The sequence below is a fragment of the Ursus americanus genome, chromosome 19 (genome assembly GCF_024610735.1).
Source record: "Ursus americanus isolate L20-20 chromosome 19, mUrsAme1.1.p, whole genome shotgun sequence".
NCBI classification, from domain to species: Eukaryota; Metazoa; Chordata; class Mammalia; order Carnivora; family Ursidae; genus Ursus; species Ursus americanus.
In genome coordinates this window covers 55635067-55860985 of record NC_142145.1, presented here as the reverse complement: position 1 = coordinate 55860985, position 225919 = coordinate 55635067, and the positions used below count along the sequence as shown (strand labels likewise).

The 225919-nt window shown below is 46.2% G+C and overlaps 1 protein-coding gene and 1 pseudogene across 4 annotated transcripts; both read right to left on the bottom strand.

Annotated features, from left to right (window-relative positions):
* Positions 1–62484: 62484 nt before the first annotated feature.
* LOC123789923 (small ubiquitin-related modifier 2 pseudogene) lies at positions 62485–65944 on the bottom strand (annotated as a pseudogene).
* Positions 65945–87747: 21803 nt separating this feature from the next.
* On the bottom strand, positions 87748–215808 carry MTCL1 (microtubule crosslinking factor 1). 4 transcript variants are annotated; one of them, XR_015727798.1, is made up of 16 exons: positions 214293–215808; positions 205122–205346; positions 203380–203538; positions 145347–145406; positions 144082–144159; positions 139334–140671; positions 138077–138208; positions 127625–127855; positions 126227–126424; positions 118300–118467; positions 114637–114891; positions 109285–109581; positions 107748–107779; positions 101778–103317; positions 93339–96247; positions 87748–88160 (listed from the first exon to the last, which is right to left on the bottom strand). XR_015727798.1 is itself a non-coding variant. In XM_087869971.1 (16 exons), exons 1-16 carry the CDS (start codon positions 215355–215357, stop codon positions 96053–96055), a joined length of 6096 nt encoding a protein of 2031 aa, XP_087726097.1. In that variant the 5' UTR covers positions 215358–215808; the 3' UTR covers positions 92645–96052. The 4 variants fall into 4 exon arrangements, 1 of the variants encoding a protein (XP_087726097.1); XR_015727797.1 differs by lacking the exon at positions 144082–144159 and adding an exon at positions 130261–130383; XM_087869971.1 differs by lacking the exon at positions 87748–88160 and adding an exon at positions 130261–130383 and having other exon boundaries at positions 92645–96247.
* Between the last annotated feature and the right edge of the window lie 10111 nt (positions 215809–225919).

The following is a 225919-nucleotide window of genomic DNA, read 5'->3' as shown; positions in this document are numbered from 1 at the left end:
CGAGGCCTTACCCTTGGCTCGAAGCTGGCCCTTTCCACTCCATCCTCACATGGTCTTTCCTCTGTGTGTGCATCCTGGTGTCTTCTCCTCCTCTCAGAGAGACACCAGTCCTATTGGATCGGGGCTCCACCCTTATGACCTCGTTGAACCTTAATTACCTCTTTAAAGGCCCCGTCTTTAATTATAATCACACTAGGGGCTCGAGCTCCAACGTATGAATTGTGGGGGATATAATTCAGTTCATCACAAGAGGTAAAGAAATGTCTCTAAGAACAGATTTACTGGGCCTCCTCTGTGCTTCTAGTGGTTTCACCCATTTCTGAATTTTTATATTAATTTCTTAGCATGAGGGTTGTCTCACCATATCCAAATTGTAAATTCAGATCTCACACTTCTATTTTGATATATTGTGGGTGGCTCTTTTGGTCCAAGGATCAGAGTAGGTGGTTATCTTCTTGTTTCTTCTCTAGGCACATAGGAAGAGATTTTCTACTCATAAGTTCATGAAAGATATGAAAATTTGAGATTCCTGACATTATTCAAGACCATCCTTTCCCCATGGTTTGGGAACTAACTTTCCTGTCTCAGTAAGTGTGTTAAAACCTCAACTCCCAGCTGATAAGACCTTTATGTGGGTATGATACCCCCAGGCGATGCTGCTTCTGCTCTTCATTACCACTATGGCTTTGGTTTCCTTTATATTTTGGACCAGGTTCTGAAATCTTATGAACTGGGCTACCCATTTAAGTGGGTTCCTAGGGGGTTATATATGTTTAGAGAAAGATGGTGGGAGAGGGCAGTGAATCTCTTCCATGTCCACCCAAAATCATAATTCTGGAGGGCCCATCTTCACTAGTTCTCTTTTAATGGCCAGTAACAGTCCTTTAATTTCAAAGCTTACCTTCTCTATTTTATACCGTACTACCTTGTTTTCCTAATTGAGAGACATCTTTAAATCTGAGCTTGTAAAAGATTATTGGTGGATGGATGGTCACAGTCTCCATTGCTATAATTTTACATTCTATCTAATCCTCCTCTTTGAGAAGATCTATCAGATTCTTCACCCCTCTTGCCTTCTATGGGAAATGGACACCCCTCCCCCCATCAACGACCTTAAAATTACAAACCCAATAAAAATAATTGCCACCAGAGGAAAAGATTTTATTCCCTCTGTGACCATAAAAACGCGACTGGTCATGTTGCTGTAAACGAGGAAGGAAAATACACCAAACCCTGTATATTTTCTCTGCAGTGATTTCATAGGTCAAAAGCATCCTGAAATGTTTTGGCAAAGCATAGCTACAATGGAGACTGCACCATCTCATGCTAACAAAACTCCTCAAACTCGTATTTCCTTTTCTTTTCTGGGTAGACGCTCGGTGAAGTCCCCAGGGGGCTCTGTACTGACAGCAGCAATGAGCTGATCGTGATGGAAAAGCCACTCCCAATGGGATTTGCATAATAGACACTTCACAACAGGGGAAGATATAACAGTAATTACAAAAATGGGAAAAGGGCCAAGAGCTAATGGATTTCTTAGCTCCATTTTCAGCAACCCAGGTAGAATTATGTTTTAAGAAATCTGATTGATTCCATGCAATTTAAAGGTCTGCTGATTTCAACATTTGAGGTCCCCTGCATTTGTTCTAATCAGTTCCTTCTGAGGAAAAAAAGAGAAAAAGATGACATTTTCCTTCATGCAATTTACTTAAACTTGAAAAGGTTCATTTAAAAACTAAGAGAGATTCTACTGCTTACAGACTTAGCAAAACAAACATCCATTACATTCACGTGGAAAGCTAATGGAAAATTATGGCCTTAAAGTCCTTCTGATTGTAGCCAGAAGCGACAAAAATGCTGTAGGCGAACTTAGCTATGAACACAGACTGGGCCTTTATGCGTTTCTGTGCGCTTCGGTTGTATTCTCCGGTCAGCTCTTTCACAGAAGAATTGGAGAGTCGCTGTGACCCCTGGACGGAATCTGTGAATCCACCTGTGCATCCCCACCATCCTATCAGAACAACAATCAGGTTAATGACCGCTTTTGATGGCTTGGATGGATGGCCCCAGCCCTAGCTCAATCTCAGCCTCCTGTGTCATCTTTCCTTACCCTCTCCAAGTTTATTCGCTTGTCTTTAAAGAGTCTAACAAAACTGTGAGCCAGCTACATTAGCCAAAGAGTTAATGTTGGGGAAAATCCAACTCCAAACAAGCTAGAATGAAGAAGAATTCACTGAGGTCTGAAAGCATTCGACCTCAACAGGTGCATGAGAGCTGTCACCGAGGATTAGCAGCTCTGAGGTTGAGGGGACTGGGCACTAATCTGGGATTCTAGAAGCTTGGGCTGCAACCAGATAATACCCGTCTCACCCTATACTAGTTAAAATGCTTTTAAGCACTGCAGATACAGAGGCATCTGCAGAATGAGGGCATCCAGCCATCTGTTACTGTTCCTGATCCCCTGAACACAACCTTCTTGTGAGCTCCCCTAAGCTATGCAATCAGGCAGTCTGCATCAAAGGGGTGGGGCTGGGAGGAAGAAGGAAGCAAAGAAAAATGGTTTCCAGAGTGGTCTGGATACATCTGTGCATATACAATGAGTACTTTGGGCAATTTTATATAAAGCAAGTTAACACTATGCTTCATTTTCCTGAAAAGGGAGGCTAAATATGTTATTGGTCTGGATATGTTTTATCTGCCTTTGACCCTAAGTCACTTATTCATTTATTCATCTATCCATTTATCTATCCAGCCAATATTTATCAAACACTTATTGTATGTCATGCTCCATTCTAGGTGCTGAGGAGGCAGATATAGATATAAAAGATACTAAAAAAAAGTTATAAAGAAAAATAAAGCAAGATAAAGGGGGCAGCAATTCAGGGACTATATCCCCAAATAAAGGGGTGATTTTTATTTGGAGGAACATAACGTAGATAATAGATTTGCATAGTAGTTGTTAGAAAAGCACTGTGTTTTTTGATCCTCAAGTGTTTTTGTTTTTGTTTTAGATTGACTTACACTATTTACTACAGTCTGGTCCTACACAATTCCACAAACATAATTTATATATCCTTCCCAAAGTAGGCTTATAAATTGAGTCATATTTGAGATCATTAAAATTCAAAGATGAAATGATATTTTGATTTCATGACTAGGACCAAGATTTGAAAAGCAATATAATCCCTGTCCCAACTATATCACTCTAGTGTTTCTCGTGTAAGTTAATTAAGATCTTTAAAAAAGAAATCCAGTATGATTAACATACAGTGTTATATTAGTTTCAGGTATGGTGCTCAACTTTTGAATCTTTCATTCCAGTAATCATTCTATGAAAGAACAGTTTCTTCCATGATTAAAAAAAAAAAAAACCCACACTATTTTCTAGGATAATGTATTTATATGTAAAGGTGTATGTTACGTTAGCTATTAATTAAACAATTAACTTCCAAGATGGCACAAGTTTTTGGGGTTTTTTTTTTTGTTTTTTTCTTCAGAAATAGACACCAAGATGGGGTTTGATGTGTATGGTGTTTATTGGAGATCATCTGCAGAAAGGAGGAGAAGGAAGTACGATTCCTTCACGGGAAAGATCCAATTACAAAACAGGCCAACAATAGGAACCCTTTGGAGAGCTCTGGAGCAGAAGTGGCCTGTCAGAGTGGTCCCTGTTGGGCTGAAATGGCTGGGGCTTTGTCTCCTATCACAACCAGTCAATGGATATGGGACCCCCAGGAAGAGTCTGTTCTTGGGCAAGTCAGCTCTCTGCCACTGAGGCAAGAAGCAGCTGAAGATTGGCTTTCCTTGAAAGGGTTGTAGGCACTGCATCTCCATGTCCACCACAAGGATATCTATCTGCTTGCAGCCAAGTGGGAGAAATAGTCATAACATAATAACAGGCAGAAAGTTACCAAATCCGGGTAATTATGAATTAAGTTGCTATAAACATCCATGTGCAGGTTGTCGTGTAGACGTAAGGTTTTCAACTCCTTGAGTAAACACCGAGGAGTGCTGTTGCTGAATCATAGGGTAAGAGTCTGTTTAGTTTTGTAAGAAATCCCAAGCTGTTTTCCAAAGTCGCTGTGCCATTTTGCATTCCCACCAGCACTGAACAAGAGTTCCAGGGGCTCCACATCCTCACCAGCATTTGGCCTTGTCAGTGGCCCAGATCTGAGCCATTCTAATAGGCGTGTGGTAGGTTAATTAATTTCAGATTAATTTTTTATGAAGCTCTCTGCTCACATATTTGAAAGAAGTCCTAATTATGAGTCTTTCAGTCACGAAGAACAGAAGAAATGAAACAGTTTCAATAGAACCCGTTTCTGAGTAACACTGCTAGGTCTATCTTTGACAAAATGAGTCAAAGATTCATTTTCTATGTGGTTCAAAAATGGTTTTTTTATTATGTTTGATAAGTGATAGTTAAAAACAAAATACTATCAAATGATGAGAAAATACCATCTCTTAGTTTTGGCAGCAATACACAAAGATTTGTACTCTGTGATTATTTTAAATTCAAGTACAAAAATAATTCTGAAGCTGCTTATCAAATGGCTAATTAATAAAAAGAAGGTGCTTTTGGTACAGATTAGGCAAAAGTAGTTTAAAATCCTTCATATTCAGTTTCTTAAAAGATACCTTAAATTTGACAGAATTCTTTGGGGGTGCAAGTAGTATCTGAAATTTAAGAGTGTAGCAAAGCATAGTTCTAGTGTGGTTGTTGAATTCTAGGGATGGTGGGTCTGGCAGAAGCAGGAGTGGGATGGGGGGGCTATAGAATCTACTAGAGGTGGTAACACAGGCCTGGTTTTGAAGGAGGAAAAGAATCCTTCATTTTTTTCTATGCCAGCACACATGGTAGAGGAGAAAATCCAGGATTTGGGATTCTTGCTTCCCTTTACTGACTTCTACACTTAATGTGAAAAAAAGTTGCTTGTAGAACTTTAAAAGCATCTCTGGTATTCCTTGGGGGGAAAAATTACTCTTTTCTAGATTTTTTTTCCCTAAATAGGGCAGATCTGCAAAGATGGAAAGACAAGGAAATGCTAAAAATAACTTTCCCCAGTTAGTGGTAGCCCAACACATATGGGAAGACGGAAATAGTTTTCGATGGCCCAAAGCAAAACCATGATGCAAAATGAAGTCCCCAAGTGCAGGAGGTAATTAGAAACAGCCACGAAAATGTACTCAGGATGCTGTGGGAACAGTTGCCGAATGTGGAGGGAGGTGATTATGGTCTTGCAACTTCTTAGAACCTGTGGACCTTGAGGAACTGACTCTGAAAATATTCCTGTTATTTTTCACAAAGCCATGGGTGCTGGGCTTCTTCTTGGAAAGTCAGAAATTCCTGATCTTCTGACAGAAATTCTCCGGAGAGGAGTGTGGTCTGAATTGCACATTCATGAAGCCCAGAGGCAGATGGCTCTTTGCTGCTTCTCAGCTGGCAGGGATTTTGTTTGGACCCAGGCACGTGGAGAAGAGCCGCCTGTGGGCCGTGGGCAGAGGTGAGCGGGCGTGGGAGTCTCTGCCAGGATCAGCCTCACTCTGGGCTTCGGCCCCACTGACCAGCCGGTTTCCCTGCCCTGGAAATTCGGGTTGCGGCTCAGCCAGCTGGATGCGTGCTTCTGCCAGGGCTGCCCCCCCGGGTGGGGAGGGTCCACAGCTATGACCACAGGGGCCACTGGACCCGCCATGATGGGGCGACAGGGAACCTGATCTGACCCGAAGGGCAGCACCTCCATGGTGCTGCCAGTTTCCCTGTGACATTGGCTTCCGTGTCCGTTGATCCCAGAGAGTCACATTCTCTTTTCTCTTCCCTCATCTCGGGACAGATATTCGATCAGCGTACACCTGATGAGAGCAGTGCTTGAGAAAATACTACATTTCTTTGTGCTGGTCAGCAGCCAGTGCCGGAGCCCCAAACTTACCACGGCCACCTCCCCAGGGCCCCCCTGGCCCTCCCCAGGGTCTGAGGGGTGAAGAGCTCATGCCTGGCATGGAGCACAGCTGTCTGCAGATTGGCCTGCATCCACCCCGTGCAGTTGTTCAATGTTGTGAACTAAACCCGTGCACGCACCTGTTCTTTCTTTTTCCTCCTCCCTCTGACCCTTAATTTCCTACCTATGACCCCAAATTCTGCTTTTGGCCACCCCCTTATTCTATACTTCCTCAAAAGATCTACAGGCCAGTCTCCTTTCTTCCAGAACCCTGTGCTGGTTCTCCTTTCTCGTGCTGGAGACCGGCCCACCTGCCTCTGCTTTGGTCCTGGCAGGTGATGATTGATAACTGGACAGTGCTCACATCCCCGCAGAGGAATCTGATCAGGGAAGGGGGAGGACTCCGGACACATCGCACAGGCAGCCTGTCACTTACACCACAGCCAGACTCCCCAGGTTTTTGGGAATTGTTTTCTTGGATGCCTCTATTCAGTTGGCTCAAGGGTACAGCCTCCAGACTGGCCTCTTTGCTCCCTGTCTGCTAATCAGTTTATAAAAAAAAAAAAATGTAAACCAAGCCTCACTGTTCTCAGAGGAGCCTGCTTTCAGACAGTCTGCGGCACTCCCTTCCCCTGTTGCCTCTCAGTTATGAATCCTACTTTGCGTTTGCCCCGGGCAACACCCCACTCACTCTCCTCCCTCCCAGGAGAGCGTAGCTGAAGCAGACAAGCAGCTAAAGGTCTCCGGGTTATTCTGCTGCTGGGCCTCCTCAGGCCTCTCCTTGGGAAACCTGAACTCAGAACTAACCACCTTGCAGTCACTGAAGGAGCTGCAGCTTCACGAGTTACCTGGATGGACACACGCCTCTCCTGAGTGCCCACCGCACAAAGATGACGTGTTGGGGGACAATGTCCTTCATGGGGTTTGAGTTTCTGGTTTAGAGAAAGAAGAAATACAACATACAGGGAGAGGGAGTGAAAAATGACCCGAAGGAGTCAGAAAAGAATGGCCGCAGAGGATGGAGACACCACTTTGGCTGGGGGATTCCCAGGGCCTGTGTTGAGAGGTGGGTCTTAGGCCTGGGGAGGAGGCAGCTGGGTTTGAATCGCCGCTTTGCCAAGGTGTGTGCCGCCACCATGCCTCAGTTTCCCTGACTGTGAGATGGGAGCAATCATACTACCTCATAGGGCCGTCGTGAGAGTTACATGAGACAATGTTTGCCAGGCCCCTTGCCCGTGGTAAATGGGGAGTTAGCAGAAGCTATTGCTGTGTGAGCTTCCTGGAGGACACAGCACCTGGCCTGGCCCGAAAGCCAAGGCACATGCGGACACAGGCCCAGGGGTGTTCATGGTGGAGTCGGGGAGTCAGAGACAAACAAGGCATGGTTCTTACTAGCAAAGGGCTTCTAAAGAGCTGACAAATCCCATTTGCTTGCGCTGAGAAGATAAGTGATGCCGACCCTTAGTGACACTGTTTTTAAATAACAGCTACTGAAGAAAGCTGCCAATGAAAAAGACGAAGCACGCAGACCTACACTGCAGCAAAGGCCATCAACTCAAGGGCTGAAGTATTCGCAAGGGACGTTCTGGGGGAATGACGATTTTCCACGAGACGGGCATTTCTCCCCATGCTGGCTAGGGGGCGATGGAAGCACGCAAAAGCGGGGAGAATGTTCGCGTCCGTGTTAGCTGTGCTGCCGAAAGGCCAGTCCTGGGCCCTGCTCTGCTCACCTATAGCGTTCGTCCACCCCCACCCCCCACCCCCACACCAAACACCCCACGTGCCCATCCTGTCCCTTCCTGCCTTCTCTCTCCAAATATTTCCTGAAAGACTAATATGTCTCCGGCCTGCCTAGGCACCAAGCAGCAGAAGCGTATAGAAGACTCTGTACAGGCTAGAAATACTGAAGCTTAAATGCGGCATTCATCTGTTAGGTTGCCATGAGTGAGAAACGCATATCTGCTAAGATGAGGTTTCATTTGAACACACGAAGTCTCCTTTAAAACTCAGACCTGTCTAAATACTGCTCAAAGTTTTGGGGACCACGCCCCATTGGAGGAGAAAAGCGCCAACTCAGCAATGAAGTCTGGATGGAGTGTGGCTTTGTCAGCCTAGAGTCTGGGTTCATCTCCGAGCTGCAGCACGATCAGCGGCCTGAGCTCAGACGAGTTATTTAATCTCTCCGAGCCGCAGGATCTACAGTTCCAAGAGGTAGTGCATAATTGCACGACGCAGCAGGCGGCATTCAGTAGGCGTTCAGCAGGCATTAGTTCCCGAGCCTTTGCTCTCTAGGAGGGGGAGAAAGGAGGGAAGTGTGGAGCCACGTACTCCACGTGCTGGGTTGGGGACACAACCACTGCGCAAAAGGCATTGTCTATATGGGCACATGCAGGGAACATCAGTTCATTCAACTGCTCCGAGACACTTGAAATTGTAGGGGAGGAAATTGAGACAGTCTGAAACATGCTTATCACGAGGCGAGGAGAAGCGTTTAGTCCAACAGACATGTCTTGAGCGCTCCATCCGTGTGTGGCAGGGGGTCAGGGAAGGGGCGATCAAGACGAGACGAGGCGGGAATTGGGCCAAGTGCAGAAGCTTCGGGAGTGATGGTGTGACACCTGGGCAAAGACAGTGAGGAGGGTGGCGAAGAGGGAGAGAGAAAAGCCACAGAGTGAGGACGTCTGCTCTCCTGCTTCACATGGCTTTATTAATAGCTTATGTCAGCTGGTTTCTGGGTAATTGGGTTTGATGGCTCAGCCTGGATTTGATTGACATGTGTGCTGAGAGGGACTCCTGGGGGAAATCCTGAACTTGATTTAATCACGCTGAATTTTACGTGTCATAAAGTATTTTATGAACTGCGGGTGCCCTGGATGACCTCAGAAAATGTTTAGTTTGCTGTTAGGACGGGGGTGTGATGTGCAAGAAGGGGTTTGGGTTCACGACTCTCACACTTGACTGTGACTCCAGTTTTGCTCCTTGTTACTCATGGGTCATTAGACATGCACCTGATGACTCGTAAGACAGAGCTTGTTGCAGAGTTCCAGGGTGCCCCCCCCCCAATTCCTGTCCCTGGGATGCCCGTCCTGGATATCCTTTCCCGCAAGCGTGGTGGGACCTTTGAATATGGTGGGATATCATGCCCGTGATTCTCTTACATGGTATGGCAAGGGTGAGGGGATTTTGCTGAAGTAATCGAGGTACCAAGTCAGTTAATGTTGAGTTACTAAAAGGGAGATTATTCTGGGTGGGCCTGACCTAATCAGGCATACTCTTGAAAAGACGGTTGGGGGGTCAGAGACAGAGGTCAGGAGGATTTTCCTGGTGGCCTTGAAGAAGCAGAATGCCATGTTGTGGAGAAGATCACATGCCAGAGGACGACCCCAACAGAAGGTCAGCAAAAAGGTAGGGACCAAGTGCAGCCACCATAGGGAACTTTGGTTAGCATTTCCGGGGCAGGCCATCTTGGAGGACCACAAGCAGCGAGCTTGAAGAGATCACAGCCCAGCTGACATCCTGACTACAGCCTTGTGAGGCCCAGAGCAGAGGACCCACGAAGCCGCGCTGGACTCTTCAACATGGAAGCGTGTCCATTTAAGCCTTGAAGTTTCTGGTAATTTATTTCTCAGCAATGGGAATGAACTCAGAACTCACATTACCTACTTCACAGGGTTGTTGGGCGGATTAGGAAAGAGGTATGCAAAGCACCTGGCATGTAGGAGACCACTAATTAATGATAGCTTTTAGTCCCATAATCGGTAATTATCCCATTGTCTTTTAGGGAACATAAATCTCTCCTTTTAAACAGATCTGGAGAGGTACTAAGAATATTGAGTGGCTTGAATGAAACGATGCATGTACCACGCTCCTAGTGCAGCGTCTGGCCCGCAGTAAACAGTTCGTGACGGCAGGGATGATGGCGATAATGACCATCTGACTCACAGTGATGGTGACTTATCCTGGTGAGAATTAGGTATATTTCTCAATAAAACACAGATCTCTTCTTCCCCCTTAAAACCACTTTTGACTTGCTTCGCTTAAGCTAATTAGCTTTTCAGGCAGAAGTACCAGAGACCGTTCCTGAGCCATCCACTGAGTAGACGTGAACCTTAGACATAATCTGGTCCAACTTCTTCAGTCTACAAAAACATCTTGAACATGAAACAGGTTTTTTCAATGCCACAAAGCGAATTAATAGCGGAATCAGGAATAGAATTCAGGTATGTTGATGCCAAGGTGAAATCTCTCTCTGTTTAAGACACAGTGCCATTTCAACTCACAAGTTATCAGCATCCCCTTATAAAACTCGCCCTGCACATAATTTATCAGTTGTTCATTTCCAGCCACTTTTCCCGAAGAACTTGTTGTTGATCTTAATTCATTGAATTTACATTTATTGAGGGCCTACAATGTGCTATATTTGGAATCAAGCTTGTTAACCTGTAGTCCCAAGTGACACTAAAATTATACCCCAAGCTCCTTGTAAGCCTATCTGTGGTAAAGACCCTATAAATAGGTGCTGCTGTGACTATCATTTAATAGGTGAAGACATTGAGAAATAAAGAGGTCCAAGGTGTTGTTGCCAGAGGGAAGGGGGCTGGAGGGCTGGGTGAAATAGACACAGAGGTACAGACTTCCACTTATACTATGAATAAGTCATGGAGACAAAAAGTGCAGCATAGGGAACGTAGTCAATAACACTGTCGTCATACCGTTATATGCTGACAGATGGTGACTACACTTACCGAGGAATGAATAGAATTGATGCATTAATATGTTGTACGCCTGAAACTAATGTAACATTGTATGTTAATTACACTTCAATACAAAAATAGATAGCTTAATAAAACACCATGTCTCAAATTAGCGAGAAAAGAAAAAAGAGGCTCAGGGGTTTGCAGGGTCAAACCACTAGTAAGTGTTGGATTTGGGATTTGTACGGGCTGACACTTTGAAATTCTTTCTGCTTTTAATTAAACTGCTTCCCAGAAGCTGGTTCGGACAAATAATAATAATAACAAACTTAGTGGGACAAGTCGCAAACCGCCCCCCTCCTGCCTTCACCCCCATCGCTGTGGATTCTGCTGGATCCGGGATGATCCTCAGGCGTGGATCCTGAAGACTGACCGCGCGAAAGCTCCCAGCACGGTCAGTGAGAGGAGGAAAGCAGGCTTGCTGCAGAGCTCCCTGAGACACCTTGGCAGACTCCTCGTCCCCTTCCACCTGCAGAAGCCCGTGGGAGGGTCCGCGTGGCTGCGGTGCTGCCACCCAGATGCTCTCCCAATTAGCCATCGAAATGGTTCTCCTGATTTTTTGCTTGCTTCTCAGCAGAATTCTCCTTTTCCCTCGGCAGGCGTCTCAGAAACTTGGTCAGACACCGACAGGGGCCCAGATCCTGACGATGGTACCCCGCATTTCTCATTAATGGCCCTGTCTCTCCAGGGCTGAGCCTGCCACCTACCTGTAAGGAGGGCGGCCGGCAGGAGGTGACCAAGCCCTGGCTCCGTGGCTGGGGTAAGCTCATGAGCAGGGACAGGTGCTTCTTCAGGCTTCCCATATTCGTAGTGAGGACAGGAAACAAGCCCCAAGGGGAAGGCCACTGAAGATGGAGGAGAATCTTCCAGACAGCATGAAGTCTAAAGCCCCACTGTTTATTTCATTTTTTAAAGATCTTATTTATTTATTTAACAGAGAGAGAGAGCGCGCGCACACAAGCAGGGGGAATGGGATGGGGAGAATCAGGCTTCCCGCTGAGCAGGGGCTCCATCCCAGCACCCTGAGATCATGACCTGAGCCAAAGGCAGATGCTTAACCGACTGAGCCACCAGGCGCCCCTGAAGTCTTGAGGTTTACACACCTCTCCCTCCCACCGCAGGGCCCGTCCCCATGGGCATTGCTTGCAAATCCTGGGTTTATGGATCTGAACAGGCAGGAACAGAGAGAGAGCAAGAGTGAGGTCAGTTGAGCCAGTCTTGTTCTGTGAAGTTGGGGTGGCAAACTGCAAAGCAACGGAGTGCCCTCTGCCAGAGCACAGGGGCATGAAAGTCCTTGCAGGTCAGGTGGGAGGAGACGGATCAGGTTGGGGGCAAAAAAAAGAGCTCCAACCAAACAAAAGTAGCTCGGGTTCTGCACCAGGACAGGGTTAGTGCCAGAATCCAGCTGCAGCTGGTATTTTCACAGTTCTCCATAGGTATTGGGTTCTTCCCCGTATATATCGGTCTTAAGTTGACTATTGACAAATGGTGGTTTGTTTGTTCCATTAGTTCTTTTAAAATAATCCCCATGTTGTTTTCCACAAACACCGTGTCTGAAGAGCCCGTGTAGCGCATTGCGTCGTTGACATGCCTCAAGCACACTGTCTGTAGGCCGAATGGTACAGAGGGTAAGAGTATCGGCCGCCATTTACAAAACACAAAATTAACTTTAAGATGTTACCAAACTTATTGTAGCTTCTTACCCTTAAGTATTTTGAAAATAAATGATGCAAGTACTATTCATGAGGTCTATAAAGCTTTTTGATGTGATGACAAGACTTTTCCATTTTATGGAAAAGGCAGGGGGGCCTGGTGGGGTTAAGTCGCATGCTTGAAAATATGGGAACCATTGCCTTATGGGTGAAGTCGAGGGGGCTCCCCTGACCCAGTGGATTGCCTTTTGGGCAGCTACCACGTGTAACCTGAAGTTAGGACAAGTTTGTACTTCCATCCAATGGTTCCTTAGCAACTGCACGCCGCCAGGATTGGCCCCCCCATGGCATCTGATCCGCCTCCCAGGCTAGATGTCACCCCGGGGAAGCCATAAAAAACACAGTTTTTAGAGACACAATTAAAATGTACTTATAAAGTTTGTTATACAAATACATAGAAATATATCTCAATGCGAATGTTCAATTGATTGGTTCCCTATGATATTTGTGAGAAGTAAACAGCTGGTTAAGAAACCACCAACACGTCAGCCCTGAGTGAATAGCCTGCGGCTGGCAGGGTGTTGCCAGGAGGAAGCTGGCCCGGCCTGACCGCCCGGGAGCGATGAACCCCGTACTCCTTCCGCTCCCAGGCTGGAGCCTCCCGCTCTCCAGTGCGGTGGTTTCTCCTCCTCCCCATGGGGTCCGTGAGCCTGACCAGGCCGCCTCAGTCCTGCCTGGAGACTGGAAGTGTCAGCTGTGTGTGTGTGGGGGGGGGGGACTTCGCACCGCATGACACAAACCATTGCTGAGCGTCTCTCTGGGCGGAGCATTTGGAAATAAGGTCAGGAAGCCCGCTAATACTCGGGGCCAATGCCTCCCACCCTTCCACCTGCTCTCGTTATTCTCCTCTGCTCTTGCCCTCGGGGCTCCTGTGCTCTCTTCTCCCATCCTCGTTTCCCCTTGTCTGCAGCGCAGGAGTCACAGAACCGAGCTCAGTCTCGACATTTTCCGTCTCAAGGGTATCTGCTTTCAAAACCTTTTCTGTTACCACGGATCAAAACATCCTAGCTCCTACTTAAAGTAGATCTAGGCTCAGTGGTACCCGTGGGAGAGAAAACATAAGCTCCCTACGTCATCTGGTTACTTTCTCTTTCTGTGTGTCCTGGTTTCTCCTTACTGTGTGCAAAACTCAAGTGAATAACATTGCCCATGATGACTTTGTGGGTGCTCCTGTGTCCTGAGTATGTGAGCAGCACTACCCCATTCCACCCTGGCTGTGACCCTGGGAGGCCCGTATTAGTGCCATTACAGGAGAAAGGCAGGGAGGCGTGGGGAGGTTAAGTCACGTGCTCCAGATAGCCCCAGGATTGGAAATGGCAACTGCCCCACCCTGCCCTTCTAATCCCCTTCAAGTTCTTTCCTTTTCTCTGTGGTGCTGCCCAAGTCCTCATTTCCTCTGTAGCTTCCTTGTTCATTGGGTCTATCGCTTATAGTCTGTCTCCTGCCTCTTCCTCAGCACCCAGGGAGAGTGACCTGCCCTACGAAGGTGGGGGTGTCTGTCAGTTACATTCACTGGGGTATCCCGGTGGCATAGAAGAGTACCTGCCTCCCGATGACACGCAATAAACATTTTTTTACAAAATATTTAATTATTTATTTGAGAGAGAGAGAGAGAGACTGCATGGGGTGGGGTGGGTAGGGGGACGGGCCGAGGGAGAGGGAGAGAGAATCCCAGCAGTCTCCCTGCCGAGTGTGGAACCCAAGGCAGGGCTCAGATCTCACAACCCTGAGATCATGACCTGAGCCAAAACCAAGAGCCAGACGCCTAACCGACTGACCCACCCAGGCGCCCTAAATAAACATGTTTTGAATGAATGGATAAAAGTAGCTAAAGCAAGGTTTCTAATGGAGTGTTTTACGCCAATGTTAACACCAACTTAGGTATCACCCAAAGCTGTCTTTTAAAAAAATACATCTATATCTATATCTGTATATACAATTTATCTCTTTTATGTCCTGTGAGGAAATAGTGTTTGGAAATTTTATGTAGATGAAGCAAACCCTGTGGCTTTCATCTGAACCAACTCCCCAGGCAGCTTTGGGTTTCTTTCTACCACCTGACAGGGAGGTGTGCTCACCTCTGGTCACCACAGAAATCCATACTCATTGTAAGAGCTGAGCTCTTTGAACGCCGTTATGGAATGCATTAGTGCTGCTTCGGGGATCGCGTCAGCGTCATGTTCAAGACACACTTACGGGTATGCATGCTTTTTGTCATTAGATTTTTCCATATGGTTACCAGCTTCGCATGTGTTTCTGCTCCTAGACAGTAGCATTTGTAAACACTGACACATGCCTCAACCTCTTCTCCAGCCCTCCCTGCCAACTGCCTTCCAAAATGAACCCAACTCTGACTTGAACACATGTTTATCTGTGCGTATGTCTTGTGCCATTTTTCTGTATTTTCCTTATATGGGAATGTTCTAGGATTTTCATAGATCTTTTTATGTGGGCTTCATTTCTGCTTTAGTTGCTGTCTTACATAATTATTCTCTCTATTCATATAAAGGCTTGTTGGTTTCAAAAGACTCCACATACATTTTCTCATCCAACCCTCCCCCCCTGCCCGTGAGGTTAGCAAGATAGGCATAATTATTAGTGATATTTTATAAACGACTAGTTTGATGATCAGAGAGGCTGTCTTTTCCAAGGGAACAAGGTACTAGGAGGCAGAAGTGGGACCAGACCCAAGTCTTTGGAGGACATGCCCTGGTCTTTCCCACCGGGCCACCGGGCCTAGAATCCTGTTGGCTATGTTTCAAGTGCGGTGCCATGTATAATTAGGTGCTTAAAACATGCTTTTAAGGCTGGTGTTCTCTACAGCTTAAGTAATTGTCCATATGAACAGTGTAAAAATAATTGAGCTAAGGGAACAAAAATACAATCCGAGGCAATCAGAGAGGCTGAAGGGTATCATGTGAGGCACAAGGAATAAATAGCTTGGGTGGAGAGAAGATAAGTTCTGTGGGTGAAAGACCAGCGATAGACTTGAGTGGAAAACAAAAAAGAAAGCCTTGCACGAGTCTAGTGCTCTCCACTTTCAAATAAATGACCTCCTTTATTCCTCAGACCAAACTCGTAGGTAGCTGTTATTAGAATCTCCATTTAATTGAAAAGGGGATTGCAGATCAGAGAGTTTAGTGCTTTTTCCTCAGTTGGTAGAGCTGGAATTTAAAGCAGGTTTTCTGACTCTAAAGACTGAATTCTTTCAAGTGCAAAACCTAGATTATTTTTCCTCCAAGAATTCACAGTCAGTCTGGATTCTTGTGTTACATCTAAGTTCTTCTCTAGTGACAATGGCTGTCCTCTTGGCTGTTCCCTTTTTATAATCAGCCCTGGAGTGACAGAGGGGCCCAGGTGACAAATATGAGTTAAAATCCCTGCTCTACCACTTGCCAGCTGTCTGAATTTAAGCAAGTTACTTCCCATCTCTGTGCCTCAGCTTGTGACCTGTAAAATGGGATAATACTAAATCTGGCACATAGGATTGCTTTAAAGATCAAAGGAGATAGATGTATGTCAAGTACTCAGCGCAGAGCCTCGGACCTAGAAAATCCTCATTAAATGTTCGTTGATGTCATTGTGCTGTATAATAAAGCATTTGTCTGCTCTTTGTCTCAGGTTCTAAACTCTTGGAATTTCCTGCATGCTAGGAGTCCATGGACCACCTGAGTTAACGCTAATGAGGTAATTCAGGATGGGGCCAGTTGTGGTATCAGCCTGACCGCCCCACCTCTGGGGAGGGCGGCTGGAGTTTGAGTTCAATCACGCGGCCAATGATTCGGCCAACTGTGCCTATGTAATAAAATCCCAATGAAAACGCTGGATACCCAAAGCTGCCCCAAGGTTGATGAGCATACTGATGTATCGGGAGCGTGACACATCTTGACTCCACAGGGAGAGGGCATGGAAGCAGCTCTTTCAGGATGGCTCCAAACTTCACACTATGGATCTCTTCATGTGGCTATTCCTGATTTGTATCTTACTTTTTTTTTTTAAGCTCCTAATGTGGAGCCCAGCATGGGGCTTGAGCTCTGAGACCCTGAGATCAAGACCTGAGCTGAGATCAAGAGTCAGGTGCTTAATCAACTGAGCCACCAGGTGCCCCCTGATTTGTATCATTTTTAGTAAAACTGTAATCATAAATACAGCACTTTGAGTTCTAGGAATCATTCTACTGAATTATTAAACCTACAGGGTCATGGGAACCCCAAATTCATAGCTAATTGGTCAGAAATACAGGTGGCCTGGGGACCCCCAAACTAGTAGCTGGTGTCTGAAGTGAGGCAACGTGGACGGAGACTGTGCCCTTCACCTGCAGAGTCTGTGCTAACCCCGGGGGTCGGGGCGGGGGGGTGAGCGGCAGAAGTGGACAGCATGTTGCACATTCTTCTCATTGGATCAGGCACCGCCTGTCCCAGAAAAGGAAACACCTCCCAGAGGGCCGGGTTCTAGGTCACCGGGGCAGGAGAAATAGACCACGTTCAGTCAGAAACTCAAGTTCCTCGGCGTGTAGGTCTTCTCTGGGCTCTGAAAGAGGGTGTCTTCGCCAACATTTCCAGTCTGGGGCAGAGGAGGGGTCCCGAGCAATAGACTTACAATCCTATCCCAATTTGTTTGTAAGTAGTAGCTTGCTTATTCCAAGGACACATTAATTCTTTCTGGAATTAAAATAGTGCTCCTACTATTACTGCTCCTACTATTACTACTGCTACTACTACTAAACATTCCAGGTAATCTCCAAAGGGGCTTATTGAAAATTGACTATTTTGAACCACCCTTATTTTTCCTGGACATTGGGGCCCTTCTAAGCTCTCTCATCTCCAAAGAAGATCCATCTTCTGATGGCAATCTCCACGTCCTGGATGCCTTCCAAATACTCCTCGTTGTGTGGATTTTCTGGTCCAGGCTGCATTTAGAGGTCTTGCCTCTGCTCTCCCCGTCCACAGGCCTTGGTCTGGGTCAGCACAGGGCGACACTGGACGCCCGCCCTTCTCCCCATGGTGGGTATCCTTTTCTCTCTCTCTCTCTCTTCAGAGTTTCAGATGTGCCTCTGTGTAAAAGCCTTCTGCTGCTTCTTGCCAAGACTTTTTTGCTTTCCTCTAAATTCTGCCTTAAGACATAAATCTTCTCTGAAGGCTTTTATGGAGATTTTTGCACCAGAGTGTTCCTATAATTTGTAGCAACTGAACAGCTGTCTCGTCTTCTAGATTAATCTTAGAGGACAAGGAACAGCAGATGAGCCTATGGTAGAAGGAGAAATCAGGAGTATTTACTTCTGCAGTTCTCTAATAAACATGAGGTTTTCCTTAAAAACAATGAGACTGTTAAAAGCTGACAGGATGAGCCTTCTCTAGGCGGTCGGAGTTCCCTGCCATGTGCGGCTGGGAGCGCTGGGAGCTGGAGGGAAGGCGGCTGACACGGAGCAAAGGTGGCCAGATACGGGGACGTCCGATCTCCAGCCCTAGAGACAGACAGCCTCGCTTCCGTGGAGAAGGCTGTCCCCAATTCTTAGGTGCCCACAAACTCTCCAGCTGTGACCTGCACCTGCTCAGTCTTAATTGCTCAACCCATTTGGACCTGTCGGACAATAGCACTTCTGTTGTAAAAACCAGAGCAATGAACAGTTCCAAAGGTTTCACAGTTTTCTCCTCTAACCATCAACTGACACCCTTCAGAATCCCACCTTCGGAGAGCTAAAGCCTTTTCTTTGCATCCTGACCCAGTCTTTTCCCTTTTACCTGAGAGAGAGAATCACTGCACACACCTTTGGGTGAGTGAAGCAGCTCTCATTTGCCAGGCAAGCAACCAGTTTAGCTTGGTCTTTTTGGCTCTGGTTATCTTTGTTCAGTTTCAAGTCTGTCTCTGCTATTTAGGAAGAGATGTGACCTCGGGTAACCTTACCGGAACTTAGTCCTCTCAGATGAGGATAATAATAGTACTATCCTCAGAGAATTATTTGAGGATTAAATAAGATAATCCACATAAGCACTTGGCCTAGTCCCTGGCACATAGGAAGCACTTTATAACCGTTAGGGGAAAAAACAAAATGACTTCAAAATCGACAGAAATCCCTAGAGTGCCATTTGACTTGGACACCTTGTTAGCCCTGACATTAGCAAGTGCGGGAGGCTTAGTACTTATCTCATCCACTGTGTCATTTAACTCTCATAGCACCTTTCAGGAAATTCTGAGTGGGCATTACTGCTATCGTCTCACAGACGAGGAAACAGAGGCAAGGAGACTCTATAGGTCTTAACCTGAGGTCACCGGTGTGTTAGTGACAGGATGCCTCCTGACTAGTGTTGCCCACTCTGGACCACGGTACTTCCCCCTCAGAACAAAATGTGAACAAAATGTGTGGATGAACAGTATTGGTTGACCCAGTAGGCTTGAGGTGTCCAAACTCAGCATGTTCTGAGGAAAGGTCTAGCCCTTGACTGGTTCCTGAGAGAGAACGCTAAGCCCATGGACTATCCTGCCTGACAAGAGTCTTTATTTACCTGGAGCACTGGGCCATGCCAGATAATCTGTGATCTGGTGCGATTCATGGTGGCGGCCTTGGATAAGTGCAATTCATGGTGGCGGCCTTGGCCACGCTGCCCCAGTTTGGAGATGTTGGACTCTGAATAGCTAAGGTCAGTTATGAGGGTGTCCCATGCCTCCATGACTGACACCAATAAAATCCCTGGGCACCAAGGCTCATGTTAGTGTCCCCGATTGGCAATATTTGACACATATTCTCACACCTTGTTCTTGGGAGAACAAAGTGCTGTCCACAGGGCTCTGGTGGGGATAGACCAGGGGAACCTTACTCCTGGAACTCTCCTGGGCCTCTGAGCCTTTTCCTTGGATGATTTTATTTTATGTATTTATTTATTTTTCAAAGATTTTATTTATTTGAGAAAGAGAGAAAGAAGGAGAGAGAATCAGCTAGGGGAGGGGCAGGGGGAGAGGGAGAAGCAGCCTCTCTGTTGAGCAGAATGCTCAACGTGGGGCCCGATTCCAGGACTCTGGGATCATGACCTGAGCCAAAGGCAGACGCTTAACCTACTGAGTCACCCAGGCTGATTTTAATCTGTATCCTTTCACTGTAATAAGCCATCGCCATGGGGAAGATCAGCTTTTCTGATTTCTATGAATCCTTCTAGTGAATCCCTGAATCTGAGGGTGGTCTTGGGGATCCCTGACCTAGTGGGGAACCAAGGAGCAGCTGTCTCATGACTGAGAGCAAGACCTGGCATCTGGGAGGCTGCCTTTCTGCTTGGAACTGTGTGCATTCCTTCCATCCCCCACACCAGGCCTAGGTCACCACTGTGGTCCCCACTTCGGGCTGGACACAGCAAGTCTTGAGACCAGCCCTGTTAAGGTGGTTTTCCTGAGAAAGAACATCTTTCCAAAAGGTGTTGTGCTGGATAGGAAAGACAGGAAGCCTGCCCTTCTTCCAGCACTTTGGGTTTCCCTTAAAGACATGGACTCAATTGAATCTGGAGGACATATTTTGTTTGAAAGTGAGTTAGATTTTGACTCAGCAGTCTCAGGCCTAGTGTATCCTTACTGGGGGTGGGACTCCTGGCTCAACCATACAGATACACAAAGGATTCAGAGGCTCTTACACACTGGCATTTTGGCAACCGGTACCGAGATAATGTGGGAAACTGACTCCACGCTGTGGGTTTCTATCCTGTGACTGATCTCACTCCTGGGTAAGGTCTATGGAAACGAGCGGAGGTTATCTGTGTGATTGGGCTCCCACCCTGCAATTGCCTTGGCAGTGAGGAGGATCGGAAAGGAGCTGGGAGGGAGTAGGAAGGATGGACGAACATAGAGGAAGTTGTGAATCACCTCACAGATTGGGAAAGCTGTCCACCATTTTATTGGCTTCAATTCACTATTATACATGCTAGATAAATGTGCTATATTCTTGGTTTTGAACAAGTTCATCCTTTGGTTCCCATTTCCTGTTAAAAATGCAAACTTTCTCAGACAGGGTCTGTTTCTTATTGTGATTCCAACACTCATGGAACTCTCTCCTCACTCCATGGGGCCACCATCCACCATCCATTGGGTCTCAGTGTCCATGTCGCTTCCTCCTGGAAACTTCCCCCAACCCCCAGTCTAGGGTAGGTTGTCATCCTTAGTGGCTTTAAAGTCTGTCAGCTTGATGAGGGGAACCGCGTCTCCCAGAGCTCCCTTCCCTGTAAGTGTCCAGTCATCATGAGCCGCAAAAGAGATTCTGTAGGAGGTGAGAGGGTGGAGATGAGGCAGCAGCCCTTCTGGAGCCCACACGCGAGGTCTCACACCTGCTGGCCCTGAGTCCTTCTCCCTTCCAGCTTCTCCCACTCCTGGGCCAGATGAATGTTTTTGTCCATGACAGACAGGGTGTCTGGGAGGCAATAAGAGGGCTTCTTTATCTCCCCCACTTTATATCCATCTCTCTTTCCCCAATTTTCTTCCCTGTGGGCTTCAGACTCCAGCCTCAGATGTGAAGACAACAATCTGATGGAAGGCACTTAGCCAGCTCCCACGATTGCATGAGGCCAGTCCCTGTAACAAATCTGTCTATGTATCTATCTATCTATCTATCTATCTATCTATCTATCTATCTATTTATCATCTATCTATCTATCATCTATCTATCTATCTATCTATCTATCTATCTATCCATTTATCTATCCATCTATCATCAATCATCTATGTATCTATCTATTTACTTATTTACCTACCTACCTATCTTAGATCAGGCTACTATAACAAAATACCATAGGCTGGGTAGCTTATAAACAACAGAAATTTATTCTCATGGTTCTGGAGGCTGGCAAGTCCAAGATCAAGGCTCTGGCAGATTTGGCATCTGCTGAGGACCCTCTTTGTCATTGATGGCCATCTTCTCACTGTGTCCTCATAAGGCAGACAAGAGAGGGAGCTCTCTGGGCTCTCTTTTATAAGGGCACTAGTCCAATTCCATTGGGGGTAGGTTTCAGCAAATGAATTTAGAGGGGACCACCTGTGTCTTTGTCTATTTCTTAGCGGTTCTACTTCTCTGAACACTGATAGACCATCCCTTCGTTATCCACACTTCATGTCATAGCCTTTACAACACTGGGCCGTCACTTCCTGCAACCTCCAAGTGTTCACCGAGCTATTCAAGCTCCCCTTAGAGTGGCATCCATGTGCCCTTCCCTGAGGCCGGTACTTCATGAGGGCAGGGACGAAGCATGGCTTGTTCTCGGCTCTACTCCCTAAGATAACATAGTCTCTGGCATAAAATAGGTGCTCAAGAAATACTTGATGCATGAAAATGGAATGAGTTCTATTTCCATTAACTCTTTCCTCCCCTGTTCAGCAGGAATGTGTTTTGACACTCCATAGCTAGGACATGGGCTGATTCCTTGTGCATATACACGGATGAAAAAGGTCAAGGTGCAGTAATTGAGGGAAGAAATAAGCATCTGGTTTTGGAAACTTTAAGCAAAATAAAGTGGTTTAAATAATTTAATTGTTCTAGAATCCCACGTCTACGTCATTTCCATGCTTTTACCTTTGGGCAAGTAAGAGTCCACATGAGCACATCGATCCACCTGCTTTGGGCTCTGCATTTCTTGTTTGCTCTAGAGGAGAAAGCCCGGCGGGCAGTAAAGGCTTTAGGTGTCCCTCGGCCACTGAAGCCTGTCTTCCCTTGTTGCATGGTCTCGGGTAAGTTATCTCAGCTCTCAGTTTCCCCTTCTGCAAAATTAATTGGTAGGACCAGTTGATTCACCATCAGAAAGTTTATATTTATCTCGTCAGGCTGGCTGCTTCAACCAGCTGACATTTCCCATCTCATGACCATAGAGCAGAATGGCATAATGGGGGGAAAATGCTCTGTGCTCATGAATAAAAGAAGATATTTAAGGTCAAATTCGAAATTCCTGTCCTTATGAGTTTTTTAAAAAATTGTGGCAAAATATATATACCATAGAACTTTCCATTCTAATCATCTTTAAGTGCACAGCTCAATGGAACTGAGTATATTTGCAGTGCTATGCAACCAAGCCCACCATCCATCCACAGAACTTTTTCATCACCCCAAACAGAAACTCAGTCCCCATTAAATAACTCGGCATTCCCTCCTCCCCATGGCCCCCGGCAACCACCATTTTACTTTCTGCCTCTATGCGTTTAACTATTCACAGTACCTCAAATAAGTGAAATCATGTGATGTTTGTCCTTTTTTGACTGGCTTATTCACTTAGTGTAACAGCCTCGAGGTTCACCTTTGTTATAGCCTGTGCCAGTATTTCCTTTTTTTTTAAAGGCTGAATAATATTCCATTGTATGAATGTAACAATTTTGTTTATCCATTCATCCTTTAATGGCCCTTGGGTTGTTTCTACTTTTGGCTGTTGTGAATAATCCTGCTTATGAACATTGATTACACAAACATCTGTTCGATTCCTTTAGGTGTATACCTAGTGGTAGCCTTGTTGGATCATATGATGGACTATGTTTAATTTGGGGTGAAATTACCAAACTGTCTTCCTAGCTCCTAATTTTTAAAGTCTATGGTCTCAGAGTCTGCAGCAACAAGATTTGGTCATGGGGTTATTAGGTTGCTATTAGAATTGGTTTTCGTCCAACCAGGAAGAGGGTCCTCACCAGACATCGACTCTGCTGCTACTTTAATCCTGGACTTCTTAGCCTCTGGAGCTATAAAAAATTAATGTCTATTGTTTTAAAATAATTGCTGTTGAGGTCCAGGCCAATTTAGAGAGTGGGACTGTAAGTGCTTTAGAAGGAGACTGGGGTTCTGGTGGTGGTTTCGTCACATCCCAGCTGTGTGATCCTGGGGCAATCATCAACCACCTTGATTGGTGGTTTCCACATCTGTGAAGTGAGCATATGCTTTACTCCCCAGGGTTACTGAGGGGATTAGACACACAGAAAACATTTTGTGTAATGCCCGGAGTAGAGTAAAAGCTCAATTAAAATCAACCCCCTTCATCCTTTGCATTTCATGGCCACGCCCTCTCCACTTCATGGGTCCACCCTCTGCACCCCACAAAGTCTGTTCTTCTGCTACACTCTTAGAACACTTGTCTGGGTGGGCCCATCTCCATTCTCTCCAGGCCTGGCTCTCTGCAGATGCCATTTGGAAAGGAGCTCCTAACATGCTTGTGCCAAGGGCTTAGTAGTCCATAATTTAATGTACCCGCCTCCCTGGGGCATCTGTTTTTTAACAGGGCTTGACCTTGCAACCTAAGGATGTGTCCTAACAGTGTTTCAGACACTTGGGATCTAGCCCTGAATGGTAGTGATGGGGCAGTTGACCTTCACTACACAGTTTAGATCCTGCTGTGGACCCCACTGTGCATTCCCCCCAACCTAAAACAGTGCTGGGGTAGATGGAATAATCAACCTGAAAAACTGAACTGGACCAGTCGGTCATGGGAAAGGGAGAGGCGGCACATGTTTCTGACCAAACTGTTCAGAGGCAAAGTGATATTTCCACAATTGAAATGTTCAACTCACAAAACCCCTGGAATATGCTAATTAACAGTCAGCAAATACAGTCAGACTGATATCACTAAGTGACCCAGTAAGATTCTGTTCTGAAATGAACACTTGAGACTAAGGCGATTTGATATGATGTCTTTTTGGCCGAAACTCCCTGGGGCAAACACAAACCTCATCCTCATATGGTTTGTTGGTATATGAGGGTGAAGTGAATGAGTTTCAACCAGAAACTGAGGCACGACTCTCAAAATTAATTTTTGTATTGCATCCTAGTGCAAGAGATTGTCTGATAGATGTAGTTTGTGTACTAAAATATTGGAATTTCTGGGGCATTTTGATGGATTACGGAGACAAGGAATATATTCAAAACTGAGATGGTTTTAGAAATGCTAGAACATATGGTACTCATTCTAGTGAAATTCACTGCCAACAAGGGAACCAAAAACAATAGGAATTTTTAGTGAGGTGAATTTGGAGACAAGGCCAAAAAGTGGACTCTTCCTGTCCATGTCCCTACTAACTGTAGCCTCTGGCCAAATGCTGCCCATAGATGAAAAACAAGGTATCCCAGGAGGTTGCTAAGTGGATGATGCCATGCGGGGGAGCTGGGTCTGCCCCACTGAGCATGCTGCAGACTTGACAACGCACATATGGTGCTCATTCTTGCAAATGTCAACTCCTCATTTCAAAACCTAAAAATGAAATAAAGTGCATTTTAAACATTTATGCACAGATCAATCGAGAATATGTTTCCAAGGATGTGACTTTGATGCATGAAACTGTTTTCATACTGTGTCTTGCATATTTCCCTGGTAATCTGCCTTGTTCTGACCTGCAGGGTGCCAGGGGAACTGACTCACTGTAACTGAAGGGCATCATACCTTTCTGCTCTCATACCAGTGAAACTGCAGACTGAGTAGCCATCCTCGGTGGTTCTTAAACTTTGGGTCCTGCCTGACTAATAAGACTGATGCCATACAACAATCAAACTTTGGACAAGAAAATATTCTCAGGAGCATTTAGGAATTTGACAAAACATGCAGCCCCTTTGCCTTCACTTCTAAGTGGTCACTGGCTGTATTAGTCAGGATAGGCTAGGTTATGCTGCAGAAGAAAAATCCTTCAACAAAGCATATTTCTTGTTCATGTTATATGTCCAACACAGGTCAGCAGGTGTGGAGGAGTGATCTGTTCCACGCAGTGACTCAGGAACTCAGGCTAACAGAGGCTTTGCCATCTCTAATGTGGCTGGTGGACTAGGAGGGAAATCTTGGGCGGAGGGCTCCCATCTGAGGTTTGGATCAGAAGCGACCCATGTTACTTCTATTTGCAGTCACATGGCCCCATTTGATGGCAGGGAAGTTTGACCTGTAGTCTTTCACGTGCCTGGGGGAGTCAAGACTTGGAAATAAGCACTAGTAATGTCTATCAGATTTTAGACTTTCATTCATTCATTCACTCACTCATTCATTCATCTAATGAGCCTGTACTGATTGCAATGCTAGGGCCCATGGAGGATATAGGCACATATAAAGCACACTTGCTCTCAAACCAGGAGACGCCATGTCTCAGGCTGGCAAAGGTGAGGTTGGAGACTTTGACCACCCACAGTTAAATGATTATGTCATTTGGAAACTCTCTTTCCTAAAAGATGGAGAAGGATTGCCCAGAGGAAGGCACATCAGGCAGCACCTGAGAAGCAAACGCAGGAATTACAGATGATCCCTACCATCAAGGACTTCACAACCAACCACCCTCTCACTGTCTTTGCCTGGTCCCTGGCAACCAAAATTGGGTGGAAGAGGTAGTGTTCACAGGATGCTAGAAGATGTGAAAAGCAAGAATACCCTGGCTGGTGATTTAGAGTAGGCTCTGAGGCAGGGCTGGATCTGCCAGCCATGAAGGCTCCTCCTAACACTGTCTCAAACTTTCTTCTGATTTTGTTATCATGCCTGATAGTCAATGGATTTGAGATTCACTTTGGTTATTGAGCAGCTTTGTTCAAAAATATACCTACTATCCAGAGGATTCTGAGGCCGATGACTTTTGAGTGTGACCCCCTTCAATCAGATATTTTTCCTTTTGAAGACCTAGCTGAACTTGGGGAGAGGGATTTGATGGAGGGCCAGGGATAACAGGGCTAATTGGGGTGAAGGGCTTGCAGGCACCCCCAGTGAAATGGGGGCTTAGGAAAGAAACACACGAATCCAGGGAAGGAAGTGGTGTTCAGACCTTTGGGGGTGACGGCACCTCGGGGGGTGGGGAGGATGGGGAGAACCGCTTGTTGAGTACCTGCTCGATGGCAGTGCAGAGCGGGGAGCTTCACATACATTCAACTCATTTCATCCTCCCAAGAGCCCTGTGGGTTAGTGGTTGGCTCCACTTTACAGGAGAGCAGCCAAGGTTCAAAGACAATAAAGAATTTGTTTGAACGGCTGGCAAGAGCCAGAGGAAGAATTGAAAGCCCCATGTTCTTTCCCTGATGCCATTTTCCTTCTAGTCGCTGACCTCTTCCTCACGCCTGCAGTGCTGACCTCTTGGTGTTCAGACAGGACTCAGGTTAGGCCTGGAAGGACCAGAGTTCTCTGATCTTGTAGTCAAATAGACCTTGATGGACCAGCTCAGAGATCTGACAAAGTTTGAGATCAGAGATCTCCCTTCTGTAGTTGATACTTCTCTTATGGCAAAAGGCACACGGAGCTATAAGTTGCTTGCTTACAAATGCGCGAGGGGGGAAAATATAACAGATCATGGAGACTGCTCATATAATTAACCCCCTTAAAAATCACCAGGTAGGCTTTAAGTGTTATTTTAAGAGTTCTGGGATTGATGCCTGTCAAAAATGTGACTATCCTCAACTAACTTCTTGGTGTGAAAAATTCAGAGTCTGTCTTAATGAGTATTCCAATCCGTACCTTTCGAGCATTTATACTTCTCTATGATTGATTTAACTAGTCCAAGTCTTCTCCATATCTGTTGAATCTCCAATTCATCTCCAATATCTGTTGAAATTGGCTGGGAGTGGGTCATGGTTTCCAGAATGAAATGTCTTCATCTTAGGTTCTGAAATAATCAGAGTGTTAAAATGAATAGGGGTTGGGGTGCCTGGCTGGCTCAGTCAGTACAGTGTGCGACTCTTGGTCTCAGGGTTGTGAGTTCAAGTCCCCCACTAGGTGTAGTGCTTACTTAAAAAAATAAAAACGAATGAATGGGGTCAGTTTTCCTTGTTAATTTGCAGGTAGGACACCTGGGTTCAGCTGGGTTCCTTCTAGACTGGATCTGTCACTAGTTGTGATTAATTGATGGGGATATCATTTAACCTGAGTCATAGACAGTCTGAATCTTAGCCTGAAAAATGAGTGTAATGAACTGTAGGATTTCTAAGTTGGCTCAGCCCTCTGGGATTCTAGGATCTGCGAACTGCTGGGATCTCTAAGAAGGGCAGTTCAGGATGAATGTGAGGTTTTGGGTCTTTTAAATTAGGAGATGCCACGTTCTGGCCAACTTCCTGTTGCCTGGGTGGACATAGGCGTATTATTTTCCATTTGACACCTGTTCTGGTGTGTGATCAAATATTCTAGACGGAATAATTTCTCAGAGCGGCGGAAAGGCTGCCTTTGGTTCTCCAGGGACTTGGAAAGTAACAAAAACAGGTGCAGGAAACAAATAAGCCATTTAATGTTGTCATGGCCTGTTCTTTGGGAAGATTTGATCATCATTATGTGGCGTACTAAAGCATGTTTGGAGGGCAAAGGAGTCACGAGTAGGTGACCGGCTAGCAACTGCCTTTTCAGAGAAGCAGCTCAACAAAGAACTCCTTTCACAAAGGTCCAAGAACTTCAGGTTTAAAGTAAAGATAAGAATTTTTCTGTGCCTACGCGTTAGTGCTTTTGCCTTAAAACATTGGACACTTTCCTGCTCAAAGAGAAAACCTTACATGCTACATAAAGTTCCCCTACCTTTCCATGACTCTTTCTCCTTGGTCAATTCAGGCTGTTTTGAGATACCCAGACTGTTGCTTGCTGAGGTCAATACAAGAATTAAAAAACCAAGTCAAAACAATTGTTTGGCACCATGCAGATAAAATAACCTATCACGCGAACTACAGACCACTTCTACCACTGCTGAGATGAGATGGGCCCAGAGGGGATGCTTGCCTTCTTCCGACTTTAAGGCAAGAATTGAGAGAAGGTGTGAGCAGGCAGGAATGCAAACTGATGACGTACAAGTGTGGCTGTGCTTCAACAGCACACAATTGTGAATGCGGATTGCATTACAAATGTATTCTTCGGATTGCAAAAGTGTTTTGCTCTTTTGTCACTTTTTTTTGATTGATTCAATGCAATGTGCAGTAGGCAAAGCCCTCTGCTAGGTGTGGCCACAGAGATGCCTAGGAGGCAGAATTCCAGCCTTCAAAGAGCAGATGAGGGAGGAAATACCTATAAAGTGTGTGTGTGTGTGTGTGTGTGTGTGTGTGTGTGTGTGTGTGTGTGAGAGAGAGAGAGAGAGAGAGAGAGAGAGAGAGAGAAGGACCATATTACCGTATTGCTGGTTACAAAGAAAGCCCACAGGAATCCAGTGGGGGGAAAGGGAAGGGCTGGGACTGGAGGAAGGGAGCTATCAATGGGCAGAGATAGAGCAGACTTGGACACGGCTCCAAGTGTCCAGGATTGGGAAACAAGATGAGCAGTCAATTCTGCAAGAGCATGTTTAAACAGTTTTTAAGGCATGCTTAAATGATCACTGTTAAAAACACTATACAAAGATGTTAACAGAAAGGGTAAGAAGGCAGAAGGATGAGACAAGCAGACAAAGAGGTCTCAAGGGTAATGCATTTTTATGTTAACTATCCCACCTCCACAGAAGTGCAGGACCCACCCCTTTCCCTATGATCACCGCACTTCAGGTGGGTTCGTCCTGAACGTTATACCTGGCTAAACCTCTGCGATCCTGAAATGGTGAAAGAGATAAACAGAGTCTGGGGGAGGGGGTGCAGAAAAGTGCCAGAGATGTCCTGGAAATAGACTGGATCAGCTTGGTTGAGGACTCTGGATTGCGGAAATGAGTAGTAGAAAATAAACCTAGAAGAATGAAAAGGGATCTAATTTTAGAGAACCTGAAATTTCAGCCTAAGGACTTTGGACTTTAATCAGTAGGTGGTAGAACGTTTTGATCAGGGGAGTAATACAGTCAAAAGAATGCTTTAAGAATAGGAACACCCTGACTGTATTTGAGAATTTATTTACAGATAAGCTACTTGGCAGAAAATCTTGGGTCCGTAGGGATGAGGCAGATATTCAAAAGTAGGTTAGCAACCATTGCCATGACCCTTACTGACCGCCCTTTCATTTGGCCTTGATCACCTACTCTTTGGAACTGTAATTACCACCCCTTGTGTGCTGAGCTGTGACGGGGTAACTAGATCACAAATTCACCGGAAGAGTCAGGGAATAATGCAGAGTAACTGCTCAGGAGATGTTTCTTACTAGAAACAATGATGAGACAGGAAATTATGATGGAAACCAATGGGAAAAGAACCAAATTTGTGAACCCTTGATTTGCATTCAACTTTAAAGGAGGATCTGCTTCTCAGAGAATAGAATTTGTATTTGAGACATAAACAGTCTATGTGAAAAGTTATGTCTGTTTCTTTTAACACCCATTATATTATGAATATATTTTTAAACCCATAAAAATATATTTAAAAATACGATGATGAGTAACAACAGCAAATACTTCTCCTAATGGGTTTGCCTCCTCTATTCGCTGGAGTAATCACAATGGTTCTCAAATGACCCATGTGGACAAGAAGACCCTTTTTAAGAGGCCAAAGTCATTAAAATTCATTAAAAGGGACATTCCTATCAAAATTTGATCTTTCCTCTAAAGGCCCAAACAGCCCAGGGGTATTCATATCTCCAGTGCACGCATTACAAACTTGGCAACTACTTTGGAACCTGGAAAGGCCAGCCGCAAGTTAGCCATGAACTACCAAGAGAACTCTTATTCAACTGAATAAATGCAGACAAAGTATATAACTTTCTAAGTAAAATAAAGAAGGTAGGGTCATCAAGGAACTCTTACAGGAGTAAGAAAGTCATTGATAACAGTTGTTTCCTCCCTCAGGTGAGGCAAAAACTGCTTCCTTCAACGTCAAATACGGAGTGCGCTCATGTTTCTTAAATGTTCCTTATATTTTCTCTGTTGAGAGAAGGGGTGGGTTAAAACTGATGCAGTTGACACATCATAGGTGAATAAAGTTAAAAAAAAAAAAGAAAAAGAAAAAGAAAGAAAAGAGGCAATTGCCAAAGTGAGAAACGTCGCATGTGTTGAATTTATTCCGATTACTATTAGCCATGTCTGTTTTGTGTTGATGGCGGTCTTCCCAAAGAAACCACCAGAAAGACTTGTTGGTCAAACAAAGCAGTTGTATTACATTTATAGCACGACGGGAGACCATGACAATGTTAGTTTTATTTTCTTTCTTCCTTTCTTTTATTTTATTTTATTTTTTAAAGGTTTTATTTATTTATGTGACAGAGAGACAGCCAGCGAGAGAGGGAACACAAGCAGGGGGAGTGGGAGAGGAAGAAGCAGGCTCCCAGCGGAGGAGCCCGATGTGGGACTCGATCCCGGATCGCCGGGATCACGCCCTGAGCCGAAGGCAGCCGCCTAACGACTGCGCCACCCAGGCATCCCCCTTTCTTTTATTTTTTAAAAACGATTTTATGTATTTATTTGAGAGAGAGATTGCGAGGATGAGTGGGGGAGGGGCAGAGGCAGAGGGAGAAGCAAACTCCCCGCTGAGCAGGGAGCCTGATGCGGGATTCTATCCCAGGACCCTGAGATCATGATCTGAGCCAAAGGCAGACGCTTCACCGCCTGAGCCACCCGGGCGCCCCTGCCATTGTTAGTTTTATTGTGCGCTGACACGGAGACGTTAGGATAAGGCACAGGGAGGCTCTTAGGACCTGGGCTGAGCGACTTCAAGGAGTGTCTTGCGAGGCAAGGAATGGGATCAGATTGGGCAGTTCAAGACATCATAGCTTTGAATTTAGGCGGCAGGGGTCTTGAAGTCAATCTTGAGGAGCAAGCTGTTAGTTGATAAGCAAGTTACTTTAATTGGGTCACAGTTTTATCTCCAGGAGCAAGCACTGCACTGAACAAGTAAAAAGATCTTTTACTTGCTGCCGGCAAGTGAAACCCAGGGGCAGTTCTCACTATCAGTCCCCACGTCGCCAGCTTCTTTTCCACAAGTTATTACACATCCCGAAGCCGGGAGAAAATGGGGCAGCCCCTCAGGGGGCTCCTGTTGTCTTATGGGGAGGAGCCTCTGCAGACTTTGCCACACAGCGAAAGGACTGGACCTCACTAGGGAAGGGTGGGGTCCAGAAGGTCCAGAGGCCAACGTCAAATCCACATCTTCAGGCCATCATTCTAGATGTCTCTGTCCCACATTTCAAGAGGCCAGGTTTTCCCCACCAGGGCCCTGGCCTTTGCCTAACAGACCTGCCTTGGCTGAGCACGGCAACCTCCCCGGAGCTCCAGGACGCTCACAGAGAGCTCTTCAGCCGGCGTGTCGGCCGTGTCCGTCATTCCTCCGCAGGGGATAAAGCCCCTTTGTAAGCTCTCTCAGAGACCCTATGTTAGCAGGCCTCTGTCACTCATTCTTCCGCCAAAACAGCCTAGTGGCATCCAGCCCCTGGTGCTGTTTCTGCAGACATATGCCACCTGTATTTTTAAATGCCTGCATCGAGGCACCTGTCACAGCATTCTCCTCCACCAGAATATTCTCCAGGTCACCACTGCTGAAATCTTGAGCAACTGAGCCAATACCTCACACCGGGGGCTCTCAATGCCCCATCTGCCGACCAGAAGGGCAAGCTCTTCACCTGCTGGGAGGTGGGGAGCCCGGTTCCGCATCCCCATCAAACTGGCCGTTTTCTCAGACCATTCCTGCCCCCACTTGTGTTATTCCGAGTCCTCCAAGCAGCAGATGCCATGACAGGATTAATTGTGCAAGAAACTGGTTAGGGGGAAGGCCTGCAAGAGAAAATGGGCAGGGGGTGGGGGGAGAATGGAGGAACGGCCAGACGTCGGGGCAAGGCTAGGCACAGTGAAGTAAGAGGGAAGGGAAGGAAGTCTAGATGGAAGCTTCCAGACTGCTTTGAAGTTTTCAGGGAGGTTCCCATCAGACTCCCTGGAAGGGCCTGCCTTACTATCCTGCCGCCCTGGGTCATGGGCAGGCAGGCGATCTTTGTGCAAGATCAGTAATGCGTTTCAGAGCTGGGCACCTGGGTTCCTCGTCACCCTCTAGGCAGAGGAGAGACACCTTCGCAGCTGCCACACGTACACAGACGCACGACGGATAGACGTGTAAGAAAGAGCTCCTTTCGCTTTCTTGCCATCATTCAAATATCAATTTTAACTGAGTAAAAAGCAGAAGGTTTAAGTTTTGATGATAATGTACTCTACAATTGTGAGATTGGAAGTGAAATCTGACTCAATCTCTTAGTTTTAAATTCAATTTGGAAAAAAAAATAAATGTGCCAGTGATTCATTTAAAATGCGAACATTTCCTTAGCTTAACATTCAAAGGGCCCCGTGACCTAGTCCCAAAGTCTTTGGCACAAGTCTGGACTCAGGCCACGTGCTCTTACTTGGCGTCACTGCCCACGTCATTCGCGTTTATGAGTGTTACCTTTGCTTTGCTCCCCCGTCTTATCCAGTGCACCTTTCCTTTCACTCTCCACAAAGCAACATCTTGCTAATTATTCAGGATCCGGATGAAATACTACTCCCTTGCTTTCCTGATCCCTGAGTTGGAATGAGTCACCTCTTAAGGGCTGTAAGAATCCCCTGCAAGGACAGCAGGGGAAGTGTCCACTCATGCCTGGAATCATGTTGGCCACTCTCATATAACTTGTGTTATCTTCACATCAACTCAGCAAAGCAAATGCTATTACCCTTATGTCTACACTTTGTATTAGTTTTTCATGCTGCGTAACAAATTGGCATAAACTTAGCAGCTTAAGACAACATGCTTTTATCCTCTCAGTGTCTGTGGGTCAGGAGTCCCTGCACAACTTCGTGGGGTCCCCACCCAAACCCTAGTCAGGGGTCTTGACCAGGGCTGGGCTCCTATGTGGAGGCTCGAATGGAGAAGGGTCAGCTTCCAAACTCACACAGGAAGGACCCTTCCCTGGTGGACATAGACCTATGGTAGCTTGCTTCTTCAAACCTTCCGGGGAGCAAGCCTCAAGAGCGAATCTAACAAGATGGAGTCTCATGTAACAGAACGGTTGTGGGAGGGGCGTCCCACCACCTTTGTCGTATTCTGTGGGTTAGGAGTAACGCACTGGGGTCACGGTGGCGGCCTTAAGGTCTTTCTGCACACACACACACACACACACACACACACACACACACACACACACACACAGAAACTCAAACTCCGCCAGATCAGGTAATGTTCTAACTAACAAGAGGCAGATGCCAGAATTCTAAGCTTGTTCTTTGTAATTGAACCTACAAGCCACTTTGGTGACACTAGACCACATTCATTTACTTCGTTAGAGTTGGATGATAGGAAGGGATGTATTTATTTACTCTGATGCTAGGGCGGCTGCAGCTTTGGTTTTCCTCATTTGCGTAGCCTCTTCTGTGGCTTTGGGAGGGGCCCGGGGCGGGGGTCAAAGTGTTGTGAGCTCTGAAACTTACACAGAGTTGCAAACGAACAAACACAGAATTGTCATGGCCCTTCCCAGGGCCTTGGGGGAGCCCTGCCGTAAGGAGCCCCGAAGCTCAAGTTTCAGGGCTTTGTGGTAACCTGCCCCCCTCTGCCATTGACATGTCTTCACCATTAGACTTTCAGTGGGATTGTTTACCTTTTAGTCAAATACAGGACCTGGGAAATGGTAGTTATTCAAAAACATTGCACATCACCAAATCAGCAGGACCACCCTCTTCTCCAGCAGTTTCCTTTCTCACTTCCCCCACCAGGAAGGGGGCATGAGCTCCCCTGGGAGCTTCCTGTTGAGGGGGGGGGCGCTCTCTGCTTCTCCCAGCCAGACGCTCTCCTCACTTTACTTGCCCTCTGATCAGCTTGGCTTTCTCAGAACAAACTCCCCAGCTCCTTTTACTTTTTGTGGAACCCATCTGGCAAAAGCCCTAATCCTAGATAAGACAAAAACTATGTATACACTTTCTCTCTGCTCTGGAGGAGTTACGCACCGAGCCCTTGGTTCCCCCACTCCCACCCCCACCATGCACTGGGAACACCATGTGCTACCCTGCTGCCTCGTGCTCCTTTCAGACCCCCTGGCTGCTCACTCTCTCTCTCCAGATGATCGATTCAAGTCTCACCTCTCCTCAGTCCTGGACACCCACGCCTCCTCCTCCCCTTTGCAGATGACTGAGCTTCCCACCGCACAGAGAAAATAGAAGCCACCAGATGGAGATGTCCTGTCCTTCTGCGATCATCTTTGCAAACCTCCTTCCACCTTTGCCATTCCAATCTTTCTCCAGAGAGAAACGGCCTTCCTCTGAGCCAAGGTGCCGACCCGCCTGAGCTCCGGATGCCGCCTGCCCCCGAGAGTCTCCTGCCTTCTCAGAAAGCTCACACTCTGGGCCATTCTCCTTTTTTCTTTGCATTATCCCTCTTATCTTTTATATTCAACTCCTCCCTTCCTTAGGGCTCTTTATCATCAGTTTTTAAATCTGCAAACCAAGCCAATCCAAGTCGGAAGAAAAGAAAGGAAACCCTCCCTCCCCTGCCCTGGACCTGCTGCTGCCGTCTCTTCCCACCTCGTTGCAGCTCAGTCTCTCAAAATTCTGGACTGCACTCGCCGGCTGCAATGCCTTCCTTTACATTCCCTCTTCCACGGCTCCACTTCTGTGAATGCACTGGCTCCGTCTTACTTAGCTAACCCACGGTCACTGCGTTGACGGCATGGTTTCCCTCGTCACTGCGCTTGCCCTGTGCGTGCAGTGACAGCACTGACCTGCCGCCTCCCTCCTGAAATCCTGGCCTGCTTGCCTTCTGTGGAAGGTACAGCAGGTTGGCTCATTCAGGGTTCATTCCACTCCTCTCTCGGCACACCTTCTTGGCGAAGGGTAGAACGTTAACAGCAGCCTTCCTATGTATCCCCTTGCCACTGTTTCCAGATGAGAGTCAGGTCCCACCAACCAGACGCCCTCTCAGAGGACTGCCATCTGAAACTGCGACACCTGTAGGGAGGCAGGGCTTGAGGGGTCTGCTGTGCAGGTGTGCCTTGGACAGGTGCACGTAGGGGCAGGATGGCTCTGCGGCCGGCAGCCGGGAGGAAGCTTCCAGACCTGATGACGCAGACAGTAGCTCCTTTGGATGACTGTCTCTGCAGTGCAGTTTGCCGAGTTATTCCTGGAAGCTCAGCCCAGAGTCTGTTTTCTTGCCTTTCCCAACAATTCTATAAGTTGCCTATGACTCTTAATACATCTCTTTTATTTAAATGAGCTAGCATGGATTCTGTTGTCTGAGACTAAGAACATTGACCAAAACAGCGACTTTTTTTTTTAACTGGTGAATCATTTATTTGGACAAAACAAAAATGTGTCCACATTGTGTCTTTTTTTTTTCACATTGTGTCTTTTTATACAGAAACTGGGACATTTCAAATATATTAGTTTTTTTTTCTCTTTTTCAACAGAATCCATTTCCATCTGGTCCCAGGAACTGCTTCTCATTTTAGGGTTCATATTTTAGTAACACACATGCACCAGTTACATCCGCAAGAGCACACTTGAAACTGGGATAGTCATTGATTTATTACCGTGACCATCCCAAAATACGGTAAAAAATCCTCTGGCTCACCGTGTCCTGCTTTTTGAGTCAGTTCTGGCCTTTGTACAAGCTTCTATATTGCCAACCGTGTTATCTCCTTTAGACAGAATTTTTATGTTTATTTTCTTTATGAATTCTGATTGCTCTATGAGCTCCTGGAATGTCTCGTCCTTGAACTTTAATTAATTAATTAATTAATAATTGATTTGAGAGAGAGGGAGAGAGAGATCACGGACGGTGGGGGGGGGCAGAAGGAGAGGGAGAAGCAGATTCTGCACTGAGCAGGGAGCCCACGGTGTGGCTGGATCCCAGGACCCTGAGACCATGACTAGAGCCGAAGGCAGACGCTTAACCAACTGAGCCACCCAGGCACCGCTCGTCCTTGAACTTTAAAAACAACTGCTTCACCAGCACTGACAGAGTTCTCTTGGAAATTTGGTAGGAACAGAGGGTGTACCCTGAGAAAGGCTGGCTGCGTACTGCCACTCTTCACTTCCCTGACGGGGTGTCCCCTGCCAGGGAAGACGGCCAATCACTGTCCTCATCTTCCCTGTGTCTTGAGGCTCCTCCTCCTGTTTCCATCAGGCCCCCACAGGGTTGGGTTCTAGGTCCTACATCTTCTTGCCCTTCTGCCTCCCTGGGCGCTCTGCTCCATGTTCATGGCTGTAGTCAGCCCTGACTTAAAATGATGCATGGGGGGTATGTACAGACAAACCCTTTTCTGTATATAACCCGTGTACTGTTATTTATTTTTTTTTAATTGATGTGTGGTCGGCATGTAATATAGTAGTTCCAGGTGTACAACATAGTGATTCAACATTTACATACATTATGAGGTGATCGCTGAGAGAAACCTAGCTACCATCTGTTTCCATACAAAGTTGTTACGTATTGTTAGTTTTTTTATTGCTACCATGACAAATTACAATCAACCTAGTGGCTTAAGACAATATCCACTTACTATCTCACAGTTCCATGGCTTAAAAGTGCTGGTGCAGTGGGGCGCAGGGGAACTTCTGCTTAGGGTCCCACAAGGCCAGAATCACGGTGGCAGCGGGGTAGCCTCCCCTTTGGAAGATCTAGGGATGAACCCACTTCCAGTCCCATTCAGGTTGTTGCAGGATTCAGCTCCTTGTGCCGCGTGGGCTGAGGCGCCTGTTTCCTTGCTGGCTGTCAGCTGGGAGCCTCTCTCAAGTGCAAGGCCACCTGCATTCATCACGCTGCCCCTCCCTCTTCAAACCAGCAAGGACACATTGAATCCTCATGCCTTGAATCCCCCTGGCTTCTCCTTCAGCCTCAGTTTTTTCTGGTTGCTCTTGGAGAAAATTCTTGGCTTTTAAATTTTCCTTTTTTTTAAATAATTTTTTTATTGAGATAAAATTTATATAACATGAAATTTACCATTTTAAAGTATGTAATTCAGTGGTTTTTAGTATATTCCCTATCTTATGTAACCATCATCACTACCTAATTCCAGAATATTTCTATCACCCTAAAAGGGAAACAGGTGCCTGTTAGCAGTCACCCCTCTTTCTTGCTCCCTGTTCCCTGACACCCAGTAGTATCTTCTGTCTCTAAGGATTTGCCTATTTTGGGCATTTCATACAAACAGAATCATATAATATGTGAGTTTTTTTTGTCTGGCTTCATTCACTCTGTATGTTTTCAAAATTCACCCAAATTTGTACCACATATCAACACTTTATTCCTTTTTTATGGAAAAATAATATCCCATTGCATGGGTGTACCACATTTTGTTTATCTGTTGAGCAATTGCTAGATTTTTCAGTTGTTTATACCCTTTGCTGTTGTGAATAACGCTGCTGTGAACTTTCATGTACAAGTTTTTGTATAAACATAGGTTTTCAGTTCTGTTGGGTATGTGCCAAAGAGTGGAATGCTGGGTCAGATGGTAACTCCATGTTTAACCTTTTGAGGAACAGCCAAAATGTTTTCCACGGAAGTTGCACCATCTTTGCTCCTAGCAGCAAGGCGCCGAGATTTCAGCTTCTCCACATCCTTGCCAACATCTGCTGTTTTCCTTTTCTTCCCACCTTATTATGGTCATCCTAGTGGTATCTCATTGTACATTTAATTTGCATTTCCCTAAAGACTAATAATATTGAACATGTTTTCAGGAGCTTATTGAATTATTATGTATCTTCTTTGGAGAAATATCTATTCAAGTCCTTTGCCCCATTTTTAACTGGGATTTTGGCGTTTTATTGTTGAGTCTGTAAGAGTTCTTTATATATTCAGGATACTAGATCCTTGTCAGACATATGATGTGCAAATGTTTTCTCCCACTGTTTTCACTTTCTTGATAGAAACTATGATACACAGAGGTTTTTGACATGGATTAAATCCATTGAATCTATTTTTTTCTTTGATTGCTTGTACTTTGGGTGCCATATCAAGAAAATTTCTTTGCTTTTGAGGGCTCATGTGATTATATTGGACTCATACAGATAATCCGGGAATATTCTTTAAGGCTCCTAAGCTTAATCACATCTAAAAAGTGATCCTGGCGAAAAATATATCATCCATCCATTTCGACAGCCAGAGTTCAAAGTCATTCTTGAAATCTTCCCCTTTCTGACTTTGTATGCCCTACTCTCTGGCATATGTCTTATGCCAAATTCTCTGATTTGTACGTTTACGCCTGTGATGCATATGACAAATTTCTGTCCTGTAAGGTATGAATCAAGGGCTAAGATTCCTTTACAATATTGTTAAGGAGATTGACGAGAGATGATAAAATAAGTTTTGCGTTGAGGGTGATAATATGGCATTTAGTCCTACTGTTATAAAACTCTGCACATCTTCCCTTGACAAGTGAGTTAGCTTCCATCCCCCCCCCCCCCCCCCCCGTGTGGCGGGAGAGTGCAGACTGATTCATTTAAGCATTTAAGCGCAGTTTTCCTTAAGCATTTAAGACTTGAGCTGACTGACACACGGGGCAGGGTTGGGCATATACACCTCTGAGGAAGGTAATTGTGTCAGGCATGGGAACAGAGAACTATAATTTGTGGACCTAGGAAAGGATCATTTTTAGCTTCAGGGAATTTCTCAAGGAAGCTCTTGTCTGGAATTAGGCCGACTGAAAGAGGAGTTTATCAAAAATCTCAGTCCCTGTGATTATCATCAGAACACAAGTGGCTTCTCAGCAGCCCTGTGGAGCAGGGCCCTGTGGGAACCGTGTTGCTGGAAGCACCTGCATCTGTGGTGTTGAGCTCACTGAGCAGCAGAAAGGCATGCTGGAGAGAGGCCCACCAGGACCCACGGAGCTCTCTCTTAAAGAGCCTGCCAGAGACCGGGTCAGGCCACTGCTGACTTTTTAGCCTGGTGTGGCTTGTATTCAGGCCAAACGGAGATAAAACACCTCCAAAACTTGAAATATCTTCATTTAAAAAAATAAGTATCCTTTAAAATTTTATTTTAAATTATAATTTAATTTACTATCTACAAATAATAATATAAATACATAATTATAAATATAAACATATAATAAAATTAAAAAAATAGATATTTTAAATAAAATTACTATCAAATAAGCTACTCCTGTATTTAAAGGAACTGTGTTATTTAAAAGGAGTTTTCCAGTGCAAAGAAAGAACTTAATATTGCGGCAGGGTTAATCTGCGGCCATTTTGCAGGGTAACAAAGAGAACAAAGGATAAAAAGAACCAAATGCTACTTTGCATGATAATGGCCTCACAGACTCCTAGACAGGTGGGGGCCTGTTTTTAAAAACCATTTATTTTGGAAAATTTTCAAAAGAGTACATTCTTTGGATTATATATGGGAAATCTCAGAAATCATGTCTTCTCACTTGTAAATAATTCATCGTGCATTTTTAGCAGATGAAAACTTTGAAAACAAAAATGTACCATGAGTACGCAAAAAAAAAATCAACAATTCCTTAATATCATCTAAATCTCAGTCTATGTTTAAACCTTCGATTGTCTCAAAACTGTCATTATTAGGGTCGGTTTGTTTAAATCATGAACTCGACAGGATCTAAGTATTGCCTTTACTTGAGAAGTCAGCAGCCCCTTTTGAAAGAAGGAACACATTTTCTAGTTAGCAGACACCAGGGAAGGAACCCCAAATTCCTATGAGTTGGGTGGGTCACTATAAATGAGTGAAATGGGTTTAAAATTTTTTTCTTTCATTACAGACACACTTTGCATATTAAACACCTAGGAATGTATTTCACTTCCCAAAGAAATATGAACCCTCTCCTTCTACCTCCCCCCCCACTTGGTGATGGGGTTCAGTTCTTTTCCCAAATATGGCACCCTGGCATCGTGAATGTTCGAAGCTGAAGGAGTTGGAGTAAACAGCAGAAGCAAAGTCATTCTGACCTTCCCTTCACCCTTCTTCCCTGAAATAGGCCAACCCTCACGTGAGAGTTGCCCTACCCAAACCCAGAGGAAAGGAGCATCTTATCTCTGAAGACGGAGGGACTCAAAAAGAATCCTAAAAACAGGCCTTGCTAAGTTTCCAGCAGTTCCCTACACCTCATCGTCTATAACCCATCCTATCTCTGCATGACTGCCTGCTCTTAATCAAACCTGGTAGAAAAGTACACATGCCTAACTGTTTCTTCTGGTCCTCCTTTTTCTTTTTTTTAATTTTTATTATGTTTTTATTTATTTTTTCGTTCTTTTTATTTTTTCATTCTTTTAATTTTTTTAGGATTTTATTTTTAAGTAATCCCTACACCCAGTGTGGGGCTCAAACTCACATCCCCGAGATTGAGAGTTGCATGCTCTATGGAATGAACCAGCCAGAGGCCCTTGGTCCTCATATCCTTATGAAAGTTCTCTAGTCATGTAAAGCTTCTATTAAAGATACTTGTATGCTTTTTCCTCTTAATCTATCTTTGTCAGTTTGATTTTCAGGCCCAGCCCAGGGACCCTAAGACGGTTGAGGAAACTTTTCTTTTTCCTCTCCTACATTGGTCTATTTTTGCTTTTGATAGAGATGTGGGCACAAGAATTAGCTCATTTTCCTGGTAGCTTTATAAATAATTAAAAATCCACTATGACCGTAAGATAATTGATAATTGGTTTTTGCCTGTCTGGGGAGACCACAGCTGTTTGGACCATCTGTGAGAAAGGGGAGGGCAACTAAAGGGGCAGCTGTACTCACGGCCATGACCATGGCCATCAGTAATGCTGGCTCTGAGTGGCCCGGTCTTCCTGGTCTTCTAGAGAAGCTCGAAATCCAGATATTTAGGGGAGAGCCTCTGAGTTAAAATGCTGGCAGCTGGGGGCGCCTGGGTGGCACAGCGGTTAAGCGTCTGCCTTCGGCTCAGGGTGTGATCCCGGCGTTGTGGGATCGAGCCCCACATCAGGCTCCTCCACTATGAGTCTGCTTCTTCCTCTCCCACTCCCCCTGCTTGTGTTCCCTCTCTCGCTGGCTGTGTCTATCTCTGTCAAATAAATAAATAAAATCTTTAAAAAAAAATGCTGGCAGCTGATGAAAATGGAAAACAATATAGACATGCCCACTCGTCATCTTTCGGTGGTGTTTCTGGTCAGAGTTTCCCAGTGCCTGCTCCAGGAAAGTGCATTTTTCCAGAGTAAATCCCCAAATGGATTACTGGATTGACTTTGAGTCGCTGCCATCAGCCTAATCAGGCTAAATGATCAGGCTCAGTAGAAAATGGTGTTTTCCTGTTGAAATTCAATGTGTTTCCAGTCTTTCTCAGCCCTTGCTAGAAGAGTCAGTTGCCTAACGTTGTTACGTCCTGACCAGTGTATACCCACTTACTTACTGCAGCTGAAAGAATCCAGCTACTTGTACCCTTCATGAATGTAGGCAAACAAAAATGTCTTTTTGCATATTTAAACCCAGCAAGTTATTAATTGAAATCATATAAACTCAGTTTTTTGGTATGCTCATATTCACACTGTGAACAGACATATTTCACTAATTTAGATTTAGTTCCCTTGCTGGAAATGCTCGGGTTGCAAAAGGCTGTGGCCAATCCAACATATATAGAAATGTGGTGAAAACCCTTAATTCATATTTCTCTAGTTTGATGTATGTGGGGCTCGAGGGGGAATGAGGTAAAGTTTGTATTTGAGTTCCCTGTGGGGGAAGGGGATGATTGTGGAACAAGATGTCTCGGTAAGATAAGTTATTTTCATGCATCGCAGAAACCCTCTCTTACCCACGAGTGTGCTAACTATAGATCACTGCGTGTAGACACTTCAGCAGCATTTGGTCAGCCAAGTGCAAGTTACTGTTTGTACTTGAAAATGATAAACCTGCATTTCTTTCAAGAGAGAAAGAAAGAAAAGAGTATAGAGCAAACACAGACTGCACACTACTTCTCCAAAATAAAAGACACGGCAAGAAGCATGGATTTTGTTAGAAGATAAATGGAGGCATGCTAAACATTTTTAGAATTTATTTGAACAGAAATGTATTGGCGTGGGGCAGAGCCAACCTGGAAGTGGTTAGCTATCCCCGGAAAGACTTATTTATATAGAGAGAAAGCGCGCAAGCAAAGTACGGAAATTAGCGACTGGCTAAAAGCTTAAAGCCTCGCTGGCTGTTTGTGTTTGGTTGTCTTTAGCGGTTTGACTTTGTAACCCTGAGGCATTGACAGGCTTCGATTTTGGTTTGCTTCCCACAAGGCCACCACCACGTTCCAGCCTCCTCAGTCTCATGACCTCCTTGTTTAATTAATTTAACATTGTCTGGTTTGCAGCTTGGGATTTGATTTCCGGTGTATCCGATAGAGAAGACAATCCCAGCCCCCCGCTCTGAGTGCTCCTCAGCCAGCCTCAGGCGTCCAGCAGGGGCAGGAGCTGCAATCACAGTTGGAGGTAGCCTCTCCCCTGCACCCCAAACTTCTGGAAGGAGGAAAGTTGCAAGGAGAAATGTTGATGCAGAATCAGCCGCCTCTGTTTCTCCAAATGAGTACTTGTTAGTTGAGTCTCTGGCTCACCTACCCGGCTGCAAACAATGCTTCCAAATGGCTCAAGGTGAAATTCCTGCCACTGGGCCTGAGCATTCCCCCGCTCGCTTTCTGTGTATGCTGTTCCCTAGACAAGGTCCACACACTTGCTTCTTAAAACATCAGGTAGTTCTCCCGAAGGCAGCGTGCGCCAGGTACCTCCCTTCCGCTGATCTGATCTCCCACCCTCCTTCCTTTGCTCTGCAGAGGAGCAAGACTTCCCAGGCTGGGCGCTCCCTCTCACTCCTTTCCTTTACCAGTACTCCCACCCCTTCCCTGCGTGTGTGAGTCTTCACCACTCCTCAAAGTGTGTCCATAAAGGAGCGGTACTGGCTAAGCTCGGAGCTTGTTGGAAACGCCCAGTATCAAACTCCACCCCAGACCTAACCTAATCAGAACTGGAGTTTTCACAAGATCTCCGGTGATTCCTATGTACCCTGAAGTTGGAGGAACTCCACTCTAAATAACCAGAGAAGGGCGTGTCCTGACGTCAGAACTCCCAGACCTGCAGCCTTTAAAGAAACTGCCCTTCCCCCATCGCTGAATTGGACCAGCCCTTCAGCAAGTGAGATCTCAGGGCAGACTTCAGAGTCTTAGGAATCCAGGCCCAGTTTTGGGGTGTGGGTTTGTTAGATGGACGAGAACACACTTCAGGGCTCTCATGTTGAAACTTTCTTTTGGATTAGTTCATAATCCCCAAATGACTCTTAAACTGACCTTGACCTAGCAAACATTTAATTCTGACAAGCACCCGTGTTTGGCCCTCACTTTGTCTACTGCACACCCTTCAAGTGATCCTGGTTCCCAGAGAGCTATTCTGTATTATTCTGTGCAGTGACAGTGACTGATAGGGACGCAAACTGTGTCCTGTCTGGAAGAGGTTCAATGTACCCCCCACCCCCACTCTGGGAAAACTAGTTGCCTCAATTTGCATATATATTTTTAAAGATTTTATTTATTTATTTGTCAGAGAGAGAAAGAAAGAGAGTGCGCACAAGCAGGGGGAGTGGCAGGCAGAAGGAAAAGCAGGCTTAGCAGGGAGCTTGATGTGGGATTTGTTCCCAGGACCCTGGGATCATGACCTGAGCTGAAGGCAGACGCCTAAGTGACTGACCCACCTGGGCATCCTTCAATTTGCATATAATATCAATATACCTGATCTATACATTTGTTCTTGAGATTCTCTTTTGAACCAGCTATCAGATTTGCCTCCCTCATGAGTTCAATAAAATCTTTTTTTTTAAATCTGAATGAGAATTATGATTTTCTCCTTTTTGAAAATGATCTTTTAACGGCAACTACCTTTCTTCTTTTGTTCTAGTTTATGGTCGGGTTTCTCGGTCTCGGCACTGTTGACATTTTGAGCTGGATCATTCCTCGCGGAGGGGGCTGTCCTGCACCCATCCTAGGATGGTTAGCGGCACCCTTGGCCTGTACCCACCAGACGCTCATAGCATCCCCCCCTCCCCACAGTCAGGGCAGCTAACACATTGTTAAATGTTCCCTAGGGAGCAAAACCACCCCCCAACGCCCCCTACCCCAAATTGTGATCCACTGGTTTACGGTGAATAAACAAGACTACGCGTCTTACCACTATTAAACTGAGAGATACTCTTGATATTTTCCTAAACTGTAGGAGAGATGAGGAAATCTGCTGGGAATATCACGTTTCAGAAATTATGAAAGGTCATGAGAGCTTTGGGAAAAACGAATAACACTGAAATCCAAAACGGAAGACAAGAGTTTTTTGTTTTTTTTTTTTTTTACAGAAGACCTTTGGTTTAAGGGAGGTTTCAGTGCCCCAAGATCCTGAGGAAGTGGCTGGGGGAGCCCACCAGCTGCCAAGAGAAGGTGACTTTTTGCATAGGTCTTCTGTGGAGTTAGAGACCCAATGCCCAAGGTTGGTGACAGGTTACGGAGCTGTTCTTACCCAAGGAGGGCCCCCTGGACAATACGTCACTTTAATCGTCCCGCGTTCACTCACTTGCTCATTGGCTCATTCACGGACCTCCAGCACCGGCCGCAGCTGTGCATCCTGCCTGAGGGGAGAGAGGCAGAGATACCCAGACACTTCTCTCTGTCTTGAGAGCATTCAGTGCACAGGCAGAACAGTAATGTGGCCTCTCGGCCCTGAGAGTAGCTTCTATGTAGAGAAGGCTCTGTGCTCATTGTAGGCATCCTTTCATACGATGTTCAGAATTACCCTAGGAGGTAGCCAGGAGTTATTCTAGCACCCTGGGCAAAATCATTTGGCCGTAAACACGAAGGTTTATTTCTGGCTCTCTGTTCCGTTCCTTCGGTCTGTACGGCGGTCCTCACGCCCGCGGCCACACTAGTTTAGACCGCGAGAGCTTTGCAGTGCGCTGTCAGAGCAGGCGTCGGAGTCCTCCAACCTTGTTCTTCTTTCTCAAGACTGTTTCGGCTACTCGAGCTTCCTCGCGATTCCATATGAATTTTAGGATGCGTGCGGCTCCTGGATTCCACGGCCCACTCGCTAGAGCGCCTTCTAGCATTGAAAAGTGTAGCTTCTGTTCGATGCACTGTACTTTCTCTACTCAATTATCTGATCCGCAGTCTGTCTCCTTGCTTTTGATTTCCCACCCTTGTGATTGAGAACTTTCGCATATCCTGAAGATGCTATCAAACCCCTGATTGAGAATGACCGTCTTCTGGGTATTTCCAGAGCCTAAGAAGGCTGTTGTCTATTCATTTCTTTTATTTGTACCTTAACAATATTTTTTTGCTCACTTTAACTAGAACATTACGTGATAATAACGAATATGCTTTTAAAACAGCACTCCCCTGGTCCCGACTCCGGTTCAGAGCTGCTGACCCGTAGGGACAAGACAGTCCGCACTGTGGGCGGCGGTGCCTGTCAGAAGTTTTTCCCGGTGCTCAGCCGTCTGAGGGCTGTGCTCTGGAATCGGAGAGTTTGGCTGCCTCACATAAGGGCTGCTGGCTGCGAGGAACTTTCTGAGAAGCCTGTAGCCTGCAGAGAGACCACTCCCAGTGGAGGGCGGTCATGAGCCCTGACAGAGACTCCCTCCTTGACAAACTCAAATCAGACTCCTCTGAGCTCTTTCTCAGCCAGGCCTCCACTTTTGGACTTCTGTTTGTCTCCATAGTACCCGGTTTTAGCAAGAATCCTGGTAGTCTGGCAAATACAGCTGAGTCCTGATAAGTTTAGAAAGAGTCCCCTCCCCTCGATATCCGATCACCCTCCATATCTGGCAGGCTTCCACCCCCGCGTCTCCCAGGTGAGAGCTCTTCAGCCTGGCCTGTTCGGCCAGAACCCTCCCTTGTCCCTGGTGTTTCCTCTTTGTGATTTCCACCCACTGACCCTGCCCTCCTCACTCCACCCTGCCCCTTGGGTATAAATCCCCCCATACCCTCGCATTTGGGGTTGAGCGCAACCTCTCCCCAGACTACAACCCCCCACTGCAGTGTCCTTACACCTGTCACCAGAGTTGTCTGAACAAAGTCTGCCTGGCTGTGAATAATTGCTTCTTCAACAGCACCTCTTCATGGAGGGACAGGGGGGCATCTCCCTCCGGTCTCCGTATCAGGCGAAGTTGTGCTTCTTGTGACTGTCTGGTTTGCTTTAGCTTCTGGAAAAAATTGCTATCTTGCGATAGCATTTAAAAAAATATTTTATTTATTAATTCATGAGAGACAGAGAGAGAGGGAGGCAGAGGGCGAAGCAGGCTCCCCGTGGAGCAGGGAGCCTGATGTGGGACTCGATCCCAAAACCCTGGGATCAAGACCCAAGCCAAAGACAGACGCTTAACCGACTGACCACCCGTGCGCCCCTTGCAACAGCCTTCTTCTCCTGCACCAGGTGTGCAGAGCTCGATGTCACGCATTTCTCTGTGCTACTCCCATCCTGGTTTTATTATCTTCATGCCCACTGCTTTTCTGACATCTCTTCCCTTAAATATTTACTAATCTTTAAATGTCATTTTTTTTTGTAAGCTGCCTCAAACCTTTATGGAGCATAGTTCATGTCAATAGATCTTTAAAAATAGTTTGAAGTGTCATCCTCGATGAAACTTGGCCTCACTCTTGCCCCAGAGCTGGACCAAACCCACCCAATCCTGCACTGGTTTGAAGGGGAGCCTCATGTCTACCCTAAGGTTTTCTGGGGTGAATCTTAATAAAACTTTTAATGTGTAAGTAGGGAAAGCCTAACTTTCAAAAATAATTTCATAATTGGTCTACTTGTCAGAGGGGTCAATAGAGAGACTTATTTAGTATATTAAGTATTTCTAACTGTTTAGGTGCCTAAATGGACTCCCCTTCCCTCCTCAAACAAGTTCAAACACTAAATTAGTTAATGCTCCTGGCCCTGCCTTTCATTTCCACAGATCGCTGTTTGTTTGGAGAGAATCTTGAAGCATCTGAGCCCTTAGAATACAATGTAAAAACAAAGCGTTCTTAAGCCCCATCAGTGTTTTAAAAAAGAATAAAACAACCAAATATAATTGTGGTCTTTGGCTAACTTTCTAGAGAGAAGCAAACAAGCCATCTGCCGTAACAGGCTGCTTTGGGGACGGCTCATCACAGGGCCGAATGAAACATTCATAGTAATTAGTGGCAGCCCCAGAATAGAAACTTCAGCAGTGCTTTTCCTGTTGTTATGGTGACAGCCCCCCAAACAGCCCACCCCTCCCCTTCCAAGGCGCTCAGCACTTTCTGTGGCCTTCCATCTGGTGCGCGTCCTTGTTGAGTGCAGTGAAATTAAATTGATTGCTCATTTGTCACCCCACAGTAGTGTGTGTGTGTGTGTGTGTGTGTGTGTGTGTGTGTGTGTCTGTGGGAAGGAGGAGGACGTGGATTGGAACGAATGGGGGCGGGGAAGCCTGTCCCCTTTGCTCAGCAAGAGGGACAAGAGAGCAGCTGGCACATCAGCCCAGCTCACCAGACAGGTGCCGTCAGGGGCTCAGAACTCGCCGACAGCCCACAGCGCCTGGGTGATGATGCAGGAGAGCTGGCCTTGGTTCAAGCAGGTTGTTAACCTGCCAGGAGGAGAGGGGGAGGTCTGGTGCCCAGACCCTTGAGTTACCAGGACGTCCTTCATATTCACCCTCTACTTCTAGGTCACCGCGTCATTTCTATGGGTTCTTTAGAAACTGAGAAATCTCAAATTCTTGTTGCTCTGCTAAAAATCTAAGGATTTGGCCAGGGAAGTCTGGTTTGCTCCAGAGTGTAAAGTAGATTGTAAAGTGGAAATTGTGCTGCTTATTTTCCTTAGGGTCTTGTTCATTTTGGAGCTAGGTGTCAAAGACATTGATTTGAGGACCAGTATTGTGTGCTGATGTCGACAGAGGCCCCGGGGCTGCAAACTGAGCAAAGTGCGTAGGAGGTAGCTTCCCTACTGGGCCGGAATCTCAGACACTACTGACACGCTCGTGAGAAATGTGTGCCGAACTCGGCAGAGGGTATAGTTTCCTTGTCATAAGATCTGTAAGGTTTCGGATGTTTTATTGCCTTAATAAATCTCTCCCATGTTATGTTGCCCCATGGACTAGAGTGTGCATGTAATGGATAGAGTTGATGCCATTTGTCTGGGCTGCTTAGTGAAGAGATTTCCCGAGAATTCTGCGTGGAGGCTGAGCCATCAGAGGGAGAGACCGCTAACAGGGAACAGGCTTTTAAGGTGCACCTGTCCTTCTCCGTGTGAATCGCAGCCTTAGGCTCTGCCAGTTAGACTGCTGGTACCTTCCTTGCTGAGTTTTTGTGATGTTCACAGCCAGGTTTAAGATGACGGCACTTGATGCTCCATGTTGATTTTCATATTTCTCTGCCAGAGCCAGCCTCTGCCATTCATCACGCGTACTTAGTTCTAAGGACACATTTCTAGTGTGACCTTTTTAAACAGAACTTTGTTGGGGTTGATAAGCTCTACATAGGCTGGGTGCCGTCCTGTGAAGGGAATCATTTGGGGTAGCAATTCTGAACCACAGACTGTTGGAAACTCTTAAGGGTCAACTCAATGCATGTGGGAGAAAGGCAAACTCAGGTCAGAGAGCTGCGGAGCTGGGCCTGGGGTCCGGGTGGCACACCCCATCCCTCTGTAGTCTAACTGCACCAGAGACGTTTGCTCGGGTGCAGTGGAGGGGAAGTTGTACAGAGGGATGTAGCCATCTCTGGTCTAGTTAGAAAGAGGAGATGCAGATTATGCCCCAACTGGGGATGTCCCACGGCCGTGTGCGTGAGATCGTGTGGAGCCCCCCGGGGCTCAGATTGCCCACCTCTTGCTAGCTGTGTCACTGGGAAAATTATTAGAACTCTGTGACTTTCGTTTTCCCCATTGTAAATTAGGATTAAGAATACCTTCTTTGGAGAGTTGTTGTCAAGATTTGAAGAGACACCGCAGAGAAGGTCTGGGCACACCGCCCGGCCCAGAGTAAATGCGTAGTTTCATTAGTTATTCTCATCAGTCAAGCTAATCCCCATCGCTCCTTCCCGCCCGGCTCTTCACTCACTACTTTCTTAGACCTTAAGCTTCCCCTTCAGGCTCTCGGTAAATAGACAGTCCATCTCTCCCTGCCAGGCAGCTGTTCGGGCTCCAATGGCAGATGGCCAGCATCCTCATGCCATTAACATCTGATAGCCTTTGTGAACAGAAGTGGCCTAGGTCTGTCTTGCCTGGCATGACCCTCAGCACCAGACTCCTGGTTTCTGTCATCACTTCCTGGCACCGTAGGGGCCCTCTGGCCTCACTCCCCAGGGACGTAGGCAGGCTCAGAAGGTAGGGAGCCAACACGAGTCCCTGGAGCCTTATTCTCTCAGCTGCCTGCCAGTCCTTCTGGAGGCCCCAGCCTTAAGCCTGCTTATCTTCATCTTTCAAGATAACTTCATTCAACAAACATGCCCAGCACTGTGCTCAGTGCCAGAGACACGAAAGTGAGTAAGACGGAGTTCTTGTCTTTGGGTCGCCCAGGGACTGGTGAGCTGGATGCCTAGACAGCATGACAGGGAGACAGTCCGCCATGGGAGTTTAGTGGGGTTATCCCAGAGGGCAAGCACTGTTCCTAGAAGGTCTTAGGTCCTTTCGTCCTCACCGCAGGGCTCTGGCGTAGGTGCATTATCCTGCACTTCAGCCTCGCCAGGGAGGAAGCCAAGCCTGGAGGGGTTAACCACCTGGTCAAGGTCACCCGGCCTGGCTGTGTGTAGCTGGAGTCAAAACTGACACAGTGCCTCAGTTGTACGAAACCAGTGCTGCTCTGTCACCGGTGTCCAAGCTCTGCCAGCCCTGGGCGAGATTCCTGCGGAGGGTAGTGCGCACTCAGCCTGGTCCTCCACCTCTGCCAGCACATCTCAGTTTAAAACAGTAATTTGAAGTTCAACTCCTCGGGGCTCTTTTCTTCATCCTTTTCCCCCTCCCACAGGTGCATCTGTATTCAAGGAAGAGCTCACGTTACCCCCTGACATGCTGTTCTCCGCCGGCTCCTGCTGGCCAAGAAGTGAGTTGGCCTGATACTTTGGCAGTGGTCTGGGGTCTCTGCTGGTTAGAGTGGTCCTGATTCTTTGGTAGCTGCACAGGCGCTGATGCTGACGTGTCTGTAGCTGATCTGATTTAAGCTCCCGTTTCTTGGCACACTCAGAGTCTTGGGTCCATACGACTCTCTCTACTCCCTACCCCAAATCCTGCATCTTGTCTCCTCCCCTTGTCCCCAGCTAACTTTCCCCACCTCAGCCTGGGCTGGGGCTTCAGGTCTTGTGCATCTCAGCCCTGACCTGCTCCAACCCTGGGAGTTGTGAGAGCATCTTGCTCCCCTGCTCCCTGGTCAGCCCATTCTCACCTGGCAGCCAATGGCTCCCAACCAGTAGCTCCCGATGAGGCTCCCCCAATAGTCACCTGGACTATCTGGACCCCCCAAACCATCTCGTTTGGTCAGCCAAGCCTGGCTACTGATCTGTAAGCAGACTTTTTGGAATTTAGAAAACCCTTTCTCTTTCCACAAGTCTGAATTGTTTGATTCCAGGCTCCAGAAAGTCAGCCTTGAGGCTCAGAGTAGACCAAGAATCTCCTTGGTCCAGGCAGCTCCTACTTGCTCATCTTCATTGCGTGAAATCCCTCATGGCTGAACTTCAAGGGCAGAAAGGCTGCAGGGGAACAAACCAGCATGGTGAGGACTGAGACAAACATTAGAAGACACGTCAAAGAGATTATTAGCCCCTACATACAGCAGAGGCAGGATTTCTATCCTGTCTTTGTGTGCCCTGGGGCCAGTCTTTATGCGTGACTGCCATCGGCACATAGAGGAAAGGCCTTAATTACTGGGCTGGGGATGGGGTAGCTGGGGCATGCTTTAGAAAAGGTGACTTCTAGTTTAGTCCTGAAGATCAAGGGTTATGCTAATCAGTTATGAGTGGCGTAGTGTTAGGGACAAAAAAGGTAGCCGGGGGATGGAATGTGGGCACACGCAGCAGTCTGGGGAACTGCATATATTCTTTTATTCATTCAGTAAGTGGTTTCTGGAGGGCACTACTGCCGGGCCTGGGCTCAGACTGGGGATGGAATGGCACTGGGATCACAGCTAAAAATCTAATGAGTTTTCCTCTCCCCGTCAATGGGGCTGGTGGGCTGGGCACCCCTATGGATGGTGGTGCAGTGTTCGCTAGGAAGAGCACAGGAGATCAGAGGTGGCAGGGAGACAGTTACTTCTGAGTAGATAAGCAGAATTTGACAAATTAGTGGACATAGGCGGATGTACCATTTCCGATGGAATTGGTCTGGGTCAGTGTCTCAGTTATCTCTTGCTAGCTCACCAACCCCCCCACCCCCGCCACCCCAGCTCAGTGATTTGAAACAACTATTTTATTACCTTTCTTGATCCTGACTGACTTAGTCTGGCGGTCCTTCTCCTTATCATGTCAGCTGGGGCTGCAGTGAACCAAGGTCATGATTGAGCTGGCTAGTCCATAGGCAACTCAAGTGAATTCCTGCTGTTACAATTGCAATCAGATCTTTAAACTGCTAACCAAAGCTAGGGAATGAATATTCTCGAATGCAAATCAGTCCATTATGCCATGCTGTGACTATGGGCTGCGACCCTCCTCAGGACCTTGGAGAGGGGTTACGCCTGCCTTGCGAGGCTTTATAGTGTTGATTACTGAATATTTAATTCTTTGGGAAGAGAAAAACTTCTCATGATCGGTTACTGCTCTGCCATTAGAGTTCTATCACATACTTAGATTTTGTGGTTCGTAGGGTTTTAGAGTCATCTGTGGTTTCGTATTGGAGCATTCAGTAGCATAGGCAGAAAATAAGACAGGTTTCATATTATTAAAGACCTTTTAATATTAATATAATGTTTCTTTGAGGGTTTGTGTTAAGAATTGTCCTACACATTTCCCATGGTAAGAATAAAATGAGACAAGGTATGTGAAAATACTTTGCATACTGTAATTATAACTAATAATCACTGGATAAATAAGTGACCACATACTGTATAGATTTTGTTTTCACTTGTGTGCTTTTTACATCATGTTTTGGTCCCCGAATGACATTTTCTTGGCACTTGAGGAGATCCATTGGCCAATTTGAGGTTGTACCAGTTTCTGTAAAAAACTGATGATATTTCTAGATACAAATACCAAACAGCCTTTGAATTGCTCTAAAACTCAAGATTGATGCTGGCCATTTTCTTGCTACACCGTCTCCCATTTTTCATCTATAAGATCTGAGTCAAAATCTAGGCTTCAAAGAGTAGTTGGAAGACATTAAGTGAACAATGTGCAAAGGCACTTTGCAAATATAGAGCACTGAACAATTGCACCACTTTACTACTTACTATGATTATCCCTCAAAATATCATGGGGTATAATATTACCAGCCCTACTGTCTATACTCTAAATCTTTTCAACTTCTCAAGAGATATCAGGAAATTTATTCTTAACACTGATATTTATTAAGACACAGCTTTATTTCCCCATCTTATAACAATACAGGACATATTATTTCAGCTATTTCTAACATAAAACATAAACAACAATGTTGTTCAATTACACATATCTTAGCCTAAGTGAACATACAGCATCATGTTATATACATACAATTGGTAAAAGAGTTGTCAGCTACCGATGCATTAGCCTATACATTGAAGTTAGCCATGGGAAAATGCTGTTGTCACAGAAAATTGGACTCTGAAAATAGATAAATGTTCAGATGCTTACTTTTGAAATAGGAAGCATTCATCTTGTGACAACATTGGCTTACGGTAGCTCTGTTTCTATTATGTAAGCGCCAGGCAGGCAATTATTGTCCTTGAAGAATGTAAGGACTAGTTACTTCATCAGCACAGAAACAGTCTTCCTGTTAAATGCCAGATATAGTCTGAAGTGCTAGATGCCAATTCAACTTCTTGATTTAAATTTTTAAAAATTTGTATATTCTTTTGATACATTTCAGAAGGTTCTAAAGGGAATAACATGAAACATCCCCCTGCTTCCATAGCCTGTAGCCATCACAGCCCCTTCCTTGGAGACAAATAATATTAATTTCCTTTCTTGTGTGTACTCCATACATATTTTATGCATATACAAGCATGTATCCATATCTATATCTTTCTCTTCAGCCCTGAATTGTGTCTCCCCACCTTCACCCCCATTTCATATGCATCTCAGAATAAGACTCTATTTGGATATAAGGCCTATAAAGAAGGTGATTAGGGTGAAATGAGGTCCTATGGGTGGGCCCTAATCCCTAACGAAGGTTGTCCTTATAAGAAGAGGAAATTAGGACCCAGACACACACAGAGGGAAGACCATGTGAAGACCAAGGGAGATCTACAAACCAATCCTGCCAATACTTTGATCTCAAATTTCTAGGCTCTAGAACCCTGAGAAAAGTTTCTGTTGTTTTAGCCACCCCGGTGTGGTATTCCGAATGGTGGTCCTAGCGAACCAACACACACCCTCTTTTTGCAAACTGCTAGCATACAATGCCCTCTCTGCTTGCCGTGCTTCCCTTTTCACTTACTGTACTGTAAAGAAGTACATAAAAGCTTCCTGCTTCATTTTACGGTGTAAATGTAGGGTTCTTTTTATTATAGGGTTTTAGCATAATTTGTCTGACCACTCTCCCATTGATGAACACTTAGATTATTTCCAATATTTTGTTATTAAAAACAACACTGTAGATAAATAAATAACCTTGTACATCAATAATTTCGCACGTGGACAAGTATATCCATACAATCCAATTTCTAGAAGTGGTATTGAGACAGGGAAACTGAAAGGACCACATGAAAAACTGCTTCTCTGCTGCCTCTATTCTTGCTAAGACCTACACCGCACCCCCCCCCACACCTTGCAGAACAGATAATGAATGGTCTCCTCGTAAAGGTCAAGGAGTTCATGATTTTTTGGGAGTGTTCCAGCCCAATAGGTAACGTCTGAGGAGTGACTGGGTGGCGTCATCCCAAGTATTTTCCAAAACCACTGACTCACCAAGATCCCTGGCTCCAGGGCATGAGTGACTTATGGTGGACACCTAAACACTGGTCTTTGTTCCCGGATGCCTGAGACAACAAACACACTGGACCACAATCCTCCATGAAAATCCCAGACCTCAAGCAAAGATGAGACTTACTCTTCTTTCCTTTCTGAGTCTTCTGGACACTGTCTGTAGCCATACTCTCTGTCTTCAATAAACTCTTCTTTTGCTTCCTCTTGAGTTGTGTTTGGTTTCTATCCTCATGAAGCCAAGGACCCTCTTGGGTGGTCTTGCAGGCTCCCCTCTGGGTCCTCGGACCCAGCCAGCCTCCATCGGTATCCAGAGGCCATGTGCAGTAACATTTTTACAGTCACTGACAGATTGTCCTTCCTAGAGGTACAGAGACTTACATGTCTGTTAGAAGGACTGAGAGTAGTTTGCTCTCCACTCCCTTCACAGTCCGTTTCCAACCTTTGGATCTTTACCAGTCTGGTCGCAAAAAAGTCCTGCCTTGGGAAGTATCATCTTGCATTTCTCTCATTATGAGTGATATTGAACATCTTTTCATAAATTTAAAGGGCATTTGTATTTCATTTTTTGGTTAAGCTTCTTTTTCTACAAGGTTTTTTTGTATGGTAGATATTCTTTATTTGTTAGAAAAATTAGTCATTTTCAGTGACATGGGTGGCAAGAATTTCCCATTTGTATTGGCCTTTTTATATTGCTTCTGAAGAGGTCATGTCAAAAAATTTTAAATGTAATTAGATTTATTATTTCCTTTTTTAATGGTACAATGACTTCTGATCCAACTACACAGAGTTAGGCCAAACTCTGTAGGTAAAGTACCACCCTCCACAAGACTGCCCTCACTTCAGACACCAGCCTCAAGCTCAGGCTCCCCAGGACCACTGGCCTGCAGTTCTGACCAAGGGGCTGCAAGTTTGGGGGTTCCTGCTACCCTTGTCTGTTCAATAATTCACCAGAACACCTCACAGAAGTCAGGAAAGTGCTGTTTGGTTTTATAATTTCAATTCTATTATAGCCAAAAGGATACAAATTAGAACCAGCTAAAAAAGAGATATCTAGGGTGAAGTCTGGGAGGGTCCCAAATGCAAAGCTTCTGATGTCCTCACCCTGTGGAGTCAGGATGTGTCAACCTCCTGGCACATCAATGTGTAACAACAGTATGCTGAATATTGGCAACTAGGGATGCTCACCTGAAGGTTGATGTCCAGTGTGCCTTTTTTCTTTAAAGATTTATTTATTTATTTGAGAGAGAGAGAGAGAGAGAGAGAGAGAGAGAGAGAGAGAGGCTCCAGCAGACTCTGCGCTGAGTGTATAGCCTGATGTTGGGATCGATCTCACAACCCTGAGACCATGACCTGAGACAAAACCAAGAGTCAGATGCTTAACCGACTAAGCCACTCAGGTAAGGCTATCCAGTGTTCTTAATTGGAGTTTCACTATTAATTGAATCATTGGCCCCTTGATTGAACTTAATCTCCAGCTCACCTCTCCTTTCCCTGGAGGTTGGGTTGATATCACACAGCTCAAAGCCCCAGCCCTCTCATCACTGACTGGCCTTCCTATATAACCAGCCCCCTTCTGGGTCATGTCCTTACTATAAATCCTCAGGGTCCACCGTGAATGACAGACATTCTTATCACCCAGGAATCTCCAAGGATTTAGAGCTTGCTTCCCAAGAACCAGGGGCAGAGACCAGCCAAATTCCTTATTACCCAGGATACAGATTCTGGATTTCGTATCAGATGTAGAAAGTTCTTCCCTTTTTTAAGAATATTACAAAAACAAATTGCCCCAGGATTTCCACTACAACCTGAATGATTCCATTTTTTTTCCCCAAAATATATTTTTGATCCATCTGGAACTTATCCTAGTTTACAGGATAAAGATTTAACTTATTTTTTTTTTAGATAGTTGTCTCAAACTATTTATTGAATAAACTATTTTTCCTCCACTGGTTGAAATGCCAACCTTACGATATACCAAATTCCTATAGGGATCTAGACCTATTTCTTAATTTCTTAGTGTGTTCCATTGATCTGTTTTTTATGTGTTCATACCACACAGGTAGAATTATTGTATTTATAGTTTGTTATTTGTTAATAGTAAATTTTGTAAACTTCTATAGAGCATTGTTTTGGAGCTAGATTTAAAATGAAATACCAATTAGAGGTAAAATATTCAATTTAGCTGTCAGGTAAGTAGCTGGCTTCTGAGCCATTTAGCAGCTTAAAGTAGGCATTGTTTCCAATGAATTCAGTTACTTTTTAGGCCAAAATTACTCACAAAATTGTGTGCCATGCTTTTGCCTTTTATGAGAAGTTATTCAGAATTGCACAATTTTCACTGCACTGGAAATAGCCCAGTGAACTATGTAGCTCCCAATCTCCTCCAGTGTGTCAGGAACATTCTGGCTTTCTCGACAGCCAGTTGTTGAATGAGTGGAGCACACACTTTCCTCAATGCTTTCTGCCTCCCGTCCATCTTAACCCCTGGGTGAGGTCACTCAATTGCTCCCAGCAGAACCCATGGGCTTCCTTCTGCTCCTGACCAAGGTGGGTCTAAGTCAGCCAGTCCAACCCGGGCCCAGTATTGGCAGACCCTAGTTCTTTGGTGGTCAACCGTGGTATTTTCATCTTCACACTGGACTTTTCCTTCAGACTAGGCAAAGAAAATTGGTGGAATAGACCATGTTTGTGGCTCCCGTAGGTAAAAATGCAGGTTTGTGAGTTTGTCTATGAACAATGCATGAATTTCAGAGCCTGCTTCTGTAGCATGAGCTAGCAGGAGGAGCTTTCAGAGTTCCCAATAAAGGTGCCCAAATGCCTGCCCTATCCCATCTTTCCATCTTATTTCATTTTTGTATCCATCATGATTTAAAGGCATGGGATGTGTTCTTGCATAGAAAACTATGGAAGTCTTATTTATGTATATATGTATTTATTTATATCAGATGAGGGTCAGATCATCCACTGCTGAGCGCTGTGTACTGGATATAGAGGGAGTAACAGATAACAGAGGACCTCAGGCTTCAAAAAGCCTGTGACTGATGAGGGGAGACACATGGGGGTGAGGCATTTAGCCTATAGTTTTCATGGGAAAAACTGAGTTAGCAAAACTCAGGCTGTAAAGTGAACCCATGAGAACCCATAAACATTTGATGTTTTATTTCTCACTCTGTCCAGAAAGGATTGGAGGTAATTTAAGATTTTATTGACATAAAAAAACACCGGTAGTGTATTCACAAATCTGAAAATCAATAGACTCTTACTATATATTAAATTAGCAATAACAAATATTATACATTTGAACACAGGTTTCACCCTGCAGTCTTAAAGTAAAGGATTCCTGTGAAAGTTTTCCTAAGCCAAAATGGTGTAAAGCAAAGAGGCAATTACCATTAATTTATACAGAAAAAAAAATTGAACATTTCTAGACCTTTCTTAGGCTTTTCTGATTCCTAGGACATATCTTGCTAAGGAGTGTACCAGATAAATCTAGGTAAAACACAGATGCTCACGGACAGTTCAAAGCTATGATGGCTGGACGCTGAGATGCTGAGTGTAGCTCCTGGGGAAGGAGCTGCGTGGGGCCAGCCTTGCCCCTTGGGGTTTGCGCTGCCTCTGTAATGGCTCGTTGCAAAACAAATGCTGAATGCTATTTTTGCTTTTGGCCTTTTTTTGGTAAAAGCAAAAAGTTTCTTTGGGTTTCTTTCAGTTAGCGAAAACAGGTGCTAATGTAGGTCTTTTGTGAAAGCCGAGTGGCATACTGTGAATTTTTGCAAAGCAGGAGACACCTGTTTGTCTGTTTCCCTGTGGCAGAATGATTGATAAAATATGAAGCCTTTTTCTTAGGTCAGGCACAGCAAAGACAGATACCAAACGTGCTACAGTTTTTGACTTATAAATTCAAAAGGTCTGATGTAGAGCAAGTGGAAAGGAGACAGGTTGGGTGGAGTGGATGTTATTGGAGGGTTGCGGGCGACCCCTCTTCTGCGCCCAGGACCAGTCTTCTAGCACCTGGAAATAGCAGCTGCCTCACTGATGGGTCCCTCCCTGGAGACTGCCCTCAGCCACAGAAGACTGTCTCCCCTGAGATTACGCCTTGTCCCCTCCCCCAGGAGGTGGCTCTTGGCCAGTGACCAGCTGACGTGGGGATACACAAGTCCTGCCTTCTTGTCTCACTTTGGGCTCTGAAGGGCTGTCCCAAAGGGACAGGCTGAAGCTTCAGTTTCCAATGCACCGGGGGGTCAGCTTCTCTTCCAGCCCCTACTCCTGCCTTCCCTACTTCCAGAAATTAGCTAGGATAGGGAGAAAGCTTCTGTCCCAAGGAACTGCCCAGGGCTCATGGCAGGACGGAAGCTATGACATGGATAGTTGTTGACCCAGCTTTGGTTCTTGGAAATTTACCTTGGAAGGTGTGGTAGGCAGAGTTCTAAGATTGCTACCCTCCATTCCCAGCCCCTGGTGGACACACATCTTCTCCCAGTTATTCAAACACCCATCTCGGAACTGCTGTGTCGGAATTTTGCAGATATAATTAAGTTTCCAGATCAGTTGGAGTCAAGATAAGAGATTATCTGGAGGCGAACATGCTATCTAATCACACGAGCCCTTTAAAAGCAGAGAGTTTTTTCCATCTGGTTACAGAAGAGGAAGTCTGAAATTTGAGGCCTATGAAGGAGTTGATGTGCTCTTGCTGGCTTGAAGATGGAGAAGTGTCTCTGGCAAGGATATGGATGACATCTAGAAGCTGAATGCCCCTCCCAGCTAAGAGTCAGCACGGAAGCCAGGACCTTGGTCCCACAACCAGAAGGACTTGAATTCTGCCAACAAGAATGAGCTTAGAAGTGAATTTTCCCTAGAGCCTCCAGACAAGGACTTTGCCAATACCTTGATTTCAGCCTTACCCTGAGCAGGGAACCAGCAGTGCCATGCAGGACTTCTGATGTATAGAACTGTGAGCTAATAAGTGAGCGTTGCTTTAAGCCGCTAAGCCACTAAGTTTGTGGCAGCTTGTCGTGTATGCAGCAGGAGAAAGCTAATACAGGGGGACAACGCAATGGGAGGGTCTTGGGATAAACTCCTCCCTGCTGCACAAAACTACATTTAAGTGGGTCCATTTGATAGCATCAACTACTGGGAGAAAGGGGGAAGGTCCTCTGAATGTGATTAGTCCTGCAGGCGAGCAAAAGGGGAACAGGAAGCCTTAATGGACTTTGAAAACAAACAAACAAACAGACAAAACTCACTGAGTCTGATTAAATTTATCTGAGATTAGATCAAGTTTTTGCAAAAAGAGACAGAATAAGGACTCAAGTTAAAAATTGGTATGAGACTTAAAACCATAAAACTCCTAAAAGAAAACATAGGCAGGAGTCTCTTGGACATCAGCCTTAGCAACATATTTATGGATCTGTCTTCTCAGGCAAGTGGAACAGAAGTAAAATTAAACTAGTGGGACTACATCAAAATAAAAAGATTTAGCACAGCAAAGGAAATCATCAACAAAACAAAAAGGCAACCTAAAGAATGGGTTGATATTTGCAAATGATATAGCTGATAAGTGGTTAATATCCAAAATATATAAAGAACTTATACAACTCAAGACCAAAAGAACAAACAATCTGATTTAAAAAATGGGCAGAAGACCTGAATAGATATTTCCCGAAGACATCCAGATGGCCAACAGACACATGAAAAGATGCCCAGCATCACTAATCATCAGGGATATGCAAATCAAAACCACAATATTGCTTTACCCCTGTCAGAAAAGCTAGTATTAAAGAGACAACAAATAATAAGTGTTGATGAGGATGTGGGGAAACGGAACACTTGTGCTCTATTTGTGGAAATAGAAGTTGGTTCAGCCACTGTGGAAAACAGTAAGGAGGTTACTCAAAAAATTAGAAATACGATATGATTTAATAATGTCACTACTGGGTATTTATCCAAAGAAAAGGAGAATACTAATTTGAAAAGTTATGGGCACCCCTGTGTTTAGTGCAGCATTGTTTACCATAAGCAAGATAGGAAGCCACGCAAGTGTCTACTGATAGAAAAATGGATAAAGACGGTGTGGTATATACATAATGAAATATTATTCATCCACAAAAAGGAATAAGATCTTGACATTTGCAACAACATGGATGGACCTAGGGGGTATTAGGCCAAGTGAAATAAGTCAGACAGAGAAAGACAAATACCATATGATTTCACTTACATGTAAAAAACAAAACAAATGAAGAAATGAACAAACAAAAAACCAAACAGACTCTTAAATACAGAGAACAAACTGGTAGTTGCTGTGGTTGGGGAGTGGGGAGTGGGTGAAATAGATTAAGGGGAGTAAGAGGTACAAACTTCCAGTTATGAAATAAATAAGTCACGGAGATGAAAATACAGCCTAGGGAATATAGTCAATAAAATTGTAATAACACTGTGTGGTGACAGATGGTGACTGCACTCACAGTGAGCACTCAGCAACGTACAGAATTATCACATCACTGTTGCACACCTCAAACTAATATAACATTGTATGTCAGCTGTACTTCAGTAATAAATAAAATTATAATAAAAATTAATAAAATGAAGTTATATTTTTACACTTCTGATTCTATGATATGTGAAATTTATATGTGATTAGCATTTGGTTGTTAAAAGTGTCCAAGACTTTCCTTACCCTACAGTTTCCACAGGACGATGATACATTTATCTTGTCCTGTTGCAGGCTATTCACATGCTAAGAAGTGTGTGCCCGAAACTTCACTGAAATACGGATTAAAAGACTTTAAGAGAAACATTTACCAACTGCAACATATGGACTTTATATGATCCTGATTCAGATAAAATTCAAAGAAAAACTTTTGAGATAATGGGGAGATTGGAACCCTGGTTGAATAGTTTATAATGTTAAGAAAAATTATTACTTTTCAAAGGTGTGATAATGGATATATACATGCATAGATAGGATCACTCATAATGAAGATTTATGGATGAAATAATATAATCTGGGATTTGCTTCCACATAATCGGGTGTGGGGCTGCGGGATTAGGTTCATAGCAGACACAAGTTTGGTCATGAGTTGATGGCTGTTGAATTTGGGGTGACAGGCACAGGGAGGTTTATTATATTTGTTCATTATGACAAAATACTTACTCTGTTTTATTTTGTGTATTTGAAACTTTTCATTAAAGAGAAAAGAAGCCCACTTTGGTCCCACTCTGGTTTTGATGACTGACGTCGCAGGCAGTCCACACCCCTGGGTGCAGGTCTCCTGAGAGGGAGCTGCCTCTTGACATTTGTACCGTTCCAGGTACAGCCTTTCTCTTGCTCCCTTCATTCCTCTCAAGTCTTCTTGGCAGAATTCCTACTGCTCTTCTCTTATATCATCTCTCTTTTCTATTTCTGAGCTCCAGTTCATGCTTTTTCTAATTATTCCCAACAAAGAGAAACTTGAAATTCACATATGCTGCCGCTGAACATCTTGCTGCTGAAAGGGCAGACAGAAATAGCCCAAAGAGCAGACTCTGCGGCAAGGAAAGCATCTGGGGAAAGATTTCTGCCTTATTTTTCTTTAAAATAAGGTTATTTAGCACAGGTCTCAGAAAACACATAATGAACCACATTTCATTTTCCTGCTAATTACATTTGAGCTAAGATACAGAAGTAAAAAAGCATTTTCCTTTTTTTTTTTTTAACAAGAAGTTTATTCAAACAACAAGATGCATGACTTGAAGGCAAGCTATCTAGGAAACTATCATTTCTTTTAGAGTAATTTATCCGTACTTAAAATCAGCTTGCCCTACATATAACAGCTACATACAAAAAAAGTTGTAAAATTATCCTTGGTTTTACAACGATAAATGAAAAACATTAAAATTCTCCGATTAAACAGAGTGTGGAAGAATTTTTATATTGTTCTTTTTTTGTTGTTGTTAAAGACTAAAAGCAAAATAACTTACTGGAATACAAAGAGAAGAGCTGAGTGAGCATGCCATGAATGGAGAAAGGAGCTATTTCCACAGAAGCAGTATTTTTCTCCAACCCATCTCCATTTGATGTCGATCAAAACATACAATTGGCCATTTATTAAACAACAACAACAACAATGACAAAAGCCAGTATGCTTATGCACATACAGCAACTTTATGTATAACAAAAGAATGGGGAGGGGGGAAATGAAAGAATAGAGAAAACTATACTATAGGATATGATACTAGGCAGGATACGGTGGAACCAAATTGCAGTTTTCTAACTGAGAATGTCTTTCTTCTTAGTCTGGAGGAATGGAGTTCTGGAATGAAGCAGCAGATTCCCTTTTTAGTAGACACCTCCCATCTGCTGCTGGAACACATCAGTTGTATCTTCCTCATCTCTTTCCAACTGTGCAGGTGTGTCTGTTTCATGGATTGGCTGCCTGTCAAATCAGAATCTGATCTGCATCATCGACAAACCCTGTCATTCACAATAGGCTTTCATCAGTTTACTAAGTAGCATATGCCTCTTAACCCTAAACTGCACTACAGAACCATCCTGGCTTGCCAGCTTCAAATTAATACGATCGTAGTTCTCGGTCTTGACTCATTCCTTGGCTCTTCATTGGCTATGGTGAGCCCCGGGATCTTCTTAGCTGCAGCTTCACAAAAAAGGGACCAGGTTAGCACTGAACAAGCACAAAGCAGCCCCAGGAGCAGCAGAAAGAGGGTGGCAGTGGTCAAGCATTTTCTGAAATAAAAAAAATAAGTCTCTTGAAAGTGTTTAGAACCTACTAGAATTTGTTTAGAACCTACTAGATCAGGGCAGGAGAAGATCTTTATCATGGGGTTTATTTCCAGTCTATTAATTGTGAAAGAGCTGAGACTTAGCCAGAGAAGTCTGAAACTCCCAACTAACTGACATACCTGTGTAAAATAAAGCTCTTGGCGGGGAAGGGCTTCGCAATACAGCCTAAAGAGCAAGAACGGCTCTTTTTACATCAAAAAAGAATAAAAGACTTGAGAATGAATTTAACAAAACAAAATGTCTACTCAGAAAACTACAAAACATTGTTGAAAGAAATTAAGGAAGATCTGAATAAATGAGAAGATATTTCAGGTTAGAGGATCAGAAGACTTAATATATTGTCAAGATGTCAGCACTGTGGGGGGATTCACTGCAGAGTCATTCACTGCCATCCCCATCAGAATTCTAGCTGGGTTCTTTGCAGATATTCAGAAGAGGATCCTAAAATTCATATGGAAACACAAGGGACTCAGAAGAGCCAAAACATTCTTGAAAAAGAAGAACGAAATTAGAAGACTCATTTCTTGAACCAAAAACTGATTTTAAAGCTACAGTAATCAAGACAGTGTGGTACTAGCATAAAGACAGACATATAGGTCAATGGAATAGACACATTTGCAGTTAATTTTCTTTCAGTCGGTTCTAAGGCCATTCCATAGGGAAAAGATTAGTCTTTTCAAAGAATTGTTCTTGGATAACTGGATATCCACTTGTAAAAGAATGAAATTAGATGATCTACCAAACACCAAATATAGAAATTGACCCCAAATGGATTTAAAAAAACTAAGCTAAAACTATAACACTCTTAAGAAAAAAACAACATAGGTGTATATCTTTGTGACTTTGGATTAGGTAATGATTTCTTAGATATGACACCTAAAGCATAAGCAACCAAAGAAAACACTGACAAATTGAACTTTATCAGAATTCAAAACCTTTGTGGTTCAAAAGACATCATCAAGAGACGTAAAAAAGGACAACTTACAGAATGGGAGAAAATAGTTGTAAATCATATATCTGGTAAAGGATTGATACCTAGAATATATAAAGAACAGTTACAACTCAAAAATAAAAAGACATATAACCTAATTTAAAAACAGGTGGAGAATCAGAGTAGATATTCTCCAAACAAGATAAGCAAATGACCAACCAAGAAGCCCATGGAAAGATGTTCAACACCATTAGCCATGAGGGAAGTGCAGCCAAAACCACACGAGATACACTTCACACACACTAAGAGAGCTCTAATCACAAAGACAGATAATAAAAGGGTTTGGCAAAGACATGGTGTATTAGAACACTCCAGCATTGTTAGTGGGAATGTAAAATAATGCAACTGATATAGATAATTGGTTGTCAGTTCCTCAAATGGTCATACATAGAGTTACCATATGACCTCCCCGTTCAGGTCCTGGGTACATACCCAAGAGAAATGAAAACAATGATCTACACAAAAACTTGTGCATGAATGTTTGGAGTAGCCTGGGAGCTAGGTGACCACTTTTGAGATGGCTTTGTCACAGGGCGGGCTATTGGCTGACAGCTCAGCTGGTTCTGGGGTCCTGAAAACATGCGTCCTCTCTTCATGAGCTCCTCTACGGGCTGTTCTGCTTCTTCATGTCATGGCGACTGGGTTCTTAGAAGGAGAAAGGGGCATCCCAAAAGACAGGAAGCAGAAGCTGCTGGTTTCTTAGGGCCTGGGTCTAGAAACTGTTACCAATACCCCTGTTGCATTTTATTGGTTGAGCAGTCACAGAGCCTGGATTCAAGAGTCAAGGACATTGACCTCAACTCTTGATGGGAAGTGTGTTAAAATTTTGATGACATGTTTTATAACTGCCACACTCCATAGTAATTTCCAGAGCTGTGATGTGACTCCAGGTATGTCTGAATCATGGAGTTCAAAGTCTTAAAAATTCTGCTTTACATCTCAGATAGGAGGGGTGACAGACCCTAGGATGAGTGGGAAAGCTGTTTAAAATATTTTTAGTTGGTTTTAGGAGAGGTGGTATTGTTGTATTACCCTGCTCATAATCATGACCATTTTGAAAGAAAAAAACACAACTATTTGCAATATTTACAGCAAATTTCAATCATGTCATTTTAATGCTGAATATCTGAAGATGGAAAGGTCAGAGACGAGGCTATTAAAAGAACAAACAGAAGAAGGGCTTGTTTCCCTATTAGCAACAGATCTGAAGACAGGGCTCAACCATGAACAGAAAGAGCTCTGTCTACGCTTTGGTTGTGAAGGAGAAGAACAGTCTCTTTATAGTGGGCATGTCTTAACTCAACACCACATTACTCAGCTGGGCTTTAATCCTGGGGCTACAATCAGACCATTCAAAACGCCATCATTATACCTGACAGATGGGGCATGTGCCAGCATGATTCAGACCCGGTAACACATCAAGATGGGAAGTCAGGGCTTTGTTCAACTGTTGGCTTTACGATGCAAATAGAATCCAGGCCCTCTCCTATTTTATTCTGTCATTGTTCCCCAAAGGTTTTCCCCAGAGGATACAGAAATTCCAGCCATTGCCCTCATTTGCTTTGGGGATCTTGGATTTCGATACCACTACAGACGAAGATTTGCATAAATCCCAACTGCTAAAAGACTGGCTTAAATGACTATGACTCAGTAAATAGGATCTTGGTGCCTGGATAACACGAGGTGCTCGGGAGTGAAACTGACATAACTGTGTGGTATTGGAGCGTCGTAACTGAAACAATGAGGAGATCCAGAGGTACATTATTTTCTCGTGGTACTCATTAACAAGGAGAAAATAGTCATTTTTGCTAACCATTGAGCTTATTTTCCAGAGTAAGCCATCCTTGCTGGGATTCCTAAGAACTGCTCTCCTGGACCACACTGGGACGACTTCACATGCAGCTTGGCATAGGCTGGATCTGCCACCGTGCTGTCTCCAGGGGCCCGGCCCCCCGATTGGTCCACTGAAAGGGCTCTGTGACGATAATTCACCGGAGTGGCCTGCATTCTTGGTAGAAGGACAACAGTTTAAACAGACAGTTCTACTAAAGGAACAAGCAAGAAAAATGCTTCACGGGCTGATTTTTAAGGAGCAGTTGTCTCCTTAGGACTAGGAAGGGCAAGGAATCTGGCAAAGGACAGAGTGGTCAGAGGGACGAGAGAGGTTTTTTACTTTCTGCTGAGTCTTGCCCTGAGTGCTCAGGAAACTACCAACAACATTCCCAGCATCTTTGCCTGGCGGGGCTGATAAGCAATATGCTGCTGCCTTGCCCAGGCTGGAACCCTTCCGTCCCTAATGGACCAGAAGCCATTAGCACCATCGATCGCTGGCCAGGATGCGGCCCCAGCCCCTCCCTGGGTGATTTATGATCTCGGTGCTGAGACAGGAGCACGGATGGACTGTCTTCCCAAGATGTGGTCCAGGCGGCGCTAGCATTCTTTCAGCAAAAGCCTTTTAATCAGGAGCAGAGATCCCAGAGGTTGAACAAGTATAAAAACCTGGGCTGAATTTGAGGCTGACAATTTGTCATTGGTGCCGGTCTGAGGCTGCAGACTTGGAAAAGCGGCTGGGGAGTTCAAGAGAACAAGGCTGGTGGAATGGGAAGCATTGGAAGAACAGAGTTTTGGTTGAGTGGCTCATCTCTGGGGAAGTCAGGGTCAGGAGTAAAGGTTTAAAGTCCCTGTGAGTCTCACCTTCTCTCTGTGGCCTCTGCTGTCCCGTTTCTTCCAGATGACGGTTTGCCTGTCACCTCCAGACAACCCTGTAGACTTTCTGCACCAGTCTTCCCTGGGCAGGGAACATTCCAGCAGCAAATCACCCTGCCTGAAGGGGATTTAGAGACCAGGGATTCCCCTATGGTGCTGGCAGCAGGGGGCTACTACTGGTTACATAGTAACAACTCTTTCTTTCTTTCTTTTTTTAATATCCTTGTGGTAGACTTTAATACCTTGTGTTAGGTATGATACCTAACATAAAATTTACCATTTTAGCCATTTTTAAGTGTGCAGTCCAATGGTATTAAGTAGATACACATTATTGTACCTCCATCTCTACAAATTTTTCATCTTCCCAACAGAAACTTTATACCCATGGAACAATACCAATAATTCCACTAAAAGTGGAATTACCGAATCATATGGTAATCCTCTGTTTAATATTTTTAGGATTTGTTATACTGTTTTCCACAGTGGCAACGCACCAGGGTGCTAATTTCTCCACATCCTTGCCAACATTTGTTGTTTTCTTTTTCTTCTTTTTTACTTTAATGATAGCCATCCTAATGGGTGTGAAGTGGTATCTCATTGTGGGTTTGATTTGCATTTCCCTAATGACTTATCCTGTTGAACATCTTTTCACATGCTTCTTGGCCATCGGTATGTCTTCTTTGGAGAAATGTCTACTTAAGTCCTTTGCCCATTTTTTAATTGGATTTTGTTGTTTGTTTTTGTTTTTATCCTTGAGCTGTAAGAGTTCTTTATATATTCTGGATAGTAATCCTTTAACAGATAGATGATTTGCAAATATCTTCTCCCATTCTGTGAGCTGCCTTTCACTCTGTTGATAATGTCTTTTGATGCACAAAGTTTTAAAATTTTGATGAAGTCTAATTTATCTATTATTTCTTTTGTTGCTTGTGCTTTTGGTGTCATATCCAAGAAATCACTGCCAAATCTAATGTCATGAAGATTTCCTCCTATGTTTTCCTCTAAAATTTAATACTTTTAGCTCTTCTGTTTAGGCCTTTGATCCATTTTGATTTATTTTTTTTATATATGATATAAAGGAAGGGTCCAATTTCATTCTTTTGCATGTAAATATCTAATATTCCCAACACCATTTGTTGAAAAGACGGTTCTTTCCCCATTGAATGGTAGTGCCCACTCTTTTTTGACTTTGGCAGATTCTACTCCCCTACACCTTTCAGATTCCATGTAGGTCTAGGTAGATTTAAGTGTCTCTGTCGCAAGCCTGACTATGCTTTTCACCTTTGGGATCTGCCATCCACTCCATGCATTCACAGGAATCAAATGTAGATTGGATTTAAATAGGATTTAGGTTGTCTGGCTAGTACATATGGTAAAAGTTGCACATCGTCAAAATTAGCCTTGAAAATCTTTGTATCACCCTAAAATTACATTGAGTGACACATCTCAGTAAGTTAATCACAGCTGGTTTCCTCTTTTGTGTTAGACCTGACTGCTTTTTGACAGTGGGGAGTGGAGAGGGAGTTGGGTTTGAGCACCAGATGCAGTGATTGGTCTGCATTTAGGGACAATTTTTTTTATGAAAAATATGAATCTATACCAATAACATCACTTCCAGGCTGTCTAGATGCTCACGAGGTATGCTGTCCTGGGCACAGCGATTGTCCATGGGAACAGCACTGCTCATTCCAAGGAACTTGTCCACTGGGTGAGGTGTGCTGCTGGCGCTAGTACGTTGTGTTTTCTTTCACTCTCTGCCCACTGCAAAAGGTTTAACTTGTGTAAGTTGAAAGGCATATTGTATGGCTCCACTGTGGGCCATAGGCAGCTGGGCATCTGGCTTGTTTGTGGGTTCCAAAATCACTCCTTGCCTACCTTCATCTTGCTCCTCTTTGGGCTACATTGGTTAGAAGTACCTTGGCCTTATGACTTCAGTATGGTTTTGGTCTTGGATCCACTCATGGATTAACTGCCTCCTGTAGTTTGGCCTTCAGATGGCCAGAACTCCTTGGTTCTTGGATTGTTTGTTGAGGCTTGGTTTGCTTTTGAATTAACTTTTCAACTAGGACTGCTAGACTGTGGGGCTCAGGTTCACTATTGAAAGGCCTGCCCTTTCCCTGTCCCACTCGCTGTGTGCCAGGCCGCTGCCCAACGAGGGCTTTTCCTACTCATCCCCACCCTCTCCTGTGGGAAAGCGGGGAGAGAGAGAGAGAGAGAGAGATCAGACTCTGAGGGCTTCTGGAATCTGCTTCCCAGACTGGCCCTAGACGCAGCTTGGAATCCCCAGGCTGCTGCTGGGCTCCTCTTTCCCTGGGACATCCTAGACCTTCCTGAGGGAGGAAGGAAACTTTTTATATCACTCCTGAAATATCATCTGAGATCTAGGTGGTTACTGTGGACCCTGAAGCCACAGGGTGTCACTCTTCTCTGGACGCTCCATCACTCAGAGTTTCTGAAAAATGTCTTGTCAATTCTAATTTCCCTTTACTCTTGATTTACTTCAATGTGTTTACTTCAATGTGTACTAGTTAAAGGTCACTGCTGGCTTTTTAGGGAAGACTCTTTAGTCCTGCACTGAGAGTGTGATTAGCCTTTCCCAGGCTAGCCACTGTCTTGACGTTCTCTGGGTTGACTGGCTCATTCCTCAGCTAACTTTGGAGGGGGGAGATCTTCCATGGTGCTCTCATCACTGGTTTATAGTAGGAAACCAAACCAAACAAACCAAATCATAACAATATTTCCCACACTGAGAAGTCATGGCTATTTCCACCAATGCTAAGAAGCTGGACCGTCCCACATAGGTCCACCTCCAGAGCTGGTGGGGAAGCCAAAGACACAGCTGATTGAGACAGAGGCTCCCACTCACCGTGGTGTGAGCAGAATTGGGACACCTGTGGTCCTTGTCCATCTCCAGCATCCACAGACTTTCTGATAGAGTTTTTGAGCAGCATGAGAGGTGCCATTTCTTGAACACCTCCAGGCACCATCTCTATGCCAGATACCTCCTCTGCATGAGACACTATACCTGTCCAGACAATGGGTCTTCTTCACAGCCCTTGGAGGGAGGGCATTAAAATCTCTGATTTGTGGTCAATGGAAATGGAGATCTGGATGGTTCCAGCAGCTTGCCCAGGGGCACACGGCTGGTGACTGGCAAACTCTGTACTGCTTGATTCCAAACATCTTCACCACACAAGTGCCCATCACAATTCTGAAGTAGCTAAATCTCATCTTTGCTGCTTTCAGCTTTCCCCACTCCCTGTGTGCTCCATCTGTGAAGCAATAATTCACTATAGCACCTCAAACGGCCCTGGGCCCTCAGGTGGAATCTGGAGCTGCAGTTTTCTTCTTAATTTCTGTCCTCGCTCTGAAATAATTGGCCCCAGGTCCACCCCAGTAGGCTCAGCTCTGGGCTGGGTCATTTATTATACAAAATGGCCACAATATTAATAGAAGATAGTGGCTTCATCTGTCTTCCTTTTTATTATATGTTTGCACTTTAATAGAACTCTAGCGCAGGGGACTGTTGGTAAGAATTTGAGGTACATAACAACCCTGGAATGGAAAACATTTTTGGATAGGCCTTGTCGGTATCCTGCAAATCTCAAGTCACACCACACAGGCCAAAGCAGATGGTGGTGGAGGGGTGCACACAAGGCTGAATGCCCCTTGGCAGGGAGGGGAAAGACACCATCTCCTTCCTGCCTCCCTTTCCGTAAGTGCTGAGACGGAAGGACTGTGATGAGATGGAAGGACTTTGTGGTCAGCATTGTAAGCACTTTGACGGGATATATGAGATCGGAGACACTGAAATTACCTTCAAGGAGCCAGACAGAAAGGCAGGCAATAAAGCGGTAGGGGACCAGCCTGCAGCAGACAGATAGGGTTTAAACCCAAGATCCACCATTTGCCCGATGTAACTGTCACCCGCTCTGGGCCTTAGTTTCCTAAGACACAGGGATAACGGCACTTACTTCACAGGTCTGCAAGGATTAAGGGAGTGCGTGTCTTGGAAGAGCACTCAGCAAATGACATCTGAAGAAGTGCAAAACACCACTGAACTCTACACTTAAAAATGATTACGATGGAAAATTTTCTGTAATGTATATACTATGGACTGAATAGTTGAGACCCCCAAATTTTTATGTTGAAACCCTATTCCCAATGTGAAGGTATTTGGAGGTGGGGCCTTTGGGAGGCAATTAGGTCATGAGGGTGTTGCCCTCTTGATGGGATTAGTGCCCCCGTACGAAGAGACAGGAGACAGCCTGCCCCCTCTCTGCTCTTCACCACCCGAGCACACAGCAAGAAGACAGCCATCCACAAACCAGGAAGAGAGCCTCCCTAGACAATGGATTTGCCAGGTCTTGGCCTTAGACTTCCCAGCCTCCAAAACTGTGAGAAATAAATGTTTGTTTTTTAAACCCCCGGTCTGTGGTGTATTTGTTATAGCAGCCTGAGCTGACTAAGACAGTATATTTTAACCACAATTTTTGCAGAGCACAAAATGACACAGCCCTGATCCACTGGCTCCCTTTCCTTGTTCTTCCCAGATTCAGATATTCACCGGGGGTGACACCTGACTTCTTCCTTCACATTTTAGCCAAACGTCACAGTGTTGGGGGGTGCAGGCCTGGATCCCCTATTTTGGAGAAGTGATTTGGAACTTGCTTAGTCTGGACCTCATTCTTACCCTATCACGTGAAGGCACGAAGTGGTGGTTCTGATGTTGATGCAAAGAATGAGAATAAGCCCACTGTGGTCACTGTGATGGGCCTGTTGGCCCAAATGTACTCCAAGACCCAGACTGAGAGAATCTATCAGTCCATCACTGCCATGGCTGGGTCATGTGGTGGCAGCTGGGCTGAGAGCACTCCAGGTCCATCTGCCTCTTCCTTACTGGTCACGCTTGCTTCCTGGCAAAGAATGGACATAAGCTGTAGCAGGACTTGGGCTCAGGGGCCTGACGGAGCTTCAACAGATGAGCTACCCCCAGCCTCAAAGAAGGAAAACAGATTTGCAGAGAACAAATGGAGATGACATCTTCTCCTGACAGAGGGAGACCCTCCCTTCTGGGGGCACAGAACCTTGGAGCTGGATAGCAGGGTCTCAGGAGATGGTGGGGCTCTCTCTTTGTTGAAGGAGCTGGAAGGCACAGGGTAAATGGCGGGAGGCAGAAGGGCCAGTAAGAGAGAGTGGCAGGGCTTCAAGGGCACTCAGTGACTTTGTGAACAACCTGACAGCAGGTAGGCGACAAGCACCAAACGTCCAAAACCCCACATCACAGGGAAGCCCCCAGGCGGTTTTGACTGCAGCAAAGTGGGCTCCCATTTCCACCAGCGGTGACATCTTTGAGATGCTGTTTCCAACATGCAGCGACATGGAGGAGGCTCCAACATATGGCGTTGAACTGAAGACGCTAGACAAGAGCACATACAGTATGATTCCATCTGCATGACGTTCAGAGAGACAAATCAAGGGTGATGGAAGTATGAGCACTTATATTCTGGCCAGGGACAGGGTGCAGGTGGGGAGTGGCTGGACAGGGAATCAGGGAACATTCTGGGGTGATGGCTCTCGACTGGCTAGTGGTTACCAGGTGTAAAATTCAATGAACAGTGCACTTAAAACCTATGCAGTTTACTGACTTATATTACACCCCAATAAAATTAACTAATAAACACACACAATTATGTCCAAGTGTACAGAGCCTTGTGCTAGATGTCTATAGGCTACAAGCATAAATCCAATGAGAATTTGCCCTAAGGGAGTATAGAGCACATAGTGGTATAGATCAGACAACAGACATGGTCAGAAGTCATACAAAAAGAAACCTAGTGATAACATCCTTAGAGAGGTAGGTACAAAGGGACACCAGAGGCTGGAGGGAAAAAGATGACTTCTAGCAGCAAGAACTGCATTGGGCTTCATAGAGGAGGTGGTATTTGAGCTGCATTTTCAAGGAGTTGGACAAGAACCTTCCAAGTAGAAGAAACAGCCAAATGAAGGCAGAGTGAGAGTAAGTCTAGGAAGCAACACATTGTTCCATTGGGTTGAGGAGTAGCTCATGACAAGGGAGCATGGAAGAAAAGGTTAGAAAGCAGGTGGGATCCATTTGCACAAAGGTCTTGAACGTCGGCGGAAGAGCCTGTGTTGACTAGCAGGTGGTCGAGGGACTTCAGGCAGGAATGTGATACTGGTGTAATGCACAGGTGAGACTCGGGAAGAGGGAGGCTTCGGGGTGAGACTTGGTTTATAGCCATCTCGTGTCTGCTATCCGCGACCAGCAGCACCGGCCTCACCTGGGAGCTGGTTAGAAAGGCTGACTGACCAGTCGATTCCACCGAGGGAACCAGAACCTGCATTTTGACAAGATCCCCAGGGAGAACTTGTGCACATCAAAGTTTAAAAAGCGCTGATCTGCAGATCAGATAATGGCACACTACAGTACAGTACAGTACTGTACAGGCAGAGTGAGAGGGCATGTGTGGGGATGGGGGGGCGGGGGCAGGGTCTTAAATCCATCCTTTGTTGCCTGAAATCCCGAGCACACTGGGGGCACGTATGTAGAGGGTGGATCTTTACGCGGTTGTTTGACGGGGCTGGAAGAATGGTTCAAATCTGGAGCCTGCAGAAGAGCAAACGAAACTCAGGGAAAAGCAGGGGTAAAATATCCCAAGAGAAGTGTTGTTGCTCTTCCATTTCCCATTGGCATCCTCCGGCAAAGACCTCTGTGGGTGAATAATGGCAGAATCAATATTCTCGTCTACAGACAGTGGAAGGCAGGAGTGTACTTCATTTGAATAATTTATCATCCCCCAGCATTAGGAATTGAAGAGTTGCCAACCCCTGAGTTCTTGAAAAGGTCATGGTCCCTTTCTATCCTTTTCTGCCTGTCCTTTCAGGCCAGCTCCTCATATGCCCTGCCAGACTTTGTCAAGATAATTCTAGGTTATTTGTTTTTTGTTTTTTTTAAGCTACTTTGTCTACGGTAAATTTTCCTGTTTAAAAGAGCTGACTTTGGAGGAGTGCTCCCTTTGGGTCCAAGGACAATGAGAAGCTGGTCAACAAAGGCTGTGGTTGCTGGGGACTCCTGTGTTTATCTCGCTCGTCCTGTCCTATAACCCGGGTGCTTCAGTCCCTGCCCTCCTCCCCGGGCCTATGTGAGGCTAGCATCTTGCCTGGCTAATTGAACAAAAATTTCCCCATCAATTTATATCATGAAATGTTCAGACAGAAAGAAAAGTTGAAGGAATTTTATAGTAACCATCTAGTAGCCCATCCACCCAAGCCCCTTGACTTCGCTATTCATATCTGCTATCCTTGTTTTATCCCATACTTATCTATTCATCTATCCCTCTCCCCATCCATCAATGGGACATTTTTGGATGAGTTTCTGTTTTTGTTTTTTTCTTTTGAGGTAAAATTTACAATCAAAGCAAGGCTCAAATCTAGAAGGTTTTCACTTCTTGAGTTTTGGTAATTGCCTTAATCTGTGTAACATAAGCTCCTACCTCCCAAGCGACAGAACATTCACCGACCCTCATGCCCTTTCTCTGCTGGTTTCCAGTTCCTCCCTTGCCAGACGCACTGCCAATCTGAGCTTTTTCTTTTGTAAGATACCCCCACCTTTTTTTTTTGACAGTGACTTTTCTTTTTCTCATACGTTCACCACTTTTCTCTACAGCCATAAAACACTAGAAACCTGGACAAAGTCTACGAGATAATGGTTTTGACATTGGACAACAGACGGTGCGGGAAGGTCATTCCTGAGAGAAGGGAGTCAAACGAGGTCATCCTACCATGGCTGCAGAATGTCAAAGAAATGGAGTCCTACAGTACAGTACAGTACTGTACAGGCAGAGTGAGAGTAAGTCTGGGAAGCAGCACATGGTTCCACTGGGTTGAGGAGCAGCTCATGAGAAGGAGCACGGAAGAAAAGGTTAGAAAGCAGGTGGGATCCATCTGCACAAAGGTCTTGAACGTCAGGCGGAAGAGCCCGTGTTGACTAGCAGGTGGTCGAGGGACTTCAGGCAGGGATGTGATACTGGTGTAATGCACAGGGGAGACTCGGGAAGAGGGAGGCTTCGGGGTGAGACTTGGTTTATAGCCATCTCGTGTCTGCGATCCATGTACAGTAGTACATGTTCTTTTTGGTCTGGCTTCTCTCACCCAGGACAATTTTGAGATTCATCCGCGATGTGCTGTGTGCTGGTCATTTGTTCATTTTTCTTGCTGACAAGTATCACACTGTGTGAATCTACAGCAATTTGTATGTCCATCTCTTCATGGAAGGACACCTGGGAGTCCCCAGTTCAGGATATTACCCATCTCCATTCTTTTGTAAGTTTTGTGGATGTACGTTTCATTTCACTTGGAGAAACGCCTAGAATGGAACTGCTGAGCCAAAGTGCAGGTGTACGTTTTAGTCATACACAAAACTGCCACAATACAGCCCCCCTACAATATACAAGTTCCAGTTGCTTCACAGTGGGAGCTGATGTTTTTAATTTTAGGCACGCCAGTGGCTGAGTACTGCTCTCTTGTGGTTTCAATCATCTGTATCTCCCTGATGACTAATGCGATCCAGCAATTTTTTGCATGTTTATTGGCCATTGGTGAAACTTCTTTGCAAAGTATCTAATCATATCCTTTGACCTCTTTAAAGTCAGGTTGTCTTGTTATTATTGAGTTATAAGAGTTCCTTATTTGTCCTAGATAGTAGTCTTTAGTTCTGTGACTATTTTATCTAAGCCTATGGTTGGCCTATTTATTTTCTTAACGGTTCCTTGATGAGCAAAAGTTTTTAATATTGGTGAAGTCTAATTTCTGCATTTTTTTTTCCTTTTATGGTCACTATTTTCTGTTTCCTGCCTACGGAATGTTTCCCTACTCTCAGAGTCATAAAGATTTATGTTTTCCCTTAAAAGCTATATTACATTGACATTAACTTTTACATTTAGGTTTATGGTACATCTCAGGTAACATTTTCTGCATAATGGTGGGGGAGCAAGTACTGAGGTTTATTTTTTCCATGTGGACATCCACTTATTTCTACACCATTTATTGAAATGGTTCTCCTTTCTCTATTGTATTGCTTTGTAACCTTTGCAGAAAATCAAACATACTTTTGCTTCTGGCCAAGATGGTGTAATGGGGACCAGATTTACCATTGAGCCATAAGACACTAGAAACCTGGACAAAGTCTACGAGATAATGGTTTTGACATTGGACAACAGACGGTGCAGGAAGGTCATTCCTGAGAGAAGGGAGTTGAACGAGGTCATCCTACCATGGCTGCAGCTGACCGCCTAGAGAGTCTCCAAGCTGCAGCACAGGGAGGGGGACCCAAACCGGGCCTGGTGCTCTCCCTCAGTGGAGGAGTCAGAGGAGGGGATTCAGGGAGATGAAGGCAGCTAGAATTTCCAAGGCAGAATGCCAGTGAGGGGAAGGGGGCACCCCACTTCTGTCAGGCTGTGAGAGGTGGGGGCCAGTGGGTGTAATCAGGTTGGGTTGGGGGCTGTTGTTGCTCTGGTTACCTTCAGGGCACCACCGTGCATTTTCATTCTCTGCCTCAGTGGGCAGCTGTCACCTGGTGCTTCATGCAGGGCCTGTGGGGTCGGAGGCTTTCCTCCACCTGCTTCATTGGTTCCTACACGTCCACCACAGAGGGGGTCTCTCTCCATGCTTGTGCCCCCCACCAGAAGATGGCTGTGGCTTGTTCCTCTGTGTTAGGCTTGTGTGGGGAGATGGGGGCTCTCAGTTCTTCGGGTCTTTCCTCAGTGATAGGCACAGTCACCTGCCTGGCCCCAAACTTTCTCATGATGTCTGACAGAGGCCATGGCTTTCCTGGGCTGCCTGTTGTCCAATGTCGAAACCATTCTGTCACAGATTTTCATCCAGGTTTGTAGTGTTTTATGGCTCAGTGGTTAATCTGGTCCCTGTTACACCATCTTGGCCAGTAGCAAAATTCATCTGATGTTCGACAAAGGTTCCAGGGCAACACGATAGAAAGAGCTGTGCAGACCACCGCCTCTTGTGTCCAGAGCTCCTCATCCTTCTAAACTGTGACACTTGGGCCACACTTAAGAATCTGTTAACTTTCAAGCTATTTCCTTCCTACTAGCTTCTCATAGCGGCCATGAGTTCCTCCATCTCTACCAAAGGTGAATCAGCTATGTGTCCTGCCTTTTCTCAGCTCGTCACCCTTCTAAGTTATGTTCACTTCATTGTCTGGTGGCATCGCCTCTTTGATGGGCTCAAGAAAGGTAATGATATTTTTAGAGTGTCTGGCTTTTTCTTGTTCTTACGGTGGAAGCCACGAGCTCCCACTAAGCAAAGTGGGGCTCAGACTCATTCATTTTAACACACATTTGTTGAGTGCCTCGCTCGCCTGGCCCCATGCGTGCAGAGGAGGTAAGACACGGTCTTTGCTGGCTGCTGCTGAACAGCTTGTGCACCAAGCTAGCGGCCTCACAGCAGGATGTGTTCACTGCTGGTATACACAGAAAGTGCTGGAAATGGAGAGTAGCCATCACTCAGGCCTGTCAGGGCCACCGTGGAGGGTTCAGCGGATGCCCATGTCTCATCACATGGAAAAGCAGTGATTTTCAGGTGGACAGTGGAGGACACTGTGGGCAGAGAATCAGCACACCTATAGTCATGGCGGGATGTCAGAGCATGGCTGTCCTCACGGGTCCTGACCCTGATTTCCAAATTTGCTGCTGGTTGCTGGTGCTCCCTGACAGTCATACCCCAGAGCCCAGGCACCTCTTAGATAACCATCTGTCATCTTGGTTTTCTATCAGACGTCAACCCGACATAATCACAAGCCTGGGCAAGTGGCCTCCCACTGTCCTGTCACCGCTCTGTTACACACTCCCATGCCATGTGTTCCCTGTGCCTTTCTCGTGGGCCTCACCAGACCTCAAGGGCAGCGGGGGTCTTTGCATCTCTGCATGCCCAGCAGCCAGTCGTGCCTGGCTTGGTACAAGCTCAGAAAGTGCTGGATGAGCTGAAATCAAATACTGTTCCTGTCCACCCTGTCAAGGGTCAGGCCACTCTGCTCTCGGGTCGGAACGGTACTCCGCCAAAACACTGTGGGAAATTAACATACAGATTCTGGAGTCAGTTTATTTATTTCTAATGGAAGAGAGGGGACCATCTTATTTCAGGCTGTCCCTTCTTCCTGGAATGTGCAAGTCTGGTCTTTTCTAAATGTTAACTTTTCGGGAGCTAAATTATTCATTCCTTCCTCTAACCCAGTGACATTTTGATTGCTATATTCACTGTTTAAATTTTGAATGATCTCAGATTCTCCTTGTGCCGGTCTCGGCATAGAGATAACAGCAAGAGGAGGGGACAGAACGGCTTGCTCTGCAAACACTGGCTCCAACTGTAATTCTACAGAGTAAGTGGCGCTTGGGCCGGGGAGACAAGGAAGGCATCTGTTTTCAGCTGTGACATTCTTTCCCATGGGAAATGTTTGCCCATGTGTTTCATTCCTGCATTTTGCTTTTGCCTCTTTGCCTCTTCACAGCAGAACAATGTCATATTTTTTTCCAGAACACAGCTCAGTCTTGGGTATGTGGGACAAAAGGATGCCTTGAAATATAAAACACAAAAAATCTTCTAACTAGTAGTGAATTTTGGAAGAGTTAGGGTCATCAGATGCAAGTGTAAAGGGTAGTTTCTCTACATGCACGGTTCAGTAATTATGCAGATGTTTAAAATAAGGAAAACAGCTCGTCACTGTAGTTGTCCTTACATTCACAGTTTTGGGGGCAGAGCTGAGGCAAGAATGAAATCCAGGCCATAGGAAGGGAATGTGGAGCAGTGGCTTTGGGAAATCAGGGTGAAGCTGATTCTCGAAGGCTGGGTCAGAGCTGCTTGGGGAAGGCCTCCCTCATGAAAGACAGCAGGTGCCAGACACTGTGTTAGCTGCGGTCTCAGATTCAATCCACGCAATAGTAACTAAATACCCATTTTCTTCATCTCCCCCATTTTATGTACCTTGTGTTTTTCCCTTTGTTTTTCAATGAAACCACCCCACCACCTAAAACATGAGTTCTTTCCAGATGATAGGTTCAAGTTGTTGTCCCTACCCTATTTAATCTCTCCATCTCATTTCTGTTTGACTCTTTTCCCTCTTGGGTCCCGCGGCCATCTCTGTCCCCTCCTGTCTGCTGGTGTGCAACGAGCCAGCAGTCGGCAGTCTCCTGAAGATGAACGTGGCCGAGGCTGGAGCAATTGGCCAATAATTGCACAAAGCTCTGTTTATATTTTCCTTACTAATATCCACTTAACAAATGTTTGGTGAATACCTACTATTGGGACAGACACACAAATCCTCGTACATCTTGTCAGATCATAGGCGAAAGTGCTGTGTGACCCCAGAGGGCTGGCCTTTTGGGAGCTCAGAGAAAGCTTAACAAGAGCGGTGATCTGGGGCAAATGGGGAGGGTTCTTGGGCTTGGAGGGGTCTGAAGCTCATTCAGTTTGGATAGCCCTTTAACCAAAAATATCTTACTTCTATCCTTTTACAAAAACAAGAAATGTCCATGTGAACACATTGCTAGAACCCCTCCCACGGTCTTAGTAGAGGCCCGTGTGAATGGAAGTCCTGAAACTTAAATCCCCTTAGCTTCCCAGTAAATCTGCCACTGGAGATGATGTTTGAGTTGGGTTTTGAAGGCTGTCTAGGAGTTTGCCAGATAAGGAAAGAAGGCAATAACCCACTTGGCAAAGCTATTAGTATTTGCAAGGGCCAAAGAAGTGAAAATGTGTATGACAGCACTGATTGTATGGGGTGAGTGGTGGGAGATGACATCGGAGAAACTGTCCTGGGGTCAGATTGAAGATGACCTTCATGTCTCAGGAGTTTGATTACACCCTATACCATGTGCTCAAGAGAGTTTTACACAAAAGTGTAGTATGACCAGATTTGTTTTTTCAGACAGCTCTTCTGGAGCAAGATGAATAATAGCTTGTTATCGAAAGTACCTAAAACCCTTGATGACTGATATCACCTACTTACTGAGTCCAGAGTTACTGGACTGCAGTTTCAAGGAGTGAATTCAAGCTATATATTTCCATATAAAAAGAGAAACATACAATGAAGTGGATAAAGCAAGTTGAAGAACATTGGAACAGTCTGATATCATTTATGTAAGAAATGTATAAATCCTACAGAACCACCCTGTGTTCTGTTTATGGATGCACACCCCTGAGGCTCTCGGGAACCTCACTACGTTTCCCTTAAGAGCAATGATTCAGTGTTGGCTAATTAAGGCTTCATGGCAACTTTGTAGAACGTAACTACCATTGGTAATGAGAATCAATGTAAATTATGTAATGTATAAATGTCAGCAAATGTTAACCATTCATTTTGAATAGTGGATACATGAGTATTAGTCCAGTAGTCTTTGTTATTATTTGTATTTTCTTCAAAAAGAAAAGAAACAATTTGGAGTATAAACATGGGATAATTAAAAATTTTTTCTTTCCTGTTAACTGGTTTAGCTTGAGATATATATATACAATTCTTACATTAAAAAAATAAAACGGAGGGGTCAGGAGCTTCTTCATCAAGGATTTCAGGGGAGAAGCCCATCTTTAGCACCACGTAAACATCAGAAGACTGGTTCTCAACATCTGCATTAGTCTCAAATTGGACCCACACTTCACCCGCTTTAGAATCTGTGTCCAGATTTGCATGAGGCCTCCAATGCATTCCGATCCACCTCGGTTGGCCACACTTCACCTGTTGGTCTTTCTAATCCAACACTGAGCTGACAAAAGCCGCGTGGGGAGTGGGGGCAAAGGTGTCCAGCTGGCCGAACACAGGAGCCAGCCAGAACGAGGCTTCTGCCTGGAGCACCAGCCAAGGTGCGGCCTTTGGAGTCAGTGGGGCCGCCAGACACAGAGCCCGGCCCCTGCGTACCTCTGAGCTGCTCGGATGGCGGCCTTTTAAGTACCTGGTTCCGATGAAAGCCAGGAGGTTTGCTTTTCATCTTCACAGGGAGGAGAAAGTTGCTCTCTTTCCAAATCAGCAGCTCTTGCTATCATTTAGTGAAGAACACAGAAGTGAGGCTTTTTCGGCAACAGATGTGGCACCGTAACTCTTGGTCCTATTCTCAGTCTGTCACAGCAACGCAGCAGACATAAAACTTCCTTATTCTTTTCTTGTTTTATGTATTTTTCCCTCGACTATTTTCAATTTTCAAAGAATAAATGAGTTGTCCGTTAAGCTGGGCAGTTTACCAGAATGCTGTTACAAAACAGAACGAGTGTTTGTCGTTTTCCTAATGCTGAGTCAGGGAGGGCCTTGTGGGGAAGACGACGTATTTGGGTATCTGCTGGGATCCAGTGAGTGTTTGGGGTTTGTTCAGTCAACTTCTGTTATCGCCCAGAAGTGTTCCATCTCTCAGACCCTTAAGCTTCAATATTTTGCTCAGGCCATTTGCAGAGACAGCGACAAAGCCTTCAGTTGTCACTGTTCAGAATGAAGCCTGCATTTTCTAGTCCCCCTTCCAACTAGGTGTGGTGATGTGACTCAGTAGTACTAGTTTGATGGGATGAAAGCAGAAGCTATATATGCAGTTCTTGAAAAGTGTCCTCATAGGAAGGGGGCAATTTGTTCTTTACTCCTTCCTTCACACTGGGTGGAGTAAGGCTGTGATAACTGGGGCATGAGCAGCCATTTTGGACCCTGAGTTAGAAGCTGTCATTGAGGGTGAAGGCGACAGAGCTACATGATAGAAGCAACGTACCTCCTTATGATTGTGGACACCAGCCCTGCGTTGCCTGTGTGTCCATGGGAGGGAAACAAGCCTCTCTTGTTCACAGTACTGCTCTTCTCGGTTTTCTGTCCCTCACAGCCAATCTCAATCTTCATATTTATAGCTCTCTTTTCGCCATTGTTTGCAACTCAACCACATCAAGACCTCAGTCCTCTTTATTCCAGATTCTCTCTTGATATTATTTTCTTCACTATCCATACGCACTTTCCAGCCCGTGCAAGATGCTTCATGCTATGACTCAGAGTCCTATGGTGACCCATTAGTCCTCAGGACATAAAGAAATTGATTCGCTGTCCTCGTGGCCATGCAATGAAGGATCTGTTTGTAGATCAGTGTCCGAAGGAAAGCCTGCTCTCTCACAGCTGCAGCTGCAGCCCAGGGGATGACAATTTTACCAAGATCACTGATCCCTCAGAGAAAGCAATGGCACTGAGCACAGCCCCAGGTTGGGAGCTGCTTTATGGACGACACTGGGCAGTGCCCGAGAAAGGACGCATGCCCATTCAAGGAGACCAGTGGATACAAACACTTCTTTTAGCTGTTGCCTCAGCAGAAGACTTGGGAGTCTGAGAGCTGCAGTCCAGACAGGGAAGCACTGCAGAGAACGAGGTGGGGCTGGACCCTGCCCCGTTACATGGGTGGGGAGGCACCACCACCTCTTTAATGAGAAGGAGGCTGCGGACCATAGCCAGTGTTTATGACTCCGATGTGGATACTATGTTAGAATACTCTCTGATGTTGCTGTGAGCTCAGCTAGTTGCAGCAAATCCTCTTGCTATCCTCGTGGAGCTCTGAATCCAAGAACTGAGCTAGATATATTTTATATGGAAAACATGAATTAGAAGGGCCCCATCTGAGTCAAGAGTCTCATCCCCAAAGTGGATAAACCGAGACAAGGATGTCTTTGTGGGGTTCACCTGCTGCTCCCAGAGTAGACCAAGGCCCAGCCTCCTGTGTGGGCAGCACTGTGTAGTTCCCTACACGGCAGTGAAGAGGAATTAAGCCTTTCTCTTCTGCTGGACTCAGGGGTCGCTTGACACAGGTCTCTACTGACTCATCTCCATATCCCTGCAACCAAGACTGGAATGTAGTAGATGGTGAATGAATATCTGTTGATTGACTGAGTGAAAGAATCTTGACTACAGGATGGATATGTAATTAGACTTTATTCTGAAAACATAATCACCTAATAATAACTCAGGTGACTGGCCTATAAGATGAATACAATCCCTGGGGTGATTTAGTAACGGCAGGTGATCAGAAGTCAGAAGGAAAGCTGGATTACGGTTGGCCTCGTGGGCCCTGTAGAATTGTGTTACGACTAACAGATGGCACGCTAGGCCCGCATTATCTGTACTCACAGCTCTTTCTCTTGCACTTGATGCATATGAGAAAGAACCAGTGGTACAAAATAGCGTGCCTCCTTACTCCAGGAGATGCTGGCATAGAACCAATAACAGCAGATGCTCCGGAAGGAGGAGAAAGGTGTGCCCTAGCTGCTCAGTGTAGGGTAACCCCTTGGCCTGGAGCTATGGTTCCCTGAGGGATGGGCTAGTCCACTCAGGGGGAATTGTGGCTTGGGGGTGACACGACCCTGGAGGGGCAGCTTAGGTAGGGGATAGCTGTTAATGCCCAGGTGCAGACTACCCAGTGGCTCTTCCTTGTGGGAGCCATGGATCTATTATCAGACAGGGCTTTCCAGAAAACATCTTCTCACAAACTCCACCAATGGTCTCTTATTACTCCCACAGTTTCCCCACTACCACTTTCCCCTTTCTTTTCCTAAAAAACCATCCCTTCTTCTGAGCTGGGAGGATGTCCTGGGGATCTCTGAATAACAAGTGTCTCAGCATGAACAGGAGCATGAAGTGAATGGAGGATGGACAGATGGGTGGCTGGATGGGCGGGTGGACAGGGAGACGACTGAACAAACAGGAAGAAAGTGATGATAATAATAAAGGAGTTAAACCAGGAATTAAGGCAGAAGCATAGCACATTTCTGTGTCACCTGGTTTGGCTGGTGGATAGGCACCTCGTTATTAAAGTCCAACAGTAGCTTAAAACACAATCGGGGTTTGAAGCACACCCTAGTCTAAGCCCTGCTCATTTGTTACCCGATGCTTATAAATGCTTCATGGTGGCATAACCCACACAATTAAGACAACAATGGACATCGGAGAGCAGTGAACAGGGGAGGAAGGAAATATGTATATATTTCCTGGAAGATTTTGAGAAATGGCTTATTCCTGGGGATCACGTATTTTTGACAAAATGTCATCTTACAGAAGCACACTCCTGGAAAAATGTCAGCAGATGAACGCTCCTGGAATCAGGCCACCTCAGACATGGGTGTGCCTCTGTCCCCAACCAGCCTCGCTCTCTGGTGCAACGGCTCGGGTGGAAACCAGCTTGGTTTGCAACTGTGTGTTTGCCAACATTTTCCAGCGGCACCACAAGAAATACCAGTATGTGTTGCTACCGTGACAAATGCCTGGCCGGGCGATTTCTCTCCATGATGGGTCTGGTGGCAAAGCTGTCAGAAACTTGCGGGCAGGAACCCAGTCTGTTCGGCTCCCACCATGTGCCCAGCCCCAGCAGAGAGCCAAGCACTTGGCAGAGGTCAAATGTTTGCTGAAGGACTGAACAAAAGGCACCATGTGAGGAGACTGGAGTGGGACTTGTCTTTTCAGGACTAAGGGAGGGTCTGTTTACAAGGTCTCTGGGTCCTGACTCTTCATATGCCACCTGTGGGGCTTAATCAGTCTTATTTGAAGGTGACCATGGAGGGTTGAGCTTCTCATGACCCCAAATGGTGCATGGGTAGGAAGCAGATTACTAATGATGTGTTTCTGCAGATATTTAGAAATGCTGCTGGAAGGTTTCTCCACTGAGCTGGGACAGGATAAATGGTGCAGAAGGAGCACCTGCCAGCTGCTGGCTGTGAGCACAGGCTCTGGGCCAGCTGATCCAGGATCTGAGCTGCTGCGTCCACATTTATTGCCTATAAGTGACCTAACCCCTTTGAGACTCAGTTTCCTCATCTATAAGACGCGTAGGATTGTTGCATTAAATATGATACTACCTAGTACATGGTTGAGTGCTTGATAAACGTTTGTTACCATGTTAGTGATTAATTATAATTCTTGGATGTATTAGGCCCAGCCAATAATTGCAGGGCTTAGGCGGAGAAGGAACACAAACTGGTCAATTTACTGGAGGCAAAGGGAGAGGTGAGGTTTCTGACACCTCACTGTTCCAGTCACCCCTTGTCTTCTTCCTCTGAAATAGCTCCAGATCTGCTTGGCCCATGGTGGGCAGGGGCCTCTGAGTGGTGGTGCCCCGGGAGAAGGTAACGGCTAAGTGACCAGAAGACTTGAATGAGGGAAAGTTCTAGAAAGGATGGAGAAAGAATGACTAATGGGAAACAGGCACTATATTCAGGTCCCCAAATCATAAATGTATTAAAGGAATGATGTGTATCAAATACTTTGTGAAACCATGGATCTGTCTGCAAACCGCAGCTATCAGTATTATAATGTGCTTATTATTGTGCCGTGTGTGTGTGTGTGTGTGTGTGTGTGTGTGTGTGTGTGTGTGTGTGTTTATGCTAGGCAGTGGGCTTTTCAGGGTATGCGGGTTAGCCTATATTCCTTAAATGTTAATGCTTTTATTTATATTTATTAAGTATTTATTATTCCTTAAATGTCCCCACCCCTGCCCCCCCAAATTGGAAATGAGTGTGTTGGATCCAACAGGCATTTCTTGAGGGTCTGCAAATTTGTGCACAGCACTGTGAAGTTACAAGGAAGAGAACACCTACCTGCATGGGGCTCACAACCCAGTGCACCTGCAAAGCCACGCTGCCTTAATTCAGGGTTCCAAGGAGGCCAGGAATAGGTCCCTTTGGCTTTCACCTCACTGCAATTGGCAGAGCAAAATTAGGCTGCAGGAAGCTGGAAGTATAAACCAGCCTTCCTTGGCGAGTGCACAGCCACCTGCTGGGCTGCGCCACATGAGGTGTGCTCTTGCCCAGGGGGAAAGCAGATCAGGTCATTCTAAACGCAGAAGAAGAGGTAAGTTTCTGGCCTCCAAAGCACATGCCCCATCCGCTCTATCCCCCACCTGGAGCAGTGACTTAGAACCCATTTTACCATTTCAGCCCATTTTGTCAAAATGCCAGAGTCCTGTGCTCACCAGATGCCGCTACTGATGCTCACGAGTGAGGCCTGCGAGGTGTTGCTAGGCAACCAGGCGTGTCCTGCACATCCCCAGCCGCTCGCCCACGTCACCATCCTGCCTGCAGCTCCGCTGGCGCTACTGCGCACAGGTGCGGACCCAGCCCTCGCCTTGACCGCCACGGAAGCAGTTTGCGGCCCATCTGGTCTCCCAGGCCGCGAGTTAATGTTGGATCCAATCTCCAAAGCGGCCACTGGATGCTTTATGGGGCATCAGTACCTTGAGTATAGTGTCCCAAATTTCATTAAAAAAAAAAAAGCTGCTTGGTCCTGGCTCCTCCCCTAAGTGGGTCAGGGTAAATTTAGAAAAGATCTTTAGTGGCTCTGAGAATTAAATTCAATTTGAACTTGACCTTTGAGGACACAGTGTTCTCAGGGGGAAGATGTTCCTGCCTTGTTATTTTGAGGTTTTGCTTTAACCAGTATGGCCTGGAAATAACCTCCTTCAGGACCGAGGTATAGCCAACAAGGCAACAAGTGACTGGAGAGGTCCCCTTCTGTGGCCGAGAGAAGAGTGGCTTTCCATACTCAGAAATCCTCTCTGTTTTCTTGGGGCATCGAAATTGCCAGCACAAGTGACCCCACAACCCTGTAGCCCCAGAGCCCATAGGAGTAAATTCTGCCTTAGAAAGCTGTGGCTGCTCCGGAATCTTGCAGAGGAGTGACTTTGGGGCTTCATTCTAGTTGAATGGGGACTAGGAAAATTCTTGAAACTCTCTTCATGCCCCATAGCAGTGAAAAGTCAATTGTTCCTATCGAAATGAAGGGGTGAGAGGATAATAGAGATGAGAGGAGATGGGCTAAGCAGCCTTGTCTCCTCCCCCCACCCCAGCCAGCCCTTGTACCGCCCCTCCCCCACCAAAGTCATGGTTTTGCTCACACGGCAGGTTGGGGTGGGAGGGCACCTGGGACAGGGCACTGGCCTCCCTGGGGATGAACACATATTTTAAGTAAACAAAGTAAACCTGTGGTCATATTTGAGGGTGCTGAGAGCCCCATCTAGTTCTGTGGTTCTATACTTCCCCTTCAAAGGATTACGTTCTTCGATGTAGAAGTGCCTTGGACAATTTCCCTGCCTTCTCTAGAATCTGTGAAGCAAATATAAATAATGTGTCCCCAGTGCCCAAGTTCATCCTTCTGTATAAGGTGTTATGTGAGGGTTTAATAGGCCATGATCCCTTTAGAAAGGGTACCATATTAATACAAGAAACAGTTGTGAGTAACCATTACTTTTTGTGATCACATTGAGAAAAGGATTCTGGTCAAATAGGTCAACTGATGCTATGTTACAATCTTGAAAAGGGATGAAGTCAATGAAATTTAAGACATGACTTAGTCTCAAGCTCCAGGGCAGAAGCAGGTGAGCTGAGTTGGGCCCAGGTCCACCGGACCACCTAAATGTGTACCATAGCAGGGTCACTTCAACATGGCGGCCTGGCCCCATGTGCGAACCCCGGGCAGGGTGGGGAACGGGGTGGGTCTGAGGCAGCTGCAAGCTTCTGTACAGTAAAGGCTTCGGATGAGTCACGCTTTGTCAATTATTACCGTGTAACCTTGAGGCAACCAACGACTTTTCTGATCCTCAGTTCCTTTAGCTATGAGGTTAGGACGTGATTTACAAGATAATCGAGAGAATGAAATGAGATGATACTCGCTTCTGTTTCTTGAGCAGTTATCGCAGGACAGAGTGCTGACCCACTGCTTCAGTCCTCACAGCCACCTTATGAGGCAGCTGTGGTCATTCCTACTTTCCGGAACGGAAAAGCCGAACTCCAGAGAGGGTTAGGACCATGCCCGCAGCCACATATTGTGGTGGAGTCAGGATTTGTGTCCACGCCTGGCTGGCTAGACCTGAAACTCTTAAATGTTGTTAAGACTGTGGCTCTCCAACTGTGCTGTAAAACAGAATTAATTCTGATGGGGATTAATTCTTTAAAAATTCGTGACCCCCAGGTCTCACCCCAGAGCAAGTGTATCAGTAAGTCTGGGAGAGACAAGGCTTTATTTATTTTATTTTATTTTATTTTATTTTATTTTATTTTATTTTATTTTATTATTTTATTTTATTTTTTTATTTTCTAAGCCCCGGGTGATTCTAGTGTGCAAAGACATTTGGGAACCACTAGGTTAAGAAATTCTCTACTGGTGGTTCTTGATTCGGGCTGCACAGAACCACCAGGGAAACATCTAAAATATACAGCTGGCCACACCCACAGGAGTCCGATTTATGTGGTTTGGGGGAAAGGCCTTAAGTTACTCCGGGTGATTCTCAAACGCAGCCCAGTAGAGACTGCTGGGCTAAGTTACAGGGAAAGCACCCCCAGAAAATGGTTGCATTCTTTCGTTACTTAACACGTAAGGGCTTGGTCAGGATGCTCTTAAGTTCTCTTCCAACCTGTACTTGTAATTCCCTGGGACAATCACTACTCACCTTTGTCTCAGCTGGCTGGCTCAAGGGAGGAGCTCCGACAGCAAGGGAAGCTAGGAAGAAGAAAAGGAGCAGGAAGCAGCATGGTGGGATAGTTGGCCCTTCCGGTTCTGCTTCCTACATGTAGTCAATTAGTCCTGTAATAAGCACAGTTCTGCCTTCATCTATCTTCTTGGCTAAAGGAACTGGAAATTTCTCTCATTCTGAATTTGAAGAATTCAATAAGAAAATTAATAACTGTTTGCACAACTTTAACTTCTCTTACGTCTTGTTAACATGAAGTAGCGCTTCTCTATGCTGTGGAAATTTGATCTCCTGTTTGGATTTCTTCACATGATTCATACATATATTTACAATTTTTTGGACAGTTTTTTGAGTCAGGTTGGGCTAAGGCATGCTACATTAATGAACAATTCCCAAATTTCACTGGCTTAACACAAGGTCTTCTTTGTCCCTCATGCTACATATTTAAAGTGGGCCCGTGTATGACAGTCACTCGGAGGCCAGCTGGATGGACACAGACTTCCACAGCTGCCAAGGTACAAGGTAAGTGGTGTACTTACTGGCTCTTAAAACTTCCAGCAGGAAGTGACACCTATTGCTTTTTATCCACAATTCATTGGCAGAGAGCCAAACCCAACTTGCAACGGGGTGGGAGGAGCTATTTTATTATGTGCTCAGGAGTACATGGAATATTCACGAAGAACTCTCATGATGGACACAACCACATTCACATCTAGCTTCTTTTTTATTAGCACTACCTTGAGAACACTGGTACAGTCCAAAGTCTAACTCACAGGTCCACAGGCATGAACTCATGATAAGACAGAGTAGATGAGGCTGCTGGCATCATGAGGAATGCCATCATTGAGAGTCTTCTAGTGGACAAGAGTAAAAGTGACTCCTTCTACAAAATGCCATAGAAGATGCCCAAGAAGGAGTAACTGGCATTCCTACAAGGGCAGTCCTTACTCTGGGAGGACTATATTGGGATGGATGGCAGTGTCCTGAGGGTCAGGATAGATGAACAGATTTTCTCATCTTGGTTTTCTTTCCAATAGAGTTTAGCATGGCATCACATTAGATAAACATACCAGTTCAATATACAAAAGTCATTGAAAATAATTTTGAATCTATCTTGGAAAATCCAAAAGGAGTATTACATGCATAACTTTGATAGTACTTCTTAAAGTTCTTCTCACTCTCTCCCTTCCCTCACTATTTCCACCTGGAGAAACCTTATGCATCCTTGAAGACTCTTACCAAACAGATAAGCCTGCCGTCCTCCTAGACCATTGCCCCAGGCAGAACTAATCCCTTCAATGGGCTCATTCTCCACTTACATATGCTATTATGACACATATTATATTGTACGAAAATGTGACATTTATATATATATATATATATATATATATATATATATATATTTATTTATTTATTTTATTTAACAAAACCTAGTGGCAGGCACTATTCTAGGTGCTTAATAAGCATTATCCTCCTAACTTTCCTATTAGGTGATTACTATTATTCTTTTTATTTTTCATATGAGGAAACAGGCTCAGAGGTCATAGGTAACTTTCCCAAGGGTGTCTGGTTAGAAAGTAATGGAGCAGGATTTGAACCAAGGAAATTGGACACCCCTGACCTGGTCATGAGCCTCTTGGGAGCAGACCGGTCACATTTATGTTTGTATATCCCCAGGCCTAGCCCAGTCCTTGGTCATTAAGACTGTTTTTTACACGAATGAGCATAGTATTCAAACCTGTTGATAGACCATAACTTATGAGCCCGTTTCTAAATTTCACTGTATAATTTGTGCTGCCATGAAATCTATTTTACAAATTACATTGATTTCATTGGGGTTATTTGGGGGTAAATTCCCCTAGGTGAAATGATTCAAAAAGTATAAACAGTTTTATAGATAATTGCTCAATCATACTCCAGAAATTTGGGATTTAGAATTTAGAATTCCATGAGCTATTTCTAGGTGTGCCTATTCCATCAGAATATCTTCAGGGCTTTGTTTTTATTTCAGTCGGCTAAAAGTGAATTTAAAGGGGCCCACTGCTGGCCATGGGTTGATGAATGATGAATTGCTCCAGGATTACCATAGGGATGATGAGGTTTGGAGTCCTGGAGCCCTGCTGAAGTTTATTAGCTCACTGGGAAGTTACAGAAGCTTCTGTCATTGGCATGCAGTGGGTTTGTTCAATCTAATGGATGGAATTTGGCCTAAGAAAAACAACGGTCGGCTTGCCTTGTGTTCCTATCCTGTTCTTTTAGATTAGGTTGTTCAGGCCCTATCACTGCCTCCCCAGCCCTCCCCAACCCTCCCCATGCCTGGAGTCCTCAGTCGGCCCCCTACAGAGACAAGGATGGAGACATTAAATTACACACGATGGAAAATAGCTCAGAAGTGCCAACTTCCTTATGAAGGATCAGAGCTTAAAAACAAAATAAAATGCAACAACACGGGAATACGAACCTTGCTGTGTGATTTTCTGCCCCTGAAGGGATGGGAGCTAAGAGGGAAGACCGGTTCTTCTGGGCCCGAGGCCATGGGCAGGCCTGCTGACCCAACCGGAGAGGCCGCAGAATAAATAAGGGCTTCCTTCAATTTTTATCTGAACCACAGGGTCAGTTCTGGAGTTTGGTGATGGGGCCTGCAGAATCCTCAGCAGCGGATTCTACAGCCCGGTTCTTGACGACCAGCACGTGGCGGTCCTGGTGGTGACATTGTTAATAATAACAGGAGCGGAAAGCTGTCCGAGTCACCAACATGGCTTCTCTCGGTCGACATAACTGTCTTTGACCAGGATGCCTTCCAGCCTTGCCCCATTCTTATACTTGTATCACAGTAACCTTCTAAAAAGTAACTCCCCTGCTTTTTACCATCTTCCAATGGATTTTTTCCCCACCTAACCGAAAGTCCAAATCCTTTCCTGTGGGCCACGGAGCCTCTCCCAAGCTCCCTGGTCTCTCCCTCTTATCAAGGCCACAATGGACTTCCACTTCCCGAAACACCCCTGGCGCATGCACACTCCTCATCCCAGCTTTGTACCAGCTAGTCCCTCCACCGGCCTGCAGCCGACAGCTGCTCCTTCCTCTGCTCAGAGGGTATCTCCCCAGGGGAGCCTTTCGGTTCCTCTCCACCACACTCCCACCTCTGTGCTCTGGGTTCTCGTCACGAGAACGGAAGCTCTGCAAAAGCAGGAGCTTGTCTCTTCTGTTCACGTCTGGTGTTCGCAACTCCTAGCACAATAAACCTTGATCCTTACAAGCCTGGGAAGTAGGTATTATTGTTGCTGTTTTTCAAATGAGTCTTCAAGAGATGGCCCAAGGTTACACTACTTTAAGTATTCAAATCAGAGTTCAAACCCCGATTTTTCCACTCGCAGTGCCATACTGACTCTAGTGACCCAGGGTGTATTAAAGACCCAGGGTGTATTAAAGACCCAGTGTCATCAGATCCATTCAAACAGCCAGCTCGCTTATGACTCAGCCTGATTTCTTGCTATACTGGTTTCTTGTGCACACTGCATTCAAAGAAAGGTGTGGAAAGCACTAAATGCAAACCAAAGACAAGCAAGGTGAGCAGAAGACGTACTGGGGGCCTTATGAAAACAACTATGTATAAATTAAAGACACCAAAGTGCCTCAGTGCTGTTGGGTGATTAATGAGAGTCTTAATTATTCATGAATTGCCTCCTTTGGGCAACTGGGGAATGCCGAAGTTTGCTTAAAATAACCAAAGCATGTCCTTTTGTTTTAATAATAGACATGTTACCATCAACTGGTGAATGAGTAAAGAACACGTAAGTGCATCCATGCAATGCAATAGTGTCCAACTATAAAAGGAACAAAGCTGACACATGCGTGCTACAGTGTGGCTGAGCCTGGAACACACCACGCTAAGTGAAAGAAGCCAGACAGAAAGGGCTACATATGTGACTCCATTTATATGAAATATCCTGAATAGGCAAATCCATAGCAACTGAAAACAGATTCATGGGTGCCAATGGCTGGGGGAATTGACCGTCTATTTCCTTTCTGGGGGCTGAAAAATGTCCTAGGTGTAGACAATGCCGATGGCTGCACAATGTTGGTGTGCAGGCCCCTGAATGGCACACTTTAAAATGGTTAAAATGGTAAATTTTATGTTATGGGTATTTTACAATTTAAAAAAATCAGTGACTTAGAAAATAGAAAATAATAGTTGTCCTTCTCAGCAACTTTTTGAACAAAATAAATAGGCTCAACCTTGGCAAGTTTAATTTTAAAAGAGGCTGAGGGGTGCCTTGGTGGCTCAGTTGGTTAAGCATCTGCCTTCGGCTCAGGTCATGACTCCGAGGTCCTGGGATCGAGCCCCACACTGGGCTCCCTGCTCAGTGGGGAGTCTGCTTCTCCTCTCCCCTTCCCCCTGCTTGTGCTCGCTCTTTCTCTGTCTGTCAAATAAATAAATAAAATCTTTTTTTTAAAAAAAAGAGACTGAAACACAAATGTACTAAATAAAAAGTAAAATCATGGAATGCACAGATATTAAAAAAAAAAAAAAAGAAGCCTAAGTCTAGTACAGTTAGATGAGATCTGTCTCTGGGCTGCTGGTGCTGGTCCTGATCCAGTGGGCAGGCCCCGTGTGTGAGGGCTGCTAGCTGGGCTCCAGGAATCTGCTTCTGCCCCTTTCTTTAGGACATAAAAGCAAGTGGCACATTGAGGACGGCTCCTGAAGACATTAACAGACACTCCCTGCAGGCTGGCCCCTGGTGCACCTGCTCCCCTTTCAGAGCCCAGCATTACCCACTCAGGGTATGCCACTAGGCATTCATTTGGACAGGAGTCTAGAACATGATTTCATCTGACTTATTGTCTTGCTTTTGCAGGAGTTGGAATAGTTCCACGACAAATGGACTCAAGAATACATACGCCCAACTATTAGAAAATTGGACGGTCGGAGAAGTTCCCAAACTGGCTTTCAAGGCACTGGCACCGTGTGGTGTGGTTCTGCTCATTCCAGGCTCTGCTTCCAGCCCCGTGAGCCTGTCACTGCTCCCGTCTGATGTACTTACTGCCACGAACTCACACTCTGCTCCTCCTGGTCTCCCAACCCCATAACCTCTCCCTGTCTTCACACTAAAATCCTGTTCTTCCTTGAGGTCCAATTCAAGCCCTACTGTACTTAGGATTTATACCACAGCAGTTTTGCATTTAGCTTTAGTGCTTGGGAATCTTACCTCCTCCAACCAGACAGTATATTCTCTCTGATGACCAGACCTCTCCTTGTAACGCTGGGGCGCCCCGCCGTCATACACAGCCTTCCCTGCCCGCCAGGCACCTTCGCCTCTATTCTGCCAGCCCCCTGGTTCTCCTCTGCTGGGCAAATCTGTCAGCGATTGGCTCAGGGAGTGATGTATGAGTTACAGGAGACCCATGAGATTTAGGATTCCAGGGGCTTTTGCTGGAGCCACCAGTAAGAGATCTTCTTTCTCTAGGAGTTGAGCAATGAATAGGAGCCGCTGGGGGCCATTGGAGCTGACTCGGGAGCAGAGTCCAGAGTTGGTGGCTCTGGATTGTGACTGCACTTCTGGCACTTTTCCAGTTATGAGTGCCAACGACTTCCCTTCTTCCTGCTGGCTGGTTGCTTCCAACTGGAGAAACACTAATGCACCTTCCAGCATTTACTATGGGCACAGGATAGGCACAAAAGTAAGGTTTGTTGACTTGTTAGTTAGTTTGCACCTAGAGTAGTTAGGCGGAGTATTTTTTGCATTAAAAATTGTTACGGTGATTAAATATACACGAACATTCACCATTTTAATCATTTTAAGTGTAGAGTTCAGTGGCATTAAATACAGTCACATTGTCGAGCCACCATCACCACCATCCGTTTCCCGAACTTCATCATCCCGAACAGAAACTGTACCCATTCAACACGCACTCCCTGTTCTTTCCTCTCCCCTTGTAACCTGGTAACCAGTATTTTACTTTTTGTATCTATGAATTTGATTACTCTAGGTCTTTCACAGAATTGGAACCAGACACTATTTGTTATGTTTGTGATTGGCTCATTTCACGTAACATGGCGTCCTCAAGGCTGGTGTGTGTAGTAGGCAGCACGTATGTGCCAGAACCTCCTGGCTTTCTAAGGCTGAACAGTATTCCAGTGTGTGGACAGACCACATCTTGTTTATTCGCTCGCTGACTGACAGATTGTTTCCGCAGGTTGGCTTTGTGGATCGGGCTGCTGTGACATCGGTGTGCACATAGCTGTTCAAGTCCCAGCTTTCAGTTCTTCCGGACCTACGACCACAGCTGCTGGAGCGCTGATCAGCTTCCCTTCAGGACCCCTCATGCTGTTCTCCACAGCGGCTGCCCCAGCGGTGCCCCAGGGTTCCAGTGTCTCCACATCCTCAACAATAGTTGGCATTTTCCATTTTGGGAGAAAATATTTAGTTTAAAGGCAGAACTGTGGTAATGCTGGGAACAGAGCTTATTCTGCTAGGGAGTCTAGAGAAGGATATTCGTCCTGAAGTAGTTCTTACGCTCTTTGGCAGCAGCACCTCTTCATAAATCCCTACTCTGTCACCCACTGACAGGCCAGGTGACATCTGCCGAGGAGGGAAGCACCCTCTTGGTGATTGGCCACTCCTGCTTTCCCAAGCAGGGGAGAGGGAGAGAGGCCGGCACAGTTGGACTTGTGGGTAACAGTTTCCTCACACCTCCATGCCCGCCATGTTTTCAACCACAACGAAGTCGCCGTTTCATCGGCCCCAGGACGCTCTTATGGAGAACAGGGAAGCGGTGGCGCACCACGCGCTCACAGTGTGCCCCCAGTGAGGTGTGTTAGCAGCAGGACCTCCCCTTTCCCTCGTTCCCCTGGCTACGGAAAGCTGTCCCTTGAACCCTTAGAAGAGGATGCAGGGCACAGTGAAACATGAGGTCCCGGCACAGGCCGCCATCTTGTAAAGGCTTTATTTCTACTTCATCATGGTCTCATACAGACTCCGAGGCACCATCCTTTGATTCAGTGTGGTACCCTCCTGACTTTTTGTAGTGCTTTTCCTTAAACAAGAAAATTTTGAATAAACACTGTATATTGCCAGTTCATCGTTAACAATAATTTAAAAATGCCATTGCTGTTGTATCTCAATGCAAGAGGACAACGATAACAGTACGAGGGATTCACAACGTATTACGGTGGGACAGATGACTCACACTTAAGCGATGGTGAGACCACAGTAGCAGTATGTACATGCACCCCAGCGCTTCAAACCCAAAGACGTGCAAGTCGAGTAGAGTACGTGGATTATACAGCGAATTCGGTAAGCCCAGATGAGGACTCTGTACCTTTGCAAGAATGCGGACGCGTATCCCCTCCCATAGAGAGGATATCTGTCTTGTCGACTGGCTTCATGGCTTTTTCACTACAAAAAGTTCACTGAATCAGACAGTCTGAAGCATTTCAAAAATTCTTAAAAAACAAAAACACTGACAAAATAAAATTAACTTAAAACACTCTAATTCAGCGTGGAAATAAACCAAACCAAAGTGTAACAGTGCAAATTTAACAGAGAGGCAGTCAGTATTGAGAGCAAGGGTGTTCAGAATCTCTTAAAATGTACATCTTTAAAACTTTTATTTTTTAAATTTATTTATATCTTATCTAGCTTTTTTGTTTAATATACTGTGTGTAAAAAAGATGGAGACAAAAATAGTTTTCTGAGCTATGAAAAAAATTAAGTTATTACAGGCACGTTTACGGTTTCTTTCTAGAAACATCTCAGGTTCACAGGTTGGACATTCAGCAGCTGTGTGTTTTTTAAAAAACATTCTTTGACCTTGGGAAAGCTAGATCTCTCCTTGTGGGCGGAGCTTGGTAGATGACCACGGTGTGGTTATGCAAATTACAGGGAATTATTCCCCGATAATCCATGCAAACTTGCACTCGTCACAGGTGTGTCTTCTCCCCTGGTGGCTCCTCGTCGCCGAGCTCCTCCAATGAGGCTGGGTCTCCGGGTGATTGAGCCGGTGAGGCAGTGGGGGAATGTGAGGCCCAACGGGACGGAGGGCGACGGTTTGCTGGTCTCTCGGGCCTGGAGAAGCAGGGTTCTAGGGATGGAGCTAGTGCGGAACAAGGTAGTTCCTTCAAAGCCGAGAAAGAGAAAGACAGGGTTACTCGGACCGACAGTTCCTCTTGGGGGGGGGAGGGGTGACTCTCCCCAAACACACTTCTCAACAGACTTGAGTTCAGTGCAATGAATTAGGGTCAACTTCAGAATGTTAATTTATATTTTGTTCAGGGAGAATAACTTAAGATGGTAAGTGAAAAATTCCACGCGGATGGTCAGTGACACAGGAATGAGAAGATAGCAAATCATGATCAAGATATGGCAGTGGCGTGAGATGGAGATGTTTACGCAGCATCTTCAGAATTGGGCTGGAGCCTATGGGGGGGGGGGAGAGCCACAGGCCACCTGGTCATATCCCAACCCAGCTGACCCCATCCTTTTGGCCATCCTGAATGATCTGCTAACCACAGTGACCCGGCCGGAAGAGGCCAGCCTCCCTCTGCTTTGGTCTGTTGGAGGCCCATGAAGAGACCGATGATTTATCCAGCTGCATTAGCAACAAGACTCACCTTAAAACGAACTCTGCTACTGCTTATTCCGAGCTGAGTGGCAGTGGGTTAAACAAACTCCCACGACATGGAAAAAATGCTGCAGGCAGAAATTTTAACTTCGGTCTAGTTTTCTTTAATGACTCTTCCTTGCTGCAGCATTTTAAAAAGTGGAATCAGAGTGTGCTTGTGCTTCTGTTAAGTCATCCTACGCCTTCTGAGAACAGATTGGGCACCACACATTCAACCAGGGGGCCAACCACCTACCATACTTCTTCCCAAGGGCCCGCGCTCCTTTTCTGGTGGTAGGAGTGTCGAGCTCCCTAGTGTGCAGCACAGGAAACGAGGATGCCCACACTTGGGAGCATGCCGGTGCAGAGGAGCTGTGGGGGCGTGAGGGAACGGTGAGTTCCACGGGGCGGAACCCGGCCGCCCAAGTGACAAACAAGAAAAGCTGAGATGGTAAGCCACTGCAATGAAGAATGACAGAGGACACAGGCGCTCAGAGCCCGTCAGGAAGGGCGGCGGACGACTGACAGAGACGGGACCAGCAAGCGCAGAGGCCAGGATGAGGACGGTTTGGTCTGCGGAGCAGGGAGTGACAGCAGAGAGAAGACGGTGGGCTGTGTCGATGGGCAATGGGAGGAGGGAGGAGAAGAGGGAAGGCGGAGCCCCGGCTTGGGCTCGGTGCTTCTGGAAGAGTGATGGAGTGAGGTGGTCCCCGCGGAAAATGGCATGAACACTGGAGACTACTCCTAACCGTCCCCTGCCTCTTGGTGACTGCGCGTCATAGCAGAGGATGGGGAAGCCTTGAGCAAAGCACTCCCCTGATGGGAACCATGGCAACCAGGAAGCCCTCGCCCACGAGGCCCGGCCTGAAATAGCTGAAAGGCAAACTAGGCAGGGTGAGCTGTGCCCCCTCACCTCAGCCCGCGGGTGCGCATGCGCTGGAGATGCGGGGCTCCGGAAATCCGCCACCGCTTTGTCTTTTTCTGTCTCTGCTCCTGGTATTGTAAGATTTAGGTGTTGTGTCGTGTAGGGTGTAAGTGCGTTGTGTATGTGTGACATCATGTTGTGTAGAAGTGTTGTATGTGCCGCGTATGAGGCTATGCTGTGCGCGTGTGCGTTGTGGGTCATCTTGTGCGTGTGTGTCGTGTGCTGCACGCGCTGTGTATGAGTGTGTTACATGTGGGGCAGGTGTGTTGAATGCTGGGATGGCTGCTGCCATGGTTCTTTTTCCCACACCATTGCAGCCCCTTTCCACCTGGCCGCTGCGGAACCAGGACAGGCTTCTGATCAGACAGCGGGGCGCCACCTCTTCCCTATGTGAACCCGGGTAGGAAGAAATGTGTGACCATGGGTTTAAGGACCAACTTTTCCCTCAGTAACACACCAGCACAGACAAGCAAACGATCTTGTCCTTCCCAGAGAGGCTACTGCAAGAGGCTGTGTGGTCATTTTATCTTGCGAGCACCTTTTTCGTCTTTGAGAGCCAACCATGTTTCTGTATTTAGCACTCCGAGTTAAGACCAGTGGGTGAGGTGGGTGGGTGACTAACTCTCGATCAAACAGTAAGTTGGTCTTTTTTCACACGCCTCAGTTCGGGCTCAGACGGCAATTCTGAGGCTGTTTTTTGGAACAAGGGATGGCTTTGTTGTTGATTCATCCAACAAATATTTATTGAGCAGTCGCTATGTCACCTATGGTGGTCACCTGGAAGGACAAGATACATTTGGATTTATTCCTTCTGGTGCGGCTGTTGAAAAAGAGAGAAAAGCCTCATCGTGTTAAGCTCACACCTCATTATAGTATCTGGTGGTGTGCATGTGTTTCCAGAATACCAGTGAGCAGGTGCAGGCAGACTGGGAAAACACGCGGCTCTCAGACCCCCACAAACCAGGCCTCTGTGCCCGAGACAGTCCCCTCTCTGGCCAATATCCCTTTACCCCTCTGAAAGCAGAGAGCGGAAATCTCAGCAGGATTTCTTCACAGTGAGCACTCGCTACTCCGTGGAGCAACTGGGAAGTCTAGGCCTGCCGATCTGACCCTGAAGACGGACTCCAGGCTACTGCAGGCAGGCAGCAGGCTCCATGGACAAGGCAGATCTAGCTGGCATGATCGGCCTTGTTTCTGAGTGTCAGATACCAACCCCAAATTACACAGAGGACCTTTCCAGATGGTGTGCAAAGAAGGTAGAGAGCACTTACGGCGTGAGGCAGGCAGGGCTAGAGTCCCCAGGGGGCAGTTAGTAAGACAGTTTGGTTCTGGACAGAACAGACAGAGAAAGAAAAGAAAAGCAAGTAGGTTGGAAAGTATTTTTTAAAACAGAGGAACAGTAAAGGTTTAAAGTCAACAAGCCTGGTGGCAGTTCCAGGGACAGCTACCAGGAGAAACGTGAGGCCTGCAGAAGAGGGCAGGTGTGCTTGCAGGTACACGGGCCTCTCTCTGCGTGGGTCCAGGCAGTTCGGAGCACGGAAGGACCCTCACGACAGAACAGTAACAGACCTCTCCCTTCTGCTTTCTGTTCTTCCCTGATTTGCCCTTTAGCATTTCACATTTCAGAAAGCCTTTGGGGTGCATAGAGATGGAAGTCACATGACTGTTGTACTTGAAACAGAGGATTAAATGGTCTGTTTTAGTCACAAGGATCACGTGGCCACTGCTTACGCTAAAAATTTCCCCTTGTATTTTCCACTAGACAAGGGAGTAAAGAGTAGCACTGCATTTCCAGAATATTCTTTTCCTTACACCACAACTCCCCTCTTAGCTTCCCCGCAGGGTAGAGCTGTAGCACCAGCTTTACAAGAGAAAAAGAGGATAAATATAGCCATGGGGCAGGATGGAGAAAAGACAAGGGAGATTTCCTGTTGTGCCCCCACCAGGGAGGCCCATGTCCAGGCCTCCGAGGGAACATTCAGGGAAGGATCCACAGCCAGGCGCTCAGTGCAGGCTGGATAATCAGTATTAGTCCTGGTGATTTTGGAATGGAAACCCAGAATTACTTACTACATAATTTATGGAGTGATGGGGAGGGGTTTCCAATGGGCCTAATATAGGAAGTCAGTTTAGACGAGGAAGACCTGGAATCTAGAACAAGCAAAATTCCAACAGAAAAGGAAAAAAGAGCCCACAACGTTCAGTCTCTGCCAGTGAGTGCTCCGCGCAGGTCCTGAATCCCTGAACTTGGCCAATCATGTCTTTGGTAGCGAACACACTCAGTGAGAAGAAAATCTACTCAGACACTTTATAGAGGACCCAAGTGGCAGGGGGACAGGCATAGCTCCGTTCTGATAAAACCATCTTCATGTCTTAGAGCTGTGATTTAGCCATTAAGCGGTTGTCTTTCTACTATCATAGATTGCCTGGAGCAGTCACTGTAACTCAAAGCCCTTTTTGGTTCCTAAACATTAATTTCTCCTTAGTTTCTAATATTAAATGGACATTGCAGACACAGCCAGTTAATGCTTTGGGACAGAGTCCTCATTTCAACTGATTCCTCCAGAGCCCTAAGAAGGTAGGGCATTCACACAAATAAGCCCTCTGCAGTACTGAGTCACTTACCTCAGGCCCCTGGAGGGAGGGGGGTAACAGAAGCCCGCAGAAGACACCATCTGTCACCCGAGAACACTCAGCCATGGTATTTGGTCTTCTCAGAGCACGTAAACAACTTTATCACAGAGATGTGTATGTTCGGAACGTGGCCAATATACTATCAATATTAGGTTGAATGAAATGGCAATTGCCATTTTCTGCAGGTCACTGGCAATTTCAACATGGTTTGACCTATTTCAGCTTTAAACTCTATATTTTGAATTGACTACTCCTTGGTGGGTTAAACTGGGAGCCCCTGGTTCCCCCCACCAGGGAAATGTGGAAACACACCTGCCATGTCTCCCTACCTGTGAAGCCAGCGCTGCCTGGGCCACGGTGGCAGAGCAGGGCCGCAGCCCGGCGAGCGTATGTCTCTCCTCTCTGACCCTTGCCACCTGCAGGAGCTGCCTGGAGAATGGTTATGGGTATCTGGATGCCCCGGGTGTGGAGTCTGTCCATCTAGGCTAGTGGTGAGTTGGCCTCACCCTCCAGTCTGCACGTGGGATCCCCGGCTGACCAGTGTCTGACGGAGGTGGGGACCGAGCACAGCCTCACCGCACCAGGCCCGCAGCCCCACCCTTTCGCTCCCAGCATGTCGGGCTTTGTTTTGTTTTGCTCATTCCTGAAGTGGAAACACGGATTGTTTTTAAAGTGCTGTGCTATGGACATACTTCATGTGGAAACGTGTGAGAACAAAATTCAAGGCTGACCCATTGGTGAATAATGTCAAGGGGGATATAATAATAATCGCATAATGATAACAGGGGCCAGGATGTGTGGTCCTATATAGTGTGATGATAATATGAGAGATGTGAGGGGGATAATAGTAGTAATCACATCGTTTGAAGGCAGGCTTTTGATCTTATCCATCTGTCTCGCCTGGTTTTACCTCCAGGGAGATTCGTGGTAGCAGAGGGCACGGGATTTGGGAGACAGAGGACTGCTAGTGTGTACTGAAGCCCGCACTGGAATCTAGACCTTCTGGTACGTTCCTGACGGAGAATGTTCTAGTATCCACGCTATCACACCCGCTCCGTTGTGTTGTCCCGGATAAAGATCTCGAGCACGCAGAGCCCTGAGTGACTCTCACACACTTCACACACACACATTTCTAGGACACAGATTCACACGGGAAGAGGGCGAATTATGAAGTGAAAGGCCCAGACAGCCAAGCAGCAATCACCTACAACCAGACCAGAGAACCTGAGCCAAACCCTGAGCTGCATCTTCAAGAAAAGATCACTGAGGACAATAATATGAACTTTTCTTTAGGAGTAGGTCAGGGCTTGTTTCTGCCTATTCCATTCTCCCATAAACCCTGTACCTTCCCAGCTCACAAGAACCTATTATGGATAAGGATTCTTGAAATCAGATGACCTAGCAAAACCCCAGGTTGACACATATTTTCCTGGCATCTAAACAGAAGAGCTGGTGGGGTGAGGGTTAGAATACTCAGCCTTATTACCTCGATGGACCCTGGTTCAGCTTTGACTGTTTCTCCCATGTGGCTGTCACTGGTAAGACCTGGGGGCCCGTGGGGGGCCTGCCTCCTCTCCTCCTTTAAGGCATGCTCCAACAGCTTCTTGTTCAGGATCCGGGCTACGTTCTCAGTGAGCGTGTAACCAGGGGGAGCGGATAAGTCCTGCCTCAAGGGCGTGCCCTCTCCCCCATCCTCCCTCCACGTCTCTGAGCCAGCCCCGATGGGGCTGGGGGACCGTCCCCGGGAACTGGGGCCAGTTTCCTGGCCTGGGCCCAGCTCCGGCCGAGGTTCTGCTGAGCGAGACCGACTCCCGGCCCGCGTCCCCTTCTGGAAGGGGTCCTGCACCACGGGGCTATGGTCGATGATGTTGAAGAGGCTGGAGAGGCCATCGTTGATGGCGGTGTGCACAGGGCTCTCTCTCGTGGTGGTAGAGCGAGCCCAGGCTGACTCGCTGCAACCCTTTGGGGCCAGCCCCAGGGAGGTCCTGCTATTTGGCTGCTCAGCTTTGGGGAGGGGCTTCCTCTGCAGCTTGGGAGACCCGTACTTGGGGGAGCAGCATGTGCGTTCAAACTTGGCCTGCACCTTCTCGATGGCAGGGGCTACCTGCCTGCTCCTAAGGCCTCGGGAAGGAGACGATGCGGGCGTGGCACCACCCCCTGCCTTTGGCGTGAGACACTTGTGGGGGCTGCTGGTGATGGCGCTGCCACGCAGGGCTTCGGTCTGCAGGCCAATGTTGATGGTCTGGACGGTCTGTGTCCCTGTTGTCCGGGACCCATTGGTCTGGCAGGCCATGTCCTTGAGTGGAGGCTTGGGGGGACCAGAGCATATGGCGTTCCTGACAGAGAAGGCCACCTCCTTCATGTCATCACTCATGTTCTTGGACATCTGCAGGCTGTGTAGTGGGGAGGCAAACCCCAGGGGCGTGCAGAGGGCGCTTTCGAGGGGCCGCAGCGCTCCCTCCACATAGTCTCGGGGGTGTCTGGAGGGGGCACAAGGCCACCTGCTAAGCACATGTTCTGAAGGACCCCCCTTTGTGTCTCCAGTGCCCCCCCTGGCTCTGCTTGTGGGAAACGGGCACTCAGGCTCCGACCGGCCTTTGCCCTCACCCCCTACCACCACGATGCTGTCCACCCTGCGCACGGTGGGCGGGCTGTGCAGCACCCGCACTCCAGCCTGCTCGGCGCACACGTGGCTCCGCAGGGGCTGCTTCTGGCAGTGCTCTGGGCTGGTCATGGTGTCCGTGGTCATGGTGACACTCGTGGTGAGGTACCAGGAGGAGTCAGGGAAAGGCTCGGCAGTGGCCTCGCTCCCTGCCAGCCCCCCCTCGGTCCTGTCTGCCCAGGGCTCTGGGGGCCTCTCGTCCCAGCTCTTGCTGTTGAACTCCTCGATGTACTTCAGGTCGTCAGGAGACAGGGGCGGGGTGACGTCCTCCTTGCTGCTGGCAGCCGGCAGGCCCTTCTCCGGCAGGAAGGGAGAGACGTCCATCAGACGCTGGAACTCAGACATGGAGGACACAGACACAGCCCTGGGAAAGGGGGAGAGAAGAGGGTGTCAGCTGCCTGCCGGCCAGGAAGTGTGCTCACCTGCCACCCCTTACCCAGCGCAGCACGCGCGTCCTGCCCACAGGAGAGGTGCCCGTCGTGCGTCAGTCTCCGCCACGACTATTGGAACACCTTCTAGTCGCTTGATGTTCTCCGCTCCCAAGCAGCCCCTTGGATGTTCACTGGACTTTTAATGGCTCTGGAATTGTTCTGGGAGCCTTGTATGAGTCAGAATGTAATACAGGCGGCCCTGAAATACTATGGAAACAAGCAGAAGGCTGGGCTCTGGGGTGGTCAGAGCTAGGCTCCAAACCCACCTTGGAATGTTTTTATTTTGGCCTTTGGATGCTCCATAGGAAGGACACCTGGCTGACGAGTGCCTGCAATTCTTCACCTACTAGGAGTTTCCTGAGTTCCAGGCACTGTGGCAGGTGCTCGTGCGACTGACGGGAACACAACCCCATCCTGTTCCCAAACCAGTGAATGGTATCCGAGGAGGGGTGGGTAGCACAACATCACAGCTATAATCTGAAGTCCTGTTCAGCCGCCAGCCTCATCCTCATTGGATGAACGTCTAGTGAAGTACAGCTGACCCCTGAACAACACAGGGGTTAGGGGGTCTGACCCCCATGCAGTTGAAAATCCATGTACAATTTCTGACTCCCCCAAACTTAGCTACTAATAGCCTACTGTTGAACGAAAGCCCTGTCGATAAGATAAAGTCTATTAACACATATTTTGTATATGTATTAAATACTGTATTCTTGTAATAAAATAAGCTAATGAAAGAAAATGTTATTAAGAAAACCATAAGGAAGAGAAAATACATTTACAGTACTGTACTGTATTTACTGGAAAAAATCCACATCTAAGTGGACCTGTGTGGTTCAATCCGTGTTGTTCGGGGGTCAACTGTACCAACTGTCATCTCCAGAGGCCAAATGGAAGATGTGGAGCAAAGGAGGGACGTGGAAGGTGTGACGGGTGGGCATGTAATTTCCAAATACGACTTCAAACAGAAACTCCATCCGGCCCTGTCGAAATCCACCAACAGGGCTCGGCTCTCCCCTCCCCCCGCTCTCTCCTGTACAGCGCAGCCTGTTCCGTGTTCTTGCTCCTCCTGTATTCCTGGGCAAGAGGAAGACGCCTGCAGACACACAAACCCATGGGAGGGCGAAGAGGGTGAGCTAAAGGAACAGCCAGGTCGGGGTAAGTGCTGCCTGGTGGATGTGGTTTGGGTGCAGATTCTGCCGTACACACTAGTGCTTTCGTCCAATATATTTCTATTTGGTATTAAAGTCCTGACTGCCTCCTATAGGCCAGCACAGGCACCGTATGAGGGGCTGGGGATTCCAAAATGCTAAGACAGGAGGTTGCTGGAGTGCTCAGGCAGCTAGTCAACCCACCCAGGGCAAAGCAGGGGCGGCCAGGAAGGAGGCTCAGGCCGGGACCCTCTGGCCAGAAAACCCTCTTATTGGGGTGGACGGGGAGGCGGGGCATATGCAGACTCACGGTCTCTGCAACTAGACCACTTTCTCATAGGACATATTTATATCTGCACACCCCAAACAGAAGGTTAAATACCTAGGGTTTCAGACCAGCACAGGTGCTGCCAAACAGGTCCCAGATGGACAGTACATGGGTCACGCCACTGCAGAAACCATTAATGACGGTGAGGCCAGAATTGGGGTCTGTGTACCACATGGATTGGCCCACAGAACCGGCAAAACTCTGGGCGCCTTTACCCTCACCCTGGGGACACATGCTCTTGTGGTCGCCACTCTGGGGTAAAAGAGAACAGGCTACAAATGGTACCAGTAGGCCTTTGATCTTGTTATTTCTCACTAGGGGCAAGAGTTAGTGATATTTTCTGTTTAGAAATAATCTACAAACTCTCCCATGGCCCGATGAATAACCGAAAGCTGGCTACAACTAGCACTGAAAATAAAAAGAAATAGAAGGGATGGGTCAGTTTATCATGGGTATGAAGCTTTCTGGCAAGCGTGATTTTTCTCTTCTTGCCTCTGGCCAAGTCAAGGAGCTGCTGAATTAATAATGAGCTTCAGGTGCCTGGGTGGCTCAGTGGGTTAAGCATCTGCCTTCTGCTCAGGTCATGATCTCAGGGTCCTGGGATCCAGCCCCGCATCAGGCTCCCTGCTCGGCGGGGAGTCTGCTTCTCCCTCTCCCTCTGTTGCTCCCCCTGCTTGTACTCTCTTTCTTTCTCTATGTCAAATAAATAAAATCTTAAAAAAAAAAAAATGAGCTTCAGAATGCTGTTCACTGGGGGCTGGAAGTGCTCTGTAGGTACTGAAACCCCAACTCTTTCTGCATTTCTTGGACACGGCTTGTCTAAGACCCGTTGCTGCTCATGGAGGAACTATCCTCAGAGTTAAGCCAGTGCGCCTGTGTGGGGCCTTTCCACCTCCAGGGCTTGGATGGATTTCGTGGAACGGAGGTGATGTGGGCAGAGAAAGGGGACACAGCAGCCTTAGCAGTGGCCAACGTGAAACAGATACAAAACCAGGACACATCTGAAACGTGCCAGTGTGTGAAGGCGCACAGAAGAAAAAGTACGGAGGGAAGACAGGAAACTGCTAGAAGCAAGAGGGAGAAGGGGATGGTGCGGACAACACATGTACTTTCATACCTCGGACATTTTGATATGTAAGGTTTCTTTTAAGATTTTATTCATTCATTTGAGAGAGCGTGAGATAGAGAGAACACAAGTGGGCAGAGGGGCAGAGGGAGAGGAGAAGCAGGCTCCCCACCGAGCGCAGAGCCCGATGCAGAGCCCGATCCCAGGACCCCGAGATCATGACCTGAGCTGAAGGCAGACGCTTAACCCACTGAGCCACCCAGGCGCTGCTGATATGTAAGTTTTAATAATATTTCTGATATTGTGATATTTAAGTTTTAATTTAAGATTAACTTTTTAAAATATGGATGACTTTTGAAATTAATAGCAGCAACAAATATAAAAAATAGGAGGCGCCTGGCTGGCTCAGTCGGTGGAGTGTACGACTCTTGATCTCAGGATTGTGAGATCGAGCCACACGTTGGGTGCAGAGATCACCAAAAAAAATAAATAAACTTAAAAAAAAAAGAGATAAAAAATAAGAGCTACTATGCAGGGAAGAGCTCTGTGAAGAGAGCTAAACTTTGCTGCCTGTTCCCTCTGTGTCGGGCGTTGCTGTTTCATGTGTAGTAACACATTAAAGCTGTAAAGAAATGGAAATTCCTTCTGTTTACAGATGAGGAAACTGAGGCACAAGGTAGTTATTACCTAAGTCACCCCAGGGCACACGGCTAGCGAGAGGCAGATGTGCTCTGACACCAGGCTCTAGTTCTTGAACGCGGCCCCGGACTGTCTGAGAACAACCAGACAAGACAGCCTGAAGGCCAGCAGCGCACCACAGGCATTTTGGGTGGTTGTGGATGAACCCGATACAGGGCAAAATGGGCAGGACACAGTAATTCACGGACTTGAAGTTCAATAGGAAAACCAGGGACGAGGAGATCTGGAAACAGCGAATTGCCCTGAGGAGAAGTTTCCTGTGGTGGAAACAGCATGTGATCATCTGTAAGGAAAAAGCATGTGTGGGGGGTGGGTGGTGGGGGGACTGTGTACAGGAAATCCTTCCGCTCCGCTGTGTATTTTTAATGTTTAAATTTAAACAAATTTGCTTAGATGTGTCTTTTCAGGTACATCCTATCATACAAACGACCTAACATAGCTGATAACTAACACCACCGGCATGACTTGCTTTGTATTTACGTCAAGGTTTACTGCTGGGAAATAGTTTAATAAATCCTCCCGGCAGAGCTTCAAGTGCACAGTATATAAAATGTCTCACATGGGGCGCCGGGGTGGCACAGCGGTTAAGCGTCTGCCTTCGGCTCAGGGCGTGATCCCAGCGTTCTGGGATCGAGCCCCACATCAGGCTCCTCCGCTATGAGCCTGCTTCTTCCTCTCCCACTCCCCCTGCTTGTGTTCCCTCTCTCGCTGGCTGTCTCTATCTCTGTCGAATAAATAAAATCTTTTAAAAAAAAGATGTCTCACAGCACATCAAGAGGGAGTCTTTCCAGACTAAATGAGAAGTGAGGGGTTTCTGTGGACTTTTCAGAAACCACCAGACACAACATTCCTTTATATACACCCCACACAACTGTAACTGTTCTCACCATGACACTAACACCCACATGCGTACAGCGTGTCTCTGGCCTTTCTATTGCTGATAACGGAAAATGCCGTATTTGTGAAATCAATAATAATAAAGCAACGACTTATTCAGAAGTCTTGCTTTAAGTCATTCTCAAGACAGTGTTACCACAGACGGCGGGGACAAGATAGAATTTTAAGACCAAGAGGTTTTAATTTCAGTAGCCGGCTATTGCTTTCATCAGTCTTGCTTACCTTTGAAGATTTCCCTTGTGATTTTCTTCTTCCTGTAAAGAAGAAATAAGATCGTCTGAATCAGTTAATATTGGTTGCCAGGCACTTTCAATGTGCTAAGTGATTTGTTTTGCTCTTCGGCCACAGGAAAATACCACTTGAAAGGTACACCGAGGCGCAGTTTTGGTCAGGAATGCTCCTGCCCCTCAGCCCTCTGAAGTATAATAATAAAACCAGAAGCCACAGCGTGATGAGGGCTTGGCGCTCCCGCAGTCCAGGGAGGAGCCCACGTGAGTGAGAAAAACTGGCCATACACTTCGTCATGAAGAAAGTGGCTCTCCTGCTTCCTCAAAGGAAGCTAACTACGTGAATCTCAAAGCTGGCTTTTGTAAGATCTGAGTACATCTGAATGTGTGTGTGTGTGTGTGTGTGTGCGCGCACGCGTGTGTAAGAGAGAGACAGGAGGACGAGGAGGTGGGGGGGGAGAGGGAAGACGGGGCCCCCTAGAGAGGAAGTCGGGAGGCTCTGTCCCTTGGTCTAAGCCTCACTGTAGAAGGTGATGCAACAGCCTTAGGCTTGAGCACTTTCTCAGCTGTGAGCTTGGCTCTTTGGTATCAGGTGAACTTACAAGGACTTCTGCTCTGTGCAGCTCAGTACCGGGCCCCGGTCACTGTGGACGGGACCAGGGCAGGCTCCCGACCCCAGTCTGCTTCCTCTCTGCTGTGCAGCTGCACCAGGAGAGTTGCCAGTAGACTCAAACAGGGCAGCATCCTGGTGCTGTCATGCCCCTGGCCGCCTCCTGCTGAGAACGCACTTGACCTCCCAGCACCTGGCTGAAGTCTAGCTGCCCCGCATTTCAACACTGCTTGACACGATCTCTTCGAAGTCTGTCTTTGTCAGGTTAAGTGACAGGTACAGCAACTGTTAAACTGATTCACACGTAATGATTCCTCAACTCCAACCCGGTTTTCAACCCCACTGTAGAAAGGGCATAACCAGAAAAACCTGACACGGCGCCATGGGAGTTCCAGCCCACAGCTTACTCCCCGATTTGCCGATCTGATTTACGCACGGCTTCTAAGTGTTGGATTCCACCCCCCTTTGCACAGAATAAGAATTTATACCATGTCACTGTTTAGTGACACTTAGTATTTCCCCATGTGAGGTACTTTCTTTAGAACAGAATTTTTTTGTTACCAATAAGTTGTTTAGAACCAGAAGGCTGCTGTGATTTCAAGAGAGGTTGCAGACCTGTACTTCCCAGAATGAATGATCTCCTCCTGTGTGTTTCACTGGACCCGCTCATGGGTGAGACTTTCGTTTACACAGGACACAGTCCTGTGTCTCCAAACCCAAGACACGTTGGCCAAGTGAAACCGAATGCAGCACACGCTAGGAGTTTGGGCTCTGGGCCAGCCAGCAAAGCTCTTGGCACTGTGAGGGTTTCATGCTTACTCAACCCAGAGGCTGCGATTTGCGCCTGCTGGCCAGGTGGCCAGGTTTCCTGACAACCCCCGGGTCTCACAGCAGGTAACTGGACCCCAAATCCCAGGCCGACCTGGGGGAGGCAGTTCCTGAACTCCCGCTGGGGCCCTCGGGCCGGAGGCTCCTCTGGCTCGTCATCCAGAGACAAGGCGTCCAAGTAGAGGTTTTCCCGTGCTGAACATCTGTCTGATTCCTTCAGCTTGGACAGCGGCCGGTCTTCAAACGGGGTGGAGTCGGTGTCTACGCAGGGCCATATCCCCATGGGACGAGGCATTCGGGGGCTTCCGGGGTGGGCAAAGGGGTGGATGTTGCCTTCCTTTTGATCACAGAGGAAACTGCCACTTCTCCGGGGACTGTTTTCTTTCTGCAACTTGAGGGTTTTAAAAATGAAAACAATTAGCCTCACTCCTCTGTCTGTTGCTCTCCCTAAGACCGCTGCTTCTCCACAGTTTGGGACTACATTTGGGTTCATCGGAAAGACTGTGAGAAGTAAATGTTCTTAAAAGTTCTGACCTTAATTTCAAAAGTAATACAACATTACAGATGCTTTTATTAAAAAAAAAATCACAATTTTATCCGGACTGGAAAATCTGCATTAACCACACACATGAGCCAACAACTCCTTCTGCCAATAATATACATATATATATATATATATATATATATATATATATATATATATATATTACTGTATATCATTTGGAGCACTGTTCATGGGAAACTATACATTTATTTTTTAGAAACTGAACACTGTTAAATGACATATTTAGAACTCTCTTTCATACCTTCAGAAATTAAGGCACCCTCACATCAGCGATAGCAAACTTCTGAAGGTGAATCTGATTTTCCTAACTAGCAGAGTTTCCTCATTCTAACACTATTATTTCCAAATCATTTGGAATGGGTCCTATCTACAACCCAAGTGATTGAACTGGGTTGTAACCACTGGTGTCAAAAACAACTTCTCACTTTGCTTGGGAGGATTACAACTTAGCTATCAAGTTAATGAAAGATCTGGACTGACTGAAAAAGGAAAAATAAGCCACCCACTTTAGAACCACACCTTTTTTGCCTGCCTTGGGAAACGCAGGAAGCAATAGTGGGGAACACGCAGGCGCCCCTAGAGTGAGGAAGGCCTGAGTGGGAGCCACCGTCCTGTGGCTTGCTGGTTTGCTGGCAGAAGTGAAGTCCCCAGCTCAGTGTCCCCAGCTCAGTGTCCTCATCTGTAACGTGGGGACCGCCCAGCTGCCTGCTGTGGACGGGAGCAGCGCGGGGGCCCCTGGCAAGGCAAGCCCAGCAGGGCTCACTGTTCGTCAGCGAGACCAGCACTGACCTCCCTGGGGTCTGGGTGCGCTGATACACGCCTTGCTGATTTACGGCACGAGAACGAACCATGTGGAGCCACTTAGGAAGGGAGCCAACGTGAAATCACAGGGAAAGGCTGGGAATGGCGTGCAGGGCGGATGCTCGCTCCCTGGAGAAACCGTAGTGGACCACTTCCCCCTGGACTCTCCAGAGCTTTCCTCACCACCTTCCTTTCGAAACATGCAAAGAAAGCACAGAGGAGGGCTGAGGAGAGTTCCACCTACATGTGTCCACTGGGGTCTTTACCAGATGACACGTTCACACACGCCACCACCGCGGGGGCTGCTCTCCTGGCTAAGAAAGTTCTCTGAAGGGTGAAAGTGACATTTGGATTTGTGAAAGAGGAAAGATGTTCAGTCCTCAAGTGCTGAGACCGTGCCAGCAAGTTCTACAACTCCCCTGGAAGCATTAATTTACTTTTTAACGAAGCATCTTTCACAAGCTACACCTCTGTGTCCTAACCGAGGCCTTTGTCCAGGAGCTGGACGTAAGCATGGCCTGTTCATCATCAGCCAAGTGAAATAATGGAGACAAAGGACTTTTACTCATTTTTCATCATTCCTGAGACAATGGATTATCTTCATTTTCTGAGAAAGATGGTAATTCAAGCAGCCAGAGCTTCAATGTTAGAGTCTGAGATGGGGTCAGAGTTGAATTAGGGAACAAGCCAATCGCTTCAGCTAGACCCCTCTGATCTCTACCAGCCCCTCCACCCCAAGACACAATTCTTCCCAGTTCTCTTAAAGATGCTCAATGTTTTCTTTAAAACACAAACAAAAAACAACAACAAAAAGGGAAAGCTTTTTATTACGTTCATCAAATGCAAGTCGGCACAATTTAGTTCTAACACATGATCATCTCAAAGCTATTCTGGGCAAGGAATTAAAATGCAAGAGTCACACTCGGAGCTGTAAATGTGCACCGAGGGTGTGTGTGAAGAGGAGGAAAGGATGACTAAGGAGGAGGGCTCCTCTAACGAGCACATTCTAACTCAGCACAGTGGGAATTCAAAAATAAACACAGGCAGCCAGGAGCAAGGCGCACTAAAGCTGGTCAGTGTTAGGTTTCCTAAAAATGAACTGGAATGGGTTTAGCTGGAGGTATCTGCTGCTAAGATGCCTCTGGGATGTTGTAATAGAATAATGGGTCCTTAAAAGGATAGGGTTTCCTAGGAGAGTCATTTCGAACCAGCCATGGGCACCCACTGTACTTCAATCCTGCAGTGGAACGACTTTTAATGCAAATAGAAAACTGAAAAGACTTGCATTTCAAATGATACAGGAAACAATAAGCCCTCCACAGTGTCACCTTACCTGAACTGGTCAAAAGAAAAAAGGTCACTTTGTGAACGGCTTTGAGAAGAATGGCCTTTCAGACTGTAGAAGCAGCTGATTTAAGGAAGTTACTGGAAGGAGACTGGGACGACACATGGTCTTTCCTTTAGGTCTTTAGTACAGCGGCGAGTCCTTTATCATCTGCATGTTAACTGGGAACTTAATTCTACCGAGAAATGTAGTGCGACTCCATAAAAGTTAACTATCGCCCAGCCAAATCTGGACTGGGACAAGGGATGCTAAGATAGATGACATGTGTTATGTGACCTGAACCGCATTCCCACAGCCATCTGTCATATAAGATGCCTCATGCGGCACAGAAATTATGTAGGAATTCAATGACACCCAACAAGCATGAAGCACGTGTTCTCAAAGTGGAAAATGGATTTAGTGTTACTTCCTTCACCATCTGTATTAGGTTCACAGTCAAGGTTCCATGGCTCCCCAAGTAGTCAAATATCAAGAGCATATATTACGAAGAATGTTCACCTGTATTTCTTGTTTATCTATGGAATGTGGAGCTAAAAATTAAATGAACGATAAACCACACACACACACACACACACACACACACACACACACACACACACACTTTAGTCAATTTCCTCTTCCAGAGAACGAAGATAACCACTCCATCTAATTTTCGGGATTGGGCACCAAGATTTATAAACTCTTCTTTTAGAATGCTGACTGTTTGGGGAAAAGGCCGGCTTTATTTTTGAAAGCCACAACTGCGTATGTGCAGCATCAGTCACTGGCAGCAAATCCTCTTCTAAAAACAGCAGTGAGATCATTGTACAAAGCCTGTGGGATCCACTGCACAGATTTCAGGAACAGATGAACGCCTGGAACCCACGTGTCTCGAATCCATTATGCTCAGAGATGTGAACCTTGAGGACTCGGGTTCTGAGGCTGTTGGCTCAGTGGAAACGTCCTGACTCAGAAGACTGACGTGAATGGGAAATGGAGTTGGGCACATGCCCAATCTTACCCTTCAAAATACAGTCTTAAAATGGGGTGGCTGCTCCTCCCCTGGTCATTAACTCTTCAAAAGTTGACGATCATCGGATGTCCTACTACTTTTCCTTCACTAGGGATTCCTCATTTCCAAAAGTGAAACCCTAAAAGATTTGCTTAAATTATATCCAAGCTGTGACTTCCAAAAAGAAGCTATGGCAAGACCAAAGAGCCCACAGCTAACAGGCACAGGGGACCCCAGCAGGGCTGTGGCAGGGATCACGATGGCCTTGCTGTACCATAGGAGGGACAGACAGGGTGAGTGCTCCTAGAGGGAAGGCCAAGAGGGACCGTCCCTGATAACGAGGTGTCTGGAGGTACTGAGACACTGGTTAACCGAAGCTGGGTATGACAAATCTGTGACCCCTTCAAAAGAATACATGCTGTTTTTGCCCCTGCGATTTCTACCTAACTGCTGATCTGTTCAGGAGAGCATAGGCAGAGATTTAATACAGAAGATTCTTTTCAAATGATGCATTTCTAGACCAAACAGGAAGTGGCCACCTTACTTCTGATTGACTTTGGGGAATTTTGAAATGAGACACATCAAACACCAATATGGTGACTCAGTTGCATGAGTAATCGAATCTAGGAAGAACTTCCCCTCCATTCCATCTGCACTGTGCCTTCTTCTCCACAGTTTCTGAGCCAGAGGCTCCTGGCTTTTTTTAGTTCATTCACCTTCTCTCCCTCCCCAACAGCATGCAGAAACTAACTTCGGCCATTGCACCAGCATAACACAGGTATCACATCTGGGGATGACAGAACACATTTTCAAAAGGCTCCCACATAAATGCAGGCAGTATGGCTATTTGTAATGGAGTAATAAGGTTATTTTTCCTGAACTCAGTTTCTTATTGATTAATACATTTCCTTGAGGCCTCATAAATTTTTAAGTGTGATGGCCAAAATAAATAATAATAATAATAATAATAATAATAATACCACCCATATATACTATGTAAAAATCCAGCCAGAGAAGAATTCCAAACCTTTATCAGTTTGATGTGGAAATATACTTTGTGCATCACTCAGGTATGACCACAACTGTGCAAACTGTCCTAAGTTGGACACAACGCAGAGAATGATTCTCCGGGAGGTAGAAAAACAACTCCCTTTCTCCCCCTGAATTCATCTGGGTGTTTGAATTGTTTGTTTGGCTCAAGAGAATGAGCTACCAGCTCCCTCCCTCGACTATGGTCCGACCTAATCGCAGCTCAGCAATATCCAGAGCAGGTGCAAACAGCCTGATTTCCAACTTAATTCAGCAACTTCTTTACTAATGGACAGCAATTCCATTCAAGTTGGAGCAGCCATTATGACCACATCTTTAGCAGCAAACTTAAAAGGTAGCTTGCTTTTTGGCAGGAATCACCTTATAAGACCTGAAATAACCTCATGTTTCAAGTTTAGTCTTTACATTCCTTCAGAATGTTACCCCCCTCACCAGCCCCGACCACAGACCTACCCCACGTATATACACACACAAGGACGTTACCTACAAACCCTGCAATGGAAAGATCTGTGTAACGCGAGGGCTGAGTCTAGGTCACCAATGCTAGAAATTCTACGTTTTTTTCCTCTTTCTTCAGAAGCTCGTGAAACATTAGCCTAACTTTTTTTTTTCCCCTCTAAGTGCTCTAATTTCCAGGTTAGTTTAGTTGTCTGTACTCTCCTCCCTGTTCGCTGGCGCCTGGGTGCTCCCTTACCTGTTCTATTCTCCACAACAGCTCCTTCTTTTGCTGCTCCCACTCCTGCCGGTCTCTGTCCAGACGGTCGAGAAGCTCCACCTTCTCCCGGTTCCAGTTCTTCTCGCTGTGATGGATCTGCCAGCGCAGGTCCATGACCAGGCCATGACTGTCAGCCAGGAGCTTCTGGTGCGTTTCCCTCTCCTTCTTGAATGCACCTTTGCTGTCGGCAGAAGAGCCTGATTCTCCCAAATTCTTCTCAGTCTTCTCTTCCAGCTGGCAAGGAGAAAAGACTTAGACCTTAGCCCCTGGCAAATCTTGTATTAACAGGTGAAGAAAATCTCAGCTCACTTGCATATTATCCCTGGAAACATGTTTAAACCAAGATTTGACCAATCCCATGGAAAAAAAAATTCTCATTTTTAAAGTCCTAATTACAAACATTTGACATAGAGAGTCACACAAAACATAAAGCAGTGAGTCCACTTAGCTTCCTGTGGTCTGCATCTCAGCTCCACTTCAGGACTCAGTTACCACCATATCTTGCCTGTCCTTCTATAGAGGTCCTTGAGGGCAGGTCCCTGTCCATCACTAAATCCTCAGCCCCCACATGGAAATGAGGGATGGAGCAGTAGTGGGACCTACTGGTCTACAATAAATATCCATTAAATGTCTTTTGAGATTAAATACCAAAAGAAACAAACAAGCAAAAAAATTTCCATCTAGATATATCATATTCAAACTGCTGAAAACCAAACAGGACACCTTGGAGGCAGACAGACACAGGACAAACAGACATGAGTGACAGCACACCTCTCGTCTGAAACTATGCAAGTCAGAAGACGATGGAGTGGCATCCTTAAAGAGCTGAAGGGGAAAAAATGTCAACATTGATAGACTTCTATGCTCAGCAACAATATCTTTCAAAAATAAAGGGGGAAAAAGGCTTTTTCAACAAATTTTAAAAAAACATTGCCAGCAGACCTGTACTTTAAGAAGTGATGGAAGTTTTCAGGCAGAAGGATTATGATAGTAAGAGACACCCTGAGTTACACAAAAAATGAACACTGGAAATGACAGAAGAAATACAAATAAAAGTATGTTTAATTGCTTTTAAGTGTTATTGAGTGTCTAAAGCAAAACCAGTTGCAATGTATTGTGTTTACAGGAGTAAGCTGTGGCAACAGTGCAGGGGATGGAGGAGGGAGCTGGGAGCACACTGCTGCTGCAGAACATGACAGATTTCAGTGAAGGATTAATGAACATAAAGATGCAACTTTCTGCATTCTAGTTCAGCAGAGCCCTGGATTTTTACCTAGGGACCATGTTACTCCATTCAATTCTGATGGCTTCTAGTCCATTCTCTTCCTTGAAGCCAGAATAATCTTTTAAATATGTAAATCAAAATGCTTTACCTCCATGATAAAATCAGGATTAATGTTTCAGTATTTTGCACATTTTTCTTTTCCCTCATACCTGACCAGGTGCAGCTCCTCAGATGGACTTACCCCTTTTTTCATGATTTTTTTTTTTGTCTGAAACATCCTTTCTCTCCTTTTCCATGTATCCACTCCTATTGATCTTCTGAGACTCATTCTAAGCAGGACTTTCACAAACAACCCCTCCCTAACCCTTGGGCTGAGGTGCATGGCCTGCACACCCCTATTTCCTGGCAGCACTGTGTAGAGGCCTGGCAGGGCACTTATCACACTATTATAAGTGACAGCCCTTGTCTGGGTCTCCCACCACACGGAGAGCCCCTTCAAGAAATGTCTTCTTTGTTGCTGGATCCTTGACATCTACAGCAAGGCCTGACAGGGGGGCTAACTGATGGAATCACAGATTTGGCCATGGACACAACATGACCTCCACTGAGATAAAATACTTCACTTTTGGTAGAACTCAACTGTTTTGCTTTTAAGTAGAAGAAAGTAAAGATGGGAGGATTATAAATAAACTAGCTTCAGCCCACATTCATGGCTTCCTGGGCTGCAACTGTTTCAGAAACTTCTTAAAATGATTTGGGTGGAAGATGAATCTTTACCTATTACCACCTGGCTTCTAAGTCTGAAGTCCTAATTCTATTTCTGGGTGTCTGGTGAGGCTTCCTGAGGCTTTACGTGTCGCACGCGTGTGGGTGGCTACCAGGTTTCTCTAAGACAAAGATGAAATATTTTGAAACTGGCGCATATCAAAGATTAGGCCTCCTTTCTTCAGCTACACTTACATCTTTGAAAATATTTAGCTTTCTCCCCCATAAACATATTTTAAAATAGGTTTAAAGGCAGCTCACCAGAGAGCATCTTACTCATTTTGCCGCCACTGCTGACTGTTCAGGCTGTGCACTAAGATAAACAGAGCATCGAGTAAGAATCTCCTATCAGGCGAGTAGGCAGGAGTCATAACTGGGTCAGCGGCTCCACCAGCCTGGCCTGATGCTGTGGTTTTGCTATGCTTTGTTGCTTCCTCTGTGGAGAAGGCAGTGTCTCCGCTCTACCGGGGGCTGCAAGCCTGAATCCACTGCGCCCCTAGGCCAGCTGGCAATGCAGATGAACTTGTGAGTATCAGGGGGGCTGTTTTCTTTTGGCATGACAGGCTCTTTCATCTATTATCAAGGCCATTTGGAAGATGTCTCCTTTCTGGGCAATTTTTTTTTCTTTCATGATCTAGCCAATTCATATAAAATTTTAATTACTTTAAGATTGGCCTCAAAATAGGGCTCAGAAAGTAGAGTATCAAAGATGCACAGACTTTTCCTCCTATCATGATCAAGGGGCTGGAAGAAACCTGGAGAAACAATCCGGGCAAGCAGACTCAGGGCAGGAGGTGATACTGCTTTTAAGGGCTTCCAGGGAGAAAACACTTAGAAAAGAACGTTTCTGGCTACATCTGACCTTAACAACCATGGCCATGGTCTAAAATCTCCGAGGAGGCTCAGCTTGGTTGGGAAGGTGGAGGCAAGACCCCCTTCTCTATGCTCGAGCGCTAAAGGCTCTGTGATCTGAGACCAGCCACTTCCTCCAGGCCTCCGTTTCCTCTAGGGGAAATAAGACCACGGAAACTAATCAGACTTCTAGGGCACACGGTGGAAGGTCTACAAGCTCTTTTCAGTATTTGGAGGAATCTAAAGGAACGCACACAGTTTCCTTTTCTGAGATAACTAAGCCACAATCTTTTCTCTGCGCCTGTCTGAACTATGTCAGTGTGTTCTGATCACCACTTCATGCTGACCACCCTCTGATGGGGCTAAATACAGCCTTGTTCAACACAGAATGGAAAAATAACTGCTACTGTCAAAACGTGGTCACTGGAGATGGTGTTTCATACTTGGGAGAGGCAATAGGAGGGAGAAGAAGGTGCCTTGGAAAAGCTAGGAATTTTTTTTTTTTTAAGTAGGCTTCACACCCAGCATGGAGCCCAACACCTGGCTTGAACTCATGACCCCGGAGATCAAGACCTGAGCTGAGATCAAGAGTCAGATGCTCAACCGGCTGCGCCACCCAGGCGCCCCGAGGCTGGGAATTTTAAGGAGAGCGAGCAGGCAGCTGTTCCTGGCTTTCCCGTTGGAGCCCGAGCTCTTTGGACAAAGATCACCATGGATCTGAGGAACCGTGTCTTCTCCCCACCCCGCCCAGATGGCAGAGGTCCCACAGCACGAGCAGGGGAGGCCCTGCGGGCAGGTACCTGCTCCAGGCGGCACTTGAGCGCGGCCCACTCCACGTCCCAGGAGGCCTTGTCGCTGGCGTACTGCTGCTGCAGCCGCCGCCGCGCATGCTCGTCCTCGCGCAGCTCGGTGCGCAGGTCCTCCAGCAGGCTCTTGAGCGCCCCGAACAGCTGCTGGTTTTCCGCCACCTGCGGGAGCGAACACGGAGTTGGTTCAGCCCCCTCATGTAAGGGTATTCTTTTGTCAAGGCATCAAGGTGGTGCTGGGTTGTGTCCAAGGTGCCATTGTGATGGGTACAGAACAGGTAGAAAGTCTGCAGTTAGAGGGACAGAGACAGGAGGTCCCTATGCTGCCGGGCGTCAGGCTCCCAGAGCTGAGACCGCTAAGGGCCTGGTGGAACAGGAGGAGGGTCGGCACTCAGGCTGGTGCTCCGCGCCCAGAAGCAGCAGGGAGGAAGCTGCAGGAGGCCACAGGGAACCCAGAAGCCAGGGCCACAAGGATACTGCATGGGATTTCAGACACCTGAAGCTACAGTTGGGGGTCTGGCAAGATGTAAACATCGCTATCTATGCTGTCACTGTGATGCCAGCCACTGAGCCAGAAGAGAATACATAAAGGCTCTGTGTCTCTTAGAAACATAGGGTGGTCATACTCTGACTTGGATGGATGAGTACGGCCATGGGGGAGAGGGCATTTTGAGCTTTAATCAAAGTCAAATGTAAACGCTTAACTTGCTCATGAGGGCTTCCTCACGGTCCTCTGAAACGGAATCGCTGTGCCCCTCCTTTCGGCTGCACCAACTGCACCAATAACCACGCACCTACTTGTTCTCCTGTGCCTCCCTGACCACCCGACCGCCCATGTGAGCGCACGGGGGACAGACAACACCCGACTCGCTCCCACACTTCCGGCGTCCCACACAGTGCTCTGCTCATGTGAAGTATGCAAACAGGTCTGATTAATGAAAAAGGGACTTTTATCACTAATCCGCTTCCACCTAACTTAAAAGATTTTTTATTTTCTAAAACTCACCCTGACCTTTGAAAGCACATTTCAAAACCATGATTGCTATCTTTGTACTTTCGGCATGGGCATTATAACAGAAAGGTCTGTCCCAGTGAATTAAATACTGAATCAATTATGGTACCTGGATAATAAAAATGCCACGAGCTCATCTCTTCCAATCTGACAGAAAACACTAAAAGTGCATCACGAGCTCCCAGACTGGTCACAGGGCCATCTTGTTCGGGGCATTTACGAGGCAGGTAGAATCAAAGCTCTCTCAGTCCTGCTGGAGTCAGAATGTCTCGAGACTTTGGGAACACAGAGCCCCTTACTCTCAGAGAGACTCCCCCCTGCTTGATAACCCTCTCGTGCCAAGGGCAGCAGGACAGTGCCCCCAGCTCTCCTCTACCACATGGAGAGTCTGTCATGCTCCTAAAACCAACTCGTTAATCCCCTAAATACACATGCACAGAGATAAAAATGGACAGCCACATTTGGGAAGAATTTAAGATACTTTGGTTTTCTGTTTGGATTTAAATAAAGTTGAATTAGAAAAGAGAAACTCCTTAACTGAGATTTATTACTGAAAACTCCCCAGTTTTCCCTGTCAGTTGTCTGGAGTTCTAATATTAGATGTGGTGGACTTTCCATGGGGTAGAAAGGCCTATTTGTTAACATTTATGGCTCTTTGGTTTTTCTCCTCCTGACCATCAATTTTTACTTTAATAGCTCTGAGACTAAAGCCAATAAGAGTACAATCCAGTTAACATTAGAAAGATTCAGCAGCTAGAAAGCCTTCTAAAAATCCTACACGTTCCTTCTAACCACCAGAATATAAGTAAATTACCACTACACTCAAAGAGGTGCTCAAGATATGTGTATGACTGTAATAAATGTCGAACAGTTTCTTTCAACTCTGCACCAAAAGTATTTAAAAATAATGTAAATGCACGTCTTCTTGAGGACAGGGTTTGTGTGAAAAAAAGTTACATTTTATAGTAGATTCATTTGGCATTTTTATCTTTGGATTTTAAACTTTTAAAAAATCACTACTTTTTAAGTCAAAGTATTTTAAGCATGAAGTAATGGGAATAATTTTGATCTAGTCTCTGAGTAGTCATCTAATTCTCACTGAAGAAAAAGCAGAAAACCATATAATCGATTCTTGTATGTGATCCATCTCTCTCTAAAAAGCCCACTTTGTGAATGTCGTCAGCCTGCGGGGTTCTTAGCCCCACCCCAAATGGCTCTGATAACTTCAGGACCAGAGTTTGTGGTCCTCGGAAGCAGGAATTCACAGAACAGTCCTTTTGCAGACTGAAATTTTGGTTCCTCTGGAAATAAGTACTTTCTGGCATTAGCAAATATCAGGTTAAATAAAATTAAGCCTTAATGTTTTCATGCACATTTGGGTCAAAGTAATCAACACAATGTGCTATTGTACCAGCATAATATTAATCATCACAGAATGAGTTCAAAAATTGCTCTGGGATGAAGGTGGCCAAAGAGAGCAAGAGAGCCCACGGAATGGATGTTACTGGTACTTGTTATGATAATCACCCAGGAGCAGCACGTGACATGGCAAGAAGCCAGACTAGCTCCCCGCCACTGGTGTACAACCCCGAGAACGGATGTCCAAACAAAAACTTCTGAAGACCCAGATGGGAAGGATGCTTCTAAACTTATTCATGTACAAAAAGCCCAGTGATGAAAAGTAATACTGACTGTCTCTAACAGAGGGTGCCAGATCAGGTGTGCCGGTCACTCACGCGCATGGTCTCCTTTGCGTCCCACACCGATCCTGGGTGCGCACCATCCCGTGTCCCGTGTGACAGAGGAGGGACTAGAGCACGTGGCAACACGGCAACTGCCAGGCTCTCCCTGCGAGGAAGGGCAACGCGGACTGTGCTCCGGGTTTGTCCATCTGAGGTTGGACAACCTGGACCAACGTATCGAAATTCTGACATTATACTCTACCCAGGTTTTGCTTTTTTAGAATTTTGCCCAAGAGTAGCCACCTCATCTCTGGAAACAAATTCTATCACCCAGATCAATGGAAATAATTTAACGAGCCATCCTGAAAGAACGCCTAAAAGTTACTTGTCTCATTTTTCTCCCTGTGGGGGCCCTTGCTGCAATGTTTTGGGTAAAAAGATGACCCTAATTGGGACGTCTGGGTGACTCAGTCAGTTAAGTGTCTGCCTTCGGCTCGGGTCGTGATCCCAGGGTCCTGGGATCGAGTCCTGCCTCGGGCTCCCTGCTCTAATTAAGAATGGAATCAAGATTCTCTGGGCCATTTAGAGGTCTTTGGGTCAAAGTTTTCTTGGATACAGAATTTTCTGAATCTTTTGTGCCAGGGGCCCAATTATGCAACCTTTTAGTTTATAGGTCTGTTAACTATAGGTCAATTTTGATCAAAAAGACCAATTTTTCAACCTCTTCAAGATCAGCCAGTTGGTTTTCTTACAAAGAAGCAAGATAAAATGGTCCTACCATTTCCTTTTCCTCAGGCTAAGGGTATTTCAACTCTTTCAAGTTCATCTCTCTTGGGAAATGCTTACAATAATCCCAAAATTGGAATCAGGAGCTTGACTGTGCTATAAAGTGCTAAACTTTATAACAGGTTCAAGGTTGGGCTTCAGCCAATAAGACTGCTACCCCAATACACAATAAATATTATTAATAGAAAGTAACAAGGAAGTTTCTGGGAAAGATAACACACCAAGATATTTGTGATACAATGCCAGCTATTTGATCAAATCATTCTTGCCTAAGATTTCTAAGATAGTGTGTTTCATAATTCTGTGAAAGAGCTAAACTACCAGCAGCCACTTTGCTTATATCAAAGCCATTAATTTTGGAGATGGGTTTAATCTAAAGTTGGAACAGATATACTGACATGGCTGCTATGGGCTGACCACAGAAAGCCAGATGGCCTCTACTTCCTATTCATCCAGGCTAGCAGACATAGGCAGAGGTTCCAGAATGCCATGGTAGCTGCCCCTGATCCCCAACACAGGCATAGTTCCTATTTCATACTTAAAAAGAGGGGGACCTCACATCCTAGTCAATAAAGTAACTCCTCTACCAGCAAGAGTCCCAAGATAAGTCCTTAACTGTGAGATCAGACTGAAAGGATACATCCAGCAACATTTTAATAAATAAGCCATTTGTCATTCTTGCTTTCATTGTTCCATTCAGATTAATTTTAAGATTCTTTTCTAAAACTACTATCCTCCCACAGATAAAAGAAAATGAGTCACTGAAGACTGGCCATGAAAATCCCTGGTAGAGGGTTAGAGATAAGAGATTCATTTATGTACAAAAATCATCTGTCCTTTGGATGAGAATATGCCAGGTGATCCGGGCCATGAAGGCTCTGCAGGGCTGGTCACCGTAATTTTCAGAGAGCTTCCCGAGAATAAACGTGGGCTTGTGAAAGAAGTGATGGACATATATTTAGTAAGTTATAATGCAGGTTTATCAGCCGAAGGCTTCAAAGAAACCAGGGCAGGTGTGATGAAAATCAAGGGGCCAGATGGGAAGAAATCACTTATGAGTGAGGTTTAGGGTTTACTGCGGACGGTGGCTGGCGCTGGGAGGTGGGGCAGGGGCCGAGAGAGTCCTTTCCTGAGTATCCTTGAGTACTTGTGGCTCTTCATTCCTGTGCCCATCCTATTTGCACAATAACAGGAATAAACAAAAACACACAGCCAACATAAAGTGTTTCATAATTATAAGCTCTGGTCTGGTCTGTTTATAGACAGTTGCATATCTCCTAGGTGAGGTTATAAATTTTCAGAGTCTGAAAAATGAATCGTGGTACAACATAAATATTGGAGGTAAAACTGATCCAGGTTCAAGAGGAGAGCTTCCTTATTTAAAAAAAAAAAAAAAAAAGGAGAGAGAAAGAAAGAAAGAAAAAGAGTCGGAGCAGATCACAGTTCTGATATATAGGTCTTGTCTGGCAGAGGTGCTCTTTCTGGAAGTTTCTGCATCTTGGGCAAAGCAGAAAGGTGGGCACCAAGGTGAGTCGACATCTGGGAGGCCCAGGGAGCCAAAGGCACCCTGTCTACAGGAGAGAGGCTGACTTCTACTGCGGGTGGCTTCTGAAGGCCCTAAGCTCCACACGAGTCCTGCACAAGTGAGTGACAAAGGTCCTGGGGAACAGATTATACTCGGTCCTGAAGCTGGGTCCTGAGGGAGACTCTTTAGTGACCATCTGTAGTTGAAGACCAACACGAAACATAATTTCATTAGCTCTTGCTCTGAATTTTAAATTAGGTTCTCTATATTTACACTTAGATGCTTTAATAAAGAATATTATGTCCCATCCCTGGATGAAAAAGTAACTTCTCTTGAAATAAATTAATCTAATTCACAGACAATTAGCTAGTTGGAACCACAGGGCCATAATTCTGGCACTATTAGCCACCTCGCATTAAAAATCTTGATTTCAGGAACTACTAGTAAGCATAAAATGCATATGTAGCCTTAGGTCTCAAAAGCTTAACGTCGTGGCCAGCATCCTGGAGCTCAGGGAGAGCTATACAATAAGCCCTCGCATATTTTCCAGCTCTTCCAGAAGGCCGGGCAAACTGAAAGGGCTTTCTGTTCTCGAGGACAATCAGGTCGCTGCCCCTAGATCACTAGTCCTGTAACTAAAAACCAGTCAACGGGGAACATTCACACAGCCAAACATTTTCCAACCTGATAATTTTTTATGAACTATTCTCAAGGTTGACTTGATCTACACACATTTTTTTTCAACCTCTTGACAAGGATACATTTTGCCATCCTCTGTGTTCAACTGTGAGAACGTTCACTATGATACAAAGCAAAGACCAAGGCCTGGGAAACGGTGTCTCTTGCGAAGTTAGGCCACGTCGCCCATTCTGCTTATCACCTTGGCAGGTTCTCAGAGTTGCTGAAAAGGGTGCGGCTCTCTAGGACACGTTCCTGCTCCTGCGGGCCAGCTGCCGAGCTCACACCCACACCACGAAAGGGCAGGCAAATCTGCTAACTGAGAATGGTCACTCCCAGGCAGCCAGCTGTCGTACAGTAGAGTGCATTCATCTTCTGTCCTCGGATGGACGGCATTGTGCACTTAACTCCTACAGACAGACGGGGCCATGAACGGCAGCCCGGATCCTGCCCGTCCGCACCCTGTCCTGCAGGCCCCCCGTGTGCCTCGACCGCACACCGTACAAAGTGGAATCTCATGGCTCCCACCTCCACTTTCAAGGGACCAGTGAAAAAGTCAGCTTTGGAAGAAGGCGAAGAGGCATGACGTTACAATACACTGAATGTGAGTTTCCAGCTGAGCGACTTTACATTATTTTCCACCCCCAGGGTAACATTTTCCATGAGAACTGTTTAGAAAACCAGATGTGTTACATTTTTTCCCTTTTCCTAAGCATCTGGACCCACGGGTGGGAAACACCCAACACGTGACCTGAGACGCAGCAGGTCTGGGGCTAAGTGGCAATCAGCGGATGCTATTTGAGTTAATCACAGATACTTCATAGAACAGAATGACAACATCTCTTTGAAACATACTAAAAGTGGTAGGTTTTCGAGGATTATTTGCAAAGTAGCATTTTATTTTCTAACTAGATCCATTGCTGGAAAACTCATTCCATGAGCTAAAATCTCCCCAGGGACACTGACATAATGACAAACTTCCTAATAAGTGTAATTAAACATTCATTTGAAAGTATAACCTCTTTCTTGAGTCATATTATTCAGGGGAAATGAAGGGAGGATGGGCATGCAGAGAAAACAGCTCTCTAGTTATGAAAATCTGATTTGTCTACGAAAAGAAAGCAGACGGGGGAAAAGACACATATCTCCTAGGCCTGTGCTCAGACATCACGACTTTTCTCATTTGGATCTGAGCCAAAGTTCTGATGACAGCCCTCTCCCACTTGACCCTCTGAGGCTCTAGGCTGAGGGAGGAGCCGCAGCTGTGGAGTCCAGTGCACAGGGAGTGCCCAGAAATGTCGGCGGTCGAGGGGCCACAGCCACGCCCAGGGTCATGTGCACTTCGGGTCCAACCTGTCCTGCCCTCTCACCCCAGGGTCAAGGGTCTAGGGTTTGCGGCCTCTGGCTCTGCCCTGCAGAACCCTCAAAGAAGCAACATAGGATCAGAAAAAGACTCAGACCAGAAAGTCTGGGAGCAAAGAAGCTTTAACACTGGGTACCTCCTAGGGTCTCAGCATTCCAAACCCAACACAGCAGCTGTTGTGTAGAGAAGCGCAAAAAAGTCTGGCTGGCATCAATAGCATCTTTTGGTTTATTAAGCAGGGGCTATCTGCTTAATAATTAATAAATGTGGCATTTGGCAACATTAATAATTATTTCCTATTATACACTGAAATCCCATCTCCATATATGCTTTTAATTTTTTTAAGTGTCATCAAATATTTTTATTTCAAGTGGCCCAATAAGAACCTAAAACACTTTATACATGTTTAGGATTTTAAAAAATACTTTTTCTTTCCTCCTTATGCATTATGTTGCCAAATTTGTGATGCTGCTGATGCCCCTTCAGGTCAACGTCAACAAAAAAGCCCTGTACCTTCTCTCTCCGGCCACAAGGAGCGCGCTTCACTCCATAATGTCTCTTTCGTGGAAGCCCGGTCAACCTTTGTAGAGCCATGGATCCCTCCACACACCAGTCTACATCTTCCCCCTCTCCTTCTCAGGTACGTTTGCTGGCCCCTCCAGCTGATCTGATCCGACTATGCCCCTCATTTATACGTGTAAGCCAAAGGAACCAGTGGGCTGACACTGAAATAAAGTCTTAATGACATGACCACAGGCGGTCAGAGTTTTCAACTCCCTGAACACCAGCATATAAAATAAGACGACATGGACATAGACTAGGAGTTGCCTCTCCCAGGTGTGGGTAGAAAGAGGGGCTGGGACCTCGGCACCCACCTGCCTGTGGAACTGTCCCCCGTGCGCAGGCTGCAGCCTCGATCCATGGTCACCAATCTGCACAGGGGAGTGTGGAGAATGCTCTCCCATCGAAAAGCTGCAGCCTGGACCATTGTCATCTCGGTCTGGGCTGTCCCCCTTCAGGTCCCCCTGAACTCCAAGCTCACCGAACCTGGGGAGGGTCTCTGGATGCTCGCTCTGAAAACAGCAGGAGACAATGATCACAGCTCCACCTGAATCCTTTGCTGTACAGCCTGCTTTTTATTGTTGGAGGGTAATTCTCCATTTTATGGCTTATCAAGTCCTGACTTCTCAGGCCTTTCCTGAATATGCTCATTTAGCCCATTTCACTCACTGGCCACCTTCTTCATAGAAACAGCACACAGTGGGTACCCAATGGGTCAGAAAAGATTAGAAATTTTACTGTTTGTACGTTATTTTGATAATGAAAAATTTTACGATTTATACATTATTATTGATTACAGGTATGGTTTTATAAGCTAGAGGATCAGCGGGAAACTTCACAACCACTTCTAGGCTTTGCTTAATGATGGTTTTCTATGTCAAGGCTCTTTGGAAGCAGGCTGAATTAATTTTGGAAGACTTTCTTTCCTCCCTGAAGAAAGAGAATCAATTTATCTTCCCCTTCATAGGAGGACTTAAAATTACATACAGTGAAAAGCACATGAAAAGTCTTTGGGAGCTAAAGGGAAACCCATATCTATGATGCCCCGAAACAGCTGACGAAGGAGCGGGGGTGCGGATGCCCAGCACACAGCCAGCAGCAGTGGCCAGAAGGCAAGGCCCGAAGGAGCCTGCAGAGCTGGAGGCCCCGTGGACTGAATCAATCAGAATCACTCAGAAAGCAAAGGACTCTGTTCTGGGTCTGCGATGCATCTGGGATAGGAGGCACAAGCGGGAGCACATACACAAATTTCAGAGGTGGCAAAACTCTGCCCATCTGGAGCCTAGCAGAGACCCTTATCAACCTGCACGGGCAGAACGGGCTCTAGCATTTAGGAACAAAAACTGAAATGGAAGGGAGAGAGGAAGATTCAGAACCGGGTCTGACAAACCAGCAAGGCAGCCCGAGAGACGCACGGGACCTCAGGGTGACAACTTGCGTGAACTCAAAGGTCAGCAATGGAAGAAATGGCAGCACAACCTCCACGCAGAGACGAGGACTCTGCAAACGAGGCCACGGGACAGCACAGAATTCCTGGTCTAATACAGAACTGGACAACCTGCTGCATTTTCCATCCTGGCTCGGGCTTGATAAAATCCTCTGAAAGAGCAGAACGTGACTTTGTGTGTAGGGCGCAGAGGGACAGCAGTGCCTGGGGGCAGGAACAAAGCGGACACGAATCGAATGGATTCCGTGTGGGGGTGGGGAGGTACCTCAGTGAAATCCTCGCCTTCCTCCTCCATCTGCTTCCCTTGCCGCCAGTGCTTTAGCAGCCACCTGAGTTTGACGTAGAACAGGAAAATGTTCTGCTTCAAGGACCGGAGCTCCTGCTGCAGCAGATTCCTCTCGTCGCTCCAGGTTCGCTCATGGAGGGTGTTCTGCAAAGCCAGGCTGTGCATTTCCAGCTCTTTCCACCTCAAGGCATAGAGGTGTTCCTCCTCCATCTTGAATGGAAAGAGAGACAAGGGTGTGACAGCGGCTATTCCAATCTGCCACCCAAACCAAACCAAGTCTTGGCAAAATGCCATTCAGTCTTGAGCATGTGGCACCTAGGACGGGAACAGAAGCCCCCAAAGTTCAGGAAACTCCTTGAGACGTGTACTCTTTAGAAAACCTCAAGGGTTTTCTGATTCAGAAGGAAACACTATTTCAAACCAAGGTGTTATCATCAATTCTCATTGTCAAGTCTCTCGTGGTGTTTCTGGAGGTCTCTAAGCTTCTTCAGGAAAACTGTTTCTCGGATGCACTGCTTACAGCTGACTCCCATGCAGGTTCCCCTTGCCCTCTGTTTGTGGGCTTGCAAAAGGCACACTGCAATTGTAAGGGGGGGGTGTTAAGTGGAAACTCTTCCCCTCGGCTTCCTGAGCCTTCTGGTGTGCACAGCCCCCAGCAGAAAGAGGAGACAGCAAGCTGATGGAGAGGCCCACAGAGAGCGGGAGAGCGAGGTGGGGGGGGGGCAGGGATTCTCCCGGACACAAGGTCCTCTGCCAGGTATGGTGGGGGGCAAACAGGAAAGTAAGTTGAGAACTTACTTCCACACTTAGGACTCCACATTCCTATTGGCCACGAGTAACTCTCAGGGAAATAAAGCATTGCTAAAAAGAAGTCTTTTCCATTTCTATGCTAAGTTCCTGCTTTTCAACATGGGTACAGGCACTCTTCCAAGCAATAAACAATGATTATGTCGATAATGACTAAGCAAAGGGGTGTGAATAAAATCTTATCGCACAGATAAGGGCACAAGAATAATATCAATAGTAGCTAAATGAAAGCTTTCTGTTCCACAGACTGGAAAAAAAAAGGGGTTCGAATACCAGCCTTGTAGCTATCAGCTGTCCTCTCCTGATTTAACACTCCCTCTTGGCCAAACACCAAGGCATTGAGTTTTGTTTTGTCTTATTTTCCTAAAGTACTCGATTAATGCTCAGAAACCACGGGGATGTGGCTATGGCTGCCTGCGGTCGACACCAGTACGTCCTACGTGCCAATGCCAGTGAAGACGGAGAGGCAGCTCTGAGAAGATCCCGGGTCTGCACAGAGACCCGCGTGGCCACCGTCATAATACCAGATCTTTTTTTGCACTTCAAGCTGAGAGAACACAGAATAGTGGTGGTTTAATTCACCATCTCGGCAGCCCTCAGAGTCTCACAGGTTCTCTTCCCCGTGGGCACAAGAGCAGGACGAGCGGGGTGAGAGGGGCAACCTACCATACTGGAAATCCAGCTTTCCAATTTACTTGCAATATTATGTTAGGCCATCAGCTGCCTGGGAAGGTTTCAGCTTCCTCAGTGGCAAAAGGAAGCTACCACAAGATGTGCAGAGCGCCTAGCTCATGGCAGGTACGCCAGAGACCCTCGAGTGTTAGTTGGCGGAGGCGCAGTGCTGGGAGGGGATGCTCTCTTGTCCTCTCATCTGCAGCCTCCTGGAAATGTTCCTTCCAGACCAGCTCTGACCAACCCCCCCCCCCCGCCGCCCTGGCCCACTGCCCTGGTTGCCTCCTGTTCCATGACTCTGAGCACATCCCAAGGGCCAGAGTTGGCCCTCTTCCCTCTGATATGTTAGGGAACACCGACCCTTTCCCTCTGAACAAGCCTGGATGACCTCTCACCCCCTCCAAACAGGGTCAGGAGCCTCGTCTTCAACACACTCTTTTGTCCTGAATCCAAGTACTAGACACACCTGGGACCCTGCTATTTTGCTATTAGCATCTCCAGGGATAAACTCACTTCTCAAACATGATCTTTGGTGCAGAAAAAAAAAAAAAAAAGGTTAAATTATTTAGGAAATGAGTACCCGTGTCTGTGAATCCCTTCTCCTAGCAACTCTGGGAAAGGATTTAACAGATAGTGGTTAATTAGCCAGTAACAGGTTATTCTAAAATAAGTTAGAAGAGTTAATAAGGCCTCAGCTCAATTACTGGAAGTTTTCTGAAGACAACCGTTTAGGGTGAGTTGTTGATATTTCGTATCAGAAAATTCACCTAACATTGAGAAAGCTTGCAAATCTGTGGGACAACAAAAGTTATGGACACATTTCCCTGTCCAGGTGTGTTAAGGTCCCTATGTGATTTTCCTTTGCTGGCGACGGCTGCAGGAAAATGTAGGTCAGAAGTTAGGAAGAACTTCCCGAGACCACAATGTAAACAGTGAAAAGCATGTCTGAGAGGAGAAAGACGGACAGCTCTCTGTATGAGACGTCCGAGGGGCAGCTCAACTGGATGAGCCTCCAGGAGTCCGGGAGTCCAGGAGCCTGCGCCTGACAGCTCTCTCTCAAATACATCCTGTCATCTGTCTCCAAGGGGCTCCGCGCTCAGAGCCCTGGTTGTGCTGAAATTGGGTTACATATTTACCTTCCGAATCTTGTTTGTAAATTTCTCTGTCTCCTCTTGATGCAGTCTGGTCGCCTGCGCAAGCTGACCCTGCAGCTCCTCTAGCGATACACTCTGTTCAGGTAAAACAGGGGGGCCCCTGAGCTGATCGGTGGGATAAAGGAAGGGGTTTAGTGGAAGTGAGAACTCTGCCTGACGGGAAGACGCAGGACAGACATCTGCACAAGCCAGGGACACACACGGAGCGACACAGCACGGGTGGGCGCTGCAACGGTGGGGTGGGTCCTGTGGCAACTCCCCTGAGGTCCTGCCCGGGGCTCTGGGGTGGTCTGCGAGTGGCAACCCCAACCGCACTCATCTCCCACCTGGGAGACAGGTGCGCAGTGGTGCCTGTGGCTCGAGCTTGGACCACCACAGTCCCCACTACCCAGGCTGAGAGCAGGGAGCCAGGGTGAGCCAGAGGTGGCATGGCCAGCTCACACGAGTCTGTCTCTGAGATTCATCGCCCGAGTTCATTCCAGGTTACAGCATTCATTTGCTCAGAGGCTTTCTTAGTAGAGATTTTCCTGCCCCATCGAGAGTGCCTTTGTTTCCTCTGGGCAGTCCTACCCTGGGCACTCGGGATAAGCGGGGTGGGGTGCCTTCGGGGACCAGAAACATCCTTTCAGTTGCACACATTGCCTAAGACAAACTGCACAAAGATCTGCCTATTACATTTTAGGTTAAAAATAGTTACGGGAATCCTTTCTTATGCCCTTTCTTGGTAAAGTCTACCTATTGGTAAAAGCCTGTCTTTGTGCCTTTTATGTCCAATGATTGGGAAGTCAGAGCTATTATGTTTTAAATAAAGTATATTTTTTAAGAAATGGAAACGGTTATATTTAAAAACCTCAGGCATCGTTAAAACTGAAGCACGATGTTTTACCCACTTGTTTATGCTACTTGAAGACAGGGGTTCATAAATCTGGGAACTGGAATGGATTGTTGTAATAAAAATAGGTGTCATCCTACTGGTTCAGTCTGATGAGCCAATCTGTGCTTTCTCACAGAGGATACTGTTCACTCGTCCTAATTGGATGTGACCTGGGTTGTCAGGACTGAAAACCATGCCCCAAGAACAGGAAATGTGTGTGTGTGGGGGGCAGATCTCTTCTTTTAGCACGAGGGATGACCGAGAGTTTACAGGAAGGATAGCGACAGAAAATCAGAAACGCTGGGGATTCACCAACTTTTGAGTAACATTTTTGAAAGCTAGAGATTTAAGCTCATCCTACTTTCAAGAAATCAAGTACTGAAAATGTTCATGCCTCTTTGAGTTGCTTGTTACTAGAGATGATTACTATAGACTTTTATATCTACTAGGCTGGGATTCCAGTTCTTTCTGAAAAGAGGGATTTCTCTCCACATTAAATTTATGCCAGTGACTAATTTTTTATTTTTAAGAGAACTACTTTATTGTTTTTTAATATGCGTGGTCTTTTACAGTAATGACTTAATCTTTTCTCCTGTTTGCCTGCCTTTCATAGTTGTGAACACACCTACTTTGTAGTCTCTATCTGATATTCTAGAATCCGAAGGCCTGTCTTGGAGTTGAACCCTGCTGTTGGCCATTAGCTGAGTCTTGCTCCAGGTGTGTGTTTTTGGCTTGTGTGTTTGCAGTTTTGCATTGTGAGTTCATCTTCAGTGGGGAGTTAGCTATGATCTTGTATCTAACCTGGGTTGAGGACGGGCCTCCAGATGGGGTTTGTGTTTGCAGAAGCCAGCGAAAGAACATCAACTCTCCTTTCCTTGGGAACTCCTAGGCCACCAGGTGACATTAGTTCAAAGCCTGATCCTGGTGAGGCTGGCTGTCAGAATGGTTATGTGGGGGAGACTTCATGCTGGTAGACAAGCTTCCCTCTACCAGCAGGCTGATGTCTCTCCAGCTGAGGCTTACACAGTGTGCAGCCCTTGGGGGTCCCGGGTCATTGCTCTCACTGCCTGTGTTGGGCCCAAGGCCCTGTGTCCTGTCCCTAGGCACCTATTAAAGCCCAAGGCTTTGGGTTCCCAATTCTGGCAACTCTCCCCCAACCTGCTTACCTAAAAGCCACAGACACTGCTGCTCTGATGTTCCCTTCTGAAATCAATTCCAACCCCTGAAGATTTTCCTACATTTTGGGGGGAATTCAGCTACATATTTAAAAAGACATTTTCTATTTTATGCAGCACTTTATTCAACAAGTATTTATTGAGCACCTATAGTGCTCGGCACTGTACTGGGGACTTAGGCCTACACAAAGCTGCCCCAAATCCCTGCCCTCCTGGGGCGTCCCTTTTGGCAGTTTAGGTACTTTGCACAGAGTGTCTTTAGGTGACCCAGGCTACTCTTTTCCCAGCTTTACTTTTTTCAGTTACTCATTAGTCTATACATTTAAAATAGAAAAATCCTCCATATTTGGATATATCTGATACTAGTCCAAGGCTCCATATGCAGAGATGTTGAAAAAGTCATCCCAATCAGGCCTATCTTTCAAGAAAACCAAGGATCTGTTAATTTAGTTTCTATATATGAAACCGAGTGAATTAGTTTGGCTTTAATCTTAATAAATAATGTACATAAGCTGTTTTTATTCTAAACAAATATATGAGCCTCATACCTCAGCACTGTTTGATTAAAGAGTGTGTCCCTCTGTTGGAAGCACATCTTTGGGGGGGTCACAGAAAAGGACTCTTGAAGTCCTACAAAGTTGTTCATCTGGGGCATCTGGTTTACCTACGGTGGCTCCCTGTCATCCGTGGAGACGGGTCAACAACAGAAACTGTTAGATTCTCCTCATCGGCTGGAGGCTTTACTTTACTGTCCGTTTTTGCTAATGGAATCTTAAAACCCCTCAGACAAGTAAGTGATCCTGGCTGGGATGCCTTCACTCCAGTGTTACAAAAAACAAAATACAAACACGCTACGGTCAAAGTTTCAGTCCAGAATTATTCCACTGCCACACAACTGCATCCAACCACATACATTTGGAGCAAGTGTCCACATGACACAGAGATCTCCTCTAGAAAATAAACGCTTCCCTTCATCACCAAATCCCCAAAGGTTGATTCTAAGAGCCATCCCTTGCCCACTTACCTAAGATGCTGATTGTACATCGAACAAACTCGTCTTGACCTCTCTACGAAGGCAGTCTATTGAAACAAATACCATCCTTACTTAATCCCAAGCCCGTGGAGACGTATCAAGCTCGCCGTCACAACCACCTTCCATGGCAGCGTTCTGAACGCCACCGCCCATGCTTTCCCCATGTGGTTGAGTCCCACACCAAGTTACAATGCAAATTTCCTGGACCTCTTCAGAGAAAGTGGCTTGTAGATTACTTTCCACACTTCAGAAGTTACCTGCATTATCTCGAAGAAAAACAGGAATGCTTTTCATTCCATGTTAATAGTCACTATTAACAGTGCTCCCCAAATATTAGGACTCTCTTCTACCTCTATCCCCAGGACTTCATTTTCCGGCAAGTTCCATCATGCTGTGGCCAGTTTTTGTTACTGCTTCTTCCAAAAGCTGTATAGGAGGTCAACACATGTGTACACATACTTGGCATAAAACCCCACATCATTTTTTCGTGGCTGATATTTCACAGTTGGGTTATGAGGGGTCCCAAATGCTTCATGTGTCTCGTCGATGAAGAGATCAAAGGAGGAGCTAGGGAAGAGAGCTCTTTGAGATTTCTGATCTAGAAATTCAATCTTCTGGGCACGGGTTTGGTTTCATTTATATCTGAAATGTGACCGGTGCCCATGCTTGGCCACTTCTCATTCAGAACTATTTTTAAGGTGCCCCGCACATTCCCAGCTGCATATTCCATACACTGCTCTCTCTTAACAAGTCGGAATCTCTCAGCAGATGTGTCAGGAGCCACGGGGAGCAAAGGCAGGGAAGAAATCTGGTGCACGGTAGGAGAATCTAGCTAACATCTACCAAGATGAACAGGCACCAGAGATATCTGTCCTTCTGAAGTCTATTTTTTTTTTTTCTGAGCTAATTTTGGTGTGTTTGCATTAATGGGTTAGTGGGGATTAGTGCGTTCTGACTTCAGCCTGTTCTGCCTGTAACTGTTTCAAGAGTGCTGGTGTGGATATTGCCTTCCCTTCCTAAGATTAGCGTGCGTACTAAGCGGCAGTCTTCTGCGGCACAGATCTGTCACCTCCTGAAATGCTACTGTGTTCGAAGGTGGTTTTTCCTTTCCTCCTTCTTGGTGTTCTTGCTGCTACTGGTTCTAGTACTGCAGGTAGTGGGTTAACCTGGCCCAAACATCCAAATCTTCCAAAATAAGGATACATCTCTCCTCTTACCCCAAATATGAAAATCTACATTGATTTCAGAGAAGGCATTTCACAAATGGAACTTGAGACATTGACCCTTTGTTAAAACTTCAGCTTAAATACAGAAAGTTTTTTCCTCTTTTAAGCTGTTGATACTAGGTGTCCTATCAGTTCCCCACCCCAAGGAACAAAGGGCAGAGCTAAAGGAAAATCACACTTGTATAGCGGTCATCAGCTTGCACAATTAGTAATCTCAAGGGCAATCGAAGAGGAAGGAAGAACACTGCTCAAGGTGCATGGGCTTCAGTCTTGGACTCATTCTAGATGAAAGTGTCCAAGTTAATCTTTCTGCAGTTATGGTGGCACTCTGGTGTCGGGCTGCGTGCATGAGCCTGCACCGGGAGCAGCTCCTAAATCGGGCTGCCCTGCTCACTGATGGGAGCTCTGGGTACCGTTTCCATGATAGCCTTATTGGAAAGTTGTGGGCAATGGATCTGGGGAGGTTTTCATTAAAAGGCTTTTAAGAGTTCTGCCTCTAGCATTGTCCATTGTCCGATTCTTTAACCCCATGTAATACTGGAAGACCAAACTCAGCAGGGGACATCCACCCCCGGGACCAAGTAGCTCCTCTAAGACCTCGACTCTCCAAGGGATCTGTGTTGGGCTCCTCTCATGAAAGGAAAAACCACAGAGCTAGCCAAGTGGTCCTAGAGTACATTTGATCTTTTAAAACAATACTTTAAAATACAATGTGTTTGCATGTGTAATTGAGTCTTCCGTGTGAAATGCCTTAGTGGATAAAGATGTCAGAACAAAGGCTGTTTCAGTCCCGATGAGTACTATTTCCCCCTTACAGGAAATGATGCTGTCTGGGGCTTGCCTTTCACCATGAGCTTTTTAACTTTCTCATCAAACTTTGTAAAATTAAAGGAAACTGAAGATGTTTAAAGGAAGCAACACAGCATGGCAAGAGAGCTGGTGCGTCGTCAGTCACCTGAGTGACCTCGAGTGGACGGGGCTCTTCTGAGCGGCGCTCGTCACAGCAGGGCGGGGAGAGGGCTGAAGCAGGCCTGAGGAGACCGTTCTAGACCCCGCTCACCCACCAACCCCCGGGGGCTTACTAGAAGTGGGCTCACTCTCAGACCTCCATTTTCTCATTCACGGAAGGGCGGACTTCGCCTGATGATCTGACACTCCCTTCTGAGCTATACTGTGCCGTGACCCCAAGTCGCCACGTGGCCCCTGCTCGCTCTGCCAATGTACCTCTCACGGACGTTTATATTCCCACAACACCCCAGTTCGAGTCAACAAACTAGGCTTCTCTCTCCAAAGCTGCTGGTTTCCGAAGCTACTCGATGCCACATGTGGCAGGCAACGGGGAACCTTACCAACGCCCCCGTGTTAAACCACCTCTTATCAGCATTTAGCTAAACAAGGGGACGTGCGACATGCCTTGAGAGATGAACGTATGGGAAGGAAGCGGCAGTTAGCCTCAAACTGCTGTCCCAGAGAACGGGGCTGCCACGTTCAGCCAGAGGCTGCGCTCGTGCACGTCAGGAAACCACCAGGGAAAATGAGAAAGGGCTTCAGTGGGCAGAGGAAATTGGTCCCACAGCTAGGGGAGCCGTGACAGCCCTTCCCATCTGGCAGTCTTCAGTGGTGGACACCCTTCTCTCTTTATTATTAGTCAGACTTCACATTCACACAGCATTTAGCACTGTTCATGGTACTCTCTCAGCCAACAGCTTCTCGGCTCTGGGAACCATCCACATATAATCACATGAGACAGGTAGGGCAGTATTTTTCTTCCCGTTTCACAGATGCAAAAACGGAGGCTGAGACGTGCTTGAGAACCAGAGCTGGTAAAGGACAGAGCTGGGCTGGAGCCCAGGGCCCCGGATGCCCCTGCCAGAGTGGATTCTAGCACAGCGTGGCGTCCCTGCTAGGAGGAGCTAGTGGTGCGGTGTTCCCTGAAGACTAGGAAATGTGTCTTCCTGGGTGTCATCCTGTAGACGAATCATTCAGTTGTTTTGAAAGCTGTATAACTGTGAGTTTGCTACTGCCCAAGCAACCAGTGTTCCCAGATGACACCCCTGTGTGGGGCACAGGCTGATCGCAGGGGCTCCCCGTAGAAGTTTCATCGAGTTAGAAGACACACCAATCCCTAAATGCCCATTTGTTTTTATGTAAGCTTTCTGAGGGCAGTTTTCATGTCACTGTGTGCCCAAATCAATGAGGGTAGAGATGTGACGTACTTTCCTACTGGACAAGGGAAGAGTCCAGACTGGAGATCCGGGAACTCGGGTCGGGGTGAGCCAGCAGTCCCGCGCCCACCTGGGACCGGGACCCACAGCTCCTTAAGGCACTGACCGCAAGCTGAGCTGAAAGGTGCAGGCACGGCTCTACCCCAAGCGTCTCTGTGATCGTCATTTCCTAGTCAAATGCCTGACTTTTTTGCTGAGTGAGCTCAGTGTGCTTACAGGAGTGAGTCCCCTGTCTTTGTCACCCCTGCCATCTGGGAGCCACCAGGATCTCTTGGAGCCAGGCAGTAACACACCTCCTGGGACTGATGAATTAAGAATTTTCAGCTAGGGGCACCTGGGTGGCTCGGTCGTTAAGCGTCTGCCTTCGGCTCAGGGCGTGATCCCAGGGTTCTGGGATCGAGTCCCACATCGGGCTCCCTGCTCTGCTGGGAGCCTGCTTCTTCCTCTCCCACTCCCCCTGCTTGTGTTTCCTCTCTCGCTGTCTCTCTCTCTGTCAAATAAATAAATAAAATCTTAAAAAAAAAAAAAAAGAATTTTCAGGTAGACCTTTTCTAATGTGGAACATGGTGCTCTACCCCTGTAATAACCCGCCAAGACCAGCAGTATCAGAGCCAGGGATTCATTCCTCGGGGACACCTGTCTCTCTGTTGTGGGCGGAATTACTTGCCAGGAAGAGCTCTCACCGACAGGACTGCTGACAACTGTTTCATATGAGGGAGTATCTCTGGTAGCCTCTATGGGGTCTGGGAGCTTGGTTGACAAGAGGTTGCTATGGCAACAGAGAATGCTGCCGAGCCCCCAGGTTGGGAGTGCACTCCCTGATTCTGCCCACTGGCTGGAGCAGTGTCACCGGAAACTACACGACAGGCCACATGAGACACAGGGAAGGACAGTTTCCTCCAGACCAGCAAAGACAGTCCTTGGTTTTCACGCCTGTTTTCTTTCCTGTTTGACACAAAGCTATGTAACACTCACAGATCAGTCCCCTATGCCTTGCTACATTTCTAGGTGTCCACGGGCAGGACGATGCTTATCCGACAAGGGCAGCTGGCGGTCTGCCCGCCTTCACCCTGTGCGGACCCTCCCATTCCAGTTGCATGCAATGGATTTTGATTTCGGGGGAGTCCCGCCCGGTTCCACATCTGCCCACCATGTCCTTTAAGGGCCCTGGACCCAGGTAGGAAACATCACACAGCCAGCCACACAGCCAGAGGAGGGGTGGGAGGGCAGGGGTTGCTGGCCAGTGGGGCCAGGCAGTCGCTGACCTCTAGGCTGAAGCAGCTCTGGCCTCCCGGCCGGCAGCTCCCGGCGTCCCCGTCGGCTCGGCGGTGCAGCTGCCCCGGCTCATCCCCGCGCTCCTGCCCCGGCTGCCACTCCGGCTGACCTCTCAGTTTGGACTGTTAGGTGCATGGGAGGGATTCGGATTTGTTTTGTTTTTAATTTTGAATAAACGACAAAGGAGAAGGGGGTAGGGGCAGGGAAAGGGGGTGCTAAAGAAAACAAAAATGGGTAAGGTAGACGACTGAAACCGCCACCGGACGAGGAGAAGCATGAACAGACACAGTGCCGTACGAGAGGGACGAGAACAGAACCAAATGAGGATGAGCAAGATGATGGCTGAAAGATCTGAAGAGCAAACCAGAGAGACAGAGGGGGGAAGAAGGCAGAACACGGGTTATGAGGCGCATGCAATGGGGATGCGTGGATCAAAGACTCAACCACCAGCACACTACCCATGAAGGATACGGAAACAAGGCTCCTCCTTCCTCGCTTGTGGTCGAGCAGCAAAAGCCATAATCCAGGCGGCAGCTGGGTCATGCACCCAAGGGCGATGCATAGGAAAGCAGTCCTTGGAAGGCCACTCCACTCCGCCCTCACCCTCGGCTCGGGGAGGGCAGCGACTTTCTCCGTCAGCGCCATCCTTCTCCCGGGCCGGCTCCTCTCCCCACTCTGGCTCATCTTCCAGTGGGAGCGGGTGGGCCTGGCCGCCTACGGCCTTTCGGACCTGCACTGCGTCCCTCTGGCCATCGACCCAGGTAGGGATACACACGCTCCTGAGCGAGTCTGCTAAGTATCCTGACTGTGAAATGAGTTTGTACTTTGTTTTAAACTCCTCTGCTTCTTCATCAAAACAGCCGGTCGTTTGAGATACCAAGAAAAAAAAAAAAAAAAAAAAGGAGAAAGGACGGACTGCGTCGATCCCTATCGCTTCCATTGGGGTGAGCCTTGTGTCATGAGGGAGGGCCTCTAAGCCAAGAGCAGCGGCGCAGTTAAAAAAATAAAAGAGAGGAAAAAGGAAAAAGAAACAAGGAAATAAAAGAAAACTTAAAAAAAAAAAAAAAAAAAAAAAAAAGAAACCCAACCAATAGAAAGGATTTGGTTGACACTTGAGGCTTTAGTACAATGCAGGTTTGAAATCATAACCAAGCAGCCGTGAGCAGAATGAGTTCAAGTGCAGCAATGCCAGCGAGAAGGAGGAAGAGCAAAACGGAGCAGGGAGGCAGAGCCAGGAGCCCCCTTACCTGCAGGTCCGGGACCAGCTCCTTCCCCAGGTTCCCGACGGGGGAGTCCCGGGACACGGAGGTCACAGTGGAGAGAAAGCTGGACGACTCCGTGAGGTGGGGCAAGGGGGACAGGCCTTCCAGGCGCTCCCTCAGGCCGTCCCCGATCCGGTTCACCTGCTCCAGGAAGGCCTGCAGCTCCTTCCTAAAAGCCTTCATCCTCGAGTTGATGGTCCCCAGCAGCGGGGGCTCCTTCTTGTCCCCCTCACCCGTCTCCCCTGCCCCCTGGACGTCAGGCCCCGGCGAGGCCTCGCCACTGCCCTGTAACCCCACATCGTCACCGAAGCCGGCGGTGTCCGTGATGAGGCGCTCCACGGTCCGCTCGAGCCGCTCAGCCTCGTGCTTTATGTTTGCCAAGCACTCAGTGTCTTCCCTGGCCCGCAGGAGCTCGGCCGGACACAGCTCGCTCGCTTCCGAAGGCTTTCCGCTGCCAAAGCCCGACGTCTTCTCGAACATATCCTCTGAGTCGCTCTCGCCACCAATCGGGCCCTCCCGCTTGGGCTGGGGCTGGCGGCCTTCCTCCCCGTCGCTCTCCTTCTTGCCCTGGTCGCTGTCCGCGTCGCTGTCCCGGGGGCTTGGGGCGCGCAGGCCCAGGTGGGCGGCCAGGTCATAGCGCTGCACGTTGGACAGCAGCACCCGGTTCTCGTACTGTAGCTTCAGCACCTTCCCGCTCAGCTCGCTGATCTGCAGCCGTGCGGACTTGAGCTCCTCCTGCAGAGGGGCCCCGCTGCCCACGCCCTTGCCCGCGCCTTCCGCCAGCCACCCCGGCTCCGGCCGGGGCTCGAACTTGAACTTGCTCAGCTCATGGGTCAGCTGCCGGTTGTGGTCTTCGATCTCGGATATGGACCTCCGGAGCAGCTCCGCCTCCTCCTCCACGAACTGCAGGTGCCGCCGCAGCTCGGTCGAGGACTCCAGGGAGTCGCCGAAGGGTGAGGTAGGAATGCTTGCCATGTGGTCCCGGCCTGTCCCCTCTCGCTCATATTGGACCCGCAGGTCCTCCATCTCCGCTTTGAGGCCTCGGTTCTCCACCTCCAGCTCCACGATCTTCCGGCCCAAGATGTTGGCCTCTTCTTCCACCAACTTCAGCCGCAGCTTCAGCTCGGCCTCCCTGGTGCTGGGCGGCCCACCTGCTTCCCCGGTGGGGAGAGGGCTGTCCACGTCTCCATAGAGGGCCTTGTACTTCTGGAGCTCCTGTTCCAGCTCATCCTTCTCCCTCCCCAGCTTGGCCATCTTTTTACGCATCAGGGAGCCTTCCTCTTTGGCAAACTGAAGCTGGCACTTCAAATCGGCACTGTCATCCTGCCAGGAGAGAACAGCCCGGGAGAAGGGTTATTTGAAAATACCACATGTTCGTGTTTTTGATGATTTCCCTTGCACCTCGCCCCCAGCACACACACAAACACAAAACAATGATCTTTCTGTCAGTGTGTCGAGTTACAGGTAGAAAGAGCCAAGACAATGCCGAGGTGAGCGCAGGCCTTCACGGAGCAGACACTGCAAAGGCCTATGGTCTGTGGCTTTGTCACAGAAACCAAAGAAACCAAACAATTCATTTGGGAAAAACATGCACGTGGAATCCATCCTACAGGTGATGAGCGCAAAGGACATGGAATGAAATGAGACCCAGTGCCTGTTAGCAACGCGGCGGCCCCGCATTACTTTGAGGGTCCAATCTGACTAGTCACCAGCACCAGTGAGAGGTGCCAGAACCCCTCACGCAGCCTGGTATAGCAGACAGACTTCGGAAGCTAGTGCTACCTGTTGCGACTCACTGCCTCCAGTGTGGACCTCCCTCATCTAAAGTGGCCAGCAGCCCACAGGTATTACCAGGATGGGGAGGCCCCAGTCAGAGTCTGGCATTGCACTGATCTGCTGAAATCCTGAGACACAGCAGTTCGCCTCTACTCCTCCCCTGGTCTCCCCGCCCCCAGCGTATCACAAGGATGACATGAGGACAAGGACGTGGGATGACACGCAGCAGGGGGCTTTGGAAGCCGCGGTGCGGAGTAATTACCATGCTCTTGCAGTTAGGATGAATTGTTATCACAGACCTAACACCTGGGTTACTCAGAACCTTTCACCAGGCAAGGGTAACAGAGCCTTTGCTTCTGCACTCCTTTTACTTGCTGTAACACAGCAGGAAATGAATCTCAAAAACCCAAGGCCGGAGTGAAGTGTTTCAAAACCAGAGATGGTTCTCACTGGAGGACTCTGGAGGGTCACCGAAGCCGACTCTTAGCTACTAAAAGCCCACACTGCGTGGCTGAGGTCCTGGAGGTGTGTTTTGGATGATTTGGAAAGTTGACTGTGCGTTCCCAGGGCAGATCTCAATGCATGGGAACTGCATGAACCCCGACGTGGGCCTGCACAAACGTTCTGTTAGTTCCATTCACTGAATGGGAAAAATGACCGATTTCAGGAATCATTCTCTCTGATTGGCTATCACGCGTTTCAAAAGGCTGTTGTGGGGACAAAGACTTAGGCAAAGGCTTCCCCATCATCCAGAGAGACTCAACAACATGGTTCATGGTAGCTGTACCCCACCAGCCCCAGGGGAGGGAGGGCATCAAACCAGTCTCTGGAACAAGTCAACCCTTTGGGGGAGAATGAACTTTCAGATCATTGTTTGTGCTCAAATGGTCTAGCGGAGTAAGAGGCAGCATTCACGCTCAGAGAACAGGGCTCATTCTCTGCCATGTTCTTGCCGTACACTCAGCATTGGGGAGCAAGATACAGAAATACCCACCTGGGTGCCTCCCAACTGTCCTCCTTCTACCCTGCCTCGATCCCTCCTCCTGCACCCCAAACCCATGGAAGGAAAAAAAAATGATGTGACAGGGAAGACTCAAGGAAGAATCTAAGGCCGACTATGAGTCAGTGCCGTGAGGCTAAAAGACATATTGTATATAATCCTAAGACTATGGGAAAACATGCTTGTTTGTGGACTCGTTCATTCTTTCAGTGAACACTGAGAATCCACTATGCACCAGAAACTGGCACGTTACTTTTAAATGACCCCAGTTTCTTAAAACTTTCAAAAACAGCTCAAAAGCATCCTTTCAGTTATTTGATAAACATAGATCTGCAAGAAGCGTACGCATCCAAATACACAGAGCGAGGGCTCTGCAGTTCACATGAAGGGACGGAGTTTAAATAAGCAAACATACATACCAATGGAGACAGACTGTCGACACTGTGAATGGATTAGTTTGGGAGTAAAAAGCCTAGGATGGGAGACAGCGAGGTGCCCTCAGCCCCAACATTCCACCTGATAGCCAGCATGTATCCTTTGTCCAAAATCACTTAAATGATCCTGTCTCCATCTTGAAGCCCAGAAATCCACCTTTGAACCCGAGGATAGCAGCTGATTTCGTGGAAGAGAATGTCGCCAGCCCCAAGGGAATGCCACCCTCTGTCCACCTGGAGCCTGGGCGGACCCAGGAATGGGCAGGACCACCTGCTATGACCAATGCCCCACCCCCACTTCCATGGAAACCTTTCGCTCCTGAGCTCCTGGTAGGTGGAGGCCAGGCTGGACACGGCAGGGCGGGGGGGGACAAGGGCCAGCATTATCTGCATAACTCAGGAGGTTTTGGTCTCAGACGAAGATCTGGGAGTCTCAGGTGATTTTCCCTGAGGGTCTTCCCGCAAAAGTTGAACTAAGAAACTGAGGAAAGGGGTAGGATCTCTGAAAGGCCCTTGGAACCCCAACCTTCCCCAATGGTTCTAAAACGCTCAGCTCTAAGTGCTTAGGGTAGACAATCCCAAAGAGGCCTCACATCACCTTGATTTCTAGAAACCTTAAACCTCACATCCCCTCTCCCCTGTCCACCACTCCCCACATGTCTGACTAAAACCAGAACTGTTCTCCTCGGTCTCTTGAACGTAGACCCCAGTCCATTAAAGAAGCAAGATTCTATGACACATCCTAAGGAGGGTCCAATTCATAGATTACCTGAGGATTGAGAAAGTATCCAAAGAGTCTTCTTGTTCCTTAAAAACAGAAACTACACATACACCAGGAATTCGAACACGATTCAAGCATGCTGTCATTTCTACTCAACACCCATGCACGACACCAGACCTGCCACCAATGCTAAAGCAGTTTTCCAAGAAAGACAATCTCTGGAGCCAAGGGAGTGTGTGCATTTAGCGAAAGGGTCAGACTTGCTCACTGTGGTCCAGGCAGCTGGAGCTGGGCGCTGCGCCTGCTGGGGCCTGGGGGCGGGAGACAGGAGGCCCAGGGAGCCAGGCTCAGCCTGTTCTCGGGGCAGGGAGCCACTCCTTCTCATAAGATGGGGAGTCGCAGCCTTAGCCAGAGCAGCAGGAGGCTGGATCCCCATCTTATCTTGTAACCACACACTTTCTAAAACCCTGCCAAAATTCCAGGGGAGGGGGTCTAGGCTGAGTCCTAAGCTGAAGGCTATCAAGCTCTGGTTTCAAGAGATCATCAGATAGGTCCGGGAATGCAGGATGAAAGCAGAAGGTCCAGTCAGACTTTCCACACCACATGGGTCCTGTCGCAGGCAGAGAAGGCAAGCACAATACAGAGGGGAGGACACACATGGGACCACCACCACCACCACCACCACCACCAGCCGGAAAGGCCTTGTCAAGCAGCAAAAATATATCGCTCTGGGTATATATTCTTTGGCTTGCAAGTCTGACGTCTAGCCAGCACCCCAAGCGCTGACTACTCGCGTTCCTACCTTGCGCCAGGGTGCCGGTTTCCTTTGAGTTTTGGCTGCAGACCTGCAGTTTCCAAGGCGCTCGGTTCCACCGCTCTGCTGGACAGAATACTCCTTTCTCAATGATACCGCAGGCGGAGGGGAACGGAACACATTCCCGGTGCCCGGAGTATTTCTCAGACACTCCCGAGAGGCAGTGGCGGCTGATCTCAGCCCGAGCTACCCCCGGGTGAATGCAGCGCCGTGCCGCTCATTCCGTAACGGGGAAGTGGTTCCCCTTCCAAGGGAGATCTGCCCTGCTCAAGAGCCAGGAAGCTGAGACATACTCGAAGCCCAGGAGGGTCCAAGCCCCCAGCACAGGGACTGCAGATTTTAATGTCCCCGTCATTAGTGGATACCAAAGTGAGACGAGGGGTGGAGCGAGGGCAGAGGAGAAAGGTTAATCTTGGGCATTCCTGCTGTTCCCATGGCCCAGTCCTCCTTGAAGGATATTCTGGGCATCAGCGCGGTTGACTAATGGCACAAAAAAGCAGATCGAGGGTGGAGTTCACGGGGCAGGCCGGCGGAGCGCTCAGTTACCCGGACTTCTTGCGCCTCTCTAATTACTACTTGCTCTGAGAGCTCGGGGAGCTGATACCCCACTCCTGCCTTTGTTCGCTCCAATACCTAATACCAGCAGCATTCATTTTTTCAAAAAAAAAAAAAAAAAGAAGAAGAAGAAAGGCATCCAGTAAAGCAAGTGTTCAGAAGAGCTCAAGCAGTACCGCAGAACACAACCTGTGTGCTCGGAAAGGGCGGTGCTTATACCATCTCCCGGCGGAACGCTTCTCGTTCAGTTAGGACAGTTTAGGATACTGTTCAGTTTGCACATTAAAAAAAAGACCACGAAAACAACCCAACACTGAGAACGACGCCTTATGAAGCACCCAACACCACGGGAACTGTACTATTTCACTGTGTGAATGACTTTGCAGGCAGAATACGTTTCACCAGGAGGAAGTATTGCCAGAGAGCCCTCAATAACACCAAATTCTGTTTTGCAGAGTCTGTTTATTCTTGTCTTTCTCGAAGAAGCCACCAGCTTGTCAGTGCGAGAAACAAAACAGAAGAGCTGGTGGTTTAGAGCAAACATTTTCACCCCACTGGAGGTTTGAATGAGTCCCCATTTTTTGGGCAGGTAGTGTTTCTTTGACTATTTTAAAGGCAATGCTAATGCTTTTGAGAAAATTCAGAGCGAGGTGATTCCCCTCGAGGAACTGTAACATGAGAAGGATCCCTCTGCTTACCTGGTTAAAGGTTTTCTTTTCTTTGTACGTTTCCCGGCTGCCTCTTCTTTTCAGGGAACTCTGAAACAGATCCAAGGGACATTTGGTTACGGAGGGGTCACATGCAGGAGCCGGCACCAGGCTCACACCGTACCCCGCTGGTAGGGGACACACACAACAGATGGAGCCTCTTCTTTTTTCCACTGGAATGAAGGAACCACTTAGAGTCAATGTTTAAATGCTGTTGAATAAGCATCACAAGGTCTCTGGACCCTCATCATTGTATTTGGAGTAATCCTCAATTGTTCAGTTTAATGAGAAGGGAGGGTGATTTGGATAATTTGTAATAGTGGGGGGAAGACGGGAGAAAGGTAGGCAGTTTTGGAAACAGGTAATTTTTCTGGAGCTGCCTTACCTTCCTAATTATGTTTTGTTGGGGCAAATACCAAACTTAATTGGTGTTTCCTGAGCGCCTACGGGTAAATGGCCAGATAACACAGTGGGAAGGAAGGGAGAGAAAGGTGGCCTGTGTTTATGGAGAAAACCTAATCTAGGTTGCAACACAGCCCTCTTCAATTCAGGACTATACCTACATCTTCAAGGTCTTGAAAGTCCCTAAGTTATTCATGTGACGTGGCCTTGGCCGTGTCCTTCAGTGGGCTGGGTCCCTGCCTAGTTTTACGTAAGGTGCAGTGTGCCTCTGCCTGCTATCAGCAAGAAATGTGTCTGAGATACAAACAGGAATATAAATAAAAGGGCCAGGGCTGTCTGAAATGGAATAGCAGGGAGTCAAGGCGGTCCCTGCTGAAGTAAAGTATGAAGACTGAGAGAACTGGCCAGAAGATTGAGAAGCATCCTAGGGGGACACAAAGGGATGTACAACCTGAAAAGATCAACAGAATCCTGAGATAAGCCAGGAGAAGGGGGTTTGGAAAGTGAAAGACTTGCCGGCTCTCATTCAGAGCCCAGCAAGCCTGTGAGTGGGAAGGGGTTCTCCCTGACGGCTGCTCCCTGCCTTCCACAGCCTTGCCCTACACGAGGCACCAGGCACAGACCTGGAACCTTGGACCCTCTGGGAGTTCATCTCAAGGGGGCTCAGAGCCTCTCTGCTCAATCACTGCTGCAACCCCCAAACCCCCACCCCCGCCCAAACAGCCTTGGGGAGGAGGCTCACACAGGTCACTTACAGCAGGGTCAGACCTATGGTAATGAACTCGGTTCTGTTTACATTCAAGTGCCTCACTCACCGAAGGCCAGGGAGTGCCATTTACTGGAGGAATTTTGGGGTTATGAAACAATTAAAATTCCAGCTTCCCCTTAGCCACTAGGAGGCCAGAGGCCTGGAGAAAAAACAGTAATTGAGAGAGGGTGAGAAGGTTACAGAATCAGCATGGAGTGTGGGTACTCCCGCGTCAGCCAGGGTGGGGTGTGTGGCAACTGATTGCTGAACCCCTGCTGCAGAAGCAGCTTTGTGTCCTTCAGCCTTTTTGGTAAAAGCAGGGTCAAACTAGAAAGAGAACCAGCCTCTTCCAACAGGTTGTGTTAAGCCTGTCTTAAGAAGGGCTTGAGATTCACCGCCCAGAGTCTGTAGGTTTCCCAAGATTCTTCATGCTGCGGTGAAGGAGTTTCTTTGATTTGAATGAGCTGAACGAGATGAACACTTCTGATGATTAACTACAGAGAAGAGTTACAATAAAGAAGCAGGGAGAGAACCCGCTCCCAAGGAAGGCTTCAGCCTATGGGATTTAATTCTGGGACCGAGGTCAGCGCGAGCCTGCCCTCTGCGAGCCACCCTGCGCTGCGCCACGTTCTCCCAGTGAATCAAAGCACATCTGCACACCCGAAAGGAAACTATCTGGAAGTGAGATGAAAGCTACAAGTGGAGACAGAAGAATTACAGTGGGGGAGGAGGGACCTGGGTGACCTCCTCTGACCTGCCTGATGTGTCTTTCCCTTGCTGAGCCCTGAGGACAACTGCCTCGGAGTCCTGTGATCCTTCTAGTGAATCACGGAACAGGCAGGGGGCCGTGGGATCCCCTACACAGATCCCAGGCACAGTGACAACTACAGTGAAAAACAACACAAAGATTAAAGTTAACCAGAAATTGGCAGGACCTCTATGAAAAAAACCACACAATTTTGGTGCCAGACATAAAGGAATGCCTGATGCTATACACGAAAAGTATTTATGAGTGTGTATACACACACACACACACACACATATACTCACATACACAAATGCTATTTGTGTATATGTGAGGGACGTAAGAATATGGAAAGATGTGACAAAATGACTCAAGAATTCATCTCGAACAGGGGCTGGCAAACTAAGGCCTTCAGGACAAATCACCCCACAGCCTGTTTTACAAATGAGCTTCCCTGGAGCACAGCCTTGTGGATTACTGACTTCTTACTTCTACTTTGCACCACAGAAGCAGAGCTGAGCGGCCGTGACAATGGCCTGCAGGGCCTGCAACGTTTACTATCTGGCCCTTTCCAGAAAGTTTGCTGACCTCTGACCTAGAAAAATAAATTGGTAAAAACAGCCAAGAACACTTGGAAGAGGAAGAATAATGACAGTAGGTTTGCACTATGAGGTGTAGAAATACAATATAATGGTTTAGTGCTGGTACAGAAATAGATAAATGGAACAAAACAGAAAGCTCAGAAAAAAATTTGAGACTATATGAGATTTTTAACAATTATTACAGGTAACATCTGAAAAGTGGGGGAAAGAAAGTGCTATTTGATATATGTTGGAGGAACAACTGGCTAGCACAGGAAAAAAAAAAAGCAAGACCAATACCAGGTATCAAAAAAAAAAAACAAAAAAACCCAGATGAGTTAAAAATCTAGATGTAAGAAATCATAAAGGAACTAGAAAGAAAAGCGATGAATTTCTGTTTGTTTTTTGGGGCACAGCCTTTATAAACATAGAAACAAGCCAAAACATCCAAGGAAAAGACTAATCAAGTGGATTGCTAAGATTTTAAATTTTTATGTATAAAAAACATTTACAGTATTAAAAAGCAAATGACAGTAATATTACTCAGTGATCAAAAAGAACGATTTCTCAACATTTGCTGCAACATGGACGGCACTGGAGGAGATAATGCTAAGTGAAATAAGTCAAGCAGGGAAAGACAATTATATGGTTTCTCTCATCTATGGAACATAAGAACTAGGAAGATCGGTAGGAGAAGAAAGGGAAGAAGAAAGGGGGGGTAAACAGAAGGGGGAATGAAGCAAGAGAGACTATGGACTCAGAGAAACAAACTGAGGGCTTCAGAGGGGAGAGGGGTGGGGGAATGGGATAGACCGGTGATGGGTAGTAAGGAGGGCACATATTGCATGGTGCATTGGGTGTTATACACAAGTAATGAATCATGGAACTTTACATCAAAAACTAGGGATGTACTGTATGGTGACTAATATAATAAAAAATACTATTAAAAAAAAAGCAAATGACAAAATGGAAAAAACGATTTTTCTAGCACAAGGCAGACAAAAGAGTAATATTTTGCAAGCAATAGGAAAACCACTTTAATTAAAAAATAAATGGCCAGCAAACACATGATTACCAGCAATTGAAATAAATACCCTTTTTACACTGAGAGGTTTACAGACCAAAAGCTGTATGACACCCAGCGTTAGCAAGTGTCCACGGAGGCGGGCACTTCCATCCAGATCAGGGAGAGTGGGGACTCCCACCACATTACAGGTGAGCAGCCGAGCCAGGCACATGCATACATTGTGAGCCAGGAATTCCACCTCTGGGAAGAGCTGACCAAGTCCCCATGACGAAGATGGCCGTCCCTCACCCAGTGTTAATCCAGTATCTACTATGTGGCCTTGTCTGAGCAACAGAGTAACAAGTCTTTATGTTTAAGGAGCTTACATGAGAGTGTGGAGAGTCAGACAATAAGAAAGGAAACAACAAGAACAAAATAATTTCTGCTGGCCCAAGGAAACATGCAGAGATACTGAGGGAAGATTTATGGTAAGAATGCTGATCACAGTACCTTTTATAATAATGAGTGAGTACTGTGGAGGGGTTAAAATTATGCTTTTGAAGAATAATACTTAAAGATTCAGGAAATACAACACTAAAAAAATACAGGCTGCAAACATCACATATTTTGTGATTTACATCTAATAAAATATAAATATACATATGCCTTACATATATTATGTTAGAAAAGCAGATGGAGAAACAAATATTGAGTGTTATTAGTGTTTATCCTTGGGGTGCCTGGGTGGCTCAGTCTGTTAAGTGTCTGCCTTTGGTTCAGGTCATGATCCCAGGGTCCTGGGATCGAGCCCCGAATCGGGCTTCCTGCTCAGCGGGAAGCCTGCTTCTCCCCCTCCCTCTGCCTGCTGCTCCCCCTGCTTGTGCTTTCTCTCTAGCCATCTCTCTCTCTGTGTCAAATAAATAAATAAAATCTTAAAATAGTGTTCATTCTCAGATGACAGAATTATGAGTGATTTTCATTTTCTTTTTTGTGGCTTTTTATAGTCTCCAAATTACCTACAGTGAATACTATTTCCTTTACAATTAAAAATAAAAGAGGAAATTATTAAAGAGGTCAGAGAAAAGAGGCCATCACTGATCTGCTTTGTAGGATTGCAGTGGTGTTTTTTATCAGAAATTATTTGCCAGCTTCTTGGATCTCTTTTTGTAAGCTGACATTGTTTTTATTAGTTTGGAGCTTCAGATATAACTTATATATGTATAATCGATATGTCTCTTGTTTTAAAAGACCAGGAAGCCCCCCTGAGGAGTGAGGGAACCTGTCAGGGGCCCCACTGTACCGCAGGTCCCCGGCGTCTGGCTCCCTCACTGACTGCCATGCGGTCACAAGCCCCCAGCCTGGGGTACGGTGTCTTTCCAGGCTCACCTGCTGCGAGTCTCATCCAAGGCAGAGAGCTGAGTGCTTTGGGTATACTGGCCAAGGGACTCTGGGTGTAGGATGATTTGTGTGCACGTGATTCATGGCCAGTTCATTTCTCTAGATGATTCAGAGATCCAGTGGAGAATCTCTTCCAAGAAACAATAAGAAAAAGAGGAAAATGTTGACCATCAAATAAACTGAACCCAGAATGGGGGACTTGCCTGCTGATTCATTCTATTCTTTCTTTTTAGTCTGGCCAACTGCCAAATCAACTCCAAATTCCTATTGAAAGGGAAAAAATTGAGTTTCTAATTCCAAATTGAATCCATCTAAGGCTGATGCGTTTGCTGAGTATCGAAAATGATTAAATAAAATATGAAGTTAGGCAATTATTTGGACTTTCAAGTCCTTTCTTAATGTTTCCTATTTTAAGTCAGCCAGTTTCTTCCAGGCAATTTCAGAAAAAACGAACAAGCTCTCAATTGCTAAAGTGTTTCAGAGACAGACTTTGGGCTTAAAATTTAGATTGGTAATAAAAAGAAACAAAAATTAGGATGCTGTGAATCATGAGTGAGGATGGGAAGAGGCTACGGATGTAGGCAGATGACTTTCAGAATTCTGACAGCCCTCCCTCCCTTCCTTTATGGGGGGAGGGGCAGAGGGAGAGGGAGAGAGAGAATCTCAAGCAGACTCCTATTGAGCGTGGAGCCCCACATGGGGCTCGATCCCACAACCGTGAGACCATGACCTGAGCCAAAATCAAGAGTCAGATGCTCAACGGACTGAGCACCCCAGGTGCCCCACTAAACTCTTTCTGTATGCATCTGATCTAATCTCATCCTCACAAAAGCCCTGAGAGGCGTACATTATTATCACTGATTAACAGACGAGAAAACACAGTCAGAAGTCAGGTGATGTTTCAAGGTGCCCCAAGCTCAGATGGGGCTCCAACCTGAGCCTGACTTCACCCCCTCGTTCACAGTCACAGCCCTGAGACCCTCGAGCTGCCCTCTGTGCCTCTGACAGCCCAATCTGCCAACTTGGGCTGCTTTTCTTTTTGTTTTCTTGAGGTCTTTGAGCCCCAAATTGCTGAGTCTTCTCCTACAGTGAGTTTCTCCTTTCTCTAGCAAAGAGCACAAAGAACTATGACCGGAACGGCTGCAAGTTGCTACGCTCACGAGGTACCTATGGCCATGAAATATTTGTTGGCGCTGGTGATTTCTGAGGATCTGAGGCTGCAGACAGCACAGGTCCTTATATGGAAAAGACAGAAACTACTATCAGAGGACAAAATACCACAAAGTAAGTGAGGAGGAGAAGAGACTATATTGAGACGCTCTGGCTGAAGAAAGGTACAGCCATAAAAGTCAGAGCTGGTTCGGATCCCAGCACCCAAGGTGAAGAAGGAGAAGGCCAGAGGGACAACAGCCTGGCCACGAGCCACACTGTCCAGGCTGCGAGGCCCCCCTGGGAGGGACGGAAACCACCAGCACACCCAGGCTGCCCTACCAAACTCTACTTTCTCTTGGGAAGAGAACACGGTGATAAAAGGGACAGGTTGCTGCTTGTGCACATTTGGGGAACGTGACACATATTTGCTTTGCAGTAGGGGGCTCGCTGATGCATTTTAAGCCCCAGAGACATTTATCTTGAGGCCTAGTAATTGGAAAATTGTGGCTAAAACATACTACAACACAGTAGTCTCAGCCAAACACAAAATAAAACTGGAGGTGATTAAGTAAGAGTGTAAATTATCATTACTATGCAAACAGAAAAATGGAAAATCATGACCATCACAAGACCAAAATCATGATGGTACAAAAAATAAAGTGTCCTTCCCCCAAGCTATAGGAATTCCCAGCGTGCACACACACACAGGCACTCAGCAACACCCCCAAGTAGAACATGAAATATTGAATTAGAATCTATATTTTGGAAACTTCTACGGACTCACTTAGTAGGTGACAAATAAGTGACCCTTAGGCGTGCATAAAAGTTGAAAATCTATAAACATGTATGCTATTTGCCAATCAGAACTGAAGATAAGGTTTGTGTCTTATTAATAATAATCTGTTCCTGGCTCCCTCTGGTCTGGAAAAGCACATACTAGTCCACTGAGAGAGGCAGATTATTTCCCAGTCGAACAAAATAATACGAAAAAGTTAGAGGTACTTTGAAAAACAAAGCTGGGGCACCTGGCTGACTCAGTCAGTACAGCATGTGACCCTTGATCTTGGCGTCCTGAGTTTGAGCCCCACACTGGGTGTAGAGCTTATTTTTATTGTTATTTATTTTTTAATATATTTTATTTATTTATTTATTTGTCAGAGAGAGAAAGCACAAGCAGGAGGAGTGTCAGGCAGAGGGAGAAGCAGGCTCCCCGCTGAGCAGAGAGCCCAACGCAGGACTCGATCCTAGGACCTGAGATCATGACCTGAGCCGAAGGCAGATGCTTAACTGACTGAGCCACCCAGGCGTCCCTATAGCTTATTTTTAAAAAAGAAAAGCCCAAAAATACAAACAAATGATATATTAAAATGTTGTCCCCTTTTCAGAGAAATTAATCACTCATTTTTTTTCAGATGCCTGTAACATAAGAAAATATTTAGTACTCTCAAACAAAAGAGCACATGAAAAAGTTCTGAATTACTTGTGGTATATTTCATAATAATCAGCCATAACACCCTTTGGACCTTGTAAATTGACTCTGAGTAATGTTCTAAATAATAGAGTATGTTATTATACTATTAAAATTTATGCATACGTTTGTCAAAACTCAGTGAATATGAATTTCAGATCTGTGCATTTCAATATACATAAATTAACTCAAAAAAAGTATAAGTAAAAATTAAGTTCTGGTTAATAATGTATATTTAAGGAAAGTGAATTGGTGCCTACGTTTTCAAATGTGTCAAAAAAATAAGATAGGTTAATAAATAGATGGCTAGATAAATATATGATAAATCAAGTATTGTAAAATGTTAATGCAGAATTTAGATTGTGAGTAAACAGGTGTTCACTATAAAATTCTTTAAGCTTCACTTCATGTTTGAAAATTTCCATAGTGTTGGAAAAAAACCATTATGCACATAAATTCCCAAATTCACTGAAAACAGTTGATATAATATTGCATAGCCATTAAAAATTATAATTACTAAAAATTTTTAATAACATGAGTTTTTCACAAAATGCCAATCTTTGAGATGTAAGATAAAAACATAAATTTAGTTATCTCATCAAGATTAAATACTTTTGTCTTTGAAATATTTAGAAGCAAATACACTAAAATGCTAACAGATCTTAGCAATGGGAAGCAGCATTATGGGTGACTTCATGTTTTTCTTTATAGATTTTTAAAAAATGTTTCTCTAACAATCAAAATGATTATATATTACTTTTTCAAATCAGAAAAATCCTTATATTTTAAGGATAAGAGAATGGACCCATAATGCAAACACACCCACTGTTTAAACCTGCTACTGTGTTGCTTCGGCCCGGTTCCCCCTGCAAGCAAGGCACAAGAGTGATGGACCTTCAGCCCGCAAGGGAGACAGAAAGGAAAGTAAGCTAAGGGATTAGCCCCCAGGCAGGATTAGCTCAGTGCTGCTGGAGATCATCAAATATATTTCACACAGAGTTTGACAAAGGAGGGCCTAATGGACATCTGGGGATAGCAAATGGATCTGCGATTCTAATCACCTCCCCAGCTGAAGGCTTCCTCTTGGAGAGGCTCCCTGACCAGGGGGAGGCTGACTTGCTGACCCGTGTCTGTCCTGGAGCCCTGTTATCTGGAGGCACTGCTCGGCTCCATTAATCATCTACCAAAGGCTCTGAAATCTGGAAAGCATCCCTGGCTAGCGTTCTGCATAAAGCCAGTCCTGTCCCTTTGGTAAATCGTCTGCAATTCTCATCTCCAAACCAGAGCACCTTGGAGCTCCACCTCTAACACCAAGCCAGACTCTTCAGTGATCCAAGGGGAGAGTGAAGATGTTTGCCCCCACGGTTTCGTGACTCCTATGGAGCTGAAGCTCTATTCCCTGTTAGTCTGCACCGCTGTTTGGGGGACGGCAGGGAATTCAATCAGGCAAGACAGTCACTGAGCTTCGGGGTGAGGGGCAGGATGCTACTTGCTCTTGCAGCATGGGAAACCCCTCGGGGCCCAGGAGCTGTTGGGACGCTGGTGGAAGGGGCTGGCCACCCCTGCCTTTGAGGTGGACCAGCCAGTGAGCACAGGGAAAGAAACGTGCTTCCAGCAGAATGTACCGCAGGAAGAACAGAACATCATGGCAGGAACACGGGCCCCGGGCTGAGGACAGGTACAGAGCAGAGTGGACGGAAGGCCTGGGTCAGAACAGCACTCTGGAAGAATGCAGACAACCCTAGGTTCCAGGGATGAAGAGCAAGGAAGCCAGTTTTGTCACCTATGGTGCTGTCTTCTGTGAACACGCAGGAAAGAAGCTAGATGCCCAAACCATGCGTATTTCTGCCGGCACATCGTATCCGTGAGACGGAACACGTAGACAGTGCTTAAAACACAGTCAGCCGCCAGGCAGGTGCACCCACTGCAGCCCCTCAGCAGTCAAAGCAGAGCGGCCACCGTAAGAGCCACTGTCACCTGCAAAGGCCTCACTTCAGCCCACCAGGCCCCAGGCTCTGCCAGTGACAGTGGCCGTGTCACAGAGCCCAAGGGCAAACGTGCTCTTTATTTGGACCCGCAACAGCCTTTTGTTAGGATGGCTCCTCCCCGGCTGTATGTAAAGCCATCTGTGCAATCAAGCCAGAGCCTGACGGCTTCTGAGTTGTTGGAGGACAGAGGCCTCACCGGGACCCGCAGGCTCGTCTCTGATGCAGCTGCGGGGCCACGGCCGGCCGGGAAGATCACTCCCGTCTGACAAGCCTGCGTGCCGGCTGAGCCCTCGCCTGTCCCAGGGGGAGAGCCGATGTCCCTGGGCCCTCCAGCCTCCAGACCCTCGGATTCTCCTCTTCAGCAAAATCAGCCCCCCATGGCAGCCTGGGCTGGGAAGCGTGAGGAGGAGGAGGGGGACCACCCAGGCCCACAGCACCTCGTCTCTCGCACTCTCCAGGACGGACAGCACGCATGATGCAGCCAAGGATGTGCGTGTGGCAGGGGACGCCTCACTTTGGGGTGTTCTCCCTGAAAGGCAGGGACGACCTCGGGCTGAGGTATCTTTGCTGTGCCCAACAGCCCTCTGTTCAGACATCTCTGGCCCCTCGGGTTCACCAGAGCGAGTTCGTGCGCTTGGTGGGATGGCGCCATGTTTCCATCCTCCTCATACCACCAAACCTTTCGCAGGTTTCCAGAAGGAGAGCCACAGCCAGGTGCCACCCCTCCGCCCCCGCCGGCTCGGCTCCCGCCTTGCTGAGGCGCGCACGCCTGGCCAGCGCCACACGTCGACTGGGGCAGCCGTGGTGCTTCCGAAAATTAGCGGGCGCTCACAGAAAGAGTCCTCTGGAGGTCTGAGTAGCAAGCAGCCTGCAAATGGGAAGATGCCAGTGGACAGGCCTTTCTTCATCCCGGAGATGTCCACGGACTTTTTCTGTGGGCCACTCAGCTCACACTTCCACAGGGTTTTGAGCACTCGTCTCTGGACTGCACTAATTCACTCTGACTCTCCTTTTAGGCATTTTATTCCTTCCTTTACTGTCTGAGAGCTCTCAGAGTTAAATGCGTAATTTCAACTGTTTTTTTAAGTAGGCTCTATACCCAGCACGGAGCCCAAGGTGGGGCTTGAACTCAGGACCCTGAGATCATGACCCTGAGATCATGACCTAAGCTGAGATCCAGAGTCGGGTGCTTAACCGGCTGAGCCACCCAGGCACCCCCCCCTCAATTGGCTTTAAAAAGTTTTCATACTATGGCTTTAGAGAAACTTCATAAATTTGAATACTTTTTTGTATTCCAAAATTGGTCCACATCTTCATGAATTTTTAGTTTTCTAACAAGCATATGAAAACATGTAAGTTATGTGTGTAAAAGGGAAAAGTGGGTGAAGACCATGGGCATTCATGTCCAAATCCAGGCATATCACTTGTAGTCTGTGACCCTGGGTTAGTTCCTTGAGCGCCTGGTATCCCAATTTCCTTATTTAAAGTGGTAATAATATTAATACCTATTTTATATAAAGGTTTCTTATAAATGAAATAATATGCTTAATAAGTGATTGCCATAGCCATGAAAAGCAAACATTAGCTAACCAATTATGATTCTTTTCTTGATTAATATTTTCAGATGCTAATCATCTTTTTTTCCCCCAAAAGTAGAGAGCAAAAACCATTATTATTCATTCTGGCTTTCTTCTATCGCAGCAAAACCAATGGTCACAAAAATGCCTTTTTCACTCTACAGCAGAAGTGTGTGTTTGCACTGTCAACTTTTTCAACTGTGTGGTTTCCATGTATTCTTTTTTTGCATCTGTAATAGAAATTGGCTATTTTAGAACTTTAAACTCATTTCACAGGTCACCTAAAATCTTGCTATTGTGTGTTACCAAGTCGGAGAGGAAATTTTAACTTAGAAAGAAATTCTCTCTCACACTGAGTGGATGTTACTGCCATCATTTCAGGGAGGTGAGTAGGTCAGATTTTCCACAATGCACTTACGTGTGCCAAGAGCCACTGGCAAAGATACGTAGGATCAGTCAAACCATGAGGAGAAAAATGATGACACGTGCTCTCCCTCACCATCAGATCTTATCAGAGCCTAAATCTCATGGGGAAGCACTCCTCTTTGTGCCTGACAAGGTTTTTCTTTGACATATTAACATAAAGTGAACAATAAGGCTGAGGGAGATGGGCTGAACCAAGGGGTACGGGAGAGCATGGAGCAGGGGACAGGGAAATCAAGAGACGAACAGATCATGAAAGCTCTTCCACGGGGCCCCTGCATGGCTCAGTCAGTTAACTGTCTGCCTTGGGCTCAGGTCATGATCCCAGAGTCCTGGGATCGAACCCCGAGCCCCATCTTGGGCTCACCGCTCAGTGGGGAGCCTGCTTCTCCCTCTCCTCCCCACCTATGCTCTCTCATTATCTCTGTCTCTCTCAAATAAATACATTTTTAAAAAATCTTAAAAAAAGGGGGGGTGCCCCGGTGGTTCAGTCAGTTAAGCATGTGCCTTCAGCTCAGGTCATGATCCCACGGTCCAGGGATCGAGCCCCCCATCGGGCTCTCTGCTCAGCGGAGAGCCTGCTTCTCCCTCTCCCTGCTGCTCCCCCTGCTTGTGCTCTCTCTCTTTCTGTCAAATAAATTTTAAAAAATCTTAAAAAAAAATCTTAAAAAGAAGAAGAAAGACACTGATAAAGCGAAGGAGGTATGCGTGGAAGCTGAAATGTAAGGGAGCACAGAAACGGTGGTGGCGATGACGGGCAGGGCAGACACAGCCTTCAAGGCTTTCTGTGCACCCCCCCTCCTGTGTCACCGTCTTTTCTCAAGCTCACCTCCCCTTCTCGCCTGTCTCCAGAGCCTCAGATCTAGTGTCTGTTACCCACACGTGGAGGGTCCCCACTTGGGACCCTTCCGTCACACCCTGTACCCCACCTGCTGATACCTTCTCATTCCTTCATTTTGGCTGCTTCTGCTATTGCTCCAGTCTCCGGCCCTTCGGCGGGGGGGAGGTCCCCACAGCCCCTTCATCTGTCCGCAAGAATGGAAGCCATGTGCTTTTCATCGGCCCCTCCCTCCTTACCCCACATCCTCTGCACATAATCACCTGCATTTGCCCTTCTCTCCTGCAGCTAAGACTAGATCACCAGGGCCATTGTGTTGGAAGGCTCCTTGGTGGTGATGCCCCCCTCTTCAAGCCATGCTCAACTAATTAGCAAGGTTTTCTTGGGGTGGGGAGCACGGTGGTACCTCCATCCTGTTTACATGTCCCTTGTGCGGTTGCCGGGTGGCTGCCTCGGGCTCGTGGACCACACGCTTGGTGTCTGCGGCACCCACGGGCACGAGGGCAGACTTCACTACCCAGAGTGCACAACACAGCACCAGGGGCTGGTTTTCATGGCAGCAAGTGGATGCCACTCATTGATGTGGCCTGTCACCTTCTCTTTGAGAATCTCAACCTCCAGAAAAATACCTTTTAAAAACACCAATTATCAGAGACGCAAGTGGATACTTGCACAGTAATGTTTACTGCAACATTATTCACAACAGCTAAACCATGCAAGCCATCCAGGTGCCCAGATGAATGGATAAGCAAAATACGTGGTGATCCTCCAGTGGGATATCATTCAGCCATAAAAAGGAAGGACATTCTGATACACGGATGAATCCTGAAAACGTGGTAGGTGAAATAAGTCAGACAAAAAAAAGGAAAAATATTGCACAATTCCACTTATATGGGACACCTAGATTAGGCAAATTCATAGAGACAGAAAGTAGAAGAGAAGTTACCAGGGGCTGGGTGAGGAAGGAACGAGGCGTTAGTGTTTTAATGGATGCAGAGTTTCTGTTTGGGATGACAGAAAGTTCTAGAAATAGTGGTGAATGTCTCCAATGCCACTGAACTATACACTTAAGAAGGATAAAAATGGTAAATTTTATGTTATATACATTTCAGCATAGAAAAAAAAAAGAAAGAAAACCAAAACACCTCTATCTAAAATAGTTTAAGAGCCATTGCAAAGCCTTCTAAACAAACCTCTAGCTATGGATCGCTACAGCTTATATTTTGGGTGTCACTATAAGATCTTGTGATTTATTTCATTTTCCATGTGTACAATACTATAGACTCTCTCTCTCCTTTTATGGCTTAAGAAGCTAAGATTCACTAGTACTGTTTTTAATCTGTAAAATACACATTCAGATGGATTCAAACTGCTTATGAATGTTTAGAAGGCAGCTTTTAAACAGTGACCAAAGCTTTAAAGCAAGTTTTTTTTCTCCAGAGCCTTGCTTTTTTTAAACAATGGCACATTTTAAAATTGTATTTTATTATATCACCAAAGGTAGTTTTTCCTCTATTGATATTTTAAGTCCATACATTTTAACCAACTACTACATGCAGGCTCTCTTCATAAGAAATACATAATTTCTCTGTGGTCATAACTTATTTGTGGAAAAAAAATTCTCAAATTTACCAGAAAATTTGGATTTTTTTCATAGAGGTATCAAATCTTAAAACTGGTTGGAAGCAATGCTACCTTATCCTTATTAACCCCTGTGTCAACTGAGAGGTCAGGTCCCTGACACTTGTTTTTTGGTGGGTCAGCAGGACAAATGTGGCGATGTGACAAGACACCTAGCAAAGGACCGCCATCCAGAATGTCAGGTAGCTTAGCAAACTCGCTGCTTGCCTTCTGTATCTAATAACTTGTTTCACTAGAGCCAAACACCTTCTATTCATGGTCTGTCCTCCTCACAACACCTCTGTGAGGTGGCTGTTATTATTCGCATTTCATATGTGAGGGAAAGTAACTCACCCACCACCACAGGTGGGACTTGAACCCAGGCTCTCCACAGAGCTGAGCTGCCTCTCCGATGAGGGAGCTCAGAAGCAAAGGGGTCAGGGCCCCTGGCAGGCCTCTCACCTCCATGTGACTGTGCTCACGTTCCAGGTGGACCAGAAGAGTATGCAACAAAAAACAGGGCTGTGCCCTTGATATTTTGGGGGCTCCAAAGGGGGCAAGGTGGTGGCTAAGCACTCCTTGCCCCACTAGAGTGACTTCACGTTTATCTGTTCTTCGTAATGAGAGCAGAGCTGCCCTCTGAAGAGTCGGAGGCCCTACAAGCATGAGCCCTTCAGGGCCCCCTGCAGAAGCCAGAATCCCAAACACGCTACCGTCCTCTCAATCAGGACACCCGCAGCTCACCGCTGTCTCCCACTCTGCCCTCCTCCAGCCTGGGCACCCTACAGACCCAAGTCTAGTGTTCTCTGGGTTAGTGGTGGGCACAAAACACCTCTTATAACAACAGTTTGTCATTTATGGACACTATGCTCTTCTCTAGAAATTTATACCACCAATTATGCTTCTCTAAAAATTCTAGGTTTGAGAGGACGACCTTCTTTTAACAAGGGACTCACCATGGAGTTCTGCTTCTTAAACCTCCTTTCTTCCCAGGAGACTGTTTCCACATTGGGACACATGAGAACCTCTTCAACTCCCCCATTAGAAGGGTCGCAGAGGGTCCTGGGGGTGAGGGGAAGCAGTCTCACGTGAATTAAGAGCACAGAAAGAACAGGAGAAAGAACCCTTTCTCCTGTGCATTCTTTGTGGCATGGAAGAAATCACAAGTAACTCTTGAACCTCAAGGAGTCTATTTCCAGCAGTCTTCAAGGTCAACAGTATTCTTTCAGAATTCCTCCTGATCTTGGCTCCGCAGTACAGACAGAGACTAGCTAGGGCCTAAGGATGGGCACAGTGCTGAGCTCCAGGAAGAATCCTGAAAACACGTCACAATTTTCTTCTGCCTGGAGAAGCAGCGGCATTCACTTTTAGAGCTTTGACCACACAGATGCACTTTACAGAAGGCTTGTCAGACGCTATTGATGAGTCTAAAATAATTTGTGTGTGTGATCTACTTAAGTGTTTGCACTCAAAGGCAATTTTCCTCCGAAAGGGATCCTAAATGCAGAATTACAAAACAATAACAGTGCCCCTTGACATACTCCCCCCCGCCCCGTCCCTTTTAACCTTTTATTCTTCTGTTCCTCTATGCTTACTATCCTGGACTGGTATTCCGGAGGAGGCATTTCAACTGTACTGTACTGTCTACGATAAACGGAGAAAAAGACGAGGAGTCTTTGAGAGAAATCTACAAGGTTGGTATATTCTTTTTTTTTTTTTTTAAAGATTTTATTTATTTATTTGACAGAGATAGAGACAGCCAGCGAGAGAGGGAACACAAGCAGGGGGAGTGGGAGAGGAAGAAGCAGGCTCCCAGCGGAAGAGCCTGATGTGGGGCTCGATCCCAGAACGCCGGGATCATGCCCTGAGCCGAAGGCAGACGCCTAACCACTGTGCCACCCAGGCGCCCCAAGGTTGGTATATTCTACCTTCTTCATCTGTTTTGAACCCGGCATCTGGTTTCCCCAGCTATCGGCGCAATCTGCAATAATAGAATTTTGTTTCCCCAGGCCACTTATCGTTGTCTACCTATTGTGTGATCACAAGCACCTACTAGCCAAGAATTCACGATTCACTGAGGTCCCCTGGCTCTTGAGAGGTGAACGAGTGCCTACGTACATAATAAGCATTAACAATTTTCAGAAAAACTTCAACAGCACAAAGTAACACACTCATAGCTCAAGTAAGACCAGACTTCTACAGACTCATCAAGTCATATGTGCTTAATTAGTATCCTGAGGCAGAGTGCCGAGTTCATCACAGAGGAGATGAATCAACCTGAAAAAGTTATCCATTGTCTTTACTCCAGATCCTACAGATTAAGAAAAACCCAGGTGATGGGCACTGCTGTCATGTGTATCTTCACCGAGAAAATGGGAAGCGAGCCACAGTTAGATAACTGGAGAAGTCTCTCTGGTGTTGTTTGGCCTCATTCTTGAGGAAAGGATTAGCAGAGTGCTACCATCTAGATTATGAATTGCTATTGAAAAAACTTCCTTTTATCTTTCTTGGATAAAAAGCTGACAAACCAATCTTTACCCTTGTTTAGCCAATTCCATAGTTATAAAACCAGTTAAAGAAAGAATATCTCTGTCGAATGAACGCGTACATTTTATTAATACCAAAACAGTAAAAGTAGGAAATGATAGTATTTACAGTAAAAACATACTCCTTTTAAAGAACTATGACACTTTTTCAGACTCCCTGTATTAGGAGACAATATTCCACTGAGATACCGTGATGTATGATAAATATATATTTGGTCTTCATTGGTATTTGCTCTTTCTGGTACAGACCTTGGAATTTCCTAAATGATAAGAACCATAAAGATGTGTTGATATTCATAATAAACCCCTGTCAACCACACCTGAGCTTATGTTAATGAGGTGACTTTTGAAAAGCTCCTAGAACATCTAGGGGATCTTAGATGGGGGCTGACCACCAGAAAAACCAACCATGTAATAAGAGAACTTTCAGTCCCATCCTCAGACCTCCAGGAAGGACAGAAGGGCTGGAGATGGCCAGTGATTTAGTCCATCGTGTCTATATAAGAAACCTCCATAAAAACCCAAAAGAATGGGGTTTGGAAAGCTTCCATAAGATCTGGGGAAACTGGTGTGCCCAGAGAGCAGGGAAGCTCCTCGCCCTTCCCATGCACCTCACCTATGATGTACTGGCTAGTCCTGAAGCATGTCTTCTTGTAATAAACCAATAATCTAGTAAATAAGACGTTTCTCTGAGTTCTGTGAGACGCTCTAGCAAATTAATCAAACTTAAGGAGGGCACTGAGGTTGGAACCTCTGATCCACAGCTGAGTGGTCAGAAGCACAGGTGACTACCTGGCCTAGTGATGGCATCTGGAGTGTGGAGGGGTGGGGAGAGCTGTCTTGTAGGACTGAGCCCCTAACCTGTGGGATCTGACGCTACCTCAGTCAGAATTGAGTTAACTGCTTGGTGGTATGGGGAAAAACCCCACATATCAGAATTGGTGTCAGAATCAAACCCTCACAAATCACTTCAAAAATGCAAATGACCTCTTTTTCCTAAATGTGTATCTCCAAACATACCTTTATGTCCTGCAACAGTTTGTGGGTTAAAACCTGAGGGCGTGACTGTTTGCTGTCACATGCCCTTGGGACTTCCAAGGTCTTCCATGGGCGGTAATATTCAAACTTCACCTGCTTCCAGGTGTCCCTGCTCCCTGACCGCCTCAAGGTTTGTTACTGTCCCGTATTTCCCGTGCATCGCCTGTTACAAAGCTGACTGGGGGTTGTCCTGGTCACCAGGACATACGTCTTTAGTTCCTACAGTGACTGTTTGCCTGAGCGCCCTCAAGGAAGGAGGGTTCCAGGGATATAAAAGATTTCCAGGGACACAGCACTTTCCCCTGTAGAAGCTAAAGCTCACACAGTAAATAAACGGAATTTACCATCAGAGGTAACTGTGAGGTTCTCGGATCCTGGAAGGTTGGAACCTCGCAGGAGAGCATGAAGGTAGCCCATGGGCCTCAGTAGTGGGAAAGCTAGTATTTCTAATTTCCAGTTACTCTTTCAGAAAATATCTTCTGCTGTTCCTGCCTTCTTAAATGGAATCGACAGAATATAGGTCAACCTTGTCCTCGTGTCTGGGGCTCCATTACCAACTTTTGGGGGGATTCTGCCATGGGCGCTCTGGCTGACTATACCCTGGGGCCAACTCACTCCTAAGAGGAGACCTTGCCCACTAAACGCATCAGTTGGCATTCCAACAGCTTCTTTGGGGCTTCAGAGCCTTTTTTTTTTTTTCTTTTTTAAAAGCACTCTGGGGTTTGTGACCACGTTCCAGATGTGTAAAGACACATTTTCATCTTTCATATCTTATCTTCTTTTTCTCCCTCTCCTGTAGTCTCTGGATTTTTTTCTCCAAAAAGATTGCCTCTACCTTCCATATTGCTGAAACTCTACATAATGAGACCCTGAATCTTTTGCCACTGATATATACAATTCTTTTTCCTGGCTAGCTACAGCTGAAATCTCACACCGTTCCATAACGGAAATGTGACAAGGGCTGGAAGTCACCAAACTGCGTTATGACCTCCAGAAAGTCCGGTGACCCTACAAAAGGTACCACAGCACTCACGCACTAAAGCTCAAGCATCCCCACTCCCGGGACACAGCTGTCTGCCCTCACTCCTTGCCTGCTCATTCTGATTCTGAATACAAGTCTAACAAAATCGATGAAAATAATCGTATTTGTGTGATATTTCATGACTTGCTGTATAACCTCACCTCAAGCCCTGCTCCACGCACAACCCCTGTGAGCACATCTTCTGTGGACTTTATAGGATTGTATTCTCTCCCAGACGTGACGGTTTGTCTTTCAAAGGTGCCTTAGACATTAAAAATAGTCATGACCCATCACAAAATAGGTCAGGTTATCCTGGGGGCCCCAGAGAGATGTCCTGGAACTCTAAGAAGCCGCACTGGCATCAGGAGGATTTTCTGGGACAGAGCTCGTTCCAGGGAAAGTGAGGAGAAGGGCGTGAGATGCCCATGAAGCGTCCTTGGTGGGAAAGAAAGCTTGCTTGGTTGTCACGCTCTCACCAAGAGGAACAACTGCATGTGCTGTAAGCGTCAGGACTGCAGAGTTACTTTGCCACCACCCCACCTCTTCCTAAATTTGAGCTTGACAAGCAAAGATCATCAAGGACTAAAGAGCAGGTTTTTTGGCCCATGTGGGAGTTTTCATACAAAACAACAATGACAAAAACTAAAGCCCCAAAAGCACTTGGAACCCTGGCGTCCGAAGGCCAGAGTCCTGGACCTTGTCCTGTCATTTGTTGTGTGATGTCAGGCAAGTCCCTTGGCATCCCTGAGTCATACACACACACACACACACACACACACACACACACTCTCCCATGGGTAGACCAGTTAGCTCTTAACTCACAGAGTAAAAGCGGGTGAGGAGTGAGCAGCCTGGGGTGCGGAAGCACTTGGTGTTACTCAAATGTGCTGTCTTGTTCTGCAGACTCTCGAGATAAAGCTACCTAGGGACTGTAATGTTTTCAGCGACTTTCAAGTTAAGTGCTTCCCTCCCCAACAGGGATAAAGTGGTGCTCAAAGCCAGGGGGAGCTCTTTGACACTGTCAGATAGAAAGGACCAAAGAGAGCTGGGGCAGAATTAGGGAGAGCTGTTTTTTCAGGTGAGCCCCATCTGCAAGCTATTTTCTTCCCACCAAAAAGCCTGAAAAATTAAACTCCGTTTCCATAAATACTCCTATGCTTTACACATCAGAGAGACAGAGGCAGAAAGAAATGAGGAACAAGAGAGCATACAAGATGCAGAGAAGGGGGGGCAGTACCAGATAGCAGGCATTCTGCAGAGCTACACGTGTCTGCACTACAGCTACGAGCAGCCAGAGCGGCTTTGGCTACAGGAATACCAAATAAAAAACACGTGACCATTCCTGATAGAAATGTTACGACATGATTTGGTGGGGTTTTCCCTCTGACATCATTGGTATTTCATTATCGAGCACTTGATAGGTTTACTTGGGTCGTTCCAGGTAAGCCCGTGTCATTATTCTAGTATGTTCTAAAACCAAGGGCAGGGGCTGAGTCATCCACCTGGTGGAATGTTATGCACAAAGGAGATAGTTTATAGATGATTGTTTAAAGTGGGGGAGACATTTTTTTCAAGCAATTGCTTCGCATGGTCTGCAGGAAAAGCAACAGGATTTTCAAATCATTTGAAATGAGAGTTTCTATATATTTTAAATTTGAAACCTATATAACCAGATTAAATGCTGTGAGATGGTTCTTCGTGAAACAGATGCAAATTTTAAAACTCTTCTCAGATGTTCACCGTCATATTTATTTTTATTTTATTTATTTTTATATTATTAGAAGACAATGTTTTTTATATTTTAATATTGTTATATTATTAGAAGACCGTCTCCATGGGTCTCTCATGTTTCTACACACCTTGCTGGATGTGCCAAGGATGCAAGGCTCGGACCAGTCTTTACCTGAACCGTTTCTCAGGACTGTCCTTGCAGAGAGAGACCTTGAAGATGAGGTTACCCCTCCCTCTGTAACAAAGAGCAGGTGTGTTTACTGCTGCTATAAATGCTGGGTCCCCCCCACCAGCTCAGTGTTCCCCAGAGGCAACACAAGCCCACTGTGTGCACAGCATTCATCTGGGCCCTCCGGGTCCTGCTCCTTGGACTTGGGGACCAGGGAGGCTGACTGCTGATGGCTGCCTGGTGCACCCCGACTAATAAAACCCTTCTCTCTGACACCGGAGTCTCATATCTTCCATCAGCATCCCTGGAACCATTAACAGGCCAGCTCAGCAGCTTGTAACTTCGGTAAAATCAAAATGTGGACCTATCCGTATCTTATTTCAAATAACGCGTGAGTGTCTCCAATGGACATTAATTACAGTTGAATAAAGGAAAACTGGATTAGAAGGTCATGCGTATAAAACTGGAATTTAATTTTGATATTTTTTAAAAAGTGATTTTAACGTCTTGGGAAAATTGTCCTGCCCACATCCGGCTCTGCTGTATCCGGTTCTGGGTGTGCACATCTGTTTGTGACGTGCACACAGCTATTTAGCCAAGCAGCCCCTGCCTGAGCAGGCGTGTCTGGCTTTATCTGACTCTCCTGTCCTCCCTTTCGGAGGGCTCCCATGGCAATGCTGGCGGCAGCCGGTTTCGTAGCCTGGGGATCAAGAGTCAAGGTCAAGCGCAGCCAGTCTCTGCCCTTGGCCTGGCACCACCCTTCCCCCCTGCAGCGGCAGGCCAGCACGGCCACACCTTGTGCTGCAAGTAACAGTCGCCCGAGTTAGTCAGGAAGCTTAAGGACTGATTTTTCTATTTAAAAGTTATCAGCTGTCAGCCCTCTCAGTATGCAACCCGTACGTGGAAGCTTAGCTGTTCGAAACGTTTAACCAAGTTTACAAGGCTACCATGCGCAGGTGATCTTTATGAAGCCACGATACTTCCACATCTTACTCAAAACTACAGACGGTTCCCGACCTATGATGTTCTGACTTAGGATTTTTCAACTTTATGATGGTGAGACAGCGCTACGCCATTGGTCGATACCGTGCTTGGAATCTGGAATGTGTATCCTTTCCTGGGCTAGTGATGTGGGGTGATCGTCCCCTGTGATGCTGGGCGTGTGGGCACGAGAGCAAATGGCCGACCGCAGCCGTACTGCACCCACACGGCCGTCGCTGGTCCCTTTCAGCACATATTCAACCAGTTACATGGGAGATTCAACAGCTGATTATAAAATCGGCTTTCTGTTAGATGACTGTGCCCAACGGCAGTCTGGAGTCAGCATCCTGAGCACATATAAGGTGGGCAGGCTACTCTGTGATGCAGGACAGGTGTATTAAATGCATTCTCAACTTATGATGTTTTCAACTTGCGATAGGTTTATTGGGACATAACACATCGAAAGTCAGAAAAGATCTGCATTTTGATGTTCTCGCTTAAAATACTGGATGATGTGTAATTTTATCTCGGTCTCCAAGTCAACCCTGACCTTGCATCTTCTCCCAAATTAGTCCCCTCCTCTCTGTCCTCTAGATTCCCAGATTCAAAGCCCTGGAGTCCTCTCCAGCTCTCCCCCTCCCTTCCTTACAGTCTTACAGGTTGAGCCTCCTTCCAAGATACCTGCACTTTAACCATCCCTCTTCCTCTTCAGCTTCACTAGCCCCACCTAGCTCTTCAACAACTCATGCCCAGGTCAACGAAACAACTTTCCAAAGAGAATCCCCCTGACTCCATCTGTCCCAACTCAAAGCATTTCTAACCTAACCAGTCTTCAACGTGACAACAACAAAAAAGACTATTTTAATTGTGATGTCTCCCTCTTCCAAAAAAGCCAATGGCCAGCAGCCAACTTCACTTGCACTGACCTGCCCTGTATCTCACCCCAACACCTACCCCAGCCTGCGCTGGATCTGTGGGATCCAGAACAATGAGAATGTTTGCCCCGGGTCTTCTTGACTGTTTAAGGGCATGCAGCAAAACCCCCCAAGAACAGAAAGCGATGGTTTTTTAGTATTCATCTACAAGAAATGAGCATCAGAAAGAGCACTGCAGTGAGAAATCATGACACAAAATTTAAGTTAACTTGTTACAAAACACCAAAACCTATTCCAGAAGGACTGACATGGCTAACTTTTGAGCACAGCCCAGAACAGTAGTAGCAGCATGACCAGTCTCCCCAGAAGCCCAGATAAAATATCATTTTACACTCCTGGGTGGTCACTGAAAGAGATGTGTTTAATGTCTCTGCACACAAAACTTAAAACAGAGAACCAAGAGGCTGGTGGAATAGCCTTCTGGAGCTTGCTTTTGACAGAACACACACAAACTATGTCCAAACATGTGCAAAATTCCTTATAAACATTTGAGTCAAAGTGCACAGTCAGCAGCAGCTTGAGCCTTACAAACCACTCTTTTGCACAAATATTTCTTCTCGACAGAATCCAGACACACCCCCCCCATGTGCCGAGAGGCACGCACGTGGAGCAGGGAAACGCTCAGTCACATGTCCACACCCGCCGGTCCTGCTTGGGGTCTGGTGCCCAGAGCATCCGCCTATCCTACCCTGAGTGACGGCGCAGGGACCCGCAGGGCGGACCCGGCCAAGGTGCCCGCTGCGCGGTGATGCGACACACTTCCCCGCAGCTGCTCACCATCCTCCCCACCGCTCTCTCCCGCTGCATGTCTAATGTACCAACATATAAATAGAAGGTGGCTCTGCAGGCCTCAACCCTGGCAGAGCCGCAGGTGACCACCTTGTGACTCCCTGCAATAAATTAAGTTATACAGGCAAGTCGCTTCCCTGTAATGAAGATAAAGTACTCTAATCAGCCAAGAACTCCCTCAAGTCGGATGGATAATCGGATTATAGGGGCAATGCATTCAGAAAGCATGTTAATAATCTCGTTACAACTCCTCCCACACCTAGAAAAATGTGTTCTCAAGACTTGCAGAGCAGTGTCCTCTGGATTCGTTCATCTGGGGTCCAACTTGGCAACCGCAGGGAAGAGCTGGTGGCCGTCTAGAGCTCCTCCCTGCCCTCCGTCTGATGAGAGGAAAAACGCTTCCTTCCTCGCGCAGCCGGCCAGCCAGAAGACAAGCGCACGCTGCCCGGTGCCGGGCACCCGGCCCTCAGGCGGGGACACCAGGAGCGGCGGGCAGTCCCCCCGCCCATGAGGAGGGCATGCTCCGGGCCCGTCGGGCTTTGGCAGTCAGACGCGTTTAGCCAACCAGCTGACAACTTTAATATTCCCTATGGATTACCAGAAACAAACTCAAAATGTATTTTATGTCAGCAAATCTTTATCCCATGTACACATCGGCAGACTCTCCCGGGGTAGGTGCTATTGTCTCTGTTCTACAGTTGCCGACACTCAAGCAACCGGCCACCGTCACCTAGTTACGAAGCGACAGGAGGATGTGACGTCTGAGCGGCGCCCGACGTGGGCTCGGCAGCACCACACACTGAGCTCCAGTGGAGGACACTGTTCCCCCAAGTGTTTAGCAGGTGGCAAAAGCCCTTACTGGCTCGCAGACCTATTGCCACGGCACCTGTGTGGCTCGGGCTGCTCTTCCCATTTAGATCACCGCACACGGCCTCCTAACCGGCGTCTCTTCCCGCGTCACCGTGGCGTCACTCCGCTACCAGGGATCTGCCAACGAACGCTTCTGAGAGTGGCAGGCCCCTTTGGAAGTCCTCCAGTGGCGCCCCACTGCCTACACTCGGAGCCCAGACAGTACACTCACGTGGTCCGTCCTTGGCCAGTCTCACCTCTGGCCGTCCCACGTGCTGCGGCCTTGCAGTCCCACGCGGTGGGACTCTCCGCTTCTCCTCCCAGGGCTCCCTAACTGTGATGTGACCTCACCACGGCTAGGGCCCACGCCTGGGCCACCGCCCTTGCCATTTTCCCATTGCTCTTCACCTCCTTTATGAACCACGTTTGGGGACACTGCGCGGGGAAGAATGCCCCGGAAATGGAAAACGTTGCTGGCTGACCAAAAGCTCCACCTTTGGCTGCTGCCAAACAAATAAGGGAAGTGGCCAAATATCTCAGAAGGTCATCTGAGGCGAGTCCAGGGTCTCCATTTATAACAGAACTAAAAGTAGAGATGAAGCATGACCTTGTGAGGTGACATCACATGCTAGTGGGGCCAACGGAGGACGCTTCGCTTGTCCTTGTGCACAAGAAAGTGCTTGGAAGGGACTGAACCTTGAGTGACCGTGACAAGCCCTGAGAAGGAGCTGCGATCACCTAGGACGTCTGGCTGCAAGACGTCTCATGTTGGTCCCCATTTACAAATCGGGGGGCTTCCCTCATCATCAAACTCTTGCACTCAGTCCGGTGATTTTAACCCAAAGACAGAGGTGCCTGGCCCTGCACTAATGGGGAAAAAAAAAAATCTGAAGAATCTGTACCAACATATCAATAGATTCCCTAGCTCTCAATTTCCGTTCATCCTCAGTTATAAAATAAGTTTCTACCAACTATTTTAGTTTTCATTCTCTTGGTTCTAAATTGATTTAAGTTTGTTGAGACTTCTGTCTAATATTTTTTCCAAATGGGGGTTTACCTTACTCGTTACATATATTGTACCAAAGTCACAAAATATTTCACTAATTGTCAATAAAAAGCAACCAGAAACCATGGGAAATCTTATGGGACTTGGTAGAAATGTTCCTAGTTCCAAAAAAAATTATGTGCTCTCAAGTTATTGTGTCTGAGCCAACGGCAAATCTGCTGATGACGCCAAGAAGGTCCCACGCTCTCCGCTGGAAGGCAGAGGAGCTGGGACCTGCCTGCTTGGGGGCGCCACGTTGGGGACCCTCACTGCCCCCCTGCCAGACTGGCTTCAGCTGCCGTGCTCTCGGGAGCATGCAGCCAGTCATTCATTCATTCGTGCAAGCATACATTCAGCAAATACCCATTAGAGTTTTACTATGTGGTAAATCACACTCCACTGTGATGGAGATAGATATGAGTAAGGCAGCACCCGCCTTCCAGGAGCTTAGGGTCTAGCAGAGATGTTGAGACCAATGCCCAAAGAAGAACAAAACAGGGCTGAATGTGATGAGTGCTCGAGGTCCTGGAAGAGAGAGTACTCACCTCCAGCTGGGATCCAGGAACCTCTGTGGGGTGGGACTGGAGGGGGGAGGGCCCCCACAACTATGCAAGCCACAGCGAGCAGGCTTATGCAAGGGGTGTGCGACACGTGTCAGAACGCGTCATGAGGGCTCTTGGGAATGGGGTAGAAGACAAGGGTGAGAAAAACTCAGGCCAAGGGGGCCTAATGCCAGTGTAAGAAGTTCACTTGCCAGAAAGCAAGTCCCCAGCGATTTCTGAGCCCGGAAGTGACTGCCACAGGAACTCTGTGCAGAGCTCAGTGGAGGGGCGGGACCAAGACAGGGGTCCCTCACGGGACTACTGTAACAGTCTGGGTGGGAGGCTCAAAGAATGGAACAGAAGGGGCAGAACAACAGGCCCTGGGGTTCTGAGGGTTTGCTTTGGGAACTGAAGACCAATGGTGCAACCACCACGACACGGAAGTGAGAAAGGGGAGCTGGTGTGTGGATGATGTCCAACTGGCTCTCCTGGCAACCTGAGGGAACCCCCCCCCCCATCAGGACATCAGGAGGGGTACTAGAGGGAGAGGCAGTAAGGAACAGAGCCCCAGGACAGTGCTGCCCAAGCTATCTCTCCAGGGGCTACTTAAGAAAAATACAATACTATGAATTACTGAAAAAAGAAATAGGAAATGCAAGCCCACTGGCTCTGTGCCTGGATGTCATAGCAGTGTGAAATTCCCACAAGAATTTCTAAGGGCTTACTCTCCATTTCTGTGCCTGTTTCCCAAAAAGATATGCTGAAGTCCTAACACCCACTACCTATGAATGTGCCCTTAGTTAGAAATAGGGTCTTCACAGGTATAATCAAGTTAAGATGCATTTATTTGGAGTAGGGTGGGCCTTAATGCAGTATGATCGGTGTCCTCGTCAGAAGAGGAGAAGAGATAGAGACAGACACACAGAGGGAAGGTGCCCTGGTAACGTCAGAGGCTGAGATTGTAGTTCAGCAGCTGTGAGCCCAGGAATGCCCAGGAATGCCGAGGAATGCCCAGGAACCTGAGAAGTGAAGAGGGAGGCATGGAATGGATTCTCCTCTAGAGCCTGCAAAGAGAGTACGGCCCTTCCAATACCTTGATGTCAGACCTCTAGACTCTAGATTTATGAGAGAATACATTTCTGGTTTTTAAGATGCCCAATTTGTGGCACTTAGTGATGGCAGCTCAGGGAAACCCCATAGCACTCTGCGATGGGGGGTACTGGCCAGCACCAGGGGCCTGGTAGGGAAGGTCTGGGGCTTTGGACTAGTCACTGCAGGAGGCTGGCCAGGGGAAGAGCCAGGCCATTACGGGTGCTCGGGAACAACAAGCTTCGTGATTATAGCCGGGCCCCTAGTGACAAGCCCAGTGTTAGTGGAGAAGGAGACACATTCCCAAGGAGTCCACATCCCCAAGCTAAACCTTCAACTGGTCTGCTGTCCATTCAGCTTTTGTCTCCTTTCTCTGAGAGCAGAAAAATACCCCTTTTTGCATTTATAGTAAGTCTCATTAAGACAGACGTTTCCCATGGGAAGTCCAGAGAAGTCAGCCCAGTTAAAAAAGAATCCTATTGAGGGTACACCCAGTCCTCAGGTATTTATTCATTACTATTGGATATAATGAGATAATTATCTGTTTACTCATCCCACATCAATAACCCACACCCATCACTTCAGGGGCTCTGGGTTCGGCTACAACAGAGACTCCAGTCTTAGGGGAATGAGCATGAGAACCTTCCAGCAGGGTCTTCAGACCCCAAAAGTGCAGATACCCTGAGAAGAAGCTTCCTCATGAGAAGGAAAACACCAACTTATTCCCAACCTTATTTTTACTCCAAACAGGGTAAGGAACCGTGTGGGAAAGCACCTGCTTTAACATCTCCAGGTTTTTCAGGATTGAAATTGCGTGGGGGCCCCCCTCGCTGCCCCCCACATAACAACTCTGATAACAGCAGTGATAGCCTGTGCGTATATTCTAGGCAACCCAGATATGCCACCTCGAGTCCTCACAACAACCTGGCTGGTAGGCGTGAATGACCCCATTAGAAAAGAAAACGCCAGCCTCTCAGAAAATGTCACCCTCAGTGGGGACACGGTGGGGGGAGGTCAAGAAAACACCTGCCAATGGGTGAAACAGATGAAGGGGATTAAGGGCACACTGATCATGACGAGCACTGCGTAATGCGGAGAACGGCTGAATCACTATCCTGTACACTTGAAACTAATACTACACTGTATGTTAATTATACCTCAATTAAAAAAGTTAAAATTAAAAAAAATCAGTTGTGGGAAAACCAACACTGTCACCCCTTTAGTTCTCCACGGTGTGGTGTCTCATTACACCCACCTCACATTGCCTGTGATAAACTTGCTGACCACCTCTTCTTATTTCCTCAGAACGCAGACATGGGAAAGTACAGAATACAAGACAGCGTTGCCAGACCTGACCCTGAGAGGGCTGCCAGTTACCTCGGAACAGAGCTAAAGAGCTATTCTGACGAACAGAACCATACAGTACACCAGCCTTTTGCAACCTGTGAATGTGTAAAATATTCCCCCTCCGTGGCGGTGGTACTCAGGGAAGAGCAGAAAAGTCAGAGTCTGCTGGTGTGTTTTTTCACAAGCATTCACACACACACGCACCTGTTCACGATTCAATTGTCGGAATGTGTGCAGTTTGCAAAAGCTCCCTGATGACCCTGGGACACGTCCTATTCTAAGTTGAGACTGACTACTCTAAGAAATAATTTAACAAAAGGTGCTGGAACAACTGGTCGCCCATGGTGGGGGGGCAAACAAAAAAGGCTCCCTCACTCATACCCTACCACAGGAGAGAAATCCTACTTGGGTCAAGAACTTACTGTGAGAGTTGGAAAATCTATAAAATTATAGGAAAATATGTTCATGACCTTGGGATATATACCATGAAGAAAAAGACTGATGAATTTAACCACATGAAAATGTGAACTTTTTTCAAAAGTTATTAACTACACATTGCTGTGAGCATTGCACAATGTATAGAATTGTTGAATCAGTATGTTGGACACCTGAAATGAATATAAGGTTGTATGGCAACTATACTTCAATTAAAAACAAAGAGATTACAAAAAGAAATGAGAAGAAACACCACAAACCAGAAGACATTTTGCAGCATCTGCAAAGTAAAACTATACGTCATGTCGTTCAGAAGATTGGCAAAAATTTTAAGTCTGACCATACAAGAGTTGGCATGAATATAAAAACAAACGAAATTTTCATAAACTGCTAGTTACAGATAAGTTGTTACAACCACGTTGATAAACCATCTGGCATTAGCTGGTAAAACTGACTCTATGCAAAGGACTTGAATAGACATTTGTCCAAAGAAGACATAGAAATGGCTGATAGGCACATGAAAAGATGTCCAGATCATCAGTCACTAGGGAAATGCAAGTCAAAACCACAATGAGAGACCTCTTCACATCCATTAGGATGGAGACTATAAAATTACAAAATAACAAGTGTTGATAAAGGACATTTAGAAACTGGAACTCTTGTGCATTGCTGATGGGAATGTAAAACGGTGCAGCTATTGTAGCAAAAGAACAGTGATTCCTCGAAACACTAAAAATAGAATTACCTCGGGGCGCCTGGGTGGCACAGTCGGTTGGGTGACCAACTTTTGGCTTTGGCTCAGGTCGGGATCTCAGGGTTGTGAGATTGAGCCCAGTGTTGGGCTTCGTGCTCAATGGGGAGTCTGCTTGGGTCTCCCTCTGTCCCTCCCTTGCCCCCTCTCTCTAAAATAAATAAATCTTTAAAAAATAATTAGGATTACCATATGATCCAGAAATTCCACAGATTTGTAAGTGGGACTTCAACAGACACTGGTACACCCATGTTCATAGCAGTATTATTCACAATAGCCAAGAAGTAAACAAGCAACCCAAGTGTCTGATGGATGAACAGATAAACAGAATGTGGTATACACATACTGTGGGATATTTTTCAGACTTAACAGGGAATGAAATTCTGATACATGTTAGAACATGGATGAACCTTGAGGCCATTATGCTCAGTGAAATAAGCCAGATAGAAAAGGACAGATACTGGATGATTCCACTTATAGGATACACCTAGAGTAATCAACGTCATAGAGACAGAAAGTAGAATGGTAGTTGCCAGGGGCTTGGGGGAGGCAAAATGGGGAGTCACTGTTTAATGGATAGAGAGTTTCAGTTTTGCAAGATTTAAAATGTTCTGAAGATGGATGGTGGTGATAGGTGCCAATGTGATATGAACTTAATGCCACTGAACTGTACACCTAAAAATTGTTAAAATGGTCATTTTTATGTTATGTATGTGTTACCAAATTTCTTAAAATTAAAAAATCAAGTTGAACATGTGCACACCCTATACCTTGCACACCTACTCCTAAGAATACACATTAGAGAAGTTACAGTGCAAAGAAACCAGGAGACAGTGAGGCATGTGCACAGAAACATGGTTCTGTAATCACAACAACCTGGACGCAACCAACCAACCAAAAAGACAAAGAGAAGAGATCCTGACGAGGGAATAATAAAAGGCAGTAACAATGCATGAACTTCAAGGACACGCATCAGCATAGAGGACTATCGAAAACATACTGTCAAGTGACAAAATATGCCATCGAAGGATATCTACAGGCCAACCCTCTCCTTTGCTTATTCAAAATAAGCAAACCTAAATGATATACTTCTTTGGGATACATACAGGGTTGGCAAACAATAAAGAAAAGAAAGGAAAAAATCAACACAATTAATGATAATGTTGAGTCAAGTCGGGAGATAGTCATACGTGGATTTTCAAACCAACTGGTAATGCTCTAGTGCCTAAGATGGGCATTCTTCTTGCTATTCTGTTTAAATGTTACATTTATACAAAAATTTACATATAAAAATGTTATAACATGTATACTTATGTACATATACGGATATATTTAAAATACATTATTTTTTTTTAAAGATTTTATTTATTTATTCGACAGAGATAGAGACAGCCAGCGAGAGAGGGAACACAAGCAGGGGGAGTGGGAGAGGAAGAAGCAGGCTCACAGCGGAGGAGCCCGATGTGGGGCTTGATCCCATAATGCCGGGATCACGCCCTGAGCCAAAGGCAGATGCTTAACCGCTGTGCCACCCAGGCGCCCCTAAAATACATTATTTATATAATGTAGTTCACAATTTTTTCGAAAATTGTCTAAAAAATTAAGATCACATTTATAACCCTCTCAAATATTAGGAGGCAGGAGGGATTCCCTCCTCTTAGCCTCCCTTTGCAGCCCAGGCCAGCACCCGTGGGCCGTAAGATCAGTGGAGACTCCATCTCAGTGGGTTGGCTGCCCTGTTCCAGGCTCCCAGGCAGGCATTCCCTGCATAGGCTTCTCATTGTCATCAGCACAAGAAACCATGGGGCTGAGTGGGGGTATGAGGAACTCTCTCACAGAATTTCAGTGCAGCCCCGATCCTTGTAACAAACAGAAGGAACAAAAAACAATGCATGAGGGGCGCCTGGGTGACACAGCGGTTAAGCGTCTGCCTTTGGCTCAGGGCGTGATCCCGGCGTTATGGGATCGAGCACCACATCAGGCTCCTCTGCTGTGAGCCTGCTTCTTCCTCTCCCACTCCCCCTGCTTGTGTTTCCTCTCTCGCTGGCTGTCTCTATCTCCGTCAAATAAATAAATAAAATCTTAAAAAACAAAACAAAACAAAACAAAACAAAAAAACAATGCATGAGTGCCCCAGCCTTTCACAAAGGGGCCTGTAGCTAGTCACACAACCTGACAGATATCACGCTGTGATGCGAATGGGACATACACAGATTCAAGTTCACACATTCTAACAAAAGTATCCAGACCTGTTGAAGTAAAAAATAAAACAGACAGAAGGAATGTGTCAAAGACAAAAAGATAAAGAAATATGGGATTCAGCCCGAAGCAGCGGCAGGAGGCAGAGCGAGGAACGGAAACCAGGTTACGTTTTTATCTCAGAATTTCCACATAAATCTTCTGCTGTGTCTGAATTGGGTCATTACAATAAAAATCATGCTCTGAGAGGATGGAAAAAATATATATGGTGTCCCTTAGAGAAGGAAATCAGGAGCTACAAAAGTTAAAAGGGCTTGAAAATACCAATGAGACTTAAATCAAAAAGGAACTTCTGGAAAACGTATTATTAGTTGTGTCACTGGAGGAAAATGTGAGCTCGCAGAGTGGCAGAATGGAAAAAGAACACCAGACAGGAAACCGGAGATCTGATGGCAACTGCCCCCACCCAGCACACAGCAGAAAACATAATAATCGAACAACTCTGGGTGAGCGTCTCAGCTCTGCCTCTTACTAGCCACATGACAGAGGCAGGTCTGGCAGCCACTCTGAACCTCGGCTTTCTTATCATTAAAGTAGGGATATAAAAATGCCTACTTCAAGGATTAGACAAGCACTTGGGAGCATTTAATATCCAAGACTACATAATAAATGTTATGCGCCAGGCCTCAGTTTCCCAACTGTGCAACTCCAAGAAGGAAGAAGCGAGCTATAACCTCACCGGCTCTACAGTTTTGTTTCTCTACCGTGGCAGGTAGAGCAATTCCCCTCCTCTCCCCAAATGCGCACTTCCTTAATCCAGGGGACCTGTGACTGCATTATGCCATACGGCAGAGGGTAATTAAGGTTGCTAAGCAGCTGCCCTTAAAATAGGAAGATTATCCTGAATTCCCCCGTGGACCCAGGGTAATCAGAGGGACCTTAAAAATGGAAAACAGGAGGCAAGAGAGAGAATCAGAGATCTCATCCCGCCATCGCTGGATTTGAAGATGGACAAAGAGGTTTTGCGCCCAGCAAGATGGATGCGCCCAGAAGCTGAGGAGGGCAAGAAAATGGATTCTCTTGAGCCTCCAGGAAGGAATGTAGCCCTGCAAAACCTTCATTTTAGCCAGTGAGACGAAACTTCAGCCTTCTGAACTACGGTACCGTGACGTAATAAATCTGCACTGTTTTGAAGCCACCCTGTTCGTAGTAATTTGCTACTCCCTTAGCCACTACACAGCTCTACTGCTTTTCCACAGGTTTCCCTGAGACCTGAGCCTTCCCCACACAGTGTGGCCGAGCCACGGGAACAGGGGCCCAGGTTTCCAGCTGCCTCAAGCCAGCCTGTTCCAAGGGCCTTATGGCAGTCTGTGATACTGTCTGACCTTCCATGCTTGGGACCGGACCTATACCGTGCTGGGAAGGAGAGAACCATGCAAAAAAAGAAAAAGAAGAGGACTCCAAAACGCTAGCACACCAGTAATGGAATACGGGATTACGTGTATCAATTCATTTATAGAGGTTATAAACTAGCATGTGAATATGTTATTTTTAAAAAGTTGTTTAAACCTTACAAAACTGCTAGAATGGTGTTCTGTGCTAAAACACAGGAAGATATCCCTGAATCAGGGTTAGAGTAGCTTTTCCAGCTTGTCCACCCTGGGCTTCTCTGGCTCTGGGCTTCACCCAATGCAGTTCAAAGTAACTCATTCGAATTTCCCACATAGTATTAAGTTAATAAGATGATGTACTCTTAATTGTGTTAAGTAGAAAAATAATACTAATGATTTCTATTACCAACCCCAAAGGAAATGTCTGAGGCGTACAGATGGGTGAGTTGCACATGCATCTTGAAAATCCACTTGCTCCCTGCAAAGTCAAGGTTTTGTGAGCTTTGCTAGGGGGAAATGCATAAATTACGGCCTCCTTGAGTTTGCTATTATATGCTCCACATTTTGTGTTTGAAAAATAAGGAATTCAAAAGTACTAAATATGTGTAGATATTTGGAATTTGCTTTAAAATAGTCACCATAAAGGAAGGGAGGATAAAATGAAAGAAGGAACAGATAAAACAAGGCTGGCAAAATGTTGATAATGGTGGAAGCTGGCTGAGGAGTATTCGCAGATTCATTACAGCATTCTCTCAAATGCTATCTATGTTTGAAACTCTCCATAACTAAAAACAACTTTAAATCAGGTATGCTTCCTACCTGCCAATACACTCCCACCAAACTGGGGCCGGGCGAGAAGTGGCTTTTTGCCTCTCTAAGAGGCCAAGTGTGGTCCAGTAACAGGGCAGCTTCCTGCGCTGGGAGAGCCCCTGAGGAGACAGGCTGCAGCTCCCAGGGGTCGAGCTGAACTGGGAGGAACGAAAGCAGCTGGAATAGGGACAAGGGTCAAGGGAAGCAGGCACTTCTTGAAAACACGGCTTTACTGGTTTCCAACAGTGCTCCCTGAGACCTAAGCCCTCCCCACACAGTGTGGCCGAGCCACGGGAACACGGGCCCAGGCTTCCAGCTGCCTCCAACCAGCTTGTTCCAAGGGCCATTTAACTCTCCATTAACTTGATTTGATGAGCTCCTGGACGGCCACCAAGTGCACTGAGAAATAAGCTCCCGAACAGCAGCGCATCGAAATTTACCGCATCCATTAACTGATATGTGAGCCTGTACTGCTCGGCACAAAAGCAAATCGTTGCTGTTCTCTGATTTCCCCTCATGTCCCTCCTGGTTTGTGTGTGCATTTAGCCGACTCCCTTCATCTCTCATAGTTTTCTATTTAGCTGTTACTCCATTTATTTTTCCCATCCCATAATCTTTTTTCCCCATAATCCTTTATTTAGTTATGCTGTTTGCTACCGCCCCCCATGTAATTTTTGCAGACCCAACTGATGTTTCAAGGCAAAAATCCTACAACCCTCAAACCATTCGCTCATCCCACTTCAAAAGGTTCGCAGAACCAAGTATGTTCATGCACGAGACCAGAGCAGTCAACTGGGACTCAAAATCTTGACCGTATCACTTAGCCCTGGCATGCCCTATACAAAAGGAGATAGTCTGGGGTGCTTCGTGAAGAGAACACAGCATCTGTGGGGAGAAGACTCAGAGGCAAAAGATCCATTTTAATGCTCAGTCTTCAACTCCATTCACCAACTATAAGAGCAACTACGTCCCAGATATCACCCTGGTCCAGTGGATACAACAACGAAGACCACAGCCCCTGCCCTGAGGAAGCTCACAGCTCAGCTGCTACATGGCTTTCTAAACAAATGATCTAAGATTAAGTTCATTAATCTCCTTGGGCTTTGGGGCATCTGTCCAATGGGTGATAAAATAATCGATTGGCTTGCTGCAAGAGCTATTAAGTGGAAGTAAAGCCAAAGCACGAATGAAGCACTAGCCCAAAAGGGCCATTACACTATTTCTCAAGGGTTTCTCATGCCTGAGCAGGTTCCTGCTTCCCTGAACACATATGCACAAGAGACCTCTACAGACTGGATTTTGGTTAGTGGGAGAACAACCTAGATAAAGTCAAGTGACAACTATTTCTTTACTAACCAACTACTAAGACAGTTTTACCTCTGAACTCACTCAGCAGAACGGGTTCTAGGAGACATTAACATGTTTCCCAAGGAGAGAATGGTTGTTTTCATAACCCTGAAAAAGGAAATGTTACTCTCATCTCTTTACAATCATAGATATTTACAGAAACCCTTTGTATGGCCCTTAAACATGCACAAAGACCTCCCTCTGACCAGGGACCTGGGGTCAGGTGGTGCCGTTGCACCAAGGTGATGGTCTCCCTAACCTTGTCAGTTCCTGAATGACTCTGACCTCTCTGAATACAAGACAGAGATGCTGAGGTTGATCTCTGGACTACGTGTCCTTGATAACATGGAGAAAACATCCTATCTAGGATAAGATGCCCTTTAAACACCACTGATACACATCGGGGTTTCTAAGGGAAAGTCATTCATGCTTCTAGCGGAACACCATTCTGTCACCGCCTCTCCCCCACCATGCACAGGCACATGTGCACACCCCAATCCTGCTGGGGGACATGCTTCCTGGTGGGACAGCCCCTTCTTGCCCCTTCTTGTCCAATACTTTGGCTCACATTTCAGAGTACGTTTTTTTTTGGATGAACATACGACATACACCAAACACACCATTTCCAGACTTCAATGATGTCTTCTGCAAGCTAAGTAGACTCTCACGTTAACGCAACATCTACGACTCAAGGTTCTCTGTGTGGTTTCTCACTCTGTTGAGCCTGGTTTACTAATGTAGTGTAGCTGCTACAGAATCATCCGGGTAGAAGTGAACCAGAAAGGACTCTGTGAGCCCCCCCTTCTGACTGCCAAAGCATTGTCTTCTACCTTATTCTCGGACCAGGGCAGCTAACCAGATCTTAAAAGGCAGCTCTTGGGAAAAGCTGTGTGTTATGTGGAAGGACGGGAGGGTAATCTCAAAAGAAACAGCTTCCTATTCTGAAAGCAAAAGAGATGCCAGGTCTTCCTTTTCTGCAAATCACATGAGGTCAACGAGACCTTCACAATCTCCCTTAAGGTAGTTTTCTAATTATTTGTGTTTATTGGCCAACATTTCCCAAAATATGAAAGACCACATCTCAAAAATGATGCTATAAACCCAAAGGAGTTCACATTAGGAGTATAAAAAGACTATAAAAAATAATTTTGCAAGAGAAGACAAAAATCACCTTAGTTGTTCTTTCCTGAATTTCCTACTATATGTAAACTGGGGATAAAAATACATCTGTGATTCCTATAAATACAAAGACATTATTAGTACATAAGAGTAACTTCACTAGAATGACAATACTGCCTTACAGCAGATAGTGCATAAAATTATTATTATTTTTTTTTTGAGAGAGTGAGATTGCATGAGCGAGGGGGAGGGGCAGAGGGAGAAAGAAAGAACCTTGAGCAGGCTCTATACATAGCTCAGAGCCCAATGTGGGGCTCAATCTCACGACCCTGAGATCATGACCTGAGCCGAAGTCAAGAGTCAGATGCTTAACCAACTGAGCCACCCAGGCACCCCTAAAATTACCTTTTAAAAACTACACTAGTAAGCTCAGAGCAGAGGCAGAAAATGGGCTCCTAAGCTTCTCAGTCAGATGGCTGCCCGAGAGAAAGGAAAGTCCTCTAGAATGGAAATGAGAGACCAGGCAAGATGGTTTTGGAGGGAAATGCCATTAGCCGTGATATCACTGACTAACTTATTACTTCTTGAATAGTACTGAAGGAGAAACAAGAAAAGTGAAAATTACGTTCTTTAGGCCAGATGCACTCCAGTCAGACTGACACGATGGCCACCTCAGAGAGGCTGCATTTAGTGGATACAGACTTTAACTTCTAAAAGCTCTGACTGAAATCTTTTCTCTAGGTCTGTGCACCATCATACGCGCCTGACAGACACTGCTAGGCAACTGGGCCCAGACATCAGGCAAATGCAACTTTAACCAGGCACGATGGGCCATTAGACTCAAAGTGATCTTCAACACAAGAAATGAAGAAAGTGCAGTAAAGTCCCAGGAGGGATTCACAACAAGACTCATCATAGTAAAACTGCAGCAGCAACAAGAAAAGTTAAAAGGAACCAGGCAGAAAAGTCAGGTTACCAACAAAGAATGACAACAGGCTAAGAGCTACTAATAGACACCAAAAAACTGATACCAGAAATAGATGCCAAAAATAATGGAATCCTGCCTTTAGGAATACTAAGACAAAATAACTGTTAACCTAAAATTCTCTACCAAAGTATTATTTCAGAGTAGGGGCAAAATAACACCTTTTTAAAAAAGATATACAAAGACCTCTCTTAGAAATGATCTCCTCCTTACGCTTGCTGAAATAACACTAAAAGATGCGTTCCAGCAAGAGGGACACAGAATCCAGAAAGAAAAGTAGTAACTCGGGCTGGTAAATGTAGGTCTAACTGGTGAATCAACACCAGTAATTACAGTTAAAAGAGAAACAAATGGAAGCTTAAGACTGGGGGCGGGAGGGTGGGGAGGATGGCCCTAAATGTCTGTCTGCAAATCACGACGTCAGAAGGAGCTTGTTTCATTTAGGAGAATGGTAAATACACTTTAAGAGAGTTTATTAAAATTTGCAAAGGCAATCAGTAAAAGAACAGAGAGAGAAGATATAACTTCTAAATCCACAGAGGGAATGAAAAACAAGTCCAGTGTTTTTGACAGAAGGCAGGAAGGTGGGGAGAAAAAAGAAGAAAACACATGATAGTAGGAAATGTAAAACAGGATAGTAGAATTAAGTCTGGCAATAAGTACAATCACAATATCCTAAATGGACTAAAGATACTCTATTAAGACAAGCTCAGTTTACCTCTCTCTCTCTCTCTCTCTCTCTCTCACACACACACACACACATACACACACACACACACACACACACACAGCTGTTGAAAACATGACACGGAAAAGCTGAAAACAAGTAGAAGAATTACAGCAGCAAAATCTACCTAAAAGGAAGCCGATGTAGCAATAGTGACGTCAGACACACTGGCACAGAAGGCAAAAGCATCAACAGGGATGAAGGACATCTTTAATAATAGGAAAAGAACAAGCTACCAAGGTATGATAATCATGGATTTTTATGCTCCTAATAATAAAGCAGCAAACACTTCCCCCAAACAAAGTCAGTCCTTTATTTTACTTAGATGGCCCAAAAAAGCCACAGACAGAAAGCCAGCCCAGTGGTCAGAGGGGCCCGCTGGTCAGATGGGCCATGTCCCTGATTTAGTTTCTGTCCTGCAGGTGGTTATGGAGCCCTGCGTGGTCCCAATTCTCGGGCAGTTCTGAAAGTATCGAGGGCTGTTTTCCTCCCCTATGTGTCATGGGACTCAAAGCCAACCAATTTCCTCAGAGCCGAGAGGATGACGAAGGGGGATTCAAATGAAGGGAGACACCCCCAAGCCCACCTGGAATCACGCACCTACTCGGCATCTTCAATAGTTTCTGTTCGCTTCGCGTGCTGTCAACGAGCATGGGTAGACAGCTCCGAGAACACCCCACGCCCCACAGCCAGCCCAGCCCACTGGCGTCTGCCTCATGCCACCGGGCGCCTTTCTTTGTCCACACTCCAGAAGCCATCTCAACCAGCCCAGTCTTTAAATACAGGCAGAAGTGACATCACCGAAGGCCACTTCTGATTGCCTTCTCAAAACATCCTTAAAACTCATTAACTGTAAACTTCCCTGTCTCTGTTTAAATTCTTTACTACTAACTGTCAAAACAGAGCCGAGGGCAAGAACTACACAAAACTCTTTGTAGTCAATGTCAACCACTCTACTAAGTTTGGTTTCGTCTGTTTGTTGTTTTTAAGATGAAAGTAAAGGAGGAAGCTTTGTGTGAACGGCTGGCCTCCCAGGACTTTTCTACCTCACAGGAGGGAACACGAAGGGTTACAATACAGGCAGTATGGTGCGCAGGTTATAGGACTAGTCTAAAAAGGAGCTACAAGAAAGCCTTCCTGAATCCTACAGGAATGTTTTACAATCCCTCACGTTTCCTTAGGTACCTAACTCAAGTGGGAAGTAGTCTGGGCATGAGGCATAACACGGTTTATCCAAGGGAATTTTTAAAAAGTATATACATGTCATATTCCACTGATTTTAAGATACACTTTTTCGCATTTTAACATCTCTGACTCAGGTCGCAGCTATGATCTATGGCATGTCATGATTTAATTGGCAGTTTATGTTATTTGCTCTTTTTTTTTTTTTAATAATGATTTTTTATTATATTATGTTAGTCACCATACAGTACATCCCCGGTTTTCGATGTAAGGCTCGATGATTCATTACTTGCGTATAACACCCAGTGCACCATGCAATATGTGCCCTCCTTACTACCCATCACCGATCTATCCCATTCCCCCACCCCCTCCCCTCTGTAGCCCTCAGTTTGTTTCTCATAGTCCATAGTCTCTCATGTTTCATTCCCCCTTCTGATTACCCCCCCTTTCTTTATCCCTTTCTTCCCCTACTGATCATTCTAGTTCTTATGTTCCATAGATGAGAGAAATCATATGATAGTTGTCTTTCTCTGCTTGACTTATTTCACTAAGCTATGTTATTTGCTCTTAACGTTACATGTCTTCATTGATGACAATCAGTGGAATATAGTCTGTCAGTGGAAATGGCCATAGACAGACTGACTCTGTGACACAGGATTAAAAAACGAGATGGAATCCCTCCTTTATCCTCTTTGTTTCTCTGTTTTGCATATACACAGCCTTAACGTTGTAACAGTGGGCATGTTTATGCGATCACACCTAAGCCCCACTTCTCTTCCAGAAAGGGGAAGGCATTTTGATTAAAAAAATAATAAAAGTACTGGCTCTGTTCCTCATGAAGTCAATGTTACCCACTGGTGTAAGGTCCTGCCTGCCATTTACAAGCTGTGACCTAGGGCAAGTTACTTAATATCACCGGGCTCCATTTTCTCTACTGGAAATGGGTCTGCCCTGCCCTGCTCACCAGGTTGCTTAAGGATGGAACTAGGTGATGTTCTTTGAGCGCCGAGTGCTGCGTCTGGCACCCAGGAAACTGTCAGTTGTGGCTGGGAGAGGGCCTCTCACCTATTCTGTTCGAGGGGCTCCCCCTGCTTTTCCCCACTGCCTGCAGCTACTCCCCCATCCACAACTTCTAGAGGAACTCCCAGCTGGCTGAGATCCTCCCAGCCTTCACTCTTCCGTCCTTCTCCTGCCAAGGTGTTCCAATACCCCGAGGGCAGGTGGACACAACAAAACCCCAGCACTCAAGTGGCACGGTTTCAGAGGCCCATGCTGGGCCTTCTCCCCACTGCCTGCTGGAGGCGAGCAGGAGGAAGGGAGAGATTGAGGCAGGAATGCCACTGCATTCTAATGAGGGTTCCTGTCCCACCTCTGCCCTGGAGGAACAGAGCCATAGGTGATCAGCACTGATCAGCACCATCGGAGACAGCTAGAAAGGTGTGCTCTCTGGGTGAAAGGGGACGAGGACAGAGGAGGGAAAACAAGCTAAACTGGGGGTGGCGAGAGTGTGTGAATTTGATCAGTGGCAGGTTCGAACAAACCACAGCCAGGCAAAGGCCACTGTCCTGTGCATGCTAGAATCTGGCCCCTGACTTGTTTTAGGAAAACTGTAATTAATGGACAGGAAGGCACACAGTCACTGCCCTTTACAACTTCTGCGGTCATAAACACACAGCTCGAGACTGGGACTGGGCAACCTCACCGGAGCAATGACAGACTGTGGCTCACTTGTCTGGGGCCTCGGCTTTGATGCAAAGAGGTCACTCCAAGGCCTCAGCTTCCCAAAACGCCTCTTCTGGAAACTCTCATTTTACCCTTCTTAACCTAACCAACCTATAGCACGTCTCCTGAGTGGGAAATAATTAGCTATGATTACGGAGATGCTTCAGACCCACCATCTCACGGCAGGGACCAGTGCTGATCTAAAAATCACCTGGGGAAATTAAAAAAACAAAACAAAACGATGCCTGGGTCCTACACTCCCCACCCCCCCACAGGTGGTGACGTTAACTGGCCTGGGTGTGGCCCGGGCAGGAGGATTCTTAAAAGCTCCCCAGGGATTCTGCTGTGCGGCCAGGGTGGGGCACCACGAGGCTACAGGGTTCGGCCTCCGCATGCACTGGTAAGATACCTTTCACTACCTAATAAAAGCAGTGGGGCGAGATGCACTTGTCACAACCCGCTCTGAGCGTGGCTGTTCTCTAATCCTCCTGCAAAAAAAAAAAAAAAAAGACTCAACTGTCTACATGATCATTGCAAACAGCACCTATGAAGACGTCTTGCAAGCAGTTCACAGCAAAGGTGAACACGCCATGCCCACCTCCGACCCACGCCTTCACAGGGTTAAGAAGACACAGGCCGGCCTGCCCTCCAGAAAACAGACTCCTGAGCCAAGCTCTGGACTTCCAGGACTTGAAGCCAGATACAGTAAGAAGGGAGATAAGAGAGCTTGCGTAAGGTGCTAGGACAAAGCCTGTACGGCCCCCTCACGATCAGGTCAAACAAATCCTTCTTTAAGAGGAAAGAACCTGACACCGCAGTAATGGCCGAATGCGTCCACATCACCACGTGCTTGCTGGGTCCATCGACTCTTCCCCTGAAGCTCCAGCGCCTTTGGAGGGGAGGTGCCCAGCTTAGTTTTTGGTTTCCACTAGTGGAGGTTTTGGTCCCTCTCCCAAGGATGTTTGGCAATGCCCACTGACATCGTCACAAACAGGACGGGGGTTGTTAACTTGCATCTGGCAGAGCGGGGCCAGGAATGCTGTTCATCAGTCTGCAACGTACAGGACAGCACCCCACTACAAAGAATTATCCAGCAACGCATGTCCACAGTACTACTGTGGCTTAAGAAACCCAAGTGATTTCAACGTGTGATGTTTCCATGATGGTTATAGGACATCTGGGCTGCATCACTTAGGTGACCCCATGAGTAACCTTGTTTAAAAATAAATCCAAACCCAAACCAAAAATCTTGGGAAACAAACAAGAAACTCCCAGTGTTTCTTCAAAATTGAAAAGCAAAAGAGTGGTGTAGCCCAGCCCCTAACATGGAATCGGTTAGCCAGTGGGAAAACTGCCTTCAGTTGACAGGAGAGAACCTTCCTGCAACTCTCCTCTAGTAGGAGCACTTAAAGCTCCTGATCATTAAAAGTGTTTTAAACTCATGTATTAGACCCAACCGAGGCAACTATTGCATAAAATGACATCATCTTTAAATCATACTTTTCCTATGATTTACAAATATAATAAATGGAAGATTCTCAGAAATGATTGTTTCACTCATTTATGAGAAAAGTTACTAATGCCCACGAACAAACACAGACCATCAAGCATTTGAAAGCCTCTTCACATCCCCACTCTCCGTGAGGTCTTCGAACTGACCTCGGAGAGATGCCTGGTGCCCTGACGCCCTACCACCGGTCTCCCCAGACTGCCCTCTTGCCCACTCCACTCCTCTGGCCGGAGAGATGAAGCCGCATATGATGGGAGGGCAACTGACGAGGGTCTACTCCGACTCTTCGGAATGAAGTAATAAGCACAAATATGTGCTTGATAAATAAACATTGCTTTGTCTGGGCCATCAGCTCACATCAGCATCCAAAACGAACAGCAAGCCAGTTCAAATGCCAACCACCAGGTGAGCACGCCCCACATTTTCCACATTCCCTCATTCCAGTACAATTACTGGGGGTCATGAGAAAGAGCACCTGTGATGTTGGGGAACAAATGAGAACCCAATCATCCCACGTGAACGTTCTTTCAGAAAAGGATTAACCAATGTGTGCAAATAAACCAAGAGGGAAAGTGTCCTGGGAGAGCTTAGGGTCCCTCCTTTCTCCAAGGCTCGTCCTTAGGTCAGAAATGCAAACACTGCCGCACGACTGCTCACCGGCAAGACACTGTGTGCTCGTGTAGCTATGTATACGTATCACTTGCTGTCTTCTCAACGCTGAGTAATTTTTGATTACTAGGGGGAAAATGAAAACTGCTTATTTGGCTCATAATCATACCGCTCAGTGTATGATGACTCTCACTTGAGTCAGAGAAATACCCAGAAAGTAGACTCAGGAAACAGACAATAACGTGTAGTATTTTCTAAGCATTTCTATTTCTCTGACTCTTGACTCTGCATTTGAAGACAAGTTACCTAAAGTAAATCACATCAACAGCACGACTTACAGCGTGTACCTCTGATACTCAAGCATCCACTGTAAACTCTGAAAAGAGAAGTATTTTTTATTTATTTATTCCCATAGCACAAACTTGATGCAGTTAGCATTCTAGTGAAGTCTAGAAGAGAAATAGGTGCTCTGTCTCTACGCTGATTATTTTTCAAGACAAGCAATGTGAACACAGTGTCTGTTTCACTGTAATCCACAAGTTCCAGCCTAATTGCTTACACAGCAGTAGGTAACAAGTTTCTGTCATGCACCCCGCATTATAAAAGATTCCCGTCTGCCAGGAAAGGTGGTGTTGAGGGAAGAGGAGAAATAGGTGGGTCTTAAATCTCTGCGGCTTGCAAACCAAAGGCCGCTCACACAGCCTGGCTGCTTCTGACGTGGCCGTGCCAGAGGGGCCATCCTCTGCCTGAAAGCCCATCTGAGCACCCACGGTGCCTGCGGGTGGCCCGCTGCAGGAAACAGCTAGAGAGCAGCCCACCCAGCTCACAGGGGACAACTGGGTGTGACATGATCCCAGGGACCTACACCCCGAGCCTGTCTGAAGACCTGACAGAAAGCAGCTTTCCTTATCGCTAACCAAACAGGGTGATTTCATGACCCACACACAGTCATTGTCAAAATACTTGATCTAGAGTGGAATTACTGGTTTGTATTAACTGTCCGGAGGTAAACATTTACAGATCAGAAATTCCTCACCAGGAGATCTGTAAATACATTAGGGCTCTTTCTCAAGGAGAAATAAAAATGATGAAACTTTCACTCATTCAACAAATATTTACTGAACACTTGATAAGGGCAGGGATGTGCAGACTCACATCTGCAGCCTATAAGGCAGAGACAGGAGTGTTCTGAAATGCCACTGAGGGGGTCCGGTGAGACTCAAACTGCGGGTTGGAGCAGACACAGCAGTTTCAAGATTTACACCACTAAGTCACCAAGGCCGCATCGGCAGAGATCAACAGAACAGAACTGAGAACCCAGAAACAGACCCACACAGATATGCCCAACTGAGTTTTGACAAGGTGCAAAGTAATTCACTGGAGGAAAGACAGCCTTTTCAACAAATGGTGCTGGAGCAATCAGGCATATATAGGCAAAAAAAATATGAACCTGACCTAAGTCTCATGCCTAATACAAAAATGAATTCAAAACAGATCATGGATGAGGACGCAGAGAAAGGGGAGCCCTCTTACCCTATTGGTGAGAATGCAAACTGGTGCAGCCACTTTGGAAAACAGTACGGAGGTTCCTCAAAGAGTTAAAAATAGAGCTACCCTATGACCCAGCAATTGCACTACTGGGTATTTATCCAGAGGATACAAAAATGCTGATTCGAAGGGGCACATACACCCCAATGTTTATAGTAGCATTATCAATAAGAGCCAAACTATGGAAAGAGCCCAAATGTCCATCGACTGATGAATGGATAAAGAAGATGGGGTGTGTGTACACACACACACAAACACTGAAATATTACTCAGCCATCAAGAAGAATGAAATCTTACCATTTGCAGTGACATGGACAGAGCTAGAGGGTATTATGCTAGGCAAAAAAGTCAGTCAGAGAAGGACAAATACCATAGGATTTCACTTGTATGTGGAATTTAACAAAGACGATAGATGAATATACAGGAAGGGGGAAAATAAAAAAGGAGAGAGGGAAATAAACCGTAAGGGACTCTCAACTATAGAGAACAAGCTGAGGGTTGCTGGAGGGGAGGTGGGTGCGGGATGGGGTAACTGGATGGTGAGTATTAAGGAGGGCAATTGTGATGATCACTGGTGTTCTATGTAAGTGATGAATCACTGAATTCTATTCCTGAAACCAATATTGTGTTGTATATTAACCAGTTAGAATTTTTTAAAAAATGGAGCATGGATTTAAACGTAAAACATTTAAAAAAATAGAAGAAAATATTTAGAATCTAGGGTTAGGAAAAGAGCATAACATAAAAGGAAACATTTGTAATTGAACTTTATCAAAATTAAAAACATTTGCCGGGAGGGAGAAAGACCCCACTGAAAGGATAAAAGACAGGCTTGGAGGAAGAGAAAATATTTGCAAACCATATATTCAACAAAGGACTAGTAGCTAGACCATAGAACAAACTCTGAAAACTCAACAGTAGTTAAAAAAAAAAAAAAACAACAACAAGCAAGCAAGCAATCTAATTAGAAAATGGGCAAAAAAATATAGAGACATTTCACCAAAGAGGAAATATACATGGCAAATATCACAGGAAAATATGTCCAACATCATTAGCCATTAGGGAAATGCAAATGAAAGCCACAATGAGGGGCACCTGGCTGGCTCTGTCAGTGGAACATGTGACTCTTGATGTCGGGGTTGTAAGTTCGAGCCCCTGTTGGGTGTAGAGATTAGTTAAAAAAAAAATCTTAAAAATAATAATAATAAAATAAAACCACGAAGAGGTATCATTATCAGAATGACTAAAATAAAAAACAGTCACAACACCAAATGCTGGTGAGGATGCTGAGAAACTGGAGCACTCACTCATTGCTGGCAGCAATGTCAAGTGGTATAGCCACTCTGGAAAACAGTCCGGCGCTTCTCAAAAAAACTAAATATGCAACCACTATACGACCCAGGAAATGACATCCCAGGCATTTATCCCAGAGAAATGAAGACATGTTCCCACAAAAACCTGCACACAAACATTCACAGCAACTCTATTTGTAAAAGCCCCACGCTGGAAACAACCCGGATGTCCTGCATCTGGCGAGTGGGTGAATGACCAAACAGTGTGGCACATGCGTGCCATGGAACACCGCTCTGCAGTAAAAGGGCACCAACTATGGATACGCACAACCACCCAGATGATCTTTGGAGAATGCTGCAGAGTGAAAAAGGTCAATTCCAAAAGGTGTCATATGAATGATTCCATTTATATAACAGTCTCGGAATGACAAAATTATCAAAATGGAGAACACGGCAGTTGCCAGGGAGGCAGACGGAGTGGGGACAGGAGGGAAGTGGGTGAGGCCATAAAAGGTCACCGTGAGGCATCCTCGTGGTGATGGAATTGTTCCACAGCTTGACTGAATCAACGTGGCTATCCTAGTTCTGGTACCATACTAGAGTTTACCACTGCGGGAAACGGGGTAAAGGGTACATGAGACCTCCCATATTATCTCTTATGACTGCCTGCGAGTTTACAAGTATCCCAAAACAAGAAGTTTAATTAAAAATTAAAAATACTATACTAAGAAGTATATAGGGTGGGTTTCCAATTTCATATGAAAAATGAGCTGTATCTCTGGGATGTTAGCAGGATAGAAATTTTCTCCCTCTACTTTTGGAACATTCTCTAGCAATCATGTAATGGTTTAATCATATGAAAATGTTTGTTTTCGGGTCAGAAAAGTGTTCAAGGATGAGCAGGCATTTCTGGGAGAATCTTAAAGAATGGGCAGCATTTCAACAGATAAAAGAGGCATCTTGACAGACGTAGTGAAGAGAAGAGCCATAATGCACCCCAATGTTCATAGCAGCTTTGTCCACAATAGCTAAATAGTGGAAGGAGCTGAGATGCCCTTCAACAGATGACTGGATTAAGAAGCTGTGGTCCATATATACAATGGAATATTATTCAGCTATCAAAAGAACGATTTCTCAACATTTGCTGCAACATGGACGGCACCGGAGGAGATAATGCTAAGTGAAATGAGTCAAGCAGAGAAAGACAATTATCATATGGTTTCTCTCATCTATGGAACATAAGAACTAGGAAGATCGGTAGGAGAAGAAAGGGATAAAGAAAGGGGGGTAATCAGAAGGGGGGAATGAAACATGAGAGACTATGGACTCTGGGAAACAAACTGAGGGCTTCAGAGGGGAGGGGGTGGGGGAATGGGATAGACCGGTGATGGGTAGTAAGGAGGGCACGTATTGCATGGTGCACTGGGTGTTATACGCAACTAATGAATCATCGAACTTTACATCGGAAACCGGGGATGTACTGTATGGTGACTAACATAATATAATAAAAAAAAACATTTAAAAAAATAAAATAAAGAGGGCACTTGTTGTGATGAGGAAAAAAAAAAAAGAGGCATCTTGGAACAATCCTGAGGAAAGAATGGCAGGCGCCATGGAGTGGGATGGCAGAAAGAGGGCCACGGGCAGCCGCCATGGGAGTGAGTGGTAAGACAGGCTGGGAGGCCTGTGCTCGCTCTCTTCAAAGGTAAATTCTGCTCTCCTTCTTCCTATAATTTTCTCGGTAGAGATGAAAGAAGCAGCTTAATAAATACCTCTCAAAGTAGAGATTAATTTTATATGGAAGCATTAGTGGGTCAAAGAAAGACACAGTTCCCTTCCTCACCAACCCATTGCAGCAGGGAACCTAGAGCTGCTCTCTCCTCCAGCACCTTCCTCTGAAGACCACGGTCAAGCTGGACCCACAAGTGCTTATCTCCCCCTCTGACTTGGGAACCCACTTCTCCCTCCTGGGCCTATAGACAAGAGAGGAGGCAGGGCTAGAGTTAAGGTCATAAGGAGAGAAGGAGTGGAGGAGGGCTTCTGGGAGTCAGGAGACCTGAGGTAGCCACCATTCACAACCCACCCAGACCTTGGTTTCCTCACATAAGTAATGGGGAGGTCGGCTAACTCATCTCCAGGATTCTTCTGGCTCTGACGCTCGTTTGACAAGAAATTGCTCCAAGGGCACCCATTCTGAGTGACCAGAACAGACTGTGATGGGCTCTCCCTGTGCCTTTCCAGTAACAGCGTGAAATCAGCCATTAGTACTATTTATGGTTGTTTAACTGAACACACACCCCATTACTTCCCAAACACCCGAACTGTTCCATTTACGGCTTAAGCATTCAAAATTATTTACGCCAAATCTTCCTACAGTTGCTGCCCTCTTCCTAATCCTCCCCAGCCTGTGAAATCTAGATTTTCTGGCCTGGTATTTATTCCCTTGGTTCAGGTGGTTCAACTCTAATCCTATCCCTGCCTCCTGGTCTGATGAGAACCTACAAAAGGCCATTTCCCTCCAGACTCCTGTGCAGGCATTGCATGTATACACACACACACACATACACACATAGATATACATGTGTGCATGTGTGTACACACACACACACACACACCAGACTCTGCTTGTGTTTTAGTGTCTGGGAAGAAGACTTAACCAGACACCCTGATTCTTCCTGCTCCCACCCGCCTCCCATTTCACTTCATTATTAACTCAGCAGGCCACCTAACTGGGATATCATTCAGGGCACTGCATTTCTTCCCACTTCCTGTTCTCTAGTTAGAGTCACCCTGCCCCCCTAACTCATGAGACCAGCAAATGGAACCAGATGCTCCTTATTCCTCCCGAGGTATCCTGGAGAGCCTGCCAAGCTAACACAAAGAATGCCTGCCTGTGCTCTGCATGCCCTGCCAGCCCACGGCCCACCACTGACTGGGCCAGGAGCGAGGCCCTGACTAACTCCACAGCAGCTGCCAACAACCTGGTCAGTGTCCAAGGAGGTGCCCTGGCATGGGGACTCTGCCCAAAGATGCTTTATACTGGCTCACTCAAGCGTATCTTTTTCTTATAAGGAAGGACCATAAAGTTTGGAAACACAGATAATGTTTTATTAAACTATAGCCCAATAGCAATAAACCATTTATTATGTTTGTACACCTACACTTCCAGACTTTACGGCTGTCTGAGAGTTTGAATGCAATGACATACAGAGAAAACTCCTCACCCTCTAATTGAGAAAAAAGCAGAAAGAACTCAGGCTGCTATAATACAAATCCTATGGACTGGGTGGCTTAAAGGACAAACATTTATTTCTCCCAGTTCTGAAGGCTGGAAAACCTAAGATGACGGTGCTGGCAGATTGGGTGTCTAGTGAGAACCCGCTTCCTGGTTCATAGATGGCCATCTTCTCACTGTGTCCTCACCTGGTGGAAGGGGCAAGGGAGCTCTGGGGTCTCCTTGACAAGGGCACTAATACCATCCACAAGGCTTCCACCTTCATAATCCAATCACTTCCCAAAGGATCCACCTCCTCTTTCCATCCTATTCAGAATTAGGATTTAACAAATGAATTGGCAGGGGATTGGGGATATAAACATTCAGTCTCTAGCAAATACCTACAGAGAATACAGTAAGTAGAAGCCATGATGTAACAAAATCCATGAGTTTAAAAAAAGCCCTGGGGCAAATGGGAACTGGTGAGTAGCAGGGTAGAAGGAAATGAACAGAGAGAGGCAGGGACAAAAGTGCTGAGTCATGAAGTGGAAGACCACAGGGGTTACTCGTGGCACTCCAGAGCGCTACTGGAAAGCTTCCACTGAACCCTGAAGGGTCACATCCTGTTTTGGCAACACAGCACACTGAGCTATCTAGAGCCTTCTCCCAATAAACAGCTAGAAATGCTAAAGAAAAACATAAAAAGCAGAAATTTATACACAGCTGACTGACACATTCACAAAAGGAAAATTCCCTAGTATTAGAGATGCATAAGGGATTAGTGGGGTAGGAGGGAATGGTGGGAGTTATCATACCCAGAAATAGGCACTCTAGCCAGGGGCATGAGAAGAATCTTAGATATGGGGCACCTGAGTGGCGCAGTCGTTAAGCGTCTGCCTTCAGCTCAGGGCGTGATCCCAGCGTTCTGGGATCGAGGCCCACATCAGGCTTCTCCACTAGGAGCCTGCTTCTTCCTCTCCCACTCCCCCTGTTTGTGTTCCCTCTCTCGCTGGCTGCCTCTCTCTGTCACATACATGAATGAATGAATGAATGAATGAATGAATGAATGAATGAATGAATGAATCTTCGATAAATGCACCTGGACAACCCACTGAAGGGATGCACACCATGGAAAAGTAAACTAAAAATCACTTGGGGAGGGGGAGAGTAATAACCTTCTGCTCAGGACACTGGGTGGTGACAAAAAAAAAAAATCTCCTTGAAGTATAAAAATATTTAGATGTATGCCACATACAAGTTTGATATCCAACTGACACAACTCCTTTGGCACAAAACTCCATGAGCCCAAAATTAACAAGTATATTTGGACCAATGATACTATTGAGGCATTTGGAAAAGACCAGTGCAAAATCTCACTAAGAGGACACTTCAACAAAACTTCATGGAATTCCCACTAAGAAATGAGATCTTCTTAGAGCTCATAAAAAACCCCACTTTAGGTGAGAGACAGCAGATCTGAAAAACAGAAGGATTGGTAACATCCAAGAACTCAAGATCATGGAACAAACTGAAAGAGGCTGTGACTTTAAAATGTTTCAAAATTTAAGGAAGAAATAACAGATGATAAGGAAAAAAGAAATTTATGAAACAGAACAAGCAAATTTTAAAAAATTCATTTCACTGAAATGAAAACTTAGTGGATGAATAAAACAGTAATTCTTTTTTAAAGAAGAGAATTCATAACTTGGACTAGAAATGAAGTAATTATTCAAAATAAAGCACAGTGGGATAACTGGGTGGCTCGGTCGGTTGAGCATCCAACTCTTGGTCGTCTCAAGTCATGATCTCATGTCCTGGGATTGAGCCCTGCCTTGGACTCCGCTTAGCAGGGAGTCTGCATGAGATTTTCCCCCTCCCCTCCCCCCCCCCACTCTCTCATGTGCACAAGCATGCACACACATGCACATGCTCTCTCTCTAAAATAAATAAAGCAAATCTTAAAAAATATATATATCACACAGAGAAATAAATTTTTTTAAAAAAAAGGACAGTTAGGCAAGATGGTAGATAGAATAAGAATGGCCAATAGAAGTCCCCACATAAGAATAATATGAATTCTAGAAGTGATACAGAAAATGGGGAAGAAACTATTTAAAGACACAATTTCACTACAGAACATTATTCAAAGAGTGAGAATTTTCCAGATTTCACAAAAGACATAAACAGATTGACAATGAGTGTTGCCTAAAATGTAAAAATAAATCTAGATACATCTGGTTGAAACTACAGAATAGCAAACACAAGAAGAAAAGCATAAAAGTAACCAGGAAGTAAAGACAGTTCATCTACAGAAATGAGAATTATCTGACAGCAGACCTCTTGATAGCAAAATAGAGTCAGAAGATTAAAAAAATACTATCTTTGAAGTGTTAGGATCCTACGCCCAACTAAATATCCTTCAAGACTGAGGATGGGGGCGCCTGGGTGGCTCAGTCATTAAGCATCTGCCTTCAGCTCAGGGCGTGATCCCAGAGTCCTAGGATCGAGCCCCACATCAGGCTCCCTGCTCCACTGGGAAGCCTGCTTCTCGCTCTTCCACTCCCCCTGCTTGTGATCCCTCTCTCGCTGGCTGTCTCTCTCTCTTTCAAATAAATAAATAAAATCTTAAAAAAAAAAAAAAAAGAAAGAAACTCTTTAAAAAAAAAAAGACTGAGGATGATATAAAAGTATTTTTAGACAACACCATTTACTGAAAGAAAAATACTCAAGCATATGTTCATAGATCAGAAAGAAGAAAACTGAACTCGGAAGGAAGGAGTAACACTCAAAAAGCAATGATAACAGACTGGAAAATATGTAAATGAATCTAAATAAGTATTAACTGTTAAATTAGCCAATTTTGGGGGGGTGGTTTTAAAAAGACAAAATTAAAATGATACTACATAATAATAGTATAAACACAGGAGCTGATTATAGTTGAAGCTTTCTAAGGTGCTTATATTATTACGGAGAAGAATGGGGATAATGATTAGTTTTAGACATTAAGTCAAACGCACATTTTAAATATATAAGAGTAATACAACTTCCTAATCAAGCAAAAGAACATCAGAATTGAAAACTCAATCAATCAAAGAGAAATCAACATAAAAAAATAGAAAAAAGAAATGAAGAAAAGGCATGGAACTTATGAACATAAAATACAATGACAGAAATAAATTCAAACACCTCATAACCATAATAAATGTAAATGGATTAAATTCACAAGTTTTTTAAAAAAGGATATTATCATACTCCATTTTTAAAAAGATAGCTGTAGACCATTCACAAGAAATACACCTAAAACCTAATGACATAGGAAAATGGAAACTAATGGAAGCACAAAAAATTATGCCAGGAAAATTTTTAAAAAAAAGAATACTTAAGAAGAAAGAGGTCATTATCAAATGATAAAGGGAAAAATCCATCATCAAAAAACAGTTCTAAGAAAAACAGTTCTAAATCTGTATGCATTTATGTTCAAAATATACAAGCAAAAGTTGATAGATTACAAGAAAATATAAATACAAAATTAAAACAAGTGATTTTAACATACCTCTATCCTAAACAGATATATTTACCAGACAAAACAAAACTATGAAGGATATAAAAAAATTTGAACAACACAATTAACAAATGATCTAAAAAAACTTTTTCCGATTTGCAGCAATCCACTCATGGATGGTAAATCAAACACATAATCACCATTTAAAAGTGTGTCCCATATGGCAAAGATAGGCATTATTCTGTGAAACCTTTATATTTGTAGTTTGAATGATGACACAAAACATACTGCTTGCTGTGAGATAAAGTTTGAAAGTCTTCAATCTAATGGATTTAAAGTCCTCACCCCAAAACTGGAGCATACACTTTCCTCTCAAGCACTCAAGAAATATTTACAAAATCTGAACCATTTACTAGCCACAGAAGTCTCAGCCAAACCCAGAGAATCAATATCATATCCTGAATGGTGCTGAAAGATGGCCCACAAGAGCTATGTAGCTACTAATTGGTTCCCTGTGGCTTCATTCAACAATCCTAGGATGGAGGGGTAAAAGGGGTAAGGGCAGTCAAAAGATACAAATTTCCAGTTACAATAAAATAAATAAGTCACAGGATATAATGTACAGCGTAATGACCATAGTTAACAATACTGTATTGCATATTTGAAAGTCGCTAAGAGAGTAGATCTTAGAAGTTCTCATCACAAGAAAAAAAAATTTTGTACCCATGTGTTTAACAAGGAATGTTACCTAGTTATTGTGGTGATCATTTGGCAATATATACAAATATTGAACCATTACACTTGAAACTAATACAATGTTATATGTCAATTATACCTCAATAAGAAAAAAAAAAGCCCAGTTCCCTGGAATGATCTAGAACATGTCTCTGTCCCTTGCAAGTGCCAACTAACTTGGCTAGTTATTATTGTGTCTAACATGTATAAGTACTCAAACATTTTGGTAGAATGAAATACTGCTCAGTGGAAGCAATCTTTAAGAAGTTGAAACTAAACTAAGATGAACCATTTTCAACCTATCAAGATATTTCTTCAGAGTACTCACTAGAAGAAACATACCCCCAAAAAGGGAAAAATGTTTTGAGCTTGCACAAGTGGCGGGGTGTGCAGGTGTTGGGTGCAATGACCACGATGCGAATGGGCACAAGGAGGCAGGCTGGCTAGCCAGAAGGGTCAGTTCCAGATAGTTCCGTATTGCCAACCCTCTCGAATCATCTTATCCATCAATGGAGACAGTGACTTTTCTAAGACCCTCTCTGTTAATTTAGAGGGGACCAGAGGACACAGATTCTTCTCATCTTGCTCTGCTGCCTTTTATTCCACTCCAGGGTTTGCAGCAGTGGGATAGGAAACCCAGCTGGGAGACAGGGATGGTCCCCGGCAGGAAGGGTCCTCTATGTCACGCTAAAGAGTTAGACAATTGGGAGCCAGGGCAAGTTCATGTGTTTAAGCAGAGAGTCCCATAGTCAGATTCGGGGGAGTGTCAAAGATAAAACAGAAAAGGGAGAGACTGGAAGTAGTGTCTGCCTTTAATGTGCTGACTGCATAGACTCGGCCCTCAAATATTCACTTGGAGAAGACTGGTCAAAGTATGGGCAGAATAGAGAATCTAAACATTTTTATTTGAGGTTAAAACCGACCACCTTAAAGTGTGCAACTCCATGGCATTTGGTACATTCACAGTTGTGTAGCCATCATCTCTATCTGGTTTAAAATCTTTTCATCACCCCAGCAGCAGACCCCACACCCATTAAGCAGTCCTCTCCCTTCTCCCCAGCCTCTGGAAACCACTGATCTGTTTTCTGTCTTTGGATTTACCTATTCTGAATACTTCTGATAAATGGAATTGTGCAATATGTCCAGCTTCTTTTCCTTGGTCTATTTTCATGGTCCGTCCATGGTACAGCATGTATCAGTAAGAGAGAAAAATGAAATCTTGCCATTTACAATGACATGGATGGAACCAGAGGGTATTATGCTGAGCAAAATAAGTCAGTCAGAGAAAGACAATTATCATATGATCTCACTCATATGTGGAATTTAAGAAACAAAGCAGAGGATCATAGGGGAAGAGAGGAAAAATGAAACAAGACAAAATCAGAGAGAGACAAACCATAAGAGACTCTTAATCACAGGAAACAAACTAAGGGCTGCTGGGGGCCAGGGGGACGGGGTAACTGGGTGATGGACATTAAGGAGGGCACGTGACGTAATGAGCACTGGGTATTACGTAAGACTAAGGAATCACATGCCCGTACCTCTGAAACCAATAATATATTATATGTTAATTAACTGAATTTAAATTTAAAAAAAATTTTTAAAAAATCATGTTCTCAGGGGTGCCTAGGAATCTCAGCTGGTTAAGCATCTGCTTTCGGTTCAGATCATGATTCCAGGATCCTAGGATCCAGTCCCACATTGGTCTCCATACTTGGTGAGGAGCCTGTTTCTCCCTGTGCCCCTCCCCCCCACTCATGCTCTCTCTCTCTTTCAAATAAATAAATAAATAATCTTAAAAGAAAGAAAGGAAAAAAGAAAGAAAGAAAAGAAAAGAAAATTCCTAGACTGCAAAAGCAGAAGAGCAGCATCTGAAGGCAATCTCAGTGTCAGCAGTAACAAAGGTCAGGGTAGGGACGCCTGGGTGGCTCAGTTGGTTAAGCATCTGCCTTCGGCTCAGGACATGATCCCAGGATCCTGGGATCGAGTCCTGAGTCAGGCTCCTGCTGCTCCCTCCACCTGTCCCTACGCCTGTTCATGCTCTCCCTCTCTCTGCCTCTCTCTCTCTGACAAATAAATAAATACAATCTTAAAAAAAAATAAATAAAAAGAAAGGTCAGGGTAACTGCATTGCTCGAGCCTGTGGGACTAGCAGGACCGTAGCACCGAGAACACAGATGGGAAAGACTGAGAAGATTCAGGGGGGCCCGAGGGCGGCAGGTCTGTCTCTGGACACTCCGAGTTTGAGGTGCTAGGGGAAATCCATCTTGGAGAAGTGCGCCAGGCCGCCGCACGGACAGCCTGCAGCTCTGAAGAGAAGCCCCGCAGCAGCTACAGAGCTGGAGAGGCGCAGAGACGCACTGTCCTACTGTCCTCCGAGGCTGAGGGGGACACGGTCGTCTGCAACTACTTCTGTCATTCAGAGACACATGCGACACACGAACTCTCCTTGCCTTTTCCGGAATGTGACTCATCCGATTACAAAACTTCGGACGTGAGCCATAACGAGCAGGACTCAAGACAGAGAAGATATTATCCTCACCCCACAGCAAAGCTCATGGTGCGTTCTGTTCTGGCTTCGGTGAACAGAATCCATTCACGGAGCCCAGCGCTGGCACTTTCCAGTAAGCACCTCCTCTAGCACCTCCGAACCTTGGATCGCCTGGTTCCGTCATTCCCTGCTTCCAGCACAGTCCAGAGCATCTGCCTTCCACAGACGCCTGTCAGTTTTATGATTTGTTTAGAATCGTGAAGTTTGGTGAAAATATGCAGGCTCACCAGTCTGCAACTCGGCAGGTAAAATACTGATTACATCCCCACTGAGTAATCCCTGTGAGTGATCTTAACCCATGAAGGCAGGGAGAGGCTGGCCCTGCCACCTCCTCTGTGTACGTCTAGCCTGAGCCAACATCACAGCTCTCTGAAGATCCTTGCCTCACCCCTGCCTGGCACTGAACGTCAGTCATCATTTCTCTCCCTGAGGAGCTATTTGTGACCTGAAGCCAAGTCCTACACAAATCCAGTCCCGAGGGGGCAAGAGAAACTGCTTGCTTTAAATATATTTATTTACTTACTTATGCTTATATATAATTTAAATATTTATATGGAAGCATATACACGCATATAAAATTTATAAAACATACTCCTAAGATGTTTTCAGTACCCTCAAGGTGAGGCTCAAACTGGAAACTCTGAGAAAAGAAACCATGTGGCAAACCTAGCAAACTTAGATCAAAGGAGAAAGAAGGAAGTGACTAGCAACTCTGAGTGCAGAGGTGAGAGACCCACAAGGAGAGGAGAAATCCCCCCAGTCCCCGGGGGAAGTACACATGTAAGTTAAGGAGCAAGGGTTACCTATGATGAAAGAACGTTCTCAGACTCTACCTCCCCCTCTGGGAAGCTCACCGAGTCGCCAGGTGAGCTGTGACCACAGCCCCACATTCTCACCCTTCATTCACTCCCTCACCCTGTGCGTCCCCGACAACGCCCAAGTCCCAGGCACTGTTCTAGGCACGGGACCCCACAGTGAACTACACAGACACGCCCTCTTCCCACAGAGCTCAAGTCCTGGAGGCACATTAGTGAAGGCGACAAAGAAATAAAACCCATGGCATTTTCAGACAAGTGCTGACAATATACAAGTGAATCACCAAAATCCATAGTGTGTCGGATGGGAAGGTGGGTAGGGATGGCCAGGGTGTAAGTGTGGGGGGCCAGGTGACTGACGTGAGATGTCGGCAGAGACCTGAAGGCGAGGGACTGAGCCCCAGGGATGTGGATCTCTGGAAAAAGAATGTCAGGGGGGCCCCCAACCTCAAGGAACAGCAGGGCACCTGAGTGGCTGTGAAGGGGCAGGGGCAGAGAGGTGGCAACACCAGCTCCTTTGCTGTGATTTATCTGTTTTGCTAACTAAGTGTCAAATTGAGCTGCAGACATCTTGGGAGCAGAGCCTGTGCTGCCATATTCACACCTGCATGCCCAGGGCGTGGTACGGAGCCTGAATGAAGCGTGGGCAGGTGGACAGCTGAATGGATGAGGAATAACTGGGTGAATCGGGAAACTTGTCCAAAGGGAAAATACGCTAAGTGAGGCTGATAGCAGGGAATAATGCTGGCTTTAGCCATCACCGTAAAGGCTTAACCAGTAGTTTTTAACTCCATCAATATGCAGGATATTTTCCAAGAAAATATACAGCTTTAATCTTACAATGGAAGTCAACAACAAAACAGCATTTGCGTTACTGTATGCAAAGGAAAATACATATATATTTTATAAATATATAATAGATATTTTACATTTTATATAGTTTATATATATTATACATTATAAATATAAAACATATATGTATTTTTTCATTTTCTGGACCACTTTGCTAGAATACATTCACTCCCTAAAATAAACAGAAAAACCCTGTATTTAAACCACATTGCCTGAATAACAGGTATAGGTGGCATACACAGATTATTTGTTCACACAGCTTCAATAGACACCATAACACATTTTCCAGCTCACTGGAAGAGGAGACTCGAGGAAAAAGCTACTGCTTAATTCTGTATTCTAGTAATAATATTCTCCATTAGAACCCATGAAAGGAATTAATGGCCAGCTCATCTGAATGCAAATAATAAAAAAGAGTAGCTTTAGACCATGGTTCACCAAGCCTTTTCTGTAGAGGGTGAGACAGCAAATATCTTAGGCTTTGCAAGCAACATACAGTCTTTGTCACATAGTCTTCTTTGCTTTTTTAGGTGTATTTTTGTGTGGTTGTTGCTGTTTTACAATGCTATGCAAAATATAAAAACCATTCTTAGTTTCTGGGCCGTACAAATAAACCATGGTTCACCAAATGGGACGCTTGGAGTCCCAAGCCCCTAACAATTCAACGCAAGAAAGAAATCCCCATGTATCTTGGGATTACCTCTTTCAGTCTCTCCAGCTCATTCTGGAGGGCTTGTCTGGATATCTCCACTTCAATCACTTGCTGTCGGAGGCTTTCATTTTCATCCTCAGCTTTAGCACGCTTTTCCTCCACGGTGTCAAGTTCATGGTGCAATCTGACAGATACATCTTTGGCTACCTGTACCGACCAACAGAGATAGTCATCAGGACATGAAGCTTTCTGCGTGCTGAGGGCGCATTCAAACAACGTCAGAGGCGGAATCATTAAGTGATAGGATATCACAGTAAAGAGAAAGACCCTGGAAACATTAACAAGCCTATCTTTATGGGAGGAGGGTATTAGTTTCAAACATGAAATCCACATTATGAGCAAAGATACGACCTTTATCTGGATTAAAAGGCTACTGTGGTAGCCCTATCTCGTTAAGGAGTATCACCAAGAAGGCCAGTTCTGCTCACGCACACGTGCTTTAATGACAAATTAGAAATAAGAGTAACAATAACAATCGATCAATAAACATTTCTGTTCCCTAAGGCAATACTAAAACTATCGGCTAAAAAAACCAAAATAATCCTGTAAAATAATGTAGTCAAATCTTAAATTGTCTACTGCGGTAAAATATCTGAATGTTAAAAGCAGTTAAATATTTCTACCTTTTAAAGGGAAACAGGAAAGAGATTTTGCAAGAGAAATATAAATCACCCTTACCTCCCACTGAATGACATTTCGTTAGTGGTTTATAGATTTGATAGAATTACAAAGATTCTTTTCCTGTTATCATAATGAAAGGCGAAATGAGATTTCATAAGTACTCCCAGAATAAGGAGGACGTTATGCATAATTCACCTCTTGATAAATGATTTGATAATCGGGGCATGAGTAAAGCCACGCTACCCACGGAGAGAGCAAACGCTATAATGTCTGGAATTTCTCCACCACATTCCTACCTCTGCCAGCGGTTTTCTAAAACACCTTAGACAATTAGACTCAGACAATTTCTCCTTCAGTTAAATCAAAACACCATTCTTGGCTTATGGTCATCTCAGGTTTTCTGCATTCTAGAAACTTAAGTAACAATAAAAACATTAAATGATTAGAGTCAGCCTCTATGATTTGTCTTTGACTATCACTGAACTGATAATTAATAGATTTTTAAAAAATACTCCAGATCTTTGGAAGGCGTTTCTGTATAATTCTACACAACTGTCAGACCAAATGGCAGATATCTTTTTTAATTTATTTTTATTTATCATTTTTTAAAAGATTTTATTTATTTATTTGAGATAGCGAGAGAGCGTGCACAAGCAGGGGGAGGCACAGAGGGAGAGGGAGAAGCAGACTCCCCACTGAGCAGGGAGCCTGATGTGGGGCTCGATCCTAGGACCCTGAGATCATGACCTGAGCCGAAGGCAGACGCTTAACAGACTGAGCCACCCAGGCAACCCAATTCTCTCTCTTTTTTTAAAACTGTAGATCCCTCACTACAGTTTTTTTTTTCTTTTCCTTAGGTTTTAAGATTTCAGTTCATACGACAGGCTTAAATCTTGGGCTGTCAAAGCCATGTGTCTACACACAGCCTATAAACCATCAGGTGAACGAAGAACATGTATGCTGAAATCCGCTGAGAGAGAGACAACTACTACCAGAACGGCAGGACTAGGTGTAAGTGGGTCCGAAGGGCTGCCAGCCTCAGACCTGCGATCCTGCCCCCTCTGCAGTCCCTTCTGGGAGGGAGCACCCCATCAGCCCCGCTCACTCACCTTTAAATCCTGCTCCAGGCTCCGGATGAGCTCGCCGTCCACCTGCCCGGTCTCAGCCACCTTCAGGCTCTTCTGCTCGGCTTTCCTGAGGCGGTACTGCAGGATCCGGCAGTTTTTATGAGCGCGGTCCAGCTCCCGCCGAAGCTCCTGCAGCTGGTAAACATCTTCCTCTAAGTAACTGTCTCTCATCTCTTCCATTTCAGCACGGAGCTCATCCAGTTCATCCTACACAAGCCAGACGGAGCAGATTTATAAGCCACGTCCACCGGGACAAGGATGCTGCCTCCCGTCCACCGCAGCTCGGCAGTGCTGAACGTTAACTACCTGAGTGTGCCCTGCACCTTACAGCCGCACCTGTGGGACAGGACACAGGGACCCCCGGAAGGGCCACACGAGACAATATCATCACATGTCTGTTCAAATCTCATGGACCCAGAAACTCAAAGCCAGGATGGATTATTCATTGCTGCCTGTCAGCATTTATTCCACTCCCAATATTTTCTCACATAAATAGAATCATAAATGAAATCAACTGCAGATAACTGACCCTTTAGATTCAAGCCAAACACTGACTTAAACCTTATCTCCAGGGCACAATCTCGGTACTAAGAGGAGTTGCACAGAGCCCCGCCTTCAAAGGACATAAACTTTAGTGGGATCATAACTGAACTGCCCTGGAATTATAACATACCTGCAAATGTCCCTAAAACTTGGTTCCACCAGACAAGGCTCAGCACTGACTATGTGACTCACGATTCCAAAGATATCACTTTTGCATTATGTCAAATCCACATTGGGTTTGTTTTTTTCCATTCACTTGGCCTTCATTTCCCATCTCCACTTTACTCTGGCATTAGCATGAAGACACCATGGGTACCGGAAAAACCCAGGAGTTGTTCCTTGCCCCCCCTTCTTCCCTCCCATTCCACAGCCAAACCAGTGCTGTCGGCCCAACAGCAACAAAGGTGCGGCGCACTCTCTCCCCAGTGGCTGCACACCACAGCTAGTCCCTGCCGTCATCCGTCCCCAGGGAGCCCGTGCACACACAGGCGAGTCATGCAGGGCTCCCTGCTTCCCCTTTAGCCAATCGTCCACCCAGAGTTATCCTTTACTATGGAACTCAGACCACACCCCTCAGACCTTCCAGGGTGCTTCCTGTCGCCCTGAGAAAATTCTTCAAAGTCCTCCCCAGGGCCTCTGAGCTGCCCCCTTCTTCCCTGCCACACTGCCGGTCTCACAGGGTCTGGACTGCTGGAGGCTTTTCCACCTGTTCTACCCTCTCCTTAAAATGTTCCACCCCCACTTCTACAGAGCTCATTGTCACATCATCTGGAAGGACACACAGCGCCTTCCCTGACCACCCATCCCCCCAACCCCCGTCTCTAACCTATCTTGTCTTGCTCTGTTTTCTCCCCACCTCTATCACCAGCTACTACTTATTCATGCTTCTTCCTCTTCCGGTCTGTCGCCCATACTGAAATGTAAGCTCTGCGAGGACAGACTCCCCCCCCACCCCCGGCCGAGTGGCCTCTCCTCTGTACTCATAGCACCCGGAGTGGGGTGAGCCACACAGCAGGCCCCCAGTAAGTATTTGTGGGATGAACACACACGGACATCAGTCAGTCCCGACAAAGACCAAATTGTAAAGGCGACCAAAATCGAACACAAATGCACCTTTGTTTTGTTCCAGTCTTATAACCTAATTACAAAAAATTCTTCCCAAACCCACAGATGTAGCTGCAATATGCAAGACAGAAATTCTATTGAAGTATTACAAAAGATTTTAACGAGGAGTAATCTGGAAGGTAAGAGATTAAGAAAAGCATTCTAGGAATTTTCTTGATTAGTTTGATCACTGATGGTTTAAATGCCTCCAGACTAGGATACACTCGGTCATTCCTATTTGTTTTGTTCAATTAACATCGAGGGTCAAGGAAAAAACTGTGCACGATGTGGACACCCTAAGCTATCACCTCTTGTCCTGCTATTCAGTTTGTTCCTGATTCTCTCCACTCTCATTAATCCTGCATTTGTTCTTAAAAGCAGGGATTTACTTACAATAAAGAACAAGAGCCTCCCAATAAACATCAAAGCCTCAGGTAGATAAGAAACTGACCAGAAGGGAATCTCCTGAAGAGTATTTTAAGCGGGAGAAGTTCAATTGTAACAAATAAATTGGGGCTTCTTATGGAAAAGTACAAATTGGCACAAACGGGGTAAAGACAGTTGCCCAGGCAAGCTCAACCAGAAGCAGTGGATACTGGAAAGAGCACAGATGTAGCATCTCATTCCCCCAAACCCCAGCCTGTAGCTTCCCCCCAATCTGTCCACACTACCCTGACTAAGAGAAAGGGCTACTCAACCAACCATGACCCCACATGGAGCCTGTCTGAATGGACTGAATGGATGTTAAAGAAAAGCTTTACTACATCCCAGTGGTAAATTGATACAATCAATGAAGTGTCTTTTTCTCAGCTTCTCAGTATTCTTACAAAATTTCTATAGCATCAGTCACAACCTCATTAAAAATATAAGCTGTTCTAGTGTGTCTTAAGAAAAAGGTAAATCTTAACATTGAAAAGTGTTGTGAAGTATAAGCAAGTTTTTTGTTTCTTTTCTGTTTTCCTTTGTGGAAATCTCTTCCTACACATCTTGTTCCTAGTAGGAAAATCCGCTGGGACTGGGAGTTCACGGACTAAGCGTGGAAGCCAGTCAGCTGAACATACGTGAACAGGATGGACAGGCTGGGCTCTTCAGGGAACAGAACACAACCCTTTCAGGAAGGTCCTTGCCAACATCAGTAAAGAATAAGTTGGCAGACTGATGCCTGATCCCTACACTGAGGCTGTGATGCTGCTGTGTGGGAGCCAAGCCCCTGACCCGCCCCACACTGGGGGAGACCAACTGCAGACCGCAAGCTTTAACACAGCCTTGTGGGTGTCAATCTTCTGGCAAAGATTAGGTAATTAGTCCTAAGCTTCCAAATCAAGGTCAAGTTTCCCTCGGGTTCTACCCACGTATATGATGGACCTGACTTTCGGAAAGAGCCTATTCTCTACACTTGTGTCGGAGTACAGTTAAAAGGTAAATGTTTCACTGCGTAACCAATACACAGCTCAGTACAAGCAACAATCACATGTCTATGTATTACAAATACACAGTATTCTGTTCATGGAAGGAATTGTCTGTGATTGCTTTTCCTTCTAGAAAGCTTATCTATAAAAGTCAAAGTCATTAATGCCCGGAATTACCTGTTACTCAAACAAAAGTTTTCAAAGTGTGAAACAGCCATAAGAAAACATAAGATATAACTTCCAGGTATAAAACTGTTTCTCGAGATTTTGTACCAGGAGGACGCTCATGGACCCAACTATCAAATGCTGGATATGTTCTACAGATGCGTTAACAATCACTGCAGGCTAAAAGAAAAAAGTGTGTAAAAGCTAGATGAAGCCACACTTCCAAAGCATTCACTAGGCCAGATGTAAACAGCTAATATTTTTTGGCATAAATAATCACCAACATTAGTTGCACTGAAAGGAAAATTAGGGAGAGACCATAATTGCATGTATTTGAATCACTGCTTTTTTATAACTCATATTTTATCCAAATTTGTAGAACAGAAGACATTTCATTTGGCACTTTACCTTCATTGCTAACCCTATTCTCACCCTGCCAGGAACATATTACCTTGTCATATTTCATAGACAAGGAGAGCAAACCCATGCTGGTTAGCATGCCCAAGGCCTCTTAGCTAATAAATAGAAGCTAGACTGCAAACTCATGTGCTCTTCCCAGTAAATACTATAAATTATTTGCAACAACCAGGACAAATGAAACAATAATAAGCCTTAAATCATGCTTTTAAAAGCCCACCACAGGCGTGACATAATAAAGCAAGTTAACATTTTTAGATCTTGACAATTGTCAATATGTAAGTATATCCATTATCTCGACTTGCCCTCAGAAAAACACTGCAATAAGCAGCAAAGATATTAATACCCCCATTTTAAAAATGAGGAAATTGAGATTCTAAACATTTAAATGGCTTTTCAACACTAGTCCGGTGCAGAGATGGGACTAAGGCCAGTGTTTCAACTCTTTTCATAGAACCCTGAAAAAAAGCAGTTTTCAGGTTCAGTGAAGTTACAAGAAAAGCAAATTATAAACCATGTAAGCTGGAAGCAGACATTTGAAAAGCAAAAACTGTGATTATTCAGATTAGGGTCATGATGGATAGTGATTTTCAAGCTCCCACTATGTTAATTTTCTGACAGCATGCTCTAATTTAGAATACGCTGTATTAAAGAACCTTAAAAATGTCTGCCATTTCAATGTTTAAGAAAACCAAATCAAGCAGAACATACACTGTTTCTAGCAAATATAATGTAGACAAAGTAAAAGTAGAAAATTGCTGTGTTTTTATACACAGAAACTAAGAAAAAACTTGTCCTTAATCAACAGTTTTATGTAGAATTTCAGGTCTGTTTCATACTTCACTGTTAGATCATTATCTCATTGAAAAACTAATTTAGCTTTAATTAAATCTATTTTTCAAATTTCATACATAAAATGAAATCTTGAAGGCGTGTGAAGCTCCCCAACCACTCCCCTTTGCCAGCAGATAACAGATCGAGCCTTAGTATATACATCAAATTACAGAAATAATGAGGTACCATGTGTGTACTGGAGTAAACCAAGGTTCAAATGAAGTGTTCCAATGCAAGCCTCCATGAAAAGTTTTATCCACAAATAAAAAATAGAAATGGAATCCGCAGTATCTTAATTTAAGGGATACAAACTCTTGATCAGACTGATGGTTATATTCAAATCTTAATCTCCTTCAAGCAACCCGAAATCAATAACTAGTTCTACATTAATATTTTAAGAACCCTTCTTTAAATAGACCCCAATTTGGACAGGGGAGCAGTCATCTGGCTACTGTTGCAATAATTCCATCTTCTGGGAGTTGCAGCCAGAAACAATCGTCTGCTGTAATATACAAATAATCCACCTCATTTCCCTCCGGACAATGAAAATGTTCTCTGCACAGTCCCAGCTGGAGCTAAGAAGGCACAGGGGCCGCTAACCATTGTTTACCAAGTGACAGTTCACCCAGCAGCTGATGGGCTCTGTTTGCCCTGGTCTACATTATCGCGCCACCTAAGATTATTACAGCCGCTCTTTCGCAGGCTGAATAAAGAATGGGTGTGGAAAGTGGAATGCCAGGGAAGAATAGGGCTGCTGTCCACTTCAACCCTTCCAAAAGAAAGAGAGAGGAGAGGAGGAGTTTATCACTTCAGCTGCTCAAAATTGTTTATTCTTGCCTCAGTGTCCCCGCTCCGGGCCACACTGACTACCTGGAATTCACACTGCCAAATTTAACAGAACCATTTCAGAGCCTGAAACTCAAAAGACTACTCAGGTGAGAAACAGGGTGGTGATACACTGAAACCTATAAGATCCCGAATGACCCTACCAATAATGTCTCTTGGAAAATCACTCCCCTCAAATGATCGGATGTTGCCTGCCCTAGTAGCTAGCAGTGATTTTTGTTTGAAACAAAAATAATTCTTACGAAATCACTGAGAAAGCAGAGAAAAAAAAAAAAAAGCAGCCCCTCCCCACACCGACCCACACCCATCCTGCAGGACACTGGGGCTTTGGAGAACACTATTTGGACACAAGCGGAGGGGGCATTGTGAGCATGTCACCAGGAACCTGAACGGCATTTTCAAAATAGGCCAATAAACTCAAAGTGATTAAATCCTCCTGAAAAGCCCATGGAAACAGAGAACATAATTAATATGTTCATGATGAGCACTAAGGCTGGTCTGACTGTCTCCAAGCACTCGAGCAAAACCCGGTGGTGGCAGGCAGGCAGGCAGGCAGCGAACACACCAGCAGCATTTTGTAGATGCACTCGTCACTGAGAAACGTGCCTGGGGTCGGTATGAAAACAAACCAAAGGCCTTTGGACAACTGAACTCAACTGCTCCCCTTAAAGTTTGAAGACTTCCAAATATATATAAGTTCATCAGGGTAAAGGGACAAGACTGCTTTTCTGCCTGTGTTTTCACGCAAAGAGCCAGCCACTTGAATTGAATAATTGTGCTTTTTTCATCTAGCCACCTTGGTCCCCTGTGATGCAGGTAGAAGAGGAAGAGAAAGCAGTCAGGGTTGCCCCCAGACAGCCCCACGCAGCACAACCGACATCTCTGCTGACATCTATTTTAAAAAACACAGCAGACCGGCTAAAAATCAAGAGAATTCCATGAGAATTTCTGGAGCAGTAAGATATCCCCCTATGGCTTTGCAGGCCTTATGTATCTGTTTGATTACCCTTTGGTCATTCTAGCTTAGGAAGTGTGACCGTCTTGCACGGCAATGGTGACAGAACTGACTTGGGAAAGAATGTGATGTTTAACACGGTCACAATCCTCCAGAATATACCCAAGTAAAATTCCTGGGCCCAGGCTCTTCTTGTTAGGTAACATCCGAATAGAGGAATGCTCTGTCTCATCACGCGAGCTCTGTGCAACATTCCCCAAGACAGCAGTAGGTCAAGGATGCGCTTTTATCGACCATGAGAAAAAGTACCAGTGAGCAAAGAGAGCAATAAACAGATAAGTTTTGATTTATAATGTGCACGCTCTACACACCCTGTGCCAAGGCATGCTGCCCGCCTCTGCCCCTCGAGGCTACGCCTGATCACAGCCCCATTTTGCACCAGTGGGCACGCTCGCTGACCTTAATCTACCAGGACTGCTGTTTTCTCTCGAATTGAATGATTGTAACTTAAGCTCCTAAATAACCAAACACATAACTCACACATATATCTGTGTGCAGACTTCTGGTTTCCTAGCTTCCTTCTGAGCTCCTCCACCTACTTCTCTCTCCTGCTGTCAGAAGACAGGCTGGGAGATGCTCTTAGGCAGACAGAATGGTTGGCCACGACACTTTCTCCACAGGAACCAGCAACTGAACATTTCCCACAAATTAAACATTGTCAGTGGGATTTATATGACCATCTGTACACAGGCTAGTGGAGAGGTGTTCATTACGGCCCTTTCACCTAAAATGAAAAAAGGCCCCCTAGGAAAGCCAAACATTGGGAACATTTCAAGCTAATAAAACAACACTGAAGCAAGCAGTACACACTAAGAAAGGCAGCCTTGCTGGGAACAGGGATGCAGCCTGGTGCAGTGAAGAAAGCAAAAGGTCTGGAGCGGGGGGATAAGAGAAGCTGCACCCCCCCCTCACTTGCTGTATGGCCTTGGGGAAGTCATTTAAGTTTTCTGGGCTTTCAGCATCCTTGTCTGTGAAATCGGGGTTATGATACAAATGACCACAATTATACCCTATGTTGTTGTGAAGACTCGCCAAAATACCAAATATGCCAGATCAGACGCCAGGGTCAGACACATAGTGCATTCACCGAGAACGGGCCAATGTGAAAGGATAAAGCAAATAAACAGTTACCTAGGAATGAACTCTGGAATGACTGTTGAGCTGCCTACCTTAAGATCAAAGATGCAATGGGAAACATCTTTTCTTTTATGAAACCCTCAATTTCCTGTTGCTTAGCAGGTCATGATTTGGATAAACATTTAATCAGAGCCACTGTGGGTCAGGGATCACGCCAAGAGCTGGCACTATAACCCAACGAGATAATTTTTCTGGCCTTTAGGGAGTTTCCATGTGTAGAAGATCTACAAAGGTGCTGACCTCAAGATGGAGTCACATACAACGTCACTGCCCTTTCTCTCCAGCACCTTTGAAAATCACTCTGTTGTCTATTACATAACAGTGGGTGACACAAGCGAATGTACTGCTTGAAACATCTTACTCCAAACTCCCAATCTGTTCTCACCTCTCCTCTGCCTCACTGCTACCTCTTTGCAGGCAAAACAACTACTGGGCTCAGCTGGGGAGAGCAGCTCCTGATAAGAGGTTTAGGGTTACAACACTCAGCAATGAACCTATTCTGATGCCAGTTTGAACTGCACACTTTACCACCTTAAATAAGCCCATGTCCTTGGTCCCACTGGTCAAAAACTGGGCCTCATTTGGATAGGTTCAGCATCTGCTGAGAAAAAGTACAAATCACGTAACCCAGATAAAGGAAGGCCATCCACTAGTTTGGGAGGAGATACATATATATTAGAATCTTAACAGAAACATGAAAAGATTTATACAACTGTAGTTATTTACTAACTTGAAGACTATAATAAAGCAGCTGCCCCCGACTCATTCCCCCTTATTTTCTCAAGTCACTTCAATTATCTTGCCCCCCTCTACACACACACACACACACACACACACACACACAGACACACTAAGTCCGGTTCTGCAGGGCCAACCTGCCCTCCTCCTGGGAGAAAAAGTGCAAGTCAGATCGAGGGCCCCAAAGCTAAGAAGACCAAGAGGACTTCACTAGCAGGACCTCACAAGAAATACTCAGAGATAGGGTGGCCGAGGCTGCTATTCCCTCGAAAGTGCTGGCGTGCAGGGGGAATCAAGTGGCCTCTCCTCTTATAGAAAACTGGCTTGTCCACACCTACAAAGGACTGGCGGGCCAAACCCACCAACCCTATGGCCCTCAACCCGGGCCACACCCATGGGACCCCTGAACTTAAGGTTTATCATTGAAAACAGCCCCCCTGCAGAGAAACAGAGGGGGCCACACTTTGTGTAACTGCAGGAAAAGCATCGGGCGCAGCCACAGCCTGGCCCATAGCAGGCTCGGGAACCTGCACACACCTGCACTGGGCCTGGACCAGCTCTTTGGCTAGGGGTAGCCACATCCCACAGGTGAGAGTGGGCACATTTTGGCCAGGGAGAAGGTCAGCTGTGTATCCAAAATGTGATTCTGGCCACCTCTCCCCCAGCATATCTACAGAGGCAAAGGCGTCAGCAGGAAGAAGCAAGACTTCAAGAAACAAGAAAAGCTAAGTGGGGTGAGAACCCGCCCGGACCCACAGGTTTTGCTGTTCCTTCCAGAAGTTTTAGCTTAAGTTCCCAAAGCCCAGGGTGGGAAGGGGCGGGAAAGTGAAGGGCAGAAGAGAAAGTGCTTGTCAGGACCGGGAAGGCTGAGCTCACGGGTCCCCGCCCGCACCCAGGCCATTTGGGGTCGCCTCCGGGACACCTGCGGCAGAGCCGGTTGCTCACCTTGAGATAGTCGTTCTCCGAGCGCAGCTCCTCGATCTCCCGCATCAGCTCCTCTTCCACTGCCACCGCCGGTACCAGTCGGGTCTGCTCGCCCGGACCGGGCTCCTTGGGGATCCCGGGGGCCGTTCGCTCGAGCGGCGCGCGCCCCCCGGCATCCTCTGCCACACCCGTTCCCAGGGACCCCGCGGGGACCCCGCCCGGGCTGCTCCGACCCCCGAGGCAGGCGCCGGCGGCGGGAGGCGCGGCGAGGAGCGCGGGGGGCTCGGGGCTGCTGGGCGGCGCCCCCCGAGCTGCTGGGCTTGTCGTGGGGGCTCCTCGCAGCGGTTCCCGGTCGCTGGAGCCCGTGCCGGACTCGGCGTCGCTGCTGGCGGCTGGGAGCAGGCGTTGCTCGTCGGACAGCGGTTCGGAGGGGCAGTCGGAGAGGTCGGAGCTGCTGTCGGTGTGGCTGATGCGGGAGCCGGGAGCAGGGGAGCCGGCCGAGGAGGTCACGGCGAGGATCACGGCGGGGATCGGGGCGGCGGGGACCGGGGGCCCGGTGGCACGGGCGGGGGGCGCCCCGGAGCCGCGTTTGGCTTTGCGGCCCTTGGCAGCGGCGGACAGCGGCTCGGTCCCGGGCGGCGGCGGCGGCCTCCCCGCCCGGGGCAGCAGCTCCGCGGGTGCCGTGCGCGCCGCCCTCCTGAGGCCCGGAGCGGCCTTGGCGCCGCCCGCTGCCCTGGCCCCGGCGCCCGCTGGCGGCTTGTCCTTCGCGCCAGGGGCGCCGCCGCTGCGCCGAGAGAGGCGGCCGGGCGCGGCCAGGGTTCCCGGCGAGGGCGGTGCTTTGCCCGCGAGGCTGGGCGAGCGCGGGGCAGCGGGCGCCGGGGCTCGGCCCGAGGAGGGGGTGGCCGGGCCGGATGCCGGGGGCCGGCCGTGCAGGTCCTTGAGGAAGGGTCTGGCGGGCGAAGGCGCGCGGTGCAGCCTCCTACGCTCGGCCAGCGGGTGGAGGTGGTGGTGGCGGTGGTGCTGGCCGGGCGGCAGCGGCTTCGCGTCCGGGGCGCCACCGCCCGCGAGGCCGTTCAGCGTCTCCATGGCCGGGTCCCGGGCCGCGAGCAGCAGCTCGGGCGGCAGATGCTCCGGGCGGCGGCGGCGGCGTGCAGCCTCCCCGCGCGCCCGCTCATCACTGTCCCCCAGCCCCGCCCGGTCTGCGCCCCGCGCTCCCGCGCCGCCGCCGTGCCCCGCGCACCCCTGGCCCCCAGGATTCCCGCGGGGCTGGCAGGCGCCGTCGTCCCGCACTCCCCTCGCTGAGGTCACTGCCGCTCGAGCTCACCGGGCACAGCAGCGCTGCGGCTCCGCGCCGCTCGCATCCCCTAGACGCGGCGCTCCGGGCTCGCGGGTCTGCCGCCGCGGCCTCGCACACCCACACTCGCCCGCTGGCGGCGCGCTCCCCGCTCCCGCGTCCGGCTCCCCACCCACGGCAGCCCAGGTCCCCGCAGCGCCGGCCCGCTCCAGCGGAGAGGAACTGCACGCGCGCTCCCCCGCCTCCCCGCGCCCTGCGCCCCGCCGCCGCGTGCGCATGTCCCGCCTCCCGCCAGCAGGCGCCGGGGTGGGGGCGGGGCCTGCCTCCCCGGGCTCGCGCGCGGCTGCGGCCCCCACCATTCTTCGCCCTGGGACCCTCCTTGCTTTTTGTGCCTCTAAGGACAGTGCCAAGAGCTAGGGTGGGAAGGAAGGGGGGGTAAAGTGGGGTGGGAGAGAGGCGGGCACCGACCACTTGCGGGAGACTGGAGGTCGGGAGCCCTAAACGGACCGGTCTGTGGTGTGTGTGCAGTGGGATGCCAGCCCTCCCTCTGTTGTCGACCCACGCTCACCACGGGCCCCTCCATCCAACCCCTGCCTCCTAGGGCCCCTTAGTTCCCTCCCCGCTGTCTTCTCACAGCTGCGCCCGGAGTCCCCACACTTCTTTAAGGATTAGCTGGTACCCGATGCAACTATCACGTCAAAACGGGCACGGTGCTCCACAGTTGGCACCCCCGTGGCCTCCGGAGCTCAGAGAAGGAGGAGCTGCTGTAGAAATAGGAGAAGCAGCTCGCCAAGCTTGGGGTCAGAGAGGGAACTCACATTTATAGTTCCGGCTGGGAGCCAGGCACTGTTAGACGCTCCATAGGCATTGTTTTATTTAATCCTCGTAACAAGTCCGAATTGGAAGTACTGTCTTCTTTAAGGATGAGCACACAGGCGCAGGGAGGTGAAGCCGGTGCTTTAGCCAGGCCGTGACCGGGTGGAAATTCACATCAAGTTTGTAGAATTCTCAGTCCTACATGCTGGCGCCTCAGAGAACCAGGGGGGTGAGTACCAGTTCTGCCACTTGAGAGTCTAACGTGGGCCACTGACCTTTTCCAGCCTCAGTTCCCTTGCCTGTATAACTAGAAAATACTGCCAGGTGAGGGTTGGGAGGATTAAATGGGCAGATGTGAGGAACACTTGCAAACTGTAAAGTACTTTTCAAATACCCTTGAGTGCACATTTTGTCCCAGGCGCTGGATGTTGGGTAGTACTCAAAGGACTAAGGCCCAGCCTGTCCTCTAGACTTGGCTTTGCCAGGAGGCAAAATAATTACGAGTTGCTAGAGTGGGCATTTGCCCCCAACCTGGGAAGATTGGCGTTTTCCTGGGGTGTAGTTGGGTGCCTAGGATTTACAGAGCAGGGGTTGTAGGTGAGAGATCACTGGAGGGCGTGTGCCACCAAATATCCGGTGGCTATTATCCTAAAGGCTGGAGGAGCCTTTGGAGGGTGGTGAGCATGGCTGATCTTATTTGCCTAGAAAGATCCCAGTGGCTGCAGTAATGAGGAGAGGGAGGTTCATGAGGGGAAGCAGTCAGTGGTGGCAACAAGCACAGACCAGGGGTCTATGGTAGTAGGGGTCGAGAAAAGGGGACAGACTTGTAAAGATACAAGGAGAAAGAGGCTCCGAGTTCTATGATCTTAACCACAAATTACCCTACTTAGCCACCTCCTCCAAAAAGTACAGGATAAAGTGATTTTAAAAACATCACTGTAGGGGCGCCTGGGTGGCTCAGCCGTTGAGCGTCTTCCTTTGGCTCAGGTCATGCGTGATCCCAGGGTACTGGGATCCAGCCCCACATCAGGCTCCCTGCTCGGCGGGAAGCCTGCTTCTCCTTCTCACACTCCCCTTGCTTGTGTCCCCTCTCTCGCTGTCTCTCTCTGTCAAATAAATACACAAAATCTAAAAAAAATAATTAAAACAAATCACTGTAAATCAGGAGAGTCATACTCCCAGAAGACATCCTGTCTGCTTCTCCTTAGATGCCAGCAGTGATACTGGGCCATGTCCTGTGGCTGAGCTCTGAGGGCGCTGGAACCCCTCCTCTCTGCTGCTGTTCATGTTTTCTGTGAATCATTTATCTGGCAATTCCTCTGAATGTGTGATAGCACCCTCAGAATATAATCTGTACTAAGTCTCCTTTGACGCAATATCTCATAAGGCCACAGCCATATTTCATGGAGCATTTGAAGAAAAAGGACATTGGTAAGCAATAACACTGCAGAAAGGAAGGGGGGGAGCTTAGTGCCCAGGCACAGTGCCGGGGGGGGGGGGGGGGGGGGGGGGGGGCAGCAGCCAGCTGTCCCCTAGAGGGCGCTCCAACTCTCAGTTGGAGTCAATTAATCAGAAAGTGGCAGCCCCCTCAGTCCTGGAGCACAACCCACTGTGATTCAGGGGCCAGGACCTTCACATAGAACTTCCTCCAGAGACCCAGAAGTCTCCAGTACCCTACATTTCTGAAGAATTATGTCCAGGACTCCTAGCACAAGCTGGCCAGCTCTTCATACTATATATAATCATGCACAAGGCCACCTGAAAATGTTCCGGTAAATTAGTCCTGCAGAAATACTAGCCAGATGACCATACTATTTGTAGCCAGCTTCTTTTTCCCTCAGGTTAGCAAAATTCGTACTCTGAAGTATTAGCCTGGCAATTGTTTCTGCTGGCCCTTAGCAAGGAGGTGCTCAATAATGCTCTCTTTTTCTAATATTCAGTGAGCCACAGGTGTAAAAAGATATCTGCTTGCATGATAGATGTTTTTAAAGTCACATGTGATTTAAAAAAAAAAAAATTGTCCCATCAAGTTAGTCTAAAGGTGTTGGGGGTTACAATTTAAAGGAGGCTTAAGGTGCTTTCTTCTGGCAAACAACAAAATCCCATGTGGGTGTGCCTGTTGGGATCTGTCTGCTCTCAGATCCAGTTTGGTTTTCCAGGTTCCTGGGTTTGCTGATTGGGTTTGGCTGGTGGAGATTAGAATGTAATAGCAAGGGAGAAACCAGGGTTATTACCTTCTCTGTCTGCCTCAAGTGGCTTCTTCAGAGTGGCCCGGTCTCCTTTGCGGGCTGGCTTCCTGAGGTTCCAGCTTTCACTGAATGACCTGAAGCCTCTGGTAACTTTACCTCCTCCTGTTGCCTCTCGGTCAAGGGTACAAGCGGCTTCCTGCGGTTGCAAATCTCTGGGTTACGTCACTGTCCCGTTTGGCTCTTGATTCCTCCCCCACTCAGTAATCAATTCCCTGCATTGTAAACCCTGTGTTATAAACACTCGCACTACATACCAAGGTTCTGATTTTCTCATTCTTTTGCAGAAGCGTAAGTACAGGCCTAGGGAACTGCATGCAGCATTGGCGTAATAGGTAATTTGGAGTGACTGTATCCATGAATTCCTTGTCAAAAAGTGTGGTATAGTGACAAGAGCTGAGGCCTCCACACCGCACAATCTGGGTCCAGATCTTGCCTAAGGCTCTAGCACGCTCTGTGCCCTTGGGTAAGGTTTAATTATCACTGTCGTCATCACCACCACCTATTTAATACCAGTGGAATTATCAATACTCTTTGAAATGTGAGCCCACCCAACTTGGAGCGAAAGTTAGAAAATAAAAAGAAAATTTTTTTTTTTACCTTGTTTGACACATAGTAGAAAAAATAGGACATGGGACTACACTTCTCTTACTGCTCTGTACGCACAGGCAGAATTATATGCAGAATTTCTGCATTCTCAAAACCTTGTCCAAACCTAGGGACATTCTTTTCCGGTTTTTTTCTGCTTATTTTAACACAAAAGTGCATTTAGAATATGAAATCATTCTTCGCTTAAATCATCAGAAGTAATCCTCTTTGAAAAGAGTGGGAAGAAGAGAAGACTTTTAACAGAGGTGCTGTGTGTGTGTGCGCATGTGTGCGTACGTTTCAGGAAAATTGGGGTTAAAAAAGGAAACCTGAAGTCAGGGGGCCCTCTGAGGTTGAAGTGGATGCATCCAACCCAGGAGGTGTGTGGGGGTGCCTTCCAGCTTCTCTTGCAGGGTTACTGCCTAAATGTCATGTGGGACCTGAAGCAGGCCAGTCCTACAAGGCCTCTCCCAGGGCCAGTCTTTCGGGGAAAGAGGAGAATCTCCCTCTCATCTGAGAGCTAAAGGAAGATACACATGAAGGTAGAAAGGAGGCCCTTTTGCTCTTGACCGATGGTTCTCCATGAGGGTGGAAGCACCTTTACCGGCATATGTTTTGTTGTCATGACAGTTGGGTTGGGAGCACTTGTGGAATTTAGGAGAGGGTGTCAGAGATGCTAGATGTCACAATATGCCCAGAGAAGAGCTGCTGTACATGCTGTCCAACTTCCAAATGTCCTTCTGAAACATTCACATAGGTTAAAAACCAAACCAAACTAAACAGTGTCATTATCTGAGCCTAGAATGTAACTCTCTTCGTTTGGGCAGCTTTAGCAGAATACCATGGTTTGGGTGGCTATGAACAACAGAAATTTACTTCTCACAATTCTGGAGGCTGGAAGTCTGAGCTCAGCATGCCTGCGTGGTCACGTTCAGGTGAGAGCTCTCTCCCTGACTGCAGACTGCCATCTTCTCCTGTCCTCACATGGGGGGACCCCTCTGGGGTCTCCTTTATAATGGCACTAATTCCACTCATGAAGGCTCCACCATACTGAGCTAATCACTTCCCAAGCACCTCACCTCCTGAGACCATCACATTGGGCATTAGGATGTCACATGAATTTGGGGGTGAGAGGGAAACAAATATCGTTGATAGCACTATTTTACAGATAAATGCAATGTTTTTATGTATAAAGTAGAATTTTCAGGGTTGTTTTCATATATACTAGATTTTTTTTGAGAGAGAGAGAGAGAGAGAGAGAGCAGGGGTGGGGAGGGACAGCAGGAGAGGGAGAGAGAATCTCAAGCTGACTCCACTCCCAGTGTGGAGTCCAACATCGGACTTGATTCCGGGACCCCAAGATCATGACATGAGCCGAAATCAAGAGTTGGATGCTTAACTGACTGAGCCACCCAGGTGCCCCATACTGGATTTGTTTTTAAAGGAATGCAGCAGCAATAGAAATAAAGACCGTCTTAGTTTTATTTGGAGATTTACAATGACTTCTTCATCTTCAGTCATTTTGGCATCAATGGCAACGCCACTCAAAGCATTTGAGTCATCATGGTAACACATCTCTGTCTGTCTGCATTTTACCAATTGCCTCTATGTATAGAATCTGGCTACTTCATCGTATGTATTTTCTAATGTATTTGTACCTAAGCTTTATATGTGGAAATACATATTACTTCGTTATAAATTGCTTTCTTATTATCTCTCTTTTATATTATCATTAGAGCATTATATTGATTTTTAAAGGTATGTGTGATACCCACATAATGAGTGATACACACATAATGATTCTCACTGCAGAACGTAAGGGCGTTTGTAAGAAAAGGGCACCCTTGAGATTCACTGCTCCTTTAGGGAAACAGCTAAGATGTGTTGGAGGATGCCCCCTAGTGGTAGGTGTTGTGATGGTGCACCACTTCTCCAGCACAGAGAAAATGAGTCTGGAAGTGTTGGTGATTCTAAGGCTTCCTTTAATTAATCAAGGCAGTATTCCCTTATAAAAGCTTTTGACATGTTTGCTAAATTCACGCTTAGAAATTTGGGCTCTCTTCTTCTGACAACATAACTGCTAAAATTTTTTAAATTATTTTTAAAAAATTATTGTGGGATTCTAAGCTTGATGCACATAAGAAAATACATTGTTAAATAGGGAAAACTAATCAAAATTCTCTACATTTCCTGGTCAGCAGCATGTATACTCTGAAAAACGCAGGGAAATTAATGTGTTCTGTTGCCACCCCCTTAACTTAGAACATTACAGATTTCACGGTGCAGCTTCTGAAACGTACAGCTTGTGCGTGTTTGCTTTTATTGTAACTATTATTTATATACCTACCTACACAGTTACCACCTTTCAAAACAGAAATGAGGTTGTGGAGTAGAAGGTGCCAGTAGCCGCTTCATCTCACGGGTCGCCTCTCCCAACTACAGAGCTCTTCTTTCCATGTAAAACAAGAGCAGGTTCACACGGAAAGCAAAAATAGAACAATGGATTCACAGAAGCTTCCATAGCACATAGTACTTAGGGAATAAGTTTCCCGATTGATTCAGGAAATACGACACTACGAAAGAGCACACATATAATACATTTTTATTACTGTTTCTATGTAAAATTACTGTCAAGCACATTTTACCAGTGAGGCGATAGAACAATGTGGGTTCCGTGTCTGATCACTATGATTTGTGCAGTTACCTTGGACAAAATAGCTCAGTCTTCCTAGACCTTCAAGGCCTCATCTATAAAATTAGGGAGTTGAACTTAAGCAAGCTTTAATGGATGTCCCAGCTTCACGAATCTGGGGGTTGGGGTGAATTTGTGTGTGCTATTTTGATTGTCAATGTGGGATTATCTGTAGCAAATTGTGGGCCACCTCTCTTCATTCTCAGACAAAATGTACCAGGTAATGTAAACCAATTTTAATAGAACAGTATAATTAAGAAGGTTAATATGATGGAATAAATATGACAAATGTTAGTTACTCATATTCCTGATTATCCTATCGGGGCAGACTATTGAGAGTTAACCATGGTTTTTTTTTAAGGCTTTATTTATTTTATTTGAGAGAGAGAGAGAGCGAGTGCACACGTGAGTGGGGGGAGGGGCAGAGGGCGAGCCTCCCAAGCAGACTCCCTGCCGAGTGTGGGGCCTGACTTGGGGCTCCATCTCACGACGACGTTGAGATCATGACCTGAGCCAAAACCAAGAGTCAGAAGCTTAACCAACTGAACGCCCATGGGCGCCCTGACAGTTAATCATATTTTTTCAGTGGCCCTCAGTATTATTACTTAGAATAAGTCCAATTCACATTTGTCCCTTTAAATACTCCCCACAGGACCTGAGAATTTGAAAGCAGAAAGAGGCCTTGGAGAGCATTGCCATCCTGTTCTTTGGTCAGCCCTTAGTTAGGAACCCCCAGGACAGGTTGTTATTCTGGAACAGTCCTCCTGTCCATGATTAGGGTGATCATAATCAGACCATAGAATATTGAGACTGAAGGGGCACTATTAACAATGACATGAGACAACAGGCACGGGCCGGACCTGAACAGGCAGCTCAGGCTGTAAGGTCACCCCATGACCCGTGCACATTCCTCAAGGTAAGAATGTCTCCAGATTGCATCAGACTGACTCCTCTCTACGTCCACCTTCACTAGGAAGATGTGAACTCTTTTTGTTTTGTGTAACTCTTTTACATATAATTGGATAGAAGACTTTTAAGAATCTCCATAGCTGGTTCATCCACTCACTCATTTATACACACATTCGTTCAAAGATTATTCACTGAACCCCTTCAAAAGTGCTAGGCTGTATATAGTCTACTGGGAATAGCAGGGATGAAAAGAACGGCATCTGCCTTTATGGGGCTCATAATCTCATATGGAGAGTATTACAAGAAAGAGAAAAGCTACCCCTGACATCTGGACCTGGCCTCCACTATCACCTAGGCCTCCACGTTCCTAGGATTTGGCCCGGATCTCAAAACCAGGCCCTGGGGTTCTCTGGTTAAACATAAACAGTGTCACAGAGCCTCAGCGCCAGACAAGGCCACTCTGGGACCATGATGGGACAAGACCAAAACCAGAGCACTCTCTCGGTAGTCATGTCTGAACACAGACAAAACATGAGCATTCTCTAAACCACACAAATGCTCAGACATCCCTCTCTGATCCCTAATTGGAGTGACTGCTGCCTCTTACCCATTACAGCTTCAGCCTTGCTCGCTCGTCCCTCCTTCTATAAGATTCATGAAGATACCCAATCAGAATGACCCCCACTTTCCAACAGCATTCAGTCTATAGCAGAGCCCCACTTCATTAAACCCTCCCCGAAATCCCCCGAGTCCAAATCCGTGTTCTCTTTAACACCCTCATACTGAAGGCTCCCATGATGTTCTTTCTCCCTTGCTGCCGTGAGCAGTAAACCTGACGACGGAGCCACAGGGATGTTGCTCCTGGTGACCCGATAATTAGGACGGTCAGCATAAGGCAAGGAATCAAGCTGAAACAGAATAGAGCAACCATTCTCTGTTTTACAAATACATGAAACTGTGAAGCACCGTCTTCATGCTTTAAACGGTCTTGTTTGCCCTTGAAAAAGACGGTGTAAATATTGAAAAATCATTATATATTTAGAGATTATAAGTCTCTGAGCAGCTAAACCTTCTTAGTAGCTGCCCAGATCAAAGCCTGCTTTGGAGATGATGCTGCATAGACTGTCTTTCAGCCCCACAAATAGCTTTTGTCCCACAGCGACGCGAGGATCTTATTTTTTGCGCCAACATAATGCCATTTTATCATATAGGATACAACGTTCAGTGATTTCATGAACGTCCAATTCCTTAGTTTGTTTACTTATTTCTGTTTTCTCTGTAAGGTGCTTCTCAAATATCATCAAGGAGTTTGGAAATTTATCAAGTAATGAAAAATGAAATAATCATGGAAGCATAGAAAGAAGAGATAAAGAAAATAAAAATTCATTGTCTATTCAGTATCTCAAAGGAATGAAACACGCTATTTGAAGGATTTAATTGTTTTCATCCCTAAAAAGATAAGTGAAATAGAATGGAACGGGCTGTCTTTAAAAGTACGATCACAAGTTCTTGGGAAAAGTGTTGCCTAGGCTGAAGGCCGTGCTTCAAAAAATGCTACAGAGAAGACTGTTATCTGGGCCAGGGATTCTGTGTCAACTCTGTAGATGTATTTGTGGCTGTCTTCCTTCTCAAGTACGGAGCCACAGGGCAATACAGAAATCCGCACACGGTGGGTAGTTTGGGTATCTCCGCCTATTTTCTAACTACTAGAACTCACCCCTGGAGCAGGTGGGGGTCACGCAGGAAGACAGCGAGGAACTTCCAGAGCTGGAGGACTACAAGAGCTGCCACCATTACTGGGGCCGTCCTTCTGGTCTTTATTCTTAAAGAAGACAAGAGTCGTATCTTTGTCGTTGTCTGGCACCTTCAATAGGCCACACACAGAACATTCTACACATATCGGGATTTTATGTAATCATAAAAGTTGCCTTTCTCTTTCTTTCCTTGCTCCCACTCTTGGAAGCCTCTACAAATGTATCATCAAGGTCAAGGGACTCGTTACTTAAAACTTAGAAGAATTGTCCATCTCTTCAAATCCCTCTTCAGGGATGATGCCCTTCTATCTATTCACTCAGCAAGATTCTAGAATCTTAGACAACGTTCTACTGAGGAGAACATTCTGGATTTCACTTTTGCTTTATTCACTGAAAATTATGGAGGCCCAAGCGTTCCTTTATACGGCTTCCACGTATGCTTCCAGGGCAAGAACACGGACGAGAAGTACGGTTATCCTACAGCTTTTCAAAGAGAGACTCATTTTCATCTCCGTTAACGAAATGTGGAGAAATCAAGATCAAAAGCACCAGCAATTAATACCTCCTAGATGCCTGGGACTTTTCAAAGTGAACGACAGAGCAGATTCACTCTTTGAAGAACTTGCGAATTCAGGGACTGCCGGGAGCGGGTGAGTGTTCCCGCGCAGTTTGAGAGGCCCGGGTCTGACTGAGTAGTAAGGGGGGCTCTGGAAGCACTGAGAGGCTTTCCTTTTGAATCAGCAGCTTCACTGACCGGGACTCGCCTGCTATCGTGTCCAAAGAAGCACGAATGACCTAGGACCTCTATCCCATTATTTCCTATTCTTGTCACTTCCTGGTGTTGGCGCTTCCGCTGAAAGTGACGACCTATGACAGCAAAGGAAAAGAGAAGATCTGCAACCCCCAGTTCCTTCCCTGCCCCTCCTAAGCCGAAGGCTGTGAGTGTGGGGAAAACGTGCAAATATCAGGGAGCAAAATCAAAACAGCTGCGTTAGTTTGGGGCCGCATACGTCATGCAAGGTGCGGTGAACAGCGGCCGTGAGTGCTTGCCCAGTTACTCTGACGAGAAAGCACAAGCCAGTAGCTGAGAGCTGGGGCTCGGCACCGACCCCAGCATTGCCAACTTGTACCCTTGGGTGCATTACCTACTCTCCGTGCTTCCGTTTTCTTATAAAATGGTGATGAGAATGGTGCCTGACTCATAGGGTTGTTGTGAGGATTACATTTTTCAGAGGATTTATTTATTTATTTATTTATTTATATTTGAGACAGAGAGAGAGAGAAAGAGAGAGAGAGAGAGTACACCGGGGGTTGGGGCAGAGGGAGAGGGAGAGAAAGTCTCCAGCAGA

Bases quoted from the DNA above. Each gene is read 5' to 3' on its own strand.
- MTCL1 (XM_087869971.1), bottom strand. From the start codon at position 215,357: ATGGAGACGCTGAACGGCCTCGCGGGCGGTGGCGCCCCGGACGCGAAG. The intron at 107,780-109,284 runs GTCGGCCTGGGA...TCTTCTTTACAG, and splicing joins TCAGGAACTGCCTCCCCCAG to GAAGAAGAAAATCACAAGGG. The intron at 103,318-107,747 runs GTAAGCAAGACT...CCCCTTTCCCAG, and splicing joins CACAAGGGAAATCTTCAAAG to GGCTGTGTCTGTGTCCTCCA.